This window comes from Cetorhinus maximus, chromosome 13 (assembly GCF_964194155.1).
Source record: "Cetorhinus maximus chromosome 13, sCetMax3.hap1.1, whole genome shotgun sequence".
Lineage (NCBI taxonomy): Eukaryota > Metazoa > Chordata > Chondrichthyes > Lamniformes > Cetorhinidae > Cetorhinus > Cetorhinus maximus.
Window position 1 is genome coordinate 72,926,616 of NC_135891.1, and position 288,358 is coordinate 73,214,973.

The 288,358-nt window shown below is 43.6% G+C and overlaps 3 protein-coding genes across 6 annotated transcripts; 1 reads left to right on the plus strand and 2 right to left on the minus strand.

The window, feature by feature from the left end:
• Positions 1 to 45,361: 45,361 nt before the first annotated feature.
• Positions 45,362 to 49,928, minus strand: LOC144688691 (uncharacterized). The gene is made up of 2 exons (XM_078555527.1): positions 49,776 to 49,928; positions 45,362 to 46,917 (listed from the first exon to the last, which is right to left on the minus strand). Exon 2 carries the CDS (start codon positions 46,905 to 46,907, stop codon positions 45,519 to 45,521), a length of 1,389 nt encoding a protein of 462 aa, XP_078411653.1. The 5' UTR covers positions 46,908 to 46,917; positions 49,776 to 49,928; the 3' UTR covers positions 45,362 to 45,518.
• A 28,054-nt stretch (positions 49,929 to 77,982) lies between these two features.
• On the plus strand, positions 77,983 to 218,769 carry ndc80 (NDC80 kinetochore complex component). 2 transcript variants are annotated; one of them, XM_078555526.1, is made up of 17 exons: positions 77,983 to 78,080; positions 78,175 to 78,267; positions 84,672 to 84,734; positions 108,139 to 108,265; positions 110,006 to 110,178; positions 116,191 to 116,293; positions 131,388 to 131,486; positions 142,723 to 142,816; positions 146,424 to 146,530; positions 172,137 to 172,281; positions 188,778 to 188,983; positions 194,549 to 194,701; positions 202,728 to 202,817; positions 203,355 to 203,447; positions 204,345 to 204,475; positions 216,350 to 216,452; positions 217,225 to 218,769. In XM_078555526.1, exons 2-17 carry the CDS (start codon positions 78,182 to 78,184, stop codon positions 217,345 to 217,347), a joined length of 1,896 nt encoding a protein of 631 aa, XP_078411652.1. In that variant the 5' UTR covers positions 77,983 to 78,080; positions 78,175 to 78,181; the 3' UTR covers positions 217,348 to 218,769. The 2 variants fall into 2 exon arrangements, with proteins under 2 accessions (XP_078411652.1, XP_078411651.1); XM_078555525.1 differs by having other exon boundaries at positions 77,983 to 78,267.
• A 38,706-nt stretch (positions 218,770 to 257,475) lies between these two features.
• LOC144688692 (uncharacterized) lies at positions 257,476 to 273,150 on the minus strand. 3 transcript variants are annotated; one of them, XM_078555528.1, is made up of 2 exons: positions 272,991 to 273,150; positions 257,476 to 259,204 (listed from the first exon to the last, which is right to left on the minus strand). In XM_078555528.1, the coding sequence occupies exon 2, from the start codon at positions 258,863 to 258,865 to the stop codon at positions 257,870 to 257,872; it is 996 nt and encodes a 331-aa protein (XP_078411654.1). In that variant the 5' UTR covers positions 258,866 to 259,204; positions 272,991 to 273,150; the 3' UTR covers positions 257,476 to 257,869. The 3 variants fall into 3 exon arrangements, with proteins under 3 accessions (XP_078411654.1, XP_078411656.1, XP_078411655.1); XM_078555530.1 differs by lacking the exon at positions 272,991 to 273,150 and adding an exon at positions 259,402 to 259,524; XM_078555529.1 differs by lacking the exon at positions 272,991 to 273,150 and adding an exon at positions 259,366 to 259,524.
• Between the last annotated feature and the right edge of the window lie 15,208 nt (positions 273,151 to 288,358).

Genomic DNA, 288,358 nt, shown 5'->3' on the forward strand with positions numbered 1-288,358 from the left:
TTAACTATTAGTGCTACCCCTCCCTCCTTCTTTATCTCCTACTCTATCGTGTCTGAAGACTCTATAACCAGGGATATTAAGCAGCCAGTTTTGTCTCTCCTTTAGCCAGGTCTCCATTACAGCAATGACATCCTGCTGCCATGTGTCTACCTGTGCCCTTAACTCATCTACCTTGTTTGTAATACCTCTTGCATTGGAGTATAAACAGTTTAACCCCTTGCTGGACACTTTTTAAACTTTGCTTCTCCTGTTACTCCATATCTATCACAACATCCCTAGCTAATGTTCTACCTCCATTTTTCTGATCTGAATCTGACCTATCTGTTCCTATTCCTGGGATCCCATCCCCCTGCCACACTAGTTTAAATATTCCCCAACAGAACTAGCAAAAGCCCCCGCAGGACACTGGTCCCAGCTCTGCCTGGGTGCAGCCCATCCGGTTTGTACAGGTCCCACCTTCCCCAGAACCGGTCCCAGTGCCTCAAGAATCTGAATCCCCACCCAGCTACACCATCTCTCCAGCCATGTGTTCATTTGGTCTACCCTCTTATTCCTGCTGTTGCTAGTATGTGGAACTGGGAGTAATCCTGAGATTACTACATTTGAGGTCCTGCATTTTAATTTATCTCCTAACTCCCTGTACTGAGCTTGCAGGTCCTCATCCCTTAGTTTACCTATGTTGCTGGTACCAATGTGTATCATGACCACTGGCTGCTTACCTTCCCTCTCTAGAATGTCCTGCAGCTGCTCTGTGACATCCTGGGCCCTGGCACCAGGGAGGCAACATACCATCCTTGATTCACATTTGCGGCCACAGAAGTGTCTGTCTGTGCCCCTAACTATTGAATTCCCTATCACTATAGCCCTGCCACTTGTTTTCCTCCCACCCCTCTGAGCAGCAGAGCCACCCACAGTGCCGTGAACTTGGCTGTTGCTGCTTTACCCTGAGAGGCCATCCCTCCCAACAGTATCCAAAGCGGTATATCTGTTAGAGAGGGGGATGGCCACAGGGGACTCCTGCATTACCTTCCTGAGGCTTTTACTGTTCCTGATGGTCACCCATTCCCTTTCTGCCTGTGTAATCTTCACCTGCAGTGTGACCACCTTGCTAAACATGCTATCCATGACTTGCTCAGCATCGCGGATGTTCCACAATGAGTCCACCCGCAGCTCCAGCTCTGAAATCTGGTTAGCTAGAAGCTGCATTTGGATACACCTTCCGCACACATGGTCAACAGGGATGCTGGTTCGAGGAGGAAGGAGGGATGTAACTACAGCAATGTAACGTTTGGGGCTATTCCGTTCTTTGACAGGTCCTCCTTGATCCCCTTCTGAGTCACGTCGTCTGCACTGACTTCTCCCAGAATGCTTCAGTCACTTCTGCTCTTCCTTCTGCTGAGTGCAAGGGTCCTCCTCGATCGCCTTGAGTTGTGGTGTCTGCACTGATTTCTCCCAGAATGCTTCAGTCACTTCTCACTACCGCCCTCTGTTGGATTCCTGCAGTGCATCTTGTAGATGGTACACACTGCTGCTACTGTGCATCGGTGGTGGAGGGAGTGAATATTTGTGGATGGGGTGCCAATCAAGTGGACTGCTTTGTCCTGGACAGTGTCAAGCTTCTTGAGTGTTGTGGGAGCTTCACTTATCCAGACAAGTGGGGAGTATTCCATCACACTCCTGACTTGTGCCTTGTCGATAGTGGACAGGCTTTGGGGAGTCAGAAGGTGAGTTACTCACACAGGATTCCTAGCCTCTGACCTGCTCTTGTAGCCACAGTATTTATATGGCTAGTCCAGTTCAGCTTCTGGTCAATGGTAACGCCCCCCCCACCAGGATGTTGATAGTGGGGGAATTCAGTGATGGTAATACCTTTGAACATCAAGGGGCAATGGATTCACTCTTGTTGGAGATGGTCATTGCCTGACACTTATGTGGTGCGAATGTTACTTGCCACTTGTCAGCCCAAGCCTTGGTATTGTCCAGGTCTTGCTGCATTTGGACATGGACTGCTTCAGTATCTGAGGAGTTGCAAATGGTGCTGAACATTGTGCAATCCTCAGTGAATATACCCACTTCTGACCTTATGATGGAAGGAAGGTCATTGATGAAGCAGCTGAAGATGGTTGGGCCGAGGACACTACCCTGAGCAACTCCTGCAGTGATGTCCTGGAGCTGAGATAACTGACCTCCAAAAAACACAACCATCCCTTTGTGCTAGATATGACTCCAACCAGTGGAGATTTTTCCCCCTGATTCCCATTGACTCAAGTTTTGCTAGGGCTCCTTGATGCCACACTCAGTCAAAGTGGCCTTGATGTCAAGGACAGTCACTCTCACCTCACCTCTGGAGCTCAGCTCTTTTGTCTAAGTTTGAACAAAGGCTGTAATGAGGTCAGGAGCTGAGTGGCCCTGGCGGAACCTAAACTGGGTGCCAGTGAGCAGGTTATTGCTAAGCAAGTGCCGCTTGATAGCACTGTTGGTGACCCCTTCCATTACTTTGCTGATGATCGAGAGTAGACTGATGGATCGGTAATTGGCCAGGTTGGATTTGTCCTGCTTTTTGTGTACAGGACATCCCTGTGCAATTTTCCGCCTGGCCGGGTAGATGCCAGTGTTGTAGCTGTACTGGAACAGCTTGGCTAGGGGCGCAACAAGTCCTGGAGCACAAGTCTTCAGTACTCTTGCTGGAATATTGTCAGGGCCCATAGCCTTAGGACTATCCAATGCCTTCAGCCGTTTCTTGATATCACGTGGAGTGAATCGAATTAGCTGAAGACAGATATCTGTGATGCTGGGGACCTCTTGGAGGAGGCTGAGATGGATCATCCACTCGGCACTTCTGGCTGAAGATTGTAGCAAATGCTTCAGCCTTATCTTTTGCATTGATGTGCTGGGCTCCTCCATCATTGAGGATGAGGATATTTGCGGAGCCTCCTCCTCCAGTGAGTTGTTTAATTGTCCACCACCATTCACGACTGGATGTGGCAGGACTGCAGAGCTTAGATCTGATCTGTTGGTTGTGGAATCGCTTAGCCCTACCTATCGCTTGCTGCTTATGCTGTTTGGCACGCAAGTAGTCCTGTGTTGCAGCTTCACCAGGTTGACACCTCATTTTTAAGTATGCCTGGTGCTGCTCCTGGCATGTCCTCCTGCACTCTTCATTGAACCAGCGTTGATCCCCTGGCTTGATGGTAATGGTAGAGTGGGGGATATGCCGGGCCATGAGGTTACAGATTGTGTTCGAGTACAATTCTGCTGCTGCTGATGGCCCACAGCGCCTCGTGGATGCCAAGTCTTGAGTTGCTAGATCTGTTCGAAATCTATCCCACTTAGCATGGTGGTAGTGCCACACAACGCGATGGAGGGTATTCTCAATGTGAAGACGTCTCCACGAGGACAGTGCGGTGGTCACTCCTACCGATACTGTAATGGGCAGATGCATCTGTGGCAGACAGGTTGGTGAGAATGAGGTCAAGTATGTTTTTTCCTCTTGTTGGTTCCCTCACCACCTGCCGCAGACCCAGTCTAGCAGCTATGTCCTTTAGGACTCGGCCAGCTCGGTCAGTAGCGGTGCTACTGAGCCATTCTTGGTGAAGGACATTGAAGTCCCCCACCCAGAGTACATTCTGCACCCTTGCCACCCTCAGTGCTTCCCCTAAGTGGTGTTCAACATGGAGGAGCACTGATTCGTCAGCTGAGGGAGGGCGGTACGTGATAATCAGCAGGAGATTTCCTTGCCCATGTTTGACCTGATGCCATGAGATTTCATGAGTCCAGAGTCGATGTTGAGGACTCCCAGAGCAACTCCCTCCCAACTGTATACCACTGTGCTGCCACCTCTGCTGGGCCTGTCCTGCCGCTGGGACTGGACATACCCAGGGATGGCGACGGTGGTGTCTGGGGCATTATCTGTAAGCTATGATTCCATGAGGATGACTATGTTAGGCTGTTGCTTGACTAGGCTGTGAGACAGCTCTCCCAATTTTGGCACAAGCCCTCAGATATTAGTAAGGAGGACTTTGCCATTGTTGTTTCCGGTGCCTAAGTCGATGCCAGGTTGTCCGTCCGGTTTCATTCCTTTTTTATTACTTTGTGGCAGTTTGATACAACTGAGTGGTTTACTAGGCTATTTCATTAAACTTTTAATTCCAGATTTTTATTGAATTCAAATTCCACCATCTGCTGTGGCAGGATTCAAACCCCAGGTCCCCAGAGTATTACCCCAGGCCTCTGGATCACTAGTCCAGGGACAATACCACTATGCCACCACCTCCATTATCAATTTCCCAGACGCACTCTCTACAGGACCAATGCTCACTTTGTTAACTCACTTTGTTAACCATAGAAAGCATAGACTCTTTTCTTATTTAAATATCTATAGAAACTCTTATTTTCCATCTTTATATTACTAGCTAGCTTTCTCTCATACTCTAATTTTTCCCTCCTTATTAATCTTTTTGTCATTCTTTGCTGTTCTTTATATTCTTTCCAATCTTCTGACCTGCCACCTGTCTTTGAGTAATTATATGCTTTTTCTTTAAGTTTGATACTATCCTTAACTTTTTTAGTTAACTACGGATTGTTGGCCCTCCCCTTGGGATTTTCCTTTCACATTAGAATGTATATATTCTGTGTATTCTGAAAAATCCCTTTAAATATCTGCCACTGAACTTCTATTGAAATATCCCTTAACCTCATTTGCCAGCTCACTTTAGCTAGCTCTGCCTTCATGCCCCCATGATTGTCCTTATTTAAGTTTAAAATACTAGCCTTGGACACACTCATTTCTCCCTCAAAATGAATGTAAAATTCAATCACATTATGATCGCTGCTACCTAGGGGTGCCTTCACTTGGAGGTTATCAATTAATCCCATCTCGTTGCTCAATACCAGGTCTAATATAGCCTGCTATGTGGTTGACTCCAGAACCTACTGTTCTAAGAAACTATCCCAAAAACATTCAATGAATTCCTCATCTATGTTATCTTTGCCCATCTGATTTTTCCAGTCGATATGTAGATTAAAATCCCCCATGATTATTGCTGTACCTTTCTGTCGAGCTCCCATTATCTCTTCCTTTATACTCTGTCCTAGCTGCGGTTAGGGGGCCTGTACATTACTCTCACAAGTGACTTCTTGCCATTATCATTTCTCATTTCAACCCAAACCGCTTCTACGTTCTGATTTTCTGAACATAGGCCATCCCTCTCTAATGTGCTAATACCATCATTAACTAACAGAGCCACCCCTCCACCTTTCCCTAACTTCCTGTCGTTCCTAAATGTCACATACCCTTCAATATTTAGGTCTCAATCTCTGTCATCCTGTAGCCATGTCCCTGTAATGGCTATCAGATCGTACTTATTTATTTCTATTTGCGCTATCAGTTCATCTCTTTTGTTTTGAATGTTACATGTATTTAGATACAGAGCCTTTAGTTTTGTAATTTTATTACTTTATAGCATTTAGCCTTATCTGCTGATGTACGCCTGGATTTATAGTCTCAGTCTCTTCCTGTCACAGTCTGTTTATCATTTCCCATATTAATGCCTGTCTCTCTTGCCTTGTCTTGACTCTTTCCAAATTTGATCCCTTGCCCCCACTATTCAGTTTAAAACCCCCTCTACTTCCCTATTACGTGGCTCACTAGAACACCCCAGCCCCAGCATGGTTCAGGTGTAGATCGTGCCAACGGTACAGACCCCACTTTCCCCAGTACTGGTACCAGTGCCCCACAAACCAGAACCATTTCTCCCACATCAGTCTTTGAGCCACGCATTCATTTCTCTAATCTTATTTGTCCGATGGCAATTTGCATGTGGCTCAAGTAATAATTCAGAAATTATTACCTTTGAGGTTCTGTTTCTTAATTTGGTGCCTAGCTCCTCATACTGACTATTCAGAGCCTCCTTCCTCATCCCGCCTATGTCGTTGGTACCTACATGGACCACGACCACTGCAAATTCCTCTCCAGCCCTGAGCAGATGTCCCGAACCCTGGCACTGCGTAGGCAACAAGGCCGTCTGGACTCTCGCTCTTTGCTACAGAGAACAGTGTCAATCCCCCTCATTATACTGTCCCCTACTACACTACATTCCGTTTTGCTCCCCCCACTTGAATGGCTTCCTGTACCACGGTGTCATAGTCAGTTTGCTCATCCACCCTGCAGCCCCCACTCTCATCCAAACAAGCTGAGAGATCCTCAAACCTATTGGACAATTGCAGAGGCTCACACTCCTGCTTTCTGGGTCCTCTTACCTGCCTCACTCGCAGGTGAGTCCCTGGCCACTGACCAAATCAGAAGACCCTATTCTGAGTGGAGTGACTGCCTCCTGGTATAAAATATCCAGGTAATTTTCCCCCTCCCTGATGTCTCGCAGAGTCTGCAGCTCAGCCTCCAGCTCAATGAATCTGAGCCGAAGTTCCTCAAGGCACAAACACTTACTGCAGATGTATTTGCCTTGGATCACAATGTTATCCAAGAGCTCCCACATGCTGCAATCTTCACACATCACCTGCCCTGCCATCCTTAATGTGTTTTAAATAATTAATAAATTATATTAATCGCTCACTTATGTTGCTTCCTTATATACTTTATTAACTTTACCACCAAATTGTGTACTATTTTAAACCTTCGGGATAGAATAGAACTTACCCACTTACCAGATACTCACCAAACAGCCAGCTCCTGTCACTGTAGTAGAGCAAGAACCAAGTTCTAAGGGGTGAGTAAGATAGAAAGAGAAAACGAACACCTCCTTCGCCCTCCTTCCCCGAACTCTCCTCTCACCAGGCTCCAGGACTTCCCTCAGTTAGTCGGCTGCGCTCCGTTTTTTGACGCTGCTCGATTCCAGAGCATCTTTCCTTAGAAAACCATTTTCTTTCAGATTTTCAGGAAAGATCTTCTGCTGTGGGTGAAGTTCAAATGAAGTAAAATATGGGCAAATGTGAAATTGTCTATTTTGACAGGAAGAATAAAAGAGAAGCATATTATCTAAATGGTGAGAGATTGCAGAGCTCTGAGATTTAGAGGGATCTGGGTGTCCTAGTGCATGAATCACAAAAGGCTAGTGTGCAGGTACAGCAAGTAATTAGGAAAGCTAATAGAACGTTATCATTTACTGTGAGGGGAATTGAATACAGAAGTAGGGAGGTTATGTTTCAGTTGTACAGAGCGTTGGTGAGACCACATCTGGAGTATTGTGTACAGTATTGGTCTCCTTATTTAAGGAAAGATATAAATGCGTTAGAAGCAGTTCAGAGAAGGTTTATTAGGCTAATACCAGGAATGGGCGGGTTAGGTTTGTATCCACTGGAGTTTAGAAGAGTAAGAGGTGACTTGATTTCCTTGGTGCAGAGAAGGCTGAGAGGAGATTTGATAGAGGTGTTTGAAATCATGATGGGTCTGGACAGAGTAGATAGTGAGAAACTGTTCCCACTTGTGAAAGGATCGAGAACAAGAGGACACAGGTTTGAAGTAATTAGTAAAAGAAGCAATAGTAATATGAGGAAAATGTTTTTTTATGTAGCAAGTGGTTAGGGGCTGGAATGCTCTGCCTGAGTGTGTGGTGAAGGCAGGTTCAAATGAAGCATTCAAAAGGGAATTAGACTTATCTGAAGATGAAGAATGTGCAGGATTACTGGCAGCTCAATGTTCCGGGGTTCCGTTGTTTCAGACGTGATAGAGGGAGAGGGATGAAAGGGGGAGGAGTGGCATTACTAGTCAGGGAAAATATCACAGCTATGCATACGCAGGACAGCCCGGAGGGCTCGTTTACAGAGGCCATATGGGTGGTGCTGAGGAATGGGAAAGGTGTGACCACACCAATAGGGTTGTATTATAGACCGCCCAATAGTCAGAGAGAATTGGAGGAGCAAATCTGTAGAGAGATAGCAGACCGATGTAAGAAACAGAAAGTTGTGATAGTAGGAGATTTTAACGTTCCACATATTGACTGGGACTCCCATACTGTAAAAGGGCTGGATGGCTTGGAGTTTGTCAAATGTGTTCAGGACAGTTTTCTAAATCAATATATAGAGGTACCAACGAGAGAGGATGCAATACTTGATCTCCTATTAGGGAACCAGACAGGTCAGGTGATAGAAGTATGTGTAGGAGAACATTTTGGGTCCAGTGACCACAATGTCATTAGTTTTAAGCTAATTATGGATAAGGTTAGGTCTGGTCCTCGAGTTGAGATTCTAAATTGGAGAAAGGCCAATTTTGCAGAAATGAGAAAGGATCTAGGAAGAGTATACTGGCATAAGTTGTTTTCTGGCAAGGATGTGTTCAGTAAGTGGAAGGCATTCAAAGATGAAATTTTGGGAGTGCAGAGTTTGCATGTTCCTGTCAGGATTAAAGGCAAAGTTAACAGGCATAGGGAACCTTGGTTTTCAAGGGATATTGGCGATCTGGTTAAGAAGAAGAGAGAGGTGTATAACAGGTATAGGCAACAAGAAGCAAATGAGGTACTTGTAGAGTATAGAAAATGTAAGAAAATACTAAAAAAGGAAATCAGGAAGGCAAAAAGAAGACATGAGGTTGCTTTGGCAGATAATGTGAAGGTAAACCCGAAGGGTTTCTACAAGTATATTAAGAGTAAAAGGATAGTAAGGGACACAATTGGTCCCCTTGAAGATCAGAGTGGTCGTCTATGTGTGGAGCCTCACGAGATGGGGGAGATCTTAAACAGTTTTTTTGCATCAGTATTTACTCAGGAAACTGGCATAGTGTATAAGGAAGGAAGGGAAACAAGCAGTAGTTTCATGGAACATATAGAGATTAAAGAGGAGGAGGTGCTTGCTGCCTTACAGCGAATAAAGGTAGATAAATCCCCCGGGCCTGACATGATATTCCCTCGGAACTTGAGGGAGACTAGTGTAGAAATTGCAGGGGCCCTGGCAGAAATATTTAAAATGTCCTTAGCCACGGGTGAGGTGCCGGAGGATTGGAGGATAGCTCATGTTGTTCCGTTGTTTAAAAAAGGCTCCAAAAGTAAACCAGGTAATTACAGGCCAGTGAGCCTGACGTCAGTAGTAGGTAAATTATTGGAAGGTGTTCTGAGAGATCGGATATATAATTATTTGGACAGCCAAGGGCTGATTAAGGATAGTCAGCATGGCTTTGTGCGTGGTAGGTCGTGTTTAACGAACCTTGTAGAGTTTTTCGAGGAGGTTACCAAGAAAGTAGATGAAGGAAAGGCTGTGGATGTTGTCTACATGGACTTTAGTAAGGCCTTTGACAAGGTCCCACATGGGAGGTTAGTTCAGAAGGTTCAGACACTTGGTATCCATGGAGAGGTTGTAAACTGGATTCGAAATTGGCTGTGTGGGAGAAGACAGAGAGTGGTAGTGGATGATTGCTTCTCAGACTGGAGGTCTGTGACTAGTAGTGTGCCTCAGGGATCTGTACTGGGACCATTGTTGTTTGTTGTCTATATCAATGATTTGGATGATAATGTGGTGAATTGGATCAGCAAGTTTGCTGATGACACTAAGATTGGAGGTGTTGTGGACAGCGAGGAAGGCTTTCAAAGCTTGCAGAGAGATCTGGACCAACTGGAAAAATGGGCCAGAAAATGGCAGATGGAATTTAATGGGAAAAGTGTGAGGTGTTACATTTTGGAAGGTCAAACCAAGGTAGGACATACACAGTATGTCACAGTAGGGCACTGAGGAGTGCGGAGGAACAAAGGGATCTGGGAGTTCAGATACATAATTCCCTGAAAGTGGCGTCACAGGTAGACAAGGTTGTAAAGAAAGCTTTTGGCATACTGGCCTTCATAAATCAAAGTATAGAGTATAGGAGCTGGGATGTTATGGTGAGGTTGTATAAGACATTGGTGAGGCCAACTTTGGAGTATTGTGTGCAGTTCTGGTCGCCTAACTACAGGAAGGATAGCAGTAAGATTGAGAGAGTGCAGAGAAGATTTACTAGGATGTTGCCGGGTCTTAAGGAGTTGAGTTACAGGGAAAGATTAAACAGGTTAGGACTTTATTCCTTGGAGCGTAGAAGAATGAGGGGAAATTTGATAGAAGTTTACAAAATTGTGAGGGGTATAGACAGAGTAAATGCAAGTAGGCTCTTTCCACTTAGATAAGGAGAAATAAACACGAGAGGACATGGCTTTAGGGTGAAAGGGGAAAGGTTTAGGGGGAACATTAGGGGGAACTTCTTCACTCAGACAGTGGTGAGAGTGTGGAACGAGCTACCATCTGACGTGGTAAATGCGGGCTTACTTAAGTTTTAAGAATAAATTAGATAGATACATGGATGGGAGAGGTCTGGAGGGTTATGGACTAGGTGCAGGTCAATGGGACTAGCGGAATAATATTTCAGCACAGACTAGAAGGGCTGAATGGCCTGTTTTCTGTGCTGTAGTGTTCTATGGTTCTATGGTTCTATAGAGAAGGCAGGAGAATGGCACTAGGTGAATTGCTCAAAATGAGAGCCGGTGCAGACACGATGGGCCAAATGGCCTCCTGCTGTAATAATTCTGTGATCCTGTCATTCTGTTTAGATGGATCCAAAGGGAAGTTAGACAGGCATTGAAGGCAGAAGGGTTACCATGGAATACTTCGATGGGAAAATTTGGGCAGAGGACAGCATAGAGCTGAATGACATATCTCTGTACTATATATCCTATGTAATTCAATGTAAGAAAGGTAATTATGTAAATTTCAACAAGGCATAAAGGCAGGAACGAAACATTAAGACCTGAGTATTACCAAAACAGCAGGAGTCGGTTACACATAGACAAGGGCACAGAGTTTCAATGTCTCTAACCATCAGTAGGTGAGGATAATGGCCCCAAAAGCTCCAAAGCTGCAGTGATGATTTAGTTCAGAGGTGGGCGCTCACACTGGAAAGAATGCTGCAACTTACTACACTACATTACAGTCTCATGGTGGTGACAAATTTCATATCAAATGTTTGCAAGTTGGTTAGAATAATGTAATGCCGGGCAACTATATTAAAAAGTGAATAATTGCTTGAGCACAGAAAGAGAAACACAATTTTACCTGAATCCGGAAGTTTCCAACTGCTCATTTGTCTCCTCAATGAGTTGATGAAGGTTTTATGCCTGCAGTTTCGGGATGTAACACAAGATATCTCCAATCAGCAATATTTAAACAGCTCACTTTTATTCAACTGACGCATTTTCTGAGGAGATTAATTTGAATATCTCTATAGTGTCATTTCCATTAAACAGCAATTGAACGCTGCCGGAAATGTATTTGGCTAGATTGCTGAGCAGACGGATTTATCTTGTTTACTGAACCTGGCAGGTTTCCTAAAGCTCTAACCACAGTAAGAGGGGAATGTATAGAAAGGAGATCATTCAGTACAATCATACTGAGTGATTCACGGTTGCTGTGCCAAAAGGCCCTGACTGGTCATTTCGGCTTCAGTCCACAATGTGACCCAATTGGTCTTTCAATACCCATCCTGTGTCCTTGCATGAAGGCATTGCAGACCCTTTAATGTATAACTTCAGACAATTCCTCATCATTTAAATTAACTTTTGTTTCAAAGTCTTAGGATGAGTCTACTTCCAATGTGTCAAATTTGCATTGTGAACAGAAAAACTTAATTAGGGACAAATGTAGACTATATGGCCTCCTCAGGCCTGCTCCACCATTCAATGCCATCATGGTTGATCTTCTGCCTCAATTCCAAATTCCCCCCACTCCCCTAATCCCTTGATGCTCTGCAAGATCAAAATCTCCTTATCTCAGCCTTAAATGTATTCAGCTATGGAGCATCCATCCCTAAGGTAGAGTATTCCAAAGATTCATTACATAGGAACATCAGAAATCAGAGCAGGAGTAGGCCACTCGGCCCCCAAGCCTGCCCCACCATTCAATAAGATCATGGCTGATCTGCCCCAAGCCTCAACTCCTCTTTGATGCCAGCTCCTGATAGCCCTCAGCTCCCCGATATTTCAAAAATCTACCTTCCTCCTCTATAAATACTTTCAGTGATCTAGACTCCACAACTCTCTGGGTAAAGAATTCCAGACGTTCAATACCCTCTGAGAGGAGAAATTCCTTCATATCTCAGATTTAAATGAATGGCCCATTATTTGTAACTATGTCCCCTAGTTCAAGATTCCCCCACTGGTGGAAACATCTTCTCAACATCTAGCCTGTCAAACCCCTCAGAATCTTGTACGTTTCAATAAAATCACCCTTCATTCTTCTAAACTCTAATGAATAAAGACCTAACCTGTTCAGCCATTCTTGACAAGTCAACCCCTTCATCCTAGGAATCAGCCTAGTGAATTTGTTTTGAACTGTCTCCAATGTCAGTATATCCTTTCTTAAATACGGGGACCAAAGCTGTACACTGTACTCCAGGTGCGGCCTCACCAACACCCTGTACAGTTGTAACAAGACTTCCCTATTTAAAACTCCAACCCCCTGGCAATACAGGCCAAAATTCCATTTCTTAATTACTTGTTGCATCTGCATGCTAACTTTTTGTGTTCCATGCACAAGAACATCCAGATCCCTCTGTGCTGCACTTTTTGGAGTCTCTCTCTATTTAAATAATAGTCTCCCTTTTGATTCTTCCTACCAAGTGTATGACTTCACACTTTCCTACATTAAACTCCATCTGCCAAGTTTTTGCCCACTCAGTCAACTTAACTATATCCGCTTGCAGATTCCTTATGTCCTCATCACAACATGACCTCCCACATATTTTTGTATCGTCAGCAAATTTGGATACTTTACACTCTGCCCCCTCCTCCAAATCATTAATATAGATAGTAAATAATTGAGGCCCTAGGACTGATCCTTGTGGCACTCCACTAGTTACATCTTTCCAACCTGAAAAAGACCCATTAAACCCAACTCTCTGTCTTCTGTGTGTTAACCAATCCTCAATTCACACTAATACATTACCCCCAATACCATGAGCTCCTTTCTTGTGTGATAAGCTTTTATGGGGCACTTTATGGAACGCCTTCTGGAAATCCAAATTCATTACATTTACCGATTCCCCTTTATCAACTCTGCTTGTTATACCTTCAAAGAACTCTAGTAAATTTGTCAAACATGATTTCCCTTTCACAAAACCATACTGACTCTGTTTGCTTGCCTTAAGCTTCTCTAAATGTCCTGCTATTTCTTCCTTAATAATGGACTCTAGCATTTTCCCAATGACAGATGTTAGGCTGACTGGCCTATAGTTTCCTGTTTTTTGTTTCCCTCCCTCCTTGAACAGGGGTGCCACATTAGCAGTTTTCCATTCCGCAAGACCCTCCAGGAATCCAGTGAGTTTTGTAATATTTCGAACAATGCCTCCACAATCTCCGCAGCCACTTCCTTTAAAATCCTTGGACACAGGCCATTAGGTCCTGGTGACTTGACTGCCTTTAGTCTGATTGGCTTTGTCCCTCACAATAGAGACTGTTACAAGATCTTTCCTCCCATTAGTTTCTTGCTTATCTGATACCTTTGGAATGTTTATAGTGTCCTCCACCGTGAAGACCTATGCAAAATATTGGTTTAAATTATCTGCCATTTCCCTGTTTCCCTGTTCCCCATTATCAGTTCTCCAGTCGCATCCTCCAAGGGTCCCACGCTCACTTTGGCTATTCTCTTTCCTTTTATATACCTGTAAAAGCTCTTGCTGTTTGTTTTTATATTTCTTGCCAATTTACTTTCATAATCAATTTTCTCCCTCTTTATTAGCTTCTTAGTCACCCATTGCTGGTTCCTAAAAAAATTCCCAATCCTCCGGCCTACCATTAGTTTTTGTCGCTTTGTATGCCTTAGTTTTTGATTGGGCACTCTCGTTGACCGCCTTTGTTAACCATGGGTGGTTCATCCTTCTCATCGAGTCCTTCTTTTTGACCAGGATAAATCTTTGCTGAGCATTATGAAATATCTACTTAAATGTCCCACTGCTCATCCATTAACCTTCCCCTTAGTCTGTTTTCCCAGCCCACTTTAGACAACTCTTTCTTCATATCTCTGTAATTGCCCTTATTTAAGTTGAGGACACTGGTTTGAGACCCAAGTTGCTCGCCCTCAAACTGAATTTGAAATTCTACCATGTTGTAATCACTACCCCTTAGAGGATCCTTAACTACGAAATCTCTTATTACTTCTACCTCATTACACATTATTAGATCTAAAACCAACCTTTAAATGAAAATATTTCTACTCATCTCAGTCCTAAATATTCAACCCATTGTCCTTCCATGTTCTGGATTCCTCAGCCAAGGGAAGAAACCACTCATTATCTACTCTATCAAGTGCCTTCAGAATCTTGTATGTTTCCCCTCCCATTCTTCTAAACTCCAGACAGTATGGGCCCAGTATCGGCATCTACCACCACGGGCACAAGGCAGAAGGGCAGCAGACAAATGGGAACACTGGTGACCTCAAAATTCACCTCTCAGTCACACCCCCACCAAACTTGGAACTATACTGCCAGCCTTTCATGTTGGGTCAAAAACCTGGAACTCCCTTCCAAACACTGTGAGTGAACTGCAGCGGCTCAAGAAGGTGGCTCACCACTGTCTTGTTTTTTGTTTCAATGATGTACATAGGCTGTTGACATTGTAGCTGAGCTAACTTTACTGATAACACATTTTCCTAACATGAACACATATCTGCAGTAACTGAACTCTATCAAGGCAGGTTCCAACAAGTGTTATCCGACCTACTACACCCAGGTCAGGTGACCCCCTATCTAGAACGGAGTACTGTATAGTATCTAATACTGGAGTCCACTGCCACAATCAACTATTATCATGACATTTCCCTTCTTTTGAAAAAAAACTTTTATACAACTCAAGTGCAGAAAGGGCAGAATTTTGCCCTTGGCGGGCGGGCTCGGCGGGGCGGTCGAGAAGCTGACCATTGGCGGCAATTGGCACCGGACAGTGATTTCACGCTGGTGGGCCAATTAAGGCTGGCCCAGCGTGAATCGTGAGCGGCAGCACTCAGCACTGCCTGTGCGGGTGGGGAGAAGGAAGGTGAGCAGGCCGAGCACAAACTGAAGCGTTGTTAAAAAAAAATAAAGAAAACTTTTATTTTATTTTTATTTGCTTTTGGAAACCTCATTCTGCCCGTTTCTTGATATCAAGAGGAGTGAATTGAATTGGCTGAAGACTGGCATCTGTGATGCTGGGGACCTCCGGAGGAGCCGAGATGGATCATCCACTCGGCACTTCTGGATGCAGATGGTTGCAAACTTACCTTTTGCACTGATGTGCTGGGCTCCCCCATCATTGAGGATGGGGATATTTGTGGAGCTTCCTCCTCCAGTGAGTTGCTTAATTGTCCACCAGCATTCACAACTGGATGTGGCAGGACTACGGAGCTTAGATTTGATCCGTTGGTTGTGGGATCACTTTTCTCTGTCTATCACTTGCTGTTCCTGCTGTTGACATGCAAGTCCTGTGTTGCAGCATCACCAACATGACAATTCATTTTTCGTTATGCCTGGTGCTGCTGTTGGCATGCCCTCCTGCACTCTTGATTGAATCTTTAATGCGCAGTTCAGGTGCTCATTAGCAACCCCAAAGGAGAGAGATTCATAAGCTTACATATAAACAACACATTGGGATGCCATTAAGTTCTTTGTGTCTGCAATCCAAAAATCACAAACTTTGTGAGATCTAATGGAACACCTGCTGACAATCCATATGAACTGCATATTGTGCATCTAACCAATCTGTTGCATAAAAGTTAAAGCTGTATTTTCTAAAAACTTGACTTGCCTTTAATAAACTCATGTTGGCTGTTTTTGATTAACCAACACATTTCTAAATGCTCATTTTTTCCCTTGAATCCTAAATTATAGAGCCAATCCATAATTGGCTTCAGATTATTGAGCCAATATTCAATTTAATGGTCACATTCCCACCTCAAAGTCAGAAGTGTAGTGTATGGTGGGAGCAGATCAGTGCTTGGGCTGTTAACTACTTATTAACACCCAGAGGGATGCTGCAAATGTAGGAGTGACTCCCTCCTAGCTATGGGTCTGAGAACCTATGAAATATTATTTGTTGTTGAGGATCAATTACCTTGAGATGCTGGTGAAAAGATGGCTAGAGACAATGAAGGAACATTCACATTGCAGCCAAATGAACAGTTTGAATATATGATAACAACTTCAGACTAACTCATCTGTTGTTAGCTACCTGGTATTTCACTCTCTCTCTCTCCTGATGAAAGGTATTTCATCTGCTCAAGTCATGCAGCACAGCAATTTGAATAGATTTGACCAGAACCTCCTTTAACCATTCTTGGACCTCTTTCAACAGCTTTGGATGCTCACAGTCAAGACTTAGAGACTCATTCACCTTCAGTTCTACTAACAAACTTCAGAACCTTTTTTTCCTATTTTTAGCACTTACTCCATCTTCCTCTCCAGTTTACCCACCTTTTCATTTATACAACCATTTGAAATAAAATAAAAAGGCAAAATACATTTTTGAAATGTATATTTTATGAGAAGTGTTTAAAACAATGACAAATATTTTAACATTACTACAGAGCCTGAATGTATTTCCTTATCTATCTCACAGGAGTATCTATTTCCAAGTTGGTGTTTGCGAGGTATGGTTTGGATGACCTGAATATGATTTGAATGAGGTCGACCTATTACTAAATGTGCCTGAGAAGGATATTTGTTCGGATGTGGCTATTGGAGTACATCCATCCATCTTTAATCACCTGTTCTTTTCTATCAACCTAGAATCATGTGACGTGGCAGTAATCAAACAGACATGATGCGAGATGTTCTACTGCAACAACACAGAATGAAAATGTACCCGATTCCCATACAGTGCCGATAGGACTTGTTAGATACCACGATGCATTTGTAACAAAAATTGCAAATTAAAATGAATCATATTGAAGCTGAAGTCAGTCCATGATTTTCATGCTACAAACATTGTTGTAATGAACGACAGGACTAGGAGGTCCTAGATTCAATCCTGTCAGCGAAGGGTAAATATATTCGGGAATATGTAAAGGCAGCATTGGTGTTGCGGTACAGATCTATGGGGGAACAGACTGGAAAGGATGATGGCCAAGTCCTGTTTTTACCTCCCTATGTTTCAATAGTCAGTTTTGGGCACTGGGCACCTCAGGGAAAGTATATATGGAGGGGATGACTGCAAGCTTACCAAAAAGATATCAGGTGGAAGAAATTAAATAATGAGTTGAGATTATAAGCATTTTATTTGTCTTCCCTAAGGTTAAAAGACCTAACTGAATTGTTAAAATGATACAATTATTCAAATGAGTTAGATAAAGAGGAGCTGTTGCCACCCTTGTTCTAGGGTTTACAGAACAGCTGCAGATCATTCTACAGGGAGGGAGTATTCTGAGCTGCCACCAACTTCTGAGATTGGGTCCTTCTGTCTTGGCCTCGAGGGGTGGGACTTGGTTCTTGGACATACTGTGGACATACTCTGGTATCTGCTTGACATTTGTTTATTAGTACCACATCTAAACAGGTTACAAAGCAGGCATGTAGCTCCTAGGCATGATTCCAATCTCTGTCTCTCAAGCCTAACACATGACTAACTGGCGTCATCATCTGTGTCATACATTAGCTTATCCCATCTCCTAACCCCTTTGGGCGACAAGGTGGGCAGCTGACAAATCTTTTTCTTCTTGAGTTGTCAGCCCAAAGGCAGGTTCAACCCATGGTGCCTCCATTATGCGTAGGGTGAGGAGGCAGGTTCCAGATGCATGCCAGCCAGAACAAGGATTGAACCGCATGCTGCTGGCACCAGTATGATCCACATCAGCCATCCATCCAACTCAGTTAACTGGCCTCTCATGGAGTCTGTGTTGCTGTGGCAACATACACTTTTACAAGAATGTTGTACCCTGGAGCGAAGGATAGTGATGGTTGAGGCGGCAGTTTCTTTCCATCACATGGCTGCCCAGGAATCACCCCCACTCCTCCCGTCTGCCTCTGGCATATGTTGGAAGGATTTGCAAATTGATATTTTAATCTGTTTGGCCACAGTACAATTGCACCTTCCTTGTCCATCAAGTCCTTGAGTTAGGGAACATGAATCCAGGCCTTGAACACTTCCTATAGCTGACAGATATCATGGTCTCTCTTGAAACCAAAGACATGGGAAGGAAACTGTTTGGGATCTTACATTCAAATTTTCACAATCTGGGAGGAACCTAAAGAACAGGACATCAAATGTACTCATCTCTGGATTAGGATATGTCATGTGTTTGTTAACATAGGAGCAGTAAAATAAGACAGGTTAACACACTGACATAAACTAGTGTGCTACAAAGATAGACGGCAAATGCAGTTTAATGCAGACATATGTGAAGTTATGTATTTATGGTAGGAGGAAAGAGGAGAAGCCAAATGAAGTAAATGGTACAGCTTTAAAGGATGTGTGATGACAGAGACACCTGAGGGTTCACAAACATTCAAATGCATTACCATTGCTAAATTACCCCATTATCAATATGTTGGAGACTACTATTGACAGAAACTTAACTGGACAAGTGACAGAAATAATGTGGCAACAAGGGCAGGTCAGAGGCTGGGAATTCTGCTTTGAGTAACTCACCTCCTGACTCCCCAAAGCCTGTCCACCATCTACAAGGCGCAAGTCAGGAGTGTGATGGAATATTCCCCATTTGCCTGGATGAGTGCAGCTCCCACAACACTCAAGAAGCTCGACACCATTGGGGCAAAACAGCCCACTAGCGGCTGCTCACCACTGGTGCACAGTGATGCAGTGTGTACCAGTGCACCTGCCTTATAGCAACTCGCCAAGGCTCCTTCACTGACCTGTGACAACTACCACCTGAAAGAACAAGGGCAGTAGACACATGGGAACACAACCAGCTGCAGGTTCATCTCCAAGTCACTCACTATCTTGACTCGGAAATATTTCACCATTTCCTTCAACTCCCTCCCTAAAAATAATGTGGGTATACCTACACTGGATGAACTATGGTGGTTCGAGAAGGATGGGGTGCCAATCGAGTGGGCTGCTTTGTCCTGGACAGTGTCAAGCTTCTTGAGTATTGTGGGAGCTGCACTCATCCAGGCAAGTGGGGAGTATTCCATCACACTCCTGACTTGTGCCTTGTAGATGGCGGATAGGCTTTGGGAAGTCAGGAGGTGAGTTACTCACCACAGGATTCCTAGCCTCTGACCTGCTCTTGTAGCCACAGTGTTTATATGGCTAGTCCTGTTCAGTTTCTGGTCAATGGTAACCCCAGGATGTTGATGGTGGGGGTTTCAGTGATGGTAATGCCATTGAATGTCAAGGTGCAATGGTTAGATTCTCTCTTGTTGGAGATGGTCACTGCCTGGCACTTGCTTGGCATGAATGTTACTTGCCACTTGTCAGCCCAACCCTTTGAGCTCAGTGGCATGTGGTCTTGCTTCACCACTGACCACAAAACACAGGCCTTTGTATTGATGTCAATGGAAAGGGAAATTGAGAGAATTGCATAATGGGTGACCAATTCAGTATCATCCATTTTGCACCATCACCAATATTTAAAATAACTCCCATTGGGGGTGACCTTTAGCTTTTGTCTGGGCACATAAGCAGCTCATTGTAAATTCCACCAATGTTCATTTCATTCCTTGCCAGTGTTGAAACCCCTCCCATTCCTTTCCAACACATCAATTGACCCACAAATAGTTAAATTCTACAATCAGAAATTAGGAAGAATGATTAAAAAGCAATACTCAGTAAGCCAAGCAGCATTTGTGGAGAGAGAAGCAGAGTTAAGGTTTCATGCACTGCAGGAACTCACCAAGGCCCCTTAGACAGCAACTTCCAAACCCACGACCACTACCATCTAGAAGGACAAGGGCAGCAGATAGATGGGAACATCACCACTTGGAAGATCCCCTCGAAGCCACTCACCATCCTGATTTGGAAATATATCGATTGCTGTTCCTTCACCTTCGCTGGGTCAAAATCCTGGAACTCCCTCCCTAACAGCACTGTGGATGTACCTACACCACATGGACTGCAGCAGTTCAAGAAGGCAGCTCACCACCACCTTCTCAAGGCAACTAGGGATGGGCAATAAATGCTGGCCCAGCCAGCGAAGCCCACATCCCATGAATTAATTTTTAAAAGGTCCTTTCTGATGATATGTTAAATCTGGTTCTCTTTCCACTGATGCTGCCTGAGCTGCTGAGTATTTACAGCGTTTTTTTGGTTTTTATTTCAGACTTCAGCTTCCACAGTATTTTGTTTTTGTGTTGGTTTTGGTGAATTATCAAATCCTTGAAAGATTTCCTTTAGAGGAAAAAATAAAGGAAATGTTAAACAGGAAAAATATAATGATCAGTCATTTGGCATGCTGGGACTAAAATTTACTTTGATAAAATGAACTCCAGTCTAATTTTAGGAAAGTACACATTTATTTAAAGTATTTGCTGGAAGATTATTGGTTAAACATAAATATTACAATGATCACTTGAATATAATTACAAACTTAAATGATGAAAATTGATATTAATAATCATTCACCTTATACCTATCTTGAATGCAAAAATTTAAACTTGTGTTTAGTTGAAAGTGATAGATAAAATTAAATAATTATTTACTTAGACATAAATATTTAAATGGGTGGCCTGGAGGCCCAATGTCAAAACTCCAGTACACATGTGAAACATATACATATTGGCCTCCTCCGGAGGTCTCCAGCATCACAGATGCCAGTCTTCAGCCAATTCAGCTCACTCCATGTGATTATCAAGTCATGGCTGAAGGCACTGGACACTGCAAAGGCTGTGGGTCCTGACAACATTCCCGCTATTGGACTGAAGACCTGGGGGGGACATTTCTCCCTGTCAGGCGGTCCAGTCGGGAGCGGGAGCGGGCGCGGGGGGGGGTGCGCAGGGGGGCGCAGAGCCAATCGCCACCCGCAATTTGCTGCACACCGCCATTTTGCATGGGCGGGCCAATTAAGGCCCATCCAGCGTGATGTGCACCCGGAAGCGCTCAGCGCTACCTGTGCAGGAGGGGGGAGGAGGGAGATTGGGGCTGTGCTCTTCTGTGCATGCACACGAAAGAGCGCAGAAATCTCTCTGAGGCACGGAGCTGCCTCAGGGAGATTGATTTCATTATGAAGCACTGAAAAAAAGAGAAAATAAAATTATTCAGACATGTCCCCTCATGTGACAGTGGGCAGAATTTTGCCCTTGATGGGCGGGCGGGCAGCCGATCGCCGCCGCCGAAACGGGCCCCACCGCCATTTTAAGTGGGCTGGCTAATTAAGGGCTATGCGCTTCCTATGCGCCGGGGGGGAGGGATTCCGCAACTGTCAGAGTGCGCTCTTTCTCGCATACGCACGAAACAGCGCACATCTCCCTGAGACTAAGTGCTGCCTCAGGGAGAGCACTGACAATATTTGAAACTTTAAAAATAGAAAAATAAAAAAACTATTAACATGTCCCCCTCATGTGACAATATCACACGAGATGGGACATGTTAATTAAATATCACAAATACTTTATTAAACTTTTTTAAAACCGACTTGAAATCTCATCCTGCCGGTGGATGAGGTTTCATGTTTTTTCTATTAAGGTTGGACGGGCAGGGCCTTTAATTGGTTTAACTACCCTGTCAATGGCCTCAATTGGCCATTGACAGGTCGGCGGGCGGACAGCTGATCGCACTGTCTGCCCGACTTCCTGAATATTTAAATGGGGTGTGATGACATCAGGGGCTCCCCCGACGTTATCCCACGTCACTTTCGCATTGGCGAGAGGGCCCCGCCCCCAGCTCGCCAACGGAAAAATTCTGCCCAGTGTTTATGAATTTTGATAAAACTTTTTATTTCATTAATAAGCCCTTCATGAAACCTTATCCCGCCCATGGATGAGGTTTCATGAAAAATGCGAAGGCCGCCTGAGCTCTTTGCCTGCCCGCCAACCTTAAGGTTGGACGGGCAGCCCTGACAAATACTTAAATTAGTTTCTTAATGGCCTTAACAGGCCTTTGACAGTTCGGCGGGTGTGCAGCCAACTCCGGTGTGCACCCCCTGAACTAAAGATCGAATGACATACGGTGACATCGGGACACAAACCCGACGTCACAGTGCGTCATTTTATGCATCAGCATGCAGGGCCCACCCCCACACGCTGACCAGAAGATTCTGCCCCTGGGCTTCAGAACTAGCCCTGGCCCTAGCCAAGCTGTTCCAGTACAGCTACAACATGACATCTACCCGGCAATGTGGAAAATTGCCTAGGTATTTCCTGCACCCAAAAAAGCAGGACAAATCCAATGCAGCCAACTACTGCCCCATCAGCCTATTCTCAATCATCAGCAAAGTGATGGCAGGTGTCGTTGACAGTGCTATCAAACAACACTTCACAACAATAACCTGCAAACTGACATTCAGATTTTCCAGCCCTGTTGTGGCAAGACCCGACGTGGGGGATTCAGTGGCCCAGCCAGAAGTCCATTGACTTTCGGTGGGATCAGACGATCCTGTTGATGGGCAGGGCTGGAAAACCCCACCCTCAGTTTGGGTTCCACCAGGCGCTCAGCTCCTGATCTCATCACAGCCTTGGTCAAAACTTGAACAGAAGAACTGAACTTCCGAGGTGAGGTGAGAATGGCAGCCCTTGACATCAAGGCTGCATTTGACTGAGTGTGGCATCAAGGAGCCCTAGCAAAACTGGGGCCAATGGGAATCCGAGGGAAAACTCTCCATTGGTTGGATACCTAGCACAAAGGAAGATGGCTCTGGTGTCAGGGTTCTACTATTTTTATCCCCAACAAGGTAAATGTACTCAGTTAAACTTATTGTCAGTCTTTACCCTCGACTAAGGGAGGTTTTAAATCATTTTAAGAGCTTAGCCAACTATACTAGCTATAGACCTGGTCTTAAAATAAAATGTCATCCCTCCCAGGGGTATGTAGACTAAACAAAGATACCTCCAAATAAAATAGACTTTCTAGGTATATTATAGCAGAAATAAATCATCTGAGTTAATCTCTTTCAGTACATAGCATTCCCCATTGAAGAATTCTAGAGAAATAGGGTCCTGAGATATGCAAAGTGAGTCTACAACTTTTTATAATGGTTACTTAATATTTCAATGTAAGCTTAAATCTTGGATAACACCATAGTAATGAGTGCAATATTACTAAGCGTAAAGTAAATAAAATAAACTAACCTATGTAGGAGTAAATGAAAGATACAAATCCACCTAAATAAATGTAGGATATTCAAATAAATAACATGCTAAGTTTATACTTACTATCAAAGTATAAAGCATAGTTTCTGCCTTGTCTCAGATAAGAGGGGTGATCTGTATGATCTCTACTCTCTCTATCAGCCATGCAGATCTGATTCAGAGTTTACCTAATAGCCTAATTTAAAGAAAATCTTTTCCTTTAAGAATAACATAACAATTATCAATTATACTGTTAGGGTCCTTTGCTTTAGAATTCTTGGAGGATCGATTAATGTGTTTTTGTGTGTGTAAGTGTCCTCAGCTTATTGTAAATCACCTCTAGGCCTTGTCTGGCAAAGCCTTCTCAAGGCTTTCTGCGTTTATATGCATGTGACGTTGTCTCTCTCTGCTCTTGGCAAAGATTCAATTTTTTTCTGTAACTGAGTTAAGGACTGGACTTTAGTAAATTCCTTAACACCCTACTCTTCATCCAAAAGATCCACAACAAACGGATCAGAACTAAGCCCTGCAGTCCTGCCACATCCAGTCATGAATGGAGGTGGACAATTAAAAACACACTGGAGGAGGCGGCTCCACAAATATCCCATCCTCAATGATGGAGGAGCCCAGCATATCAGTGCAAAAGATAAGGCTGAAGCTTTTGCTACAATCTTCAGCCAGAAGTGCCGAGTGGATGTTCCAGCTCGGCCTCCTCCGGAGGTCCCCAGCATCAGAGATGCCAGTCTTCAGCCAATTTGATTCACTCCACGTAATATCAAGAAACAGCTGAAGGCACTGGATAGTGCAAAGGCTATGAGCCCTGACAATATTCTGGCAATAGTACTGAAGACTTGTGCTCATGAACTTGCCGCGCCCCTAGCCAAGCTGTTCCAGTACAGCTACAACACTGACATCTACCCGGCTATGTGGAAAATTGCCAAGTATGCCCTGTTCACAAAAAGCAGGACAAATCCAACCCGGCCAATTACCGCCCCATCAGTCTACTCTCGAACATCAGTAAAGTAATGGAAGGGGTCATCAACAGTGCCATCAAGTGGCATTTGCTTAGCAATAAGCTGCTCACTGGCACACAGTTTGTGTTCTGCCAGGGCCACTCAGCTCCTGACCTCATTACAGCCTTGGTTCAAACATGGGAAAAAGAGCTGAACTCCCGAGGTGAGGTGAGAGTGACTGCCCTTGATATCAAGGCAGCATTTGACCGAGTGTGGCATCAAGGAGCCCTAGCAAAACTGGAGTCAATGGGAATCAGGGGGAACACTCTTCAGTGGTTGGAGTCATGCCTAGCACAAAGGAAGATGGTTGTGGTTGTTGGAGGTCAATCATCTCAGCCCCAGGACATCATTGCAGGAGTCCCTCAGGGTAGTGTCCCTGGCCCAACCATCTTCAGCTGCTTCATCAATGACCTTCCTTCCATTATAAGATCAGAAGTGGGGATGTTTGCTGATGATTGCATAGTGTTCAGCACCATTCATGACTCCTCAGGCACTGAAGCAGTCCATGTCAAAATGCAGCAAGACCTGGACACTATCCAGGCTTGGGCTAACAAGTGGCAAGTAACATTCGTGCCACACAGGTGCCAGGCAATGACCATCTCCAACAAGAGAGAATCCAACCATTGCCCCTTGATGTTCAATGGCATTACCATCGCTGAATCCCCCACTATCAATATCCTGGGGGTTACCACTGACCAGAAACTGAACTGGACTAGCCATATAAATACTGTGGCTACAAGAGTAGGTCAGAGGCTAGGTATCGTGTGACAAGTAACTCATCTCCTGACTCCTCAAAGCTTGTCCACCATCTACAAGGCACAGGTCAGGAGTGTAATGGAATACTCTCTAACTGCCAGGATGAGTGCAGCTCCCACAACACTCAAGAAGCTTGACACCATCCAGGACAAAGCAGCCTGCTTGATTGGCACCCCATCCACAAACATTCACTCCCTCTTCCAGTAACGTACAGTAGCAGCAGTGTATACCATCTACAAGATGCACTGTAGGAATTCACCAAGGCTCCTTCGACAGCACCTTCCAAACCCACGACCACTACCATCTAGAAGGGCAAGGGCAGGAGACACATGGGAACACCACCACCTAGAAGCTCCCATCCATGTCACTCACCTTCCTGACTTGGAAATATATCGCCGTTCCTTCACCGTCGCTGGGTCAAAATCCTGGAACTCCCTCCCTAACAGCACTGTGGGCGTATCTACGCCACATGGACTGCAGCGGTTCAAGAAGGCAACACACCACCACCTTCTCAAGGGCAACTAGGGATGGGCAATAAATGCTGGCCCAGCCAGCGAAGCCCACATCCCGTGAATAAATTTTTTAAAAAGAATCCTCCGGTGCTCCAATTGGGCAGCATGGTTTCCAGTGGCTAATTGTGTCAGCATCACAATACAGTGTGTAAACGATCGTTCTTTAAATTCTTGAATCTCTTTATTATTGAATTTTTGGCTCTGTTGAATTCTCTCTGTCTTACTGACAGACCTTCACAAATGATGCTCAAAACCAAGAACGAACATTCCCTGTAAGAAAACAATGGTTCTGATCTAAGGCCCTCTAAGTGTTGCTTAAAGTTTAAATCTTCAAAGTGACATCTAAAAAGAAGATGTGCTGGTGTGTGAATAACACAAGGATTTTTAATTTTTTTCAGTGAGAATGTGGCAACATGTCATTTATGAGGTTGGGTTTTTTCCCAATCTATGGCTGGTGATAATTCAGCAACATGAGGGTGCCCCTTCAGATTATCATATTAGGGTAATACTCAAGTAAGTAACATAACAATTCATCTCCATCATTACCATCACTACAGTGGTAATCAAAGTTGTTTAATTTTGTTTTCTCGCATCAAAGACAGTCATTTTTGACACCGTATCCCATGGACTTACCCATGATGTTACATCATATCTCATCGAAAGATTTTTATTAGTTTGAACATGTTGCATAATCCTAGTCAAGTGGAAGGGTTTCAATACCATGTCACTGTTGGAGTGATGGGTTCTGTGTGGGGGAGTTTCTTGTAGATCGAGTTCCCATTTGTCACCATTGGGGTTCAGTGCAACTTCCTCGAACTGTAGGACAGGGCTATAAGCTGTGCCTGGAATAAAATCATCATAGATAAAAGGTTCATAGTAAGCAAATACAATTATCATCATTCCAATAACCACTTAAATTAAGCCATTTAATGTATGAGTTTCTATCTATTTGTGAATGACATGAAATATAAATCTTCCTGCCCTGCGTATGGAGTGGCAAAAGTGACAGCTGCTTTAGTATCTACATTAATACACCTCCAATAATACCCACAATGGGATAATGATTGTATAATAATGCCAATAAGTAGAATGCCATATGTTCCAATTAATAATATGTTACAGTCAATACTTGAAGCAGTATTTGATGTAGTTGAATTTGCTGTCTTTGCAGTATGTTCAGATGCACTAGTAAGCAAATAGTTTATCATGGTATCTATTCCAGTGACCAATAGTACTGACCATCTTACAAACAAGCCCAACCAGAATGGCCTGGCATCAGATCTTATCAGTCTTAAAACAATCTTCCAAGATAATAACAAAGATATTTTAAATCCCATGAGATTAAATGCACATAAAGTACTAAAACTTAATATCCAATAATCAAAAGGCTTAATAATTTCAAATCATAGGCCAAATGCAAAGAGTGTTGCACCAAGCATGGAGCATTACTCTTACATGTGGAGTGTATAAAAGAAATCCTTGTCATGAATAACCATGATTCCAAGCCTATTTCTCTTACATCTCAGATAAAAAGCCAAAATCATACATCTGCTCAACATGGCCATTCATGGCAAAATTTTCTTCAAAAGGATACTTACATCAGCCATCGTACTTTATTGTAAGAACCTTTGAGCTGTAATTTTAGTTTTGATCCTGAAGTGTAATCGGTTTACTGATGTCCAAAGATTTTAAAGAACTAACTTGATGTTCCATATTTTTTAAAGTGACATAATTTACCACAGTTTTACACTGAAAGTTCGCTTCTGATAGTGAGAACGTTTGTAAGTCTAGTTCTGGATCTCCTGTTGTCTCAAGAAACCATCACGAATCTGCTGATTCAATGTTCCAGCGTCAGGTAAAGAAGTCGTGTTTATCAGGAGCGGAGTCTCAGTAGAAGAGTAGTTTAACAATCTAGTCCTCTACATCAGAAGACTGCATATTTAAATAAATTTTGTTGTTTTAAAATCATTATTAGAAGGACAAACCCTGCAACAACGATAGGTCTGAGCAATCCTGGAGCAGTGTTTCCTGTCCAAAAGAATACTGAAGCTATTACCTCTCCTATTCCTGGCATGAGATATGAAACAGTTTTCCCAATATCATCTAACCAGTTTGGAATTTTATTACTCTCCTCTAGTTAAAAGTCTGTTTGATTGTCCTATAAGCTCTCTAAAATTCTGATTTGTTTTCACCAAGACAATTTCTTGTCCCCTCAAATGGCTAATCAGTGTAGCTATATTTGTCAATCTCAAATTAATTTTTGTTTCATTTGGAATCCAAGTTGTGCTTGTCATTGCAACTTTTCTTTTGGAGTTAATATCCAAGCTCCCACAAGAGTGGAATAATCTTTATCTTCTTCAGATGTGATAAATATATCGGATCTACTTCCCATGGAATAATTCTCTGAAATTCTATTCACTATTGGTTTTATAAGTGCATCAATTCTTCTTGATTTGCTTCTATTCCATAAGCTCTTAAACTGAGTTTCACAATGCTTCATTGTATTTTCTTTGCATCTTTCTGTGTTCCAATAATTTTGACTCATTTTGTTACCTACTATTTTATGAGTTAACAAATTATATAGCATTTTGATTGTTACTAAAGATTTTAAACCTGCTTGTTGTATAACAGTTCCAAAAGAAATTGGCTCAAAATGTGCATATACACATCCTTATTTTCATAAACATCTGTCCAGAATAATAAGTTCACAACAAAGCCAAAACAAGGACAGACCCATGTTTTTATGTCCACTACTGGAATATTAGAACTCCTGTATTGGTGCCTTAAGACTTATTCATCTCGACATACCTTCTTCCATTGTGGAAGTTCTCACTTCTGGGAAGACGGATCACCCTGCAACAGTTTAAGCCTGCTAACCTCTGAAGGAATGCCCCATTGGACTTTTGATTCTGGGTTCTGGACTCATGTGAAACCTTAACTCTTATTTTATCATGGTCTTACCCTGAACCCCTTTCTTTCCCTTATCCCTCTTTTATTGTATGAGCGCAAAAAGGGGTGGACGTTGTGAAACCCATTCCTGTGTTTTGTGTGTGTGTAAAAACAACCAACCATCTGATTTTACCTTAACTCGAGTTTGCTGTGGGGTTATTAATAAAGGATTGGATCACACCAAAACTGAAGGGTTGAGGAAAATACGCCACCACTTATAAAGGGGGAAATCAGAAATCAAAAACGCCTTTCTACTTACAGACAGGTGGTGAAAGGAGAAATTAGGGCTGTTTAAATTAATCCCCCTCCCATCCGTAACAACATCCTGGTGGATTTGGCTGAGACAAAGATAGTGATTGTTGTAGCTCTAAATCGGTATTTTCTACGGTTTTTGCTCTAGTAATTACTGGAATATTTTTCATCTGGGGATTTAACTACTGCTGCTTTTCCTGCTAAGTCTGTCATAGTATTCCTTAAGGAACGTATACCATCCTTTGCATGTCCTTTGACATGTTTTACCTGACAATCTGGTTTAGTCTTTCTAAGACTGGTTATATTTTTCCATTTTCTTATATGGTGTCTGGGTTTATTCCTATGGTTTGTAAAGTCATTTCATTCCCAGAAAGGATTATCTTGATTATAACCTCTAGCACAATAATAACTATCTGTACAGGTAAGAGTTGGTTGATCCGAGACTTCTAAAAGTGCAATTTCTAAGATGCCACTTCAGCATAATCTGTGTGATGTGGACCTACATTCTTTGAAATTGTTTTTTCTACCTGAAAGTCCATTTCATTCGTAAACTTACCTTTTATCATGCCTATTCCAGCCATAGTTGTATAGTCTATTTTCATCCTGACCTTTTGAGCTGATCCATGACAATGCATCACTTCTATGTATTGATTTAAAGGTTTTTCCTGTTCAGTGTTTATCTCATCATAAACATAGAAAATAGAAGCAAGAGTAGGCCAGTCAGCCCTTCGAGCCTGCTCTGCCATTCAGTATGATCATGGCTGATCCTCTATCTCAATGCCATACTCCCACTCTCTCCCCATACCCCTTGCCACCTTTGGAGTCCAGAAATCTATCTATTTCCTTCTTAAATATATTCAGTGACTTGGCCTCCACAGTTTTCTGTGGTAGAGAATTCCACAGGTTCACCTTTTAGTGAAGAAGTTTCTCCTCATCTCAGTCCTAAATGGTCTGCCCCATATCCTGAGATTGTTACCCCCCTTGTTCTAGACCCACCCAGCCAGAGGAAACATCATCCCTGTGTCCAATCTGTCCAGCCCCATCAGAATTTTATATGTTTCAATGAGATCCCTACTCATTCTTCTAAACTCTAGTGAATACAGGCCTAATTGGCCCAATCTCTCCTCATACGACAATCCTGTCATCCCAGGAACCAGTCTGGTGAATCAGTCTGAGTCGCTGCACTGCCTCTATGGCAAGTATATCCTTTCTTAGGTGAGGAGACCAAAACTGCACACAATACTCCAGGTGTACTTTCACCAAGGCCCTGTACAGCGGCAGTAAGACATCCTTGCTCCTGTACTCAAGTCCTCTCGCAATGAAGGCCAACATACCATTTGCTTTCTTAACTGCTTGCTACACCTGCATGCTTGCTTTCAGCAATTGGTGTGCAAGGACACCCAGGTCCCTTTGTACATCTTCTGGGTCAGGGTCTTCCATCTGTGGTAAATGTTCTAAATCCATTTCTGGTTTTTTGTATTTCCAAGCTATAGTTTCACTATTTATTAAGCTATCCCACTATCGTATATGACCCTGGTTGCTCTTCTCTCAAGGACTGTCATTTGCATTAAACTTTTAAACATCTGATTGTTCAGTCCCAATTTCAATTTTGCTTTTCCCTTGTAAGGGCTTCTCTTTAATAAGACTCTGAAGAGCCATTGTCATAATTTTTCCTCAACTTATATATCTTTGTTCCATGGGTGTAAAATTTTATGAGTGAAATTGAATAGGAATAACTCCCCCATTAATGTTAAAGGCTGCTGTAGCAACCTTGTATCCCATTTTGATGTGAATTACTAAATCTGTTTTTGGATCCCTCTATTCTAAGTCAATTCCTTTTTGGACTTCCTCAGTTAATAGTTTTAATCATAGAAACTAGGAGCAGAAGTAGGCCATTCAACCCTTCAAGCCTGCTCCGCCATTCATTATGATCATGGCTGATCATCCAACTCAATAGCCTGCTCCCGCTTTCTCCCCATACCCTTTGAACCCTTTCGCCCCAAGAGCTATATCTAACTCCTTCTTGAAAACATACAATGTTTTGGTCTCAACTACTTTCTGTGGTAATGAATTCCATAGGCTCACCACTCTCTGGGTGAAGAAATTTCTCCTCATCTCAGTCCTAAATGGTCTACCCCATATCCTCAGACTGTGACCCCTGGTTCTGGACTCCCCCACCATCAGGAACATCCTTCCTGCATCTACCTCATAATCTTTAGTGGTAAACACAAAGGACCCTGTTGTAGTAACTTGCCCCACTTTCTCATAGACCAGTTGTGAAATTTCAGCAAATTTTCGTGTAAAAAGGTTTCCAAAATTTAAAAGTCTTAAAAAGTCTTGAAGGGCTTGGACCACCCAGAAGACCTATTTAAAAGGCTCCACTGTGACCTTCACCATGGAGTTGCTGCCTATTGATCTTATGTGCATATTCTATAATGTGATTCAGTATAGTACTTGTCCGTGGTCATGAGCAATGTGCTATCAATCCTATTCACCACATATCCACATGATTCTACTCTACACACCACACTGTCTGTGGCCACCCCAGAGATTCAATTTTATACCCCCCAGATATGTACCATTCCTAGTGCCTTGTGGCATTATCAATAAGAATTTAAGTGTAGCAATCTCTCCACCATTAGTTGGCTGAGTCACCAATAGTTCTCTTCACTCTGGTTTAGGTTGACCTAACCCAATCTACCAACTTCTTTGTAGTTCCACCGCTGTGAGGGAAAATTGAATTTGTACTGCCCAAATATACTTTGGGCAGGATATTGAGGGGGGCGGGGCCCACTTGCTGACACGTAAAATGATGTGGGATGATGTTGGACGTCACCCCGCGTCATTTCAATTTTCAGGTCAGCGGGGGTGCAGCCGAATCAGCTGTGCGCCCGCCAACCTGTCAACGGGCTATTGAGGCCATTTAAAAACTAATTGCACTTGTTAAAGGACCTGCCCGTCCAACCTTAAAGTTGGCGGGCAGGCCGGGAGCCCTGGCGAGCTTCAGAAAAAACATGAAACCTCACCCACGGGCGGGATGAGTTTCATGTAGGTTTTTAAAAATTTAATAGAAGTTTAATTAAAAGAGATAGACATGTCCAAACTCATGTGACAGTGTCACATGAGGGGACATATCAGGGAAATTTTATTTTTCTACATTTAACATTTTTGAATTCGGCACCGATCTCCCTGAAGCAGCACTTAGCCTCAGGGAGATGAGTGTGCTCTTTCGCACGCATGCGTGAAAGAGTGCACTCTCAGCTTAGGGAATCTCCCCTGACCGCACAGGGAGCGCATAGCACTACTTGGCTGACGCCATGCTGGGAGGGCCTTAATTGGCCCGCCCATGTAAAACGGCGGCAAGCCCCCAATCGAGGGTGCTGATAGGAGGCGCGCCTGCACGCGCCCATTCCTGAACTTCCTCCCCAACAGGGGGAAAATTCTGCCTTTGTTTCTTTTTGTCCTTAGGCTCTCTTACTGCTGGATTCTTGTAATCACTGATTGGCTGCTGCAATTTGTCCAAGCAACTGACCCTGGATTATAACCCTGTCATTACAATTGACCTTTATTACTCAGATTATGCTACTCAGGTTGCACATTCCCTCTAGCGTGACCATGGTGACGTCATGTTATAACACCTCTGGATTGCCTTTCCTAATATTGCCATCATCATGGTGGTGGGACACAGTGTTGGCTTCCGACAGCCTCATGTTGACAAATCATAACATCTCACATCAAAACATCCTAATCAATAATAACGTTGGTTCACAGTTCTTGACAGCATTGTCCTTCAAGCCTGGTATAAGGGTTGCCCACATTTGCTATTGCGTTGTACCCAGGGTTCCTCAAGCACAGCACCATGCCAGGTCAATTCAGGGTGGCTCTTAGAATGTATTTTTATTAATTCATGGGATGTGGGCTTCGCTGACTGGGCCACCATTTATTGCACATAGGGAGTTGCCCTTCAGAAGGCAGTGGTGAGCTGCCTTCTTGAACCGCTGCAGTCCATGTGGTGTAGGTATACCTAAAGTGCTGTTAGGGAGGGAGTTCCAGGGTTTTGACCCAGCGGCAGTGAAGGAACGGCGATATATTTCCAAGTCAGGATGGTGAGTGACTTGGAGGGGAACTTCCAGGTGGTGGTGTTCCCATCTATCTGCTGCACTTGTCTTTCTAGATGGTCGTGGGTTTGGAAGGTGCAGTTGAAGGAGCCTTGGTGAATTCCTTTTGCTTTACCCAAATTTGGTCCTATGGATGCTACAACTATTTGGGTTGTGTGCGTGAACTTGAGGTGTTCTTATCTGAGATCCACATATTGTATTTCTTTATCCATTCTTCTTTCCCACACTTGGGTAGTTGTATGAATGTGGTCCTGTTAATGTGCACAGTGGGAGCCTTCCATGCTGCTGCGGTTGTTAGGAAGGCGATCACTGTCACTGTCATTAACTCTTCTGTTCAGCTGTATGAGGAATGGTAAACGATTAAAGTTGCACTATTTCCCAGTAAGGATCGAAACGGTCTTTAAACTCCACAACTGTGCTTTGTTTTGATGCCCTGGCTGGGGTGTGGGTGGGCTGGGGGGCAGGTTTGGTGTGGGAAAATGGCAGGGTTCCCTGGGAAGCGAGAAACCATGGCAGATTGTTCAGGAAAGTAAAAGCCCATGGGATTCAGGGTAATGTGGCAAACTGGATAAAAGGTTGGCTTTGTAACAGTAAACAAAGGGTAATGGTTGATGGATGCCCTTGCGAATGGAAAGTTGTCTCAAGTGGTGTTCAACAGGGCTCGGTGTTGGGACCCTTGCTGTTTGTGTTATATATTAACGATTTGGACGTGAACGTGGGGGGCACAATTGGGAAATTTGCAGATGGCGCGAAGTTTGGCTGAGTAGTGGATAGTGTAGAGGACAGCCATAATCTCCAAAATGATATAGATGGGTTGGTGGAGTGGGCGGTAAAGTGGCGGATGGATTCTAACATTGAGAAGTGTGAGGTCATACATTTATGGAGGTCAAACAGTTACAGGGATTACACAATAAATGGGAATATACTAAGAGGGGTAGATGAAATGAGAGATCTTGGCGTACAAGTACACAGGTCCCTGAAGGCAGCAGTTCAAGTAGACAAGGTTGTAAAGAAGGCATATGGAATGCTCTCCTTCACTGGCAGAGGTATAGAATATAAAAGTAAGGATATAATGTTGGAATTTTATAAAAAACTGGTGAGGCCACAACTGGAGTATTGTGTGCAGTTCTGGTCACCACATTACAGGAAGGATGTACTAGCTCTGGAGAGAGTGCAGAGGAGGTTTACAAGAATGTTGCCAGGGTTAGAAAAGTGTAGCTATGAGGAGAGATTGGATAGGTTGGGGTTATTTTCCTTAGAACAAAGAAAGCTGAGAGGTGACTTGATTGAGGTGTACAAAATTATGAGGGGAATAGATAGAGTGGACAGAATAAAATTGTTTTCCTTGGTGGAGAATTCTAGAACCAGGGGACATAGATTCAAGATAAGTGGCAGAAGGTGTAGGGAGGACATGAGGCAGAATTTTTTACGCAGAGGGTAGTGGAATTCGCTGCCCAAGTTGGTGGTAGAGGCAGAAACTCTAAACTCTTTTAAAAAGTACCTGGATCTGCACCTTAAGTGCTGTAAACTGCAGGGCTATGGGCTGGGTGCAGGAAGGTGGGATTAGAAAGGGCACTGGGATGTCCTCAGGCTGGCATGGACAAGATGGGCCGAATAGCCTCCTTCTGTGCTGTAACTTTTCTATCGTTCTATGGTTACCCACCAACCGCCATTCCTCTAGTGGTTTACCTGAAACTAAATAATTAAGAGATCTGCTGCTGGCTCTTCTGTTGGGAGAAACAGAACATGAGTCATAAGGTTTAACCTATGACCAATGTTTCCATCTACTTCCTCCTGGCATGTTTAACCACACACAGGTATCACTGGCCATTAGGGCCATGTGAAGCTCAATCCAAGGGGGTGCCAGTCCTGGGTAAATGGCACTACCTTTACCATTACTCTGTCCCCTACCTCAGGAAGTTTAGGTGGCTTAAGCTCAGGCCCCTGTCTCCCTGTCAGTAGCTTCTTGCTGCTATTTTACCTCCACTTTCACACTTTGGAGTTGCCTGTGAAATGGGTTCCTTGGTCAGAATCTATTTGCAAGGGAACTCCCCACCTACAATGATATTCTTTATTCTTTTGCAGGATTGTTATTAATTTTGGGGCTATTATCATATAAGTACATATAATTAAAACTGCAGATTATGTATGGACTTAAGAGATTCCCCAGCTCTCCCTCCACCTGTATTCATGTTGTGGATAATTCTTATTAAGCATTATTTCTTCTTAGTCTTTAATTGTTCCAACTCAAAATTTCTTTTATTTTTACTTTAATTTTACTCCCTCTGACCATTACCATCTTAATTTTCTTAAAGTCAGTTTGTCTATGGAGTATGTGCCAATGCCTTAATCATTTAAAAGTGTTTTCTTCTTGGCTGATGGCCCAAGCTATGAAATTCAGTTCTCCTAAAAGTTCATTGGCAAAGGCACAAATAGCTCTAGAAGAGGCTGTCAACTTACTAGACTCATCTACATTTTCCTTTCAGCAGAATGTACATCAGTACCAGATTGATATATTCCAACTGTACCCAAGGTGAGTTATTCCCATTCCCATTTGGTGTTGTATCCTTCTTTTCCTAACTCTTACCTCAATCATTTCCTCATTACACATGCAATAGTTACCATCTTATCTCAACCATGGGGCCTGGAGAAACTGTACAGTAATTTCCTATTTGATTCCAGGCATTGACATGCTTTGCTTGTTTGTTCTTTGTCTTAGATAGCATCTTAGTTCCCCAGAGGTAACCTGCTAAATTATGCTACACTTCTCATATTGCAAAATTATCCCAAATTCAAATAAGTGTTGTTGGGCTGACAATGTTAATGTTCAATTTATCTCCTCCTAGAACAAACTTCCATTTGACAATCCTGCCATCCCAGGAATCAGCCTGGAGAACCTTTGTTGCACTCCCTCTATAACAAGTGTATCCTTCCTTAGGTAATGAGGCCAATACTCCAGGTGTGGTCTCAACAAGACCCTGTACAGCTGCAGCAAGACATCTTTACTCCTGTACACAAATCCTCTTGCAATAAAGAAAAACATACCATTTGTGTTCCTAACTTCTTGCTGCATCTGCATGTTAGTTTTCAGTGATTTGTGAACAAGGGCACCCAAGTCTCTTTGGACATCAACACTTCCCAATCTTGCACCATTTAAGAAATACTCTGCATTTCTGTTTTTCCTTCCAAAATGAATAGCTTTACATTTTTCCACATTATATTCTATCTGCCATGTCCTTGCCCACACACTTATGGTGGAATCATCCCAGATTTTCACAAAGTGTGGTAGCAGGCGGGAAAAAATACATTTTACCCGCTGGCCACAATGGCGGGTTTTCGTGCCTTATCATCCCATTCCCGGCGCATCCTGCCACATTAGTAATACATTCACGGGAAACACGCCAGATTGCTGGCAGGCAGGCTCGGATTTGATAGGTCTGCCGTGATCTGTGCTCTGATTCCTCACTCTGGGCACCATATTTAAAGCACAGAGAGCAGCCTACTGCACGTCTTCAGACCAGGACCGCTCCAGGCGACACATGGCCCCGAAAGCAAACAATACAGCAGACCCAAACTTTAGTGACACCTCTCTGGGGTGCCTGCTGGACACATTGGAAGGCCGCACAATGTCCTCTACCTCCACTCTGATTGCAAGAGGTTCCACCAGAGTCACCAATTCAGCCTAGGAGGCGGTGGCAGCAGCAGTCAGTGCCACCGGAGCACAGGGGAGGACAGCCATCCAGTGCAGGAAGAGGATGAATGCTCTCATCAATTGCGCCAGGGTAAGTCATTCTTCTCATCACTCTCAACTCACACACTCACAACATCCATCACATATCCACAGGGATCTCACACCTCAAGGGACAACACCACTAACTCTCACACACACCCTCACATCTCCATCAGGCTCATATCCTTTGGAACTCGTGTCCACATCCTGTCCATGGCTCCGCTCACCACACAAACATTAACAAAGCCCAGGAGTGACTCTGGATGGAGAAGTGTGTATTTGGCAGAGCCTTTCAGAGCCTCGTGCAAGCACTGTCACATGCACGTGGATCCTTTCTCCATCACACTCATCTCTGTCCTGAGCATTTTCAATGCTGCCTGCTGGGGTTCTCTTTCAGGTCTGAGCTGACCTTCACCTCCACCCACCCACTGATTGCACTGCCACGCAGCACCTGCGCCTGTCCAACACGAGGCTCCGCTCAATTTTGATTTGAAAAACATGGTCATCTTCGAGCTTCTCATAAGCTCCCCTATCTTATCATGTCCCCCATTCACCATGTCTTTTCCTCACACTGTTGACTGCCCTGGCATCACCTTCCACCTTCCCACTGTCACTTACCAACCAAAACCCTTTCCTTTCCAGGATGACCAGGTGAATGTGCACATTCCTTACTTTCCTGAGAATTCCGCCCCAACCCACATTGACCTCCCTGACCAACTCCGTTCCACCACCTGAGACTGCTTCTGAGTCCCCACCAACTACCCTCACCGTCCCTTCTACCATTATAGTCACACCCTCAACCTCCCACCCTTCCAGCTCAATCTGCAGCCCCTCATACTTACCATTCCCTCCTACCATGCCCACCCTCAGTTCATCCCCAGGAGGCAATCATTGACTCTACACACCCCTCCCCCTGCATGTTCACCTGGACAATCCCCCCTATTACTCCCTCCTCCACCCTTACTCCCTCCTCCCCCTGGACTCCATCCCCCCTCAAACTCCTTCCCCCCTCTGAACTTCTTCCTCCTCCCAGACTCCTTGCCCCCCTCCAGACTCCTTCCCTTACATCTGCCTCCTCCCTTACACCTACATCCCTATTTGCCGCATTCCCCTGTTACCCCCTTCCTTTTTGTTCCATCCTCCTTTCCTGGCCTCTGTACTTGCTCAAGTCTATTGCATTTCTAAGGGCAGAAGGCCTGCAGGGGCGGGCCCGTCATGCTGACGTGTAAAATGATGTGTGATGATGCTGGGTGTGCGTCCTGGCGTGATCCTGCGTCATTTTGAAATTTCGTTCTGCAGGCACGCGCCAGAGGCAGCTGTGCACCCTCCGAACTGTCAACGGCCTATTAAGGCCATTAAAAAAGTAATTAAAGTTGTTAACAATGCTGCCCGTCCAACCTTAAGGTTGGTGGGCAGGTGAAGAACCTAAGTGGCCTTCGCGTTTTTCAGGAAACCTCATCCACAGGCAGGATGAGGTTTCCTGAAGGTTTTATAAAATAATTAATTAATTTTTGCTAAATTCACAAACATGGCCCAGCTCATGTGACACTGGCACATAAGGGGACATGCTTAAATAATTTTTTACTTTATTTATGAAAAGGTTTTATTATTTACTTAACCTCCCTGAGGCAGCTCCGTGCTATGAGAAGGCCCTGACTCTCCCTCCCCACCCCGCCCATACAGGTAGCGCTGAGCTGTTAGGGCTGGAGTTCCAGGATTCCAGGTTAAAACCTCAGCTGGGGATCATAACACTGGGTCATCACTGAACAAGCCAGATCCCAGGGTGGAACCCAGCTTGGTTGATCCTTACTTTGTTTAAATACGTGAAGAGGGGCTACTGAACAGAGTTACCAGCTAATGAACTTTTAACAAAAGCATAAAACATTTATTAAACAAGAAAAGATGAACTATATTACAATACTCCTTCACTCACAACTATACCTTTCCGGTTATATACAGATTTGTAAGGATAACACAAATTACAAAAGCTATCTTGTGCTCTAACATTCACACTAAATACACAGTTCATGTAAACCAATAGGTGACCTGTGGTCAGACACACCACACTCTGAAACTATGTGACAGATGCTACCTAACCAGATGCTATGGATCTCTCAACTCCCCCCAGATGTTTGTCACACCGTGAGCCAACCAGTCTCACTGAACTCCATCTTTCACGAGCGTTTCCAATCTCCACTTTCCAAGAACTCACTTTGAAATCTTCTCTCAAACTAACGCTTTCTCTCAGACACCTTCCACAAGGGTTCACCTCCAGGATGTTGAACTCTCCTTCTTATGTTCCTCTCCCCTATCTTCCATGCACACACTCTCACTGACTCAGCTGTCAATGGTATACCACTACTTCACATGCCCACAGCAAAGAGTTACAGACCTTTATTTGTCTCTTTGGACCTTCTTGCCTCTTGCAAGCTGTTCTCGCTTTAAATCTGCTTTCTGCAGCTTTTGTCTCTTTAAATCTGAAGGTTGGAGCCTTTCTCTCTGCCCCTCACTCTTAACTTCACTTAACATGACCTTTTCTAGGTTCCTGTCCTTCCATTTGACTAGAAGGTCTGCTTGGGGCTTTCTCCTGTTCCACTCCCCTGTGTTTTGGGATCTTTTCTTTAGCTTTGGACTAGCTATATGTGCCCTTTGCTCCAGTCTCTCCTGGCAGCTAATTTCAAAATCAACTGAACTCAAACAGCTTGCAAATCAAAACTGCTGTTTCTAGTTTCTTCTATGTGTTTGTTTGGGAGGGTCCTGCCTCTCTGGACCCCTGTTGCTAGACAACAGTCCAGTTTCTCTACTCTTGTTTGTTTAACTTAGCTGCAACAGTCATAAAACTCTCATTAGAAATGCAGGCACCTTCTAAAGTAAAACTAAAACTAAATTTGACCTTTCTTAACACAGAGATACAGAAATACAAATCAAACTTAAACATTAAAGCTAAAACTCATTCCTAACACTCACAAATGCAAATATAACTTACTTAAACTATATCCATTTCCTAACACCAGCAACAGTGAAGGAATGGCAATATATTTCCAAGTCAGGGTAGTGAGTGGCTTGGAGGGCAACTTCCAGGTGGTGGTGTTCCTGCTGCCCTTGTCATCTTAGGTGATGGAGGTCATGGGCTTGGAAGGTCCTGTTGAAGGAGCCTTGGTGAGTTCTTGCAATCCATCTTGTAGATGGTACACACTGCTACTACTGTGCATTGGTGGTGGAGGGAGTGAATGTTTGTGGAAGGGGTGCCAATCAAGCTGGCTGTTTTGTCCTGGACGGTATAAAGCTTCTTTAGTGTTGTTGGGTATTTAAGAGTGAGGAGCAGAGGAAGGCTCCAAGCTTTAAGTTTACAGGAAGAAAAGCTGCAGGAAGTAGATTCAAAATGATATAGGATTGTGAGTGGCCAAGAGTTCAAAAGAGAAGGTTGAAGGTCTGTAACATTTTGCTATGGGCATGTGGTGTACTGTTGATGGCTGAGTTGGTGAAAGTGCATGGAAAAAGCACATGCCTGTGATGTGATGATCCAAGGGGAGAGGAACATTGGGAGGAGAGTTCAAAACCCCAGAGGTTGACCCTTGTAGACGGTGTCTGAGAGAAAGCATCGGTTTGGGAGAAGATTCCAAGGCAAGTTCTTAGAGAGTGGAGGTTGGAAACCCTTGTGTGAAAGACGGAGTTCAGTGAGACAGGTTGGCTCACAGTGTAACAAGCATCTGGGGGGAGCTGATAGATTCATAGTATCTGATTGAGGTGGCATCTGCCACTTGGTTTCAGAGTGTGGTGTGTCTAGCCTATTGGTCTACATGGATTGTGTAACTTACAAATCTGTATATATCTGTAAAAGTATAGTTGTGGGTGAAAGAGTATTGTAATATAGTTCATCCTTTCAGGATTAAGAAATATTTTATTCTTTTGTTAAAAGTTCATTAACTGACGCTGGTTCAGTAGCCACTCTCCACGTATCTAAACAAACAAGTAATGGTTAGGATCCGTCAAGCCAGGTTCCACCCTGGTATCAGGCTTGTCTAATAGTAACATCAGCTGGGATCGTAACATTAGGTGCTGATCTCCTGTTCTGTAAGCCTCAATTTTGTTAAGCAGCCTTTTATGTGGTACTTTGGCAAATGTTTTCTTAAAATCCACATGGATAACATCCATTGAATCCCCTTCATCATCCTTCTCTGTTACTTTACCAAAAACTTCATCTAGCACAATCCACCTTTTATAAATCTGTGCTGGCTCTCCTTAATTATCTCAAACCTCTCCAAGTGCCTGTTGATTCACACCCCCGCCCCCCTATCCCATCCCATCCCATCCATCCCAATTATGGATTCCAAAACCTTACCACAACTGATGTTAAACTAAACAGCTTGTAATTGCTAGCACTGCCGTAACACTCTATGTTGAATAAGGCTGTCATATTTGCCAGTCTCCAATCCTCTGGCACCTTCCCTATATCTAGATGATTTGGACTTAAACGTAGGGGTATGAATAAGAAATTTGCAGACAATTCAGAGCTTGGCCATATGGTTGATAATGGAGAAGGTTGAGAGTAGACCTGATAGAGGTGTTTAAAATTATGAGGGGTCTGGACAAATTAGAGGAAACTGTTCCTACTAGTGAAGAGATCAAGAATAAGAGGGCACAGATTTAAAAACAATTTGCAAAAGAAGTAAAAGCAATACGAGCAAAAACTTGTTCATGCAGCAAGTGGTTAAAGTCTGATAGGCACTGCCTGAGAGTGTGTGGAGGCAGGTTCAATCAAAGCATTCAAAAGGGAATTAGACTGTTACATGAAAAGCAATAACTTGCAGGGTTATGGGGAGAAGGCAGGGGAATAACGCAAAGTGAATTTCACATTCGAGAGCTGGCACAGACACGATAGGCCAAATAGCCTCCTACTGCACTGTAACATCTCTGTGATTCTGTGAAGAAAGCTGTTAAACAGACAAGTGGCAGGTAGAATTGAATACAGAGAAGTGTGATGTATTTTGGCAGAATGAATAGGTAGAGGCATTATAAAATTAATGGCACAATTCTAGAGCTTGCAGGAACAGAGGGACCTGTGGGTGCGTGTTCATTGAACTTTGAAGGTGGTAGGACATACTGAGAGTGGTTCGCAGAGCATATGGGACCTTGGGCTTGATAAATAGAAGCATTGAGTACAAAGTCAGGGAAGTTAAGACAAATCTTTATAAAGCTCTGGTTAGGCCCCAACTACAGTATTGCATCCAGTTCTGGTCACCACATTTTCGGAAAGATGTCATCATGTCAATAAGATGCGAGAAGAAATAAAACCTGTGTATATCGAACTTTGTTATTTTTTGCTATTTTCAAAATGGACTTTGGTTGAACTACAAGGCAGCTGCTACAAGTCACATAACTCAGAAGATTGGCCATCTGTTTCAGAAGCTTCCAACGGAGATTACAAGAACAAAACAGTTCCACTCTCATCCTTGTGGAATCTCACACAATGGGGTATGGCCACAGAATAATCGCGAAATTAGACGATTAACAGACGACCTGACTGCCACCCCTCCCCCCGCCATCCCCACTCCCCAGCTGGGAGGATAACAAAGACAGAGACATTGAAGAGGTGTTAACAGCCACAATTTTATTCCTAAGGGAAACAATGGATTTTGGCCAGAAGCATAGAAACTGCTTGTGAAGCTGCAGTTAACTCATTAATGGGCAATGTCAAATGACCCCATGCTTCTAGCCTTTTGGACCATTTTAATATTACATTTTGAGCCTCACAGTTCAGTCTGCTGATTTGACACCAACCAGAAAGAACTCCAGCAGATCTCCTGGCTGACCAAGCAGCCAGCCACCATCTCTCAACTCCTCAAAGCTTGTTTGATTTGTTAAATTTTCTGATCATCGCCTGTCAAGCTCAGAAACCCTGCCATGCTGCATTGTTGTTAGTTTCAAGGATTTTTGTGTTGCTGTCTCCAACCAGAAGGGTGGTGGAAGTAAAAACAATCAATGATTTCAAAAGGAAATTGGATGGGCACTTGAAGGAAGTAAACTTGCAGGGCTACGGGGGCTGAGTGGGGGAGTGGGACTAACTGGATTTCTCTGTGGGGTGCAAGCTCAAGGGGTGAATGGCCTCATTTTATGATGTAAATGTCTAAGAGTGGCTTCTCCCCCTCAGGGTAGGGATTGTAAGATTATAGGTTTAGGTGGGTATTGAGTGATTGGGCTTACAAAGGATCAATAGTAAAAGCTTTGGCTGCATTACTGTTGTTTCAAATAAATTGCTTACAGAATTTCAAACTGGTGTCAGGTGCAGAGTGACTGATGGTCAATTCGCGGCTGCATCCACGAGCATACAAAATAGGAGCAGAAGTAGGCCATTTGGCCCCTCGAGCCTGCTGCACCATTCATTAAGATCATGGTTGATCTGTTTGTGTTTCGAGTTCTACATTCCCATCCACCCCCATTGCCTTTGATTCCCTTGCCTAACAAGAATCTATCTACCTTTGCCTTAAAAATATTCAGTGACCCTGCCTCCACCACTTTCTGAGGCAGAGTTCCAAAGTTGCACAATCCTCTGAGAGAAAAAAATTCTCCTCATCTCTGTCCTAAAAGGGTGTCCCCTAGTTCTGGACTCACTGGAAACACCTTTCCACGTCTACCTTGTCAACACCATTCAGGATCTTATATAATTCAATCAAGTCACTCCTCACTCTTCTAAACTCCAGTCTGTCCAACCTTTCCTCATAAGACAATGCACTCATTCCAGGTATAAATCTAGTAAATCTAGATCCACCTCCAACGCATTTATGTCCTTCCTTGAATAAGGAGACCAAAACTGCACACAATATTCGAGGTGTGGTCTCGCCAATGCTCTGTATAACTAAAGCATAACATCCTCACTTTTAGGTTCAATTGCTCTCGTAATAAAGGATAGCATTCAATTAGCCTTCTTAATTACTTGCTGTACCTGCATACCAACTTTTTGTGACTCGTGTATGAGAACACCAAGATCCCTCTGTACCTCTAAATTCTCCGTTTAAGTAAAACTCTATTTTATTCTTCCTGCCAAAGTGAACAACTTCACATTTTCCCACATTATACTCCACCTGCCAGATTTTTGCCCACTCACTCACTCAACTTATCTATATCAATCTGCAAGCTCCTTATGTCTTCTTCACAACATACTTTCCTACCTACCCTTGTCATCTGCAAATTTAGCTGCCATGCCTTTGCTCCCTTCATCTAAGTCATTGATGTAAATTGTAAAAAGTTGAGGCCCCAGCACAGACCCCTGTGGGACTCCACTCATCACATCCTGCCAATCAGAAAAGGACCCATTTATGCATATTCTCCATTGCCTGCCAGCCAGCCAATCCTCTATCCAGGCTAATATGTTACTCCCTACACAATGAGCTTTTATTTTCCACAAAAACCTTTGATGTGGCATCTTATCAAATGCCTTCTGGAAATCCAGGTACAACACATCTACAGACTCCCCTTTATCCGTGGCGCAAGCTACTGCTTCAAAGAACTCTAATAAATTGGTTAAACATGATTTCCCTTTCACAAAACTATGCTGACTCTTCTTAATTACCGTGTGTTTTTCTAAGTACGCTATTGTAACCTCTTTAATGATTGCTTCTAACACCTTCCCCAGAACAGATGTCAAGCTAACTGGCCTAGTTTCCTGCTTCACTCCCTCCTTTAATAGAGGGGTGATATTTGCCACTTTCCAGTCTGATGGAACCTTTCTAGAATCTAGGGAATTTTGGAAAATTAACACTAATGCATCTTTTAAGATCCTGGGATGAAGTCTATTGGAACCTGGATACTTGTCAGCCCGCAGCTCCAGTTTGCTCAATACTGCTTCCCGTGATTCCCCTCCACCTCCTGATTTACAGCTATTACTTTTTTGTATCCTCTAAAGTGAACACAGAAACAAAGTATTTTTTTCATTTCATCTGCCATTTCCTAATTATCTACTATTGACACCCCACTGCCACTCTCTAGAGGACAAACACTCACTTTACTTACTCTTTTCCTATTTAAAAACCTGTAGAAACTCTTGCTATCCATTTTTACATTTCTACCTAGCTTTCTCTCAAACTCTAATTTCTTTCTCCTGATTAACCTTTTAGTCATTCTCTGGCACTCTTTATATTCTAACCATTCATCTGATCTTTCCATACGATACAGCTGTAACTATACTTGAAGAAGTTAAGGAAGGATTACTTTGTGTAGCCACAAAGTCGTTCTGTTTCAAAACAAAGGTCTGCTCAACACCCTGTTCTGAATGATACTCCATTTTTATTACTTAGATCAGTTGCTTGTCATTTAGCAATTAAGGTGCTTAATCAACTTAATATTAATTTCTGTTGTTGTCTCTGCTCAAGATGAAATAAAAGGGCAAATTTACAATAGTCTGACATAATTATCCACTCAAATTTATAGGACAAAGTTTTGCACACGACATCTCATTGCAGTGACTGCCACTAATCTTCTCCTGGCTGATCTAAACCAACCATAGAGTCAATTCACTCTGTGTTATTTGGGCTGTTCTTGTCTTGGTCGTGTGCCGAAGGGATCGCTGAACCAACATTTGAGGCGCTCAATCCCCAGCGAGGCTCCTTTCTAGTGGGTAAGGTTCTCATGCATAATATTCAAGAAATAGGAGTTGTCAGCAAACAGCAGTCAGCACTGCTTGAGATTTTAAAAAGCCAAAACTGAAGTTTATATTTTGCACCAAAGATTGAAGTTTGAAAATAAATGATCATTTTAGTAAAACTGCTGATTTAAGGATCTGAAACAGTGGCTCTTATAGGGGCACTACAGCTCATCTTATTTTGAAGACAGAAAAGACTCAACACACCATATGTTTAGAACAAAGCTGATTTATTGGACCTAGGTCCAGAATATTGAAGCCCAGCCCAATTCTAAGGGTTATTCACATCAGCAGAAATAAATCCCAACTGCCAGAGTGAACATGGTTCAGTCCTGGATGTGATTCACAGGAACAGCAGCAAAATCCACTCTGTGTCATCAGACATGAGCTTGCTGGTGTCTCAGTAGGTCAGGTGAACAAGTGAATCCCTTTCCACAAACAGAGCATTTAAATGGCCTCTCTCCAGAATGAACTCGCTGATGTATGAGCAGATGGTACGATCGAGTGAATCCCTTCCCACACACAGAGCAGGTAAATGGCCTCTCCCCAGTGTGACTGCGGCGATGAGTTTCTAGCTGGGATGGGTAATTGAACTCTTTCCCACACACAGAGCAGGTAAACGGCCTTTCCCCAGTGTGAATGTGTCGATGAGTTTCCAGCTTAGACAGGGTCTTAAAACTCTTCCCACACACAGAGCAGGTAAATGGCCCCTCCCCAGTGTGAACTCGTTGGTGTGTCAGCAGGTTGGAGCTACAAGTGAATCCTTTCCCACACACAGAGCAGGTGAAAGGCCTCTCTCCAGTGTGACTGCGTCGATGAATTTCCAGGTAGGATGCACAATTGAATCTCTTCCCACACACGGAGCAGCTGAACGGCCTCTCCCCAGTGTGAATGCGTTGGTGTTTCATCAAGTGCGAAGAACAAATGAATCTCTTTTCACACACAGAGCAGGTGAAAGGCCTCTCTCCAGTGTGACTGCGCTGATGAATTTCTAGATGAGCTGGGCAATTAAATCCTTTCCCACACACCGAGCAGATGACCGGTTTCTCCATAGTGTGACTACGTTGATGAGTTTCTAGCCTGGGGAGGGTTTTGAATCCCTTTCCACACACTGAGCAGGTGAATGGCCTCTCTCCCATGTGAACTCGTTGATGTGCCAACAGGCTCGACAACTGAGTAAATCTTTTTGTGCATACAGAGCAGGAAAATGGCCTCTCCCCAGTGTGAACTCGCTGGTGTGTCAATAGGTGGGAAGACTGAGTGAATCCCTTCCCACAGACAGAACAGGTGAAAGGCCTCTCTCCAGTGTGACTGCGTCGATGGATTTCAAGGTAAGCCGGCCGAATGAACCCTTTCCCACACACTGAGCAACTGAACGGCTTCTGTGTAGTATGAATTCCCTGGTGTGTCTGCAGGCTGGACAATTGACTGAATCGTTTGCCACACACAGAGCAGGTGAATGGTTTCTCCCCAGTATGGCTACGTCGATGAGTTTCCAACTCAGAAGGATAGCTAAATCCCTTCCCACAGTCTCCACATTTATAGGGTTGCTCCCCAGTGTGGTTTCGCTTGTGTCTCTCCAGATTGAACGACCGGCTGAAAGTTCGCCCACATATAGAACACACGTATGGCTTCTCGCCTTTCTGAATGGTGTGCAACCCTTCCATATTCAAAGGTTGATGAGCTTCAGGTCCTGGTGAAAGGAGCAACTCTGGCAGATCTTGATGTGATGTTTGGTTTGAGCTTCCCATCTGTAAATTCTCCATTACTGATAGCCTGTGAAGTGAGTTTACAGAAGTAATTACTGCAAAGATCAGGTACTAATTCAGAACACAGTTCAAGTTTCTGTCTAACATTCGTCCTAAGCTGTAAAACCCAACCCACACAACTCTCCCTCCTCTCGGCATCAAAGTTTGGAATCAGCATTCTTCAACCACTAATACTTTGGCCCTTCTCTCCTGAAGGCAATGATTCTGGCTGGGGGCAGCTCCGGAAACACCACATCTGACCATTCTTCATGCAAGAACTGAGACTGTAACTCGAGTCAGTATATTTGACTTGAGAGGACATGTGTACTTTCTAGCCTGACTTACCATCACCATTGGATGTAGGAACTCTGGCTCATTTTTTCTGAGTTTAGCCCAGCAACATTGAGGCTAACTGTTGTGGACCCAAATTTTGCCGCACCATAGAGCTAATCTCTCCTGGTCTGAAGTGAAAGGTGTCTCAAAAGTAAGAAAGGATTAGAGAATATTTTAAAGAAACATGCAGACACTTTAAACGCAGCTCTAACAATGCTGGTGTCAGTTGGTAGCACCTTGGCCTCTGACTCAGAAGGTTGTGGGTTCAAGATCCACTGGAGCCCAATAATCCAGACTGACAATCCAGTGCAGTACTGAAGGAATGCTGCATTGTCAGAGGTGCGGTGTCTTGGAAGAGAAATTAAACCAAGGCCCTTTCTGCTCTCTCAAGTGTACGTAAAAGTTCCCAACACATTTTTCAAAGAGGAGCAGGAGTTATCCCAAGTGACCTGAACAATATTTAGCCTTCAGTCAACATAACAAAAGCAGTTGATCTGGTCATTATCACATTGTTGTTGTGGAAAATAGCTGCATACAAAATTTTGCCATGTTTCTCACATTACATCAGCAAACACAATTCATAAGTATTTAATTTACAGTAAAACATTTTGGGACATTCTGAGTTGTGAAAGGTGCTATGTAAATACAAGTCTTTCCTTTTGAGTTTTGAGTGTTTAGAAAGGGAAGGAATTCACTATAGGTCAGAGAATGTTACAAGAGCTGGTCAACTGCAAGTGTGCAGTTCTTGAGTACCATAGTCTCCAGCTCCAGTGACTGCCCCAGCCTCCAATCCCCTCCCTCAGTGGCTTCTGCCCAACTGACTGTCTCAGGTTCCAGCCCCTCAACAGGTGCAGACTCCAGGCCCCGGGCCTATCTGTCTCCAGCCAACCCCAGACCTCCCAACACCCAGCTCCCCACCAGCCACTGCAGGTCCCCCCGGCCTAGGTCTCATTCCCACCCCACCCCCACCCCCGGGTCAATCTCTCCAACGGGTCTTCTCTCCCCTCCCCCTGGGGGTCTCTCTCCCAACCCCCCACCAGGGTCTCTCCCTCCCCCACCCTGGACCCCAGGGTCACACTCTCCCTCCCACCCAACCCCTGGGGTCTCTCTCTCTCTTCCCCCCTCTACCCTGCCCTGGGGTCTCTCTACCCTCCCACTACCCTCCAGGTTCTCTCTCTCTGTCCCCCCACCAGGGTCTCTCTCTCTCTCTCCCTCTCTGGGGTCTCTCTTTCCCCACACCCCGCCCCAGGATGTTTCTCTCTCCGCCTCCCCCCCATCCCCCAAACCCGGGGCTCTCTCCACCCCCGCCCACTCCCTAAACACGGGTCTCTCTTCCACCCCCCTCCCCACACCGCCCTGGGGTCTCTCCCCTCTCCATCCCCCCGACTCGCCCGCGGCGGTTCTCTCCCCACCCCCCACCCCCTCCCCCCCCACTCCCCGGGGTCTCTCCCCCTCACCCCATTCCCCGGGGTCTCTCCCCCCTCACCCCATTCCTCGGGGTCTCTCCCCCTCACCCCATTCCCCGGGGTCTCTCCCCCCTCACCCCATTCCTCGGGGTCTCTTCCCCTCACCCCATTCCCCGGGGTGTCTCCCCCTCACCCCATTCCCCAGGGTCTCTTCCCCTCCCCCCATTCCCCGGGGTGTCTCCCCCTCACCCCATTCCCCAGGGTCTCTTCCCCTCCCCGGGGTGTCTCCCACTCACCCCATTCCCCGGGGTCTCTCCCCCTCACCCCATTCCCCGGGGTCTCTCCCCCTCACCCCATTCCCCGGGGTCTCTCCCCCTCACCCCATTCCCCGGGGTGTCTCCCCCTCACCCCATTCCCCAGGGTCTCTTCCCCTCCCCGGGGTGTCTCCCCCTCACCCCATTCCCCGGGGTGTCTCCCCCTCACCCCATTCCCCGGGGTCTCTCCCCCTCACCCCATTCCCCGGGGTGTCTCCCCCTCACCCCATTCCCTGGGGTCTCTTCCCCTCACCCCATTCCCCCGGGTCTCTTCCCCTCACCCCATTCCCCGGGGTGTCTCCCCCTCACCCCATTCCCCGGGGTCTCTTCCCCTCACCCCATTCCCCGGAGTGTCTCCCCCTCACCCCTTTCCCCGGGGTCTCTTCCCCTCACCCCATTCCCCGGGGTCTCTTCCCCTCCCCGGGGTGTCTCCCCCTCACCCCATTCCCCGGGGTGTCTCCCCCTCACCCCATTCCCCGGGGTTTCTTCCCCTCCCCGGGGTCTCTTCCCCTCACCCCATTCCCCGGGGTCTCTCCCCCTCACCCCATTCCCCGGGGTCTCTCCCCCTCATCCCATTCCCCGGGGTCTCTCCCCCTCACCCCATTCCCCGGGGTCTCTTCCCCTCACCCCATTCCCCGGGGTCTCTCCCCCTCACCCCATTCCCCGGGGTCTCTCCCCCTCACCCCATTCCCCGGGGTCTCTTCCCCTCCCCGGGGTCTCTTCCCCTCCCCGGGGTCTCTTCCCCTCACCCCATTCCCCGGGGTCTCTTTCCCGCACCAGTTTTAACAGGATCTGTCTTTCTCCGCAAACCGTGCTGAAAAGATTTCACTCACAATTATGCTGCTCGAGCTCACAAGTTCCAATTTTCATATTAAAGTTCAGAAAATCTATTATTTGATAATTTTCCGATATTTTATCGACTAAAAATCTTTCAGCTCCGGGAAGAAGAGCGGTAACAAAGACAAAGCTCAAAGCTAGTTCGCAGCCGGAGGTCCCGCCTTTCCCCTACCTCCATTGGCTCTTCAGCGATTCCAACGTCATCGCTCCGCCTCGGGCCTCCGCTCCCAATGGTCCAGATGGATTGTCAATCACGATGAATCAATAAAACTGAGATTGAGATGCTCAAATGTCAGAACAGTGGGAATACTGTGAATCCAAAATAAAGATAGGGAATGCTGGAAATCTGAAATTAAAATACGGAATACAAGAAATCCGAAATTAAGATATGGAATGCTGGAAAACTGAAATTAAAATAGGGAATACTAGAAATCTGAAATAAAGATATGGAATACTACAAATCTGAAATTAACATAGGGAATGCTGGAAATCTGAATTTAAAATAGGGAATACTAGAAATCTGAAATTAAGATAGGGAATGCTGGAAATCTGAAAAAATATAGGGAATATTAGAAAACTGAAATTTAGTAAGGGAGTGCTGGAAATCTGAAATAAAGATAGGGACTGCTAGAAACCTGAAATTAAGTTAGGGAATACTGGAAATCTGAAATTAAAATAGGGAATACTAGAAATCTGAAATTAAGATAGGGAATACAGGGAATCTGAAATTAAGATAGGGAATACTAGAAATCTGAAATTAAGATAGGGAATGCTAGCAATCCGAAATTAAAATAGAAAGTACTAGAAATCTGACATTAAGATAGGGAGTGCTAGAAATCTGAAATAAAGATAGGGAATGCTAGGAATCCGAACTGAATATAGGGAACACCGTAAATCCCAAATAAAGATAGGGAATGCTGGAAATCTGAAATAAAGATTGGGAATACTAGAAATCTGAAATTCAGATAGGGAATGCTGGATATCGGTAATTAAGATAGTGAATGCTGGAAATCTAAAATAAAGATAGGGAATGCTGGAAATCTGAATTTAAAATAGGAAATACTAGAAATCTGAAATTAAGATAGGGAATGCTGGAAATCTAAAATAAAGATAGGAAATGGTGGAAATCTGAAAATAAAGAGGGAATACTGGAAATCTGAAATTAAGATAGGGATTTCTGGAAATCTGAAATAAAGATAGGGAATACTAGAAATCTGAAATTAAGATAGCGAATACTGGGAATCTGAAATAAAGATCGGGAATAGTAGAAATCTGAAATTAAGACAGGGAGTACTAGAAATCTGAAATTAAGATAGGGAATACTGGGAAACTGAAATTAAGATAGGGAATATTAGAAATCTGAAATTAAGATAGGAAATGCTGGAAATCTAAAATAAAGACAGGGAATGCTGGAAATCAGACATTAAAATAGGGAATATTAGAACACTAAAATTAAGAGAGGGATTGCTGGAAATCTGAAATTAAGATAGGGAATACTAGAAATCTGAAAGTAAGATAGGGAATGCTAGGAATCCAAAATTAATAAATGGAACACTGCAAATCCGAAATAAAGATAGGGAATGCTGGAAATCTGAAATTAAGATAGGGAATACTAGAAATCTGAAATTAAAATAGGGAATGCTGGATAAATGTAATTAAGATAGGGAAAGCTGGAAATCTAAAATAAAGATAGGGAATGCTGGAAATCTGAAATTAAAATAGGGAATACTAGAAATCTGAAATTAAGATAGGGATTGCTGGAGATCTGAAATAAAGATAGGGAAACTAGAAATTGAAATTAAGATAGCGAATACTGGGAATCTGAAATAAAGATAGGGAATAATAGAAATCTAAAATTAAGACAGGGAATACTAGAAATCTGAAATTAAGATAGGGAATACTAGAAATCTGAAATTAAGATAGGGAATGCTGGAAATCCGAAATTAAAATGGAAAGGACTAGAAATCTGAAATTAAGATAGGGAATACTAGAAATCTGAAAGTAAGATAGGGAATGTTAGGAATCTAAAATTATAAAAGGGAACACTGCAAATCCAAAATAAAGATAGGGAATGCTGGAAATCTGAAATTAAGATAGGGAATACTAGAAATCTGAAATTAAGAAAGGGAATGCTGGATAAATGTAATTAATATAGGGAAAGCTGGAAATCTAAAATAAAGATAGGGAATGCTGGAGATCTGAAATTAAATAGGGAATACCAGATATCCGAAATTAAGATATGGAATGCTGGAAAACTGAAATTAAAATAGGGAATACTAGAAATCTGAAATAAAGATATGGAATACTACAAATCTGAAATTAACATAGGGAATGCTGGAAATCTGAATCTAAAATAGGGAATACCAGAAATCTGAAATTAAGATGGGGAATACTGGAAATCTGAAAAAAGATAGGGAATATTAGAAACCTGAAATTTAGTAAGGGAGTGCTGGAAATCTGAAATTAAGATAGCGAATACTGGAAATCTGAAATTAAAATAGGGAATACTAGAAATCTGAAATTCAGATAGGGAATGCTGGATATCTGTAATTAACATAGTGAATGCTGGAAATCTAAAATAAAGATAGGGAATGCTGGAAATCTGAATTTAAAATAGGGAATATTAGAAATCTGAAATTAAGATAGGGAATTCTGGAAATCTAAAATAAAGATAGGGAATGGTGGAAATCTGAAATTAAGATAGGGATTGCTGGAAATCGGAAATAAAGATAGGGAATACTAGAAATCGGAAATTAAGATAGCAAATACTGGGAATCTGAAATAAAGATAGGGAATAGTAGAAATCTGAAATTAAGACCGGGAATACTAGAAATCCAAAATTAAGATAGGGAATACTAGAAATCTGAAATTAAGATAAGGAATACTGGGAAACTGAAATTAAGATAGGGAATATTAGAAATCTGAAATTAAGATAGGAAATGCTGAAAATCTAAAATAAAGACAGCAAATGCTGGAAATCTGAAATTAAAATAGGGAATACTAGAAAACTCAAATTAAGATGGGGATTGCTGGGAATCTGAAATTAAGATACTGAATACATGAAATCTGAAATTAAGATGGGAATACTGGAAATCTGAAATTAAGATAGGGAATACCAGAAATCTGAAATTCAGAAAGGGAATGCGGGAAATCTGAAATTAAAATAGGGAGTACTAGAATCATGAAATTAAGATAGGGATTGCTGGAAATCTGAAAAAAAGTTAGGGAATGGTGGAAATCTGAAATTAAAAGAAGGAATACTGGAAATCTGAAATTAAGATAGCGAATACTGGGAATCTGAAATAAAGATAGGGAATAGAAATCTGAAATTAAGACAGTGAATACTAGAAATCTGAAATTAAAACAGGGAATACTAGAATTCTGAAATTAAGATAGGGAATACTGGGAAACTGAAATTAAGATAGGGAATATTAGAAATCTGAAATTAAGATAGGAAATGCTGGAAATGTAAAATAAAGACAGGGAATGCTTGAAATCTGATATTAAAATAGGGAATACTAGAAATCTGAAATTCAGATAGGGAATGCGGGAAATCTGAAATTAAAATAGGGAGTACTAGAATCATGAAATTAAGATAGGGAATGCTGGAAATCTGAAATTAAGATAGGAAATACTAGCAATCTTAAATTAAGATAGCGAATACTGGGAATCCAAAATAAAGATAGGGATTGCTGGAAATCTGAAATTAGGATAGGGAATGCTGGAAATCTGAAATAAAGATAGGGAATGCTGGAAATCTGAAATTAAAATAGGGAATACTAGAAATCTGAAATTCAGATAGGGAATGCGGGAAATCTGAAATTAAAATAGGGAATAGGCGGCTTGTAGGTCTTATACTCTTCCATATCTTGTTCACACTAGTGCTAGAAAATGGGATTAGAGTAGATAGAGGCTTGATGACCGGCGTGGACACGATGGGCCAAAGGACCTCTTTCTGTGCTCTAAAACTCGTTGACTATGACTCTACTATCAGAGGAGTGGTAAGCTCTGTCATGTCAGGTAAACTCTGTTGATTTGGAGGTTGTTCTAGCATCTGGGTATCTACCTTGATGTCTCTCCACTGAACTGTGGGAATGGGTAGTCCAGGGATGAGAAGGAGACTCCTCCTGTTTCTCCTGACTGTACCCTCTGGGGTGCCAACCAGGTAGGACTGAGATCAATCATTTTCCTTCCTGATGATATTACCCTCTTTATCGAGGTCTTCAATGCAGGCCTTGTCATCCTTTCGTAGCTGTGGTGAGTGTCTGTTGCAAAACCTTTTGTTGTAGGCGGAAGCCTGCTTCTGCCTGTAGGGCTGCTCTCTTGCTCGGATATCCTGGTAATCATTGGTTACCAATCCTGGTATTAAATTTTTGGCAGGATTGGAAGTTGTGTGTGGAGATTCCTGCCCATTAGAAGTTCAGATGGGGCCAGACCTCTTGTAATGGGGTGGACCTGTAGGTTAGTAGTGGGAAATCTCTCATTCCTTTTTAAGAGGGCTGTTACAGTGGCATCTTTTGGCCTCCCCATTTGACTGTGTATATTGCAGGGAGCTGGTACAGTTGTGGAAACCAGATCTGGTGGCAAGATGCACATAGTACCCATCTGAAAATCGTCGGCCATTATTGGACATGATCTCATCCGGATGCCATGGCTTAAGGACATCTCTTTTGATGCCTTAATGACGGCCTATGTGGTAGCTCTATATGGTTGCTTCATTTGGAAAAGTAATCCAGCAGTATAAGAAACTATCTTCTGTTGAAGACAAATAGGTCAATGCCCAGCCTCTCCCATGGCCTGGTAGGGAACTGTGTGGGGATGAGGAGTTCTCTCTGGTCCTGCCTGTGCAGTGCACACACACCTGACAGTTTCCTATGGTATCCTCAATCGCCATGGAAATGCCTGGCCACCAGACAGCAGATTGGGCCCATCCCCTGCACTTGGTGATGCCCAGATGGCCCCGGTGTATTTTTTGAAGGATCTCTGGCCGAAGGGAAACTGGGATGAGATCGTCCATGACTGTAACGTGTTTCTGCTGTTTGAACCAAGCTTTCATTGTACCACTTGGTCTCTGTTGTGGTCACCCTTGTTGGCAGTAATGGCAGATATGAGCATAATCCTTATCATGCATTTGTTCCTGGTGAATATTTTGGAGTTTACTTGTGGTCGCTGGCATATGTCTCCTTGACAATTGGGAGTACGCTTCCAGTTGTTTGATAAGATTGATGTCCTGTTTTGTCAGAAGGCCTACTGTGGCCCTAATGTGTCTGCCGTTGCTTGGTTTTTACCTTGGACGTATGATGTCTTGGAGGTGAGCCTCATGAGGTGTAGGCAGAACCTCTGGATCCTGGGAGGCATCACTGCTAGCTCCTTCTCGTCCAACGAGGTCAGTTTCAGTTGTGACCTTGGGGCTGGTGATATTGTCTGAAAAACTTCTTGCAAGCCCACCTGAATGCAAGGGCTTCCTTTTCTATGGTGGTGTATCTCATCTCCATGTCTGACGGGCCTCTGGAAGGGTAGTAAACCAGTCAGTGACTCCATCCAATTGTCCCTGGAATAGGCCCCCTTCAAGGCCAAGAAGCATCTGCTCCTATTGTGGTGGGCAAGGATAGGTCACAGTGGGCCAGAGTGTCAGTGGAAAGCAGCAAATTCTTGATGCGAGTGGATGCTTGCCCTTGGTGTGGGTCCCAGCATCATGCTTGGTCTTTCTTAAGCAGATACCTCAAAGGTTCTGTGACCTGTGCCAAATATGGTAAAAAAAATTGCCAGCTGGTTCACCATCACCAAGAATCGCTGGAGGTCTGGAATTGAGGGTGGGATTGGGAACTCACAAATATCTTTAGTTTCCTGTGGGTCTGCTGTGATGCCCTTATCGCTGATGATGTGGCTCAGGAACTGAATTGATATTTTGGAGAACTCACATTTCTCCTTCAGCATCAGCTCTGCTTCCTGCAAGCGTTCTGCAATGAACCTCTTGTCATGTTCCTCCACTGCTGCACCGTGAACCAATACATCATCCACGTGGCAAATGACCCCCTGAAAGCCCTGCAAAATGACCAACATCATTCATTGAAATATTTCTCATACCAAAGTGATTCCACGCGGCAGGCGGTTAAAGCAGAATCTGCGGAAGTGGGCAATGAATGTGCTCAGCAGCCTGGGCTTTTCATCAAGGGGAAGTTGCCGAAAGCCACTTTTGTTATCCAGCTTTGAAGTTACTGTGCTGTTCAAGAGCTTAGTCAGGCTTTCATCTACTAAGGATATGGAATGTACTTTGATAAAAGCAAAAAAACTGCGGATGCTGGAAATCCAAAACAAAAATAAAAATACCTGGAAAAACTCAGCAGGTCTGGCAGCATCTGCGGAGAGGAACACAGTTAACGTTTCGAGTCCATATGACTCTTCAACAGAACTAAGTAAAAATAGAAAAGAGGTGAAATATAAGCTGGTTTAAGGGGGGGAGGGGGGTGGATGGGACAGGTAGAGCTGGATAGAGGGCCAGTGATAGGTGGAGATAGCCTAAAGATGTCATAGACAAAAGGACAAAGAGGTGTTGAAGGTGGTGATATTATCTAAGGAATGTGCTAATTAAGGGTAGAAAGCAGGACAAGCAAGGTACAGATAGCCCTAGTGGGGGTGGGGTGAAGGAATAGGCTAAAAGGCAGAGATAAAACAATGGATGGAAATACATTTAAAAATAATGGAAATAGGTGGGAAAAGAAAAATCTATATAAATTATTGGGGAAAAAAAGGGGGGGGGGGAGATCAGAAAGGGGGTGGGGATGGAGGAGAGAGTTCATGATCTAAAATTGTTGAACTCAATATTCAGTCCGGAAGGCTGTAAAGTGCCTAGTCGGAAGATGAGGTGCTGTTCCTCCAGTTTGCATTGAGCTTCACTGGAGCAATGCAGCAGACCAAGGACAGACATGTGGGCATGAGAGCAGGGTGGAGTGTTAAAATGGCAAGCGACAGGGAGGTCTGGGTCATGCTTGGGACCTGTTAGGTCCTTTAACTCTGCAGTCCATGAGTATTCAAATTGGACTTCGACGTGATCTCTGGAGTCCTCCAGAGTGGAGATTTTTTTTCTTTTTCCCCCGTTCCCAAGTCTGTTATGGAGCTTCTCTCAGGTGATCTCCCTCTGTGTCTTCACTTCAGATGCTTTCAGTTAGATCAGAATGCTGCTCCTTTAACATTCCAGCTTTTAAAGTTCTGCTCCAGCTTTTCTGAGGTTCTGGGTTTTTCCAAGAGCTGCCACCACGTTGTTGGGTGTTGGATATCATTGGGGAAGTCTTAATGGAGACTTCGTAGTCTTAAGTAGGTTAAATGTATGTACTTATTAACTACAAGAACTATGTACATATGGTAAATGGTTCAGACTAGGAGCTGTCTCCACGCTTGCTTGTGCACACAGCTCTGTCCCACACTAGACTGACCCCTAGGTGCAGGTCAGGTGTTCTCTTACATCTGTGTGTGGGCGGTATTGTACTCAGTCCCATGTTAACTCTATATGAGCCAGGCTCTTATATTACAACATGCAACTCTAATTTCCTGATTAGTACCATGCCCTACATTACTCTTACTGTTTGGTGGCCTACAAACAACTCCTGTCAATGTTGGCTGCCCCTTACTCTTTCTCAGCTCCACCCAAACTGATTCTACATCTTGATCTTCCAACCTAAGATCTTCTCTCATTAATGTACTGACCTCATCCTTTATTAATAGCGTTACCCAACCTCCTTATCCATTTTTCCTATCCTTCCTGAATGCTAAACACCCTTGAGCATTCAGTTCCCAGCCTTGGTCACCCTGCAGCCAAGCCTCCTTAATGACAGTTAGATCATACCTGTTTACTTCTATTCCTGCCATCAATTCATCTACCTTGTTGTGAATGCTGTGTTTTATCTCTGTGTGCATTCAGATAGAATGCCTTTAATTCTGTCTTTTTATTGTTTTCGCAACCTCTGGCCTTATCTGCTGTTGCATTGTTAGTTGGTGCCTTTCTGCCACCCTCTAATTATCATTTCTTTTAGTTCTTGCCTTGTCCTCTCTTTAACATATCATATCTTCTCTCACTTGGTTCCTCGCCCACCACCGCCTCCCCCTCCCGCACCGAACCCCACTATTTAGTTTAAAACCCTCTTTTCCACCCTAGTTATATGACTTGCCAGAACACTAGTCCCAGCACAGTTCAGATGAAGACCATCCCAACAGTACAGTTTCCATTTTCCCCAGTACTGATGCCAGTACCCCATGAAAGAAAATCCATTTATCCCACACTGATCTTTGAGCCATGCATTTAACTTTCTAATTCACCCTACACCAATTTTGCTCATGGCTCAGGTAATAATCCAGAGATTTTTTTACCTTTGAGGTTCTGCTTTTAAATTTAACCTCTAGCTGCTCATATTCTCTAAGCAGAACTTTTTTTCTAGTCCGACCTACACCATTGGTAGCCATGTGGACGACGACAACTGGACACTCCCCCTTCGACTGCTAATTCCTCTCCAGCCCAGAGCAGTTGTCCCGAACCCTGGCACCAGGCAGACAAGACAGCTGTCTGGACTCTTGCACTTGGCAACAGACAACTGCTTCTATCCCACTGACTTTACTGTCCCAACTACCACAACATCCCTATTTCCTGCTCCCACTTGAATGGCTTCCTATACCATGGTCAGTTCGCTCATCCACCACTTTCTGCTGCAAGAACCTCGAACCTGGTGGACAATTGCAAAGGCTGAGGCTCCTCCATTTCTACCTTCTCGTTCCCCATACCTTTCTTAATCACAGTCACACCCTCCTGTCCCTGACCATGGACCAAATCAGAAGACCCTATCCTAAGGGTTGTGACGACCTCCTGGAACAAAGTATCCAGGTAACTTTCCCCCTAAGATAAAAGCAAAATACTGCAGATGCTGGAAATCTGAAACAAAACAGTAAATGCTGGAAAACTCAGCAGGTTTAACAGCATCTGTGGAGAGAAAAACAGAGTTAATGTTTGAAGCCAGTGATAGGTGGAGGCAAAGGAGAGATTGCCAGAGATGTCATGGACAAAAGGGGTGTTAATGGTAGTGATACTGGCTAAAGGAGGTGCTGATGGTGGCATTAAGGTCAGAAAGCAGAATGTGGTAACAGCAGGACAAGGGTGAGCACTCTGGAAAGAACAACATGAACAAGTGACAGATGGCCCTAGTGGGAGTGGGGTAGGGGGAGGGGATGGTGGTGGGAAAAAAGATTGAAAATAGCATAAAAGGTGGGGATAAAACAATGAATAAAAATGAAAATAAATAAAAATAAAAATAAAAATAAGTGGATAAAAAAGATGGGTACTGTTCCAGTTCTAATTAGGCCCCTTCCCATAACTCTTTTTTGGTACATCATTGGCTGTTTTGGTGCTGCTTCATGCTCTTGTCTAGACCTGGAAAAATTTATCAGTTTTGCTTCCAATTTCCAACCCTCCATCACCTTCACATGGTCCATCTCTGACTCTTCCCTTCCCTTCCTTGACCTCTCTGTCTCAATTTCTGGAGATAGACTGTCCTCCAATATTCATTACAAGCCTACTGACTCCCACAGCTAACTCAACTACACCTCCTCACACCCTGCTTCCTGTAAGGACTCCAACCCATTCTCTCAGTTCCTTTGCCTCTGTCACATCTGTTCCAATGATGCCACTTTCCAAAACGGTGCTTCTGACTTGTCTTCCTCCTTTCTTAACCGAGGTTTCCCACCCACTGTGGTTGACAGGGCCCTCAACCACGTCCGACCCATCTCCCGCACCTCTGCCCTCACACTTTCCTCTCCCTCCCAGAACCATGGTAGGGTCCCCCTTGTCCTCACTTTTCATCCCACCAGCCTCCGCATTCAAAGGATCATCCTCCGCCATTTCCGCCAACTCCAGCATGATGCCACCACCAAACACATCTTCCCTTCACCTGTCCCTGTCAGCATTCTGTAGGGACCATTCCTTCCGGGATACGTTGGTCCACTCCTCCATCACCTCCAACATCTCACGCCCTTCCCACAGCACCTTCACATGCAATCGCACAAAATGCAACACCTGTCCCTTTACCTCCTCCAGTGCTTTACTTGCACCACCTTCAGTTTGGTCCACTGCATTCGCTGCTCCCAATGCAGTCTCCTCCTCATTGGAGAGGCCAAACACAGACTGGGTGACCGCTTTGCGGAACACCTTCAGTCTGTCTGCAAGCATGACCCAGGCCTTCCTATCGCTTGCCATTTCAATACACCATCCTACTCTTATGCCCACATGTCCGTCCTTGGCCTGCTGCAATGTTCCAGTGAAGCTCAACGCAAACTGGAGGAACAGCACCTCACCTTCCAATTCGGCACTTTACAGCCTTCTGGACTTAACATTGAGTTCAACAAATTCAGACCATGAACTCTCTCCCCCATCCTCAGCCCCTTTTTTAACCACCCCCCTCTTTTTTCAATATTCATCTTAAATTTTTAAATTTTATTTTTTAAATTTTTATCGACTTATTTTTATTTATTTTCATTTTTATTCATTGGTTTATCCCCACCTTTTATCCTATTTTCAATCTTTTTTCCCACCACTATCCCCTCCCCCTACCCCACCTCCACTAGGTCCATCTGTCACTTGTTCATGTTGTTCTTTCTAGAGTGCTCACCCTTGTCCTGCTATTATCACATTCTGCTTTCTTACCTTAATGCCACCATCAGCACCTCCTTTAGCCAGTATCACTATCATTAACACCCCTTTGTGCACAGCATTTCTGGCACTCTCTCCTTTGCCTCCACCTATCACTGGCCTTCTATCCAGTTTCACCTGCTCCACCCCACTTAAACAGTATAACTTTCATCAAATTTTTACTTCTCTTTGGCTCTGAAGAAGTCATAGGGACATTTACTCTGTGTTTTTTCTCTCCACAGATGCTGTTAGACCTGCTGAGTTTTTCCAGCATTTTCTGTTTTTGTTAACTTTAACCCCTCCCTGATGTGTCGCAGAATCTGCAGCTGGGCCTCAGCTCAGGAGCTGGAGTTCCTCTGGCCATAGACACTTACTGCAGACACGCTTGCCTTGGATCACAAGTTCCCACATTCTGCAGCCGCCACAGATCACCTGCCCTGCCATCTTTATAATGTTTAATTAATTCATTATTTTGCTAATTCATTTTTAATTAATATCTCTTGTCTTGCCTGTGCTTATATTATTATTTCAAGTTAATCACATTAACCTGAGGATAGTGCCATGGATATATATATAGCTCTAGCCTTTATTCAGGGCAACATTTCTAGCCCTCTCTTCATTTGGGTAAAGGGTATTCTAAAAAGAACCGAGACTGAGATGAGGAAAACATTTTTCTTTCAGAGGGCTCTTAGGCTCCCTCGAGAGAAGTGGAGGCTGGGTCATTGAATATATTCAAGGCTGAGTTAGACAGATTTTTGATTGACCAAGGAGTCAAGCGTTATGGGGACCAGACAGGAAAGTGGAGTTGAGGCCACAATCAGATTAGCCATGATCTTATCGATTGACAGAGCAGGCTCAAAGAGCCAAATGGCCTACTCCTGCTCCTGGTTCCCATCACAAATGTCCAGTGACTTTCATGCATCTACGACCTGTGTACAGATTCTTGACTAGGGACTCTCAGGTTCACAACCCTGTCCCAATCACAAATTCTCCATCGACAACGCCACCCCAGTCTGCAGTCTTGCACTCACCTCCGCCCCAGGCTCCCCACCAGCCCACCACTTGCTCCACGCTCACCAGTCTTGCCAGCACATCAGCCTCACTTCCCCCACCATCTTGCCAGCATCCTAACCCCCATCTCGGTCTTTCTAGCTATCCACCCCCAACATGAAGTGTCCCTTATTTCCTCAGATTTGGCTTATCTGCATCAAAAAACTGTACCAAGCAGCTGCAGTGAAAAAACCAATAAAGGGGAACCAGTAGATGTAGTGTACTTGGATTTCCAAACGGCATTCGATAAGGTGCCACGTACAAGTTTACAAGACAAGATTGCCATCTGATATATTGGTGATGTAGTAGGATGGATAGAGGGTTGGCTAACTGACAGGAAACAGAGAATTGGGATAAATGGGTCATTTTCAGGTTGGCAAACTGTAACTAGTGGGGTGCACAGAGATCTAGGGCCTCAACTATTTACGATCTATATTGATGACTTGGATAAATCGAATGAGTGTATTTTAGCCAAATTTGCTGATGGTACAAAGATTGCTAGGAAAGCAGGTTTTGAGGAGCATACAATGAGATATAGATAGGTCATGATTGGGCAAAATTTGGCAGATGGTGTATAATGTGGGAAATGTGAGAGAGTGCAGAGGAGGTTTACAAGAATGTTGCCAGGGTTAGAAAAGTGTAGCTACGAGGAGAGATTGGATAGGTTGGGGTTATTTTCCTTAGAACAAAGAAGGCTAAGAGGTGACTTGATTGAGGTGTACAAAATTATGAGGGGAATAGATAGAGTAGATAGGATAAAATTGTTTCCTTTGGTGGAGAATTCTAGAACCAGGGGACATAGATTCAAGATAAGTGGCAGAAGGTGTAGGGGGGACGTGAGGAAGAACTTTTTTACGCAGAGGGTAGTGGGTGTCTGGAATTCACTGCCCAAGTTGGTGGTAGAGGCAGAAACTCTAAACTCTTTTAAAAAGTACCTGGATCTGCACCTTAAGTGCTGTAAGCTGCAGGGCTATGGGCCGGGTGCAGAAAGGTGGGATTAGAAAGGGCACCTGAGTGTCGTCGGGCTGGCATGGAGAAGATGGGCCGAATGGCCTCCTTCTGTGCTGTAACTTTTCTATGGTTCTATGTGAGGTTATCTACATTGGCACCAAGAATACAAAATCAGAATATTATTTAAGTGGAGGGAGACTGCAGAATGCTGCAGTACAGAGGGATCTGGGTCTCCTTGTACATAAATCATAGTTAGCATGCAGGTACAATGAGAAATTAGGAAGGCAAATTGAATGTTGGCCTTCATTGCAAGGGGATGGAGTATAAAAATAGGGAAATTTTGCTACAACTCTACAGAACATTGGTGGGACCATACCTGAAGTACAATGTACAGTTGTACAGTTTTGGTCTCCTTACTTAAGGAGGGATATATTTGTTTTTGAAGCAGTTCAGAGAAGGTTCCCTAGGCTGATGCCTGGGGTTATCATATGAGGAAAGGTTGTGGAGGTTGGCCCTATACTATGCTCATTGGAGTTTAGAAGAATGAGATCTGATCTTATTGGTAAGATCCTGAGGGGGCTTAACAGGGTAGGAGCTGAGAGGATGTTTCCTCTCATGGCAGAATGTAGAATCAGGCGCCAGAGTTTAAAAATAAGGGATCTCCCATTTCAGATGGAGATGAGTTTTTGGAATTCTTGCACAGTCCATGACAAATTGGACACATATTATGTGAGTTTATGGGAATGTTAGAACCATAGAAAAGTTACAGCACAGGAGGCCATTCGGCCCATCTTGTCCATGCCAGCCTGAGGACACCCAGGTGCCCTTTCTAATGTTATAGGAATTTCCTTCATTTGATTTCTGTGTCTGGCATTGGCCACTGCCTTCAAGAGACCATGAGACAACTTTAGGAGGAGAGGAAAGAAGAAACTTATTTTATGTCATGTTTAATTTAACATTTCTTCATGGTAAATAACTTCATGATAAAACCATGGTTTAACAGTGAATGTTGTTAAACTCGACATGATGTAGTTTCAGGCACTTTTCATCATTCAAAGGCTTGCAAGACATTTTCTGTCTGGTTCACTTCTTGACTTCCCCTTGTGGTGCTATGGCCTTCATGGCTGCCTTGAGTCACTTCATCTCCCAGGAACTTTATTGGTTCAGTGGGATTCAGCTATACATCCAGCTTGTAAATGATTGGAATACCAGTTGGCAGATTGAGTTTCGTGATTGCAGTATCTGACATACCCTTAAGGTGCTGGACGATGCCACGCAAACTGTTGCCATGGTCTGCAATCATGATGTGCTTCCCTGCCTGAAGCCGTGGCACAATCACATCATTCCATATGGCAAAGCTCATGCCGTGGTATCCTTCATATTCTCACAGGTTGGCAGTTAAGTTCTTCCCGGAGCCTTGCCTTACTGATGGTCCAGTAATAGGGGTCCATGGGGAGCAGTGGCGTGTCGAAGGGCAGTTAACTGTTCATCTCTGTCAATTTCTCCTTATCCCTCTCCTATCGCTGACTTTCTATCCAGCTTCACCTGCTCCACCCCGACTAAACAGTATAAATTCCAACACATTTCTACTCTTTAGCTCTGAAGAAGAGTCATACGGACTCAAAACATTAACTCTATTTCTTTCTTCACACATGCTGCCAGACCTGCTGAGTTCTTCCAGCATTTTCTGTTTTTGTGAAAGTTAACTGTTCCCTGCTGCATTCTCCATGACAACACCTCTACCAATCAGAGTCCACTGCCAAACAATTAGCACTCTCCTTTCCTGCAGTATGAACTGTTATTCCCTTTAGTTTTCATATTCTTGCAAATCTGTCCTGATGAGAGCATGACGAAAAGCTTCCACACCATCTCTTTTTCACCAACACTCTGTACTACCAAATGACTCTTCACTAAAACTCTTTTTAAAAGTTATCAGTTTCTACAGAGACTGTAACATTATTTCTTATGTCCTTTGCCTAGAAAGATATGGGTGAGTTCCCCTCCAAGTCTTACCGCCATCCTGACTTTGAATTAAATTGCCACTCCTTCACTGTCGCTGGGTAAAAATCTGGAACTCCCTTCCCAATAGCAATGAGTGTACCTGCACAACATGGATAACAACTGTCAAGAAGGTGGCTTACCACTACCGTCTTAAGGGCAATTAGGGATGGATAATAAATGCTCGCCTTGCAATCTCACACCCTGCAAATGAATTTTCCATCATTCGCCTTACTCCATGTCTGAATCTCTCCAATTAGTATTCTGTTCATACCACAGTTCTGACACATAACCTAAAAGGCAAATGACAACTTCTGTGACAGTGACCTAAGTTCATTAACTTTCCTTGTCCTTTTTGATTTCTCTCCAGCCTTTGACAAGGGCAACAACATCACACATTGCCCTCACTTGCTTCTCTTACCTCTTCAATTATAGCCAGAGCACCTCCTACAAAGACTTCTCTTACCACCACTGCATCATTTCCTCCAAACTCTACCTTTTGCCCCCATCTTCTTCCTCATCTATAGGGTGTCTGTCTCTTTATAACATCATCTACGCACTTCCACCTATAATAGCTTGCCCCATTCTTTCAATGTTGTCAGATAGTTTAACTGAAATCCATTCTGGGATGGGCTGGAATTGCCACCAGCTGAATGCTGGGAAGACCAAAGCATTTATCTTAAGCACATGCCACAAACTCCCCGCCAGTTTAAGTAAGTTATATCGGTATTTGTAGGTGTTAGGAATGAGTTTTAGCTTTAAAGTTTAAGTTTGACTTATATTTCTGTATCCGTGCAATAAGAAAGATCAAATTGAGTTTTAGTTTCACTTTAAAAAGCTGCCCCCATTTCTAATGAGGTTCTTATGACTGCTGCAGCTAAGGTTAAGCAAACAACAGTGGAAAAAACAGCGCTATTATTTAGCAACAGGGGTCCAGAGAGGTAGGTGCCTCCCACAGACACACACACACACAGAAGGGAAACAGCAATTTGATTTTGGAAGCTGTTTGAGTTCAGTTGGTTTTGAACGAAGCTGCCAGAGAAAGACTGGAGCAAAGGGGACAGAAAGCCAATCCCAAGCTAAAGAAAAGACCCCAAAATCCAGGGGAGTGGAAGAAGGGAAAGTCCAAAGCAGACCTTCTAGTCAAATGAAGGACAGGAACCTGGAAAAGGTCCTGTTAAGTGAAGTTAAGAGTGAGAGGCGGAGAAAGGCTCCAAGCTTCAAGTTTAAAGCTTCAAGCTGCAGAGAGCAGATTTAAAGCTAGAACAGCTTGTGGGAGGCAAGAAGGTCCAAAGAGACAACTGAAGGTCTGTAACTCTTTGCTATGGGCATGTGAAGCAATGTTGTACTGTTGATGGCTGAGTCAGTGAGAGAGAGTGCATGGGAGACAGCTTGAATGCACGTGGTGACCCAGGGGAGAGGAACATCGGAAGGAGAGATCGAAACCCTGGAGCTGAGCCCTTGCGGGAGGTATCTGAATGAAATAGGAGATAGGAAAAAGGAATAAGATTCCAAAGCAAGGTCTTGGAGAGTGGAGATTGGAAACCCTTGTGCAAAAGACAGAGTGCAGTTAATTGGGTTTGCTCACGTTGTGACAAGTGTCTGGGGGGAGTTGATGAGAGATCTATAGCATCTGGTTGAGGTGGCATCTGTCACTTGGTTTCATAGTGTGGTGTGTCTGACCACAGGTGCTTATTTATCCATGAACTGTATACTTACTATGAACATTAAAGTATAAGATAGCTTTTGTAACTTGTGTTATCCTTACAAATCTGTATATATCTGTAAAGGTATAGTTGGGTGAAGGAGTATTGTGGGTGAAGGAGTATTGTAACATAGTTCATCTTTCCTTGTTTAATAAATGTTTTATTCTTTTGTTAAAAGTTCATCAGTTGACTCCTGTGCCTGTTCAGTAGCTACTCTCCACATATCTAAACAAACAAGTTAGGATCTATCAAGCTGGGTTCCACTCTGGGACCAGGCTTGTCCAGGGGTAACCTCAGCTGGGATCGTAACAGTTCACATCCTCAATATCATATTTGACCCAAAGTTGTGCTTCTGATTCCATACCCGCCCTGCCTGAGTTTATCTGCTGCTAAAGCCCTCATTCATGGATTGGTTATCTCTAAATTTGAGTATTTCAAAGCACTCCTAGCCAGACTCTCATCCTCCACCCTCTGGAAACTTGAGCACATCCAAAACATTGCTTCTATCTCCTATCCCACATCAAGCCAGTGAAACTGATCACTCCTGTCCTCACTGACCTAAATTACCTGTAACCCCCAACACAAGCAATTTAAAATACTAATCCTCATGTTTAATCTCTTCATAGAATCATGGAATGGGTACAACACAGGAGGCCACTTAGCCCGTTGTGCCTCTGCCGGTTTTCTGCAAGAGTAATTTATCTAGTCCCATTACCCGACTTTCCCCATAGAGCTACAAATCCTTCCTCTTCAGATAATGATTAAATTCTCTTATGACGGACACGACTGAACCTGCCTTCACCATTTTCTCAGACTCATTCCAACTACTCATGTCATGATTGCTTCTTTTGCCAATCATCTTAAATTGGTGTCCTCTGCTTCTCCATCCTTCACTGATGGGAACAAATTTCTCCCTATACTCCAGACCACTCATGATTTTGAACAAATCTTCTCTTAACTTTCTCATCTCCAAGGAAAAGTGTCAGATTCTCCAATCTATACTCATCGTGGATAGCACATTTTTAGCTGTGGCCACCCCACAGCTTACGGAAGTGCAGACAGGGAGGGAATGGGTGACCATCAGTCAGAAGAAGGGTGTCAGGCAGGTAGTCAGGAAATCCCCAGGGTGCATCTCGCTCGAGAACCATTTTTCTATGTTGGAAAACTGTGAGAGTGACGGTTCCACTGGTGAGTGCAGCCACGCTCATGGCACTGTGAGTGGCTCAGCTGCACAGGGGTGGAGGAAAAAGAGGGGAAAAGCAATAGTAGTAGGAGACTCGATAGTAAGGGGAACAGACAGGCGTTTCTGCGGCCATAGACGTGACTCCAGGATGGTATGTTGCCCCTCTGGTGCCAGGGTCAAGGATGTCACTGAATGGCTGCAGAGCATTCTAAAGGGGGAGGGCAAACATAAAAAGATTGTGGTACATATTGGTACCAACGACATAAGTAGAAAGAGGGATGAGGTCCTGCAAGCAGAATTTAGGGAGATAGGAAAAAGATTAAAAAACAGGACCTCAAAGGTAGTAATCTTTGGATTACTTCCGGTGCCACGCGCTAGTGAATATGGGTGGCTGGAGAGATGGTGCAGGAGAGAGGGCTTTAGATTTCTGGGACATTGGGACTGTTTCTGGGGGCGGTGGGACCTGCACAAGGCAGACGAGTTGCACCTGAACTGGAATGGCACCAAATCCTTGCGGGGAGGTTTGCTAGTGCTGTTGGGGAGGGTTTAAACCAACTTGGCAGGAGGATGGGATCCTGAGAGGAGGTTCAGCAGGGGGAGATGCACAGCCAAAATTAGAAGAGAAAGCAAGTGAGTCTGGAAGACATAGAAATTATAGGCCAGTTAAGGCACAAGGGAGTTTGGCAAGGCTGGATGGTATTTATTTTAATGCAAGGAGTTTGACGAATAAGGCACAAATTAACACATTGAAGTCTGATGTCATTACTGTCACAGAGACACGGTTGAGAGAGGGGCAGGATTGGCAGCTCAATATTCTACGATATAGGGTCTTCAGGCGAGACAGGGAAGGAGGTAAAAGAGGAGGGTGTATTGCAATATTGATCAAGGAATCAATTACAGCAGTAAGGAGGGATGACATCTTAGAAGGCTCCTCAAATGAAGCCATATGAGTAGAACTGAAAAACAAAAAAGCAGCAATCACATTGCTGGGAGTGTACGATAGGCCCCCAAACAGTCAGAGAGAAATAGAAGAGCAAATATGTAGGCAAATTTCAGAGTAGGGTAAAAATAATAGGGTAGTAATAGGGGGGGATTTCAACTTCCCCAACAATAACTAGGTTAGTCATAGTGTGATAGGTTTAGAGGGAGCGGAATTCTTAAAATGCATCCAGGAGAGCTTTTTAAGCCAGTACGTAGAAGGTCCTACAAAAGAGGGGGCAGTCCTGGACTTAATTTTAGGGAATGAAGCCAGGCAAGTGGTAGAGGTATCGGTGGGGGAGCATTTTGCAGATAGTGATCATAACTCCGTTAAATTCAAGGTTGTTATGGAAAAGGACAAGGGTGGGCCAGAAATCAGAGCTCTAAATTGGGGGAAGGCTGATTTTAATAAGATCAGATATGATTTGGCCAGAGTGGACTGGGAGCAGCTACTTTTAGGTAAATCTGTGTCAGAGCAGTGGGACTCATTCAAGAAGGAAATAGGGAGAGTACAGGGCCAGCATATTCCAGTAAAGACAAAGGGTGGGACCAACAATCCAGGGAACCCTGAATGTCGAGGGATATACAGGATTGGGTAAAGAGAAAAAGGGAGACTTATGGCAGATACCGAGGGCTCAAAACAGCAAAAGCCCTAGAGGAGTATAGACTGTGTCGGAGGGAACTTACAAAGGAAATTAGGAGAGCAAAAAGAGGGCATGAAAAAACATTGGCAGGTAAAATAAAGGAAAATCCAAAGTTATTTTGCAAGTTAATTAAGAGTAAGAGGATAATTAGGGAAAGAGTAGGGCCCATTAACGACCATAGTGATAACTTGTGTGTGAAGCCGGAAGACGTAGATAGGGTTCTAAGTGAATACTTTGTGTAGGCATTCTCAAGTGAGAGGGACGACGTGGGTAAAGAAATCAGGCAGAAGGGCTGTGATATAATTAGAGAAATTAGCATAGAAAGGGAGGAGTTTTTAAGCGACTTGGCAGGCTTAAAAGTAAATAAATTTCCAGGCCTGGATGAAATGTATCCCAGGCTGTTGAATGAGGCAAGGGAGAAGATAGCTGGGGCACTGGCAATAATTTTCAATACCTCTCTGGCCACAGGAGAGGTGCTAGAGACTGGCGGACAGCCAATGTGGTACTGTTATTCAAGTAGGGAGGAAGGGATAAACCAGGGAACTACAGGCCAGTCAGTCTAACCTCAGTGGTGGGGAAACTATTGGAAGCAATTCTGAGGGACAGAATTAATCTACACTTGGAGAGGCAGGGATTAATCAAGGACAGTCAGCATGGTTTTGTTAAGGGGAGGTCATGTCTGATCAATTTGATTGAATTTTTTGAAGAGGTGACCAGGTGTGTAGATGAGGGGAATGCATTTGACGGAATCTACTTGGACTTCAGCAAGGCTTTTAATAAGGTCCCGCATGGGAGACTTATAAGATGACGAAGAGCCCATGGGATCCAACGCAATTTGGCAAATTGCCAGATCCAGAATTGGCTGAGCGGCAGGAAGCGGAGGGTCAAGGGGTGATTTTGTGACTGGATGCCTGTGTCCAGGGGGGTTCCACAGGGATCAGTGTTGGGTCCCTTGCTGTTTGTGGTATATATAAACAATTTGGACTTGAATGTAGGAGGGTTGATCAGTAAGTTCGCAGATGACACGAAAATTGGTGGGGTGGTAAATAGCGAGGAGGATAGCCTTAGATTACAGGAGGATATAGACGGGCTGGTCAGATGGGCTGATCATTGGCAAATGGAATTTAATCTGGGCAAGTGTGAGGTGATGCACTTGGGCAGGACAAACAAGGCACGGGAATACACAATGAATGATAGGACCCTGGGAAGTACCGAGGATCAGAGGGACCTTGGAGTGCATGTCCACCTGTCCCTTAAGGTAGCAGGACAGGTAGATAAGGTGGTTAGGAAGGCATGTGGGATATTTGCCTTTATTAGCCGAGGCATAGAATATAAGAGCAGGGAGGTTATGCAGGAACTGTATAAAACGTTGGTTAGGCCACAGCGTGAGTATTGCGTGCAGTTCTGGAATCCACATTCTAGGGAGGATGTGATTGCACTAGAGAAAGTGCAGAGGAGATTTACCAGGATGTTACCTCGGCTGGAGAGTTTTAACTATGAGGAGAGATTGGATTGACTGGGGTTATTTTCCTTGGAGCAGAGGAGATTGAGGGGGACATGATTGAGGTATCTAAAATTATGAGGGGCATAGATAGGGTAGACAGGAAGGAATTTTTCCCCTTGGTAGAGGGATCAATAACCAGGGGGCATAGTTTTAAGGTAAGGGGCAGGAGGTTTAGAGGGGATGTGAGGAATAATTTTTTCACCCAGAAGGTGGTGGGAATCTGGAACTCATGCCTGAAAGGGTGGTCGAGGCAGAAACCCTCAACAAGAAGTATTTGGATGTGCACTTGCGATGCCATGGCATACAAGGCCTAGTGCTGGAAAATGAATTAAAATAGTTAGGTACTTGTTTGACCAGCGCAGACTCGATGGGCCAAAGGGCCTTTTCTGTATTGTGGATGTCTATGACTCTATAACTGAAGTTGCTCATCCCTGATTCTTGTGAATTTTTACTGCACTCTCTCTAATGCCTTCATATTCCTTCTAAAGCTGAACCAGTGATTTATAAAGGTTTATCATAATGTCCTGCCTTTGCACTCTACATAAGCGAGCACATAAAGTCCAGGATTCCATATGCTTTTTTAGTCATTCTCAACCCCCTCCCACGGCACCTTCCCATGCAGCCGCAGAAGGTGCAACACCTGCCCCTTTACTTCCCCTCTCCTCACCGTCCAAGGGCCCAAACACTCCTTTCAAGTGAAGCAGCATTTCACTTGCACTTCCCTCAATTTAGTCTACTACATTCGTTGCTCCCAATGCAGTTTCCTCTACATTGGAGAGACCAAACGCAGACTGGGTGACCACTTTGCAGAACAGCTTCGGTTTGTCCGCAAGCATAACCCAGACCTCCCAGTCGCTTGCCATTTCAATTTCACCCTGCTCTCATGCCCACATGTCCATCCTTGGCCTGTTGCATTGTTCCAGTGAAGCTCAACGCAAACTGGAGGAACAGCACCTCATCTTCCGACTAGGCACTTTACAGCCTTTCGGACTGAATATTGAGTTCAACAATTTTAGATCATGAACTCTCTCCTCCAACCCCACCCCTTTCCGATCCCCCCCCTTTTTTTTCCAATAATTTATATAGATTTTTCTTTTCCCACCTATTTCCATTATTTTTAAATGTATTTCCATCCATTGGATAAAAGGGTGACAATGAGAAAGGGGACGGGAAATACAGGACTGAAGGTGTTGTATCTGAATGCACACAGTATACGAAATAAGGTAAATGAGCTTGTGGCGCAGATTGAAATTTGCAGGTATGATGTGGTGGGCATTACAGAGATATGGCTGTAAGGGGATCAGGACTGGGAGCTAAATATCCAAGGATATACATACTATCGAAAAGATAGGCAGGTTGGCAGAGGGGGTGGGGTTGCCTTGTTAGTAAGAAATGAAATTAAATTAATAGCAAGAAATGATGTAGGGTCAGATGATGTAGAATCTGTGTGGGTAGAGTTGAGGAACTGCAAAGGTAAAAAAACCATAATGGGAGTTATGTACAGGCCTCCGAACAGTAGTCAGGATGTGGGGCACAAGATACACCAGGAGATAGAAAATGTGTGTAAGAAAGGCAAGGTTACAGTGATCAGGAAAATCAGGTTGGTAGTGGATCCCAAGAAAAGGAATTTGTGGAATGTCTACGAGATGGCTTTTTGGAGCAGCTTGTGGTGGAACCCACTAGGGAACAGGCAATTCTAGATTTAGTGATGTGTAATGAGGCAGATTTGATAAGGGAGCTTAAGGTGAAGGAACCCTTAGGAGGAAGTGACCATAATATGATTTGAGAGGAAAAAGCTGGAATCAGATGTAACAGTATTACAGTTGAATAAAGGCAACTACAGAGGCATGAGGGAGGAGCTGGCCAGAACTGACTGGGAGATGGGCCTTGCAGGAAAGACAGTGGAATAGCAATGGCAGGAGTTTCTGGGAGTAATTTGGGAGACACAGCAAAAATTCATCTGTAGGAAGAAGAAGCATACTAAAGGGAGGACGAGGCAACCATGGCTGACAAGGGAGGTCAGAGACAGCATAAAAACTAAAGAGAAAGCATACAATGCAGCGAAGAGCAGTGGGAAACCAGGGGATTGGAAAGCCTACAAAGACCAACAGAGGACAACTAAAAAAGAAATAAGGAGGGAGAAGATTAAATATGAGGGTAAACTAGCCAGTAATATAAAAGAAGATTGCAAGAGTTTTTTAGATATATAAAGGGTAAGAGAGGCAAAAGTGGACATTGGGCCACTGGAAAATGACCCTGGAGAAGTAGTAGTGGGGAACAAAGAAACGGCGGAGGAACTGAATAGGTACTTTGCGTCAGTCTTCACAGTGGAAGACACAAGTGACATCCCCAAAGTTCAAGAGGTGAGTATGGTGGCCATTACCAAGGAGAAGGTGCTAGGAAAACTGAAAGGTCTGAAGGTGGATAAATCACCTGGACCAGATGGATTACACCCCAGAGTTCTGAAGGAGATAGCTGAAGAGATAGTGGAGGCGTTAGTGGTGATCTTTCGGGAATCACTGGAGTCAGGGAGGGTCCCAGAGGACTGGAAAATCGCTAATTTAACCCCCCTGTTTAAGAAGGGAGTGAGGCAAAAGACGGGAAATTACAAGCCAATTAGCCTGATGTCGGTCGTTGGTAAGATTTTAGATTCCATTATTAAGGATGAGATTTCAGAATACTTGGAAGTGCATGGTAAAATAGGGCAAAGTCAGCATGGTTTCATCAAGGGGAGGTCATGCCTGACAAATCTGTTAGAATTCTTTGAGGAGGTAACGAGTAGGTTAGACAAAGGAGAGCCAATGGATGTTATCTACTTGGACTTCCAGAAGGCCTTTGACAAGGTGTCGCACAGGAGGCTGCTCAGTAAGATAAGAGCCCTTGGCGTTAGAGGCAAGGTATTAGCATCGAATGAAGATTGGCTGTCTGGCAGGAGGCAGAGAGTGGGGATAAGGGGGTCCTTCTCAGGATGGCGGCCAGTGACTAGTGGAGTTCCGCAGGGGTCAGTGCTGGGACCACAACTTTTCACTTTATACATTAATGATCTAGATGAAGGAAATGAGGGCATCCTGGCTAAGTTTGTAGATGATACAAAGATAGGTGGAGGGACAGGTAGTATTGAGGAGGCGGGGAAGCTGCAGAAGGATTTGGACAGGTTAGGAGAATGGGCAAAGAAGTGGCGGATGGAATACAACGTGGGGAAGTGTGAGGTCATGCACTTTGGTAGGAAGAATAGAGGCATGGACTATTTTCTAAATGGGGAGAGAATTCAGAAATCCGGAGTGTAAAGGGATTTGGGAGTCCTAATCCAGGATTCTCTTAAGGTTAAATTGCAGGTTGAGTTGGTAGTCAGGAAGGCAAATGCAATGTTGGCATTTATTTCGAGAGGACTAGAATATAAAAGCAGGGATGTGCTGCTGAGGCTTTATAAGGCTCTGGTCAGACCACATTTAGAATATTGTGAGCAATTTTGGGCCCCATATCTCAGGAAGGTGTGCTGGCCCTGGAAAGGGTCCAAAGGAGGTTCACAAGAATGATCCCAGCAATGAAAGGCTTAACATATGAGGAAAGTTTGAGGACTCTGAGTCTATACTCGATGGAGTTTAGAAGGATGAGGGGGGATGATTGAAACTTACAGAATACTGAAAGGCCTGGATAGAGTGGATGTGGGGAAAATGTTTCCATTAGTAGGAGAGACTAGGACCTGAGGGCACAGCCTCAGAGTAAAGGGAAGACCTTTTAGAACAGAGATGAGGAGAAACTTCTTTAGCCAGAGTGGTGAATCTATGGAATTCATTGCCACAGAAGGCTGTGGAGGCCAGGTCATTGAGTGTATTTAAGATGGAGATAGATAGGTTCTTGATTGGTAAGGGGATCAAAGGTTATGGGGAGAAGGCGGGAGAATGGGGTTGAGAAACTTATCAGCCATGATTGAATGGCGGAGCAGATTCGATGGGCCGATTGGCCTAATTTCTGCTCCTATGTCTTACTGTTTTATCTCTATCTTTTAGCCTTTTTCAATTCCTTCACACCACCCCCACTAGGGCTATCTGTACCTTGCTTGTCCTGCTTTCTACCCTTAATTAGCACATTCTTTAGATAATATCACCACCTTCAACACCTCTTTGTCCTTTTGTCTGTGACATCTTTTGGTTATCTCCACCAGTCACTGGCCCTCTATCCAGCTCTACCTGTCCCACCCTCCCCTTAAACTAGCTTATATTTCACCTCTCTTCTATTTTTACTTAATTCTGTTGAAGGGTCATTCGGACTCGAAACGTTAACTGTGTTCCTTTATATGCAGATGTTGTTTTGTCCCTTTTATTCCATGACCACTCTCTTTGTTACTTCCATTCTGGCCTTTTCTCCAGCTCCCCTTTTGCCCCACATTTAGGGCCCAGGAATTGAGCAGCTCTAAAACTCTCTCCTCCTTCAAGACCTATTTTGAGCAAGCTGTTCTCCCTCTCCTGCAGGTATCTCTTGGGCTCTTTACCCACTCACGGCTCCACGAAACACTCTGACTTCTCCTGATGTGCTCCTGGCCCAGCCCAGAGCTAACCAATCACAGCCGCCAGCTCCTCCCAGTGACGTCAATGGGCTGATGTTGCGTGAGGCGGGTGATGCAGTTCCGTTTCCGGTGACCGTTATTTTGATGTTGCTTAGGGCGCCAATTCTAAATTGTAGAGAGAGTGGGTGAGGAATGGACATTCAGTTAGTTCCTGTTTGTGTCTGTGTGAGGGTAGGGAAGGGGGGGGTCGCGTGAGGGTAGGGAAGGGGGGGGTCGCGTGAGGGTAGGGAAGGGGGGGGTCGCGTGAGGGTAGGGAAGGGGGGGGTCGCGTGAGGGTAGGGAAGGGGGGGGTCGCGTGAGGGTAGGGAAGGGGGGGGTCGCGTGAGGGTAGGGAAGGGGGGGGTCGCGTGAGGGTAGGGAAGGGGGGGGTCGCGTGAGGGTAGGGAAGGGGGGGGTCGCGTGAGGGTAGGGAAGGGGGGGGTCGCGTGAGGGTAGGGAAGGGGGGGGTCGCGTGAGGGTAGGGAAGGGGGGGGTCGCGTGAGGGTAGGGAAGGGGGGGTCGCGTGAGGGTAGGGAAGGGGGGGGTCGCGAGTAGAGAAGGGGGGGGCGTGTGAAGCTAGAGAAGTGGGGGGGGGGCGTGTGAAGCTAGAGAAGAGGGGGGTCGTGTGAAGCTAGAGAAGGGGGGGTCGCGTGAGGGTAGAGAGGGGGGGGGTCGCGTGAGGGTTGAGAGGGGGGGGTCGCGTGAGGGTAGAGAGGGGGGGGGTCGCGTGAGGGTTGAGAGGGGGGGGTCGCGTGAGGGTTGAGAGGGGGGGGTCGCGTGAGGGTAGAGAGGGGGGGTCGCGTGAGGGTAGAGGGGGGGGTCGCGTGAGGGTAGAGAGGGGGGGGTCGCGTGAGGGTAGGGAAGGGGGGGTCGCGTGAGGGTAGAGGGGGGGTCGCGTGAGGATAGGGAAGGGGGGAGTCGCGTGAGGGTAGGGAAGGGGGGGTCGCGTGAGGGTAGGGAAGGGGGGGGTCGCGTGAGGGTAGGGAAGGGGGGGGTCGCGTGTGGGTAGGGAAGGGGGGGGTCGCGTGAGGGTAGGGAAGGGGGGGTCGCGTGTGGGTAGGGAAGGGGGGGTCGCGTGAGGGTAGGGAAGGGGGGGGTCGCGTGAGGGTAGGGAAGGGGGGGTCGCGTGAGGGTAGGGAAGGGGGGGGGTCGCGTGAGGGTAGGGAAGGGGGGGGTGCGAGGGGAGAGCAGGGCGGGCGGGCGCGAGGGGAGAGCAGGGCGGCGCGAGGGGAGAGCAGAGGGAGCGGGCGCGAGGGGAGAGCAGAGGGGGCGGGAGGGTAGAGAAGGGGGGGTCGCGTGCGGGTGGAGAAGGGTGGGGTCGCGTGCGGGTGGAGAAGGGTGGGGTCGCGTGCGGGTGGAGAAGGGGGGTGGGCGCGAGGAGAGAGAAGGGGGTGCGGGAGAGAGGGGGTGCATTAGGGTAGAAAAGGGGTTTCGGGGGCGGGCGTGAGGGTAGAGAAGAGTGGGTGTGAGGGTAGAGAAGGGGTCGGGCACATTGGGGTAGAGAAGGAGGCGGGGTAGAGAAGGGGAGCGGGTGTGAGGGGAGAGAGGCGGGGTGAGGGGGGAGGACAGAAGGGGGGCGGGTGTGAGGGTAGAGAAGGGGGGCGTGTGAGGGTAGAGAAGGGGGGGGCGTGTGAGGGTAGAGAAGGGGTCGGGCACATTGGGGTAGAGAAGGAGGCGGGGTAGAGAAGGGGAGCGGGTGTGAGGGGAGAGAGGCGGGGTGAGGGGGGAGGACAGAAGGGGGGCGGGTGTGAGGGTAGAGAAGGGGGGCGTGTGAGGGTAGAGAAGGGGGGGCGTGTGAGGGTAGAGAAGGGGGGGGGCGTGTGAGGGTAGAGAAGGGGGGGGGGCGTGTGAGGGTAGAGAAGGGGGGGGCGTGTGAGGGTAGAGAAGGGGGGGTCGTGTGAGGGTAGAGAGGGGGGCGCGTGTGAGGGTAGAGAAGGGGGGGCGTGTGAGGGTAGAGAAGGGGGCGGGTGCGAGGGGAGAGCAGGGCGGGCGGGTGCGAGGGGAGAGCAGGGCGGGTGCGAGGGGAGAGCAGAGGGGGCGGGCGCGAGGGGAGAGCAGAGGGGGCGGGCGCGAGGGGAGAGCAGAGGGGGCGGGCGCGAGGGGAGAGCAGAGGGGGCGGGCGCGAGGGGAGAGCAGAGGGGGCGGGCGCGAGGGGAGAGCAGAGGGGGCGGGCGCGAGGGGAGAGCAGAGGGGGCGGGCGCGAGGGGAGAGCAGAGGGGGCGGGCGCGAGGGGAGAGCAGAGGGGGCGGGCGCGAGGGGAGAGCAGAGGGGGCGGGCGCGAGGGGAGAGCAGAGGGGGCGGGCGCGAGGGGAGAGCGGAGGGGGCGGGCGCGAGGGGAGAGCGGAGGGGGCGGGCGCGAGGGGAGAGCAGAGGGGGCGGGCGCGAGGGGTAAGAAGGGGGGTGGGGGGAGGGAGGGAGGGGGCGCGCGAAGGGTGGTGGAGGGAGGGGCGCGCGAAGGGTGGTGGAGGGAGGGGGCGCGCGAGGGGTGGTGGAGGGAGGGGGCGCGCGAGGGGTGGTGGAGGGAGGGGGAGGGAGAGTGTGCACGAGAGGAGGGGGAGGGACAGTGTGTGTGCACGAGAGATGGTCTGTGCGTGCGCGAGAGACGGGGGAGCGAGCGGTGCGCGAGAGGGGGGATGGAGGGTGCGCGCGCGTTATAAAGGGGGAGGGAGCCGAGTGAGCAAGAGAGAGGGGGGTTCGAGGCGGCTTGAGGGTGGTGTTGGAGGGGGCTGCGCGCAAGAGGGGGGAGGGGGCGCGCACTCGTGATGAGAGCACTGGAGAGAGTGGGGTGCATGTACGCTTGAGAGGGAGAGAGCTCACGCACGCACCTAGGATGGGGAGAGCACGTGCGCCCGGGATAGGGAGGAGCGCCTGTGAGAGGAGGAAGTGCGTGTGTCGAGGGGAGGAGCTTGTGCGAGAGGAGGGGGATGCGAGCGAGATGGGGAGAGCGCATGCGCGAGAGAGAAACCCTGAAATCCTGTATTCAAAGAAGTATTGTTGCAATAAAGATCGTAATTTGACCGCACATGTTTTTCAGGTCACTCGTAACAGTGGAAGAATTGTCAGGAAGCAGTGGTATATATGTATATACCTGAAGTACCTTGTGTGGTTTGTGTACAGTTTAGTGCAGCAGCTGCATGAAAATTCTTTGTTATTTTTCAATTCAAAGCAGCAAAATGAACCACAATCCTAACAGTCACAGAGCATTGCAGCCTCACAGGGTTAGTGAGGCCACCAGATACGGGCTGATCACACCTCAAAGGTATGTGCAGCAACTTGCTTTTCTTTAGGGGTTCTTCCATACAAAATGAATTCTACAGTTTTACAGATGGAAATCACCAAACTTGGCAGAGAACATAAATAGGTGCACGAGTAGACCATTCAGTCCCTCTAGCCTGTTTCGCCATTCAATATTTTTTAATTCTTATGTGGGATGTGGGCATTGCTGGCAAGGCCAGTGTTTATTTCCCGAGAGCAGGTGGTGGTGAGCTGCCTGCTTGAACTGCTGCAGGCCTTGTGCTGTTAGGATTTCCAGGCGGTGGCATAGATGTTAAGTCGCTGGAGTAGTAATCCAGAGGCCCAGGCTAATCCTCTGGGAACATGGGTTTGAATTCCACCATGGCAGTTAATAGGGGCATTGAGTACAAGAGTAAGGAAGTCATGTTGAACTTGTATAACATACTAGTTAGGCCTCATTTGGAATACTGCATCCAGTTCAGGGTGCCATACTTGAGGAATTTGTGAAGACTTTGGAGAGAGTACAGAGGAGATTCACAAGAATGATTACAGGGATAAAGAACTGTAGCCAAGAGGATAGATTGGAGAGGTTGGGACTGTTTTCCTTGGAGATAAGGATGAGAGGAGACTTGATAAAGGTATTCAAGATCATGAGGGGTATGGATAGTGAGAACTAGCAAGAAACTGTTCCCCCTCAGGAGTATGTCAAGGACTAGAGGACACATTCAAAATAATGGGCAAAAGGAGTGGTGTGAGGAAAATTTTTTAACCCAGAGGGCAGTTGAAGTCTGGAAGGAACTTCCTGAGAGGGTGGTGGAGGCAGGTTCAATCGAGGTATTCCAATGCGAATTGGACTGCTCCCTGAAAAGATAAGAATGAGCAAGGTCACGGGGATAAGGCAGGGGAGCGGCATTAGGTGGAATGCTCTTTCAGTGAGCCAGTGCAGACTCAATGGGCCAAATGGTCACCTCCTGTACTGTAGAGATTCTGTGATTAATGTATATAAAAACACCAGTGGTGCTAGTACTGAGCTTTGGGAAACCCAACTGTAAACTTCCCCTCAGCCCTGAAAACGGCCATCCACAACTGTTTCTATTACTTAGCCAATTTTATCTCCATGTTGCTCCTGCCCATTGTTTGACTTCCAATTCCTATTTTTATATCTGCAAGCTTTCATATTTTATATTGTATACATTCAACCACATTTGCCCAATTTTAGAAGTCACACAATGGTAAAATGGAGAATCCGCTTTGTTGGGAATCACAGGCAGCTTGATTACCAGTTGGCTCAGAGGCAGTTTCTTGTTTATGGCAAAGCAATGATGACATTTCCATCGAGCTTCATACTTTGTATGAGTCATCACCATAGCTGTAACTCACCAGTGTGGAACCTTGCCGAGTGGTTTCAAAAGTGTCCCCTCCAGACCATGCAGAATTAGTTCTAGTTGGAGTGTGTCTTTGTCTTGTGCATGTATAGACCAGATTATTAAAATCATGATTTATCATGTTACCATCAGTTTTCAGTTAATCAGATCTAGGGGATAAAGTTAAAATGAGATAATAAGGGATAGAAATATTAAAACATTAAAATGTGTGGTATGTAGTTAATAAAAGTTAAATAAAGCATTTAAGTTTACCTCCCTATTATTGATGTCAGCATAAGGGCAGCAGGTGATTGGTGAGTATTTAAATCTTAAGTTTGTTTCTGTTAAGTCAATTAATTGTCTAATAAATAGATGGCAGAGCATCTCAATCCTGTGGAGTGCACTCCTGTGCCATTATGGGAACTCCAGAATGCTTCTCGCATCTTGGACGACCACATGCAGGAAGTGTCGTCAGCTGGGGAAGTGTCATCAAGCTGAGTCTGAGAAGCAGCTGAGCTTTGTGAATAGCACACATTTATAGAGGTGGTCAGCCTGCAGCTTAAGGATATGCAGGCAGCGAGAGAATAGGTGACCATCAGGCAGTCAAAAAAAGACAAGGCAGGTAGTGAAAGAGCTTTGGAGTGCATCTCGCTGTTCAGCTGGTATTCAGTTCCTAGTATTGGTGAGAGTGATGGTTCCTCTAAGAAATGCAGCCAGAGCATAGTCTGTGATTCCATGGCTGGCCCAGCTGTTCATAGTGGCAGGAGAAAGATTTGGAACACAGTAATGATAGGGGATTCTATAGTTAGGGGAGCAGGCAGGTGTTTCTGTGGCTGCAGATGTTAATCCAGGTACACTTCCTCTCTTGTGTCAGGTCAAGGATGTCACTGAGCACTCTGAATGGAGGAGGCGGGGGAAGCTGGTGGTCCATGTAGGTACAAATGACATTGGTAGAAATTAGAATGAAGTGCTGCAGGCAGATTTTAGGGGGCTAGGTAGGAGACAAGCAGGGCCTCGAAGCTAGTAATCTCCAGATTACTCCCAGTGTCACACGCTAGTGAGTGTAGAAGTAGATGAGTGCATGTCTGATGAGATGGTGCACGAGGTAGGACATTAGATTCCTGGGCCATTTGGACTGTTAAAGAAAGGAGGAGATGGCAGTATTGATTAAAAACAATATTGTCATGTTGGAGAGAGGATGGCCTGGAGTGGTCAAGGACAGAATCTATTTGCTTAGAACCAAGAAATACCTTTAGGCTGCTAGGTGTATTCTATAGGTTAATAATTATTGGAAAGGATATAGAAGAACAAATTTGCAAAGTAATTAGAGAAGTGCATAAACTATAGAGTAGTTATAATGGGACACTTTAATTATCTTTAGACTCTAATAGCAATGGTGTAAAGGACGAAGAGGGGCAAGAATTTCTGAATCTCGTTGAGGAGAATTTTCTTGATCAGTATTTTTTTGGCCAAATGAGGAAGGAGGCATTGTTGGATTATTTTGGGCATGAGGTGAATCAAGTGATCTGTTGTTAGCACGGAAGCATTTAGGGGACAATGACACCATGGAAAAGGACAAGGAACAATCCAGAGTGAAGGTATTTAATTGGGGGAGGTCCCAATTTCAGTGGCCCAGATAAATTGGGATCAAAGATTGGCAGGAAAAACTAATAGAATAATGAGCTGCCTTTAAAGAGGAGAGAATTCAGGTACAATTGAAGTACATTCCCACAAAGGGGGAATATAGGACAAGCAAAGTCAGAACTACTTGGATGACAAGAGAGAAAGTAAGGTGAAGCAGTAAAATGGTGCAAATGACTGATTCTCAATTGTATTGTCAACCTGAGATCTAACTGAATATAAAAAGTTCAGAGGTGAAGTGAAAAAAGAAATTGGAAGCAAAGAGTGTATAAGAAGAGATTGGCAGCTCATATGAAAGGGAATCCAAAAGTCTTCTATCGGCATGTTAATAGTAAGAGGAGAGGTGGAGCCAATTAGAGAGCAAAAAGGAGATTTATGGAGAGTCAGAGCATGGCTGAGATACTAAATAAGTATCCTTATTCAAAAAAGGTAGTAAGGATAAGCCCAGCAATTACAGACCAGTCAGTTTAACTTTGGTGGTGGGGGGGGGGCTTCTAGAAACAATTATTTGGGATAGAATTAATAGTCACATGGAAAAATGTGGGTTGGTTAGGAAAAACCAGCATGGGTTTCTTAAGGGAAAATCGTGTTTGGAGGGTTTTGAAGAGGTAACAGAGAGGGTTGATGAGGGGAATGCTGTTGATGTGGTGTACGTGGACTTCCAAAAGGCATTCAATACAGTGCTGTACAGCAGACTTGAGAAAAGTTATAGCTCATGGAATAAAAAGGACAGTAGCAACATGGATATAAAACAGTGAGTAATGGTTAATGTATATTTTTCGGGCTAGAGGAAGGTTTGTTGTGGAGTTCCCCAGGGGTTGTATTGAGACCGTTGCTTTTCCTGGTGATCTAGATCTTGGTGTGCAGGGATAATTTCAGAGTTTGCAGATGATAAAAAAACTTGGGAGAATTGTAAATTATGAGGAGGACAGTATAGAACTTCAAAAGGACATAGACAAGTTGGTGGAGTGGGCAGACAAGTGGCAGATGAAGTTCAATGCAGAGAAGTGTGAGGTGATTTATTTTTGTAGGAAGAGCTTGGAGAGAATATAAAATAAGGGGTACAACTATAAAGGGTGTGCAGGAGCAAGGGACCTGGGTCCTTTAGGGAAGGAAATCTGCTGTCCTTATCTGGTCTGGCCTACATGTATTCCAGACCCACAGCAAAGTGGTTGACTCTTAACTGCCCTCTGAACAAGGACAATTAAGGATGGGTAATAAATGCTCACCTAGATGGAGATGCCTGCATCCTATGAACAAATATTTTAAAAAATTTACCTGATTTGCAAAAGAAACAAATGCGATGTGAAAAAAAAACGTTTTCACACAGCGAGTGGTTCGGGTCTGGAATACATTGTCTGGAAATGTGGTTGGTGGAGGCAGGTTCAATCGAGGCATCCAAGGGGGCATTAGATGATTATTTAAATAAAAACAATGTTCAGGGTTACGGGGAAAAGTCAGGAGAGCAACTCTGAGTCATAATGCTCATTCGGAGAGCTGGTGCAGACACGATGGGCCAAAAGACTTCCTTCTGCACTGTAACAATTCTGTGATTACTTTAGATCTTTCTTTACCAAGGAAGAGGATGCTGTCACAGTGAAAGAGGAGGTAGTTGAGACCCTGGATGGGCTAAAAATTTATGGAAGAGGTATTAGGCTGACTATTTAAAAATTCATGTCATCAGGCCTGGATAGGATGTATCCGCATATACGAAGTGAAGTACCCTTCCAATCCTCTTAGATATAGGGCTGGTGCCAGGGGATTGGAGAGTTGCAAATGTTAAATATTTTTTCAAAAAAGGATCTAAGGCCAGTCAATTTAACCTCTTGGTGGTGGGAAAGCTTTTAGAAACGATAATCTGCAACAAAATTAAACGTTATGAATTTGTTAAGGGAAAATTGTGCTACACGAATTTGAATGTCAGCAAAGTTGAAACCCACAGAATAAAAGAGACCAAGGGTGCAAAGTTGGCTGAGTGCCAAAGAGTAGTGGGAAAGGATTGTTTTTCAAACTGGTGGAAGGGCTAAATGGGCTTCGCCAGGAGTTTGGTACTTGGACCACTGCTTCTCTTGATATACATTAATGACCTATACTTGGGTGTGTAGGACACAATTACAAAGTTTGCGGATAACACACAACTTACTGTGAAGAGGATAGTTTGAGAATAAACTTTGGATAATTAAGTGAAATTTGCAGGGCTACGGTAAAGGGCATTTACCTACTCTTGCCGAGAACCAGCACAGACATGACAGACTGAATTTTATGATTCTGTGCAGGGAAATAAAGCCCTACCCTGTACCGTTATCATTTAAACCTGTTTTATGTTTTTAATTTTTATACAATTGGATTTTTTTAATAAAAGCAAAATACAGTGGTTGCTGTGATCTGAAATAAAAACAAAGTGCTGGAATATCCAGCAGGTCTGCCAGCATCTGTGAAGAGAGTTGATGTTTAGAATCCAATATGAGACTCTTTGGAACTGATATGATAGGTGTTATGCTTTTGAGAAAGTGTGGGGAAGGATCCAGTGGAGCAAAAGGGAAGGCCAGAGGGTGGGGAAGATTAAATACCAAAGATGTCATGGAACAAAAGGCAAAGGGAGTGATAATGACACTAGTAAAGAAACAAAGCATTGGTCCAGAGTAGGTGTGCATAGCAGAATAAAGATCAGTTCTGCCTGAAAGCAAAAAATGATAAGCTATAGACTGGAAGATGGGCGGGGGGGGAATCAAAATGGAGGGCAGAGCTCATGGTCTGAAGTTGTACTCAATGTTTAGTCCAAAAGGCTTTAAAGAGCCTAATTGGAAGCTGTTCCCCCAGCTTGCGTTGGGCTTCACTAGAACATTATAGCAGGCCGAGGACAGAAATGTGAGCATGAGAGCAAGATCACCATTGAAATGGCAAGCGACAGGAAGGTTGGGGTCATGTTTGTGGACTGAGTAAATGTGTTCCACAAAGTGGTCACCCAGCCTGTGTTTAGTCTCCTCAATGTAAAGGAGACTGCCTTGTGGACAGCGATTCCAGTAAATTAAATTGGAAGAAATACAAGTAAGTCATTGCTTCACCTGAAAGAACTGTCTGGGCCTTGGGCAGTGAGGAGAAAAGAGGTAAAGGGGCAGGTATTACACTTTGTGCAATTGCATGGGAAGGGAATGATGTGTTGGTCAGTGATAGAGTCATTGACTAGGGTGTCACGGAGCGAATGGTCCCTTCGGAATGCTGACAAGGGAGAGAAGAGGAAGATGTGTTTGGTGGCATCTTACTGGAGGTGGCAGATGATCCTTTGAATATGGAAGCTGGTGGGGTGGAAAGTGAGGACAAGGGTTACACTTATTGTGGTTCCGGGAGGGAGGGGACATTGTTTTATGTTTGATTACTGATTGCATGAGATTTATCTTCTGCTAAACTTTGTCTCGTCTCTTAGTGTGTCACGCACACGGTTTGGTTCAGGAACCTCTGAGAGAAGAACCAGCTTCTTTGGAAGAAGGTAATGTCAGCATTTAACTTCCCCTGAGAATTTTTCCAAAATTGTGTTGTTCTATTTGATTTCTTGCTCTTTTCCCTAGCACCCCCCACATCCTCGCCCTTCAACAAATAGTTATCTAATTGACACGTGGAATTGTGATATAGTAACCACTACTGGGATGTGGTAGAGGGAGGGGCAGGATTGGAACATTCCGGAATATAGAATCTTCAGGCGAGACAGGGGAGGGGTAAAAGAGGAGGAGGCATTGCATTATTAATTGAGTCAGTTACAGCAGTAAGGAGAGATGATATCTTGGAGGGGGCTCGAATGAAGCTTTGTGTGTAGAGCTTAGGAATAAAAAAGGGGCAGCCACATTGTTAGGTGTTTATTATAGGCCCCGAGATAGTCAGCGGGAAATTGAGGAGCAAATATGTGCACAATTTGCAGAGGCGTGTAAAAACAATAACCATAGGGTAATTATATTAGGTGATTTCAACTATCCCAACATTAATTGGGATAGACATAGTGTTAAGGGCTTGGATGGAGTGGACGTCTTGAGATGTGTACAGGAGAACCTTTTAGGTCAATATGTAGAGGGTCCAGCAAGGAACGGTGCAGTGCCTAATTTTGGGGAATGAAGCCGGACAGGTGGATGAGATGGTGGTGGAGCATTTTAGTGATAGTGACCACAACATGGTACAATTTAAAAGCAAAATGCTGTGGATGCTGGAAATCTAGAACAAGAACAAAAACAAAAATACCTGGAAAAACTCAGCAGGCCTGACAGCATCTGCGGAGAGAGATACAGTTAACGTTTCGAGTCCAAATGACTCTTCATCAGAACTAAGGAAAAATAGAAAAGAGGTGAAATATAAGCTGGTTTAAGGGGAGGGGGTGGGACAGGTAGAGCTGGATAGAGGGCCAGTGATAGGAGGAGATTGCCAAAAGATGTCATAGACACAAGGACAAAGAGGTGTTGACGGAGGTAGCTTGTTATAGACAAAGAAATAGACAAGTTGCAAAAAAATGTTTTGGATGGGGGAGAGCGGATTTTAGTAAAATAAGGCAGGATCTGGCCAAGGTTGACTGGGAACAGCTACTTGTGGAGAAATCTACAGAGGAGCAGTGGGGGTTGTTCAAAAAGGAAATGGGGAGGGTACAGGCTCAACATGTTCCCTCTAGGGTGATGGGAAGGAGTAACAAGCCCAGAGAACTATGGATGACCAGGGATATTCAGGATACGATGAGAAAGAAAAGAGAGGCTTTTAGCAGGTACAAGGGGAGCAAATCAGCGAAGGCATTAGTGGAGTACGGAAAGTGCAGGATGGAGCTTAAGAAAGCAATTAGGAGAGCAAAGAGGGAATATGAGAAAGCTCTGGCTGGTAAAAGGGAAAATCCCAAGATATTCTATAAGTATATCAATGGGAAGAGGATAACCAGGGAAAGAGTAGGGCCCGTTAGGGACCAAGGAGGCAATCTATGGGTGGAGCAAGAGGACATCGGTAGAGTGAACGAATACTTCTCATCCATCTTCACCCAAGAGAATGAGGATGAAGGTATCGAACTCGGGGAGAGAGACTGAGGTTCTTGAGCAAATTGATATAGGGAGTGAAAAGGTATTGGAGGTGTTGGCAGGCTTAAAAATGGACAAATCTCCAGGTCCAGATGATTTGTGCCCAGATTGCTGAGGGAGGCAAGGGAGGAGATTGCAGGGGCTCTGACCCAAATTTTTAATTCCTCTCTGGCCACGGGGGAGATGCCAGGGGACTGGAGAACAGCTAATGTGGTTCCGCTATTTAGGAAGGGTTGTAGAGATAAGCCAGGGAACTACAGGCCAGTGAATCTTACGTTAGTGGTAGGGAAACTATTGGAGTAAATACTGAAGGAGAGAATCTACCTCCACTTGGAGAGGCAAGGTTTAATCAGGGATAGTCAGCATGGCTTTGTCAGAGGGAGGTCATGCCTAACAAATTTGATTGAATTTTTTGAGGAGGTGACTAGGTGTGTAGATGAGGGTAGTGCAGTTGGTGTAGTTTATATGGATTTCAGCAAAGCCTTTGACAAGGTCCCACATGGGAGACTAATAAAGAAGGCAAAGGCACATAGGATACAGGGTAATTTGATAAAGGTGGATTCAAAATTGGCTTAGTTGTAGGAGACAGAGGGTGATGACAGAAGGATGCATTAGGGACTGGAAGCCAGTGTCCAGTGGCTTACTGCAGGGATCTGTGCTGGGTTCCCTATTATTCGTCATTTATATAAACAACATAGATGACTATGTGGGGGGTAGGATTAGTAAGTTTGCGGATGACACAAAGATTGGCCGGGTGGTTAACAGTGAGGTTGAGTGTCTTGGGCTACAGGAAGATATAAACGGGATGGTCAAATGGGCAGATAAGTGACAGATGGAATTTAACCCTGAAAAGTGTGAAGTGTTATACTTTGGAAGGAGTAATTTGACGAGGAAGTATTCAATGAACGGCACGACACTAGGAAGTTCTGAGGAACAAAGGGACCTTGGCGTGTGTGTCCATAGATCTCTGAAGGCGGAAGGGCATGTTAGTGGAGTGGTGAAAAAGGCATATGGGACACTTGCCTTTATCAATCGAGGCATAGATTACAAAAGTAGGAAGGTCATGTTGTAATTGTATAGCACCTTGGTGAGGCCACAGCTGGAGTACTGTGTGCAGTTCTGGTCGCCACATTATAGGAAGGATGTAATTGCACTGGACGGGGTGCAGAGGAGATTCACCAGGATGTTGCCTGGGATGAAACATTTAAGTTATGAAGAGAGGTTGGATAGACTTGGGCTGTTTTCGTTGGAGCAGAGAAGACTGAGGGGCGACCTGATTGAGGTGTACAAGATTATGAGGGGCATGGACAGGGTAGATAGGGAGCAGCTATTCCCCTTAGTTGAAGGGTCAGTCACGAGGGGACATAAGTTCAAGGTGAGAGGCAGGAGGTTTAGGGGGATGAGGGGAAAAACTTTTTTACCTAGAGGGTGGTGACGGTCTGGAATGCGCTGCCTGGGAGGGTAGTGGAGACGGATTGCCTCACATCCTTTTAAAAGTACCTGGATGAGCACTTGGCACGTCATAACCTTCAAGGCTATGGGCCAAGTGCTGGTAAATGGGATTAGGTAGGTCAGGTGTTCCACATGTGTCAGTGCAGACTTGATGGGCCGAAGGGCCTCTTCTGCACTGAGAGATTCTGTAATTCAGAGGCATTGCAGGCATAGGCATGTTCTGTGTAATTCAATATAACCAACTACTGCATGATTATCAAGCATGGTTGGACTCCTAAATTATGTATAGATATGAAGTGAGTCATACCTCTTCAGAATCACAGGATTGTTGTTATTGTTATGGGTCTGTCGTGTCTGTGCCTGCTCTCTGAGCAACTTACCCACTGTTATTTTGCTGCCTTTTCCCTCTAACCCTGCACATTCTTACTTTTCAAAAAATTATCCAATTCCCTCTTGAATGCCTCAATTTAGCCTGCCTCCATCACACAATCAGGCAACGCATTCCAGATCTTAACCACTCGCTGTGTGAAAATGTTTCCTCTTGTGTCTCCATTGCTGCTTTTGCCAATTACCTTAGATCTCTGCCTGTAGTATAAAGGTGCTGACGTACCAAGGGTTTATGTGAGACTGGGAAAATAGTACCACCCACAGTATGATGTAGAGTGTTACATGATAGTGGACTGAGTAGTAGTTGTAGTCTGGCAGAAGCCAGCATGGAGATAGCCCTGACTAGGTACTATACCCTGGAGATGTCTATGGTTATGAGTTATTACTCTACGCTTAATGTTCAACCACGCAAGCCTCCAGACCTCTTCGTGAGGCAGAGAACAAGCAAGTGATTAGGATGGCAGATGGAATGTTGGCGTTCATTGGAAGAGTAATGTAATTTATTTTTCATTCATTCATGGGGTGTGGGCGTCGCTGGCTCAGTCAGCATTTATTACCCATCCCTAATTGCCCTTGAGAAGGTGGTGGCGAGCTGCCTTCTTCAACCGTTGCCATCCATGTGGTGTAGGTACACCCACAGTGCTGTTAGGGAGGGAGTTCCAGGAATTTGACCAAGCGACAGTGAATCTCCATTGATTGCAAAGTTGAAGGATCTAGCAAGGGTGAGCAAAAATTCAGTTCTGAGGTTGAACTAGCCTTTAAGAATCTGCAGGCCATTAATCAGTCAGAGCATTCCTTTCCTGTAATCACTGCAGCCAGCCCAGGTTCAGAGACGGTACCATTCCACGTGGCGGGTGAGCTCTGTCAATGATAACCCCTAGTATGGGTTCAGCAATGGTCATGCCATTGAATGTCATGGGACGACAGTTGGATTCTCTTTTGTTGGAGATGGTCATTGCCTGGCATTTGTGTGGTGTGAATGTTACTTGCCACTTGTCAGCTCAAGTCTGGCTATTGTCCTGGCCTTGCTGCATTTGGACTTGGACTGCTTCAGCATCTGAGGAGTCGCAAATGGTGCTGAGAATTGTGCAATCATCAGCGAGAATGCCCACTTCTGACCTTATGATGGAAGGAAGGTCATTGATGAAGCAGCTGAAGATGGTTGGGCCGAGGACACTATCCTGAGGAATTCCTGCAGTGATATGCTGGAACTGAGATGAGTGACCTGTAACCAGCACAACCTTTGGAGAGTTTTCCCCCTGATTCCCATTGACTCCAGTTTTGCCAGGGCTCCTTGATGCCATACTTGGTCAAATGCTGCCTTGATGTCAAGAGCAGCTGTTCTCACGTCACTCTTGGAGTTCAGCTCTTTTGTCCATGTTTGAACCAAGGCTGAAATGAGTTCAGGAGCTGAGTGGCCCTGATGGAACCCAAACTGGGTGTCAGTGGGCAGGTTATTGCTAAGCAAGTGCCGTTTGCCAGTACTGTTGCTTGATAGCATGAGACTTTAAAAGTAGAAAAGGAAAATTCTAAGAAACCGATTGATGGTCTAACGAGTGAATTGAACGAGTCAAAGGAGCAGTCAGTGACCATGGAAGGAAGATCCTGAAAGAAAGTGAATGCCCATGTGAAGTTGTTGAGCTTGTATAAGGATTCCGCGTATAAGCGATGATGTCTTCAGTCAGAATTCTTTTCCATTTGTCCCAATGTCGCCCTCACTCCATGTTCCTACCATCCAGTGAGCTCCACGCACTGGCCCACACCATAAGGTTACATTTTACTTACAAACAACAATACGAGGGACATTAAAATGCCTTTTCGCATAATTGAATTACAAGAGATATCAAAATGCCTTACAGCATTAGGATTAGGCTTCTCTTTTTCCTTTAGGACAAGAAAATACAAAACCAACCCAGATTTCCAGCATCCACAGTATTTTGCTTTTATCTAGCGTGCCCATGATACTGTTCCCCAGATGGCACTCATGACTCAGTGAGTGTGCCTGCTCGAGTCCCCTGATTTTACAGACATCAGTGGTCAGTTGGTGAGTTGACGTAGCCTTAAGATGTTTACCAGGAACCCAGGACAGTAACCTCTCTTTCACAATCCTCTGGAGGTTTTCCTGGACCTGTTCCACCGAGGAGGAACCATATGTTATGCAAGCATCATTTTCAACAGCTTCCACAGGCGTTTTTATCCCCTCTCAATTTCATGTGGTGGGCATGCTTTTCCAATTCCCTCGCCACAGCTTGCAAATGAACAGCCATAATTTGATTTCCCTCTAATTCATTCTATTCCACATCATTCATCCCATTTAATATTTCCCTTAATCTATTTTTAATTGCCGCTTCGTCTAAAATAGCTAAATCTAAACTATTTACGAGTGATGTCCTGGTGCATAAATATTTATGCAGTGCCATTAATCGAACTACATCTCACCTGCCCGTGAGAGTGCGATGTCATTTGATTCACTGAACCCTTGTACAGACCCGTGAATTCATCCTCATCAATCACAGTGCTGGTTCGTCCCCAGAATTCCCTCAACTTGATGCGGCATTCACTGTTGCGATGCTCGGGTTTTATGTTTACACCATACAGGTAGCCTCATATCCGCTGAATTAATCAGGACCAGCACTACCTCATGGTGCACATCGTGACATAGTAATATTCATATGGGCATAACAACCAGTCAGCTCTTTGGGCATCTCGCATTACCATTTGTGTGTAGAAAGGCCAGGAGTTTCGTAGGCAGGGTCTTACTTTAAATCCTTCAAAATCTTTATTAGAAAAGCTTTCTGCAGACATAACATGTCAACAATTTTCTTCAAACTCTCTTTAATGGTTTCACTTTTCACTGAATCCCAGGCACAGGTCACGTTTGAAATGTCATCTTTTATACCATAAAGAGATTGAAAGTTCTGTATCGTGCCTTCATGATTAATTAACCTTCTCTTGAAATCTCTTCTGTAATAACATTTCATATTGTGGATGATACCCTGGTTCATAGATTGAATCAATGAAGTAACATTGGCAGGCAGGCAATTGGTAAAAATGTTACCCTTTGCTAACTCAGATTTATGAGGGTGAGCTTGACAATTATCTAGCAACAGAATAACTTCACTATCTTCAGTTTTGCCTATTTTTCTAAAATGTTCTTCCACTGCGGGTGCAAAAACATGATGCAACATGACGATGATTGAAAAGTTTCTTTGTCCATCCATGCATTACCCTGTGTATTGTAAATTACAGGTAACTGTGCAACACCTTTCAATGCCCTAGGATGCTTAAATGTTCCAACCACCAAAAACTTTGCTTTATGTGCGCATGTAGCATTTGCACACAAGCACTGTAATTCTATCTTTATTCTGTTTAAAATGAGCAGAACCAGATTCACTTGCATCTGCCAGGATAGAATTCAGCAAACATCGCCAGCATAAGACAGATTTGTCTGCATTATAAATTTGCTCAAGGGATAGATTGTTCAATTAATTTATTAAAAAATTAGCAGTGTTTTTCTGCAGCTTCAAGGTCAGCCAATTTTTGTTCCCATCTAGCCTTTGAATGGCATGACAAAGTTTAAAACACGAAAGCCAACCATCAGAAAATGCACATGGTTCAGTTAATTTCAACCACAGCCATATGAATTAGGAGCAGGAGTGGGCCATTCGGCCCCTTGAAACCTGCTCTGCCATTTAATAAGATCATGGCTGACCTGATTATGGCCTCAACTCCACATTCGTGCCTACCCCGATACCCTTTGACTCCCTTGTTAGTCAATTATTTATCTATCTCTGCCTGAAAAATATTCAATCACCCTCCCTCCACCACTCTCTGAGGAAGAGAGTTCCAAAGACACTCAACCCTCAGAGAAAAAAATTCTCCTTATCTCCGAATTAAATGGGCGACCCCTTAGTTTTAAACTGTGTTCCCTAGTTCTAGTCTCTCCCACCCTGTCAAATGCCCTTAGGACCTTATATGTTTCAATAAGATCAGCTCTCATTCTTCTAAACTCTAATGGATACAGGCCCAGCCTGTCTAACGTTTCTTTATAAGATAAAATCCCATCCCAGGTATCAAATCAAATGAATCTTCTCTGAACTGCCTCGAATGCATTTATGTCCTTTCTTAAATTTAAGGAGACCAAATCTGTACACAGTACTCCAGATGTGCTCTGAACAATACCCTATACAACTGTCGCAAAACATCCCTACTTTTATATTTCACTCCCCTTGCAATAAACAACAACATTCCATTTGCCTTCCCTTGTTGTATCTGCATAGCAACCTTTTGTGATTTATGTACCAGGACACCCAGGTCCCTCTGTACCTCAGAGTTCTGCAATCTCTCTCCAATCAAATAATATGCTACTTTTCTATTCTTCCTGCCAAAGTGAATAAGTTCACATTTTCCCACATTATGTTCCATCTGCCAAATATCTGCACACTCACTTAACCTATCTGTATCCCTTTGTAGACTCCTTATGTCCTCTTCACAAACTTTCCTACCTACCTTTGTGTCATCAGCAAATTTAGCAAACTTAAATTCGGTCCCTTCACCCAAGTCATTGATATAAATTGTAAATACTGAGGTCCCAGCACTGATCTCTGTGGTACTCCACTTGTCACATCTTTCTAACCTGAGAATGACCATTTATGCCTATTCTCTGTTTCCTGTTAGCTAGCCAATCCTCAATCCATGCTAAAATTTTAGCCCCAATGCCCTGAGTCCTTATTTTGCATAGTAATCTTTGAAGTGACACCTCGGTCAAATGCCTTTTGGAAATCTAAGTATAGCATATCCACAGGTTCCCCTTTATCCATGTTGTTTGTTACTCCCTCAAAGAACTCCGATAAGTTAGTCAAACATGACTTCCCTTTCATAAAACCATGTTGACTCTGCTCAATACATTGAGATTTTCTAAGTGCCTCACTATAACCTCCTCAATAGATTCTGGTATTTTCCCTATGATAGCTAACTGGCCTGTAGTTTCATGCTTTCTGTCTCTATTCTTTCTTGAATAGAGGAGTCACATTCGCTATTTTCCAATCTGATGGGACCTTTTCAGAATCTAGGGAATTTTGGAAAAGTAAGACCAATGCATCTACTATCCCAGCAGCCACTTCTCAAGATCTGGAGACTTGTCAGCTTTTAATTCCAATAATTTTTTCAGCACCCTTTCTCTGGCGATTGTTTTAAGTTCCTCTCTCCCATTCACCTCCTGATTCACAATTATAACTGGCATGTTATTTGTATCCTTTACAATGAAGACAAATGCAAAACATCTGTTCAATGCATCCACCTCCTTATTTTCCATTATTAATTCCTGTAGAGGACCAGCACTCATTTTCCATTTTTCCTTTTTAAATAACAGTAGAAACTCTTAGTTTTAAAAAAATATTTCCAGCTAGCTTTCGCTCATATCTAATTCCTCCCTCCTTATTAAACTTTTAATCATTCTTTGCTGTTCTTTATATCCTGCCCAATCTCCTGACCTGCCAGGATTATTTGCTTTTTCTTTCAATTTGACACCACCTTTAATTTTCTTAGTTAGCCATGGATGGAGCGTTCTTCCCTTACGTTCCAGTGAGAAAGAAAGACTTTATCTTTTCTGGCTGTTCTGAAATATCTCCTTAAATGTCTGCCACTGCATCTCTACTGACCTATCCCTTAACTAATTCCCCATTATACTTTAGCCAGCTCTGTCTTCATGCCCTCATAATTGCCCTTATTTAAGTTTAAAACACTAGTTTTAGATTCATCCTTCTCTTCCTCAAATTGAATGTGAAATTTGATCATATTATGATCACTGTCACCTAGGGGTGCCTTCACTCTGAGATCATTAATTAATCCTATCTCATTGCACATTACCAGATATAGAATAGCCTGCTTTCTGATTGGTGCTAAAACGTGCTGCTCCAAGAAATTGACCCGACAACACTCTATGAACTCCTCATCCAGGCTACCTTTGCCAATCTGATTTGTCCAATCTATATGTAGATTAAAATCACCCATGATTACCGCTGTACCTTCTCACAAGTCCCGATTATTTTGTCCTGTATACCCTGTCCTACAGCGTCGTTACTGTTAGGGGGGCCTATAAACCACTCCCACAGGTGATTTATTAACTTTGCTATTCCTCATTTCTATCCAAACTGATTCTACATCATGATCTCCAGAGCTAAGGTTACTTCTCTCTCTTCTACCAATGTCACCCTAATTAACAGAGCTACCCCTCCACCTTTTCCTAGCTTCCTGTCCTTCCTAAATGGCAGGTGATGTGCTGTAGCTGTATGATGTGGGAGCTGGCAGATCCCATTGCGAGCCGCAGTGACCACATCTGCAGCAAGTGTTGGTTGCTGGAGGAACTCCGGTTCAGAATTGATGAGCTGGAGTCCGAGCTCTGGACGCTGCGGCACATTCGGTAGGGGGAGAGTTACCTGGACGCTTTGTATCAGGAGGCGGTCACACCCGGTAGATTAAGTACCTCAAGTCCGGTCAGTGGTCAGGGTCAGCAGGGTGTGACTGCAAGTGAGGCAGGTAGAGGAATCCTGTGTTTAGGAACAGAGGAGCCTCAGCTCTTGACCTTGTCCAACAGGTACGAGCTACTTGCTCCCTGTGTGGATGAGGAAGAGGGCTGTAGGGAGGATGAGCCAGCTGACCATGGCACCGTGGCACTGGAGGCCATTCAAGACGGGGGAGCAGAAAGACAAGTGGTAGTTGTAGGGGATTCTGTAATTAGGGGAATTGATAGCTTCCTTTGTAAGCAGGATCGAGAGTCCCACATGGTATGTTGCCTGCCCGGTGCCAGGGCGAGGGACATCTCTGACCGGCTTGAAAGGATATTGGAGAGGGAGGGGGAGGATCCAGTTGTTGTGGTCCATATCAGGACAAATAACATAGGTAAGACTAGGAAAGAGGACCTTTTTGGGGATTATCAGGAACTAGGAACTAAATTAAAGAACAGGTCCTCAAGGCTTATAATCTCCGGATTACTACCCGAGCCACGTGCAAATTGGCATAGGGACGAGAGAATAAGGGAAGTAAACACGTGGCTAAAGGAGTGCTGCGGGAAAGAGGGGTTCCATTTCGTGGGACACTGGCATCAGTATTGGAACAGGAGGGATCTGTACCGCTGGGACAGTCTCCACCTGAACCGATCTGGGACCAATGTTCTAGCGAAAAGGGTAAATAGGGTGGTCAACAGGACTTTAAACTAGAAAGTGGAGGGGAAGGGAAGGGTAAAACTATAAGAAGCATGACTAATGCGAAACAAAGCAGCAGGTTAGCATGTGGGGGGGTGGATTCAACTTCACGGAAAATTATGAAAAAACTGAAAAGAAAGGAGAGCCCAGGAGAGGCTACTAAAGTCTCCAGAACACAAAATAGGACAGAGTGTTTGGAAAGGGCTAGGAATCTAACTTCAAGCACATCACATAAAGGGATGATAATGAGAAAGGGGATGGGAAATACAGGACTGAAGGTGTTGTATCTGAATGCACACAGTATACGAAATAAGATAAATGAGCTTGTGGCGCAGATTGAAATTGGCAGGTATGATGTGGTGGGCATCACGGAGACATGGCTGCAAGGGGATCAGGACTGGGAGCTAAATATCCAAGGATATACATCCTATCGAAAAGATAGGCAGGTTGGCAGAGGGGGTGGGGTTGCTTTGTTAGTAAGAAATGAAATTAAATCGATAGCAAGAAATGACGTAGGGTCAGATGATGTAGAATCTGTGTGGGTATAGTTGAGGAACTGCAAAGGTAAAAAAACCATAATGGGAGTTACGTACAGGCCTCCGAACAGTAGTCAGGATGTGGGGCACAAGATACATCAGGAGATAGAAAATATGTGTAAGAAAGGCAAGGTTACAATGATCATGGGGGATTTCAATATGCAGGTAGACTGGGAAAATCAGATTGGTAGTGGATCCCAAGAAAAGGAATTTGTGGAATGTCTACGAGATGGCTTTTTGGAGCAGCTTGTGGTGGAGCCCACTAGGGAACAGGCAATTCTAGATTTAGTGATGTGTAATGAGGCAGATTTGATAAGGGAGCTTAAGGTGAAGGAACCCTTAGGAGGAAGTGACCATAATATGATAGAATTTACCCTGCAATTTGAGAGGTAAAAGCTGGAATCAGACGTAACAGTATTACAGCTGAATAAAGGCAACTACAGAGGCATGAGAGAGGAGCTGGCCAGAATTGACTGGGAGATGAGCCTAGCAGGAAAGACAGTGGAACAGCAATGGCAGGAGTCTCTGGAGTAATTTGGGAGACACAGCAAAAATTCATCCCTAGGAAGAAGAAGTATACTAAAAGGAGGACGAGGCAACCATGGCTGACAAGGGAAGTCAGGGACAGCATAAAAACTAAAGAGAAAGCATACAATGCGGCGGAAAGCAGTGGGGAACCAGGGGATTGGGAAGCCTACCAAGACCAACAGAGGACAACTAAAAAAGAAATAAGGAGGGAGAAGATTAAATATGAGGGTAAACTAGCCAGTAATATAAAAGAAGATTGCAAGAGTTTTTTTAGATATATAAAGGGTAAGAGAGAGACAAAAGTGGATATTGGGCCGCTGGAAAATGACCCTGGAGAAGTAGTAGTGGGGAACAAAGAATCGGCGGAGGAACTGAATAGGTACTTTGCGTCAGTCTTCACAGTGGAAGACACGAATGACATCCCCAAAGTTCAAGAGAGTCGGGGGGAAGAGGTGAGTATGGTGGCCATTACCAAGGTGAAGGTGCTAGGAAAACTAAAAGGTCTGAAGGTGGATAAATCACCTGGACCAGATGGATTACACCCCAGAGTTCTGAAGGAGATAGCTGAAGAGATAGTGGAGGCATTAGTGGTGATCTTTCAGGAATCACTGGAGTCAGGGAGGGTCCCAGAGGACTGGAAAATCACTAATGTAACCCCCCTGTTTAAGAAGGGAGTGAGACAAAAGACAGGGAAATTACAGGCCGATTAGCCTGACCTCGGTCGTTGGTAAGATTTTAGAGTCCATTATTAAAGATGAGTTTTCAGAATACTTGGAAGTGCATAGAAAAATCGGGCAAAGTCAGCATGGTTTCATCAAGGGGAGGTCATGCCTGACAAATCTGTTAGAATTCTTTGAGGAGGTAACAAGTAGGTTAGACAAAGGAGAGCCAATGAATGTTATCTACTTGGACTTCCAGAAGGCCTTTGACAAGGTGCTGCACAGGAGGCTGCTCAGTAAGATAAGAGCCCATGGTGTTAGAGGCAAGGTATTAGCACGGATAGAAGATTGGCTGTCTGGCAGGAGGCAGAGAGTGGGGATAAGGGGGTTCTTCTCAGGTTGGCAGTGTTGGGACCACAACTTTACACTTTACACATTAATGATCTAGATGAAGGCACTGAGGGCATCCTGGCTAAGTTTGCAGATGATACAAAGATAGGTGGAGGGACATGTAGTATTGAGGAGGCGGGGAGGCTACAGAAGGATTTGGACAGGTTAGAAGAATGGGCAAAGAAGTGGCAGATGGAATACAATGTGGGGAAGTGTGTGGTCATGCACTTTGGTAGGAAGAATAGAGGCATGGACTATTTTCTAAATGGGGAGAGAATTCAGAAATCTGGAGTGCAAAGGGACTTGGGAGTCCTAGTCCAGGATTCTCTTAAGGTTAACTTGCAGGTTGAGTCGGTAGTCAGGAAGGCAAATGCAATGTTGGCATTTATTTCAAGAGGACTAGAATATAAAAGCAGGGATGTGCTGCTGAGGCTTTATAAGGCTCTGGTCAGACCACATTTAGAATATTGTGAGCAATTTTGGGCCCCGTATCTCAGGAAAGATGTGCTGGCCCTGGAGAGGGTCCAGAGGAGGTTCACGAGAACGATCCCAGGAATGAAAGGCTTAACATATGAGGAATGTTTGAGGACTCTGAGTCTATACTCGATGGAGTTTAGAAGGATGAGGGGGCATCTGATTGAAACTTACAGAATACTGAAAGGCCTGGACAGAGTGGACGTGGGGAAGATGTTTCCATTAGTAGGAGAGACTAGGAGGGCACAGCCTCAGAGTAAAGCCTTTTAGAACAGAGATGAGGAGAAACTTTAGCCAGAGAGTGGTGAATGTATGGAATTCATTGCCACAGAAGGCTGTGGAGGCCAGGTCATTGAGTGTATTTAAGACCGAGATAGATAGGTTCTTGATTGGTAAGGGGATCAAAGGTTATGGGGAGAATGGGGTTGAGAAACTTATCAGCCATGATTGAATGGCGGAGCAGACTCGATGGGCCGATTGGCCTAATTTCTGCTCCTATGTCTTATGGTCATGTACCCTTGAATATTCAGGTTCCAGCCTTTGTCAGCTTGCAGCCATTTCTCTATAATGTCCATCAGATCATAGGTATTTTTACTATTTGAGCTGTGAATTCATCTGCTTTGTTACAAATGTTACATGCATTCAGGTATGGAGCCTTTAGTTTTGCATTTTTACTTTTTTAACCTCTAGTCTTATCTGCTACTGCACTCTTAGGTTTGTACATTCTGTCCCTTACTGTCACAATCTGATCATTATTTCCCTTATTGATACTTTGTTCTCTTGCCTTGTCTTTGCTACTTAATTTATCACATCCTGTCATTCCCTGATCCCTAGCCCCCACTAGTTTACAGCCCTCTCTATCGCCCTAGTTATACGACCTGCCAGAATACTGACCCCAGAAGTGTTCAGGTGAAGACTGTCTGAACAATACAGCTCCCACTTTCCCCAGTTCTGGTGCCAATGTCCCATGAATCAAAACCTATTTCTTCCACACCAAACTTTGAGCCACACGTTTAACTCTATAATCTTATTTGCCCTATGCCAATTTGCTTATGGCTCAGGTAATAATCCAGAGTATTACCTTTGAGGTTCTGTGTTTTAATTTAGAGCTTAGCTGCTCATACTCAGATAACTAGAAAAGAGGTTCTGCTATGTTGGTACCTACATGGTTCACACCACTGGATCCTCCCACTCCCGCTGCACTGGAGTGTGACCTCAACGGAGTGAGAGAGTTTGGTGAGCTGAGGGAAATTTAGAAAGATATTTAAAAATTGAATATTATTTGTCTTTAACATTTAACTGCAAGTATTGTTTAAATTCTAAGTCTTATCCAGGGACCTTAGCAGGGTGATAGAAGCTATCCAGTGTCAGCAGCTGAAACAGTCAGTTAGGGAAACTAGCTTTTGCTGTGCCAGGGCTCAGCTAATCCCTTTGTTCAGAACATATAAATTCAGACGTTCTTGGTGCAATCAGCACCGGAGTGTGCACTCAATGGAATGAGAGAGTTTGGTGAGCTGAGGGAGTTCAGTGAGGAGGGGAGGGAGGTACTCCTTTGCTTTTTCTAACTTTTTCATCCTGTAGGAATTGGTTCTTACAGGGGAAGAAACGAGCTGTTTGGTGAGTATCCGGTAAGCGGTTAAGGTCTATTCTATTCCTAGGTTTAAAGTAGTACAGGAATTTGTGATGAGATTAACAAATATATGAAGGAAAAAATAATTAAATAAAACAATTATGTAATTAATTAAAGTACATTAGTATGGCAGGACAGGTGATGTGTCATGGCTGCAGCATGTGGGAGCTCCTGGGTACCAGTGTTTCCAGGGTAAGCAGTAAGTGTCTGCGGCTTGAGGAGCTTCAGCTCGGAACCATTGAGTGGGAGTCTGAATGCAGACACTACAATGCATCAGGGATTTCTGTGCTGTAGACCGCTATGACTCTGAGGGTGAAGTCATCTGGACGCCTTGTACCAGAAGGCAGTCACTCCCGTTAGGATAGGATCTTCTGATTTGGAAGGTAGCCAGGGGCAGGAGGGTGTGACTGCAGTTGAGGCAGATAAGGGGACCCAGAGGGTAGGAGTGTCAGCCTCTGCAATTGTCCAGGTTTGAGGTTTTTCCAGCTTGTTTGGATGAGAGTGGGGGCTGCAGGGTGGATGAGCTGACTGATCATGGCACTATGGTACAGGAAGCCATTCATGTGGTGGGAGCACAAAGAGATGTAGCGGTAGAAGGGGACAGTATAGTAAGGGTGATTGACATTGTTCTCTGTAGCAAAGAGCGAGAGTCCTGATGGCTATGTTGTCTGCCCAGTATCAGGGACATTTGCTGAGGCTGGAGAGGAACTTACAGTGGGAGGGGGAGGATCCAGTGGTCCAGGTCCATATAGGTACCAATGACATAGGCAGGACAACTAAGAAGGTTCTGTATAGTCAGTATGAGGAGCTAGGCACCAAATTAAGAAGCAGAACCTCAAAGGTAATAATTTCTGGACCTTTACCTGAGCCATGTGCAAATTGGCATAGGACAAATTAGATTAGAGAGATTATTGCATGGCGCAAAGACTGGTGTGGGAGAAGTGGGTTCCACTTTGTGTGGCACTGGCACCATATCGGGGAAAAAGGGATCTGTACCGTTGGGAGGTCTACACCTGAACCATGTTGAGGCTGGTGTCTTGACGAGCTGCATAACTGGGGAAGTAGAGGGTTTTGAATTAAATGGTGGGGGCAAGGGATCAAATTTGGGAAGATGTGGTAAACGAAAGAGTAGAGACAAGGCAAGAGAGAAAGGTACTAATATGGGAAATGATATACAGACCATGACAGGAAGGGACAGAGAGTACAAATCTGAGAGTAAATCAACAAATAAGCCTAGATGCTGCAAAAATAATAAAAGGCTAAAACTAAAGGCTCTGTATCCAAACGCATGTAGCATTGGAAACAAAACAGCTGAACTGTTACAGCAAATAAATATGAATAAGTACGATCTGATAGCCATTACAGAGACACAGGATGACAGAGATTGGGACCTGAATATTGAAGGATATGTGCCATTTAGGAAGGAACAGGAAGTACAGAAAAGGTGGAGAGGTGGCTCTGTTAATTAATGATGATATTGGCTCATTTGAGCGGGATGACCCAAGTTCTGGAAACCAGGATATAGAAGCAGTTTGGTTGAGATGAGAAATGATAAAGGCAAGAAGTCACTAGTTGGAGTGGTGTACAGGCCCCTAATTGTAACTATACATGGTAGGACAGAGTATAAAGGAAGTGATAATGAGAGCTTGCCAAAAAGGTTCAGCGATAATCATGGGGGATTTTAATCTACATATAGACTGGAAAAATTAGATGGGCAAAGGTAGCGTAGGTGCGTTCATAGAATGTTTTCAGGATAGTTTCTTAGAATAGCAGGCTCTGGAGCTAACCAGAGAGCAGGCTATACTAGACCTGGTATTGTGCAACGAGATAGGATTAATTGATAACCTCATAGTGAAGGCACCCCTAGGTAGCAGCGATCATAGTATGATTGAATTTTGCATTCGGTTTGAGGGAGAGAGGACTTGTATTTTAAACTTAAATAAGGGCAATTATGTGGGCATGAAAGTGGAACTAGTGAAAGTGAACTGGAAAATGAGATTAAGGGATAGGTCAATAGAGATGCAGTGGCAGACATTTAAAGGGATATTTCAGAATACACAGAAAAAATACATTCCAATGAGAAAGAAAAGTTCTAAGAGAAGGACCCATCATCCATGGTTAACTAAAAAAGTTAAAGACAGTATCAAACTTAAAGGAAAAGCATATAATTGTATAAAGAAGAGTGGCAGGTCACACGATTGGACAGAATACAAAGAACTGCAAAGAATGACAAAAAGATTAATTAAGGAGGGAAATATTACAGTATGAGAGAATGATAGCTAGAAATATAAAGACAGGTTGTAAGAGTTTCTATAGATATTTAAATAAGGAAAAAGTTAACAAAGTGTTGGTCCTGTAGAAAGTCTGTCTGGGGAATTGATAATGGAAAGTAGGCAGATGGTGGATGAATTATACAGGTATTTTGCATCGATCTTCATTAGAGAGGGCACAAGTAACATTCCAGAAATAGTTGTAAATCGGGAAATGGAAGGGAGGGAGGAACTCAAGAAAATTACAATCAGCAGGGAAGAAGTGGTATTGAGCAAATTGTTGAGGCTGTGGGCTGACAAATCCCTGGGTCTGGATGGACTGGCTTTTGAAAGAAGTGACTAGTGAGATAGTTGACGTTTTAATTTTCTAAAATTCCCTAGATTCGGGAAAGGCTCCGTTAGATTGGAAAATTGCAAAGGTAATTCCTTTATTCAAAAAGGTAGGGAGACAGAAAGCAGGAAACTACAGGCCAGTTAGCCTAACATCTGCCTTAGGGAAAATGTTAGAAGCTATTATTAGGCACTTATTCAAGGCAATCAGACAGAGTCAACATGGTTTTGTGAACTGGAAATCATGTTGAGCCCATTTATTGGAGCTCTTTGAAGGAGTCGCATGTGCTGTGGATAAAAGGGAACCGGTGGATGTACTGTACTTAGATTTCCAGAAGGTATTTGATAAGGTGCCACATCAAATGTTATTACAGAAAATAAGAACTGGAAGTTCGTGGTGTAGGGATAGTATATTGGCATGGATAGAAGATTGGCTAGCTAACGGAAAACAAAGTTGGCCTAAATGGGTGTCTTTCTGGTTGGCAGGATGTAATGAGTGGTGTGCCGCAGAGATCCATGCTGGGGCCTCAACTTCTTACAATGTATATAAGTTGACTTGGACAAAGGGACCAAAGGTATGGTTGTGAAATTCGCTGACTGCACAAAAATAGGTAGCAAATTAAATTGTGAAGAGGACACAAGGACGCCACAAAGGGGCATAGGTTAAGGGAGTGGGCAAAGATCTGGCAAATGGAGTATGTTACGACTGGACCCCGGCGAGGTCCCCCAATTTATGATCCTAGACGAGATACCCCAAATTGTTAACTTCCCGAATGGGACCTCAATTTTGTTATGCTCCTGGGTGAGGAGGAATGAGCTGGCTCCCCTTTTTTCAACCCCCTCAGTTGGTCACATCGAGGTTCAATTTAAATGGATCCCTTTCCTCGTAGATACCTTTTCCCAGGCCAAATGTATTTATGTTTTTGAAGGAACCAATGTAACCAGGCTTTCTTGAATCAAAGAAAGAGTAAGTTTATTACTTACTAAAAACTGAGAAAAATAATATAAATGCCAAACACATACATACATCTGAACTGTGGAGTTGAGTAAAAATAAAAGTTAAAAAAGGTATGTGAATCAGTCTTCGGCTTGTCCGTGAGGAGTAGATGGCGAAACGTTGTGGTCGTTAAGTTGGGCGATTCTGGTAGAGCTGACTTTGGCACTGAGCAGTTGGTTTGGAGACACTTGTAGGTTAGCTGAAGGAGTTGTCCTGTTTCCTTTTTGACTGTGGCTTTGCTGACTTGCCTCCAGGCAGAGAGAGAGAGCTAGGAGAGACTTTTACATGCAAGCTGTGGGGATTTCTAGTGCTGTTCTTCTGCTGTGACCTTCACAGCACACCAGAACTAGAACACACGGATCAGGTTTGCGGCTGGCTTTTTAACCCCTTATCTTGTATATTCCTGAAAGTGAAAAACAAACATCTTTCACTCAGAATCTGCTTTCTTTCACCTCAGACCATTTCCACATTCTGAGATGTAACTCAACAGGAGATGGTTTCTGTTGAGATGGTAATCAGCCTCCATTATCTTTGCAACCACAGGAGATTAAAGTTCAGTCTTTTGCATTGTATCTCCTTTTCGAGTGTCTCTGTCTGAGGTGGGCTTCGACACCTTTTTGGGTGCAACATTCCAGGTTCTGTGGACTAGTTGGTCAAGTATAATCCATACAGGAATTTTCCACAAAATGGTTAACTTTACAGTCTCAGCCAGCTTTTGCTTGTATATCCTTTTTAAAAATCATGTCTTCTTCAAAAAGTTCAATATGTTCGTAAGTAATTCTGGCTGTGATCCGCTGTCATGACAAGTATAATGTGGGCAAACATGAAATGGTCCATTTTGGCAGGAAGAAGAAAACAAACTTCTTATCTAAATGGTGAGAGATTGCAGAGCTCTGAGATTGAGAGATCTGGGTGCCTTAGTGCACGAATCACAAAAGGCTAATGTGCAGTTACAGCAAGTAATTAGGAGAGCTAATAGAATGTTATAGTTTGTTGTGAGGGGAATTTATTACAAAAGTAGGGAGGTTATGTTTCATTTGTATAGGGCACTGGTGAGACCACACCTGGAGTACAGTATTGGTCTCCTTATTTAAGGAAAGATGTAAATGCGTTACAAGCAGTTCAGAGAAGATGTACTAGACCAATATCACTAATGGGTGGGCTGCCTTATGAGGAAAGGTTGGACAGGTTAGGCTTGTATCCACCGGAGTTTAGAAGAATAAGAGGCGACTTGATTGAAACCTTTAAGATCCTGAGGAGTCTTGACAGAATGGATGCAATGTTTTCTCTTGTGGGAGAATCTAGAACTAGGGGTTACTTTAAAAATAGGGGGTCGCCCATTTAGGACAATAAGATAAGAATTTTTTTTCTGAGGTTCATGAGTCTTTGGAACTCTTCCTCAATAAGCCGTGGAAACAGAGTGTTTGAATAATTTTAAGGCAGAGCTAGATATATTCTTGATTAACAAGGGGGTGAAAGGTTATCGGGGGTAGGCAGGAATGTGGGGTTGAAGTTACTATCAGAGCAGCCATGATCTTATTGAATGGCAGAGCAGACTTGAAGGGCCGAGTAGCCATTCCTGATCAGTATGTTAGTGTGTATGTATGTTTGTAAGTTCCTTTCTAGCCCAGAGCAGATGTTCTGAATCCTGGCACTGGGCAGGCAACACAGCCTTCTGAACTCACGCTCTCGGCTGCAGAGAACTGTATCTAGCCCTCTGACTACCACTCCGTTCCTGTTAACTGCCCCACTTGAATGGCTTCCTGTACCATGGTGCCATAGTCAGTTCGCTCATCCACCATGCAGCCCCCGCTTTCATCCATACAGGTTGCACAAGCCTCAAACCTGATAGTTGCAAAGGTTGAGGCTCCTCCACTTCTATGTTCTGGGTCTGCGTACCTGACTCACTCGCAGTCATTCTCCTGTCCCTGACCATGGATGAAATCAGAAGACCCTAAGGGCTGTGACCGCCTAATGGTACAAATTGTCCAGGTAACTCCCCTCCCTGATGTGCTACCGTGTCTGCAGCTTGGCCTTCAGCTCATAAATTCTGAGCTGAAGTTCCTGCAGCTGCAGACTCTTACTGCAGGTGTGTTTGCCCTGGATCACACTGACATGTGGGAGCTGCCACATCATGCAGTTCCAACACATCACCCGCCCTGCCATCTTTATTACGTGATAATTAATTAACTTTTTTGAAACTTAACTATAAACACTACTGCTCTCAATAAGCTTCATTATCGCTTATTAAGCTTTACTAATACTAATAAAATGTTACAATTACTGATAAATTACCTGAGCTTTGAAAGTTAAATGAGCAAAATACTCATCAATGAATCACTTATCTGTTTCCCTGTGACATTACTTTTTATTTTTTTTCCAAATGTGGCGTGCTCACAGACTGAGCCCCCGTCCCAGCTCTGGGACACATCCCATCTCAATATGTTTTGAACTCTCGGACCACTCCCCTCTTACATTATTTTTGAAGCTCTCTTGAAGGTCTCTCTGCTTGTGCTGTTTTGAACTCTCCTGAAATTTCCTCATTAAAAAATTCTTTGCCTTTTCAGTGAGCATTGGGCTGGAGATAGGGGCACCATCTGAATATTTCAGTGAAAACCATTCATATGAAACACTACTTAGCTGCTCTGATTTAGGCACATATAGAGTATGGCATCCTTCAACAGCTTTAGTTGATTTGGAACTCTCAAAAAAATTAAGCAATTGTTTTTTCTGAGCCTTGATATTGTATATTGTGGATGAGCCAATATTTTATATTCTTTTATCAAAACCTTCTGAATCTTGCCCTTTGCAATACGTCTACAAGTGGCCGTTTTTTTGTTTCAGTGTTAACATAACTGTTGCACATCTCACCTTGGCTTTTTTCTGGTTTATTGGATGCCATAATGGCAGGATAAGGTTTATAATTCACAGTAATGCACAAAGCAATACCAAACACACAAATTACAAAGGTGATTACCAAAAGAAGGACTATCAGTGCCTCTACTGGAAGCTTGGCTATTGTACCTAGGTGACCCGATGGCACTGGGAAATCTTAAGGACCTGGATAACTTCTGGTTGGTAAAGTGACTATTTGCATTGGGGGGATATCAGAAATTCTGGTTATTAGAGCATTCCAATTTGTACAACGCTGGATACCACAAAGCTTACTGTATTTGCCTTGATGTTGAGTCTTTTTGTAGTCATACTACCTATGTGTACGTTGTAATTTGTTCTAAAATTAAATGAGGGCAGAATTTTTATTTTACACTTTCTCCTTGTCTTACCTCCTTGCATCCACCCACTTCCTGCTCCCCAGGCTCTTCTCTCTGTGCTATCACTGCATTGCAAAAAGGAATTCTGCACTTCACTGAGATCCAATCCATTTATCACTTTAAAGAATAGAGTTTTAAAAAGTTTTGGGGTAAATCTTTTGTACCCCCAGCACAAGTTAATTTCTTATGTGAAGGAGATTATTTGGTGTGTTTTTTGCTACTTTGCACATGCTGCAGTAATAAGTGCTTGTCCAGAGCTGATTCCACCAGATATTGACTAAAACGCAGATCTTGAAGTCAAGACTTTTAATTTCTCAACCTTTATGCTTCTGAATAGAAATTGCATTGAATCAACTTGCAATTATATAAACATCCTTAAAATAAAGACTGTTCTAAGGCCCCTTACAGAATAATCGACAAAACTCGACGCTGAGCTAAAGACTAACAGAATGGGTGACAAGTTTGGTCAAAGAGGTGGATTTTGAGAAGGGCATGAATGGAGGAGAGCATAATGGAAAGGTTGAGAGAGAGAATATTCCAGAGCCTGAAGGCAGAGCTGCTAAAGGTTGCGCAAAGGGAAAGTGCACTGAAGGTCAGAGTGTTAAGAATCCCAATTTGCCTGATTCCTGAGTGGAGGCTGGGAACTAGAAGTCCCGTCCATGTATGCACGGATCGGGAGCGGGCTACATATGCCCTGTCCGGCTTTCAGAGATCTTTGGGCCAGGGCCAAGTGCTCAGTGCGGCTTTGTGGGGAAAAAGTGGTGTGAAAACCTGATAGCGGGACCCCGAAAGAGGGCACTATACCTGAGAGGAGTCATGGCACAGGGATGTCCCAAAGAGATTGTTTTATCTTCTGGCCTGACCTTGTATAGTTAAGTTTATTTTGTCTGTTCAAAAACTGTAGAATCTTGCTGCTTTATTCTCTTTAGTGAGTACCTTGGATCTCAAACTTTGACTGCTTTAAACAAAATATTACAGGTCCCTTCAAAAGAATATAGGCCCATTTTATTCCTAATAGGACAGCTCTCATCCCATAAATCAATCTAGAGAACCTTTGCCCTTCTTCAAGGCAAGTATATCCTTCCTTGGGTAAAGAGAGAAAAACTGTACACAGCATTCATTGTGTGGTCTGGTCAAAGCCATACATAATTAGCCTTGTGCTCCAGCCTTTCTGTAACAAAAGCTCACATACTATTTGCCTTCCTAACTGCTTACTGAACCTTCATGTTAACTTTGTGATTCATGTACAAGGACCTCCGACTGACGTTTTGTAGTCGTGTGCCTTTTTAAAAGCAAAAAATTGCTTTCCATTCTTCTTTCAAAAATGGATAATTTCACATTTCTATATTATGCTCCATCTCCTTGCCCACATTTCTTTTGCAGCCTCTTTGCATCCTCCTCACAACTTAGTTTCCCACCTAGCTTTGTATATCAATCAACTTTAATTCATTACACTTGGCCCTTCAACTCAGTTATTAATATAGATTATAAATGGCAGAGGAGGCCTAAGCGCTGATCGTTGCACCGCTCCACTACTTATACTGTTGGAGTTCTCCCTGGTGTCCTGGCCAGTATCCATTCCTCGACCAACATCACAAAACAGATTATCTGGTCATTATTACATTGCTGCTTTGGGGTGCTTGCTTTTTTTTCCCCCTCCTATTTGGGTATTGAACAATTAGCGTTTGAAGATGTTTATTCTAAACTTCAGTGTTTTTATTGTAGAACAAGTAGCATTGGAACATTTTCTGCAAACCTATATGGAGCATGTGGAGGCACGGAAAAGATAAAAGATCCTAGACCACTTCACGATAAGGCTTTTGTACAACAGTGCATTCGACAGCTTTGTGAGGTATTTTCACTTTAAACTGTTATAATTTCAAATGATTGGTTAGAGGAGTGGGGCAATGGTGTACAAAAGTGTGTTCATGTGGATAGTATTACAAGTTTTGAGCCTGTCTTGGATAATCTCTCATATATTGACGTTGGTCATTCTAAACAGCCTGAGTGACTTGGGCCCAACTTCCCAATGTCTAATGATACAAAAGTATAACTGGGTGCAATAATAGGACCTGGTAATTCAAAGTGGAAAATCTGTATTGATGTGTTCTGCAGTTCTCAAATTCTTCCAACAGTGGAGCAAGCAACACTTAGTGAGACAAGGACAGGTGCAAATTGTTAGTCTGCCTTGTTTATGGCTGGTATATGTATATATAGCATATTCTATGTGATTTTCACAATGTCTCAAAATCAGGAAATTAGATAAACCAGGTGCCCCTCTGTAGCCTGGCTGTTTTAGTTTTTGGCATTGCTTTTCTGAACAGCTTTGAGCTGCACAAAAACTGACCACCTTTGTTTTAGCATCCAGTTCCAGGTCAAGGACTGCTCCAATTTGTCCATTGTTTAAACTGCATTCTCTCCCAAGCAAAAGGTTTTCCTTTTTTTGTTAATTCTGATCCCAAGAAGCAGAGGGATGGAGATGTGACACACTTGCATTATTGCAGATTTTCCAGCAAGTTTACATTGCAAGCTTTATCAGCAAGACAAAAAGATTAGTAACTCTGCAGTACGTATTCTCCTGAGACACCTCCAGGTGTGACCATATTAATAGAAGATTACCCCACAATGGATGGGAATGTTTGTCCATCTGAGATGAGATCATTAATTGCTTAATATCCTAAGATGTTACAGAGATCTCTATGATACTGGACCCATTAGCATCTCAAGCTCTGACCTGGTGTTCTAGACTACAGCTTTTTAAACTTATGCAAAATCACTTTTTTAAGCACAGACTCATTCATAAATCAATTCTGCAGAAAATTGATCAAAGCATGACCACAAGCTTGCTGAACCAGATGACTTTTTCAGTGTCCTTTTTGGGTCTTCATAAAATGAAATTGTACAGATTTCAAAGCATTTTCCATGATAAAATTGTATCATTTCCTCATCCTCTCATTGAAATATTAGTTCTCTTTAACAGAAGCTGATGCAATTTTTTCTTAAAATATTAAATTATCTTATGGCTTAGCTACTGAATTGAAACAGTACATTTTTCAATTTTGAGCTCCTAAGGTACCTACAGATGCTGTAATACCAATGATGACATCTAAACTAAATGAGTCATTTTTAAAACATCATCTAATTGGAAGGGAGAACTGGTCTTGAAGACTCCGAATGATTTGCACAATGCTGGAAGTAGTCACTTTAATATTTATCCTTACAGTGGGTAAAAAAAATTTTTAGGTGAGAATGACTAACCAGTAACTCCTGCTACCGGGCAGTGTGAAGGTACAGCATCCTGATTCTTCCTGCCATGCTTTCTACTATGAATTGGTAGGATATGGGCTGGTGTGTGTAATGAAAGACCTAGTAGAAGCTAATGTTTCTTATCACAGGGATGTGGAAGCTCATGCATATGTCATTAGATTATTCTGGTCCATTCTGTCGAACACAGTGGTGTATGTTCAAAGGGCATTGAAAAGAAGGAGTCTGGTTCATGGAATTCTCATGAATATATGTTAAATCAGAATTTTGTTCGTGATTTGAGATTTTAGCAAAAAGTTATGAAAATATTTTACCCTATTTATTTTAGTTCCTCGGGGAATGTGGTTATCCACATTCTATCTCGACGAAGAGTCTGCAATCACCCACTACCAAGGAATTTCTGAAGATCTTCTCCTTTTTGTATAACTTGCTTGATCAATCTTACCAGATGCCTGATTCAAAGTTTGAAGAAGAAATTCCCAGGATCTTTAAATCTCTTGGGTAAGACTGGAAACATTAAAGTTACTGTGTTTGCAGAGCTATAGTGTGTGCGTTAGCTTGTCTCCATGGTACCATGTTATCTTCAAAGTCACAAAATGTTGAATAAGCACTTCTGGAGAACGTGAACATGTGGTCCAGGCTGATAATGCAGCATTTCTTCAGTACTATAATAAAAGCAAAATACTGCCGATGCTGGAAATCTGAAATACAAACAAAAAATGCTGGAAAAACTCAGACTGGCAGCATCTGTGGAGAGAGAAACTTTTTGAGTCCGTATGACTTCTTCGAGCTGAAGAGAAGTAGAAATATGATGGATTTTATACCGTTGAAGAGAATGGAGCAGGTAGAGCAAAATATAAGTTCAGGGAAAGGTGGGAGCTCAGGAGAGATTTGAAAAAGATGTCATGGACACAAGACAAAAGGAGTGTTAATGGTAGTGTTAAAAACTAAAGGAGGTGCTAATAGTGGCATAAAGTAAGATAGCAGAACGAATCAATGCTCTGTAATAGCAAAACATAAGAACAATTTACAGATGATCCTGTTCACAGAACAGAATCTCTCAGTGCAGAAGAGACCCTTCAGCCCATCGAGTCTGCACTGACACGTGAGAAATCCCTGACCTACCTACCTAATCCCATTTACCAGCACTTGGCCCATAGCCTTGAATGTTATGACGTGCCAAGTGCTCATCCAGGCACTTTTTAAAGGATGTGAGGCAACCCGCCTCCACCACCCTCCCAGGCAGTGCATTCCAGACCGTCATCACCCTCTGGGTAAAAAAGCTTTCCCTCACATCCCCCTAAACCTCCTGCCCCTCACCTTGAACTTGTGTCCCCTTGTGACTGACCCTTCAACTAAGGGGAACAGCTGCTCCCTGTCCACCCTGTTCATTCTTCTCATAATCTTGTACACCTCGATCAGGCCGCCCCTCAGTCTTCTCTGCTCCAACGAAAACTACCCAAGTCTATCCAACCTCTCTTCATAACTTAAATGTTTCATCCCAGGCAACACCCTGGTGAATCTCCTCTGCACCCCCTCCAGTGCAATCACGTCCTTCCTATAATGTGGCGACCATAACTGCACACAGTACTCCAGCTGTGGCCTCACCAAGGTTCTATACAACTCCAAGATGACCTCCCTACTTTTGTAATCTATACCTTGATTGATAAAGGCAAGTGTCCCATATGCCCTTTTTCACCACCCCACTAACATGCCCCTCCGCCTTCAGAGATCTATGGACACACACGCCAAGGTCCCTTTGTTCCTCAGAACTTCCTAGTGTCATGCCGTTAATTGAATACCTCCTTGTCAAATTACTCCTTCCAAAGTGTATCACTTCACACTTTTCAGGGTTAAATTCCACCTGCCACTTATCTGCCCATTTGACCATCCCATCTATATCTTCCTGTAGCCCAAGACACTCAACCTCACTGTTAACCACCCGGCCAATCTTTGTGTCATCCGCAAATTTACTAATCCTACCCCCCACATAGTAATCTATGCCATTTATATGAATGACGAATAATAGGGGACCCAGCACAGATACCTGTGGGATGCCACTGGACACTGGCTTCCAGCCACTAAAGCATCCTTCTGTCATCACCCTCTGTCTCCTACAACTAAGCCAATTTTGAATCCACCTTATCAAATTACCCTGTATCCCCTGTGCATTTGCCTTCTTTATAAGTCTCCTATGTGGGACCTTGCTTTGCTGAAATCCATATAAACTACACCAACTGCACTACCCTCATCTACACACCTGGTCACCTCCTCAAAAAATTCAATCAAATTTGTTAGGCATGACCTCCCTCTGACAAAGCCATGCTGACTATCCCTGATCAAACCTTGCCTCTCCAAGTGGAGTTGGATTCTCTCCTTCAGAATTTACTCCAATAGTTTCCCTACCACTGACATGAGACTCACTGGCCTATAGTTCCCTGGCTTATCTCTACAACCCTTCTTAAATAGCGGAACCACATTAGCTGTTCTGCAGTCCTCTGGCACCTCCCCTGTGGCCAGAGAGGAATTAAAGATTTGGGTCAGAGCCCCTGCGATCTCCCCCCTTGCCTCCCTCAGCAGTCTGGGACACAAATCATCCATACCTGGAGATTTGTCCATTTTTAAGCCTGCCAACAGCTCCAATACCTCGATAAAAACAAAAAACTACTGCGGATGCTGGAAATCCAAAACAAAAACAGAATTACCTGGAAAAACTCAGCAGGTCTGGCAGCATCGGCGGAGAAGAAAAGAGTTGACGTTTCGAGTCCTCATGATAAGCTCCAATACCTTGTCACTCCCGGTATTAATTTGCTGAAGAACCTCACAGTCTCTCTCCCCGGGTTCTGTACCTTCATTCTCATTCTCTTGGGTGACGACGGATGTTAAGTATTCATTCAACGCTCTACCGATGTCCTTTTGCCCCACCCATAGATTGCCCCCTTGGTCCCTACTCTTTCCCTGGTTATTCTCTTCCTATTGATATACTTATAGAATATCTTGGGATTTTCCCTACTTTTACCAGCCAGAGCTTTCTCATATTCCCTCTTTGCTCCCCTAATTGCTTTCTTAAGGTCCGCCCTGCACTTTCTGTACTCCACTAATGCCTCCGCTGATTTGCTCTCCTTGTACCTGCTAAAAGCCTCTCTTTCCCTTCTCATCGTATCCTGAATATCTCTGGTCATCCATGGTTCTCTGGGCTTGTTAGTCACTGAAATGCTGAACTTCTCCATCATGGACGATGGGGATATTTGTGGAGCCGCCTCCTCCAGTGCGTTGTTTAATTGTCCACCAGCATTCACGACCGGATGTAGCAGGACTGCAGTGCTTAGATCTGATCCGTTGGTTTGGGATCACTTCGCCCTGTCTATCACTTGCTGCTTATGCTGTTTGGCACGCAAGTAGTCCTGTGAGATAGCTTCACCAGGTTGACACCTCATTTTTAGGTATGCCTGGTGCTGCTCCTGGCATGCCCTCCTGCACTCTTCATTGAACCAGGGTTGATTCCCTGGCTTGATGGTAATGCTAGAGTGGAGATATGCCGAGCCATGAGGTTACAGATAGTGTCCGAGTATAATTCCTGCAATTCTGCTGCTGATGACCCACAGCGTCTCATGGATGCCCAGTCCTGAGTTGCTAGATCTGTTTCAAATCTATGCCGTTTTAGCACGGTGGTAGTGCCACACAACACGCTGGAGGGTATCCTCAATGTGAAGGCGGGACTTCGTCTCCACAATGGTCACTCCTAATGATACTGTCATGGACAGATGCATCTGCGGCAGGCAGGTTGGTGAGGGTGAGGTCAAGTATGTTTTCCTTGTTGGATCCCTCACCACCTGCCGCAGACCCAGCCTAGCAGCTGTGTCATTTAGGACTTGGCCAGCTCTGTCAGTAGTGGCGCTACCAAGCCACTCTTCATGACGGACATTGAAGTCCCCCACCCAGAGAACATTTTGTGCCCTTACCACCCTCAGTGCTTCCTCTAAATGATGTTCAACATGGGGGAAGCACTGATTCATCAGCTGAGGGGGGTGCGGTACGTGGTAATCAGCAGGAGGTTTCCTTGCCCATGTTTGACCTGATGCCATGAGACTTCATGGGGTCCGCAGTTGACGTTGAGGACTCCCAGGCAGCTCCCTCCTGACTTATATCATTGTGCCGCCACCTTTGCTGGGCCTGATTTGCCAGTGGGACAGGACATAGCCAGCAATAGTGTTGGAGGTGTCTGGGACATTATCTGTAAGGTATGATTCAGTGAGGATGACTATGTCAGGCAGTTGCTTGAATAGTTTGTGAGACAGATCTCCCAATTTTGGCACTAGCCCCCAGATGTCAGTAAGGAGGACTTTGCAGGGACGATAGTGTGGAGATTGCGTTGTCATTTCCTGTGCCTAGGTCGATGCTGGGTGGTCCATCCGGTTTCATTCCTTTTTGGTGACTTTATAGTGGTTTGACACAACTGAGTGGGTTGCTAGGCCATTTCAGAGGGTACTTTAAGAGTCAACCACATTGTTGTGGGTCTGGAGTCACGTGTAGGCCAGACTAGGTAAGGACAACAGATTTCCTTCCCTAAAGGGCATTAGTGAATCAGATGGATTTTTACAATCTTTTCTACAATTTTTGAACAATTGACAATGGTTTCCTGGTCATCATTAGACTTCTAATTCCAGATTTTTATTGAATTCAAATTCCACCATCTGCTGTGGCGGGATTTGAACCTGGGTCCCCAGAGCATTAACCTGGGTCTCTGGATTACTAATCCTGCGACAATACCACTATGCCATCAACTCCCCAATGTTGGTCTTGCTATTGCTCCCCGCATCCCATAAATGAATTAAAATGAAAAGTAGGGATAATGGATACTGACAGGATGTGACTAATGGTGTCACCCAGGAATCTGTATTGGGCCCTTAGCTTTTTACAATTCATTGCTAACTTGATTAAAAGAATAGACAGCCATACAGATGGATAACCCATCTCAGCCTCTTCCTGAGGTCCCCGCCATCCACAGATGTCAGTCTTCAGCCAATTTGATTCATTCCATGAGCTATCAAGGAATGGCTGAGCATACTGTATGCAGCAAAGGAAATTGAGCCCAATATCTTGTCTGTTGTGCTGAAGACTTGTGCTCCTTAACTAGCTGCTCCTCTAGCCAAGCTTTTGCAGTACAGCTACAACACTGGCACCTATCTGATAATGTGGAAAATTGCCCAGGTATGTCCTGGCTGCAATAAGCAGATCAAACCTGATCTGGTCAATTAACACAATATAAGCCTATTCTCAATCATCAGAAAAGAGACGGAAAGTGTAATTGACAGTGCTATCAAGTGACACTAACTCACCTGCTGTCCAATGTGCACCACAAGCACCCTGTTCCAACCTCTATTAACAGCTTGAGCCCAAATATGGACAAAAGAGCTGAAATCCAGAGGTGAAGTGAGAATGACTGCCCTTTAACATCAAGGCAGCATTTGATAAGAGTTCAACATTATGGAGCCCTCGTAAAACTTGAATCCACCAATGGGAACAGTTACTCTCTATCTGCTCTGTCTGAACCCCTCACGTTTAATGAATGTGCAAGCTTTTCTTTGAATAAATTTCTATTAGTCTTGAACTGAATTGATGAAACTGTTCTTGAGTATTTTGCAGTATCTAAAATAAGCATTGGGTATTGGGAGACAGTAGAAAGTTAGTAAGCTTTTCTTGGCTTAAGATTTGATCATGTTTGTTGTAGAACAATGACAATTAACAGTGAGGCAGTTCAGTGATAGAGTCATAGAGTTTTACAGCATGCAAAGAGGCCCTTTGGTCCATCATGTCCGCACCAGTCATCAAGCCCCTATCTACTCTAACCTCTAATCCCATTTTCCAGCACTTGGCCTGTAGCCTTGTATGCTATGGCATTTCGAGTGTTCATTTAAATACTTAAAGGTTATGAGTGTTCCCGCCTCTACCACTCTTTCAGGCAGAGTGCCTCAGATACCTCCCCCACCCTCTGGGTGAAAAAACTTTCTTCAAATCCCCTCTAAGCCTCCTGCCCCTTACCTTAAATCTATGTCCCATGATTATTGACCCCTCCACTAAGGGGAAAAGTTTCTTCCTATCTACCATCTATGCCCCTTATCAGGTCCCCCCTCAGCCTTCTCTCCTCTAAGGAAAAAAGCCCCAGCCTATCTAGTCTCTCTTCATAGCTGAAACGTTCCAGCCCAGGCAACATCTTGGTGAATCTCCTCTGCACCCCCTCCAGTGCAATCACACTCTTCCTATAGTGTGGCGACCAGAACTGCACACAGTACCCCAGATGTGGCCTAACTAATGTTTTATACAGCTCTGTCATAACATCCTTGCTCTTGTATTCAATACCTCAACTAATAAGGCAAGTATCTGAAGTTTCACAAGCTTATTCTTGTTGGTGTATATTTGGCAGGACAATATTACATGGTGTGTGGAAGACAGTGCAAAAGAAATTAAGATATATCCTTATTCATTGGGGGCTGATTTCTTTATTCACTTAAGGTATCCCTTTCCATTGTCAAAAAGCTCAATGTATACAGTCGGAGCTCCCCACACTTGGCCACTAATTCTCGGTGCATTGGTTTGGCTGATGGACCATATTAAGGTAAGAATCTAATCATTAAGCAAATGAAAAGATTGGAGGTGTATATATTTTAAGGAAGCTTGAAGTGTGCTTTGGATAATATTTACTGCCAATTGGGCATGTGGACAGGGAGTCTCTTGTATTTCAGATGTGCACTGAAACATTGGGCTACTCTAGTTTAATCTTGAATTGTCAGCTGCGCACGCCAGTTTGATAAAATAACCTAGAAATAAGCGGGCATGAGTACAAATGACCGTGAAATTGTTGAATTATTGTAGAACCCAAGTGGTTCATTACCTGGTCTGGCCGACAAGTGACTCCATTCTCATACCAACACAATGTGGTTAAACCTTTGAAATGGCCTAGCCAATCCCTTGAGTGCATCAGTGGACTCACCACCACTTTCACAGGGCAACTAGGGATGGGCAACAAAATGCCAGCCTTGACCAGTGACATTTTCATCCTGAGAATGAATTGAAAAATAACTTTGTATCTTTTGAGGCTGGAATATCTTTCCAAGTCTGGTATCATCAAGTTTTGAAATTTTACTCTGTATGCCAATATCCATGCCATTTATATGCATCAAAAAGTTGACCCTGGGGGAAAAACACTGCCATCTTTCAGTCTGAAAGTTAACCATAGAAACCATTTACCATCGTTTCATTTCTGCTCTTAAACCAACTTTTATCCAAGCTGACACTGACCCTCCATTAGCCTTATTTTTTGTTGACCAACCTTTTAGCTGGCACTTTGTCAAACACTTAAAATCCACGTAAACAACATCCATCACATTTCCCTCATCAACCTTCTGTTATTTCATCAAACACCGTTAGTTAAACACAATCTTCCTTTACAAATTTGTGATAGTTCCTCATTAATAATTAATTGTTTTTAGTCCCTGATAGTTTCTAAAACATTACCCGTCATGCTAAACTGACTGGCCTGCAGTTACTAGGAATGTCCTCACACCCTATCTTGAATAAGGGTGTCATATTTGCCACTTTCTGTCCCCTCCTCAGTATCCAGGGAAGATTGGACGATTATGGCAACCCCTTCCGCTATCTCTACCTCCACTTCCCTTAGCAACCTGGGATGCAAGCCATCCATATTCGGGGACTTATACAGTCTAAGCATAGCCATCCTTTCACATCCTCCCTACCAGTGCATTTGAAAATATTTGAAATCTCCATGATAATAAAACTGTAGAAACTTGCAGTAAAGAAGGAAGCCATTTAGTTATATATGTGTTGGCTCTTTCAAAGATCAGTTGTGCTTAGATCCACAACCCAGCTTATTGTCCATACCTTATTCCTCATCCGTAAGTAGCTTCTCATCTCCCTTTTAAAATTATTTATAGCATCAACTTCCACCATCTTAGCACCTATCTCCTTTCAACTTTCTCTTCTCAAAGGAAAACAACCTAAGCTTTTCAATCTGTCATTTTAAGTGAAGTACCTTATCCTTGGGACCATTCTCATAAATCCTTTCTGCTCTCCCTAAAACCTTGATACCCTTCCTAAACGGTGGCGTCCAAAATTGCCGGAGTCCTCCAGAGAGTGAACCAGTGTTTTATAAAGTTTCTTCTTCACTTTCTCGCTTTTGTGCTCTATACCTCTGTTTATAAAACTTAGGATCCTGTATGCCTTTTTAGCCACTTTTTTCAATCTGCTTTGCCAACTTCAAAGCTTTCTGCAGCCCCTTTAGAATTGCACTTGTCAGTCTACATTGTCTCTCCTCGTTCTTGCTACCAGAATGTGTATCTTCACGTTTCTCTACATTAAATTTCGTCTGCCACCTGCCTGTCTACTCCACCAGCCTGTCTGTCATTATCCTTACAGTTCACAACTTCAAGTTTTGAGCTATCTACAAATTCTGAAATTGTGCCCTGTACACCCAAGTCTAAGTCATTAATATACATGAAGAAAAGCAGTGGTCCTAGTACCACTCCTGGAGAACCACTGTATAGCTTCCTCCAGTCTGAAAAGCAACCATCTGTTTCCTGTCACTCAGCCAACTTTACATCCATCCAGACTGCCACTGTCCCTTTATTCCATGGACTCTAACTTTGCCACATAACAGGTTTACCAGCATTTAATCAAACACTTTTGGAAGTCTATGTACACCTCATCAACTTTCCGTTATGTCGTCAAAAACTCAATTGTTAAGTAAATAGGATTTGACTTTCCAAATCCATGTTGGTTTCCTTAATTATTGCACATCTGTCCCTGAGACTGTTAATTTTGTCCCAGATTGTCATTTCTCTCGTCCTCTGGCACCACTCCCTCAGCATCCTCAGATGCCACCAATCTGGTACTAGTGACTTAGTAACTTTAAATACACTGGCCTTTCTAATACCACCAATTTATCAATTTTTTTTGCCCAGCCAGTATCTCAGCTACCTCCCCTTTCATTGTGACTTGGGCACTATCTTCCTTGGTAAATACAGATGCAAAGTACTCATTTAGTGCCACAGCTATGCCTTTTGCCTCCCTGTGTAAGTTGCCTTTTTGATCCCTCATCAACTCCCCCCTCCTTTTACCATCATTTTATTATTTATATACCTCTATAGCAGACTTCTGGATTCCCTTTTATGTTAGCTGAGCACTTTGTCCCTCATATATCCTTTTTCACATCTCCTCTGATGTTTCTACATTCAGATTGGTTCTCACTTGTATGATAGATATCAGGTTGATAATATGTGCCTTTAACAGCTTCATTTTACCGTCTATTTCTTTCTTCGTCCTGGAAACTCAGGCTTTGGCTGCCCCATCTTCCCCCTTTGGAATGTACCTCGATTGAACCCAAACCATTTCCTCTTTAAAGGCAGCCCATTGTTCTGTAACTGTTCTGCCTTCCATTCGCTGATTCAAATCTACTTGGGACAAATCCATTCTCAACCCACTGATTTAAATAGTTTTACTCTGGATTGCTCCTTGTTGTTCTACATAGCTAATCTAAGCCTTATGATACTATGATGACTGTTTTCGAAATGTTCCCATTCTGACACTTGATCCACTTGCCAACCTCATTCTTCAGAACTAGATACAGCAATTTCTCCTTCGGGGTAATTTTGAGAATAAAAAAACTGCCTAGCTTAATTTTGTTGAGTACATTTTGGTTTTCGAATTTGCTTTTTCATTTTCACTAACCAAGTGCCAGTCATTAAAAGCAGCTAACATGAGGAGTTCTGGGCACCATTCTTCTTTAGTTCCTTGGTATTTTCTCTCAAATTTAAATTATAAATACAATTCATAAGTTACAGCTGAGTATATCCTCAGATCCCCCCCTCTGTCCCAGAAATTCACCATCAATTTTGTACCTTTAGCATTTGTATTTACCCCTTCAGGACTTCTTGTACTTATAGTTTTTTTCCTAATAAAAGTTGAGTATACCTACATTGTAAATCACAAGCCCATGGAACTATTTTTATTCACATGTCATAGACTTATAAGCAATATTTTTCTTGAGTTGTCAGCTATGTATTGCCTCTGCCAGCTTTTTTGAGGCTGTTTGTCAGCTTTTGCTAGTTTTCAAGCTTGGTTTTCTTGTATTTGGTAACTGTTAAAGAGTTTGTTTGTTGCTTATATTGAAACTGCTTTCCTGTATTACACTTCAGTCTCTGCTCTTTCTTTTCCCTCAAATCTTTTTTCTCTTCATCAGAACACAGTAAATCACTTCTCTAGCTCCCTGAATGCTACTTTGAATTCCAACGTGGCTTCTGTGAAACTCTACTGAATGCGTTCTCATGTCCTTTGCTTCCTTTTCTCGGTTGCTCGGCTCCAGAGGATATTGATGGGCTGAAGTGATTGACAGCGCAGCCAGATGTCTCCTGCATGGCGGCAGTGGAACTGGGCAGGATAATTGCTCCTTCACCTCCAATGATAGGTTCCTTCCCTCCCTCCCACCCTTGCTGCTTCTCCAATCATAGATTATGTCTCTCGAGGAGCAACAAGTATGGGAGACAGAGACCCTGTCATTGGAGTCGCTGAAGCAACAGGCATGGGAAAGACAGCAACCCCCACAGTACTGTCTTTCCTATGCTTGCAACTCCTCCAATCTTTCTTTCAATGTTTTGAATTTTTCACCCTTGTCTTTGAGCCAAAGGTTGGCAGGAAAAACGGTAGCTGATTGATGGGCTACATTCAAAGAAGAGCTAATTCGGGCACAAGCAAGAAATTTTCCCTCAAAAGGGAAAGGTAGGGCAAACAAATCCAGACCTCCCTGGGTGACAAAGTAGCTAGAAATTAAGATAAAGGAGATAAAGTGTGCTTACGATAGTTGTCAGGTAGAAACTACAACTGAGAAGCAGGCTGAATATAGAAGGTTCAGAGGGGAGGTGAAGAAGCAAGTAAGAGAAGCAAAGAGGGAGTATAAAAAGAGACTGGGAGCTAACATAAAAGGGAATCCCAAGGTCTTCCATGGGCATGTAAATAATAAAAGAGTGGTAAAAGGAGGAGTAGGTGTTATTCGGATCTACACCGGTTGGTGAAGTTATAACACAGACACAGCTGCTTTCTTTGCTGGAGAGAGTTTATTGACTTAGTTCACAGTTAGCACTACTCCAACCCCCCCAGTGTCCCAGCTATCCCTATTTATATGAGTGCAAATACCCATCACCTGTTTTAGCAATGTAATTGCCTTTAAACCTTAACAATGTATTTAATGAGGCATTGACAGTAGGGGTGTTGAGGGACCAAAAAGGGGATTTACACATGGAGGCAGAGGGCATAGCTGAGCTATTAAATAAATGCTTTGCATCTTTTTGCCTTTACCAAGGAAGATGACGCTACCCAAGGCATGGTAAAAGACGAGATAATTCAGACACTAGAAGGGTTTAATATTGAAAAGGAGTACACATTGGATAGTTTGTCTGTACTTAAAGTTGATAAGGCACCATGACCGGATAAAACGCACCCAAGGATACTGAGGGAAGTGATAGCAGAAGTTGCGGAGATGCTGGCCATCATTTTCCAGTTTTCCTTAGACTCGGGTGGTGCCAGAGGACTGCAGAATTACAAACGTTACGCCCTTGTTCTTGAAAGGGTGTAAGGATAAGCCCAGCAACTGCAGGCCAGTCAGTTTAACTTCTGTAGCAGGGGAAACTTCTAGAAACAGTAATTCGGGACAAAGTTAATAGTCACATGGACAAATGTGGGTTAATTAAGGAAAGCCAACATGGATTTCTTAAGGGAAACTAACTAACTTGCTGGAGTTTTTTGAAGAGGTAAAAGAGAGGGCCTGTACTCATTGGAGCTTAGAAGAATGAGAGGTGTATAAGATTCTTAGGGGGCGTGACAGGGTAGATGCTGAGAGGCTGATCCCCCTTGTGGGAGAGCCTAGGACCAGAGGGATAATCTCAGAGTAAGTCAGAGCCCATTTAAACAGAGATGATGAGGAATTTCTTCTCTCGAGGGTAGTCAATCTGGAATTCTTTCCCGCAGGGGGCTGTAGACGCTGGGTCGTTAAGTATATTCAAGGCTGAGATAGATAGATTTTTAATCAATAAGGGAATCGAGGGTTATGGGGAAAAGGAAGGAAAGTGGAGTTCAGGATTATCAGATCAGCCATGATCTCATTGAATGGCAGAGCAGGCTCGATGGGCTGAATGGCTTACATATGCTCCTACACCTTATGGTCTTATAGGGTTGATGAGGGCACTGCTGTTGATGTGGTGCACGTGAACTTCTAAAAGATATTTGATACAGCGCCGCACAACAGACTTGTGAGCAACGGTATAATTCATGGATTAAAAAGGGCAGTAGCAACAAGGATATGGAATTGGCTGAGTGGTAGGAAACAGAATAGTGGTTAATGGATGTTTCTGGGCTGGAGGAACGTTTGTAGCAGAGTTCCCCAGATATCAATGTAGGAACCTTTGATTTTCACAGAATCACAGAATCTCACAGTGCAGAAGAGGCCCTTCGGCCCATCGAGTCTGCACCGACACGTGAGAAACACCCGATGTACCGACCTAATCCCATTTACCAGCACTTGGCCCATAGCCTTGAATGTTATGACGTGCCAAGTGCTCATCCAGGTACCATTTAAAGGATGTGAGGCAACCCGCCTCCATCACTCTCACAGGCAGTGCATTCCAGACTGTCATCATCCTCTGGGTAAAAAAGTTTTTCCTCACATCCCCCCTAAACCTCCTGCCCCTTGCCTTGAACTTGTGTCCCCCTGAGACTGACCCTTCAACTAAGGGGAACAGCTGCTCCCTATCCACCCTGTCCATGCCCCTCATAACCTTGTACACCTCGATCAGGTTGCCTCTCTGTCTTCTCTGCTCCAACGAAAACAACCCAAGTCTATCCAACCTCCCTTCACAACTTAAATGTTTCATCCCAGGCAACACCCCGGTGAATCTCCTCTGCACCCCCTCCAGTGCAATCACGTCCTTCCTATAATGTGGCGACCATAACTGCACACAGTACTCCAGCTGTGGCCTCACCAAGGTTCTATACAACTCCAACATGACCTCCCTACTTTTGTAATCTATGCCTCGATTGATAAAGGCAAGTGTCCCATATGCCTTTTTCACCACCCCACTAACATGCCCCTCTGCCTTCAGAGATCTATGGACACACATGCCAAGATCCCTTTGTTCCTTAGAACTACCTAGTGTCATGCCTTGTCAAATTACTCCTTCCAAAGTGTATCACCTCCTGATATGTTAATGACCTAGATCTTGGCATACAGGGCACAATTTCAAAGTTTGCAGATGATACAAAATTCAGAAGCATTGTGAACTATGAGGAGGGCAGTGTAAAACTTCAAAAGTACATGGAAAAGTTGTTGGAATGGGTGGACAGGTGGCAGATGAAATTCAATGCAGAGAAATGTGAAGTGATTAATTTTGGTAGAAAGAACATGGAGAGACAGTACAAAATAGAGGGTACAACTCTCATGGGATGCAGTAGCAGAGGGACCTGTGGGTATATGTGCCTAAGTTATTGAAGGTGACAGGACAGGTTGAGAGAGCAGTTAATAAAGCATACAGTATTCTGGGTTTATTAATAGGGGCATAGAGTCCACATGCAAGGAAATTATGTTGAACTTGTACAAATCACTAATTCAACCTCAGCTAGAGTATTGCGTCCAGTTCTGGGCGTTACACTTAGGACGTGAAGGCATTAGAGAGACTGCAGGAAAAAATCACGAGAATGGTTCCAGGGATGAGGAACTTCAGTTATGAAGATAAATTTGAGAAGATAGGACTGTTTTCCTTAGCGAAGAGAAGGCTGAGAGGAAATTTAATAGGCGTATTCAAAATCATGAGTCTGGACAGGGTAGATAAGGAGGAAATGTTCCCACTTGTGAAAGAATCAAGAACGATTTAAAATAATTAGTTAAAGAAGCAATAGTGACTTGAGGAAAAATGTTTTCACGCAGCAAGGTTAGGGTTTGGAATGCACTGCTTGAAGGCAAGTTCAATTGAAACAGTCAAAGGGGAATCAGACGTGAAGAAGTATTTCCTAATTTCACTATTGCTTCGCTTACTAATTAATATGTGCCCTCTTGTTCTCGATCCTGAGGGAACATTTTCTCCCTAGGCAGAAAGGGACATGAGACTGCACGAGTGAGGGGTTGATTAAGTGAAAAGTTGGGAATTCAGTGCACAGGGACAAAGAGATCCTCCCTTTTTTACTTTTTTTCATACTTCAGTGCTGATTGAGTTTCCCTTCCTGTCTCCAAGCTAGGTGGATGCAACTTTCTGTTATTTTATCTGTGTAAATTATGAACTAATTGACTAATTAAATAAATAAGGTTGGACAGAAATGGCAGGGCTGTTGGTGTGCTGTGACTGCAGCATGTGGGAATATGTGGAATGCATGGGAATCCCGGACAACTATATCTGCAGAAAGTGTCTGCAGCTTAGGCAACTTTGGCTTTGAGTTGCTGAGCTGGAGTCTGAGTTGCAGACATTGTGGGGCATCAGGGAGTAGGAGAGTCACCTGGAACTTTCTTCCAGGAGGCAGTCACTCTGTTTAGGTTAGGCAGAATTTTAGAGTTGGTCAATGGTCAGGGACAGGAGGATGTGACTGCGAGTGAAGGAGGTATGGGGACCCAGCATGTAGGGATGGGGAGCTTCAGCCCCTGACTTTGTGCAACAGGTACGAGGCGCTTGCTACCTATGTGGATGAGGAGAAGGACGGCAAGGTGGAACAGCGGACTGATCGTGGCACCATGGTGAAGGTTGCCATTCAAGTGGGGATAGTGAAGAGGAATGTTGTAGTGATAGGAAACTGCATAGTCAGGGGGATAGATAGTGTTCTCTGCAATCCAGAGTGCGATTCTGGATGGCTGTGTTGCCTGCCCAGTGCCAGGTTTCGGGATATCTGCTCAGGGCTGGAGAGGAACTTAATGGCAGGGGGAGGATCCAGTGGTTGTGGTTCATGTAGGTACCAACGACACAGGTAAGTCTACACCTGAACCGTGCTGGGGCCAGTGTTCTGGCAAGCTGCATAACTAGAGGAGTAGAGAGGGTTTTAAACTAAATAATGGGGGCAAGGAAATAAATTTGGGAAGATGTGGTAAATCAAAGAGTAAAGGCAAGGCAAAAGGAAAAGGTATTAGTATGGGAAAGGATAAACAGACCTTGACAGGAAGGGAAAGAGTACAAATGAAAGGGTAAATCAACAGATAAGACTAGAGATTACAAAAATAATAAAAGGACAAAATTAAAAGCTCTGTATCTGAATGCACATAGTTTTCGAAACAAAACAGAAGAACTGTTAGCGCAAATAGAAATAAATAAGTACAATCTGATAGCCATTATAGAGACATGGCTGCAGGATGACACACATTGGGACCTGTATATTGAAGGGTACATGACATTTAGGGATGACTGGAAGCTAGGAAGGTGGAAGAGATGGCTCTGTTAATTAATAATGATATTAGCACAATAGAGCAATAAAGGCCCAGTAACACTTGTGGGATTTTTAAAAATTATAAGTAAAAAATTTTATTAACAAGAATGAAATAAAACTTAAGTACACAAGATTACAGTTATCCAATTAAGCTTATTCTTACAAAACATTCTCCAAAAAGACACTCTACTTGGCCAGACCCACAAGTAAACACCTCCAGGCAACACTATTTTGATGTTAACTATAAAGAAATCCAGTAATATTACACAAGGCAAACTGCTGTGGTTTCAATAAAGGCCTCTAAATGACCTCTACCCTCTTCCACTCTGCGGTGGAATCCACTTCAGATTGCAGCCCAGACTTTTCTGTCTTGACTGGATGGCTGGTTCAAATGGCATACTCTCCCAGCCCAGAGCTCAACAGCTCAAACAGCTCCAGCTATTTCCACAGTAACTCTAAAATAACTTTTCCCCCCTTCTTTCATCTCCAGTTCCATTGTTCTCACATCTCTTTGAAACTCAAATCTCTCCAAATATAAAATCTTTTATGTCTCTATTTTGTCTTTGCTTTCAGGTCAAGAAAATATAATATCCCCACTATTATTTACATCTGGAACTCCTGCAAGATGTAAAGATCTTTCTTGTTACCGCTGCCTCCCCTTTGATATTCAGACAGACTCTCAACTTACCTAAAAATGCAAACGTCCTAACCTATTAACTTGTACCTCAAATTTAACACCTATCCTTTTAATGTTTCAGCACCCCCCCCCGCCCAACAACCTGATTCCTATCAATCTCTTGACCAGCTTAATTAAATCTCTCACACACACACATCCAGCCTTCTTTACAGAATAACACAATATTACCCAAAGACATTTTTAAAAAAAAATAACATCCATTCACACAAGAGGGATGACCAAAGTTCAGGAAACCAGGCTGTAGAAGCGGTTTGGGTAGAGATGAGAAATAATAAAGGCAAGAAGTCACTTGTGGATGATTACAGGGCCCCTAACAGTAAACACACGGTAGGAAGGAGTACAAAGAAAGAAATAATGGGAGCATGTCAAAAAGGTACAGCGATAATCATAGGGGATTTTAATCTGTATCTAGACTGGGAAAATCAGACAGGCAAAGGTAGCCTATATGAGGAATTCATAGAATATTTTCAGGATAGTTTCTTAGAACAGCATGTTCTGCAGCCAACCAGAGAGCAGGCTATACTAAACCTCGTATGGTGCAATGAGATAGTGTTATGAACTTGAGATAGTTTAAGTCAGTTATTTTTGTATTTGGGGGGGTATTAGGAATGAGTTTTAGCTTTAAGTTTAATTTGTGTTTCTGTATTGGTCTTAAGAAAGGGGAACTTGAGTTTTGGTTTCACTTTAAAAGATGCCTGCATTTTAATGAGGTTTTACGATTTTGAAGGAAAGTTGAAACAAACACAAAGTAGAAAAGCTGGGCTGTTGCCTAGCAACAGGGGGCCCACAGACACACGGAGAAACAGAACAGTTTTTTAGTTCAGTTGGAAGCAGGTGCCAGGAGAAGCTGGACACAGGAGAGAAAACTGCAGGAAGCAAGTTCCAAAGAATGAAAAGAAAAGTCCCAAAACCAGGGAGTGGAACAGGAGAAAAGTCCCAGGAAGATGGTGAAGTCCAGGGAGAAGAACAGGAATCTGAACAAGATCCTGTTCACTGGAAGTGAAAGTAAGGAGCAGAGAGGAAGGCTCCAAGCTTAAAGAGAACAAGATGCAGACTTAAAGCAAAATAGGATTGCGAGAAACCAGTAGATTCGAGGATACAGCTAAAGGTTGGTGATTCCTTACAATGGGCATGTGAAGCAGTGGTATTCTTTTGGCATGGCTGAGTATCAGAGAGTGCGTGCATGGAAAGCAAAGCTTGAATGCACATGGCGATCCAGGGGAGAGGAACATTGAAGGAGTTTGAAACCCTGGAGGTTGACCCTTGTGGAAGGCATCCGAAGGAAAGCATTGTTATGGAGAAGATTTCAAAGTGGGTTCTGTGGGGATTTGAAACCCTCGTGTGAAAGATGGAGTGCAGTGAGATTGGTTGGCTCACGGTGTGACAAGCGTCTGGGGGGTTGATGAGCGACCCATGGTATCTGTTTGAGGTGGCATCTGTCACTTGGTTTCAGAGTGTGGTGTGCCTGACCACAGGTCGCCTATTAGTTTACGTGGACTGTGTACTTACTGTGAACATCAGAGTATAAGATAGCTTTTGCAACTTGTATTTTCCTTATGAACCTGTGTATGTTTGTAAAGGTATAGTTGTGGGTGAAGGAGTATTGTAATATAGTTAATTTTTCCTTGTTTAATAAATGTTTTATTCTTTTATTAAAAGTCCATCAGCTGACTCCCGTGATTCTGTTCAGTAGCTACTCTCTACCTATCTAAACAAAAAATAAAAATTAGGATCTATCAAGCCACGTTCGACCCTGGGATCTGGCTTATCCAGTAGTAACATCAACTGGGATCTTAAAAATAGAATTAATTAATGACCTAATAATGAAGGTGTCCCACAGTAGCAGTGATCATAACATGATTGACTTTTACTTTCTGTTTGAGGGAGAGAAGAGTGGGTCCAAGACTAATATTTTAATTTAAATAAGGGCAATTATGAGGGCATGAAAGTAGAGCTAGCTAAAATGAACTGGCAAATTAGTTTAAGGGATAGGTCAATAGAGATACAGTGGCAGACATTTAAAGGGATATTTCAGAATACACAGACTAGATACATTCCAACGAGAAAGAAAAATTCCAAGGGGAGGACCCACCATTCGTGCTTAACTAAAAAAATTAAAGATAGTATCAAACTTAAAGAAAAAGCATATAATTGTGCAAAGATGGGTGGCAGGTCAGAGGATTGGACAGAAGATTAAAAACAAAAGCAAAAGAAGACTAAGATTAGTAAGGATGGAAAAATTAGAGTATGGGAGAAAACTAGCTAGAAATATAAAGACATAGTAAGTTTCTACAGATATTTAAAAAAGAAAAGTTAACAAAGTGAGCATTGGTCCTATAGAAAGTGAGTCTTGGGGAATTATTGAAAAATAAGGAGATGACAGGGGAATTGAACAGGTGTTTTGCGTTGGTCTTCACTATAGAGGATGCAAGTAACTTTCAGAAATAGCTGTAAATCAGGAAATGGAAGGGAGGGAGGAACTCAAGAAAATTACAATCAGCAGGGAAGGGTACTGAGCAAATTGTTGGAGCTGTGGGCTCACAGGTCCCCGGGTCCTGATAGGCTTCATCCTAGGGTCTTAAAAGAAGTGGTGCGTGAGATAGTTGATGCATTGGCTTTAATTTTTCAATATTCCCTAGATTCGGGGAAGGTCCCATTAGAATGGAAAATAGCGAAAGTAACTCCTTTATTCAAAAAGGGAGGGAGGCAGAAAGCAGGAAACTACAGGCCAGTTAACTTAACACCTGTCACACGGAAAATGTTGGAACCTATTATTACAGATGTTGTAGCTGGGCACTTGGAAAAATTCAAGGTAATCAGGTAGCGTCAATGTAGTTTTGTGCAAGGGAAATCATGTTTAACCAATTTATTGGAGTTCTTTGAAAAAGTAGCATGTGCTGTGGATAAAGGGGAACCGGTGGATGCACTGTACTTAGATTTCCAGAAGATATCACATAAAAGCTTATTGCAGAAAATAAAAGCTCATGGTGTAGGGGGTAACATGTTGGGATGGTTGGAAGACTGACTAGCTAACAAGAAGTAGTGTAGGCATAAATGGGTCATTTTCTGGTTGGCAGATGTAACAACTGGTGTGCCATAGGGATCAGTGCTGGGGCCTCAACTTTTTACAATTTATATAAATGACTTGGATGAAGGTATGGTTGCTAAGTTTGCTGATGGCACAAAGATCAGTAGGAAAGTAGGTTGTGAAGAGGACTTGAGGCTACAAAGGTGTATAGATAGGTTAAATGAGTGGGCAAAGATCTGGCAAATGGCTTATAATGTGGGAATATGTGAAATTCTCCATTTTGGCAGGAAGAATAAATAAGTATACTATCTAAATGGTGAAAGATTGCAGAGCTCTGTGAAGCAGAGGGATCTGGGCGGCCTCGTGCATGAATCACAAAAGACTAGTTTGCAGGAGCAACAAGTAATTAGGAAAGCTAATAGAATGTTATCATTTATTGTGAGGGGAATTGAATACAAAAGTAGGGAGGTTATACTCGAGTTATACAGTATTGGTGAGACTGCACCTGGAGTACTGTGTACGATATTGGCCTCCTCCTTTAAGGAAGGATGTAAATGCATTGGAAGCAGTTCAGAGGCTTACAAGACTAATACTTGGAATGGACGGTTTGTCTTGTGTTGGACAGGCTTGGCTTGTATCCGCTGTAGTTTAGAAGAGTCCAAGGCGACTTGAATGAAACATATAAGATCCAGAGGGGTCTTGACAGGGTTGATGTGGAAAGGATGTTTCCTCTTGTGTGAGAATCTAGATCTAGGGGTCGCTGTTTAAAAATAAGAGGTCACCCATTTAAGACAGATGAGAAATTTTTTGAATCATGAGTTTTTGGAACTCTCTTCCTCAAAAGGCGGTGGAAGCAGAGTCTTTGAATATTTTTAAGGCAGGGGTAAATGGATTCTTGATCAGCAAGGAGTGAAAGGTTACCGGGGGTAGGTGGGAATGTGAGTTTGAGGTTACAGTCAGATCAGCCATAATCTTATTGAATGACAGGGCAGGCTTGAGGGGCTGAGTGGCCTACTCCTCCTAATTCATATGTCCGTATGTATGTAGACTTACCTGAAAAGGGAGAATGTGCAGGGTTACGGGGAGAAAGTGGGAGAATGGAACTATGTAAGTTGCTCATTCGGAGAACTGGTGCAGACACAATAGACTAAATGGCTGCCTGCACCATACCGGTTCTTTGATTCTTTATGATTTTTCATGGGCTTTTTGTGAGGTTTCAAGGGCAAAGTGGTCCACCCCGCCCCTGTGTATTCTGAACCCTAGCCTCCTTCCTCAGTGGGCCAGTCATGTACTGATGAAGAAAATTCTCCCCAGAAAACTTGAGAAGCTCTCCTCTCTGCCCTTTACATTATTGCTATCCCAGCCTAGATGAGCATAATTGAAGTCCCCCATTATCACCACTCTATAATTCTTGCACCCCTTTGTAATTACCTTTCAAATTTGCCTTTCGACATCTTTCCTGTCAGTTGTTGGCCCATGGATTGCACCAAATAATGTAATGGCCCCACTATCATTTCCTAACTCCAATCAAGCAAATTCTGAACCTGTACCCTCCAAGACTCTCTCTCCAGCACTGTCGTATTCTATCAACGCTGCCAACCCCTCCTTTCTTTCCTTCCCTAACTTTCCTGAACATTTTAGTACCCATTTCTGCCATTTTTTGAGTCAAGTCTCCTTTATTGCCATTTTGAGCTGACAGCTTACCAATCTTATTTATGACACTTAAATGCCCTGTAAACCTAAGTTACACAATTGTATTGGTTTGACCTCACTGAATAGCTTACTATTCCTTAGCTTACTAACTATTACTTAATTTAAGCTTTCCTGTTCCCTGAGTATTTACCTTTATCTCTATTGTACCCTGATCTTGCTGTCATATATTTAGGATATGGCGATCCTCTATCCCTTTACCCATCTAAAGTTAGTCCTAATTATCCTTTCCACTAGGACCTTGGTCCGAGCAGTATAGTTATGCCCTCACATAGCACTGGTGCTAGTGTCCTATGATCTACAATCCCTCCTTCCAACACCAGTCTTGGCTGTTTGTTGCCTTTCCTGATTCACTATGCTAATTGGGTAATAACCCTGAGATTACCATACTTGTGGACCTTTTAGTTCCTGCCGTTTCCTCAGCAAGGCCTCGCCCCTGTTCTTTCCCATGTTGACTCCAACATAAGTTGCAATAACTGGTTCTTCCTTCTCCCCTTCCAGGTTACTTTTTAGCTGTTTTGAAATATATCTTTGTCCCTGCCTTAGGTGACTCACTCACCTGAACTCCCACATCTATATTTGAGTTGGGAGAAAGACTCTGCCTATGTCACTGAAGTTTTGGCAATAACGTGCTCTTACATGGTGCTTGGAGACCCTTGACTTCAGGAAGATCTTGTTTATTGTAAGCCTTTTGGCAGCAGTTCTAAATCCAGCAGAAAGCTGCTGATCAAATTTGGGAGTGCAATCTCTATGGTCATTGCTGCTTGTATAAATATGACTAAAGATTATTCTTATTTACTTTGCCCACAGCTGATCAATTCCGTTGATCCGGATAAGATCCTCTTTGGTGCCGATAAGGACTGGGATGTAGTAGAAACTGTGACTAACGATGGTGTTCATAATAATAGGGTACGTAATCACTAATTATTGTCTAACTATATGTGGGTTTTATCAGCTTTTGCCATTGAAAGGTTACTCCAATCCAATATACAGTCAATTTTTATCAGTGTGTTAATATGTTGGTCTCTTATTTTTTTTAATTTCTGAGTTATTAGGGACCAGAATTTGCAGTCATATTAACACGGAACAGCAATGCTCAGTTAAATACAAATAATCTACAAGTGGCTAACTAAATTGTGCTGCTTCACCATTTGTTAGCCTTGCAAAAATGGCACCTGCCCCTTGGTCTCAACGTTTTGTTTTAAGGAACTTACTGCATTTTACCCATTCAATAGCATTACCATCACCAAATCCCGCCACTGTCAACATTCTGGGGATTACCATTGACCAGAAGCTGAACTGGACTAGCCATATAAATACTGTGCTACAAGAGCAGGTGAGAGACTAGGAATCCTGCAGCAAGTAACTTACCTCCTGACTCCCCAAAGCCTGTCCACCATCTACAAATCACAGGTCAGGAGTGTGATGGAATACTCCCCACTTGCCTGGATGAGTGCAGCTCCAACAACACTCGAGGAACTTGACACCACCCAGGTCAAAGCCACCCGCTTGATTGGCACCTTATCCACAAACGTTCACTCCCTCCATCATCGACACACAGTAGTAGCAGTAACACCATCCATAAAATGCACTGCAGGAACTCACCAGGGTTCCTTAGACAGCACCTTCCAAACCTGTGACCTCTACCACCTAAAATGACACGGCCTCACCACCACTTTCTCAAGGGCAATTAGGTGTGGGCAATAAATGCTCGCCTAGCCAGCGATGCCGACATCCCATGAATGAATTTTTAAAAAGTTGCCACAAAGTTAAGCCTAGTCATTGAAATTGTAAATACCTTGTGATTGCGTCAGAAATTGACTTTCACAACTGCTGAGTCAAGTTTTGAACTGTGGGGGGAGCGGGGGTCGGTGGGAGTAGTTTTAAAACTACTTTCTTGAAGTCTTATTTTTCCCTCCTTTCTCTCAGTGCAGTCTTTCATTCCCAATTTTATTTCTCCCTCTACGTGATTGTGACGGACAAACTATTCCCCCTCGTCCTATTTGCAGCCTTTGAGACGGTTGATCCCACCATCCTCCTCCAAAGATTGGGGGGGATCTACAAAACTGGAAGGAGAGAATAGGAAAGAATAAAGTAAGGGAAGACATTGATGGCAAGGGAATGATAAGAGTTATAGAACAGAAGTTAAAAAGATAATTGAAAATAAAGTTGCAGGAAATCATATTAAAAATGGATTAAAATGTAGGTACAGTGCACACAATGTCTGTAATAAAATAGGAACTGGAGGCAATCATGCATCGGGACTCAGACATAGTAGGGATTACTGAAACATGGATCCAGAAAAATCAGGAGTGAGAATTAAATATTACAGAGTATGACATTTAGAAAAGGTAGAGAAGGAAAAGTAGGAAATGGAGTATCTGTAATTAGGGAATTGAGTAAACAACATAAAATAATCATGAGGGATTTTGATTACCCTGATATTAACTGGACAGATGAAGTAGGTAAAGGGGATAAGGGAATGGAGTTCTTACAATATGTACAGGACTCCTTTCTTACCCAATATGTAAAAAGCTCAAACAGGGAAGATTCACCTTTGTATCTACTAATGGGAAATGAGGTAGAGCAGATAAGATTCGTAAATGAAGGGGAGCTTCTAAGCCAGAGTGACCATAATATAATGTGCCTTAAAACAATAGAGAGGGACATAAGTATGATGAAATGCAAGTTATTGGAGAGAAAAGCTGATTTTGAGGGGCTCAGAAAAGAACTTGGGAAAATAAAATGGGCAAATTGGCAAGAAACAATGTGGAACAAAATTTAAAACAGTGTTCAACAGAGTGCAGGGAAAATATATTCTTATAAAAGCAAAGAACAAACTAAATACCAGTGAAACTCCATGGATGAATAAAAGCTTAAGGGTACAATTGAGGATTAAAAAATAGACACAAACATAAAAACAAAAAACTACTGCGGATGCTGGAAATCCAAAACAAAAACAGAATTACCTGGAAAAACTCAGCATCGGCGGAGAAAAAAAGAGTTGACATTTCGAGTCCTCATGACCCTTCAGCAGAACTGAGTATAGTTAGGAGAGGGGTGAAATATAAGCTGGTTTAAGGTGGTGGGGGAGGGGTGGTTGTAGGGACAAGCAAGCAGTGATAGGAGCAGATAATCAAAAGATGTCACAGACAAAAGCCAAGGACAGACATGTGGGCAAGAGAGCAGGGTGGAGTGTTAAAATGGCAAGCGACAGGGAGGTTTGGGTCTTTCTTGCGGACAGACCGCAGGTGTTCTGCAAAGCGGTCGCCCAGTTTGCGTTTGGTCTCTCCAATGTAGAGGAGACCGCACTGGGAGCAACGAATGCAGTAGACTAAGTTAGGGGAAATGCAAGTGAAATGCTGCTTCACTTGAAAGGAGTGTTTGGGCCCTTGGACGGTGAGGAGAGAGGAAGTGAAGGGGCAGGTGTTGCATCTTCTGCGTGGGCATGGGGAGGTGCCATAGGTGGGGGTTGAGGAGTAGGGGGTGATGGAGGAGTGGACCAGGGTGTCCCGGAGGGAACGATCCCTACGGAATGCCGCCAGGGGGGGTGAAGGGAAGATGTGTTTGGTGGTGGCATCATGCTGGAGTTGGCGGAAATGGCGGAGGATGATCCTTTGAATGCGGAGGCTGGTGGGGTGATAAGTGAGGACAAGGGGGACCCTATCATGTTTCTGGGAGGGAGGAGAAGGCGTGAGGGCGGATGCGTGGGAGATGGGCCGGACACGGTTGAGGGCTCTGTCAACGACCGTGGGTGGAAAACCTCCGTTAACGAAGAAGGAGGACATGTCAGAGGAACTGTTTTTGAAGGTAGTGACATCAGAACAGATGCGACGGAGGCGAAGGAACTGAGAGAATGGGATGGAGTCCTTACAGGAAGAGGGATGTGAGGAGCTGTAGTCGAGGTAGCTGTGGGAGTCGGTAGGCTTGTAATGGATATTGGTGGACAGTCTATCATCAGAAATTGAGACAGAGAGGTCAAGGAAGGGAAGGGAAGGGTCAGAGATGGACCATGTGAAAATGATGGAGGGGTGGAGATTGGAAGCAAGATTAATAAATTTTTCCAGGTCCAGACGAGAGCATGAAGCCGCACCGAAGTAATCATCGATGTAGCGGAGAAAGAGTTGTGCGAAGGGGCCGGAGTAGGACTGGAACAAGGAATGTTCCACATACCCCATAAAGAGACAGGCATAGCTGGGGCCCATGCGGGTACCCATAGCCACACCTTTTATTTGGAGGAAGTGAGAGGAGTTAAAGGAGAAATTGTTCAGTGTGAGAACAAGTTCAGCCAGACGGAGGAGAGTAGTGGTGGATGGGGATTGTTCGGGCCGCTGTTCAAGGAAGAAGCTAAGGGCCCTCAGACCAACCTGGTGGGGGGGGTGGAGGTGTAGAGGGATTGGACGTCCATGGTGAAGAGGAAGCGGTTGGGGCCAGGGAACTGGAAATTGTTGATGTGACGTAAGGTGTCAGAGGAATCATGGATGTAGGTGGGAAGGGACTGGACAAGGGGAGAGAGAAGGGAGTCAAGATAACGAGAAATGAGTTCCGTGGGGCAGGAACAGGCTGACACGATCGGTCACCCGGGACAGTTCTGTTTGTGGATTTTGGGTAGGAGGTAGAAGCGGGCCGTCCAAGGTTAGGCGACTATCAGGTTGGAAGCTGTGGGAGGAAGATCTCCAGAGGAGATGAGGTCAGTGACAGTCCTGGAAACAATGGCTTGATGTTCAGTGGTGGGGTCATGGTTCAGGGAGAGGTAAATTCCTCCTACCTCTCCAGGGAAAACAGTCCCAATCCATCTACATAACTGAAGTTCCACATCTCCAGGACCATTCTCACTAATCTTTTCTGTGCTCTTCACATCCTTCCTAACATGTGGCATTGTTATGACGCAGCATATGATGTGTGCCAGGCGGATCAAATTCACAAGGGAAACTTGATCATGCTATCACAACGGTTTAGCAATTTCTACTTATTTCGAGATGCGTGCCCTGAATTCAAAAGTAATAAGTCCACCAAGACTTCAGTGTCTCATTTCTATACCCAAATGGTATAGATGGGAGGTTAATAGATGGAGACAATCTGATGTACTTCCATCCAGTTTTCACCTGCTGAAACCTGATACGTCCACCGCTTTCTCATCAACACATTACCCTTAAGGTAATAACATCCTGGAATACATTCTGCCTCTTTTTCTGAGTAAGCTATCTGATTAACTGTTGTATTTGTGGATCCTTTTTTTGTAACTCTACCAACTGCTTTGAGCTAAATACTTCAGCTGCATTCTCTTCCATCCTTTCTCCCTGAGCAATCTTATTGATTGAACAATTGACTGAACAATGACAGTGTCAGCTAACTGAACTTCAACACCTTTTCCCTGCCTTTTAACTTCCTCTTCTTCCTGTTTCAACCTGTGAGCTTGTGATCTTGTTACCACGCAACCTGGAAACAATCCAGGCTACTTTTTCTGCAACACTTCTGTTGAAAACACTTCTACAGGCTTCTCAACTGCCATAGGCATCACCCACATCTGTGACCCAGCCATATCATTACCTAAAATAAATTGAAACCTCTGCAATGGGCAATTTTTCCACTGCTCCAACAAGCACTTCACCCGTTTTCCACTTAGCTTTAAATTTACTTTCCACAATGGAATAGGTTTAGCATCTCCATGAACCCAACTTATTATCACCTGTTCCTGAAATACTCCGTCTGAACAACAAATATCACTATCTCACAACATTAAGGATTGACTAGCCCCTATGTCTCTTAACATTTTAACATCTTTACCTACTCCACCCTGTACACTTGGAAAGACTTCCCCTTCACATATAAAATCTTTAAACATTTCTGCAACCTGCTCCTCAGAACTCTCTTGGGTAAATTATGAACACATTCCCTCTTTTCTTATCACTGATTCTACCTGTTTTACCTGTACACAAACCACTGGTTTTTCCTGTGCTTGAACCTCAGAACCCACAATACTTTTACCTCCAGAACTTTTCTGCATCCCAATAATTCCAACAGATTTTTCCTGTAATTTCCAACACATTGACTTTGTGTGCCCAACTTTATTACAATGAAAACACCTCAATTTTCGAGTGTCACTTGTACCCTCAGCACCTTCTGTTTTAGTCTGAGAAAAAGCTTCCTGGGAATTTCCACCCACTCCTCCTTTCCCCTGGCTACCCACCTTCCTTTCACCTTCCCACCTTCTATCCTTCTCTGATTTAAAAGGATGATGTAAAAAAGGTTTAGCTCTATGAACTAACTCATAATCATCTATTTCTGCTGTTTGTCTTATCGTTTTAACCCTCTGTTCCTCCACATGAGTTCTCACTACCAAAGGAATTGAATCCTTAAATTCTTTCAAAAGAATTACTTCTAAGAGCTGCATTTGTTGTCTCTATCTTTAATGCCTGCATCCACTGATCAAAACTACTTTGTTTTACTCTCTCAAACTCAATGTAAGTTTTCCCAGGCTGTTTTCTCATATTCTTAAATTTCTGCCAGTATGCCTCAGGAACCAACTCATGTGCACTCAAAATAGCCTTTTTTTACCACATCATAATCCACCGACATTTCTTCTGACAGTGAAGCATAAACCTCATGTGCTCTACTCTAACCAGCTTGTAACAGCAATGTTCAGTTTTCTTGTGGCCATTTCATCTGTTTAGCCATCTTCTCAAATGAAATAAAGAACGCTTCCACATCTCTTTCTTCAAACTTCGGAATAACTTGCACAAATTTAAACATCTCCCTACTGGGTTTTCGGTTAAAAGGTTTTTTCATCATCAGAACTTTCCTCAGTGTCTGATGTCTCCTTTTTTTAAAGTCCAGCTTTTTAAGTTGGTACTCTTGTTTTCTTTCCTTCTCTCTTTCCTCCTTTTCTAACCTCGCCATTTCAAATTCCCAATCCTGTTTCTTTTCTCTCTCCTGCCTTTCTGCCAGCTCCCTTTGGAATGCCCTTTCTTTCTCTCTTGCCTCTAGTTCCAGTTTTGTCATTTCCAATTTTTTTTCTTTCTCTTTTGCTTCCTGTTCAAGCTTTTTCAGTTCCTTGTTCAAATTCAAGCTGCTTCATTTCTAACTGAAGTCTCACTATCTCCAGCTGTGACTCACTAATGTCAGGTATCGCTTCCAACTTCAAATGTTGTGCTATCACTTCAACTATGTCTGCTATGTTTGCCCCTACAGATAACCTCAGCTGCAACTTATCCACCAACTTTGTTAACTTACCTTTAGATACATTTTGTGGCCCAATCGGAGTTATATCTCCTACTTCCAATATCAAATATCCCAATTTGTTATGACGCAGCAGATGATGTGTGCCAGGCGGATTAAATCCACAAGGGAAATTTGATCAGGCTATCACAATGGTTTTGCAATTTGTATTTATTTCGAAATGCGTGCCCTGAATTCAGAAGTAATAAGTCCACCAAGACTTCAGAGATTTTTTTAAAAACACTAAATTAAACATTTATTAACAAAAGAAAAGATTTCAAGCACGTACATAGATCTACAAATTACTACTATAATAACTCCTAAAACCCCTAATTAATTTAGCTTCCAATTACACCCCAGTTAAGGCAACAGTTTAAAAAAAAAAATGATTTCAAACATCCAGGCAAGTCAACACTTGCCTGTGGACCGTAGAATTCAAAGTGGCTTTTCCCAGCTTCATTTTCTATAGACAGCAGGCTTAATGCACAAATACTGAAGGCTTTGCACACGTCTGGTAGATCTTACAATGCCTTCCCTAACACAGTCTCATTTTCCTTTATACATGTTTTTTTCTTTTAATGTAAATTCCATTATTCAAGTATGTCTTTGAACTTTACCTTTCTCATAATATAAATCTTTTCATGGTGCCAATATTGTCAGTAACCTTTGGGGAAAAAATAAACACACATTGGCATAGCTTCTCTGGCTAGGTGTAAACCTCTTACCATTTCTTTGAAATTCAAACTGCCCTGATTTATCTAAAAATGCAAATTCTCCTCACCTTATATTGTTATACTTCAGCCATGTTTATGTATTTAGCATTTCAAACCTAGCTTCTTTTGATGAGTCAAACCCTCCAGACCAGCTGTCTCCAATTCAATTAAATCCCCAACGCACGCACACACACTCATTCTCTCACTCTCATTCTCTCACTCATAACACAAACTATCCAAACCCCACAATTAACCTATTTTTACAATAAATAACAATATGAGAATTATTATACTCTCATGACAGGCACCCAGAACTGGACGCTACACTCCAGTTAAGGCTGAACGCGCTTAATATAACTTCCTTGCTTTTCTACGCTAAGTGTCTACTAATAAAACCCAGGGTACTGTATGCTTTGTTATCCGTGCTCTCAATCTGTCCTGCCACCTTCAATGACTTATGCACATATACACCCAGGTCCTCTGCTCCTGCACCCCCTTTTAGAATTGCACCCTTTATTTTATATTGTCTGTTCACATATTTCCTACCAAGATGAATTACTTCACACTTCTGTGCATTAAATTTCATTTGCCATTTGTCTGCCCATTCCGCCGACCAGTCTACATCCTTTTGAAGTTCTACACTTCCCTCCTCATGGTTTGCAATGCTTCCAAGTTTTATATTATCTGCAAATTTTGAAATTGTGCCCTATACACCATGGTCTAGGTCATTAATTTGTATAAACCACTGGGGAACTCTTCAACAAACCTTCCTGCAGCCCAGAAAGCATCCATTTTTCATTTTTTTTTTTATTTATTCATGAGACATGGGCATCGCTGGCTAGGCCAGCATTTATTGTCCATCCCCAATTGTCTTTGTTCATAGGGCATTTCAGAGTCAACCACATTGCTGTGGGTTTGGAGTCGCATGTAGGCCAGACCAGGTAAGGATGGCAGATTTCCTTCCCTAAAGGACATTAGTGAACCAGATGGGTTTTTACGACAATCGGCAATGGTGTTGTCATCATCAGAGTTTTAATTCCAGATTTTTATTGAATTCAAATTTCACCATTTCAACTCGGGTCCCCAGGTTACTACCCTAGGTTCCTGGAATACTAGTCCAGTGACAATACCACTATGCCACCACCTCCCCTAGTTTGGTGGATATGTTATTAGAGGTAGCAAAATAGGTGGAGCTGAGGTGTGCAGCAGATTCAAACAGAATCTTGTGCAGCAATTTCTTCTCCTATTGGAGATGTTGTGGAAAAAGAAACCACGAGTCTGTAAGCTGCGAGTAACCTGGGACTTTTATTTACAAGCATTGTGTGTCTTCCCAATACAAAGGCTGCGAGGCACATTTATATCTTTTAGTTATCATATTTCACTATACTGCCTAGTACAACCTCCAGTTACATACCTAATGAGCAGAATTATTCGGGCTGCAGATGTCTCTTATCTCACTGGTAGGCTGGGAAATGCCTTGGTTCTGATGCCTTCCAATCTGTGCTCTTATCACCCTAACATTTGTTTACCTATCCTGTGAAGGTCATTAAGTTTCATGACGTGATTGTTCGTTGGGTCTCCACAGTACCATACCCATCATGCCTATGTGTTGGCTGTATTTTGCATCATGCTTAGAAAGAGCTCTCTTAACTACACTTGTCTACTTTTAAAGCTGTTAAAATATGTCTTAATGTCAGTCTTAATATCCAATTATTTCAATTACCCCACTTTGGAGACTCCAGCTATAACTTCTGCAAACTTAACTCCCCTCCCTCCTACATCTTTCCCTCCATTTAAACTCCTCAACCCAGATTCACAACCACACTCGTGGTCTTGCTAGTCCCATCGTGTAAGTAATAAAGCCATCTCTGATCACCTCCCTGTACCACTCTTCAGTCCCATCCCCCTTCAACGCCTCAACTGTACTTCCTTCAGCAACAACCCGGGAAACACTAGCAGCACCCCCCCCCGCCCAGTGTTAATGCTATGTCAATTATATATATTTTTTATTCTTTTACAGGATGTCAGCATCGCTGGCTAAGCCAGCATTTATTGCCCAACCCTAATTGGCCTTGAGAATGTGGTGCTGAGCTGCCTCCTTGAGCTGCTGTAGTCCATGTGGTGTAGGTACACCTACAGTGCTGTTAGGAAGGGAGTTTCAAAATCCAGGGTGTGACTTGGAGAGGAACTTGTAGGTGGTGGTTTTCCCATGCATCTGCTGCCCTTGTCCTTTGAGGTAGTACAGGTCATGGATTTCAAAGGTGCTGCCAAAAAAACCTTTGGTGAGTTGCTGCACAGTACATCTTGTAGATGGTACACACTTTTGCCAGTATGTGGTGGTAGATGGAGTAAGGTGGTGGATGGGTGCCAATCAAATGGGCTGCTTTGTCTTGGATGGTGTCAAGCTTCTTGAGTGTTGGAGCTGCACTCATCCAGGCAAGTGGAGAATATTCCATCACACTCCTGACCTCTGCCTTGTAGATGGTGGACAGGCTTTTGGGAGTCAGGAGGTGAGCTACTATTTGCAGAATTTCCAGCGTCTGACCTGCTCTTGTAGCCATAGTATTTATATGGCTGGTCCAGTTCAGTTTCTGGTCAATGGATGTTGATAGTGGGGGATTCAGCAATCATAATGCCATTGAAGTAAAGGGGAGATGGTTAGATTCTCTCTTGTTGGAGATGGTCATTGCCTGGCACTTATGTGGCACAAATGTTCCTTGCTACTTATCAGCTCAAGCCTGAATGTTAAGGTTAAGGGTAGGCAGGTGGTGGTTATTAATTGATTAATTGTCTTTGAATGCATATAAAAAGGACTGCTGGGACATTGGACTGATTAGTAGTTATGAGGCAGAGACCTGTAATGCTGCATCCTGTGAATAAACCTATTATCAAAGAAAAGGTCTGTGTCTTGTTTTATACTTTGCCATATGGCTTAGATGCATTTTACACCCAATTCACTTAGAAATGCACGTTCAAAATTCCAGCTGTCTAGACTTTGGCTCTGCATTTGCCACAACATTTCTGCAGCTACTAATTTGCTCAATCTCATCTTCAGCTCCACCTTTGATGCCTGGTCCCCATTAAAACTATTACTGTTTCTCACCTTGGCTGTTCATCCAGTAAGGCTCTCATCTCTGTTCCCTTAAGTCCAAAGGATGCCGAGTTGAAAGGATACCACAGACATCTGATTTTCACATGTACACTGACCCTAACCCAGCACTACCTCACCACCACCCCTCTCGATGACTCCTCTATCTGTAAATTGTCAGACTGCTCACCTGACTCCCAGCCCTGGATGAATAGAAATTTCCCCCAATTAAATATTGGGAAGGTTGAAACCATGGTTTTTGGTCCCCATTCTGAACTCTGTTCCTAGCTACTGACTCTATCCCTTTTCCTAGCAACAGTCTGAGATTAAACCAGTCTGTTTGTAATCTTGGTGTTGTATTTGACCCTGAGATAAGCCTCCAGCCGTATTCATATCTTCACTAAGACCGCCTAATTCCACCTCCGTAACATCACCTGACTTTGGCCCTGTCTCAATAGCTGCCGAAACCTTGTTTCGTGTCTTTGTTACCTCCAAACTTGACCATCTCAATGCACTCCTGGCTGGTTTCTCTCATTCTACCCTCCGTAAATTTGAGGTCATCTAAAAATCTGCTGCCCCTGCCTGAACTCACACCAAGTCCAGTTCACCTATCACCTCTGTGTGCTCCTGGGTCAAGCAAAGTCTTGATTTTAAAATTCTAATCTTTGTTTTCAAATCTCTCCATGGCCTAGCTGCTGCCTATCTTCAATCTCTCCCTCTGAAATCTGTGCTCATCTAATGCTGGCCTCTTGAACATTCTCGATTTTAATTATTCCACCTGCAGCTGTCTAGACCCTAATCTCTGAAATTCCCTCCATATCCCCTTCTGCCTCTCTACGTCACTTTCCTCTTTTAAAACACTTCTTAAAACCTACCTCTTGGACTATGCTTTTGGTCTCTGACCAGTATTTCCGTATGTGGTTCAGTGCCAAATGTTTGTATTATAATGCTGCCTTGGGACGGTTTATTACATTAAAGGTGTTAATATAAGCTTTTAAAATACTTTGTTATGGGGGCTGGTTGATGGGAAATTGTCTTTTTCTTGTTCTTTCACTTACTGTTTTGGAAAGAAAATTTTCCAAAGGAACTGAAATGTATTTGTATTTCTTGTTTACTCATTTTATAGCTGTTCATTGACTATACGAGTAAGTGTTATTCACGTTACCTTTCTGGCATAGACGACTATGAAGACTTGAACCTTGAGAATTTGACTTTGCTGAGTGAGTATGACTTGGTGATTTTCAAACAAAATTTCTCCCACAGCCCCCACCCTTGTCTACACAGTACACTGACTAGAACAATGGATTCAGTTTGCACCTGTGATATCTCTGTGGAAGTCACAGATTCACAATTGTTACAATACAGAAGGAGACCATTCAGCCTATTGTGTCTGCACTAGCTCTCTAAATCATCAACCCACTTAGTGCTATGCTCCTGCCTTCGCCCCATAACCCTGCACTGATTGGACCTGCCTCTACCACACTGTCAGGTGGTGCATTCCAGACCTTAACAACTCTATGCGTGAGGAAGTTTTTTCTCATTTTGCTTTTGCTTCTTTTGTCAATTACTTCAAATCTGTAATAAAAACAAAATGCTGGAAAAATTCAGCAGATCTGGCAGCGTCTGTGGAGAGAGAACAGAGTTAACGTTTCGAGCCCAAAGGACTTTTTTGAGAACTGGTGAGAGGTAGAAATGTGATGGCTATTGTGCTGTTGAAAAAGAGTTGGGAGGGGCAGTTGGAGCAATATAGAAGGTCAGGGATAGGTTGGAGGGCAAGAGAGATTAAAAGACAAAGATATCATGGAGCACAACACAAAGGGAGTGGTAATAGTATTAAAGACTAAAGCTTTGATCCAGAGTAGGTGTTAATAGCAGAATAATAAAGGTCAGCTGTTATGGACAGGAGGGGGAGGTTAATTTAAACAGCACTAATTTCTCCTCTCACCACCTGTCCTGTAAACTGTTTTCTTTGCTTCCCCCTTTATAAGCAGTGGCATATTTTCCAACCCCTCAGGTTTGGTGTGTTCCAGTTTTCTGTTAACCCCACAGCAAACTTGAGATAGGATAAATTCAAAGGGTTGGTTTATTTGTACACACCCAGAACATGGGTGGAGGGTTGCAATGTTGCCTCCTTTGTATTCATACAGTAAGAGAGAGACAGAGGAAGGAAAGGTTTACAGTGCAGGGATCACAGAGAAAGGAAATATTGTTTCTTTTGAGTTCCAGAGTCCAGGATCAAAGTCCAATGAGGTATTTTTTCACTGAGGTTGGCGGGCTGAAAACCAATGTTGTATCATTCACTTTTCCAGTGGTGTTGACTTCACGTGATGAGATAGGCATGCAGAGATGAATCAGTCTTCTAGGCGATGGTATAGAATTTCCAGTGGAATCAGTGTTGCTGGGGCCAGGTGTCCAACCTAGGCCAGAGCTCCTGATCTGTGACACTGCGAGTTAGGTGGTATAATGCCAGACTGACTTTGCAGTTCCACAAGGCAATATCACTGGTTCCACAGGTGAGATGCCCATGTCACATTCCACCTCTCCACTTTGACAGGGATATGTATCCCTCGTCTGGGTCAGCGAGATTGTTGAATGTCTCAACCATTAAGAATTTAAAGGAAGGTTGTGGGGTGCTTTGTCTTAGCAAGTGGCCTTTATATAGCTCTCTTTGAATTTGGTCTGTGCAGCCCACAATGTATTGCTAGTGGCTCTCCAGAGATAATGATGTGTGAGCTTCCCTTATACTGCCAGGTAGCTTCTTTTGTTTAAGGGTCACAGATAGATATAGATTCAGCCATGTTCAGTGTTTGTCCAGTTTTGTATTTTTAGAAACAGCAATAAGCATACCTCTATATATTTTATAAAAACTATACAGGCTGAGGTCTTAGTCCCTCACATTAGCATTGTCTGAAAGCAAAATAACAATGTGTTAATAGCAGAAAAAGGGTCAGTGTTATCTGAAAGCAAAAACATGAGAACAAGATACAGACTGGCACTGGGGGGATAAAAATCAAAATAGAGACAGAGTTCATGGTCTGAAGTTGTTGAACTCAATGTTGAGTCCAGAAGGCTATAAAGTGCCTAATTAGAAGATGAGGTGCTGTTCCTCCAGCTTATGTTGGGCTTCACTGAAACTGTGTAACAGGCCAAGGGCAGAAATTTGAGCATGAGAGCAAGATGGTGCACTGAAATGGCAAGCAACTGGTAGGTTGGGGTCATGCTTGAGGACTGAGCAAAGGTGTTCCACAAAGCAATCATCACAGTCTGCATTTACTCTCCCAAATGCAGAGGAGAATGCATTGTGAGCAGCGAATACAGTAGACTGAACTTAAAGAAGTGCAAGTAAATCGCTGGTTCACCTGGAAATCTGTGTCTTAAGTATTATTTGAATCACATTTTAAATCTGTGCCCTCCCGTTCTTGATTGTTTCATGAGTGGGAACTGTTTCTCCCTATCTGTCCAGGCCACACACAATTTTAAAAACCTGTCTCAAATCTCCTCTTAGCTGCCTTTACTCCAAGGAAAACAGTCCTAACTTCTCAAATCTATTTTCATAACTAGTTCCTCATCAGTGGAACCATTCTCATGAACCTTTTCAGCACTATTTCCAATGCCTTCAGGTCCTCTCTAAGTGCGGCGCCCAGAACTGGATGCAATGCTCCAGTTGAAACCGAACTAGTGTCTTATACAAGTTCAACATAACCTCCTTGCTTTTGTACTCTTAGCCCCTATTAATAAAGCCTAGGATACTGTATGCTTTATTAGCCGCTCTCCCAGCCTGTCCTGCCACCTCAATGACTTATGTAGAAATACACTCAAGTCCAGTTGAACTCTTTATTTGATATTATCTCTCCATGTTCTTCCTGCCAATATGAATCAATTCTCATTTCTCTACATTGAGCTTCATTTGCCATCTGTCTGCCCATTCGACCAATTTGTCTGTCCTTTTGAAGTTCTACATTATCCTCCTTGGCTCTGCACCCCTCCCTGGTTATAGTTGAAACCAATTTAATTTTTGCAAGGCCTTTGATCTGGCGTTTTTAAAATTACGTGACGCCACTGATAAGTATATTTTTGAAGGAAGTGGGAAAATGTTTGCCAAAAGATAATCACAGCAGTGAGTAGTTGTTTGCCTAGAAATTACTGCATGTTATCAGTAAGCTTTTTAAGTTTTTGCCATATTCATAGATAACCAATAGAAAAATAAAATTTGTATGCCTTTAAAAGGGAGGAGCTTTTACCTATCAACATAGTATAAATGTTTTTTCTACACTGGCATCCTTTATTGATATTTCGCCCTTGGAATTCTTATTTTCCTGCTGCATGCAGCGGAGAATAAACTCCGAAAGGATGATGGGACCAAACGTTTCTCTATATCTAATCTAATTCTGCACTATCCTAGGATTACTGTAGAACTCCTGAGTTTTCTGCAATTACCCCATCCCTTTTTACCCCAAAGGTGTTGACTTTTTTTTTGGTGCATTCAGTCAACATTTGTACATTTCTGGGAGCAATTGGGACCATGACTTTGCTTTCGGCCTCTGGTTACCACAGACCAGATATTGGGTCTGGGACCTTTTGATCAGTGTCATTTAGCTCATTATTGGATTTATTGAAATGTTCCTAAGAATGTAATCCTTCCGAGTCCAGAAATAGTATACTAAGGTATGGTTTGGCTGGCACTCTTGACCATGTACCTATTGAAAATGAAAATCAGAATTTGTTTTGTAATAGTACCTTTGAAATGGGACTTTAACTTGCAATAATTGTGGCTTCTAGCTGAACTTGACACAATTTAATGAAAAATATCAATGTTGTGCATTGTAGAGCAGCATTTTGGAGTGGATGAAGCCCAGTTTGAAGCTGTCACTGCAGAAAATAGGAGATTGGCAGAGGAGCTGGAAAAGCTGGAGACAGAGAAGCAGAATGAACCGGTTAGTAACATTCATTCAGTGCATTTGCTTTCTCATTCGTTGTATTTTTCCATGTTTACATAATCTACACTTGAAGTGTTCTGTTTCCCATTATCCTAATCTCTTACGAAATGCCATTATAATGAAATAAAGTTACAGCAAATCTATGTACTTGTTTCATTATAGCAGAGTATGAAAATGGAACTGTTAGTGTGCCTTTTAATTTTTCTGCATTTTACTAATCTTCAATTCAAAATTTCAGTGCAATAATTTGTAGTTTGTAGTGTGAATAATTAATTCTGGGATTTTGGATCACTGGATCTGGTTGGTGGAATCTGAATTGGGAAGGGGGCCTGTGGTGTGGGAGGAGGAGCTGTGAAATCAAAGAGGTGACTTTTGTAGGGTTAGGGTTCTGAGTTGTGGCAAGGTGGCACTAGGTCCTTGTATTTGGTGGGTGGGTAGGGGTTTCAGGGTCAGAATGGCATGTTGTCTTGAGCTAGTGATAGAAAAGGTGCTCCAGGTTTAGATAGTGTTGAGTGGGGTGCCCCGGCATCTAAACAAGATCTTGGAGATCGGGACACAAGTTGGTTTTGGAGAGGGGGATTTCAGGGTCTCGTGGGACTGGAGGGTGAGGAATCTAGGTGTTCTAGTATGAGTCACAAGAAGTTAGAATGCAGGCACAGCAAGTATCTAAAACGACTAATGGAATTCTATCCTTTATTACGAGAGGGGCTGAACATAAAAGTAAGGATTTTATGCTTCAGTTATACAGGGCATTGGTGAGACCGCACCTCGAATACTGCGTGCAGTTTTGGTCTCCTTATATAAGGAAGGATGTAAATGCATTCAACGGTGATTCAAAGGGTGTTTACTAGATTGATAACTGGAATGAGTGGGTTGTCTTATGAGGAAACATTGGACAGACTGGGCTTGTTTCTATTGGAGTTTAGAAGAGGGAGGGGTGATTTGATTGAAGTATCCAGTTATTTCTCCCCTTCCCTTATGTTGCGCTGTGTCTGCATTTCGACTTCCAGATCAATAATCTGATCTGGAATTCCTCAAGCTGCTTACACTTCCTGTAGATGTGTCTGTCATGGATCGCCTTGGCGTCCAAGAGCTTCCACATCTCACAGCTGCAACATAAGTTTTTTTTATTCATTCATGGGATGTGGGCGTCACTGGCTCAGCCAGCATTGATTGCTGTGGGCTGGAGTCACATGTAGGCCGACCAGGTAAGAACAGCAGATTTCTTTCCACAAAGGACACTATTGAACCAGATGGGTTTTTGCAATAATCGACAATGGTTCCATGGTCATCATTAGACTTTTAATTCCAGATTTTTAGCGGCAGGATTCGAACACAGGTCCCCAGAGCATTATCCTGGGTATCTGGATTATTAGCCCAGCGACAATACCACTCCACCATCACCTCCCCTGATGTTAGAATGATGGGGCAGGTGTTATTTAATTAATTTACTTCAATTACTTTCTTCCTATGTATGCTACAATTTACTGTGTTTATTGAATGCTAGTACCACGGACGACTAAAGGTTATGTACTTCTTAACTACAAGGTATGTGTTTTAGATATTTGTTTAAATTACTTTATTTTATTAATTTTTATCTTTATTGTTTGATTTTAATTTTAAAGTTTTCAAAATTTGGTTTTAATTTTAAAGTTTTAGTTATTTTTGTTTATAGATCTACCTTAACTCGCCTGTCCTAAGCTGGTTTCTCTCACACTGTCCCTTAAACTGAGCACTTACCGGCCAATCAACTTACTAACTTCCTGTGATGTCACAGTTGCTTTTTTCCACCACCCGAACTGCAGCTGAAACAGCATGCTCCTCAGCTCCCGACTGTCTCCTGCAGGTCTGCTCCGTTCTGCCTTGACTCCCAGCAAGGTACCCAAACTGAAGACTCTCCCGCTCTGTACGTCCTTTTGAAACTGAAATGCCTGCCGCTCTCTGTATCCTTTTCAAATTGAAGTCTCTCCTCTATGCATCCTTTTCAAAGTGGTCAGGACTGGTCAGGGTGGATCATGTAGTCCAGCACGGTGCCATGGCGAAATGACAATAGCCTTGACGAAAATCTTGTAATCCATGCTGAGGGGGTAGACCGGGCGCCAGTTCTTAAATAGGCGGAGATCACACCTCTTAGGCAGCAGGGCAATCACAGCCTTGTGTGATGAGAGGGGCATCTCCCGGTCACCATGCTCTCCCCCAGGGCCCCCGCATAGTCGTTCCCCAGAATGTCTTGAAGAATTCCATGGCCAGCCCGTCCAACCACGGGGACTTTGCCCCTGGAGATGCTGTCGAGGGGGCCAGTCAGGGCCTCCCCGCCCTCAGACTTATTTAGGAGTCGAGCTTTCCGGTGCACTGTGGGCTAACCTGCAGTAGGTCCTCCCCGAAGTCCAGCAAGGATTCTCACAGAGTTGGATCCGGAGAGAACAGAGCAGTGGGGTCATCTCAGGCATGATCCCTGATGCCCTCTGGATCAAGGACAAGGGATCCGTCATTGACCAGCAGCGTGAGGAGCTGCAGATGGACCATGTGCCTTTTTTCCAGTGAGTAGAAGGGGGAGCCATGGTCCAGGCCCTTGAGGAACTGGATCCGCAACCTCACGTATGTGCCACAGGACCCAACAAATTTCAGGTCTCGCAGTGCGCCCTTCTATTTGTACGCCATCCGGAGGGCCAGGTCTTGATTGAGCTGACCGAGACGTGCATCCAGGCCTAGCACTTCCTCCTCCAACTCCTCGACCTTGGACTTTCGCCTCTTTGTCGACCCTCTCGTGTACTGACAGGAAAAAGCGGACATGAGTCTTGCCCACGTCCTACCATAGTCTCAAGGAGGGGAAGCCTCCCCGTTTCCTTCTCCAGCTGGCCCAGAAATGACGTAACAAGTCCAGGAACCTCTCGTCCTTCAGGTTGTTAAAGTGACAGTATGTGGACCCTGTCTGAGCACAGAACGGAACGAGTTCTGCCCACAGACAGTGGTCCAAGCATGGCACCTGCTGCACAGAGGCTGATGGAACTCAGGACCCGAACACTTTAGAAAAGTGTAGGCGGTGAAGCCTGGACGCTCGGACTCTGGGCCTCACGAAAGCTGGAGTCAGGATGGAGATATTGCCAGACGTCCACGAAGTCTAAGGTCCTGATTAGGTCCCTCAATTTCCTCACACCTAGCATGCGCGGCAGGGCACCAAGTCGGTCCCTGGCCTCGTGGGTGCAGTTGAAATCCACCTGAGGACAGTGCCCTCGCCCGCATCGATGGAGGCAAGATGAATAGACACTTCATCAAAGAAGCTTGTTTGCTGCTGGGGAGCACACAGTAAGGTGTAGCACAGGCTCTTTGACCCCCAAGATCTCCAGCTGAAAATGTGAGGCTAACAAGATGGCACCCCATCAGAATTTGCAGCTAGGTGGCTCATGTAGATACCCTTCGCCACTCCAGAAGTTTTATCTCCCGGAATGGTATGAGTTTCCTGGAATGGTATGAGTTTCCTGTAGGAAGCACACCACATACTTCCTGTCTCTCAGGACCGAGAAGTTCTGGAACCTGCACAGTGCCCCTCTGCTGCCGTTGATATTGAGGCTGTGTGATGATTCCCAGCTGAGGTTGCCACTGGATAAGCCTGATCCCAGGATGGAACCCAGTTTGGTAGACCCTAACTTTTATTTTTGTTTGGAGGGTTATGGACTGGGTGCAGGTCAATGGGATTAGTGGAATAATATTTCGGCACAGACTAGAAGGGCCAAATGGCCTGTTTTCTGTGCTGTAGTATTCTACGGTTCTAAACACGTGGATAGGGGCTACTGAAGAGAGTCACCAGAGTCAGCTGATGAACTTTTAACAAAAGTGTAAAACATTTATTTAACAAGAAAAGATTAATTATATTACAATACTCCTTCACACACAACTATACCTTTTCAGATATATGCAGATTTGTAAGGATAACACAAGTTATAAAAGCTATCTTATACTCAATTGTCCACAGTAAGTACACAGTCCATGTAAATCTATGGCACCTACGGTCAGACACACCACACTCTGAAACCAAGTGATATATGCAACCTCAACCAGATGCTGTGGATATCTCCTCAACTGCCCCCGGATGCTTGTCACACCATGAGCCAACCCGTCTCATTGAATTCTATCTTTCACACAAGGGTTTACAATCTCCACTCTCCAAGAATTTGCTTTGGAATCTTCTCCCAAATCGACGCTTTTTCTCCAACACCTTCTGTAAAGGTCCACCTCCAGGGTTTTGAACCCTCCTTCCAATGTTCCTCTCCCCTGGGTCTTCCATGCACACTCTCTCTCTGACTTAGCTGTCAACAGTACACCACTTCTTCACATGCCCCTAGCAAAGAATTACGGATCTTCTTGCCTCTTGCAAGCTGTTCTCACTTTAAATCTGGTTTCTGCAGCTTTTGTCTCTTTAAATCTGAAGCTTGGCGCCTGTCTCTCTGGCCTTACTCTTAACTTCACTTAACAGGACCTTTGAGGTTCCCATCCTTCCTTTAACTGGAAGGTCTCCTCAGGACTTTCTCCTGTTCCACTCCCCTGGATTCTTGGGGACTTTCTTCTTCAGCTTGGGACTGGCTATCTTGCCCCTTTTACTCCAGTCTCTCTCTGACAGCCAACCAACTTTAGCTTGCAACTGGCTATCTGCCCCTTCTAGGCTGCTCCTGCTTGGCAGCTGTCTTCAAATACTGAACTCAAAGTTACTTTTCTAGTTGTGTGTGTCTCTCTCTGTGGGAGGGACCTGCTTCTCTGGACCCCTGTTGCTAGGCAACAGCACTTTTCTCTACTCTTGTTTGTTTAGCTTAGCTGTAACAGTCGTAAAATACCTATTTGAAATGCAGGCACCTTTTAAAGTGAAACCAAAACTCAGTTTGACCTTTAACACACTCAGAAATAAAAAATCAACTTAAACATTAAAGCTAAAACTCATTCTCAGCACACACAAATACAAATAACTTACGTAAACTATCTCTATTTCTGAACAGCTGGCTGTGGTTACCTTCATTTCAGGAGTATAGTGCTCATGTCACCATCATCTCAGTGCTAAGAGGAAGAGGAGGCCCGAGTGTCCCTCCACTCCCTCAGACATCCAACAAGGAAATCATTCAGCTGACGTTTTGCACTCTGGTCCAGATTCCACACTTTGTCACCCACGCAGGCGAACTGGATCAGCAGCGCCAGCTCCGACCTGCAGTTGAGGGCCAGCAGGACTCTGTTACGGCGACTGCGGTTGGAATAGAGAAAGTCTTGGAGCTCCTCGGGGAATGAGGGGCGATTCGGTGGAGGGCACAAGGGCGTCCACTGCCTCGCTGCAAATGGAATAGACTTTATACCCAGCTGGCCCCGACCCCATCCCCAGGATCCATGACAGATGGGTCCTTCTTGGGCTCCTTCCAGGGCTCTGGTTCTGACAGAACAATCTGGCAGCAGCTCGGAGACCTGCTCCGCACCAGGTCACTCGGCGAGTCCAGAAAGAGCTCTGGACCCAAAAGCCCTTCGCCAAAGGCTGAGACGGAGCAGGGAGGCCCTCTTCAATGCTGCCACCCGATGACCCAGTGTTTAGGGTAACGCCATGGTCCCCTGGCAGGCCAGATGGCATCTTGTGGGTGCAAAGCGGGTCAGGGTGAGGTGTCACCATAAGGGCAACACCTTCATCGACCCAAGGGGCCTTGCTCAGGGGACCACAGCAATATGATGGGCTCCTCTGCCTCATCCAGAAGCCCTTCCCATCCAAAGGGTGGTACCTCTTCCAGGGAAGGTTAGGGGTCGGGTAGATCTCCATATTTGAGGCTCTCCCCTCCCTTCTCCCCAGGGTGTTCCACCCTCTGGGATTTTGTCATGTCCAATTTTTTGAATATGACCACCAGCTTGGGATCGCGCGCTCTACTGCTGCCGGAACCAGGATATTGCACGGGGATGTCGACGAGCCCAGTACCTGGTGCTGAGGTGCCAACAGGCCCAGGATCATGCGCCTCAATGGCAATGGGCCGGGAGTTGTCTCCTTGAGCCGGTGTTGGGAGTACCCACGGTTTGGGGCTTGGGGACCTCCTCGACATTCTTTGTCTTCCTCCACGCCTTCTTTTGTTGGGGTCGTTCCTCCCGCTGAGGTGACATTGTCTGTGGGTGTCACTGCCCGTTGTGAGAGAGGAGATGGAGTGGCAGTGGGGTGAGGTGCAGCGACGTCAGCCGTGGCCGCCTGGATGGTGCTGGTGACCTTGGAGGCAGCGCAGTTCTTCTTCACATGCCCCGCCTCTTTACAGGTGTGGCACCACATGCCATCCACCGACCAAAAGACACCATAGGCAGTCCCCTCATGGGTCACACTGAAGCCCCCCTCAGTGCAATCCTCCCAGGCCAGGTGGACGAATACCTGGTGCGGAAAGGAGTACACGTGGCAAAGGCTCACCTCCTTTAGGCCGAGTGGGATTGGCGCCACCCCTGTCCTCACCTCCCCCAGTCAATGGAGGTGGGGGAGGAGGAGCCCATCGGGGACGAAGTTTGATAGTATGAGTCCCTGGGTGTGGCCTCCAGGGGCTCCACCGCCAGGGATGCCCCTCCCACCATGAGCCCCTGCTGAAAGGCGAGGTGCACCGTCCGCTCGGCCTTCAGGAAAAAATACAGCCTTGCAATACTTTTGAAGCTGCAACTATGGCCGAGGGTTGGACAACTCCAGCCATAGCCTTCATGCAGGCCTCAATTGTCATTGTTGGGTGAATGTACCACTTCATCCCAAGTTGTTTGGTAATGAGCTTAAACGGCAATGGGGCCATGGGAGAAGCAGGGGCTGGAGAGGCCACTGCCCCCGCCTAGGTGACCCGAGCGAGTCCTGCCTCCGGCGAAGATGGTGTCACCATCCTGAGGTCCTGTGCTACATCCATCCCGATTTAGATGGAGAGAATATAATTAGGAGCGAAGGGGAGTGAGTGTAAGGGAGAGTGAGAGAGAGGGGTCAAGGAAGGGGCACAGGGTAGGTGGATGCCTTGCTGTTTGAGGTACCAGTTAGTATTCTTTTGCAGGGGGAGGCGGAGTCGTTGTCTTCACCTGGGCGGCCGGCACTGTTCTCGAACAGGTGGCCTTCAGTGTACACAGCTGGCTCTGGACAGCACCAGCTAACCCATGCTCAAGAGCTGGCAAGGGTGGACAGAGCAGGGTATAGGTTCTTTCTCCCCAATTTGCAGTCTATTACAGCCTTCCCTTTGCAAAGTTGAGTTTCATCTCCCTGCCCCTGCAGTCAAACAGTCTATGTCCCCCAGGCACCCACTTCCAGCTCAGTATTAATCCTCTCTCTTCGGCTGGAGTCAGCTTCTCTTCCCTTTGCTCTCTCCCACCCCCAGGCTTCTCAGGGCCCTGCTCCACAGCAGCAGGGTGAGCTTAGCTGCAGCAATCTGATACAACACAGGCTCCCAAAGTCCTCTCTATCAGGTCTTTACCTCCACCTCCACCTCCAAGACAGCAAGCAGGGTTGTAGTTTTCCACGTGTAGAAAGAGAAACTCCACAGCAGCAGAGACTGGCTTCTCCAAACAGAGTTTTATTCTGATGACATAAAACTCCACAAACGTTTTCCCTTTATATATACACACGCCAAGTGAAGTACTTAGCTTGTTAACTTACAATTAACACTTAAACATCCCTTGACGGATTCCTTCCCTAATAGATTCCCCTGTTCTTAATATGAAAGTAACCTTTAAGTATATATATCAAAAAAAGATGGATCTTAACACAAGCATCAATATATTTTTCTTCATTCAATAAATCCTCCTTATTCCCCCTTCCTAGAAAAAAAGGAGAAAAAAAATGACCACAAAAAAAAATTCTTTTTTCTCTTCCTGTGGGATAAGATGCCCCTGTCATAGGATCTTCAATAACTTTTTGGAGTTCGCTCCTCTTTTCGTGAAACAGTCGGACATTTGGTAGCTGCTTTCAACCCATTTGACCTTGGCAATCTCCTTATTCGCTAGCATCTGCTTTAAGCTTGCAATGTCTATTCGCAATTTCTTTTTGTTAATGAACTTCATAGAGTGAACATTTTCCCAAAGGGGCTCATTGTCTATGACATAGCATACCACAGGGATCTGTGCTGGGTCCCCTATTATTTGTCATTTATATAAACGACACATGACTATGTGGGGGGTAGGTTTAGTAAGTTTGAGGATGACACAAAGATCGGCAGGGTGGTTAACAGTGAGTTGGAGCGTCTTGAGCTACAGGAAGATATAGATTGGATGGTCAAATGGGCAGATAAGTGGCAGATGGAATTTAACCCTGAAAAGTGTGAGATGATACACTTTGGAAGGAGTAATTTGACAAGGCAGTATTCAATGAACGGCATGATACTAGGAGGTTCTGAGGAACAAAGGGACCTTGGCGTGTGTGTCCATAGATATCTGAAGGTGGAGGGGCATGTTAGTGGAGTGATGAAAAAGGCATATGGGACACTTGCCTTTATCAATCGAGGCATAGATTACAAAAGTAGGAAGGTCATATTGGAGTTGTAAAGAACCTTGTTGAGGCCACAGCTGGAGTACTGTGTGCAGTACTGGTTGTCACATTATAGGAAGGATGTGATTGCACTGGAGGGGGTGCAGAGGAGATTCACCAGGATGTTGCCTGGGATGAAACATTTAAGTTATGAAGAGAGGTTGGATAAACTTGGGTTGTTTTCGTTGGAGCAGAGAAGACTGAGCAGCGACCTGATCGAGGTATACAAGATTATGAGGGGCATGGATAGGGAGCAGCTGAAGGGTCAGTCACGAGGGGACACAAGTTCAAGTTGAGGGGCAGGAGGTTTAGGGGGGATGTGAGGAAAAACCTTTTTACCCATAGGATGGGGACGGTCTGGAATGCGCTGCCTGGGAGGGTGGATGAATACCCGGATGAGCACTTGGCACATCTTAACATTCAAGGCTATGGGCCAAGTGCTGGTAAATGGGATTAGGTCGGTAGGTCAGGTGTTTCTCACATGTCGGTGCAGACTCAATGGGCCGAAGGGCCTCTTCTTCACTGAGAGATTCTGTGACATTCGATAGGTACTGTTCCTGAATAACCTTTTCCATTTAAAATTTCTGCCCGCATCTTTGACATGAAGAATGCCATATCTATCGCCTCAACAAGAGCGAGAGTCTCTGCTGCCAATGTGTTTTTTTATAACTCTACGTATTTTTTTCACTGCACATGCCAAAGGGCAACATTTACCTCCCCCGCTGCCCCACGAGAAATATTATAAATCCTCCCATGCTTGAAAATCCATCACATAGATTTGCATAAGATGCATCACTAAACACAGTTTCATTTTTCTAATATCACGCAAAGATGGGAATTTCAAAACATACTGCTCTATTTTTAGCTTTGTCAATGTTTTGTTTGCTCAAATAATTTTTCCAACCTTGGGATCATTTATTTAAGTGCTCAATTCTAAAATATCAAACTGATGCCTGGCCTTGTTTATTTGCCTAGCCAATTAGTTGCCCAATTAGATTTCTGAGTTCCTCTTTTTCCGTTTTAGAAGCTGCTGTATCTTTTTGGGAGGCCCTGCCACAACTAATTGCAATGGGTTTCTCTGCCTGATTTCCAATCCAATACATGCCAGAAGCTTGACTTCCAGTCTTGAACTCCTTTCTGAGCCCATTGATAACAAGCGTTTCAAATTCGCACTACCAACCCACAAAAAAAATAATCTACATACATCATAAAAATGCCTGACAGTTTCCCTCCGTGGTGTAAATAAAATATTGCCGGGTCTGCTTTCAACTGAGGACAGCCCAACTTTAATAAAAACTGACCTCACTGAAAAATACTAAGTTGTTTCCAACTATGTAGTTCTTGCTGGTTCCTTTGTTAATTTATTGTCCAATTTGTTTGAAGCTACTAAGACTTCTTGATCACATGGGCTTCTGCTCCTTGTAGCATTATTGGTCTGTGCCGTATTCCTTGACCTTGTTAAGCTACGCCCTCTATCCTGCCTTCCATCAGTCTGTTTGATCTCTATCTCCTATTTATAGATGTTCTTTCAATAGTTCGCGATCTCTTTCTAGAGGCATGTTCACTCCCAGACCCACTGTATGAACTGATACTACGTTTTTGTGCCTTCCACTTTTTGTACTTAATGTTCCCAATCCATGGGTCTAACCTCCTGCCTTTTGTCTCGTACCTTTAACCAGTTTTAATATTTCCGTTGGCCTTCCCTGCTCTACCTACAATTGTCGCGTCCCTCCATTGAGTGCCCACCCCCCACCCCCGCCGGCAAGTACGTAACTTTAGTGCCAGCTTTTGGCAGTTGACTTCTGGGGCAAATCGGCTCATCTCGTTCATCCGAATTACTGTGTCCATCTTCGGGTACCCTGTCAACCTCTGCAGCCTGATTCTCTTATCACTTCCTGCAACCCTTTCCGGACCTGCAAATTTGTAATCCACGCCAACTAACCTTGATGAGTGCACCGAAATAACCTGGTTCCCATGCTGTAAAATGGCTGTTTTACCATCTGTATCTATAACCTTTCCTGGGCCTTTCCACTTGCTAAGTCCTTCTCTTTAAAGTATACTGTATCTCCCTGATTGAAAATAGTTTCCGATTGTGTCATAAAGCACACCGAATTTGTTCTGAAACTTCAGCTTTAAGGAATGCTCTTCTGCCTGCATTAGTGTATTTAAATGCTCAGAAAAGGTAGAGCTAATCGTAGTTCCCTCCCAAGCTGGGGGGGTGCGATCACTCAGAACTGAAGGAATTTTGGATTTCTACTGAAGAACAACTGATATGGATTATAGCCCCAACCATCTGCAGTGAGTTCTTGGCATGGACAGCCCATGTTAGAGCAGATGTTAATTTACAGCTTGGTCCATCTGCCAATATTTTATGAAGCATCTCATCTATCACCGTGTGATTCCTTTCACACACTTCCCGTTACTAAAAGGGCTTTCTGCTGCTGTATTCATAACTATTATTTTCATGTTTTTGCGCATATCCCAAAACTCATTGTTAGCAAACTCTGTCGCCCCCCCCAATTATCAGTGAGGAATTGCGCTGGTAGTCCCAATATGGACCATGTCCACTTTTCCATTACCTGATCCAAATTATTTTCTTTACTGTCTATGATTGTCGACTGGCTAAAACCTTGTTGCCAAATCTACAACATGTAAAATGAAAATGTTCATTTCTTTATCTCACATCTTTAAAACCATTGCCACAACTTCATTGAAATCCCTCGCTAAGGGTATTCTCACTATGGGCTGCGATGGTGTCCTTTGTTTCTTACATATATCACATCCATTGCTTATCTCCTCTATAAGTTTAGTATACTCTCCAACCCTTAGCAAATTTTTAATCTTTGGGAAGAGGGATGGGCAAACTGCTGTTGCAACTTTAACACAATTAGCTTTTTGTCCTTTAAATTCCTATCCCTAATGCTAATAGCACTTCTTTAATTTCCTTAGAAAAGTTAGATTTCATTAAAAGGGATAAAATAGTGTTCAGATTGCATAAATTGCAAATCCACAGGTTTTCCCAAATACAATGGCCTTGTCATTTTCTATGTCCAGTTTCGTTTGCGCTTTCTTCATTGATGGTCTGCTCAACAACAATGGTATTTCGCTAGACGCTATGTTTGTGCTGGTGAAATTATTGATTCCAGCTATCTTACAGGGAATCGGTACCCTTTTAAAGATTTTAGGGTATTATCGTCTCCAGATCTGAAACTGATGGAATTCTCAAATTCCTTAACCTATTCTGGTCCTTGTCATTTAAGGGGTCCAGATAGCATTTTAAGTAGTCTGTGCATCCGCTATCTAGCGCCGCACAATTGAAAGACACTGCAACCAAGGCATTCATCACCGGGCTGAAACTGACAGAGCTCTCAAATTCCTTAACCTTATTCCGGTCCTTGTCATTTAAGGAGTCCAAGTCGCATTTTAACCAGTCTATTCCACAGACTGTAGACATGCATCCACTATCCCGCACCGCACAATTGAATGACTCTGCATCCAAGACATTCACCACTGGGCTGAAACCTCTTGTAACTAATAGAATGCCCTCTCTTTGGTCAATATCTCCATCTTCTTCTGAGTCTTCTTTCTCATGTTTAATTTCGAACATATTATATCGTTGAGGACAGTTCATTGCATAATGGTGTTTTGAATTGCATTTAAAATACCAGATGACCACACCCTGGGCATTCCTGGGGTTCATGCTTTTGTTGTAATTCCCCAATTCTTTTCTCCTGCTATAATTGTCAAAGGTGTTTCTGCCCTCATTGTTTCTAGTTACAAATTTCCTTTCGTACTGATACCTGCGTCCTGTTTCTAAACGATCTTGCCATCCCGTTAACATTATATCCTCCATTTTCTGTCTTACCGCTGAATTATCCATTTGTGCCATGAATGCTGCTGGAAAGGAATGTTTTCCGAAGAATTTCTTTAGAGCTTCTGACATCTGTTCTAGCAGTGTGTGTCTTTCTGCAAATTTAACTCCTGTTAAAACTAGAAGTCAATCCATATTGGACACTTTGTCACAACCTAGTAATTTAAATGCCAGTACTGATTGGGGAATCTCCAGATGGAATTTTTGCAATCTTGCATATGGCCTATTGAATTCTGTTATGTAACCTTCTATGGAACTATCCACCAGCTTCCTAAATTTATCAAAATCTGACCATGCTTCATAAGCAATTAATAATTCAGCCTTTTGATAGATCTTACCCATAAAATCTAATAATGTTTCCAAACCTTCATCCATGTTCAAATGCTCAGGCTCCAACTTTGAAAATACTTTGCATCTTACTTTAATCTTGTATGGAATTGAAAGTGCCAAGGCCATTCCTTGTTTTTTCTTCGGCAAGGACGTAACCAGTATCCCCACATACTTCATTCTTTCATTGCTCATAGGGTAATCATACCCCGAAACTCTACATTTTGATTCAGCCATTTCCCAAAGTTTCTCCAAACCACTCTTCTCTTAAAGTTAACGCCAATTATAGTCTTTTGTCTGAAGAAAGCATAGTCTCCAATTTTTTACTTACAAGCAGCAACCATCCTCTGCCACCAATAGATGCTTGATAACAAAGACAGAGACCAAGTCTGGACTTCTTACATCTGACTGAGCTGCCTTCTCAGCTAGGCCCTGGGGATGCTCTGCACTGCCCAGATCTCGACCGGCCTGAGTTGGAAGGTCGGGCAAGATAGGATCGAAGCAGGTAAGAAAGTAGGAGTGAAGTGACAATCCGACTCTGATTGGTACTCCATGGAATTTCAGGTCCATTGTGTTTGACAAATTTATTAAGAGTTGTTTGAGGATGTATCAAGCAGGGTGGATAAAGGGGAAACCAGCGGAGTAGTTATTTGGATTTCAAATAGCATTCGATAAGGTGCTACATAAAAAGTTACTACACAAAATAAGAGCTCATGGTGTTTGGGGTAATAGCATGGATAGAGGATTGACTAACAGGAAACAGAGTGTCGAACTAAATAGGTCATTTTCAGATCGGCAAACTGTAATTAGTGTGGTGCCACAGGGATCAGTGCTTGAGTCTCAAATATTTCCAGTCTATATTAATGACTGATGAAGGGACTAAGTGTATTTAGCCAAGATTGACGTTTAAAAGAATGAGATAATCTTTTTGAACCATATAAAATTCTGAGGGGCTTGACAGGGTAGATGCTGAGAGGATATTTCCCTGTGGGCACGGTTTCAAAATAAGGGATCTCCCATTTAAGACAAAGATGAGGAAAAATTCTTCTGAGGGAGATTAATCTTTGAAATTCATTATCCCAAAGAGCAGTGGAAACTGGGCCAATGAATACATTCAAGGCTGTGTTAGACAAATTTTTGATATACAAAGAATTGGAGGTTATGGGGCTAGGCAGGCAAGTGGCGTTAAGATCACAGTCAGATCAGCCATAATCTTATTGAATCAGGGTCAAAATGTTTTTTTTCTCCCCCAAGGGCTCCTTTTGATTTTCTTGAGGACTATTTTTTGACTTTCAGGGACTACATTTTGGGCTTTAAGGGCTCCAAAGTGACTTCAGCATTTCAACATTTAATCTTTTCTTGCAGTTAGAACATGTGATACAGGATGATGTCTACACTAACAACGTATCATGATCTTAGTGTAATATGATTATCATAGGTAGGCAAACTTCAGTAAGGGAGCAGGATATCAACCATGATCTGAGGTTGCCTGCCACCTGAAAAGTTTCTTCTCATCACCTAAATACAATTCCCAATTTACAATCATAAACTAGGACTGTCTCCACACCTACCACCACCACAGTATGCATGGAAATGGAAATTGGACAGACCTTCTCTCTACTTACTGCTGCTCTTGAAGACATTTTCAATTGTGAAAGGTGCAAGGTGGCTCTCTTTTCTCCTACTAACTCTGACTACACAGTAACATCAGCTTTAAATTCCATAGACCTAGCTAATCCAAGGCAGCGTGTAACACGTCTTCGGTCCCTTGCTGCCAAACAGCCGGAGCGATATTAGCCTTGATTGTTGTTGCAAAGGTACACAAAAGGACTGGGAAAGATACCAATGTACACACCTGAAGTTCACCGACCTTCTATTTACCGTAGTTGGATCATCCCCAACATGAATTGCTCCCGGTTCTCTGAATTGTGCCTCTATATCAATCTATATCAATAGTCTCGATGTAATGACCCTCTCTGTTTCATTACGGAATATGTCATAATGCACCTGAATCATCGAGACACAAGCAGGTGGATTCTCAGTGGTGGACCATCAGGATTGTTATAGGACATAGCCTCCCTAAGTCTACCTAATTTATGTCACTCTCACCACTTCCGTTAAATGACTCCTGTGATGTGCTGCCTGCCCTCTACTTCTCTTGTCCCTCATCTGTCTCCACTTCTGTTTCTTTACCCAATGATTCCCTCACCTCTAAGTGCTGGACCTGAATGCAGCACTTGGCCTTGACATCCTGTGTGCACCTTGCACAGAAGGTCAACTGGTTCATTAAATCACAATTGGAGTTGATAGAACCAAGGTAGTTTTATAAGTAGAAAAAATTGGATAGAGCTACATGTAATATAGTGAAAATGTAACCTGACCCAGTACGGGTCAGGTTACATTTCTGGCTGCCGCCACCCTCCTCTAATCATTCAGCAGTTGGTCGAAGCAATTGATGATGACCAGACTAACTGCTCCTTGATCTACATTCACAGGTTCCCACCCTCCCGTTCTTCCTTCTCCCCTAATCATAGGTTCTGTCTCTGGAGGAGCAGCAAGAGCAGGAGGGAGGAAACCTGTGATCAGAGGAGCAGATTCTATCTCTCCGACACTCGGTACTCCTCCAATCAAACGCTGCATTGCTTACCTGCTCTCACTGAGACTCCTGTGCCTGTAATCGTTCAGCTCTGCAGCATGGAGGAGCCATAATGTATGACAATGTTGTATATGGAGCGGGCAGGGTGGGGGAGGGGAGGAGGGTGACCTTTCTTTAATTTTTCACCCGTCTTTGCCTTTTTGTAGGCTACTTGATGTTTCGAGGGCAAATTCACCTGCCGCTCCTGTGTATTTAGAACCCTGCTGCAACCACATTAGAACAATAGTGGAGGGACTCAGTGTTATGAGGGTGATGATGTTATGCTGGATGAAGTGCTGATCAAGTAAGCTTCATTGGATCTACTTGGCTGTTGTTGGAACCACACTCACCCAGATCAGTGAAGACTGTTCCATCACCCTCCTGACCATGCTTTGTAGACCATCTAAAGGCTTTGAGGAGTTAGGAGATGCATCACTTTTTTTTTTATTCACTCGTGGGATGTGGGTGTCGCTGGCTAGACCAGCATTTATTACCCATCCCTAATTGCCCTTGAAAAAGTGGTGGTGAGCTGCCTTCTTGAACTGCTGCAGTCCATATGTTGTAGAAATACTCACAGTGCTGTTAAGAAGGGAGCTCCAGGATTTTGACCCAGCGACAGTGAAGAAATGGCAATATATTTCCAAGTCAGGATGGTGTGTCACTTGGAGGGGAACTTGAAGTTAGTGGTGTTCCCATTCATCTGCTACCCTTGTTCTCCTAGGTGATAGAAGTTGTGGGTTTGGAAGGTGCTGTTGAGGAGCCTTGGTGAGTTGTTGCACTGCATCTTGTAGATTGTACACACTGCTGCACTGTGTGTTGGTGGTGGAGGGAGTGATTGTTGAAGGTGGTGGATGGGGTGCTAATCAAGTGGGCTAGTTTGTCTTGGATAGTTTCGAGCTCCTTAAGTGTTGTTGGAGCATCTTTCATCCAGGCAAGTGCAGATTATTCCATCACGCTCCTGACTTGTGCCTTGTCGATGGTGGATAGGCTTCAAGGAGTCAGGAGGTGAGTTACTCGCTGCAGGATTCCTAGCCTCTGACCTGCCCTTATGGCCACGGTATTTATATGGCTAGTCCAGTTCAGTTTCTGGTCAATGATAAACCCCCGGATGTTGATAGCGGGAGATTCAGTGATGGTAATGCCATTGACTGGGGAGCTGTCAAGGAATTTTAAACTTGCCTGCTTACATCTGATCTGTTGGTTGCGGGATCACTAGCTCTGTCTATCGCTTGCTGCTTATGCTGTTTGGCATGCAAGTAGTCCTATGTTGTCATTTCATCAGGTTGGCACTTCATTTTTAGGAATGCCTGATGCTGCTCCTGGCACTCTTCAATGAACCAGGGTTGATCTCATGGCTTGGTGGTAATGCTAGAATAGGGGATATGCCAGGCTGTGAGGTTACAGATTGTGATTGAATACAATTCTATTGCTGCTAATGGCCAACAGCGCCTCATGGATGCCCGGTTTTGACTTGCTAGATCTGTTTGAAATCTATCCCATTTAGCACGGTGCTAGTGTCAATGTATCCTCAATGTGAAGACGGGTTTCGTCTCCATGAGGACTGTGCAGCGGTCACTCCTACTAATACTGTCATAGACAGATGCATCTGCGATAGATAGATTAGTGAGGACAAGGCCAAGCGTGTTTCTCTATCTTGTTGATTCCCTCACTACCTGCCAAAGGTCCAGCTCCTGTATCCTTTAGGACTTAGCCAGCTCAGTCAGTAAGAACATAAGAAATAGGAGCAGGAGTAGGCAATTCAGCCCCTTGAGCCGGCCCCGCCGTTCATTATGATCATGGCTGATCTCATTTTGGCCTCAACTCCAATTTCCAGCCCTCTCCCCATAACCTTTCAACCCATTACTAATTAAAAATCTGTCTAACTCCTCAAATTTATTCAGCGTCCCAGCATCCACTGCACTCTGAGGTAGTGAATTCCACAGATTCACGACCCTTTGAGAAAAGTAATTCCTCCTCATCTCGGATTTAAATCTACCTTAGACTAAAACTATGGCCTCTCATTCTAGAATGCCCCAGAAGGGGAAACATCCACTCCACGTCTACTTTGTCTATCCCCTTTAGCATCCTATATACCTCAATTAGATCTCCTCTCATCCTTCTAAACTCTAGCGAGTATGGGCCTAAACTGTTCAATCTCTCCTCATAAGACAAGCCCCGCTTCTCTGGAATCAATCTAGTGAACCTCCTCCGAACCACCTCCAGTGCAACTACATCCTCCCTCAAGTAAGGGGACCAAACTGTGCACAGTACTCCAGGTGCGGTCTCACCAATGCCTTGTACAGTTGCAACAACATTTCCCTATTTTTATACTCTATTCCTTTAGCAATAAATGCCAAAATTCCATTTGCCTTCCTTATTACCTGCTGTACCCGCATACTAGCTTTCAGCGATTCATGCACGAGGACGCCCAGATCCCTCTGCACTGAAGCATTCTGAAGTTTCTCTCTATTCAAATAATAAGTCGTATTTTTATTCTTCCGACTAAAATGGATAACCTCACACTTATCCACGTTAAACTCCATCTGCCAAATTTTGGCCCATTCACCTAACCTGTCCATATCCATTTGTAAATTTTCATATTTCTTCATTGCAACTTACTTTCCCAACTATTTTGGTGTCATCTGCAAATTTAGTTATAGTACCTTCTATCCTTGAATCCAAGTCATTAATATAGATTGTAATTCATAAAACCATGCTGACTCTGATGGATTGCATTTTGACTTTCCAAATGCCCCATTACTACTTCCTTAATAATGGATTCCAACAATTTCCCAACTCCCCAGTCTCGTCCTCCAAGGGACCAACATTCACTTCAGCTACTCTCTTACCTTTTATATACTTGTAGAAGCTTTTGCTATCAGTTTTTACATTTCGCACTAATTTTCTTTCATAATTTACCATTGCTCTTTTTTATTTTTTTTTTAGTAACCTTTTGTTGATCTTTAAAAGTTTCCCAATCTTCCAGCCTGCCTTTGCAATTTGGTATGCCTTAGTTTTTGCCTTTAAGTTATCTTTATCTTTCTTGCTTAGCCATGGATGCTTTTTCCCCCTCTTACCATATTTCTTCCTCATTGGGAAAAATTTTACTTGGGAGGAATTAAATATCTACCACTGTTCATCAACTGTCCTACCTTGTAGTCTTCCTGCCCAGTCCACTAGGGCCAAATCTGCCCTCATATCTAATTTAGTTACCTTTGTTTAACTCCAGAACACTAGTGTGGGACTCAAGTTTCTCACTCTCAAACTGAACTTGAAATTCTATCATGCCATGGTCACTCTTCCCTAGAGGATCCTTTACTATGAGATCATTAATTAATCCCATCTCATTACAAAAACCAAATCCAGAATCGCCTGCTCCCTGGTTGGTTCCACAACATATTGCTCCAAGAAACAATCTCTAATACACTCTATGAACTTTCCCTCAAGGCTACCCTTGCCAATTTGATTAGCCCAGTCTATATGCATATTAAAATCACCCATGATTATTGCCGCACCTTTCTAATGTGCTCCCAGTATTTCCTGGTTTATACTGTGCCCTACTGCTAAACTACTATTTAGTAGTAGTGCTACCGAGCCACTGTTGTTACCTAGAGTACGTTGTGTGCCATTCCTTCGCTCAGTGCTTCCTCCAAGTGGTCTTCAACATGGAGGAGTACTGATTCATCAGCTGCTGGGGGATGGTAGATGGTAACCGGCAGGACGTTTCCTTTTCCATGTTTAACCTGATGCTATGAGAGTCACTGTTGAGGACGCCCAGGGCAACTCCCCCCGACTGTATGCCACTGTATTGTCACCTCTGGTCCAGTTGGTGGGACAGGACATGCCCAGGAATGGTGATGGTGGTGTCTGGGACATTGTCTTTATGGTATGATTCCGTGAGTATGGCTGTGTCAGGCACAAGCCCCAAGAGGACTTTGCAAGGAGGACTTCGCAGGGTTGACGCTGGGTGTGCCATTTTCATTTCTGGTGCCTAGGTCAATGCTGGGTATTCCAAGTGGTTTCATTCCTTTTAGACTTTCTAGTGGTTTGGTACAACTGAGTGGCTTGCTAGGCCATTTCAGAGGGCATTTAAGAGTGAACCACATTAATGTGGCTCTGGAATCAGAGTCACATGTAGGCCAGACCAGGTAAGCACAGCAGATTTCCTTTCCTAAAGGACATTAGTGAACCAGATGGGTTTTTTCGGCAATCGATAATGATTTCATGGTCACCATTATACCAGCTTTTTAATTCCAGGTTCATTAAGTGAATTTAAATTCCACCAGCTGCCATGGTGGGATTTAAATCCATGTCCCCAGAGCATTAGCTTGGTCCTCTGGGCTACTAGTTCAGTGACATTACCACTGCGCCACTCTCTCCTCGCCACTTGCTGCGGATTACCCAGATTCTGACCTCTTATAACCACTATATTTATATGGCGGGTCCGTTTAAATTTATGGTCATTGGTGACTCCCGGATGTAAATGGATTCGGCAATGGCAATGCTAATGAATGTCAACAGGAAATGGTTACAGTCTCTCTTGGAGATGGTCATTACCTGGCATTTAAGTGGTGAGAAACATCTGCACCACACATCAGCGCAAGCCTGAGTGAAAGTTGCCCAGATCATGTTGCATGTGGATATGGACTGCTTCATTATCTGAAGAGTTCTAAATAGAATTGAACACTGCAATCATTAGCAAATTTCTGCCTTATGATGGAAAGAAAGTCATTGATAAAGCAGCTGAAGATAGCCTAGAACACTATCCCGAGGAGCCCCTGACCTCTGTGGTTCCAGTGCGATTCCAGCAATTGGAGAAAAGGAATTAAATTTTTTTTTTGTCACACCCCCCCCCCCCCCCTTCCCTGCTGGAGGGCTCTTCTTGAGATTTCCTCAGGAGCTACTTTTTGATTTTCGGAGGCTACTTTTTCATTCTCAGTAAATCCTTTTATTAGGTGATGCACTCACATAGTAATGTTACCTTCTCTATTTGTCATTTGGTAGTACAGAACTTGAGTATTGCTGAAAAAAGAGACATGTCGAAGCTTTTCGTCTTGCACTCATCAGGACATTTCGCAGGAATGCCAATATAAGGGGAAAACAATTTATACTGTATGTGAAGAGAATGCTGATTGGTTGGCAAGTGGACACTGATTGGTAGAGGCATTGCCATGGAGAATGCACCAGTGATGGTGGCTAACAGTTAACTGCCAAGCATTGTTCAAAATTTAAATCAGGCAGCTTGACCCTGATTGGTCAAGACATTGTACCTTTAATTTATCTTATCTATGACCAGTTCTGCACAACATGAATTGGCCAAATGGTTGGGCGAATTGTTACAACCAGTTTTGACACTTAAGTTTTCTACACACACGGTGAAGGATTCCTTTTGCGAAGGCCATGCAGGACTTGCATATCAGTAGCAATGCTGTGTCCATGTGCTCATTTGACATTGCTAGCCTATTCACCAATGTTCCATTTAAGGAAGCCATATATATTTGCGCTGCATATATCATGGCGATCTAGACCATTGTATGAATCGGTATTCATTGCGCTTATGAACTCGATAACCCGCACAGTTGAGTTCAGTTTTAATGACGCCACGTATGCCCACGTAGATGATGCTGCCATGGGATACCCTCTAGGCCCAGCTCTCGCGCACATCTTTGTTGAGTTCTATGAGAAACGTGTCTTTGATGGAATGACACCTAACCTCCTACTTCTCGCATATTACTGATATGTGGATGATATTTAAATCCACAGCTGCATGTAATAAATTCCTTGCATGTCTTAATGGGCTCCAGGCTGCGCTCAAATTCACTTTTGAAATGGACTTCCCTTCCTTAACGTACTAGTTGAGAAATCTGCCAGGGGTTCTCTATCACAGTCTACCGCAAGCCTAGAAGGGCAAGGTATCTCGAAAATTTGAGCAGCAGGTGAAGCTAGCTGTTTAAAGCTGCTACTATGCAGTAGCAACACGAGTGGTATTCGCCTCTAACAGGATGCTGCTGAAAAGCCAAAAAGATGTTCTGCCTATCTCTCAGAATCACAGTATTGTTACAACACAGAAGGAAGCCATTCGGCCCATTCCAGACTCGAACCACTCACTGTGTGAAAAAAAATTTTCTCACTTCCCGTTTGCTTCTATTGAAAATTACTTCAAACCTGTGTCCTCTCCCTCTTGATCCTTTTACAAGCGGGAAGAGTTTCTCTCTTATCTAGACCCCTCATAATTTTGAACATCTCTATCAACTTTCCTCTTAGCCTTCTCCTCTCCAAGGAGAACAGTCCCGACCTCTCCAATCTATCTTCATAACTGAAATTTTTCATCCCTGGAACCATTCGTGTAACCCTCTTCTGCACTCTCCAATACGTTCACATCCTTCCTATAGTGTGGCACCCAGAACTGTACACAATATTCCAGCTGAGGTTTAACCTTATATAAGCTCAGCATAACCTCTTGCTCTTGTACTCTATGCCCTTATTAATAAAGCCCAGGGTACTGTGTGCTTTATTAATTGCTCTCTCCACCTGTCCTGGCACCTTTAATGACTTATGCACAGATATACCCAGGTTCCTCTGCTCCTGCACCCCCTTAAGAATTGTACCCCTTATTTTATATTGTCTTTCCATGTTCCTACCAAAATGAATCACCTCACACTTCTCCACATTGCCACTTATCTGCCACACTTCACCTGCCATTTATCTGTCTACTCCATCAATTTGTCTATGTCCTTTTGAAGTTCTTCACTGTCCTCCTTACAGTTTAGAATGCTTCCAAGTTTTGTACCATCTGCAAACTTTGAAATTATACCCTGCACACCAAGATCTAAATCATTAATATATATCTGGAAAAGCAAGGGTCCCAGTACCGACCCCTGGAGAACTCCACTAGAAACGTTCCTCCAGCCCGAAAAATATCATTACTTTCTGTTTCCTATTGCTCAGCCAATTTTGTATTCATATTGCTACTGTCCCTTTTATTCCATGAGCTGTGACTTTTCTCAAGTCTGTTGTGTGGCACTGTATTGAATGTCTTTTAAAATCCATGTACACCACATCAACTGCATTGCCCTCATCTACTCTCTCTATTACCAATTCAAAAAGCTCCAGCAAGTTAGTTGAACACAATTTCCCCTTTAGAAATCCATGCTGGTTCTTCCTAATCAACCCATACTCTCAAATGAGTACCGTGGTTTATGAATTTCAGTGCCAGTGTAATGCTAAGTATATAGGCCATACGTCCCAAAGACTGCAGGATTGTATCAAACAGCATGTCCCAGCTGCTGTTCGCAAACGGGCAAGGTACAGACCATTTTCAATCAGTCCATGCTTGCAAAACTCAAAACACAGTGTCCAACATTGGATGTGATTCCGCAACTGGACAGCATTTGCTAAATAATCCTCTGTGTGCTAAGAATTACGCTGTCAACCAATTTAAGGTTGTTAGTCGGGCTTGCAGTGTGGCACATTTGCGTGCACTGGACGCTACATATATTAATACACAGGGCCCTGTTCTTTGCAAACAGAAAGAACATGTACACACATTGCACCTGTTTCAGCTAAACAAAATAAGTGACAGCCATTCGCTGATTCATTCCTCAGGGCAATGCCTTGACCAATCAGGGTCAAGCTGTGCAGTTTAAATCACAAACAATGCCTGGCAGTTAACTGTCAGTCACCATCACTGGTGGATTCGCCATGGCAATGCCTCTACCAATCAGAGTCCACTTGCCAACCAATTGTCACTCTCTTCACATACAGTATAAATTGTTTTCCCCTTATATTGATTTTCTTGCGAAGTATCCTTATGAGTGCAAGATGAAAAGATTCAACATGTCTCTTTTTTCAGCAGTACTCAAGTTCTGTACTACCAAACGACAACTAGAGAAGGTAACATTACTATGTGACTGCATCACCTAATAAAGGATTTACTGAGAATGAAAAAGTAGCCTCCAAAATCAAGGCGTAGCTCTTGAGTAAATCTCAAGAAAAGAGTGTGCGTGTGTGGGTGTCGGGGACGTGGGTGTCAGGGGATGTGTGGGGGTGTCGGTGGGGCAGTGTGTGGGTGTCGGGTGTGTGTGAGTGAGTATCGGGGTGGATGTATGCCTGTCACAAAAAGTCTATCCTTAATTACAACACATTACACAATGATCCAACAAATTAATGTGGTTAACAATCATTTTCAGAAGTTAAAAGGGGATCTTAATTCACTGAGCCAATATAATGTAACATTAGCTTTTAACAGGCAAAAAACTGAAAGATTTATTTGTCAACAGCAGAATGAGGACACAGTCTGCCTCACTTCCTGCCCTCCTCCCCACCACACCCCATTCATTCACCCAGCAGCGCCACTTCCAAATCCCCACAGGCTCTCCCTCGCCTACTCCACCCCATTGTGGGCTCTCCCTCCCTTGTGGACCGCTCCCAAGGTTCTCCCTGGCCCCACCCTCTCTGGTCCGCCCTCACCCGCTGGCCCTCCCACAATCACGGGAGAGAACAGTCTCTGGTTGGAGAAACAGCTGTTCACAGATTCCGTCATTTCCACATATGAGGACGAATTTTCCCTCGTATGTCTTTAGGTATTCCCGAGCTTTTTTGGGGGCCTTTGAGGGCAGATTTCTCTGCAGCCCCTGCCCCCCCCCCCCCCCCCCCCAAATATCATTTATTGAATGGTGGAGCAGGACTGAGGGGCCAAAATAGCCTACTCCTGCTCCTGTTATTTTTATGCTTATGTCTCCACTGTCTCTTAAATGTGAGATTGCTTGTCAGACATCCATTTCCAGATGAGGCTAAATATGGGGAAGACTGAAGCAATTTCCTTTGTCTCCTCTAGAAACTCTGTTCCCTAGCCACTAACTCCATCCTTCTCCCTGCGGCTGAGTCAGACTGTTTGCTGCCTTGGCGCCATATTTGACTGACCACGTATCCATGCCATCACTAAGATTATCTGTTACCTGTAATATTGCCTGGGCCTGTTCATCTGCTGAAATCCTTATCCATGACTGTACTCTAGACTTCACTATTCCAGCGGACAGTTGGCAGTCTCTCTCATTCCCAGTTAAATAGCACCTCGATTTTAAAATTCTCATTCTTGTTTTCGAATCCCTCCAGCCCTTTCCTATCTCCATAATCTCTTCCAGCTGTTACAGACAGGATTTGTGTGGTCCTTTCCAGACTGTAATCGGGATGTTTGTTACCTTCTGAGCAATTTTATTCACAATTTAAAATATTTAAAATAACATGCTTGTATTGAACATGACATTGCCCCATCACTGTCTCATACTTGTGGCTATTCCGATTCTGACCAATTGAATAGCCCCCATTTTTAATCTGTCCACCTTTGGTGGACATGCCTTCAGCTACCAAGGTCCTAAGCTGTGGAATTTTCTTCCTAAACCTCTCTTCCTCCCTCTCCCCATTTTAGACCGTCTTTAAAACCTACCTCTTTGACAAAACTTTTTGTCACCTCTGCAGTCTCTGTGGCTCAGTGTCAAATTTTGTTTAATCACATTCCAGGAGATGTTTTCTTACATTGAAAGAGCCACATAAATACAGGTAATGTTTTTTTCTCTCCGCCTCAGTCCTGCTCTTTTGCTCTTCACCAACCACCTGGTCACTCATCCTCTCAATCCCCAACCTTGGTCGCTCCCCATCTCATTGTTCTGAAGTTTTGACAAGGCTTATGTGGGGTGTCAAGAGCTGGGAGCTAAATCTTGCTGCATAGGTGTGGAAGGCGAGGCCTGAAATTTGTTTGGATTGGGGTGGAGAGGGTAGGGGTTGCAACACTCATGCCATTCAGAAGAGGGATTTGGGGCAGCGGTTGTGTTCAGTCACTTGGTGAGGTTGAAACCCATTTTGTCTGTGGTGTCATGGTACAGGCATCATGGTTTTTAGACCATTGGCCATTAGTTACTCTTGCAGTGGAGCCTTCAGGTCCAATATCATTGGAATTAATTATGCACTTCGTATGGTGATGCCCACGATGCGCAGGATACCATGTTTCCAAAGATAACCTCAATGCACTGCATTCTAGTAACACAAAGCAAAATACTGACGCTTTTCCTGCCTCATAGTCCAAGTTCAGTAATGTACACTTCCCAAGGCGGTGTACATTCACAAGGAACTAAACAATGCTTACATTCATTTATTTTAAAAATCCATTACTGATAGAAAATATTGCCCTGTTGTTAGATGTGTGGGTAAAAGTTGAGCCCTAAAAAGCGAAGAAACCCATAGCTGGCGCATAGTGGGGGAATTTCTTCATTAACTCGACTTTTGATTTCAGGACAGGGTTCAGGCACTGGAGAAAACCAGAGGAAGTTTGCAAAAGGACCAACAGAAATACAAGAAATATCTCGAAGAAATGGAGCAGCACAAAACTCTTCTGGAGCAGAAAGCAAAAGGGGTCAAAGATGAAATCGAGTCTGCAGGTATTTATCTCCATATTTTCGACTTGGATTGTGGAGAGAAAGGAGAAGCTGTTGAACAATTTTGATCGTAAAATAACGTATCTCCACTGCAGAATAATTAGTAACACATTTACGATGGTTTCCAACACACTGAAAACTCTATCACAATTTTAAAGTTAACTCATTTGAGGTATCTTAATGAGATAATTGTAGGGTTCCAAAAATAATTGCAAAATAACTTGTATTATAAGTTGGCTTTTTCCTTTTTTGTATTGGTCATATTTCAGAGCCATTAAGGCACAGGAGGAGACCATTCAGCCCACTGAGTCCACGCCTGTGCAGAGCAATCCAATCAGTCCCATTCACCTGCTTGATTCCCAGAGCCCTGTAAGTTTATTTCACTCAAGTGCCCATCCAGTTTTCTTTTGAAAGTATTCACCTCTGCTTCCACTACATTTTTAGAGTGTTTCAGGTCATTACCACTCATTGTGTAAAAAAAAAATGCTCTTGCTCACATTTTCCCCCCACCTTTTGCCCAAAGCCTTAAATCTGTGTTCCCTAGCCCTTACCCCATTAGCTAAGGGGAACAGCTTTTCTTTGTCTACATTAGATAAACCTGTCATAATCTTTTCTACACCTTTATCAAATCTCCCCATAGCCTCCTTTGCTCGAAGAACAGCCCCAGCTTCTCAATCCCAAACCTGTAATTAGAGGACTGTTTAAGAAGGCGGCTTACTACCACCTTCTCAAGGGCAATTGTGAATTGCATCAAATGCTAGCCTTGCCAGCAATGCCCACTTCCCATAAAAGAATATATATATATTTTTTAAAATCCCTCGTCTCTGAAACCATTCTGGTAAATCTCCTATGTATCATCTCAGAGACCTTAACGCCATTCCTGGAGTGTGGCCAAAACTGGACACTATTCTCTCATTGTGACCTTTTATAGGAGAGCTTTATATAGGTTCAGCATAACTTCCCAGCTTTTGTACTTGACATCTTTATTTATGAAGCTCAAGATCCCATATGCTTTGCAAACTGCTCTCTCTATGTTCTGCCATTTTCAAAGACCTATGCACTTGAACCCCAAGTCCCTCTGACACGTTCACTTTTTAGAACTGCAATTTAATCTATAATGCCTCTCTATTTTCCTTCTGCCAAAATGCATCACCTCACACTTTTCTGTATGAAATTCCATGCCCGTTCTGCTAGCCGATGTCCTGTTCCATTAGACATGCTCTCAAAACTTTCTGTCTTGCACTCATCAGGACAGATTCCCAAGAATACCAGTTGTAAAGGGAACAACAACTTATGTTGCATGAGAAGAGGGAGCTGATTGGTTGGCAAGTGGGTTCTAGTTGAGGCATTGCCATGGAGAATGTTCCAAGGAACAGTTAACTGCCAAGCTTCTGATCAAATTCAAACCATGCAGGTCAATGCTGATTGGTCAAGGCATTGCCATGGGAAATGAAACAGGGAATGGCTGTCCCCCAAGCTTTTGTTTAGTTAAAAAAGATATAATCCGTGGACAAGCTCTTTTTGTCTGCAAAGGGCAGGGCCCTGTGTGTGAATATATGTAGCTTCAAGCATGCATAAGTGAACCATACTTGAAACCCGACTGACAGTTTTAAATCGATTCTCTGTGTACTTCTTAGCACAGTCAGGATTGTTTGGCAAGTGCTATCTAATCACGGAATCTCATCTATTGTTGGACACTATGGCCAGAATTTTTAGCTCGGCAGGTGGGTGCGCGGCCGACCCAACCAAGCATGAAATGATGCGCAGTAACAACGGCCGAGTGTGCTGACATCAATGCGCACTTGCACAATAGTTCAGTTGGTGGGCACCGCCAGAGCCGGCAGCGCGCCCGCCGACAATTAAAAGGCCTATTAAGGCCATTAAATAATCAATTGTGCTTAATTTTTCACTGCCCGTTCAACCTAACGGTTGACTGGCAGACGAAAAGGCCAAGTGGCCTTTGCATTTTTTTTGGAAACCTCATCCATGGGCGGAATGAGGTTTCCAAAATCAAATACAAATGAAATAACTTTTAATTTTTAATTAAAAACATGTCCCTGCTCATGTGACAGTCTGTGCCTCAGGGCAATTATTTAGCGCTCTTTCGCGTGCATGCACAAAGTGCGCGCTAGGTCTGCTCGCAGTCCTCCCCCTGCCCGCACAGGCAGTGCTCAGCGCTGCTGCTCGCGTGTCATGCTGGGGAGGGTGGGGGGGAGGGAGGGGGCTTAATTGGCCCGCTCGCAAAAAATCACTGAGTGCTGCTGATCGCGGGTGGCTTCCCGACTGCCCCCGCTAATCCCACACGCCAAGGACAAAATTCTGCCCTATGTTTTGAGTTTTGCAAGCATGGGCTGGTTGGAGACCGTGATTATGTGATTGGACAGCAATTGTCCAATTGATTGTGCAAAGAATTACGCTGAATTTAAGATGATCAGCCGGGCTTGCAGTGCGGCTCACTTACAGAGCCCTGTCCTTTGCCTTTTTCAACTAAACAAAAGTTTGGGGGACAGCCATTCCCTGCTTCATTTGCCTTGGCAATGCCTTGACCAAGTAGAGCTGACCTGCCTGATTTGAATGGAAACAAAAGCTTGGTAGTTAACTGTTCCTTGGTGCATTCTCCACAGCAACGCTCCTATCAATCAGAGCCCACTTGCCAACTAATCAGCACTCTTCACATGCAGTATAAGTTGTTGTTCCCTTTACAATTGGTTTTTTGGAAATTTGCCCTGGTGAGTGCAAGATGAAAAATTCAACAGCATGTCTCTTTTTTTACCCAGCAATACTCAAGTTCTGTACTACCAAACAACTATTTTCTCACAACAAAGCTATTTGAATTGGCCTCAGTATCTGATGATGCTGATCAACTTGTGTAGCAGTGAGAAGTGCCATTCGACCCAATTAGTCTAAGCTGGTGTCTATGCTCCATATAAATCATCTGCTCTAATCACCTCTTTCCACCCTGCCCCCATTTCCCTTCTTCTGTTAAAGCATCTGACCGCCATAGAAATGTCCAAGCTATCTACTTCAAAGACTCCGTGTGGCAGCATGTTCCACATTGTCACACCTCTGTGTTAAAAAACATCCTGCTTTTTGATATTAACTGGCTGAGTAAAATACCTTCTCTTATTGACTGTTTTCATTTAGAAGAAAATTTGGGCCTGAAATTCCAGTTGGGCCTATGGGCCTTGACGATGGTCAGAGGGAGGTGAAAGCAGGTTTTACTCTGATTACATCCTGTTTTTTAAGTTCTAACCACTTCCTAAGGGGGGCCTCCCAGAAGTTGGTGTGAATCCTATCAAAATTTTCTGAAAAACCAAACCTTTAAAAGCAGCATCTTCTTGTATCATTCTGGAATGAGGAACTTTTAAACTTTAATTTTCAGCTTCTGGGAAGGCTCTGCTCTGGTGCTTTTGTCCTCTGTGACCTTCTACTGACACATTGGGGTGAGTGCTAGTGACCTTACTCAACTGTGCTGAAGACATGCCCCCACAAATATAGCTTGTGGTGGGGGTTGGGGGTGGGATAGAACATAAGAACATAAGAAATAGGAACAGGAATAGACCATTCAGCCCCTCGAGCCTGCTCTGCCATTCGTAGAAACATAGACATAGAAACCAGGAGCAGGAGTAGGCCATTCGGCCTTTCGAGCCTGCTCCGCAATTCATTATGATCATGGCTGATCATCCAATTCAATAGCTGCTCCCGCTTTCTCCCCATACCCTTGGACCCCTTTCACTCCAAGAGCCATATCTAACTCCTTGAAAGCATACAATGTTTTGGTCTTAACTACTTTTTGTGGTAACGAATTCCACAGGCTCACCACTCTCTGGGTGAAGAAATTTCTCCTCATCTCAGTCCTAAATGGTCTACCCCATACCCTCAGACTGTGACCCCTGGTTCTGGACTCCGCCACCATTGGGAACATCCTTCCTGCATCTACCCTGTCAAGTCCTGTTAGAATTTTTTAGGTTTCTATGAGATCCCCCCTCATTCTTCTGAACTCCAGCGAATATAAACATAATCGACTCAATTTCTCCTCATATGTCAGTCCCACCATCCCAGGAATCAGTCTGGTAAACCTTTGCTGCACTCCCTCTATAGCAAGTACATCCTTCCTCAGATAAGGAGACCAAAACTGCAAACACTATTCCAGGTGTGGTCTCACCAAGGCCCTGAGCAAGACATCCCTGTTCCTGTACTCGAATCCTCTGGCTATGAAGGCCAACATACCATTTGCCTTCTTTACTGCCTGCTGCACCTGCATGCTTATCTTCAGCGACTGGTGTACAAGGACACCCAGGTCTCGTTGCACATTCTCCTCTCTCAATTTATAGCCATTCAGATAATCTGCCTTCCTGTTTTTGCTACCAAAATGGATAACCTCCCATTTATCCACATTATAATGCATCTGCCATGCATTTGCCCACTCACTCAGCTTGTCCAAATCACGCTGAAGCATCTCTGCATCCTCACAGCTCACCCTCCCACCCAGCTTTGTGTCATCTGCAAATTTGGAGATATTACATTTAATTCCCTCATCTAAATCATTAATATATATATTGTGAATAACTGGGGTCCCAGCACCGATCCCGGCAGTACTCCACTAGTCACTGCCTGCCATTCGGAAAAAGATCCGTTTATTCCTACTCTTTGTTTCCTGTCTGCCAACCAGGTTTCTATCCATCTCAATACACTACCCCCAACCCCATGCGCTTCAATTTTACATGCCAATCTCTTATGTGGAACTTTGTTGAAAGCCTTCTGAAAGTCCAAATAAACCACATCCACTGGCTCCCCCTCATCAACTCTACTAGTTGCATCCTCAAAAAAATTCCAGTAGATTTGTCAAGCATGATTTCCCTTTCATAAATCCACGATGACTCTGCCCGATTCTGCCACTGTTTTCCACGTGCTCAGCCATTAAATCTTTTATAATGGACTCTAAAATTTTCCCCACTACAAACGTCAGGCTGACTGGTCTATAATTCCTTGTTTTCTCTCTACCTCTCTTTTAATAGTGGGGTTACATTAGCTACCCTCCAATCTGTAGGAACTGTTCCAGAGTCTATAGAATCTCGGAAGTTGGCCACCAATGCATCCACTATTTCTAGGGCCACTTCCTTAAGTACTCTGGGATGTAGATTATCAGGCCCTGGGGATTTATCGGCCTTCAATCCCATCAATTTCTCCAACACCATTTCCCTACTAATACTGATTTCTTTCAGCTCCTCCCTCTCACTAAACCCTGTGTTCCCTAACATTTCTGGTATATTATTTATGTCCTCCTTTGTGAAGACAGAACCAAAGTATGTATTTAGTTGGTCAACCATTTCTTTGTGCCCCATTATAAATTCCCTTGTTTCTGACTGTAAGGGACCTACATTTGTCTTCACCAATCTTTTTCTCTTCACATACCTATAGAAACTTTTACAGTCAGTTTTTATGTTCCCTGCAAGCTTACTCTCGTACTCTATTTTCCCCTTCTTAATCAATCCCTTGGTCCTCCTTTGCTGAATTCTAAACTGCTCTCAATCCTCAGATCTGTTGTTTGTTCTGGCCAATTTGTATGCCTCTTCCTTGCATCTAATACTATCTCTAATTTCCCTTGTAAGCCATGGTTTGGCCACCTTTCCTGTTTTACTTTTGCGCCAGACAGGAATAAACAATTGTTGCAGTTCACCCATGTGCTCTTTGAATGTTTGCCATTGCCTATCCACCGTCATCCCTTTAAGTAATGTTTCCCAATCCATCATAGCCAACTCATGCCTCCTGCCATCGTAGTTTCCTTTATTAAGATTCAGGACCCAAGTCTCAGAATCAACTACGTCACTCTCCATCTTGATGAAGAATTCTATCATATTATGGTCGCTCATCCCCAAGAGGCCTCGCACAACTAGATTGCCAATTATTCCTTTCTCATTACACAATACCCAGTCGAGGATGGCCTGTTCTCTCGTTGATTCCTCAAATGTATTGGTCCAAAAAAAATCCCGTACACACTCCAGGAATTCCTCCTCTATGGTATTGTTAACCAATTGGTTAAACATGATTTTCTTTGCACAAAACCATACTGGCTCTTCCTAATTGCCTTGAGCTCTTCTAAGTGCCCAGCTATAACCTCCTTAATGATCGATTCTAATAGCTTCCCCACGACTGTCGTCAAGCTAACTGGCCTATAATTTCCTGTTTTCTGCCTCCCTCCCTTCTTGAATAGAATAGAGGGGTTATATTTGCTACTTTCCAAACTGATGGAGCCTTTCCAGCGAAATTTGAAAAATTAATACAGGCGCATCAACTGCTTCATTAGCCACCTCTCTTAAGACCCTAGCATATAGTCCATCGGAACCCAGAGACTTGCCAGCCTGCAGCTCCATTAATTTTCTCAGTACCGTTTCCCCGGTGGTTTCAACTTCACCAAGTTCCTTTCTCATGTTCACCTCCTGATTTGCAGCTACTACTGGAATGCTTTTGGCATCCTCTATCATGAACACAGAAGCAAAATATTTGTTCATTTCTTTAAATACCTATAGAAACTCTTGCTATCCATTTTTACATTTCTAGCTAGCTTCCTCTCATACTCTAATTTCTTCCTCCTGATTAACCTTTTGTCATTCTCTTCCGTTCTTTATATTCTCTCCAATCATCTGTCCTGCCACTCATCTTTGCAGAGTTGTATGCTTTTCCCTTAAGTTTGATGCGTTCCCGAACATCTCTAGTTAACCATGGATGGTGGGTCCTCCCCTTAGAATTTTTCTTTATAGTAGGAATGTACTTATTCTGAATACTCTGAAATATCCCCTTAAACGTCTGCCACTGCTACTGTTTGGGAGCCTGTAGACCACTCCCACTAATGACTTTTTCCCCCTACTATTCCTCATCTCCACCCAAACTGATTCTGCATCCTGATCTCCAGAACCAAGGTCCCCTCTAACTATTGCACCAATATCCTCTTTGATTAACAGTGCTACCCCATCACCTTTACCTAGCTTCCTATTCTTGAATGTCATGTACCCTTCAATATTAAGGACCCAATCTTTGTCGTCCTGCAGCCACGTCTCTGTAATTGCTATCAGATCATATTTATTTACTTCAATGTGGGCCATCAATTCACTTACTTTGTTATGAATGCTACGTGCATTCAGATAGAGAGCCTTCAGTTTTGTCTTTTTGTTACCGTTGTAACATCTAGTCTTGACTGTTGTTGTATTCTTAGGTTTTTCTCTCTGTCCCTTCCTGCCGTTCTCTGATCCACATTTCTCATATTACTATTTTGCTCTCTTACCTTGACTCTACACCATGAATTGCTACCTCTACCCAAGCTTGATCCCTCACTCCTCTTGTTTAGTATAAAGTCCTCTCTACTTTCCTGGTTATGCGATTTGTGAGGACACTTGTCCCAGCATGGTTCAGGTGTAAACCATCCCAATGGTACAGCCCCCACTTTCCGCAATACTGATGCCAGTGCCCCACAAACTGGAACCCAATTCTCCCATGCCAGTCTTTGAGCCATTCCTTTGCGCCTCTAATCTTATTTGCCCCATGCTAATTTACACATGGCTCAGGTAATAATCTGGAGATTATTACCTTTGAGGTTCTGCTTCTTAATTTGGTACCTAGCTGCTCGTACTGACTTTGCAGAACCTCTATCATAGTTCTACCTACATGGTATCTACATGGACCACGACAACTGGATCCTCCCCCTGCCACTGCAAGTTCCTCTCTAGCCCTGAGCAGATGTCCTGAATCCTGGCATCGAGCAGGCAATATAGCCATCTGGACTCTCGCTCTGCTATACTACCCTATACCACCACTACATTCCTTTTTGCTCCCCCTGCTTGAACGGCTTTCTGTACCACAGTGCCATGACCAGCCAGCTCACCCACTTTGCTGACTTCGCTTTCACCCACACAGTTTGTGAGCACTTCAAACCTATTTGACAGTTGCAAAGCCTGAGGTCCTTCGGTCTACTGTCTGCTCAGTCCCATTACCTGCCTCACTGGCAGTCACATCCTCCTGTCCCTCACTGCTGACCAGAACAGATGACCCTCTTCTAAGAGGTGTGACTGTCTTCTGGACAAAGAATCCAGGTATTTCTCCCCCTCCCTTATGTTGCGCAGTGTCTGCATTTCGGCTTCCAGATCAATAATCCTGATCTGGAATTCCTCAAGCTGCTTACACTTCCTGCTGACGTGTTTGTCATGGATCGCCTTGACGCCCAAAAGATTTCACATCTCTCAGCTGCAACATAACACCTGTCCTGCCATTCTAACTTATGTTATTTAGTTAACTTACTTCAATTACTTTCTTCCTATCTATGCTACAATTTATTGAATACTAGCACCACTGATAACTGACTTAATGACTACAAGGTGTGTGTTTTAGATGTTTGTTTAAATTTTTTTTATTGCGTTTTTTTATCTGTATTTGATTTTAATTTTAAAATTTTAGTTTATTGTTTTAAAATTTTAGCTTCTTTCATTTATAGATCTACCTTAACTTGTCTGTCCTAAGCTTTGTCTTCTCACACACTGTCCCTCAGACACTTACAGCCAATCAGCTTACTAGCTTCCTCTGATGTCACAGCTGCTTTTTTCCTTTTTCCCGTACTGCAGCTTCCCAGCAGCTGAAACAGTGAAACCGCGCACTGCTCAGCTCCCGACTGTCTCCCGCAGGTCTGCTCCACTCCACTCCGACTCCCAACAAGGCACTAAAGGTACCCAAAATTAAGTCCCCACTGCTCTCCACGCCCTTTTTAAACTGAAGTCTCTCCCGCTCTCCGTGCCCTTTTGAAACTCTTCGTGCCCGTTTCAAACCCTCTTGTTTCAGTGGGCATGCTGACCCTATAGATTTTAAAAGACCAGTCTTTTTTTAATTATTATTCAGTTACAGGATATGGATGTTGCTGCCTAGGCCAGCATTTATTGCCCTTGAGAAGGTGGTGGTGAGCTGCTGCCTTGAACCGCTGCAGTCCATGTGGCGTAGGTGCTGAAAGGGAGGGAGTTCCAGGATTTTGACCCAGCGACAGTGAAGGAACAGTGGCATAGTTCCAAATCAGGATGGGTGTGTGTCTTGGAGTTGGACTTGCAGGTGGTGTTATTCCCATGCATCTGCTGCTCTTGTCCTAAGTGGTAGAGGTTGTGGGTTGGAAAAGTGCCGTTGAAGGAGCCTTGGCAAGTTGCTGCAGTGCATCTTGCAGATGGTAGACACTGCTGGTGTGAATGTTGAAAGTGGTGGATGGGATGCCAATTAGGCAGGCTACTTTGTCCTGAATTGTATCGAGCTTCTTGAGTGTTGTTGGAGCTGCACTCATCTAGCCAAGCGGAGAGTATTCCATCACACTCCTGACTTGTGCCTTGTAGATGGTGGACAGGCTTTGGGGAGTCAGGAGGTGAGTTACTCGCCACAGGATTCCTGGTCTGTGGTGTGCTTTTGTAGCCATAGTACTTATATGGCTAGTCCAGTTTGGTTTCTGGTCAATGGTAATCCACAGGATGTTGAGAGTGGTGATGGTAATGCTGTTGAATGTCAACGGGTGATGATTAGATTCTCTCTTGTTGGAGATGGTAATTGCCTGGCACTTTTGTGGCGCAAATGTTACTTGCCATTTAATGTCCCAAAAGATGTGCTGAGAGCAATCTAAATCACAAAACAACATTCATCCAGTAGGATCCTAATGTCTACCTCCAATATGTCATTGCAGACTCCAATTAAAGAATACCACTTTTGTCTTAAGTGACCTATCCAGAAATCATCCTTCGATGTGGAAAAGAATTTCCTAAACTTAAAACGATATTTCACTTTGAATCCATAGCCCCTTGTTCTCCACTTACAATTCAGCTTAAAGTAATATTTTGGGTTTACTGCTTTGCTTCCCATCGCAATCTTTCATATCTCTAACATCATCTATCAGATAATTACCTTCTGGTCTGAAAAGCCCAGGTTTCTCCAACCTTTCCTTGTAACTCAAGACTGACAATAGGATCAGAATCGTCACTCTTTCCTGCAGTGTCTCTCGTACTTGAATGTATTCCTTGTTTCTTTGTGAGCAGATGTAGTAGAACTGAGGTGCCGCATGACCAGAGCCTTATGGGGTAAGATCACGGCCTTTTCTTACTCATGTTCTACTGTATGGCAATGTAGTTCAACTCTCCCTGTTTTTATTAATGACCCTTCTGCATTTATTGGACACACTGAGCTTATTTAGATTGCTCAGACTCGTTCTGTTTTACCCATGGCTGCTCACCTCACCTCGCCTGACTCCCCAAAGCCAACCCACCATCAACAAGGCAAAAGTCAGGAGTGTGATGGAATACTCTTCACTTGCCTGGATGAGTGAGGCTGCAACAACTCAAGAAACTGAATATCATGAGGACAAAGCAGCCTGCTTGATCGGCACTTCATCCACCACTTCACTCCCTCTGCTACCGATGCACAGTGGCAGCAGTGTGTACCATCTACAAGATGTGCTGCAGCAACTCGCCAAGGCTTCTTTGACCGTGTACTTCAAACCCACAATCTCTACCACCAAGAAGAACAGGAATAGAAGATGAATAGGAACGCACCATCTACCAGTTCTCTCCAAGTCGCACACTGTTCTGACTTGGAAATATATTGTCATTCCTCCGCTGTCGTTGCAGCAAAATCCTGGAACTCTCTTCAATACAGCAGTGTGGGTGTACCTACACTGGATGGGCTGCAGTGATTGAAGAAGACATCTCACCACCTTCACCTCAACAGCAATTAGGGATGGGCAATAAATGCTGGTCTTGCCAGTGATGCTCACGTTCCATCAATTAATTTTAAAAACTCAGTTGTGAAATCATACAGTTTGGAAGAAGACTATTCAGCCCATTTTGTCTGCTGGCTTTTTGAAAGAGCTATTGAATTACTTCCATCCTTGCATCTTTCCTTGCATTTTTTCCCATAGACTTTAAACAGACACCAGGCAAAGCACATTTGACCTTACAAATTCAAAATGAGGCCCTTGCAATTTGTTTCCTTTGCTGCCCTACAGTGGTAGGGCTTACAGGCAGCATTCCTCTGACACGCACAAAACTCTTTTTCTTTATATACCAAGCCTTCCCTTTGAATGCAAATTCTCTTTGTATCACTAGGCTCTTTGAACTGAGGCTCTTCTAACAATAAAACCGCTTTCATAGTACCAATTTTATTAGTAATATAAACATATTGCTTGGTGTTTCCTCGCTAGGTGCAAGATTTCACCCTCGGTCTTTGAATGGTTTATTCAACAAAATGCAAACGTACTCTTTACCTTAACTTTCTTACTGTTTAACATCTCAAAACTATTAGACATAAAAGCACCCAGACTAGTTGGCTTTAACCCAGTTAAGACACACAGACTCATACCCACAGACACAGATCCTACTACAAGTCCAATTTAAAATAATTTCTAATAACATTATATACATTAATATCTTCATGACGGTTCTGATGATTATGCTGAATGTTATGGTTTCTGAGAGCTGAGCTTTCTGCACGTTGGGATAACTTACTATTTAGTATTCAGCTCTTGTCACTTCAGATCAGTACCAAGATTCTCAGAACATGTGACATTGCTGTTTGCCAGCTCCTGCAGTTAGCTGTGAGATGTTCGTAGTAGTTGACAGTAATTATATCATTTTATTTGCCCTTGTATTACTTTTCCTGTTCATCCTAATTTGCTTGCCATTTCAGTTTGCTACACAAATTGATGTTTGGTAATCTTGAATCATCCCTGTAAATGACAACCTGATCAGCATAACTGTGTTCTCATCAGTATTACCACAACACAGATAGTTTTGATGCATTTAAGGATATCTCACTTGCTAATTTGTCCTGCTATTAAATACACACAAAAGGCAGCAAGATTTGCAAGAAAAGCCTATCTGGACAACATAGCAGTTGCTTTTGATTTTTCTTCTGAAATTCATTTCCAGCTTCCAAGGGTAATTGAGCGTGAATCCTACATTTTAATTCAGCTTTTCAACTGTGACCATCTACATTCCACAAGCCACTCATCTGCATTCCCAGCAGCATGTTTCATATAGTATTTAATCGTCTGTGTCCTTATTCTTACTGAAGACAATCTTTGTCTATATAGTTTATTGAAAAGTTTAACTGGCAGAGCATTGATGCTTTGTGAGTGAGGGTAGTTGCTAATTTTGTAGTTATGCTCTGTGATTACAATTTTTTGATACACTAATGTCTACATTATTAATGCCTTTCATGATTTTTTTAAAGATCTAAATTGTAACATCACTCAATCTTTCTGCAATCGTAAAGAAATTTCAGTTCAGTTATTTATATCAATAGTGTGCAGCTGTTCGGAAGTAATGCAAGATAAAGGAGAAAACCTGCACATTTCTGATGAGCACCCTTTTCTGCATTAAAGGCATAGATGCAAGTTGTTCTTGAGTAGAGTGATGGATTTGAATTGCTCCCTTTGTACCGAGGTGTTCTGCTAAAAGGCAAACAAAACTAGTCAGAGCAGTGTTTGTAAAACTTTGACACTAAAAGATTTATGAATGAGTTTTCAAGGTTCTGTTGTTAATATGGACTTCACCCTGTATTACTGCACTGCTGAAATGTTATGGTCACTGGTGATTTTATACAAATGCATTAGCCCACATTCTTGATGCTAATAGAAGGTAAACAAAGGGAAAACAAATGTTTCTACCCTTTTGAAATCTAATAATTCCACCCATTTGGAGCATTTGCATTTCACTACAGATCATAATACTTGATTCTTTGTCACAAAAATGTTTTCAGACGTTTTTTGTCTTCCGCCACACTCATTCTTTCACTTTGAGTGTATATCTATTTACCTTTTAAAAGTTATTATTAAATTTTCCATCACCCTTTCAGACAATGCATTCCAGGTCACACTCTGCATGAAAAAATAATCTTCATCTCTCTTCTGGTTCTTTTGCCAATTGTCTTAAACCTTTTTCTTCTGGTTACTGGCCCTTCTACTGGAAACCGTATTCATGGAGTAGGGACGTTGCTTGTTTCCCTACTTAAATGCAGTGCTTTACACTTACCCGTTACATATTTTGTAATTTCTGAGCTGCTGCTTCCGATTCCACTGCCCCTCCTAATTTGGTCACATTTGACTGCTTTCTACTGCGTTTCTGAAACCTCTGATGCAAATTAAAAACACTAGTAATTCCAAGGCTGAGTTCTGAGGCACCCCTAAAAAGCATTTTTAGAAGTTAAGATGAAAACACATTATAGGGTTCTCCATAGTCCATTTGAGCTATCACTTCCTAATCAGGTGAGATTCCCTGCTGAATTAATGTTGACTGTTTTTTGCTAGGTTATTTTGCAGGCTAATCCATTCCATGGAATGCAAATCAGATGCCTGTGAATTATTTCATGTAGAGCAATGATAGAATTAGTGACAAGTCTGCAATGTAGTTTTACATTCTCATGCTTTTGTGATTTAGATGGTGAAGTTCTCCTATTGGTGTCATTTTTGCTCAGTAACACTGCCACTTAGATTGGAATAGATCGAATGAAAGAACATTAATGAGCAACTGGGTTTAAGTGCCATTTCAGGACTTGAACACTTAAACTTAGCTGACATATCAGTGAGTGCTGCTCTGTATGTGATGAGAATCCTGCAACACTGATCAGGTGAATGTGAAATGTTCTATGAGATTATGTGAAGACCAGGGAGTTCTTCTGTAGACCTGGCCAACATTCATCCCTTGACCAACACTGTTGAAATATTGCCTATTCACCTATTTGCTGCTGCCTGGTTTATTAGATGTGGAGTTCTTTTGGCCTCATGAAGCTGTGAAAGATGCTGGATAAACACAATTTCTAAAATGTTATACGCTCTTGCTTTCTGAAACTAGTATCAGAGGTGATGATGCTTGAAGAAACATCTTGCACAACTCTACCCTGGAAACATTTCTAGGAGTTTTTCTTTATAAGTATTTTATAGTATTTACTTTCCTGTTCAGGTGAGGAATGTGGCTGTGCCAAAACCAAATTAATCCTGTTCCAGTACATTACCAGGATATTCTTCATTCTGAATAGAAGGTTCCACTAAATAACCTGATGACAATTTTCTCAGTACGCGGAGATTGGTTGATTCACTTCAAATTAGGATGTGGATTAAAATATCAAATTATCTTTAAAAAATTTTTGCAAAACATTTCACACTGAAATTACTAATTTTAAAATGGATTAAACAGCTTAATAATGTTACAAATATCTTGAGCACTCTCCAAAAGGGTTGTGCTCTTACTCAATGCTGTTTGCTGATTTCTAATGCCCTAACTTACATAAAGCTTGAAATTTATTCAAAAATAGGTGCCTTGGGCTTCCTGCATTAGCAGAGAGTTGGAATAATGAATTCAAATTGATTTTGGGGTTCACAAATTTCCTTTTTGTATTGGGCTTTTTAAAATTTGAGTGCTGCTACCAAATGAAACTGCTGCACTATCTCTGATAGAGGGCAGCAATGGAGTACTTCAGCTGATCCAGCCATGTCTTGATTTTATCAAATTTAAGAATTTATTGATGGATTTTTGAAAATATTTCATGCCAAAATCAAATGCTGCATGACTTGGTAAAATTGCTCCCTTGTCTGGATAGGTTAGACAGGACTTGTTGCAGGATAGTACAACAGTGACAGTAATTTTGTGGACAGTACTGGGAGCCAACCAGCTGCTGTTGAACTATATCCCTTCAGAAGGGATGGGGATAAAATTAGCAGAAAGAAATCTGAAGCAAACAAATTCCTGAAAACAGAAGCAAAATGCTGCAGATGCTGGAAATTAGAAATAAGCACAAAATGCTGGAAATACATAGCTGGTCTGGCAGTATCTGTGGAGAGAAAAGCAGTTAATGTTTCAATTTGTGACTTTTCATCAGAACTGATTTTTTTCACGTCTAGATGGGAGAGTCTGGATAAGGGGGAAAAAACAATCAAGATAGGAAGAAATCAGTTCAATGGGGCAGGAGCAGGCTGAAATGATAGGTTTCGCTGAACAGTCCTTCTTATGGATCTTGGGAAGGAGGTAAAAGCAGGTGGGAAGCTGTGGAGAGAAGATTTCCAGAGGACTGCGATATTCCTGGAAACAATGGCTTGATGTTCGGTGGTAGGATCATGGTCCATGGGGAGATAGGAGGAAATTTCAAGAGAGTTGGTGTTCGGCCTCTGCTAGTAGAGGTCATCACCCTTGTTGACAGATTTGATATTATTAGTGTTGAACCTAAGAGAACAGAGTGCTGCAAACTCAGAGGGAAATGCGTTAGAGTGAGGGGAGCAGAGAAATTGAGATGGCCAATGTCACACTGCAGTTCTCGTTGAAAAGGTAAGTGAATAAGAGCCCAGAGGGAGGGATCCATGTGGAGGGAGAACACAGAAGATGAGTGAAAGGGCCTATTGAAAGGGGAGAGGACTCCAGGCCAAAAGAGTGGGCATGAAGTCGAAGATGACGTGAAGGAAAGCTCAATGTCATACTGACCTCAAAATTTATTAAGGTGGTGCATAAGGGAATAAAGCTGAGCCATATGCTAAGGACAGGTCGTTCAGTTTTGGAGAAGGGAAGGTCAGGGGGTATTATGAATACACAGTGAGAGGTGAAATTAGAAAGGATGGTCAGAAAGAAGTGAAGGGGAAGAAAATTCTGGAGGGGGGTTGGTACCCATGAGTTATTGGAGTTTGATTCTTAACACCTGAAAGGAAGAGTACAAGTTTTTCTGTTTAAAATGCCGGATGATACAAAGCCTGAAATGAAACTGTAGACCAGGGCAGCTTTGAGACAGAGTTGGTGTTGCTGAAGAGGGAGGTGGAGAGTGTTCATGTGGTGGCTCATGGCACTAAATGTGGATTCTCGGCAAGAACAGTAGTTCGGGGACTTTGAATCTCTTGGAGATACCGAAAATCCTGGGTGGATCTGAAATATGAAGGGTGGAATTTCAGTTGGAATCCACTTGGAATAAGTTGGAATTGGAGACATTTGCTGAGGAAGGAAATGTGGCTGTAAAAATGGGTTTCTGTACATACCTGATCATTTGTGCAAAGGGAAATAGAAAGCAATGAGGGTGAACATGGTGAAAGAGGCAAACAAAAGTCCCATCAGAAGAGCAGAACTTCTTCAAGGTTTGCATACGTGGAAGAAAAGCGTCAGTGAATTAAACACCAACACAAAAACAAAATGCTGCAGATGCTGGAAGTGCACAGCAAGTCTGGCAGCACTTGTGGAGAGAGAGAGACAGTTCAAGTTTCAGGCCATGACCCTTCATCAGATTACTGAAGATGCCTGTTGTAACATGGTTAGTTTGCTTTTTAATGCTTATCAAAGTGGTTCTTACTTGGTCCACAAAAACACAGTAAATAACTTTTAGCGTTAGATTATTATTTGCTAAGTATAATATCAGCTGTTAGACTAAGGATTGCTTATTTATATTCCCTTCAAAGCATCTTAATTAATATGAGGTGCATGTTGCATCGTCATGTATGTTTTGTGTGTCTTTTACTTAAGAGCTGGAGTTAGATGCAGTTAAAGAGGAGAACAACAAGTTACAGCAGATATACGATGTACAGGAAGTCTCAGCTGTTGATGTTAAGAAAATCAATCATGAGAAAAATGAACTGCATCAGACAATAATTTTCCTGAACAAAAGCCTTGAAGATGCAGAAAAAAGGATGTGGAATGAAGAGATAAAAGTGACAAAGGCCAAGGAAATGGTGAGGGGGCTCTGTAATGAGACTATGAATTGTCAAGTGCTTAATTAACTTAATTATTCTCTAATTTTAAATAAAAATTACAGCTGGTAAATAAAATGATTCTATAGTTTGCCAAGATTAAAACTTCGAGGAACAGGAGTAGGCCATTTAGGCCCTCAAGCCTTTCCTACCATTCCATGGTGCCACAATTGATCTATATCCTACTTACCTGGCAGCTCACCACTACCTTTACAAGGACAACTAGAGATGGGCAATAAAGGCTGGCCTAGTCAGCAACGTCCACATCCCTTGAAAAAATAAAAGAAAGCCATGTCCTTTAACACCTATGCTTATCAGAAATCTATCAATCAGAATTGAAATTAACTATTGACCCAACATCAGCTTCTAGCACCTTGTCTGAAGAAGTGTTTACTAATTTCACTCCTGGAAGATCTGGCTCTAATTTTTAGACTGTGTCCATTCCTAGATAACCCAAGCAGCAGAAATAATTTTTCTCTACCCTATTCGTTCCCCTTATATCTTAAAATATTCAATAAATTGCCTTATTAACCTTTTAAATTAGAGGAAATACAGCCTGAGGATATGTAATTTCTTCTTGTAATTTAACCCTTGGAAACAAGGTATCATTCTGATAAATCCAAGCTGCGCTTTCTCCAAAGCCAATATATCCTTCCTAAGATGTGGTGCCCAGAATTGAACACAGCACTTCAGATGTGGTATAACTAGGGCCTTGTATTCCTGCAGAATAATTTCTACCCCCGTGTATTCTAGTCTTCTAGATATAAAGGCCAGCATGCAACTAGCATTTTTGTTTATTTACTGTACATGTTTATATTTTAATCATTTACTTGCCTGGACCTCCCAGTTTTTTTAGACCTCCACTGTTTCTAGCTTTTCACCATTTACAGTAGTACTTTTTAGGTCAAGTATGAGGATGACTTCATACTTGATCTTATTCTTCATCCAGTTATCAATCAAATCCCAATCTTTTTTCTGACTTTTAGCACTCAGCCTACAGAATGGACATCACTGTCCAGAGAATACATCTGGCACCAAACCACAGCTATGTGTCAATTTAGTAGATTAAATATTATATTGTGGTGAGTGGTAGATCAACCAAACAACAATTTGGAGAAACAGCTTTCCCTTTGAGGCTCAAGTGCTCTGGCCTTTCCCTTCCTAAACCCTATCAAGGATGCCTGATAACTATCTTTACTGCCTTTCCCCATATCCCTTGGCGTGACAGTGCTGAAGTTGTATTGCTTCACAGGTGTGTATTTTTTTCTAGAATGTGCTTTATATTTTCCTTTCAATGGTAAGAATTAGTTTTGAAGTGGGAGAGATGGAGAGGGTTCTTCCTAGGTTTTAACTAAAAGTTGAGTTTTTGGAGACTAGACTTTACTGAAGTCCGTTCTAAGGCAATGAATGCTGATGCTACTGCTTAAGTTGAGACCCTGAGAGGAAATTCAGCAGGGGGGGATGCACAGCCAAAATTAGAAGAGAGAGCAAGTGAGTTTGGAAGGCATAGAAATTATAGGCCAGTTAAGGCACAAGGGAGGTTAAGGCACAACGCAAGGTTGGATTTTAATTTATTTTGATGCAAGGAGTCTGACGAATAAGGCAGATGAGTTGAGGGCACAAATTAACACATGGAAGTATGATATCATTGCTGTCACAGAGACATGGTTGAGAGAGGGGCAGGATTGGCAGCTCATTATTCCAGGATTTAGGGTCTTCAGGCAAGACAGGGAAGGAGGTAAAAGAGGAGGGAGTATCGCAATATTGATCAAGGAGTAAATTACAGCAGTAAGGAGGGATGGCATCTTAGAAGGCTCCTCAAATGAAGCCATATGGGTAGAACTGAAAAACAAAAAAGGAGCAATCACATTGCTGGGAGTGTACTACAGGCCCCAAACAATCAGAGAGAAATAGAAGAGCAGACATGTAGGCAAATTTCAGAGAAGTGTGAAAATAATAGGGTAGTAATAGTGGGAGATTTCAACTTCCCCAACATTAACTGGATTAGTCATAGTGTGATAGGTTTAGAGGGAGCAGAATTCTTAAAATGCATCCAAGAGAGCTTTTTAAGCCAGTACGTAGAAGGTCCTACAAGAGAGGGGGCGGTCCTGGACTTAATTTTAGGGAATGAAGCCGGGCAAGTGGTAGAGGTGTCAGTGGGGGAGCGCTTTGCAGATAGTGATCATAAGACCATAAGACATAGGAGCAGAAATTAGGCCATTCGGCCCATCGAGTCTGCTCCGCCATTCAATCATGGTTGATAAGTTTCTCAACCCCATTCTCCTGCCTTCTGCCCGTAACCTTTGATCCCCTTACCAATCAAGAACCTATCTATCTCGGTCTTAAATACACAAATAATTCGGTTAAATTCAAGGCTGTTATGGAAAAGGACAAGGATGGGCTAGAAATCAGAGTTCTAAATTGGGGGAAGGCTGATTTTAATAAGATCAGATATGATTTGGCCAGAGTGGACTGGGAGCAGCTACTTTTAGGTAAATTTGCATCAGAGCAGTGGGACTCATTCAAGAAGGAAATAGGGAGAATACAGGGCCAACATATTCCAGTAAAGACAAAGGGTGGGACCAACAAATCCAGGGAACCCTGGGTGTCGAGGGATATACAGGATTGGATAAAGAGAAAAAGGGAGGCTTATAGCAGATACCGAGGGCTCAAAACAGCCCTAGAGGAGTATAGAATGTGTCAGGGGGAAACTTAAAAAGGAAATTAGGAGAGCAAAAAGGGGGCATGAAAAAGTATTGGCAGGTAAAATAAAGGAAAATCCAAACTTATTTTACAAGTACATGTACAAAGAGTAAGAGGATAACTAGGGAAAGAGTAGAGCCCATTAAGGACCATAGTGGTAACTTGTGCGTGGAGCCGGAAGACGTAGGTAGGGTTCTAAGTGAATACTTTGTGTCGCCGTTCACAAGTGAGAGGGATGACGTGGGTAAGGAAATCAGGCACAAGGGCTGTGATATAATTAAAGAAATTAGCACAGAAAGGGAGGAGTTTTTAAGCGACTTGGCAGGCTTAAAAGTAGATAAATCTCCAGGCCCGGATGAAATGTATCCCAGGCTGTTGAATGAGGCAAGGGAGGAGATAGCAAGGGCACTGGCAATAATTTTCAATACCTCTCTGGCCACAGAAGAGGTGCCAGAGACTGGAGGGCAGTCAATGTGGTACTTATTCAAGAAGGGAGGAAGGGATAAACCAGGGAACTACAGGCCAGTCAGTCTGACCTCAGTGGTGGGGAAACTATTGGAAGCAATTCTGAGGGATAGAATTAATCTACACTTGGAGAGGCAGGGATTAATCAAGGATAGTCAGCATGGTTTTGTTAAGGGGAGGTCATGCCTGATCAATTTGATTGAATTTTTCGAAGAGGTGACCAGGTGTGTAGATGAGGGGAATGCATTTGAGGGAGTCGACTTGGATTTCAGAAAAGCTTTTGATAAGGTCTTGCATGGGAGACTGATAACGAAGATAAGAGCCCATGGGATCCAAGACAATTTGGCAAGTTGAATCCAGAATTGACTGAGCGGCAGGAAGCAGAGGGTGATGGTCGAGGGATGTTTTTGTGACTGGATGCCTGTGTCCAGTGGGGTTCCACAGGGATCAGTGTTGGGTCCTTTGCTGTTTGTGGTATATATAAACAATTTAGACTTGAATGTAGGAGGGTTGATCAGTAAGTTCGTGGGTGACACAAAAATTGGTGGGGTGGTAAATAGTGAGGAGGATAGCCTTAGATTACAGGAGGATATAGATGGGCTGGTCAGATGGACTGATCAGCGGCAATGGTAGGACCCTGGGAAGTACCCAGGATCAGAGTGTGCATGCCCACCGGTCCCTTAAGGTAGCAGGACAGGTAGATAAGGTGGTTAAGAAGGCATATGGGATACTTGCCTTTATTAACTGAGGCATAGAATATAAGAGCAGGGAGGTTATGCTGGAACTGTATAAAATGCTGGTTAGGCTGCAGCTAGAGTATTGTGTGCAGTTCTGGAATCTGCATTATAAGAAGGATGTGATTGCACTAGAGAGATTGCAGAGATTTACCAGGATGTTGCCTGGGCTGGAGAGTTTTAGTTATGAGGAGAGATTGGATAGACTGGGGTTATTTTCCCTGGAGCAGAGGAGATTGAGGGGGAACATAATTGAGATGTATAAAATTATGAGGGACAGGAAGAAACTTTTCCCCTTGGTAGAGAGATCAATAACCAGGGGGCATAGATTTAAGATAAGGGGCAGGAGGTTTAGAGGGCATGTGAGGAAGAATTATTTTCACCCAGAGGGTGGTAGGAATCTGGAACTCACTGTCTGAAAGGGTGGTAGAGGCAGATACCCTCATAACATTTAGGAATTATTTGGATGTGCACTTGCCATGCCATTGCATATAAGGCTATGGGCCTAATGCTGGAAAATGGGATTAGAATAGTTCAGTACTTGTTTGACCGGTGCAGACTCGATGGGCCGAAGGGCCTTTTTCTGTGCTGTAGACCTCTATGACCCTATGACTTCCATCACTTTTGCAGGAAGATATCAGTGGACTGGTCAGGTGGGCAGAAAAGTGGCAAATGAAATTCAACCCAGAGGAGTGTGAGGCGATGCATTTGGGGAGGTCAGACAAGACCAAGGATTACACAATAAATGGGAGGATGTTGAGAGGTGTAGAGGAAATGAGGGACCTTGGAACGAATGTGCACAGATCCCTGAAAATAGCAGGACAGATTGATAAGGTGGCTAAGAAGGCACATGGAATCCTTTCCTACGCTGAGGCATAGGGTATAAGAGCAGGGGAAGGTTATGCTAGAACTGTATAAAATATTAGTTAGGCCTCAACTATAGTACTATGCGCAGTTCTGGCCACCTCATTACAGAAAGGATGTAGTTGTATTAGAGATTTACGAGGATGTTGCCAGGACTGGAAAATTGCAGCCAAGAGGAAAGATTGGATAGGCTGGGGTTGTTCTCCTTGGAATAGAGGAGGCTGAGGGGAGATTTGATTGAGATGTACAAAATTGTAAGGGGCCTGGATAGAGTGGATGGGAAGGGCCTATTTACTTTAGCAGAGAGGTCAGTGATTAGGGGGCATAGGTTTAAAAGTGATTGGCAGAAAGATTAGAGGGGAGATGAGGAAAACCATTTTTTCACCCAGAGGGTTGTGGGGGTCTGGAACTCATTGCCTGAAAGGGTAGTAAAGGCAGAAACCCTCAACTTATTTAAAAGGTGTCTGGATATGCACCTCAAGTGCTGTAACCTGTAGGGCTATGGACTGAATGCTGGAAAGTGGGATTCGGCCGGCACAGACACGGTGGGCCAAGTGGCCTCTTTTTATGCTGTAAACTTTCTTTGAGAGAAAATTCTGCAAGTGGTTAATCTTGTGGCTCACATTATTACAAGTAGTGAGGGGAAAATCAAAGGTTTGATTCATAGACTTAACTGATATGCTGACTATCTGTATTCTAAAGATGCTGATTTTTTTTTTTTCATTTGTACTGATTTACAGACTGCCCCTTCAATCACCTTTTTCTCATTGCTTTACTTTAGCTGGAAGTCAGACTGCAGGACTATCATACGATGGCTCGGAAACTCAAACTAATTCCTAAAGCAGCTGAAAATGCTCAAGCACAAAACTTTGAGATAAGCTTTTTGGATATTGTCTCTGGGAAAAGGACTTCACAAAATACTGAAAAAATAAAAGTAAAACATTGTTTTTTTTTTAACTACATTGTGTTTTTAAATTTCATAATAGGGAATTTGAAGCATTGACATGTAGCCAACATAGATCAATGAAAATGATAATTAGCATTAATGAGTTAGGTTACCGCTATTCCCTTTTAAGTAATGCATTTAGTTACTGGACTAGGGGCAGGATTTTTAGTTCAGCAGGCACCCGCAATCGGCAGGCCAGGGAATGGACTCCCAACCACGATTTCATGCTGGCTGACCAATTAACAGCCAACCTGTGTGAAAGGCGCGCTGAAAGCCTCAGCGCTGCTGGGGTGGGGGCGGGCGGGCGGAGGGCAGGCGCTGAAGTCAGTGTAGCATGGGGGAGCATGCAATGAAAGCTCCCTGAAGGCAGAGAGCTGCCTCAGGGAGCTGAAGAATTTAAACGCAAAAAATAAAGATTTTAAAAACTGTGAAAGAATGCATCAGAACCAGTCACCGGAACATATGGATGATGAAAATTCTGTCTAAACATTTTTATTTTTTAAAATTAATATCGGAAAACTCATCCCGCCCATGGATGAGGTTTCCTGAAAAATGCAAAGCCGCCTGGCCGATTCGCCTGCCCGCCAACCGTAATGTTGAATGGGCAACAAAAAAATCTCAGTTAATCACTTTAATAGCCTTAATAGGCCTCTTCATTGTCAGCAGGCGCGCTTCCAACTTTCTTGCATGCCCGCCAACCGAAATATCGCGTGAGTGCGCAATGACGTCAGGACGCTCGCCCAATGTCATCAGTTGCTATTTCACGATCAAGCAGGTCAGGTGCATACCCACACGCCGAGCAAAAAGTTTTGCTGCCCCAGGTGTTGGACTTTGGAGCTCCTTTCTCTCATTTTCCAGAGAGATATTTTGTCGCCTTGTTCCATTTGTAGGTGAATCCTATGGCTTGCATTTCAGTTGAGAATAACTGAAGCTAGCACCATTCACTGGAATAGATTGGACAGCAACTTCCAGAGTCCACACATGCAGTGAAATGCAGAAATCTGCTATTTGCTATCCAAGTTGTTTTGCTATCCTGTAACAGTACCTAGATGATAGACTCAACATTGAAATCCCTGTAAGAGTGTGAACTCCCTGTATTTGCTCACTAGTTGCCCAATAAACGTGGCAGAAAAATTTAGGACTGGTGCATACAGGTGTAAGTAAATTTTTAACTCTAGGTTATAATTATTGCCAAGTAACCTGGCACTGAATTTGTAACTTTACAAATGTGGAATCCTATTTCTTCAGAATTGTGTGGAGACTTTAAAAAAATCTTTATTTTATCTTTCTCTCTTATTTCACACTCAATCCCATGTTTCTTTCCCCCATTTCAATCTCTGTACATGATTTTACAATGGATTAAAAATTCTAATTTATACTTCCTTGCTTAAACTCTGTGAGGATTCTTCAATCTGATTGTGCTAAATAAATCTATGGAAACCATAAGTTGGCACTCAACAGCCCACAGAAATCAGGGCAATTTTCATCATGATGCAAGCTCTGTTCCTTCACTGCTCCTGCAAAATCCAGCCCCATGTCTTCCTGAGTGTTATCACTTGCCCTAGGCATGCCTGGAATAATGAACAGAATATTCTTTAGAGTACCAAAGTACTTATTGATTTTATTTTGTGCCTTCACAGGATCCTACTCAACTTCAGAAGAGAACAGAATAATAAATTAGATCTTTTTCAGGATTTAATTGGCACTTATTAATAAAGCAAATCACCAATAGTGGTAGCATTATACGTGCAACTTCCTTGTAATGTCTAATTATTTATAGCTTTAGACTGAGATAAATTTTAACTTTTTATATCCTAGAATAATGCAGCACAGATGGAAGCCATTTGGCCCATTGTGCCTGTGCCTGTTCTTTGACAGAACTAACCAAGTAGTCCCAATCCCTCTGCTCTCTCCCCATAGCCTTGCAAAATTTTTCCCACTAGAAGATACTATTTAACCTGGTTTGCTGCCATTTCAGGCAGTGCATTCCAGATCATAACTCACTGCATGAAAATATTCTCATCTCTTCTGGTTCTTCAGTTCCCTTAAATCGGTCTCCTATAGGTGCTAACTCAGTGGCAGAAGCCACTGGAGAAAGTAGTTGTTCTTTATTTACTCTATCAAAACCCTACATGATTTTCAACATCTCTATTAGATCTTTCCTTAACCACCTTGGCTCTCAGGCGAGCAATCCCAGCTTCTCTCGTCTCTCATGTAGATGAAATCCTGCATCCTTGGTACCATTCTAATAACTCTGCATACACCCTCTCTAAGGCCTTGACATCCTTCCTAAGTGTGGTGGCCAAAATTGGATTTAATATTCTGAGGCCATACCAGTGATTTATAAAAGTTTAGAATAAATTCATTGCTCTGCCTCTGTTTATAAAGTCAAGGTTCCCCATGCTTTTTTAACAAAGTTTGCAACATGCCCTGCCACCTTTGAAGATTTGTATTCATGCACCTCTAGGTTTCTTTTGTTTCAGAATCCCCTTTAAAATTGTACCGTTTAGTTTAAATTGGCACCTCTCATTCTTCCTACTAATATTCATCACTTCTCTGCAATAATTTGCATCTGCCATGTGTCTGCGTATTTCACCGGTCTCTCTGTCGTCCTCAAATCTGTTATTGTCCTCTTCACTGATTACTTTATTTCTGAGTTTCATGCCATCTACAAAGTTTGAAATTACACCCTGTATATCAAAGTCCAGTTCATTAATATATACCAAACTGAGCAGTGGTCACTGATAATACTGACCCCTGTGAGACTCCACAGTATACTTCCCTCCGGTCTGATCAGCAACTATTCACCATTACTCCCTGCTTTCTGTCCTTTAGTTAATTTTGTATCCACACTACCGCTGCCCCTTTAACTCCATGGGCTTCAATTTTGCTAACAAGTTTTATCAAAAGTCTTCTGGAAGTTGATACACCCAACAGCAATCAAATTAATCCTTTCCCTTACTTAAAGCACTCGATTAATTTGCTGAAACATAATTTACCTTTAATAAATACATACTGTCATTTATTAAGCTGTCTTTTTCCAAGTAACAATTAATTTTATCTCCAATTTATTATCCAAGTTTTCCCAAACCACCGTTAGACTAACTGGCCTATAATTGTCACGTTTTCCTTTTTTTTAAATGAGGCCTAACATTTGAAAGGCTCAGTCCTCTAGCGCCACCTAAGAAGGATTAGCAAATTGAAGCCAGAATCTCTATTATCACCTTTCTAACTTCCCTCAGCAATCTACAATGAATTCAATCCAGATTAGATGGCTTTTATACTTTGAGGATTGCCAGCCTTTTAAGTACCTCTTTATCTCGTTTTATTCAATATAATTTCCCTTACCACCTCCTTTACTGTAATAACATTGCAGCATCCTATTGAAATAGGTGAAAGTTTAATTTATTATCTCCGCCTCCACAAGAATATATCTCCTTTTGGTCCCTAATTGACCCAACCTTCCTTTAACTACCTTTTTACTATTTCTACTGTATTATAGGTCTGACATTTATCTCTAGGCTTAGATACCCTTTTCCCCCTAGTGGGCACGAATCTAATCTGTACCTTAGGTACTCTGAAGAATCAATTAATGTTTCACCAGCCAATCTTTGATTCCAATCCACTTGAGACAGATCTCTCAAACTCACTGAAATAAACCCTCCTCCGGTGTTCACATTTGTTGTTCTTTTCCATAACTTCTCTAAACCTAATGATATTATGGTCACTGTTCCATAAGTGCTCCCATTGATATATGCTCCACTTGCCTGCAGTCATTCCCCAGAACTTGTTCCTGTACTGCTTTCTTCCTCATTGGGTTGGAAGAAAGTTTCCTCATATCAATTTTAGGCATTCCTATTTCTTTTTCTTCTTAAATGTGTTTCCCAGTTTATATTTGGATAATTGAAGTTGCCCATTATAATTATATATAGTATAATTTTACATAATATATTATTTTATATAATTTTCAATTTGATTCCTCTATCTCCTTAATACTATTTGGTTGCCTATAGTATATACCCAGCAATATAATATCTTCTCACCTCCTTAATTCTAATAAATATCTACCTTTGAACCCTGAAGAACATCATCCCTTTCTGGTGCTGTAACAATAGTGCTTTCATCAATACTGTCACCCTATCTTTCCTGAATACCTTATTGCCAGGAATATTAAATCCTAATCATCATCCTCATTTGAACCAGGCCTCCACTATCACAAAGACAAAATACTGTGGTTGCTGGAAATCTGAAACAAAAACAAAAAACTTCTTCAGAGTCATACGGACTTGAAACATTAACTCTCTCTTTCTCTCCACAGATGCTGTCAGACCTGCTGAGTTTTTCCAGCATTTTTTGTTTTTGCTCCACTGTAATATTCCTATGTGGCAATTTTGCCTACAGCTCAACAACTTGATTGACCAAACTGCATGATTTATGCAGATGCTTTCTTTACCCAGCCTAATCTGCCTTCTCTCTAAATTGGAAGCATATGGCTACCCAGCACTTTGCAGAAGCTTTAAGCATATTCTTTTGGGAAAGTTGGACAGCCTCTTGCCACTTTGAACAATTTATTTGACAGCAAAAAGGCTGACTATTAAAGCTCTTATGAAAACAGCACCAAAGACGAAAGGAATTTAACCAACTGTTAAATTCAAAAAGCTGCTGATCAGACTAATTTGAACAAATCGTACATTTGTGTATGAATTAAATGACTTTGTTTCTGTCTCAACAAATTTCTCTCAGCAATCAGGAAATGGAATAGAGCAGATAACTTCAATTGGGAAGCTGTCATCAGCTTAGATATCCAGAACAAAAAGCACGATTTATGTAAATGAGTAAATTTCTGTGACAGAATTCAAGAAGCTGATACCATGTTAAATCCTAGACAAAAGTACTTCAACTTATCACATGGCATCATTTTGTTGAGCATTCCACATCCGCTGTACTGTAGGGAAACCATGAACACGATATACAATTCCCATCGGGAGAGTCACCTCAGGATATTCTTTCACCTCCTATAGAGTGAATTTGAGAAAAGTATTACAAGAAGCTTGTGAGTATTAAACCTCTAGATTTTGCAGGAACTTAAACGCAATGTGACAGTATTGAAGAAGTCTTGTTAACACAGTCAAGATCTTCTTATGGCTTCAACCTTGCGCTGTGTGTGCCAGCATGTTTCTTTTATGCCATTGGCCTAGTCAGTTATCGATTCATGAACCTTCTGTATGAACTAAAACATAAATGTCTGATGGATGCCAGTTTGGGTGTTGCAGATATTATATGCGTTTCTGGCTGCTTTTTTAAATGAAAGATATGAAATAATTAAACCCACGAATTAAGACAAAAACAAAAATAGCTGGAAAAACACAGCAGGTCTGACAGCATCTGCGGAGAGGAACACAGTTGACGTTTCGAGTCCGTATGACTCTTCATCAGAACTAAGGAAATAGAGAAATGAGGTGAAATATAAGCTGGTAGAGGTGGGTGGGACAGGTAGAGCTGGATAGAGGGCCAGTGATAGGTGGAGGCAAAGAAGAGATTGCCAAAGATGTCATAGACAAAATGACAAAGGGGTGTTGATGGTGGTGATATTATCTAAGGAATGTACTAATGGGGACATTAAGGGTAGCAAGCAGGTCAATCAAGTGGCGGATGGCCCTAGTGGGTGGGGGGGGGGGGAGGGGGGGATCGAAATGGGCTAAAAGGTGGAGATAAAACAATAGATGGAAATAAATTTAAAAATAGGTGGGGAAAAAAATACATTTTTTTAAAATTATAAATTATTAGAAAAAGGGGAATCGAAAAGGGGGTGTGGATGGAGGAGAGAGTTCATGATCTGAAGTTGTTGAACTCAATATTAAGTCCGGAAGACTGTAAAGTGCCTAGTCGGAAGATGAGGTGCTGTTCCTCCAGTTTGTGTTGAGCGTCACTGGAACATTGCAGCATGCCAAGGACGGACATGTGGACTTGAGAGCAGGGTGGTGTGTTGAAATGGCAAGCGACAGGGAGGTCTGGGTCATGCTTGCAGACAGACCGAAGGTGTTCCGCAAAGCGGTCACCCAGTCTGCGTTTGGTCTCTCCAATGTAGAGGAGACCACGAATTAAGATGTTGTGTAAGAATTGTGGCATAGATATTGACCATGTAGAGCTGGGGATTGAGTAGGAGAGGGAGTTAGGCCTGGTGGGGCATTAAATGGGGGTGGGGATTGAGCAGGATCTGTGTTCTTGCAAGGAGTATTTGAGTAAAATAGAAAACGTTCTTTAGCATATAAAGCAAGTATATAGATATATATTGTCTGGTTTGGACCTCAAAATTTATCAGTCATTTTGTAAAACAATGCCCTGATGAACAGACAACTGTAGGAGACATTTTCAATCTTTACAATGCCTCTCCTGAGATTTTTGAGGAGTGAGTCTGTGTGACTGCCATTTGCACTCTAGTTGGTCTATTTGCAAAATGCTTGTTTTTGATGTGGGAGTCCTCATAGATTGAGAAAAATCAGCTGTCAAAAAGGAGAGATAAAAGGAAGTTTTGCATGTTGACCATCTGAAATGGGAATGTTGGAAATGCACAGCAGGTCTGTCTGTCAACACCATAAGAAGACAGGAGATAGCTTGTGAAGTCTCTCCCTGAATCATACACTGACAAATCCATGCTTGGAACAATTTCTAGGACTTGTACAGAATCCTAAAAATCATAGCATTGAAGGAAACTGTTTGCTCTGGTTAGATAACCAGATAAATGTTTTATTAAATTAATTTATGGGATGTGGATGTCGCTGGCTAGGCCAGCATTTATTGCCCATCCCTAATTGCCCTTGAGAAGGTGGTGGTGAGCTGCCTCCTTGAACCGCTGCAGTCCATGTGGTGAAGGTACATCACAGTGCTGTTAGGGAGGGTGTTCCAGGATTTTGACCCAGCGACAAGGAATGTCCAAGTCAGAATGGTGAGTGGCTTGGAGGGGAACTTCCTGGTGGTGGTATTCCCATGTGTCTGCTGCCCTTGTTCTAGATGGTTGCGGTCATGGGTTTAGAAGACGCTGCCTAGGGAGCCTTGGTGAGTTCCTGCAGTGCATCTTGTAGATGGTACACACTGCTGCTACAGTGCGTCGCTGGTGGAGGGAGTGAATGTTTGTGGATGGGGTGTCAATCAAGTGGACTGCTTTGTCCTGGATAGTGTCAACCTTCTTGACTGTTTTGGGAGCTACACTCATCCAGGCAAGTGGAGAGTATTCCATCACACTCCTGACTTGTGCCTTGTAGATGGTGGACAGACTTTGGGGAGTCAGGAGGTGAGTTGCTCATCAGAGGATTCCTAGCCTCTGACCTGCTCTTGTAGTCACAGTATTTATATGGCTAGTCCAGTTCAGTTGCTGAATGGTAACTCCCAGGATGTTGACAGTGGGGGATTCCACGATGGTAATGCCATTGAATGTCATGGGGCGATGGTTAGATTCTTGTTAGAGATGGCCATTGCCTGACACTTGTGTGGCACGAATGTTACTTTCCATTTGTCAGCCCAAGCCTGGATATTGTCCAGGCCTTGCTGCATTTGGACAAGGACTGCTTCAGTATCTGAGGAGTCGTGAATGGTGCTGAACATTGTGCAATCATCAGCAAACATCCCCACTTCTGACCTTAAGATGGAAGGAAGGTCATTGATGAAGCAGCTGAAGATGGTTGGGCCTAGGACTCTACCCTGAGGAACTCCTGCAGAGTTGGGAGAGGGTGTGGGATAGACAGGAGCTGCTTTCCAAGATGAGGAAAAGAACAGGGACCCTCTTGAGCAGGAGGTGATTATGGTAATTTGTGGATAATTTGACGTTTCCCTAAGGTGGTTAATAGCAAGATAAGTAAGACAGTTAAGGAAGGGAAATCCATTTCTAAGTGATGAAAATGCACAGTAGCATTTTAGAATTGTGTAACCCATAAAAAAGGATCAGTAGAATCCTGTTGGTAATCTATCTTTTCTAATTTTCATGTGATCTGAAGTTGACCTTGTTTCATTTCTACAGCTCGCCATCATGAACCTACTGAAGCAAATAAATGATGACATTGAACATCTGAAGCACAAGAAGATGAGTGTGCAAGAGGCCAGGGAACAGGTTTGGAAATAATCAATGCTGGAAATGTAGTGTGACTAAATCTATGTCAACCACCTGCACTGGATCTATGAAACGGTATCTGCTGTCTTATGAGGAAAGGCTGGACAGGTTAGGCTTGTATCCACTGGAATTTAGAAGAGTAAGAGGTGACTTAATTGAAACTTTAAGATCTTGAGGGGCCTTGACAGACTGGATGTGGAGAGGATGTTTCCTCTTGTGGGAGAATCTAGAACTAGGAGTCACTGTTTAAAAATAAGGGGTCGCTCATTGAAGACAGAGGATTGAGAGTCTTTGGAACTCTCTTCCTCAAAAAGATGTGGAAGAAGGGTCTTTGAATATTTTCAAGGCAGAGCTAGATAGATTCATGATTAACAAGGGGGTGAAAGATTATCGGGTAGGCAGGAATCTGGAGTTGAGGTTACATTCAGATCAGCCATGATCTTATTGAAAGATGGAGCAGGCTCGAGGGGCCGAGTGGCCTATTCCAGCTCCTAATTGGTATGTTTGTATGCTGAAGATAACTATTCTGTCTCCTAGGTTCAAACCATGATAGATGACAAAGCAAATGATCTGAAAATGTTAAAAGAACAAATCCGAAAAGTGGATGAAACAATTGAACAAGAAAAGGAGGTGAGACCTTTCGGTGTAGCTGATAAATAAATAAAGAAACATACTTGCATTTATATGGCATTTACACGATGTAACATTTTACACATTTAATAAATTATCAAACAAAATTTGACATCGAAACACGTAAGGCGATATTAGGACAGGTGACAAAAGCTTGGTTAAAGAGAGAAATTTTAAGGGGTGTCTAAAAGGAAGTAGAGAGATTTAGGGAGGGAATTCCACGTTTAGGTCCCAGACAGTCAAAGGCATAGCTGCTAATGGTGTAGCAATGTGAATAGGGAATGTGCAAGAAAACAGAATTGGAGAAGATTTGAAGGAGATTAGAGATGGGGAGGGACAAGGCCATACAGCGATTGAAATAGGATGACAATTTTAAAATCAGTGTTGCCAGATTGGAAGCCAGTGTAGGTCAGCGAGTGCAGGAGTGAATGGGGCTTGGCGTCAGTTAGGATATGGTTAGCAGAATTTCGAATGAGTTGACGTTTGTGATAGGTGCAAGACAGGAAGCCAGCCAGGAGATCATTGGGACAGTAATATATGCTTAGCCTTCATTTGTTATGCTTGGGTTCAATTTTATAGATCATAGCTTTTGAATCTTTTATCAAGTCTGTAATACACTGAGGAATCAGGTTAGTTTTTCCAGGTTTCTGCTTTACTGGATAAAATTCTGCCTTCTGTTTGTGCCTCAGCCTTGGAAAACTCTTAAACTAAGGTGGACAAATCTGGAGGATCTCTGGTGGGATTTTGGGTGGGTACTGTGCAGTTAGCAGGTGTATACAGTATGAATGTAGACAAATTAATAATGTAGTGCACAACACTACATGTTTTACAAGATTCTTAAGTTATTTAAAATAGTTTTAATTTTGGGGCTATTTAATGATCCAAATTATTTTTTAGGAAGATGATCGAAAAACAACAAAACAAGTCAAGGAGCTTGAATCTCTGGAAAACCAAAGAAAACGGTTGCAGAAGCATTTGAATGAAGAATTAGATGAAGCAATTGGACAACTGAAAATCGCTAAATACCAGTATGTAGAGGTTCAATTTTCAAATCTAATCCATGGAGTCCTTCCTCTGTCACTTCTAGCTTGTAGTGAAGAATAACAAAATGTATTTAATTTCAGCCTGTCACGCTATAGTAGTAAAGTTGAGCTTGACTTGGTTGGTGTAAACACACAGTTTTGTCATAGGCTCCTTCCTGTGTCTGTTGAAACTTAAAGATAGCGTCATTGTCCCATTTCAATATTTCCCTAGTTTTAAAAGGTGCTCCTTGCTTCTCACATCAGACCTCTTGCTTTAGGATACAATGCTGGTCTCTCCTATAAAGGTAGGTTAGATTAGATGATTGTTGCAGGATTCACAGGTTTTCTAAGTACTTTAGCTTTTCCAAACCAGGCAGTTTCATTCTTTTTTTATTTGTTCATGGCACCAGCTGGACTGCAGTGGTTTCAAGAAGGTGGCTCACTACCCCCACTACTCAAGGACAACTGGGCTTGGGCAACAAATGCTGGCCTTGCCAGTGATGCCCATATCCCATGAAAGAATGAGAAAGTCCATGTGGTGTAGGTTCTACATCTACACCTACAGTTCCCTTAGGGAGGGAGTTCCAGGATTTTGACTCAGCGGCAGTGAAGGAACGGCGATATAGTTCCAAGTCAAGATGGTGTATGACTTGGAGAGCAACTTGCAATTGGTGGTTTTCCCAGGCATCTGCTGCCCTTAGGTGGTAGTGATCACTGGTTTGGAAAATGCTGTCAAATCATATTCCGAGAAAGAGCCACTACTGCCAGGACAAATCTCCAGAACAAATGTGAACAAGTTAGCATGCTTTTATGATAAGAATGCAAATAAAATTTAAATTTAAATCTACACAAATCAAAGCCATTTGCTGCAAGCAGCACTCTCTCCTAATCTTATGGTTGCAACCAGTGCATATAAGGAGCTCCAGAATAGTGCAAATAAGAGCATTGACACACAATTGAAATTTTAACACTCAGTACAAGGAGCATTGAAGCCTTCCCCGTCCAGTATCTAAGTTTCTGACAATGACACATGCTACATTTTGATGACAGTAAAACTACCCACCAAAATCCCATGACCATAACCAATGTTAAAATGTTTTTCATCAAAATGTGACCAATCTCGAGTTCCCTTTTCATTGATCTACCTTTAAGTGCAGTCGAACCCTGTTCTTACTCCCAAGTACCAGGTAGCTACCTCATTTAGTGTCATTTGCATACCATCTTGATATCTAATCTTGACTTCAGAATAATATGGCAACTCACTTAAATTCTCACAATGTTATGTTGCATCAAAACCTGAAGTGCTGAGTAAAATACCAAAATGCCACTTCATTAAAAAAATTTAATTTGATATACTCGGTCCCCAGCACCGTCTCTCACGTGGCACATACACCTTGTTATACAACAGTTGATCCTCTTCAAACGGTGGGAAACAGGCCATGAAATTCATTAGTTTATTTATTAGGAGAGGCGGTGGCATAGAGGTGTTGTCACTGACTAGTATGCCACAGACATTATTGCTCTGTGGACCCGGCTTTGAATCCCACCATGGCAGAAATCTGAAATCATTAAAAATCTGGCATTAGAAGTATGATGTCGATTGTCATAAAAACCCATCTGGTTCACTAATGTCCTTTAGGACATCTGTCCTTACCTGGTCTGGCCTACATGTGACTCCAGATCCACACAACGCGGTTAAATGCCCTCTGAACAATAAATGCCCAAAAATCCCGTGAATGAATAAAAAGTGTCAAGTTGTTCTGTAAATGTTGCACTTAATTTCCTTTAACACATGACTGTCACATCATGCTTTTCTATCATGATTAAACTCCTTGAGCAATTTTGTTGGTTCTCTAAACGTGTTGAAAAAGAGCTGAAACTGTCAGACGCTTACCTAAACCTTGTCTCCAAGATGTTACTGCTCAACTGTTGTCCATTCATTTTGGGGCTACTAAAGATGGGTTTCATGCTGCTTGCCTCCTTCCTACTGTCACCCCTCATCCACCTGTCTCTTAAACCACCATAAACCAAAAACACCAACCTCCTTCCCACCCACCCCACCTGCAATGCTGTCATATCTGGTTTAAAAGATGTAAGCTTCTCTACATCCTCCTAGGGAAGGTTTCCTTTGTCTAAGAACCCCACTATGGAGAGCATCCCAGCCTTAAATGTATTCAACGATGGACCATCCACAACCCTGTAGGGTAGAGAATTCCAAAGAATCACAACCCTTTGAGCGAAATCCTAAATGATCAGCTCCTTATCCTGAGACTCTGCCCCCCCCCCCCCAGTATTTTAGATTCCCCAACCAATGGAAATAACCTCTGTGTCTACCCCATTAAGCCCCTTAAGAATCTTGTACATTTCAATGTGATGACCTAAACTCCATAGAATATAGACCCAGTTTACTCAAACTCTCTTCATAGGACATTCCCATGGACCAATTTAGTGAACCTTCGCTTTACCACCCCCAGTACAGAGACCAAGACTACACACAGTATTTCTGATGTGGCACACCAAAACCCCGTACAATTGTAGCAAGACTTCTTTGTTCCTGTATTCCAGTACCTTTGCAATAAAGGCCAACATGCCATTTGCCTCTCTAATTGCTTACTGCACCTGAATGCTAACTTTCTGCTTTCCTTGTACAAGCACACCCAAGTCCCTTTGAACATGAACGTTTACAAGTTTCACACCTTTTAAAAAAGATTTAGCTTTTCTATTCTTTCGACCAAAGTGAATGGCTTCACACATCCCCACGTTATACTCCATCTGTCACCTAGTTGCCCACTCAATTAATCTATATTACTTTGAAGCCTCTGTGTCCTCCCCACGGCTTACCTTTCCATCTTGTTGGGTATCATCAGCAAACTTAGATACATTACTCTCTTTCTCTTCATCTGAGTTATTAATACTGATTGTAAATAGCAGAGACCCCAGCATTGATCCTTGCGGCACTCTACTAGTCACAGTCAGACTTGAAAATGCCCCGTTTATGCCCACCCTCTGCTTCCCGTCCATTAACCAATCCTGTATCCATTCTAATATATTACCCCCAAGTCCATGAGTCCTTATCTTGCCTATTAACCTTTTGTGCAGCACCTTATCAAATGTCTTTTGGAAATCCAGGTGTACTACATCTAATAGTTCTTCTGTACCTACCCTACTTGTTACACCCTTGTCAAATTTTGTAATATCACCTTGACTTGTTCTAATTATGCTATGATTTTCTAAGTGCAGTGTTAAGACTCCCTTAATAGATTCTAGCATTTTCCCAACAACTGATACTAAGCCAACTGGCCTGTAGCTCCCTGTTTTCTCTCTCCCTCCTTTCTTGAAAAGCAGTGTTACGTTTGCCTGCTTCCAATCTGATGGAACTATTTGGAAATCTAAGGGATTTTGGATACAGCTATCTTTTTTAGAACCCTAGGGCTGAAGATTTAACTAGCAGAATAGATAAAGGAGAAATAGTGGATCTGGTGTATTTTGGATTTTCAGAAGCCTTTCGATAAGGTTCCACACAAGAGGTTCAAGTGAAATTAGAGTAAATGGGATTGAGGGTAATATACTGACATGGATTGAGGATTGTTTCTGGACAGAAAACAAAGGGTAGGAATAGGTGGGTCATTCCCAGGTTGGTTGACTGTGACTAGTGGGGTACTGCAAGGATCAGTGCTTGGGCCCCAGCTACTCACAATCTATATCAATGATTTGGATGTGGGGACCAAATGTAATCTTTTCAAGTTTGCTATTAACACAAAACTTGGAAATGTGAGTTGTGAGGAGGACGCAAATAGACTTCAAGGGGGTTTGGACAGACTAAGTAAGTGGGCAAGAACATAGCAGATGGAATATAATGTGGAAAATTTAAAATTTGTCCACTTTCGTAGGAAAAACAGAAATGGAAAGTATTTCTTAAATGGTGAGAGATTGGGAAGTTTTGATGTCCAAATGGATCTGGGTGTCCTTGTTCATAAGTCACCTAAAGCTGACATGCAAGTGCAGCAAGCAATTAGGAAGACTAATGGTTGTTGGTCTTTATTGCAAGGGGATTTGAGTACAGAAGCAGTTGTATAGAGCCTTGGTGAAACTGCACCTGGGGTATTTTGTACAATTTTGGTCTCTTTACCATGGAGGGAGTATAACGAAGGTTTACCAGACTGATTCCTGGGATGGCAGGATTGTCCCATGAGGTGACTAAACCTGTATTCGCTTGAGTTTAGAAGAATGAGAGGCGACCTTATTGTAGCATACAAAAGGATATTTGCAGGAAGGATGTTTCTCCTGACTGGGGTGGGTGGGGGGTGGTCTAGAAACAAGGGACACAGTTTTAGAATAAGAAGTACGTCATTGAAGACTGAGATGAGTAATTTCTTCACTGAGGCTGGTGAATTTTTGGAATTCTCTACCCCAGAGGGCTGTGGAGGCTCAGTCATTGAGTATGTTCGAGGTGGAAATCGATAGATTTCTAGGTATTAAAGATATCGGGGGACAGTGCAGGAAAATGGCATTGAGGTAAATGGTCAGCCATGATCTAGTTGAATGGCTGAGCAGGCTCAAGGGGCCAAATGGCCTACCCAAAGAACAAAGAAAAGTACAGCACAGGAACAGGCCCTTCGGCCCTCCAAGCCTGCGCCGCTCATATTGCCTGTCAAACTAAAACATTTTGCACTTCCGGGGTCCGTATCCCTCTATTTTGTCAAGCTGCCTCTTAAACACCACTATCGTACCTGCTTCTACCACCTCCTCTGGCAGCGAATTCCAGACACTCAGTACCCCCTGTGTAAAAAACTTGCCCTGCACATCTCCTCTAAAGTTTTCTCCTCTCACCTTAAATATAAATCCTGCTCCAATGTTCCTAGACCATCAGGTCCTGGGAATTTGTTGGATTTTAGTCCCTTTTCTCCAATGCTTTTTCTCTGCTGATATTAATTTCCTTAATTTCCTCATTCTTTTTTAGCACTTAGGTTACCCTCTATTTCTGGTATGAAACTTGTGTTTCTGAAAACTCTGAAAACAGACACAAAATATTTTCATGCCTCTGCCATTTCCTCATTCCCCAAGATCTATCCTGTCTCTGCTTTTAAGGGACCACTGCTTACTTTAGCTTCTCATTCCTTTTTATATACTTGTGAAAGCTCTAACATCTGTTTTTATATTTCTGGCTAGCTTACTCTCATATTCCACTTTTTCCCCTTTTATCAACTTTTTGTGTCTCTTTGCTGGCTTCTAAGATACTCCCAAGCCTCAGACTTGCTACTGTTCCTTGCAACATTACAATCCTCTTTTAATCTAATACTATCCTTAACTTCCTCAGTGAGCCATGGGTGGATCTTTCTTGCTGAGTTTTTGTTTTTAAATGGGATGTATTTTTGTTGAACATTTCAAAGTTAGCATTTTGGAGACAATCCTGAACCCTTGACCCTTTTCCTAGAGCTCCCGAGGGCCCTTCTGTGCTCCAGTATCCTGTGATCCCTGCACACAGACTCAAGGATAGCTCCACTTCATGTCACATCCATTTCCCAGCATTGCTACATGCCCAAAACCAGTATAGCTGGAAAATCTTCAGTACTCCTGGTTTTAAAGTTATTAACCTAATTAAATATTTAATAAGGTTACTGATTCAGTTTCCAACATAGTCATGGAATTGAAGCCAGAAAAAATTGCCAAGACTCCTATAGTACTCTGGAAAAGTCCATTGTATTATTCACATCGAATCAAATGAGCTCTGCAAGCTCTCACCATTTAGATAATATGCTTTTTTTTGTTCTTCCTGCCAAAATGGACAATTTCACATTCGCCCACATTATACTCCATTTGCCAGATCTTTGCCCATTCACTTAACCTATCTATATCTCTTTGTAGCCTCCTTATGTCCTCTTTACAACTTATTTTCCTTCCTATCATTGTATCATCAGCAAATTTAGCAACCATACCTTGGTCCCTTCATCCAAGTCATTTATATAAATTGTAAAAAGTTGAGGCCCCAGCTCTGATCCCTGTGGCACACCACTTGTCTTGCCAACCAGAAAATAACCCATTTATGCCCACTTTGTTTCCTGTTAGGTAGCCAATCTTCTATCCATGCCAAATGTTACCCCCTACACCATGAACTTTTATTTTCTGCAATAACCTTTGATGTGGCACCTTATCAAATGCCTTTTGAAAATCGAACAGTACAGTACATCCACCGGTTCTTCTTCATCTACAGCACACATTACTTATTCAAAGACCTCCAATAAATTGGTTAAACATGATTTCCCTTTCACAAAACCATGTTAGCTCTACCTGATACATTGAATTTTTCGCAAGTGCCCTGCTATATCGTCTTTAATAATAGCTTCTAGCATTTTCTCAGTGTCGATTGTTAAGCCAACTGGCTGTAGTTTCCTTCTTTTTGTCTCCCTCCCTTTTTGAATAAAGGAGTTACATTTACTATTTTCCAATCTAATGGAACCTCCCCCAAATCTAGGGAATTTTGGGAAAATTAAAACCAGTACATCAACTAGCTCACGAACCACTTTTAACACCTTAGGATGAAATCCATCACAACCCAGGGACTTGTCAGCCACAGCTCCAACAATTTGCTCAGTACCACTTCCTTGGTGATTGTATATTTTCTTGAGTTCCTCCCTCCCTTTCATTTCCTGATTTACAGCTATTTCTGGGATGTTACTTGTATCCAGTATAGTGAAGATTGATGGTGAGGTCCATCTGAAAATCTCTCCTGACTCAAAGCTATTTTATAGTTGTTTGTTACAGCCTTTCTTTCCCATTACATGTTTAATTTTGGGCTTTCTGGAACTTGATCTGGTCATGATTGCTTTGGAATGATCTCATGAGTTAGAGGCTGCTGAGCCAAGTGTGGGGATGCAACTGTGGAGTATATTTTGATATCTCACTTTGGATTGGAAAAATGTAAAATCCAGGGCTACACTTCAGTCTGTTCATGTCATTGGGCTGAAAAACTAATTTTTTTTTAAAGCGGGGATATGAGATGTTAGTTTGATAAGTAGATGGCACTGAATGCAACGGCTAAGGGGTTGTGCTGCTGATACAAAGGATTGGTTACACCCCAGTTAAAGTGGTGTCTGAAGCCTTGAACATAGGAACAAAAGGTGGTCTATTCAGCATAACGTTTTGACTCCATATGACACTTCAGAGCACCGTTAACTGTTTCTCTCTCCACAGATGCTGTCAGACATTGAGATTTTCCAGCATTTTCTGTTTTTAGTTTGTAATTTATGCTGTCTCTGCCTCTAAGGGACCAATGTTTACTTTAACTACTCTTTTATGTACATATAAAAGCTCATACCATGTACTTTTTTATATTCCTGACTAGCTAACTTTCATTCTATTTTTTTTTCCCCTTTTTATCAACTTTTTTCTGGCCCAAATGAAAACAAAGTGCTGGAAAAACTCAGCAGGCCTGGCAGCATCTGTGGAAAGGGGAACTGAGTTAACAAGTCCAATATGACGCTTCTTCAGAGCTCTCTATATAGGAGCAAGTTACCTGGTGCCATACCCCGGCCCGCCCTTGCCCCCTTAGCCCTGCACATTCTTGCTTTTCAGGTAACAATCCAATTCCCCCTCAAATGCCTTGATTGAACTTATCTCCACCACATTGTCAGGCAGCGCGTTCCAGATCCTAACCACTTATTATGTGAAAAAGTTTTCCCTCATGTCATCATTACTTCTTTTGCCAATGCCTTAAATCTATACCCTCTTGTTCTTGATTCTTCCACCAATGGGAACATACCTACTCTGTCCAGATCCCTAATGATTTTGAATACCTCTATCAAATCTCCTGTCAAACTTCTCCAAGGAAAACAGTCCCAACTTCTCCAATCTATCTACATAACTAAAGTAATGTTTAGGAATAAACAGTCGCCCTAGTACTGACCTTGGGAAACAGCACTGTGTACGACCCTCCAGTTTGAAAAATGACCACCACCTACTGCAACTTGCTTACTGTCCTTAAGCCAATTTTTTATCCAATTGGACACTGACCATCCTATTTCACAAGCCTCAATTTTGTTAATCAGCCTTTTATGTGTTACTTTGTCAAATGCTTTCTTAAAATCCATATAAACAACATCCACTGTATTCCCTTCATCAACCTCTGTTAATTAAAAACAAAATTGAAATAAATTAGTTGAGCACAATCTTTTACAAATACGTGCTAGCTCTCCTTACTTAACTGAAACCTCTCCAAGTGCTTGTTGATTTTTTTCCCTCTGAATATGGATTCCAAAATTTTACCCACCACTGATGTTTAACTGGCTTGTGGTTGTTAGGACTGTCCTTACATCTTTTCTTGAATAAGGGTGTCACAATTTACCGCTCTCCAATCCTCTGGCATCCCCGCTATATCTAAGGAAGCTTGAAAGATTAAGGCATGCCTCTCCGCTGTCTCAACCCGCACTTACTTTAGTAACCTGTTATGCAAGCCATCCAAACAACATGGCTTATCTACCCTATGTATAGCCAGTCTCTCCACTACCACCTCCCCTTCAATTTTCCCACTATCCCTTGCCTCCCTTATCTCCGCATCTACTGATGTTATGTCACGTTCCTCTTCCTTGGTAAACACCAATAGAAAGAACTCATTAAGTATTCTAGCTTTACCCTTTTTTTAATTCAAGGGGTGTGGACTTCACTGGCTTAGCCACCATTTATTGCCCATCCCTAATTGCCCTTGAGAAGGAGGTGATGAGCTGTCTTCTTGAACCGCTGCCGTCTGTGTAGTGTAGGTACACACACACTGCTGTTAGGGAGGGAGTTCCAAGATTTTGACCCAACGAAAGTGAAGGAACAGTGATATATTCCCAAGTCAGGATGGTGAGTGACTTGGAGGGGAACTTCCAGGCGGTGGTGTTACCATGTGTCCGCTGCCCTTGTCCTTCTAGATGGTAGTGGTCGTGGGTTTGGAAGGTGCTGTTGAAGGAGCCTTGGTGAATTCTTGCAGTGCATCTTGTAGATGGTACACACTGTATGTCGGTACAGAGTTCTGAAGAAGAGCCATATGGGCTCAAAACATTAACTCTGTTTCTCTGTCCACAGATGCTGTCAGACCTGCTGAGTTTTTCCAGCATTTTCTGTTTTTATTTCAGATTTCCAACATCCACAGTATTTTGCTTTTATCTTGTATGAGAGAGGAGGTAACTGGTACACTAGAAGAACTTACAAACAAGAGAAAGGATGTGTTGGAAAGGCTATCTTTACTTAAAAAAGATAAGGTACTAGGACCGGATGAGTTGCATCCAAGGGGACTGAGAGAAGTGAGAGTGGAAATTTCAGAGGCACTAGTGATAATCTTCCAGTCGTCCTTAGACACAGGAGAGATGCCAGAGGACTGGAGAACTGCAAATGTTACACCCTTCTTCAAAAATGGGTGCAAGGATAAAGCTGGCAACTACAGGCCAGTCAGTTTGACCTCAGTGGTAGGGAAACTTCTAGAAACTGTAATACAGGATAAAATCAATGATCACTTAGACAAGTGCAGGATAATTAAGGAAAGGCAGCATGGATTCATCGAGGGAAAATCATGTTTAACTAACTTGCTGGAGTTTTTTTGAGGAGTAACAGAGAAGATTGATAAAGGAAACACTGTTGCTCTGATGTATATGGATTTTCAAAAGGCATTTGACACAGTGCCACACAACGGACTTGAGCAAAATTCTAGGTATTGGAATAAAGCGGAAAGTAGGCACTTGGATAAAAAATTGGCTGAATGACAGGAAACAGAGTTGTGATAAATGATTGTTTTTCAGATTGGAGGAAGATTTGTAGTGGAGTTCCTCAGGAGTCAGTGTTGGGACCCTTGCTCTTTCTGATATACATTAATGACCTAGACTGGTGTGCAGGACATGATTTCAAAATTTGCAGATGATATGAAGATTGGCAATGATGTCAACTGTGATGGGGATAGTCTTGAACTTCAAAAGGACATAGACATGTTGGTGGATAGGGCAGACAAATGGCAGATGAAGTTCAGTGCAGAGAAGTGTGAGGTGATTTGTTTTGGCAGGAATGATATGGAAAGATAGTAAAAAATAAAGGGAGAGCCTCTAAAGGAGGTGCAGGAACAGAGGGACCTTGGTGTATACGTACATAGGTCATTGAAGATTGCAGGGCATGTTGAGAGAGCAGTTAATAAAGCATATAGTTTCTTAAGCTTTATTAATAGGGGCATTGAGTACAAGAGTAAGGAGGCCATGTTGGACTTGTATAAGACATTAGTTAGGCCTCATCTGGAGTAGTGCATCCAGTTCTGGACGCCACACTTGAGGAAGGATGTGAAGGCATTGGAGAGAGTACAGAGGAGATTCACAAGAATGATTCCCAGGATAAAGAACTCTAACTATGAGGATGGACTGGAGAGTTTGGGACTGTTTTCCTTAGAGAAAAGAAGGCTGAGAGGGGACTTGGAAGACATATTCAAGATCTTGAGGGGTATGGACAGGGTAAATAGTGAGAAACTGTTCCTACTCAAGAGAACATCAAGAACTAGAGGGCACAGATTCAAAATTATTGGTTAAAGGAGTAAATGTAATGTGAGGGAAATTTTCTTCCATCCAGAGGGTGGTTGAAGTCTGGAACAAACTTCTTGAGAGGGTGGTGGAAACAGGTTTGATCTAGGTATTCAAAAGGGAATTGGATTGCTACCTGAAAAAAGAGAATGTGCATGGTTACAGGGATAAGGCAGGGGAGTGGGATTAGGTGGAATGCTCTTCCAGGGAGCCAGTGCAGACTCAATGGGCTGAATGGCCTCCTGCACTTTAAAGATACTGTGACAGGCTTTGGGGAGTCAGGAGGTGAGTTACTCACCACAGGATTCCTAGCCTCTGACCTGTTCTTGTAACCATTGTATTTATATGGCTAGTCCAGTCAGTTTCTGGTCAATGGTAACTCCCAGCATGTTGATCCTGTGCTCCAAAAGCACCTATCACCCTCATTGTCCTTAATAGGATCCGCTCCACCCTTTATTACCCCCCTATTTATATGCTGGTCCAAAATGCTTTTGACTGCCATTGTATTCTCATACTCTCTCTTTGCTAGTCTTACTTTCCTCTTCACCTCCACTCTCAACTTATTGTATTTGACCTGGTTCTCACTTGAAGAATTCATCGTACCAATTGACATAATAGGTAGCCTCCAATTCTATGCTCTCTGGTTTTGTTAACAGTCTCTTATGTGGAACCTTGTTAAATGCATTCTGGAAGTCCCTGTAAATAACATCCATAAACATTCCCTTATCTGTCTGCCATGTTAACTCAAATCAACTGGATTTGTTAGACGTGACTTACCTTTATCCAAATGCTCAGTCGTTCTCTCCCTAATGGATTGTAATAACTTCCTGATAACTGATGCTTGATTGATGGGCTTTTAATTTCCTAATTTATCTCTCTTACTTTGGGAAGGATGAATTATGGACAGGGTACTGAAAAGATGTATAGTGGGGTTGAATCATAGAATCATGAAGATTTTATTTATAAGAAGGTAAAGAACTGCTTCTGTGCTGTACGTTTGTTATAAACATGGGCTCTTTTCACAGCAGGTGAAGAGAAGATCTAATTGGGTTGTTGAAAGTTATGAGGGTGAAAACATATTTCCACCTGTCTGAGTTAATAACTAGAGGGTTCAAATAGAACTGTGGATAGCTCATTCAGAGGATTCAGTGAGAGATCAGGGATTCTTACCGTATAAGTCTGAGATATTTTAATGTGTTCATGTAGACTAATGTGTTCATGTAGACACCTTTGGGAAAAACCTCCCTGGCCTTTTGTTTCACTGCTGCTTTCTGGAAAATGTGTCTGATTGCAAATGATCAGAGTCAGAAAGAGGTATGCTGTACTTACACAATGTTTTCCTCCTCAGATCTGATGAAGTGGAGCAGAAGACCACAGAATCAAAGAGAAAAATAGTCAACAAGTTACAGTTGTGCTTGGATACAATGAGCCAACATGTCACCAGTGTAGAGGTAGGAATTTTTAATGTTCAGTTATACGGTAGGGAGGGATATGCATATTGAGAAATCATTAGTTTGAAGCGTTTTGTGAACCACTCGTGTAGCAGTTTTATTTATAGAACATATCTGATTCCTAAACTTTTCAGGTAAAGATTACATTTTTCATTTTTGAGTTTGTCTAGACTGGGATCATGTAATCAAAATTCAATGCAGGTCAGGACAGTGAAGTCTTTAATAAGCTACTAAATGATACTACGAATAATCCTTGGTAGCACCTGATAGAAGTTCTGGACTGTACTTGAGGAGCTCCAGAAATAGAGCTTTTAAGCCTTTGTACCAATTGTTGAGCACACCAGTTGGAGTGCTGGAAGCTACTGAAAAACAGGTCAAATAAACCATGAAAATACTTTGTCCTCTATCAGCCCATCTACAGCTTCTTTCACTAACCCTGCCCCAAGCTTAGACTGTGGCTCAGTTTCCCACTTGGTACATGCAGCTCCCTGGCTGCATGGAAGTTGTTCAGGGCTCCCACTGGTTAGCAGAGATGGATTGTGGCTGTGCTCGTCCTATTGTACTGTTAAATTTAATACCACTCTGTTAGAAAGGGAAGAGGAGAGTAAACTCAGTTGGTTTTCTTTGGTTCCTGTATTTGCCCTCTTTGATGTAGAGATACTCATAGGACACAGATTGTTGAAGCCGCGGTTACATATTGAGTTACAATTATTTTCCCTCGGGTGATGACTTTCGATTGGACTAAAGTGTTTTTTTTTTTGTTGTTGTTTAGAACTATCTTGTGGATTATCAAAAATGTGCCACGAGAGATTATGAAGAATCCTTGAAAGACGACTTTTTAACAGATCTGAAGTCCATAACAGAATCATGCAAAGAGATGAGCAGCTCTCTGTGAACTGTGCACAGCCAGTTAACAGCATTCTTGATGTCTCTTGTTTCTATATGTACAGTGTACATTAAGAAATAACTTTCCACCATTGCAGGAGTGTGTTGTCTTCCACCTGATCAAACCACTATTGACTGAGATGGTGAGAAGCTTGACTCCAACATAACCTCTTCCAGGAAGCAAGTACATTTCTGGATTTGTAATATTATCAGGGTGAATGTGTTTTCAGATATAGTCTTCTTGTATCCTGCTGGAGCAACTTTGGAGCCGAGGCTTGGTTTTTCTGATTGGTTTTTCCATTCAGTCTAAATTTGACCCATGAAGGTAATCAATCTAGAATTATGGATACTTATTTAGTGTAGATTATATATGAATAACTCTTAATGCTGATTATTCAAATCCTCTAAATATGTGATTCTTAAATTCTGTCTCAATTACAGATTGTTTTAATTAATGAGGTTAACATATGATTGGGTTCAGTTATAATTGAATATCTGTTGTAACTTGCTGTATAGAATCGCATTTAAAGAACGGCCACTTGAGAAAAGGTCAGTCAATACTCAGCAAAGGAACAGGGCAGATAATTGGCAGGGAAAGAGAGCAGGGAAAGTTCGGTTTGGCAGCAGCTAGCTTGTGTGATTTTCAGGATTTCTGGATTCTTTTGACTTATAGTCCATGTATCTAGAGATGGCCTGAAGTCTCTCCACTGCAGCATTCGGTTGTTTCCTAAATGTGTTCATGTTTTTGCCTCCCATTCCTGAGAGTCCATTTCCATGAGCTGAGGTACTTCCTAATCACAGTCTCACATTTACCTTGTACGAAACGGAATCCTACTCTGTCGTCAGCTTGAAGTAATTTTTCAGGTTGATGAGTTCTTGCTGACCTCAGTGCTCCTATTCCACGGTGCATGCATGTGAGCTTCAATATTCTTGGGTGTGTGTTGGTAAAATAGTAAGATGAAAAACAGCGAGAGTATGTTTTGATTGTGTGTGTATAGTTCTTTGGTTATCTGCTAAAATAGTGAAACACCAGCAACGTTGCATGGACAGTGGAGTGTCAGTGTGGTAGACAGGAACAAGGAAGAATGTGCTGAGTTACCGGGAGAAGGCAGGGGAAATAGGTGAACTGCTTATTCAGAGAGCCAGCAGAGATACAATGGACTGAATGGCCACCACCTGTGCTGTGACAATTCTGAGAGCAACTGGAGAAAGGGAAAGTCAGGGGAGGATGGGTCTGGCAGGCATACAGGTCAAGCGTTGAATGAAGCAACATTCTCAGTAACAAGTCAGATGAAGTTGAAACACTGTTCTTAATGGCTGGCCAAAACCCTAGAAGCTGCTCAATGATGTTTGGCACCTGCAGAACTCCAAACTTTGAAAGAATGCTGTATAAGGGTTTTTCTATTAAAATTACTACATGTGGCTAAAACAAGGTGCCTGATCAGTGATTTCTAAGAGCATGAGAAATAGGCGGAAGAATAGACCTACGCCCATCCAATCCCCAAAACCACCACCGCCGAGCCGGCTCCCAAAACTGACTGAATCGTAGCTGATCTTTAACCTCTACTCCACAGTAGGATGGTAAATGGAATGTTGGCCTTTATTGCAAGGGAGCTGGAATATAAAAGTAGGCAAGTCTTGTTACAGCTTTACAGGGCATTGCTGAAACTGCACCTAGAGTATTGTTTACCATTTGGTATTCTTACTTGAGGGATATACTTGCATTAGAAGCAGCTCAGAGCTTTCCTAAATAGAAAGGTTGAGCAGTTTGGGCCTATACTCATTGGAGTTTAGAAGAACGAGAGGTGATCTTATTGAAACATATAAGGTTCTAAGGCAACTTGACAGGGTAGATGCTGAGAGGATATTTCCCCTCGTAGGGGAATCTAGAACTGGGGGCACAGCTGAATAATAAAGGATCTCCCATTTAGCAATGAAATGAGGAGACATTTCTTCTCTGAATTTCTTCCCCAGAGAGCAGTGGAGGCTGCATCATTGAGTATATTCAAGACTGAGTTAGACAGAGTTTTGATCAAGTGAGTCAACATTTACTAGCGGGGGGATGTTGGTGGGTGGCAGGAGAGGAGTTGAGGCCACAATCAGATCAGCCATGATTTTATTGAATGGTGGACCAGGCTTGAGGGGCCAAATGGCCCACTCCAATTTTCTATGATCTTTGCCACCTAATTTCCATATCCATAGATTTCTTTGGAATCCTGAAATGATTAATTCCCCCTTGAATATTGCCATGAGGCTATACCCACTTTGTTTTTGAAGATATGATTTTTCAACTGACTGGAAATTTTGCAATTTGAACTGAGGCAGAGCAAACTGCTTAAAAATGCAAGGCCATATTTCAAGGTGAAGGTGAGAAACAAACAAATCACCCTCAACGGAGTGTGACAAGGGAGACATTTTCTGTAATCCAGACACCCATCCAAACCTAAATGAAAAATGCAAAATACTAGAAACAGAAAGACACACTCAAAACCTCTTAGAAATACACAAAGGATGAAGTATATCAAGATAAGGCTGCCCAGCTACTAGAGTGATTGCAATTGACATAGGCCGTGGCAAAAACGTCTTCAGCAAAGGAAACAGGCTGATGGCTGCTTTCTCTCCCTCTCTCTCTCATTCTTGGAATAAGTGTGCCAGGTTCAAGAAGCCAACTCTGCTAGAAACCTGACAGGGAACCGAGATCTCGTAATAATTTCAACATTATCTACATCTGACTGTGTGCAAGAAAGGAGCTAACCCAAATCGGCCACAGCGTTTAAAACATACGTCTCAAGGACAATCAAAGGACGCTTAAGCATATATTCTTTTACCTTTTTTAATTGGACTCTAACTCCCCTTATTTAGGAACATAGGAACAGGAGTAGGTGATTCAGCCCATTGAGCCTGCTGTATCAATCAATTAGATCATGGCTGATCATCTACTTTAACACCACTTTCCCGCACTATCTCCATATCCCATATCCTAATGTCATTAGTCTCCAGAAATCTGTTGATCTCTGTCTTGAACATGATCAATGATTGAGCTTATCGAGCCCTCTAAGGTAAAGAATTCCAAAGATTCACCACCTTCTGAGTGAAGAAATTCCTCCTCATCTCAGCCTTAACTGGCCTACCCTTAATTCTGAGATTATATCCCCTGGTTCTAAACCAGGCTTGGCCAACGTATGACCCATGGACCAGACGTGGCCCACAAATGTGGCCCATGGAGCCAGTTATCAAAATTCCGGTCAATTGGATAAGTTGTAATGGAAGATTCTGCAAGGACCAGCTCCTCCAATTACAGCCCAGGAGAAGGGAGTGCACCGGATGGAGGGAGCGTGCCTGGGGGTGGGCCCGATGGGAGGGAACACCGGGGAGCAAGCCCAGAGGGAGGGAGCACTGGGCAGTGGCCCCTGGAGCAGGAGTGGTAGGGAGCAGGCCCGGGGTTGGGTGGGGGGGGGCGGGGAAGGGTAATGGAATGCTGGGTTGGTGGGAGTGGAGCGGACAGTATGAGTGGGAGATGTGGGTGTGCAAGTGAGAGACAGAGTGCGATCGCGAGTGGGAGGATGTGTGCACAAGGGGGGAGAGCGTACGCTGGGGATTGGGGGGGGTGGTGGAGAATGTGAATTATGACCACAGCTGGTGTTAATTGCTGTGCAACCAAATCCCAGGCGGTAACTTGGCTTATGGGCCATAACCTTTTCCTGGCATTCTGAAACCAAGAAGATGATGTACCAATCTCAGCTGTAAGAAATCCTGGGATTTAAAAAAAATTATAAGTTAAAATTTTATTAACAATAAAAGAAAATTTAAGTACACAAGATTACAATTACACAATGAAGATTAATCTTACAAAACATTCCCCCAAAAACACTCTACTTGGTCAAATCCAGGCAACACTTCCTTATAGATGTTAACTATGAAATCCAGTAATATTACACAAGGCAGACTGCTGTAGCTTCAATAAAGGTGTACCACATGACCTTTACCCTCTTCCACTCTGCAGTGGAATTTACTTCAGAATAAACCTGCTTGCTGCAGCCCTAGACTTTCCTGGCTTGACTGGATCAGTGATTCAAAATGCATCCTCCTCCAGCCCAGCGCTCCAGCTATCTCAACAGCTCTCACAGCTCCAGCTAGCTCCAACCATCCCTAGCTCTCCCAGCACAGAGCTGGGAAGAGTGTCGCCTGCAGTCACCGTCGCCGTGAAGCAGTCTGGGAAGAGAGTGTCCTCTGCAGTCGCCGTGAAGCAGTCTGGGAAGAGTGTCCTCTGCAGTCACCATTGCCATGAAGCAGTCTGGGAAGAGTGTCCTCTGCAGTCACTGTCGCCAAGTGAAAAAGAGTGACATCACAGGAAAATCGTAAGTTCATTGGTTGGTAAGTAACTGCTAGTTTGAACTACCCATTCCATGTTGATTTCATATTAAAGGTGACTACTTGGGCCCATGATCTGAGGCCTAACACTTCAGCTTCAACTCAGCAGAGAGAGCGAGTTCCAGTTGATTTTAAAAAGTATATTTTGAATCTCTATTCTAACTTGTAGGAAATTTAAAAACAAATTGAATAACTAATTAAATAAAATAGAGATGCACGGCCAGGCGTTGTGTTGTCGCTGCATGATGTACCTCAGAGTGCAATGGATGCCGGGGTGCTGAATAAATTTAAGGAGGAGATAGACAGATTTTTAATTAGTAACGGGTTGAAACGTTATGGGGAGAGGGCGGGAAATTGGAGTTGAGGCCGAAATTAGATCAGCCATGATCGTATTGAATGGCGGGGCTGAATTGCCTACTCCTGCTCCTAGTTTATATGTTCCAGCTATCCACAGTGTTATGACCGAAATGGGAGGAGTGCACAAATTATCAATCCCCACGACTCCACAGGCCGTACCATTAATTTAATTGTTTAATTTTCTTACCAAAATGGCCAATTGTGTTCCTATACCTCTAGTACCCAGAAGAAAAGAGACTGACCAGACTTTTCCAAAAACTCAGAATGATTAATTTATTTTAAAACAAAACTTCTTTTAACAAGTTGTAACTACTGGTCAACGCACAATTGTAATCGGGATGCATAACTATCTATCTCTTCCTAAAGAATCCCCGAGGGCGTGGGCGCGCACACAGACAAAAGACAAACAGACAGAGCCTCTCTGCAGAGATGGGCTTTGGAGGATGGGTGTTATAAAATAAAGGATAAAGTCGGCAGGGTCTTGACACTGTCAACCTGGAGTTCTCTCGTGCGAAGCTGGTCCCGGTGGATCCCTGGAAGTTCTTACCAACTCGCAGCTTCGTGGGTCCAAATGCAGACTAGTTACACTCAGGTGAGGGTTCTCTGGCTACAGGTTGATAGCCACACACAATTTTAAGCAAGGTAGAGAGAGAACCAGTCAAGGTAGCCTTCTTTCCTCAGATTCTCCAACAAGACTGCCTTCCTAACAAGCAGGTTCACAACTTAGAAGTTTTTTTTTCCTGTGCCATGTGATTGCCTTTTTGTCTCCTAGCTTCATTAAAGTGCTTTGCAGTTCAACACAAACAAATAACTCCTCCTCTCGTGCCATCTATGTCAGATGATTTCTTGGATGAGGCCTGCTTTAAAAAAAATCCCAGGCTAGCATCCAAATGACCAGATCCGGCTAGGTCCTTCCATTTTTTAAAAGAAAACTTCAGTCTTGAGAGATAGGATTCTAACATGCCTCAGCCCTTAAGAGATGAGACGCCATTTCCAAATGTGTTTCATTGCAAAGTGTACAGAAAAAGATATTTACAACATATAAACAGAATTCAACATGAACTCACTCAGCCATTTGCTTCTTATTCAGAATCTGTTCAGTTTTCTGACTTTCTTGCTTATTATAAAATATTTACATTCTCGATAATGCATCAGCAATTATATTATCCTTCCTAGCAATTGAACAATCTTCAGGATATAAGGTTGTAGTAGGAAGCTCCATCAAAACAGTCTGTCATTCTGAGTCTTAAATTTTTCCAAAAGTGCCAAAGAGTTATGGTCAGCATATACTAATGTTTCTTTACAGCCATGTCGGATATATACCTCAAAATGTTTAAGAGATAGTAACAATCCCAGGGATTCCTTTTCTACCGAAGAGCATCTCTTTTGATGCTGATTTAAGTTTTTAGGAAAGTACCCCAATGGCTTCTCTTGGCCTGATTCATCATCATGCAATAAGACTGTACCCACCCCAAGTCACGAGCATCGATTGCTAGCTTGAAGAGTTTAGTGAAATTAGGGTCAGCTAATACAGGTTCATCAGTTAGAATCGCCTTCAGCTTCTCAAAACCTTGTCTGGCACTCTCTTCACCATACCATCTTTGCTTTCTTTTGCAATAATTTTGTTAGTGGAGCTAAATTTGGCACAAATTTACAATAGAAACCGCACATCCCTAAAAATCCCATGATTTCGTGTTTAGTTTTGGGCACAGGGAATTCCATCAAAGCCTGTACCTTTGCTGTTCTTGGCAAGACTTGTCCCTGCCCTATGATAGGCCTTAAATCGCTTTTGCAAACTCGTTTTTTTGCAAGGTCTGCCGACTGTAATTATTAAACAAGGCTTCCAGTTGTTTTAAATGGTCTTTCCATGTGTTGCTGGAAGCCAATAAATCATCCAAGTAAACTACACAGTACTACATTAGTAATCACCTGATTCATTAGTCTTTGGAAAGTGGCTGGAGCATTTTTAGTCCAAATGTCATTACTCAGCATTGGTATAGCCCATTTGGTGCGACAAAAACCGATATCTCCTTAACTCACAATGTTAAAGATACTTGCCAATATCCTTTCAACAAACCTATCTTAGTAAAGGAGTGTTCGGGCCCTTGGACGGTGAGGAGGGGGGAAGTAAAAGGACAGGTGTTGCATCTTCTGCAATTGCACGGGAAGGTGTCGTGGGAGGGGGTTGAGATGTAGGGGGTGATGGAGGAGTGGAGCAGGGTGTCCTGGAGGGAACGGTCCCTGCGGAATGCCGACGGGGTTGGGGGGGTGCGTGAAGGGAAGATGTGTTTGGTGGCGGCATTATGCTGGAGTTGGCGGAAATGGTGGAGGATGATCCTTTGAATGCGGAGGCTGGTGGGGTGAAAAGTGAGGACCCTATCATGGTTCTGGGAGGGAGAGGAAGGTGCGAGGGCAGAGGCGCGGGAGATGGGTCGGACACGGTTGAGGGTCCTGTCAACCACCGTGGGTGGGAAACCTCGGCTAAGGAAAAAGGAAGACGTCAGAAGTACTGTTTTGGAAAGTGGCATTATCGGAATAGGTGCGACGTAGGCGAAGGAACTGAGAGAATGGTATGGAGTCCTTACAGGAAGCAGGGTGTGAGGCGTTCTGGTTGAGGTAGCTGTGGGAGTCGGTGAGCTTGTAATGAATATTGGTGAACAGTCTATCACCAGAAATTGAGACAGAGGGGTCAAGGAAGGGAAAGAAAGTGTCAGTGATGGACTATGTGAAACTGATGGAGAGGTGGAAATTGGAAGCAAAATTAATAAAAAAAATTTCCAGTCCAGACGAGATCATGAAGCGGCACCGAAATAGTCATCAATGTACCGGAGAAAGAGTTGTGGGAGGGGGGGGCTGAGTAGGACTGAAACAAGGAATGTTCCACATACCCCATAAAGAGACAGGCATAACTGGGGCCCATGCGGGTACCCATAGCCACACCTTTTATTTGGAGGAAGTGAGACGAGTTTAAGGAGAAATTGTTCAGTGAGAGAACAAGTTCTGCCAGACGGAGGAGAGTGGTGGTGGATGGGGATTGTTCGGGCCTCTGTTCAAGGAAGAAGCGGAGAGCCCTCAGACAATCCTGGTGGAGGATGGAGGTGTAGGGGGATTGGACATCCATGGTGAAGAGGAGGTGGTTGGGGCCAGGGAACTGGAAATTGTTGGTATGATGTAGGGCATCAGAGGAATCGTGGATGTAGGTGGGAAGAGACTGGACAAGGGGAGAGAGAAAGAAGTGAGTTCCATGGGGCAGGAACAGGCTGACCTGATCGGTGTACCGGGACAGTCCTGCTTGTGGATTTTGGGGAGGAGGTAGAAGTGGACTGTCCAAGGTTGGGAGACCATGAGGTTGGAAGCTGCAGAGGGAAGATCTCCAGAGGAGATGAGGTCAGTGACAGTCTTGGAAACAATAGCCTGATGTTCGGTGGTGGGGCCATTGTCCAGCGGGAGGTAGGAAGAAGTGTCTGCGAATTGGCGCTCAGTCTCTGCGAGGTAGAGGTCAGTACGCCAGATAACAACAGTACCACCCTTGTTAGCAGGTTTGATAACAAAGGGTTGGACCTGAGAGAACGGAGTGCAGCAAGTTCAGAAGGAGACAGGTTAGAATGGGTGAGAAGAGCAGAGAAATTGAGACGGCTGATGTCACGCCAGCAGTTCTCAATGAAAAGATCAAGAGCAGGTAAGAGACCAGAGGGAGGGCTCCAGGTGGAGGAAGAATACTGGAGGCGGGTGAAAGGATCCATGGAACGGGGGGAGGACTCCTGCCCAAAGAAGTGAACACAGAGACGAAGGCAGCGGAAGAAGAGTTCAGCATCATGCTGAGCCTGGAATTCATTGAGGTGAGGGTGTAAGGGTATGAAACTGAGTCCTTTGCTGAGTACTGAATGTTCAGCATCAGAGAGGGGAAGGTCAGGGGATATGGTGAATACACAACAGGGGCTGGGATTAGAAGACGGGATGGTGTCAGAGGGACAGGAAGGGGGTGGAGAGTCCTGAATGGGCGTTGGTATGAATGAGTTGGACCTTACGTTCCTAGATGAGGGATTGGGTAGGAATCCATTTTTGTTACCGTATTGACTTTTCTATAGTCTATGCAGAATCTGGTTGACCCATCAGGTTTAGGCACTAACACCACTGAAGAACACCAACTGCAACAACACCAACTGTGCTCAATTAGGTGATTTTCTAACATGCTGAATTTCTGCTGTCACTTCTGCTTGTTTCTCTGTACTTAACCGATAAGGATATTGCTTTATCGGAGAAAATTCCCCTACACCCACATCATATATGGCTAAAGTTGTAGACCCTGGTTTATCCCTACAGATCCCTTTAAATTCTGTAAGTAACTTCACTAGATCCTCTCATCGTCCTACCTCTTAAGTATGAAAATATGGTATCTAACTGTCCTAATATTTCAATGTTAGCTAACCGGATAGTAGGATGTTCAATTTGTGAACTGTCTTAAGTCTCCATCTACCTCACTCACTGTCTCTTTCGTCCTCCACTACACTATACCTGAAATACCTGCTCTTTCCTATCTTCCTTTCTACGATGGTATTGTTTTATCATATTGATATGGCACAGCCAATTCTTTTCCCTATGATCTGGTGTATTTATCAAATAATTTACTTTACTAATCCTCTGAATTACCTTGTATGGACCACTGAAGTGTGCTTTCAGAGGTTCCCCCTGTAATGGCAATAATACTAACCCTTCAAACCTTGGTTGTAAGGTTCGGGTCACAGCTTGCTTATCTGTCCATTTTTTCATCTTTTGTGAGAAACTTTAAGATGTTCTTGAGATACTTTACAGGCTCCGGACACATAATCTAACATATCATCCTTCATTGTCTTTCTCTCCTAAAAACTTTTCTTTGATTAATTTCGGAGGACCCCTTATCTCATTTCTGTAAAAAAAGGGCTAAAACCAGTAGACTCAATTGGTGAATCTCAGGTAGCAAATAAAAGAAAATCCAGTCCTTTGTCCCAATCATAGAGATATTCTTGACAATATGCTTTAATCATCGTTTTGAGAGTTTGATGGTACCTCTCTAAAGCTCCCTGTGTTTGTGGATGATATGCGGTAGAATTTAACTGTTTTATACCCAAACTACTCATTGGGAAGAATTTTCCAGTCGGCGAGCATGGGTGGGTCCTGCTTGCCAAAGCATAAAATGACGCGCGGTGACATCGGGCGGGCGTCCCGATATCACCGCGCGTCATTTAGATTTTCAGTTTGGCTACGCGCCCGCCGAACGGTCAAAGGCCTATTAAGGCCTTTAAGAAAGTAATTAAAGCGGTTAAGAATGCCGCCCATCCAACCTTAAGGTTGACAGGCAGGCGAAGAGCCCAGGCGGCCTTCACATTTTTCGTGGAACCTCATCCACAGGTGAGATGAAGTGTTTAAAAATTCAATAAAAATGTTTTTAAAAATTCATTGACATGTCCCAGCTCGTGACACTGTTTTAAAAGTTTTTAATTTCTTTATTTAGATGTTTAAAACTTAAACTAATCTCCCTGAGGCACAGTACTTCTGGGTGTGCGTCACGCTGGGCGGGCTTTAATTGGCCTGCCCATGTAAAATGGCAGCGCAGACCCAATCGGGGGCGCCAATCGGGCTTGTGCCCGCCCCTGCGCAACCACCCCGATGGGAAAATTCTGCCCATTATGTTCTGAAAAATTTTAGACATAAAATTGGAACCTTGATCCGACTGGATCTCCACCGGTAACCCGTATCGAGTAAAAAAAATTGGGTTAACTTCTCTACCATTACCTTAACCATAATGGTTCTTAAAGGGATGGCCTCTGGAAATCGAGTTGTCATATCCATAATAGCAATACTAGGTATCCTGCTTTCGTTTTTGGTAATGCTCCAACACAGTCCACTAACGTGCTACTGAATGGTTCCTCAAAAACTGGTTTAGGAATTAAGGATACCGGTTTGATTTCATGTTGTGGTTTTCCTACCATCTGGCATGCATGTTTTACAAAACTGTACCATGTCCTTATGAAGACCTGCCTGGTAAAACTGCCGGTTTATCTGGGCTTGAGTTTTCCGTATCCCTACATGTCCTGCCATAGGAATTTCATGTTCTATCCATAATGCCTCTTTATGATATTTGGGCGGTGCCACTACCTGATGAACAAGCGTCCACTCCTCATCTGCAAGTCTGTGAGGAGGTCTCCACTTCCTCATTAGAATTCAATTTCTAATGTAATAACATTCTGGAACTGCCTTAGCCTCAGCTTCATTTTCTGCTGATTATGCTACCTCTCTTAACTCTAGATCAGCATGTTGAGCCTCAACTAGAGAAGATTTGTTAAACATCTCTTTCAGATTATCCAAGTCTTTAAAAAAAAGTTTCAGCCAGCCAAACATCTGTCTGTGGTATCACATTGACCTTTGATCATGAACTTTGTTTAGCCATTGCTAGGGTCATCACACACCAAGGAAAAATTCCTGGAACCTTTTCCTGTAATTGCTCCATCTCTTTAACCTCACTTGGGCTTTCTGTAATTACGGGAGAAGCTACTACCTTCGCTCCAGCTAAATCATTTCTCAGGAGTAAATCAACTCCATCTACAGGTAACTGCTGAACAACCCTTATCATCACTGTCCCAGAAAATAGGTCACATTCCAAGTGCACCCGGTACAAAGGTACACGTATATACTCCCCACCAATATATTGACTAAACCTTTGGCTTTTAATGTGTTCTCGTGGAAAAGTTCTGCCTTTCCCCAGCAACAGTGTTCGAGTGGCTCCTGTATCTCTAAATATGACTATAGGTTTAGCTATCTTATTTGAGGGATAAGGGGTTACTTTTCCCCTCGACAAAAATTCTTCATAACTTTCATGTACCTCATTCACCTCTCCTAAACTCACAGCAGTGTCCACACTTGGTTTCACAGCTGCAGATAACACTACAACTTGATCTGTTGCACTTTCAGTCAGGGCTCCTTTTCCTGAATCAACCTTACGTAACCCAATAAGTCCCATGGATTTCCCGTGCAAATAACGAACAAAGAAAAGTACAGCACAGGAACAGGCCCTTCAGCTCTCCGAGCCTGCGCCGATCATATTGCCCGTCATCTAAAACATTTTGCACTTCCGGGCTCTCTCTCCCTCTACTCCCATCCTATTCATGTATTTGTCAAGCTGCCTCTTAAACACCACTATCGTACCTGCTTCCACCACCTCATCTGGCAGCGAATTCCAGACGCTCACTACCCTCTGCGTAAAAAACTTGCCCCGCACATCTCCTCTATGGTTTTCTCCTCTCACCCTAAATCTATGTCCCCTAGTAATTGACTCTTCCACCCTGGGAAAAAGCTTCTGACTATCTACTCTATCCATGCCACTCATAATTTTGTAAACTTCTATCAAGTCGCCCCTCAATCTCTGTCGCTCTAGCGAGAACAGTCCGAGTTTCTCCAACCTCTCCTCATAGCTAATAACCTCCAGACCAGGCAGTATCCAGCAATGCCCCACTTTGTTACAATGGAAATACTTAGGCCTTCAAATATCACTTCCACCCTCAGCATCTTCCTTTCTGGCCTGAGGAGGAGCTTCTGGGGTATTCCCAGCTGTCCCTTCTCTTCTTTGGCTATTTACCTTCCTTTCACCTTCCCATCTTCTATTCTTCTCAGGTTTGTGGGGATGACGGAAAAAAGGTTTAGATTTATGGACCAGTTCATAATCATCAGCCATCTCCACTGCCTGTCTAGCTGTTTTAACCCTCTGGTCTTCAACATGGGTTCTAATTACTGGAGGAAGTGAATCTTTAAATTCTTCCAAGTAGCTCTAATATACCTTTTTCCCTTTCATCATCTTTCTATTGTTCTCACACCCCTTTGAAACCCAAACTCTTCTAAGTATAAGATTTTTCATGTTTCCACCTGTCTTTGCTTTTAGGTCAATAAAATGTCACATCCCCACTACTTGTTTACCTATGAACTCCTGCAAGGTGCAAACATTTTCCCTATCACCTCTGACTCCCCTTGGAAATTCAAACAAATTCTCAACTTACCTAAAAATGCAAATGTTAGATCTAACCTATTTACTTGTACCTCAACTTAACACATATGTTATATATATCCTTTTCATGTTTCCAAAACCCAGACAGCCTGACTCCTATCAACCTCTTGCCCAGCTTAATTAAAGAGCACACACAGACACCCAGCTTTCTTTACAGAATAACAATATTCCCCAAAATATTTTTTAAAAATCCATTCTCATATCTCCCTCCTTAAAAGAAATGACCATAAATTAGCTCGGAAGGACTGAACCCTGTTGACTCATTAGGGGCATCCCTAATAGCAAATAACAAGAATGGAATCCCTCGATCCCAATCATGTGGATAGGCTTGACAATATGCTCTAATCAGAGTCTTTAAAGTCTGATGCCGCCTTTCTAAGGCACCTTGTGATTTAGGGTGATAGGCTGACGATCTAAATTGCTTTATTCCTAGGCCGTTCATTACTTCTTTAGACAGCTGTGACATGAAATTCGAATTCTGATCTGACTATTTCTTTTTGTAATTCATACCTTGAAAAGAATTTGGTTAACTCCTCTACAACCACCTTTGCTGTAATTTTCCTTAAAGGTATTGCTTCTGGAAATCCAGTAGACACATCCATGATTGTCACGAAGTACCGATTTCCACTTTTAGTCTTAGGGGAGGGGTCTTACATAATCAATTAGGAACCTGTTAAAAGATCCCTAAAAGGCTGGAATTGGAATTACAGGCTTAATCATTGCCTGAGGCTTTCCTATCACCTGACATGAATATCAAAGTAAGGATATAATGTTGGAATTGTATAAAACACTGGTGAGGCCACAACTGGAGTATTGTGTGCAGTTCTGGTCACCACATTACAGGAAGGATGTAATAGCTCTGGAGAGAGTGCAGAGGAGGTTTACAAGAATGTTGCCAGGTTTAGAAAAGTGTAGCTACGAGGAGAGATTGGATAGGTTGGGGTTATTTTCCTTAGAACAAAGAGAGGTGACTTGATTGAGGTGTACAAAATTATGAGGGGAATAGATAGAGTGGACAGGATAAAATTGTTTCCCTTGGTGGAGAATTCTAGAACCAGGGGACATAGATTCAAGATAAGTGGCAGAAGGTGTAGGGTTGATATGAGGAAGAACTTTTTTACGCAGAGGGTAGTGTGTGTCTGGAATTCGCTGCCCAAGTTGGTGGTAGAGGCAGAAACTCAACTCTTTTAAAAAGCACCTGGATCTGCACCTAAAGCTCTGTAAGCTGCAGGGCTGTGGGCCGGGTGCAGGAAGGTGGGATTAGAAAGGGCACCTGGGTGTCCTCGGGCTGGCATGGGCCGAATGGCCTCCTGTGCTGTAACTTTTTTATGGTTCTATGTGTGACATGTTTGACAGAATTTTACTACATCTTTCTGTATTCCAGGCTAATAGAAATGTTTTTTGTATCTTAGCTTGAGTTTTCCTAATTCCCAAATATCCAGCTATTGGAATTTCATGAGCCACTCTCAAAATTTCATTCCGGTACTCAGAAGGTATCACTGCTTGGTGTACTACCATCCACTTTTCATCTGCTGGAATAGGAGACAGTCTCTATTTCCTCATTAACACATTGTTCTTAATATAATAACACTCTGAAATGCATTCTGTTTCAGAATAAACCGTCTGATATCTCTTCAAATCTGGATCCTTTTGCTGTAATTCCACTAACTGTACTGAACTAAACACCTCAACCTCATCCTTTTTAATCTTCCCCTGAATAATTTTTTCAAAGATTGATCCAGCCAACTGAATTTCAGTATCCTCCCCCTGTCTTTTAGATTCCTCCTTTTCCTGTTTAAATTTATGTACTTGTGATCCCATTACCACACAATCTGGAAGCAATCCAGGATGAGCATCTGTAACACCTCTGTTGCTTGTGTCTCAACAGGTTGCTCTACTACAGTAGGCATCATCCATATCTGTGATCCAGCTATATCATTCTGTAGAATAAACTGAACCCCTGCAATGGGCAGTTTCTCCACTACCCCAACAATCACCTCTTCACTTTTCAAATTTACCTTACACAATGAAATAGATTTGACTTTGCCATGGATTCCCTTAATTAATATTTTGTCCTGCAATAACCCTTCTGGAATACAGGTAGTGCTATCCCATAACATTTAGGACTGGCTAGCCCCAGTATCCCTTAAAATTTTGACCTCCTTTCCTGCTCTTCCCTGTACAAATGGATATATTTTCCCTTCAAATATAAAATCTTTCAACATCTCTACAACCTGCCCCTCAGAACTCCTTGGGTAAGTTGTGAACACATTCCCACTTCTCTAGCTACCACTGATTCTTCTTGCTCCACCTGTACAAAAATATTGGGTTTTCTTGCCTCTGGATCTTAGAGCCCACAATACTCTGATTTCCAGAACTTTTCTTGAGTTCCAATTACCACAATCGGTTTACCACTTAACTTCCAACAACTTGATCTCGTCTTATTACAGTGGTAACATATCAGTTTACTTCCTTCAACTCTACTTTCCACCTTTCTATCTTCAAATAGACTGGCATCCTTCAGCTTGACCCTTGTTACTAACGTTTTTATGATCACAAGGTTTTCTAAATCTCCAGCTTCCCTGCTGATTTGCATATGATCCTGTTCTTACACTTGCTGCCTAACCACTTTAAAATCCCTCAACACAAAATTCCTCAGTTCAGTGTTCTTCTCATGCTCAAATCCCGTGGATTCACAAATTCCAACACAATCAAGGAACTTTAATAATCCCTCAAAGCGCCCCCAAATTTGTTAATGACCACTGTTGGTGTTAATTGCTGCGCACACTAAATCCCAGGCAAATCCCCTTGGTTTACAGGCCATAATTTAAGAAAACTTAAGCACACATGATTACAGTTACACAATTAAGGTTAGTCTTACAAAACATTCCCCAAAAACACTCTACTTGGTCAAATTCACAAGTAAATATTTTCCAGGCAACACTTCCTTATAGATGTTAACTACGAAATCCAATAATATTACATAAGGCAAATTTCTATAGCTTTAATAAAGGTATATCGCATGACCTTCACCCTCTTCCACCCGATGGTGGAATTCATTTCAGAATAAAACTTCTTGCTGTAGCCAAAGACTTTTCCAGATTGACAGGATGGATAATTCAAACTGCATCCTCCTCTAGCCCAGCACTCCAGCTTTCTCAACAGCTCACACAGCTCCCCAGCCATCCCTAGTTCACTTTCCCTGAAGAGCTCCAGCTAATTGCAGTAACTCTAATATAGATTTTTCCCTTTCATCTTCTTTCTATCGTTCTCACACCCCTTTGAAACTCAAACTCTTCCAAACATAAGATCTTTCGTGCTTCAATCTTGTCTTTGCTTTTAGGTCAATAAAATATCATCTCTCCACTACTTGTTTACCTATGAACTCCTGCAAGATGCAAATATTTTCCATGTCGCATCTGAGTCCCCTTTGGTATTCAAACAACGTCTCAACTTATCTAAAAATGTAAATGTTAGATTTAACCTGTTCACTTGTACCTGAATTTTGGCAGGTCTAATACAGGCAGGAATTACACAGTAAATGGCAGAACCCTTAAGTGCATCGACGGGCAGAGGGATCTGTGTGTACAGGTCCACGGGTCACTGAAAGTGGCAACGTAGGTGGATAAGGTAGTCAGGAAGGCATATGGCATGCTTGCCTTCATCGGCAGGGGTATTGAGTATAAAAGCTGGGAAGTCATGCTGCAGCTGGCTAGAACCTTGGTTAGGCCACACTCGGAATATTGCGTGCAATTCTGGTCACCACATTACCAGAAGGATATGGAGGCATTGGAGAGGGTGCAGAGGAGATTTACCAGGATGCTGCCTGGTCGGGAGATTATTAGCTATGAGGAGAGGTTGGAGAAACTCAGATTGTTCTCACTAGAGCAATGGAGATTGAGGGGCGACTTGATAGAAGTTTACAAAATTATGAGTGGCATGGACAGAGTAGATAGTCAGAAGCTTTTTCCCAGGGTGGAAGAGTCAATTACTAGGGGACATAGATTTAGGGTGAGAGGAGAAAACTATAGAGGAGATGTGCGGGTCAAGTTTTTTACGCAGAGGGTAGTGAGTGTCTGGAATTCGCTGCCAGAGGAGGTGGTGGAAGCAGGTACGATAGTGGTGTTTAAGAGGCAGCTTGACAAATACGTGAATAGGATGGGAATAGAGGGATCCGGACCCCGGACGTGCAAAATGTTTTAGTTGACAGGCAATATGATCGGCGCAGGCTTGGAGGGCCGAAGGACCTGTTCCTGTGCGGTACTTTTCTTTGTTCTTTGTTCAACTCAACACCTATATCCTTGTCATGTTTCCAAACCCCAGACAACCTGACTGCTATCAAATACAGCCCAGCTTAAATCCCACACACATAAACAGCCTTCATTACAGAATAATACAATATTGCCCTATATATATTTTTTAAATTTTCAATGTGTTGGTTGAGGGGATAGTGTGGGAGTGAGTGTGTGTGTGTGGGAGTGAGTGTGTGTGTGTGGGAGTGAGTGTGTGTGTGTGGGAGTGTGTGTGTGTGTGTGGGAGTGAGTGTGTGTGTGGGAGTGAGTGTGTGTGTGGGAGTGAGTGTGTGTGTGTGGGAGTGAGTGTGTGCGTGTGGGAGTGAGTGTGTGCGGGGGAGAGGGAGTGAGTGTGTGCGGGGGAGAGGGAGTGAGTGTGTGCGGGGGAGAGGGAGTGAGTGTGTGCGGGGGAGAGGGAGTGAGTGTGTGCGGGGGAGAGGGAGTGAGTGTGTGCGGGGGAGAGGGAGTGAGTGTGTGCGGGGGAGAGGGAGTGAGTGTGTGCGGGGGAGAGGGAGTGAGTGTGTGCGGGGGAGAGGGAGTGAGTGTGTGCGGGGGAGAGGGAGTGAGTGTGTGCGGGGGAGAGGGAGTGAGTGTGTGCGGGGGAGAGGGAGTGAGTGTGTGCGGGGGAGAGGGAGTGAGTGTGTGCGGGGGAGAGGGAGTGAGTGTGTGCGGGGGAGAGGGAGTGAGTGTGTGCGGGGGAGAGGGAGTGAGTGTGTGCGGGGGAGAGGGAGTGAGTGTGTGCGGGGGAGAGGGAGTGAGTGTGTGCGGGGGAGAGGGAGTGAGTGTGTGCGGGGGAGAGGGAGTGAGTGTGTGCGGGGGAGAGGGAGTGAGTGTGTGCGGGGGAGAGGGAGTGAGTGTGTGCGGGGGAGAGGGAGTGAGTGTGTGCGGGGGAGAGGGAGCGCGAGAGAGCGCGCGCGGGGAGAGGGAGCGCGAGAGAGCGCGCGCGGGGAGAGGGAGCGCGAGAGAGCGCGCGCGGGGAGAGGGAGCGCGAGCGAGAGAGCGCGCGCGCGCGGGGGAGAGGGAGCGCGAGCGAGAGAGCGCGCGCGCGCGGGGGAGAGGGAGAGCGAGCGAGAGAGCGCGCGCGCGCGGGGGAGAGGGAGAGCGAGCGAGAGAGCGCGCGCGCGCGGGGGAGAGGGAGAGCGAGCGAGAGAGCGCGCGCGCGCGGGGGAGAGGGAGAGCGAGCGAGAGAGCGCGCGCGCGCGGGGGAGAGGGAGAGCGAGCGAGAGAGCGCGCGCGCGCGGGGGAGAGGGAGAGCGAGCGAGAGAGCGCGCGCGGGGGAGAGGGAGAGCGAGCGAGAGAGCGCGCGCGGGGGAGAGGGAGAGCGAGCGTGCGCGCGGGGGAGAGGGAGAGCGAGCGCGCGCGCGCGGGGGAGAGGGAGAGCGAGCGCGCGCGCGCGGGGGAGAGGGAGAGCGAGCGCGCGCGCGCGGGGGAGAGGGAGAGCGCGCGCGCGCGGGGGAGAGGGAGAGCGAGCGCGCGCGCGCGGGGGAGAGGGAGAGCGAGCGCGCGCGCGCGGGGGAGAGGGAGAGCGAGCGCGCGCGCGCGGGGGAGAGGGAGAGCGAGCGAGAGCGCGCGCGCGCGGGGGAGAGGGAGAGCGAGCGAGAGCGCGCGCGCGCGGGGGAGAGGGAGAGCGCGCGGGGGAGAGGGAGAGCGCGCGGGGGAGAGGGAGAGCGAGCGAGAGCGCGCGCGGGGGAGAGGGAGAGCGCGCGCGCGGGGGAGAGGGAGAGCGCGCGCGCGGGGGAGAGGGAGAGCGCGCGCGCGGGGGAGAGGGAGAGCGCGCGCGCGGGGGAGAGGGAGAGCGCGCGCGCGGGGGAGAGGGAGAGCGCGCGCGCGGGGGAGAGGGAGAGCGCGCGCGCGGGGGAGAGGGAGAGCGCGCGCGCGGGGGAGAGGGAGAGCGCGCGCGCGGGGGAGAGGGAGAGCGCGCGCGCGGGGGAGAGGGAGAGCGCGCGCGCGGGGGAGAGGGAGAGCGCGCGCGCGGGGGAGAGGGCGCGCGAGAGGGAGAGCGGGAGGGAGAGGGAGAGCGCGCGCGCGCGCGGGGGAGAGGGAGAGCGCGCGCGCGGGGGAGAGGGAGAGCGCGCGCGCGGGGGAGAGGGAGAGCGCGCGCGCGGGGGAGAGGGAGAGCGCGCGCGCGGGGGAGTGGGAGAGCGCGCGCGCGGGGGAGTGGGAGAGCGCGCGCGCGGGGGAGAGGGAGAGCGCGCGCGCGGGGGAGAGGGAGAGCGCGCGCGCGGGGGAGAGGGAGAGCGCGCGCGCGGGGGAGAGGGAGAGCGCGCGCGCGGGGGAGAGGGAGAGCGCGCGCGCGGGGGAGAGGGAGAGAGCGCGCGAGGGAGAGGGCGAGAGCGCGCGAGGGAGAGGGAGAGAGCGCGCGAGGGGGAGAGGGCGCGGGCGAGAGCGCGCGCGCGCGAGAGGGAGAGGGAGAGAGCGCGGGCGGGAGAGGGAGAGGGAGAGAGCGCGGGAGAGGGAGAGCGCGCACGCGGGAGAGGGAGAGGGAGAGAGCGCGGGAGAGGGAGAGCGCGCACGCGGGAGAGGGAGAGGGAGAGCGCGCACGCGGGAGAGGGAGAGCGCGCACGCGGGAGAGGGCGCGGGAGCGGCAGAGGGAGCGGGAGAGAGAGGGCATGTGCGTGGGAGTGAGAGAGTGTCCTCTGCCTCCGTGCATGTGTCCCCTTTTTGTCCAAAATCAGCCGTAACCTTCCTCTTACTATTTCCTGGCTTGAGAAGACTTTCGGAAACCCCTTTATGTTAGCTGCCAAACTATCCTTCTACCCACCCTTTGTCTCTCATTTTCTTTCTCACTGTCCACTGAAGTTTCTACATTCAGCCTGGTTCTCACTTGTATTATCAACTTGCCATCTGTCATACTCACCCTTTTTCTGTTTCATCTTACTTTCTTTCTCTTTCATCACCCAAGGTGCCCTGGCTTTGGTTGCTCTACCTTTCCTCCTTGTGGGAATGTATCTTGACTCTTTCCGAACCATTTCCTCTTTCAAGGCAGCCCATCATGCTGTTAGTTTTGTCTGCCAATCATACATTCCAATGTACCTGGGACAAGTGCACTCTAAACCTGCTGAATGTGACCCTCCTCCACTCCTCCAATTATGTATTTTTAACTGTAGATTGCTCCTTGTCCAACCTGTGCCTTATTGTAATATGAGCACTGTTCTCTAAATTTTCCCCCTACAGACACTTGATTCATGTGACTCACTTCATTCCCCAGAATCAGATCCAGCAATGCCTCCTTCCTCGTTGGGTCAGAAACATACTGATCAAGAAAATCCACCTGAACACACATCAGAAACTCCTCTGGTACACTATAATTATCTTAATATAAACTGGATAGCTAAAGTCCCCCATTATCACGATAGTTCTTACACCTCTGTAATTTTCCAGCAGATTTGCTGCTCTATATCTTTCCCACTAGCTGGTGGCCCATAGAATACATACAATAACGTAATGCCATCTCTTTTTTAACTTTCACCAAAGCCTATGTCCTTGATAGTTCCAGAACATCTCTCTCCAACACTGTAATGTTCTCCTTAAATAATAATGCCATAACTCCTCCTTCCTTTCCTTCCCCATCTTTCCTGAACAGACTGTACCTAGGGAAATTTGGTTCCCCAGTGCTGCTTCTTTGAGCCAGGTCTCCACTATCATCATGCTATCATATTCCCATGTGGCTATCTATGTCTGCAGTCACCAAAGTTACTTACACACTCTGTGCATTTATGTACATGCACTACAAACCTGAATTAGAAATTATTTCCTCTTAGTCTGATCCTATCTAATTCCTCACTATTTCTTACTCTAGTACTACCTGTCTTTCCAGTCTTCAAGACTCGGGGCACTTATCCTACGGATTTGGGAGGAAAAAGAACACCCTCCACCCCCCATCCTCACAACGTCCCCCACCCCCATTTCAGGAATGGAACAAGTGTATCTATCTTCAAGAATAAGTTAGGCTATGGCAACTATTGAGCTATTTCCCCTTGTCCGTAGCAGGGAAAATCTTGACATGTGTTCTCCTGGATCACCTACTTCTCTGTGACTGAGGAAATCCTCCCAGGGGCCCAGTGTGACTTTAGTTCTTCCAGAGGAGCTTCTCTAACATAGTCTTTGTTGCCAGACGAACCCAAGAAAAACGTTAAGAACGACACCAGGAACTCTTCATTGCATTCATTGATCTGACCAAAGCATTTGACTCAGTAAATCATGAGACTCCAGGGATTTGGATGTCCAAGAAACTTCATCACATTCCTGCAATTGTTTCATGATGATATGACTGCAACTGTCTTAAGGAAATTTGAAACAGTTGCCTTCAAAATGCAAACTGGAGTCAAACAAGGCGGTCAGCGATGCATCCACCACATCCTCTAGATCCAATAGAAACAGAGGAAATAGGAGCAGGAGTGAGTCATTTAACCCCGCAAGCCTGCTCCACCATTCAGTCAGATCAATCTGATCTTCTACCATAACAACATTTTCCTGCAATATCCCATGTCTTTACTATCCAGAAATCTATCAATCTCTGTCTTTAACCATGGTCAATAACAAAGCCTCCATAGTCCTCTGGGGTAGAGAATTCCAAAGATTCACCACCCTCTGAGTGAAGAAATTCCATCTCATCTCAGTCCTAAATGACCTGCCCCTTATTCTGACTGTGTCCCCTGGTTCTAGACCCCCCCCGCCCCCAAGCCAGGGGGAACAACCTTCTTGCATCTGGCCTGTTGAACCCTGTAAGAATTTAGTACTTTTCAATGAGATCACCGCTCATTCTTCTAAACTCTTAGAGAGTACAGGCTCAGTCTCCTCAATCTCTCCTCATAGGGCAATTCCCCATCCCAGGAATCAGCCTGGCGAACCTTTGTTGCACTCCCTCTATGACAAATATATCCTTCCTTGGGTAAGGAGACCAAAATTGTACACAATACTCCAGGTGCGGTCTCACCAAGGCTTATACAATTGCAACAAGACATCTTTACTCCTGTACTCAAATCCTCTTGCAATAAAGACCAGCATTCCATTAGTCTTCCTAATTTCTTCCTCCATCTGGATGTTAGCTTTCAGTGACTTATGAACAAGGACACCCAGATCCCTCTGGACACCAACACTTCCCAATCTCTCGCCGTTTAAGAAAGACTTTGCATTTCTGTTTTTCCTCCCAAAGTGGATGACTTCACATTCTTCCACATTATATTCCATCTGCCATGTTCTTACCCACTCACTCAGCCTGTCTAAATCCCCTTGAAACCTTTGTGCATCCTCCTTACAACTCACATTCCCAACTAGTTAGGTGTCATCAGCTTAGCTCTGTTTTTCTCTCTACAGATGCTGCCTGATCTGCTAAGTATTTCCTGTTTTAATTTCAGATTTCCAGCATCCACAGTATTTTGCGTTTGTTTTGGACAGTTTGTCTTTCTCTGTTTACGAGTCCCGCGCAGAATCAAGTCTTTTTTTAAGCAAGCTGCTTCACTCGTTGTCTCTTCTAATTCCTTCCCGCTCGCCACTACCCTCTCCAGACCCTCCTGCTATTTGCTGCTCACCACCCTTCTGAGACTTTTAGTCAGGAGAGAAGCAGCAAGACTGAGAGAGTGAACAAGGAAGTGGATGAACTGCAAGAGGGAAGGAGTGATTGGATTGGGAGAAGGAAAGGGTTGGGAGGGGCGGTGAGCAGGAGCTAAGCAGAAAGAGTAATAAGTTTGTAAGAGGATTTTTGAGCTAGTTCGGTTCAAAGCAGCCAAATAGGTTTTTAATGTAAAAATGAAAGGTCCGGAATGTAACCCACTCTTATTACACGAAAGACTTAGCGACTGGGCTACCCAACCCTCCAACCCCTACTCCATAAACCAGGCAGAGCAGAACAGAAGAAATCGGCGCAGGGGACACTTCGAGATTTATTTCTATGCCTCGGCTGAGGTTGTGCTCAGTGTCTATAAAACTCCCACTAACCGGCCTCTCCTGAACCCTCCGCCCTCCTCCAGGTGCATGCCCAAAGCACACTACTCACTGGGCTGCACTCCTGGGGATAGACTGAATTATACAAAGTGTTCTGGGTAAATACAACTTCCATACTGGAGATTAATCACCAAACGGAAATTTACTTTTCTGTCAAACAAAATAAAGAGAAAACCTGAGCCTGGAGAGCCATTTATAAACACTCACCATCCTCCATAATGCACTCGGAGGAGGACAAGGAACAACAAAGATGCCTGGTAGGTAACTGAGGCTTGAAATGCTGTCCTGCCCTGTTAGGTATGACAACCCCCTTAATATAATAATCAAGATAAGCAGAATTTTCATAAGAGGGACCAAGCGTAATCTTCCTTGGACCTTGGGTTGGATTATATCAAACAGGAGGGGATTGGTATCAGTGGTGACTGTGGAGTTAGTTTATATCGTAGATTGGTTACAGCACAGAAGAAAACCATTCAGCCGGTCTTGTCCATGCTGGCTCTCTCACCGAGTGCCACCTCCTGAATTTTCCGCATAGACCTGCAATCTTTCCTTGTCAGATATGTCTTTCCTAAAGTGTGGTGCCCAGAACTGAACAAGCTACTCCAGATGTGAACTAACCAGGGCTTTTTATAGCAAAAGTATGACTTTTAATATTCTAGTCCTTTGGATATTAGTCCTCTATCCTTAGGTCTTTTTTTCTACCTCTTCATGACCTTTTCAACCTCTTTATTGATCTATATACATGGACTCCCTAAGTCTCTTTGGATGTCCTCTGCTTCTAGCTTTTCACCATTTAGAAAATGTTCTGATATATCCTTTGTATTCCAAAATGGATAAACTTACATTTGTCTATATTGAAATCAATTTTAAAAGGGTGCGATGGATAGACCAAATAATTATAGGCTGGTCAATCTGACTTTGGTGGTGGGCAAATTATTAGAATCAATTCTGAGACACAGGATAAACTGTCACTTAGAAAAGAACGGATTAATCAGGGATAGTCAGCATGATTTTATTAGGGGAAGGTTGACTCTTACTAATAGAATTTTTTCAGGAAGCAAAAAGGAGGATTGATGAGGGTAGTGCAGTGAATGTTGTCTTCATGGATTTTAGTCAGGCATTTGACAAGGTCCCACGAGGCAGACTGGTCAGAAAAGTGAAATCCCATGGGATACAGGGGAATGTGTCGAGTTGGATCCAAAATTGGCTCAGCAACAGGAGACAAAGGGGAATGGTTGATGGATGTTTTTGCGAGTGAAAAGTGCTTTCCAGTGGCGTTCCACAGGGCTCCGTGTTGGGTCCCTTGTTTGTTGTATATATTACTGATTTGGACTTACATGTAGGAGGCATGATCGGGAAATTTGCAAATGACACAAAAATTGGCCGTGTAGTTGATCGTGAAGAGGATAGCTGTTGCCTCCCTAATTATATCAATGGTTTGGTTGAGTGGGGGGAAAAGTGGCAGATGGAATTCAGTCCAGAGAAGTCTGAGGTAACGCATTTGGGGATGGCAAACAAAGCTAGGGAATACACAATAGACGGGTGGATATTGAGAAGAGTTGAGGAAGTGAGAGAATTTGGAGTGCATGCCCACAGGCCCCTGAAGGTGGCAGGACGGGTGGATAAGGTGGTAAAGAAAGCATATGAAATGATTTCCTTTATTGGATGAGGTATTGAATACAAAAGCAGGGATGTAATACTGGAACTATATAAAACATTGGTTAGACCACAGCTGGAATTTTTTGTACAGTTCTGGTCACCACATTACAGGAAGGACATTGCTCTGGAGAGAGTACAGAGGAGATTTACAAGAATGTTGCCAGGGCTTGAAAATTGCAGCTATGAAGAAAGATTGGCTAGGGTTGTTTTCCCTAGAACAGAGGAGACTGAGGGGTGACCTGATTGAGGTGTACAGGATTATGAATGGTCTAGATAGAGTAGACAGTAGATAGACTGTTTCCGCCAGCTGAGGGGTCAATTACCAGGAGGCATAGATTTAAGGTGATTAGTAGAAGGATTAGAGGGGACATGAGGAAAAGCTTTTTCACCCAGAGGGTGGTGGGCGTCTGGAATTCGCTGCCTAATTTGGTGGTTGAGACTGAATTGCTCAACTCATTTAAAAGGTACTTGGATATGTAGCTGAAGTGCTGTAACCTGCAAGGCTACAGACCAGGTGCTGGAAGGTGAGATTAAAATGAGCAACAGGTTTTTTCTCTTTTTTTCGGCAGGCGCTGACATGATGGGCTGAATGGCCTCTTTCTGTGCCATAACTTTTCTATGGTTCTAACAGTATCCTATTCAAATATCTTCTGGAAGTCAAAATGAATAACATCCCGAGACTTTCCCTGTCTGCTACTTGAGTCACCTCTTCAAAAAATTCAATTAGGTTTGTCAGGCATACTTGCCCTTCACAACTTTCCCCCGGTAGGATGGTCAGTAACCAGACCAGCAGGTTAAAGATAATTGAAAGAAACGCCAGACGGAAAATAAGGAGAAAACAGATTGAAATATAACTTTCAAATGGAAATTGGAGCAAGGCTTGAAGGGGAGAAATTTGCAGGGCTATTGGAGACAAAGCAAATGGGTTAATTATTGTTTTTTGAAAGAGACAGCACAGGTAGGCTGAATGGCCTACTTCTGTACTTTATGATTGACATCCCATAAGGGCAACATCATGCTTGTTTCTTGTTCCCACTGGAGTTTAGAAGAGTGAGGGGTGATTTGATTGAAGTATATAAGATCCTGAATGGTGTTGACAAAGTGGACATGGAAAGAATGTTTCCTCTTGTGGGTGAATCCAGAACTAATGAGCATCTGTTTTAAAATTAGGGGGTCGCCCTTAGAGGACAGAGATGAGGAGAATTTTTTTCTCTGAAGGTTGTGTGACTTTGGCACACTCTGCCTCAGAAGGCAGTGAAAGCGGGTCACTGAATATTTTGTAGGCATAGGTAGATAGATTCAGGGTAGGCAAGGGAATCAAAGGTTATCGGGGTAGATGGGAATGTGGAACACGAAACACAAACAAATCAGCCAGGCTCGAGGGGGCGAATGGCATACGTTTGCTCCCATTTTGTATGTTGATTTTTACTCATTCACGGGATGTGGGCATCGCTGGCTGGGCCAGTATTTATTGCCCATCCCTAGTTGCCCTTGAAAAGGTGGTGGTGAGCTACCTTCTTGAATCTTGTTCATATGCTTCCAGAGAAAGGCAGATTATCCATTCCAGTTCATAAGGACAAGATTGTACAAATTCTGGAAACATTGCTAACTATTCACATCTGGACATTAACCTATTCAACTGACTGGCTATCTTATCTCAAGACTCAATGCTAAGCCTGACAGCAGAGAAACCATCAAGCAGTTAAGCGAGCTATTGGAAAGGTATACTTGGATGACTTTAGCATAGATGTGAAAGTGGATCCTTCATATCTGCAGATGATGCTGCTAAATAGCAGCAAGTATGTGAGGAACTTCATGGGGAATCTCAAAGCAGATGGTAAATGGAATCAGAAGAGAATTTGTTGTTGTAGATGTGCCTCCTACATTTAAGTGGAACTCTACAAGGACAGTCCCACAAAGCAGGACTTGAGAAGCATTGGCAGATGGCATGGTCACAATGTTGACTATTAATCAGAAAGTGGAGGAGGAATGCACCATGATCATGGTTATAGAACACATTATTTGTGACTAAGGTGGTCTGAAAAGGTTTAAAAAAAGGATGCAATTCGGAATACAAGGCAGGTTGGAGGCAATCAAACTTCAAGGACCTTAGAGGAAAAAAGGGCCGTGGGAGATGGACATTGAGGGCAGAAGAGGCAAAGCAGCTTTTTGAAGAGAGAGAAAATAAGTGTCTGACAGAAGATACCTTCCCCAAGAATGTGTTAAATTTAGGTAGAGTTAAACATGATTAGATCCAGAATAATTTTGTTGTTATATACTCATACAATTAACAATTCTATTATTAAGGTTAAGGATAAACAGGTGATGGGCATTGATTAAGTACCCTGAGCACATATAAAACAAGACTTAAGGGAGGTCGTGTGGCGCAGTTCCCCTACCTCTGACCCATAAACTCCAGGTTCAAGTCCCCGCTAGGACTTGTTGGCCACAGAAGGAGCTGATAACCAACCACTGGGAATCCTTCCACCTGCTCCCCAAAGGAGGAAAAATGAGTGTGAAGGTATGCTTTAAAAAAAAATCTAATATTCAGTGCAGTTTATACAAGGAGTACATCATTAGATACTATGTTGAAATATGTCCAGACTTCCCTACGGCCATACTAGTCTGAAAGTGTCTGTTCTTGGAAGCTAAGCAGACTCAGGCCTGTTTAGTATTTGGATGGGAGACTGCCTAGGAATACCAGGTGTAGGAAGCTTCTGCTACCAGCAGAGGATGCTCACATCACCACTCTACCACACAATGGATGGGCAATCTTTTAGCTGGGGTGCATCGTCAGCTCCCCACCCCCACCCCGGAATGATATTTTGGTTTAATTAGCTAAGTTTCCTTTGACGTTTTGATTTTTGTTATAGTGCCCCACCAGAGGATGTCATCCCCTCTCATTTATTGATTTGTTTAATTTATTGAGTTTTGTTTTATTAAAAGAGTATAAAAAGAAACTTCTGGGAACTTGGTGCTGATTAGAAGGAAGGCAGACATTTGTAATGTTGAATTCTGTAAATAATTTAGTGTTAAGTAAAAAATTGGCACCTAGTTTCCTACTTCACCATCTAGTTTCAGGATGAATTAACAAGGATGGTTACAGCACAGGAGGCCATTCGGCCCATTGTGTCTGCGTCAGCTTTCACCTAGCAACTCACCTAGTCCCATACTCCTGCCTTTTCCACATAGCCCTACAAATCTTTGTTCAAATCACTATCTAATTCTGTTTTGAATTGAATCTGCCTCCATCATACTTTCACAGTGCTTTCCAGATCCTGACCATTGGCTATATACTAAACTATTTCCTCACGTCACCATTGCTTCTTTTGCTTAACACTTTAAATCAGTGACTTCTGGTTCTTCATCCTTCCAACAATGGAAAAATATTCTCCCTATCCACTCTCTCTAGAACCCTCATGATTTTGAACACCTCTATCAAATATTCTCTTAATCTTCTATTCTCCAAGGAGAACAGCCCAGCTTCTCCAATCTATCCACTTCACTGAAATTTCTCATCCTTGGAATCAGTCTCATGAATCTTTTCTGTACTCTCTCTAATGCCATCACGATCTTCCTAAAGTGTGGTGCCCATACACCAGTTGAGGCTGAACCAGTGTTTTATAAAAGTTTATCATAATGTCTTTGCTTTTATACTCTAAGCCCCTAATAGTCATTTGGTAGTACAGAACTTGAGTATTGCTGAAAAAAAGAAACATGTCAAAGCTTTTCATCTTGTACTCATCAGGAAACTTTGCAAGAATATCAATAAAAGGGGAAAACAACAACTTATACGGTATAAGAGAATTGGTTGGCAAGTAGACTCTGATTGGTACAGTGGCTGCCATGGAGAATGCACCAATTGATGGTGACTGACAGTTAACTGCCAAGCATTGTTTGAGATTCAAACCAGGCAGCTTGACCCTGATTGGTCAAGGCATTGCTCTGAGGAATGAGTCAGTGAATGGCTGTTACTTATTTTGTTTATCTGAAACACGCACAATGTGTGTACATGTTCTTTCTGTCCACAAAGAACAGGGCCCTGTGTATTAATATATGTAGCTTCCAGTACACGCAAATGCACCATACTGTGAGCCCAACTGACAAGTCTTAAACTGATCAGCAGCGTAATTGTTAGTACACTGAGGATTATTTAGCAAATGTTGCCCAATTGTGGAATCACATCTAATGTTGAAAACTGTGTTTTGAGTTTTGCAAGCAAGGGCTGGTTGGGTCCCAGCAGCTGGGACATGCTGTTTGATGTGATCCACCAGTCTTTGGGATGTACGGCCTACATACCTAGACAGAAAGAACACTGCGTGTGTTTCAGCTAAACAAAATAAGTGACAGCCATTCGCTGCCTTGTCCAATCAGGATCAAGCTGCCTGGCTTGAATTTCAAACAATGTATGGCAGTTAACTGTCAGTCACCGTCAATTGGTGCATTCTCCATGGTAGCCCCTGTGCCAGAGTCCACTTGCCAACCAATCAGCACTCTCTTCTCATACAGTATTCGTTGTTGTTTCCCTTTATATTGGTATTCTTGCGAAGTGTACTGACAAGTGCATGATGAAAAGCTTCAACGTCTTTTTTTCAGTGATACTCTATGCCTCTATTTATAAATGCCAGGGTCCTTGTAAGTTTTACTAACTGCTTTCTCAACCTGCTCTGCCACTTTCAATAATTTGCGCACATATACCCTCATGTCCCTATGCTCCTGCAGCAGGTTTAAAATGTAACCTTTATTTTATATTGCCTCTCTCCATTCTTTCTACTGAATGAATTATTTCACACTTCTCTCCATTAAATTTCTGTCACTTGTCTCCCCATTGCACCAACCTATGTCCTTTTCAAGTTTAACACTACCTGCCTAATAGTTCACAATACTGCCTGTTACAAACCCTGTAAAGTCCAGTAATTTTTTTAAAAAGAGCTAAATTTCCCAATGATCAATGGAAAGAAACAAAGGGCAAGATTTCATTTTTTAAAGACTTTTACTGTAACAAACAAATTAAAATCAACATATATCAAACATTAATTTACAGGCAACTAATCTATTAAACAAAGAAAAGGTCTCTGTATTAACTAATGCAATTGAAATAGTTCTTGCCAAATCCTTTCACTGGTGCCACACTTCTGGCTGGTATATAGCATTACAAGAGCAATCCCACACAGTCGCTCCCTCCCCCAGTGCAGGCTTACTTATCCTTGACAGATCAAAACTTCCAGTGTCCTTTGACAATCGTTCGAGCTTTCCATATCCAACAAGCACACCTTGGTTGACTCCCTATTCCTTAAGTCTTCAAGAGCCCCCTCTGTTCTGTTCCCTTCCTTTCAAACAGAAACCAAACTCTCTCAAGCATACTGCTTGGTTGTTAACAAACGGTTCTTCCCTGCTTTTCCACAGCAGTAGCTCCTTTGTTTCTACCTCTCATACAGCAGCTCCTTTTTCTGTGAGATACTGTGAAAAGGTGTTTAAAACTGCCACCCGCAATAGTTCAGTGGGTTTCTGTTTGAATTTCTCTCCATGTTGCAGCCAGATCACATGGGCATGTCTCCAAGCAGATGTATTTAAAGAGGACCTTTTTTTAATTGAGTTAAAAGTACATTTCAAAACATAACTGTCTTGTAAAGTTCAGCATTCATAGTAATCCAAGCTTTGTATCATCCATACATTTGGAAATTGTGCTCTGTACACCCAAGTCTAGGTCATTAATATATATCAAGAAAAGCTGGGGTCCTAACACCAACCCCGAGAAACCCAATAATGTACCTTCATCCTGTCCAAAAAAACCATTCACTACTGCCTCCTGTCACTCAGTAAATTTCATATCAAAGCTGTCACTGTCCTTTTTGCCCCATGAACTCTAACTTTGTTTAAAAACACAGGACTGGAGAATGGCCAATGTTGTTCCATTGTTTAAGAAGGGTAGCAGGGATAATCCAGGAAATTACAGCCCGGTGAGCCTTACGTCAGTGGTAGGGAAATTATTGGAGAAGATTCTTCATGACAGGATTTACTACCATTTGGAAGCAAATGGGCGTATTAGTGAGAGCAGCATGGTTTTGTGAAGGGGAGGTCGTGTCTCAATAACTTAATTGAGTTTTTCGAGGAAGTGACAAAGATGATCGACGATGGAAGGGCAGTGGATGTTATATACATGGATTTCAGTAAGGCCTTTGACAAAGTCCCTCATGGCAGACTGGTACAGAAGGTAAAGTCGCACGGGATCAGAGGTGAGCTGGCAAGATGGATACAAAATTGGTTTGGTCATAGAAGACTGAGGGTAGCAGTGGAAGGGTGTTTTTCTGAATGGAGAGCTGTGACTAGTGGTGTTCCGCAGGGATCAGCGCTGGGACCTTTGCTGTTTGTAGTATATGTAAATGATTTGGAGGAAAATGTAACTGGGCTAATTAGTAAGTTTGCAGACAACACTAAGGTTGGAGGAGTTGCAGATAGTGAAGAGGATTGTCAAAAAATACAATGGGATATAGATCGGTTGGAGACTTGGGCAGAGAAATGGCAGATGGAGTTTAATCCGGACAAATGCGAGGTAATGCATTTTGGAAGGTCTAATGCAGGTAGGAATTATACAGTAAATGGCAGAACCCTTAAGTGCATCGATGGGCAGAGGGATCTGGGTATAAAGGTCCACAGGTAACTGAAAGTGGCAACACAGGTGGATAATGTAGTCAGGAAGGCATATGGCATGCTTGCCTTCATCGGCAGGAATATTGAGTATAAAAGCTGGGAAGTCATGCTGCAGCTGTATAGAACCTTGGTTAGGCCACACTTAGAATATTGCGAGCAATTCTGGTCGCCACATTACCAGAAGGATATGGTGGCGTTGGAGAGGGTGCAGAGGAGGTTTACCAGGATGCTGCCTGGTCTGGAGGTTATTAGCAATGAGGAGAGGTTGGAGAAATTCGGATTGTTCTCACTAGAGCGACAGAGATTGAGGGGCGACTTGATAGAAGTTTACAAAATTATGAGTGGCATGGGCAGAGTAGATAGTCAGAAGCTTTTTCCCAGGGTGGAAGAGTCAATTACTAGGGGACATAGATTTAAGGTGAGAGGAGAAAACTTTAGAGGAGATGTGCGGGGCAAGTATTTTACGCAGAGGGTAGTGTGTGTCTGGAATTCGCTGCCAGAGGAGGTGGTGGAAGCAGGTACGGTAGTGATGTTTAAGAGGCAGCTTGACAAATACATGAATAGGATGGGAATAGAGGGATACGGACCCCGGAAGTGCAAAATGTATTAGTTTGACAGGCAATATGATTGGCGCAGGCTTGGAGAGCCGAAGGGCCTGTTCCTGTGCAGTACTTTTCTTTGTTCTTTGACAAGTCTGTTATGGTGGCACTTTATCAATGTCCTTTAGAAGTCCATGTACACGACATCAACTGCATTATCCTTGACAACTCTTTCTTTTACGTCATCAAAAACTCTAAGCATGTTAGTTAAACACGATTTTTCCCTTAAGGAATCCTTGCTGTCTTTCCTTAATTAATATGCATTTTCCCAAGTGAATGTTAGTATTGTCCCAAACTATCGTTTCTACAAGCTTCCCCACCAGCAAGGTTGAATCTTTAGTTGCCGGGCTTATCTTTACACCCTTTTTTAGACAAGGGCATGACATTTGCAATTCTCCAGTCCTCTGGTACCATCGTAAGGAGGATTGCAAAGTTATGGCCAAGTCCATCCTTCTATAATAAAAGCAAAATACTGCGGATGCTGGAAATCTGAAACAAAAACGAAAATAGCTGGAAAAACTCAGCAGATCTGACAGCATCTGCGGAGAGGAAGACGGTTAACGTTCCGAGTCCGTATGACTCTTCATCAGAACTAAAGAAAAATAGAAATTAGGTGAAATATAAGCTGTTTAAGGGGGGTGGGACATTAGAGCTGGATAGAGGGCCAGTGATAGGTGGAGGCAAAGAAGAGATTGCCAAAGATGTCATAGACAAAAGGACAGAGGGGTGTTGACGGTGGTGATATTAGCTAAAGGATGTGCTAATGGAGTCTTTTCCCACCTATTTCTATTATTTTTTTAAAATTTATTTCCATCCATTGTTTTATCTCCACCTTTTTTGCCTATTTCAATCCCTTCCCCCTACCCCATCCCTACTAGGGCTATCTGTCACTTGCTCGTCCTGCTTTCTACCCTTAATGTCACCATTAGCACATCCTGTAGCTAATATCACCACTGTCAACACCCCTTTGTCCTTCTGTCTGTGACATCTTTGGCAATCTCTTCTTTGCCTCCACCTATCACTGGCCCTCTATCCAGCTCTACCTGTCCCACCCCCCTCAAACAGCTTATATTTCACCTCATTTCTATTTTTCTTTAGTTCTGTTGAAGAGTCATACGGACTCGAAACGTTAATTGTCTTCCTCTCTGCAGATGCTGTCAGACCTGCTGAGTTTTTCCAGCTATTTTTGTTTTTGTTCCATCCTTACTTCCCTCAGTATTCTTGGATGCATCACATCCAGTCCTCGTGATTTATCAACTTTAAGTACAGCCAACCTTTCTAATACCTCCTTATCAACTTTTAGCCCATCCAGTGTCCTAACTACTTTCTGTTTCACTACGACTTGGGCAACATCTTGGTAAAGACAGATGCAAAGTACTTATCTGGTAGCTCAGCTATGCCTCCTGCCTCCATATGTAAATCCTCTTTTTGGTGCCTAATCAGCCGCACTCTTCCTTTTACCAACCTTTAACTATTAATATGCCTGTAGAAGACTTTTGGATTCCTTTTATGTAAGTGATACTCTCTCTTGTTGCTTCTCTTATTTGTTTTTTCACTTCCCCTCTGAACTTTCTATATTCAGCCTGGTTCTCAATTTTCCCATTGTTCCATTACAGTTATACCAAGTTAGTTTAAACATTGCTAGTTCGATACAAGGACTATAGCACAGTAGTGAGTGATGCGACTTCTTGGATACTTATGTATGCATACGCATGAACATATAGTTCCTAAATCATGTTAGACTATAACAATATAACATAAAATAAGTAACTCCCTCCTCTTCCCCTGCCTCTTTGCTTAAAATCTGCCACATCTCTTTTTCTAGTTCTGATGAAAGCTTGTCAACCCAAAACATTAATTCTGTTTTCCTCTCACCACAGATGTTGCCAGACTTGCTGAGTATCTCCAGCATTTTCTGTTTTTATTTCAGATTTCTGGCTTCCACTGTGTTTTGCTTTTGGATTTAATTTGATTTGGACTGGTTCAGAGTTTAGAAAGGCAGCCACCAACTTTGGCCAACTAACAAAACAGGCATGGAAAATAAACTGACCCACAAGGCCTGTATCCTCAGCACACTGCTGTATGGCAGCAAAGCTGGAACAACTTAGATCTACCAAGATCAAAGGCTCAATAACTTCCATCTCCATTGTTTACAACGCATCCTTGGCATTGCATAGAAAGTAAGTCACCAATGAAGCCGTTCTTTCTAGGGCAAATGGGTCAGGCTTGCTGGCACTAGTCACTGGTTTGGGCATGACGGCCGCATCCCCAAGGAAATGCTATTCGGGGAGGTAACCTATGCCAAGAGACCAGTGAGTGCCCAAAGCTCTATATCAAGAATACTGTCAAAAGAGACAAGAAAGCCCTCAACATAATCATGTCAAGCTGACAAATGATGTAAATGGTGACACCAGCTATGGGCAGAAATTTGCCACCACCGCATGACGTGCTTTCAGGAACTCCAAAACAGACACCAGTCCTGCAAACAAGAGATCATCCCACACCACTGGTGAGGGGCAACTTACTTCTGGCACTGGTGGCAGACCGTTTCAGAATTAGCCAGGATGGGAGTTGATGGTGGTGGGAGGCACGGTTGTTCTGCCCCAGCATTTTTTGCTTCATCTTATCGTCTCTCTCTTTTGTCATTCACAGAGCTCTGGCTTTGTTTGCTCTACCTTTTCCCCTCATGGTAATGTACCTCAACCATCTCATCTTCAAACTGTTAAATTATTTAAATCTAAATTAAACTGAAGTAAGAGTGACATCAAGGTAGCATTTGGTTGAGTGCAGCACCAAGGAGCCATACAAAAATTAAAGTCAATGGGAATCGGGGAAAACTCTCCACTTGCTAGTCATATCTAATGCAAAGGATAGTTGTGGCTGTTAGAACATAAAACACGACAGCACAGAAAACAGGCCATTCGGCCCTTCTAGCCTGTGCCGAAAGATTATTCCGCTAGTCCCACTAACCTCCACCTAGTCCATAACCCTCCAGACCTCTCCCATCCATGTATCTATCCAATTTATTCTTAAAACTTAAGAGTGAGCCCGCATTTACCACGTCAGATGGTAGCTCGTTCCACACTCTCACCACTCTCTGAGTGAAGAAGTTCCCCCTAATGTTCCCCCTAAACCTTTCCCCTTTCACCCTAAAGCCATGTCCTCTCGTGTTTATCTCTCCTAATCTAAGTGGAAAGAGCCTACTCGCATTTACTCTGTCTATACCCCTCATAATTTTGTAAACTGTTAGAGGCAAACAACTCAGCCCGAGGACATGACTGAAGGAGTTCCTCAGGAGAGTGTCCTAGGCCCAACCATGACCTTCTCTCCATCATTAGGCCAGAAGTGGGGATGATTGTACAGTGTTCAGTTCCAGTTTCAACTCTTCAGGTAATGAAGCAGTCCGTGTCCATATGCAGCAAGACCAGGACAACATTCAGGTTTGGACTGATAAGTGGCAAGTAACAGACATGCCATAAGACATAGGAGCGGAAATTAGGCCATTCGGCCCATCGAGTCTGCTCCGCCATTCAATCATGGCTGATAAGTTTCTCAACCCCATTCTCCTGCCTTCTCCCTGTAACCTTTGATCCCCTTACCAATCAAGAACCTATCTATCTCGGTCTTAAATACAATCAATGACCTGGCCTCCACAGCCTTCTCTGGCAATGAATTCCATAGATTCACCACTCTCTGGCTAAAGAAGTTTCTCCTCATCTTAAAGGTCTTCCCTTTACTCTGAGCTGTGCCCTCGGGTCCTAGTCTCTCCTACTAATGGAAACATCTTCCCTACGTCCACTCTATCCAGGCCTTTCAGTATTCTGCAAGTTTCAATCAGATCCCCCCCTCATCCTTCTAAACTCCATCGAGTATAGACCCAGAGTTCTCAAACGTTCCTCATATGTTAAGCCTTTCATTCCTGGGATCATTCTTGTGAACCTCCTCTGGACCCTCTCCAGGGCCAGCACATCCTTCCTGAGATATGGGGCCCAAAATTGCTCACAATATTCTAAATGTGGTCTGACCAGAGCCTTGTAAAGCCTCAGCAGCACATTCCTGCTTTTATATTCTAGTCCTCTCGAAATAAATGCCAACATTGCATTTGCCTTCCTAACTACCGACTCAACCTGCAAGTTAACCTTAAGAGAATCCTGGACTAGGACTCCCAAGTCCCTTTGCACTCCAGATTTCTGAATTCTCTCCCCATTTAGAAAATAGTCTATGCCTCTATTCTTCCTACCAAAGTGCATGACCTCACACTTCCCCACGTTGTATTCCATCTGCCATTTCTTTGCCCATTCTCCTAACCTGTCCAAATCCTTCTGCATCCTCCCCGCCTCCTCAATACTACCTGTCCCTCCACCTATCTTTGTATCATCTACAAACGTAGCCAGGATGCCCTCAGTTCCTTCATCTAGATCATTAATGTATAAAGTGAAAAGTTGTGGTCCCAACACTGACCCCTGCGGAACTCCACTAGTCACCGGCCGCCATCCTGAGAAGGACCCCCTTATTCCCACTCTCTGCCTCCTGCCAGACAGCCAATCTTCTATCCATGCTAGTATCTTGCCTCTAACAGCATGGGCTCTTATCTTACTGAGCAACCTCCTGTGTGGCACCTTGTCAAAGGCCTTCTGGAAGTCCAAGTAGATAACATCCATTGGCTCTCCTTTGTCTAACCTACTCATTACCTCCTCAAAGAATTCTAACAGATTTGTCAGGCATGACCTCCCCTTGATGAAACCATGCTGACTTTGCCCGATTTTACCATGCACTTCCAAGTATTCTGAAATCTCATCCTTAATAATGGACTCTAAAATCTTACCAATGACCGAGGTCAGGCTAATAGGCCTGTAATTTCTCGTCTTTTGCCTCACTCCCTTCTTAAACAGGGGGATTACATTAGCGATTTTCCAGTCCTCTGGGACCCTCCCTGACTCCAGTGATTCCTGAAAGATCACCACTAACGCCTCCACTATCTCTTCAGCTATCTCCTTCAGAACTCTGGGTGTAATCCATCTGGTCCAGGTGATTTATCCACCTTCAGACCTTTCAGTTTTCCTAGCATCTTCTCCTTCATAATGGCCACCATACACACCTCTGCCCCCCGACTCTCTTGAGCTTTGGGGATGTTACTCGTGTCTTCCACCGTGAAGACTGACGCAAAGTACCTATTCAGTTCCTCTGCCATTTCTTTGTTCCCCACTACTACTTTTCCAGCGGCCCAATGCCCACTTTTGCCTCTCTCTTACCCTTTATATATCTAAAAAACCTCTTGCAATCTTCTTTTATATTACTGGCTAGTTTACCTTCATATTTAATCTTCTCCCTCCTTATATCTTTTTTAGTTGTCCTCTGTTGTCTTTGTAGGTTTCCCAATCCCCTGGTTTCCCACTGCTCTTCGCTGCATTGTATGCTTTCTCTTTAGCTTTTATGCTGTCCCTGACTTCCCTTGTCAGCCATGGTTGCCTCGTCCTCCCTTTAGTATGCTTCTTCTTCCTACGGATGAATTTTTGCTGTGTCTCCCAAATTATTCCCAGAAACTCCTGCCATTGCTGTTCCACTGTCTTTCCTGCTAGGCTCATCTCCCAGTCAATTCTGGCCAGCTCCTCCCTCATGCCTCTGTAGTTGCCTTTATTCAACTGTAATACTGTTACACCTGATTCTAGCTTTTTCCTTTCAAATTGCAGGATAAATTCTATCATATTATGGTCACTTCCTCCTAAGGGTTCCTTCACCTTAAGCTCCCTTATCAAATCTGCCTCATTATACATCACTAAATCTAGAATTGCCTATTCCCTAGTGGGCTCCATCACAAGCTGCTCCAAAAAGCCATCTCGTAGACATTCCACAAATTCCTTTTCTTGGGATCCACTACCAACCTGATTTTCCCAGTCTACCTGCATATTGAAATCCCCCATGATCAATGTAAGGTTGCCTTTCTTACACACCTTTTCTATCTCCCGGTGTATCTTGTGCCCCACGTCCTGACTACTGTTCAGAGGCCTGTACGTAACTCCCATTATGGTTTTTTTTACCTTTGCGGTTCCACAACTCTACCCACACGGATTCTATATCATCTGATCCTACGTCGTTTCTTGCTATCAATTTAATTTCATTTCTTACTAACAAAGCAACCCCACCCCCTCTACCAACCTGCCTATCTTTTCGATAGTATGTATACCCTTGTATATTTAGCTCCCAGTCCTGATCCCCTTGCAGCGATGTCTCCGTGATGCCCAGCACATCATACCTGCCAATTTCAATCTGCGCCACAAGCTCATTTACCTTATTTCGTATACTGCGTGCATTCAGATACAACACCTTCAGTCCTGTATTTCCCGTCCCCTTTCTCATTGTCATCCCTTTATCTGATGTGCTTGAAATTAGATTCCTTGCTCTTTCCAAACACTCTGTCCTATTTTGTGTTCTGGAGACTTTAATAGCCTGTCCTGGGCTCTCCTTTCTTTTCAGTTTTTTCATAATTTTCCATGAAGTTGAATCCACACCCCCACACGCTAACCTGCTGCTTTGTTTCCCATTAGTCATACTTCTTGGAGTTTTACCCTTCAAAATGGCAGACATTAACCATGTCCAACAAGAGAGAGTCTAACAATCTCCCTTTGATATTCACATTGGCAATGGCTAGCTATTCTACAGTGAGTAACTCACCTTCTGACTCCCCAAAGCCTGTCAACCATCCACAGGCACAAGTCAGGAGTATGATGGAATGCTCTCCACTTGTCTGGATGAGTGCAGCTCCAATAACACTCGAGAAGCTCAACACCATCCGGTACAAAGCAGCCCGCTTGTTTAGGATCCCCTCCAACACATTAAACATTCACTCCTACCACTACTGATGCAGAATGGCAGCAGTGTGTACCATCTACAAGACCCATTGCAGCAATTCAGCAAGGCCCCTTTGACAGCACTTCCAAATTCACGGCCTCTTCCACCTAAAAGGACAACAGTGGCAAATGCATGGGAACACCACCAGCTGCAGGTTCCCCTCTAAGCCACACATCATCCTGACTAAATCACTGTTCCTTCACTGTTGCTGGGTCATAATCCTCGAGTTCGCTCCCTTACAACACTGAGTAAACCTGCAGCATTTCAAGAAGGTGGCTCACTACTACCTCAAGGGCAACTAGGGATGATCGATAAATGCTTTGTCAGCGACGCTTGTATCCCAAGACCAGCTAAATAAATTTTAAAAATCCAGGAGGCCCCATCACATGACCTCCAACTGCTCCACACACCTCCATCTTTTGGTATCTCACCTTTCCCACCAATGAAAAGCCAAAAGCTTCATTATCTACCTGGATTATTTTTCACCATCAAACAATCTCTCTCCAACCTCCCATATTTTTCTCCAATGATTTTTCTATCAGGATGTGTCCAGGAAGGGGAGAATTAGGAATCCTAGCAGCCCACCCCCCTCCCCATGTGATGATTTCCTTGCACTTAATCAGCTCCCAGGTACTTGAGTGTTTGACTCTCCTGGACAAGCAAAACCACTCTGAAATAACCCTGAAATCTAAAATTAATATTAAATGACAAAGACCCTTGCATCTTTTACATTTTTACTGTCTAACCAAAGCTTCCAAACCTTTGTCAACGGTTCATTCTAAGCAAAATTGTCCAGAATTTATTAAATTTTGCCTTCAAGCTTCACGTATTAAATGACAAACGAGCCATTTTACACTATCACAGTTTGTAGTATTACACTAAGTAGTGGTACGAGATAATTTGCCGAAGTATCTCTACTCAATGGTGGCAGCGACCAACTGGAGCATCGACAGAAAATTACCATTTCCCCCGTTAAAACAAGACATTCACCTAGTATGCTTGCTGTTGAACTGTGTTTCTGTCAGGTTAACTTAAGTTCTCTTCATTTCACTGGTAGTGTTGGAATTCTCAGTATGATCTCTCTTCCTTCCTCCAATGATGTTCTCTCTCAGCCTCCAACTGCTGCATTTTCTTTGTCTTTTTCATCTACCATTAAACAGATGGCCTCTATCCCTATCTAAATCTGTCTCAGCTCTCTGCCATTTCCAAAAATACACTGTTCGGTTTACTTTAAATTCTAAAATCAGTCTGAGAATGAGCAACAGAATCTCACCAGCTGCCACTCCTGCCAATTGTTGGACAGGGCCTTTGATTGGATGGAGTCACCTGTAATTGACAGCTGGTTGGGAAAAGACACTATCTTGGAGAATTATAATGGCAGGCCACAGGCAAACTTTATTGACAGCTGTTAAAGTGTTTGAATATCCTTACAAAACATATTGGTTAAAACCCAATTGTGTGAGACTAAATATTTAGTGTACTCTTGACAGTAGAATCATATGCAGTTAGTTACAAAGGGTCTCTTACAATCTCTCATCTTGTTATTGTTTATGGAGATATGGAGCAGGAAAGGGAACATTCCCAACTGTAAGGGAATGCAAGATCCACTTACAGGAGTGGCTGGTGATGCTAAACTCTAAATACCATACATATACTCAATGTTAAAATCCAGTCCAGCTCTAGGGATTATTAAGATCAGCATAAAGAAATCTCAACTGCCAGAATGAACCTGGTCGAGTCCTGGATGTTATTAGCAGCAGAATCCACCCACTATAATTAAGTGTGACCTCGCTGGTGTGTCAGCAGGTTCGATGAACGGGTGAATCCTTTTCCACACACGGAACATATAAATGGTCTCTCTCCAGTATGAACACGTCGATGTGTTACCAGGTTCGCTGAGCGGGTGAATCCCTTCCCACACACACGGCATGTGAACGGTTTCTCCCCTGTATGAATATGCTGGTGTGCCAATAGGCTAGAGGAACGAGTGAATCTATTTCCACAGAGGGAGCAGATGAACGGCTTCTCTCCAGTGTGAACACTCTGATGTGACAGCAGGTTTGATGATCGAGCGAATCCCTTCCCACATACACAACAAATGAATGGCCTCTCCCCAGTATGAACTCGCTGGTGCGTCAACAAACTGTAGGAGTGAATGAATGTCTTCCCACACACGGAGCACGTAAATGGCCTCTCTCCCGCATGAGTACGATGGTGTGTCAGAAGGTGGGAAGACCGAGTGAATCCCTTCCCACACATGGAACAGGTGAACGGCCGTTCCCCAGTGTGAACAAGCTGGTGTGTCAGCAGGTTGGAAGATTGAGTGAATCCTTTCCCACACACAGAGCAGGTGAAAGGCATCTCCCCTGTGTGAATGCGCTGGTGTCTCAGCAGATGGGATGATCGAGTGAATTCCTTCCCACATGTGGAGCAACTAAATGGCCTCTCTCCAGTGTGAACTCGCTGGTGTGTCTGCAAACTAGATGATCGAGTGAATTCCTCCCCACAGGTGGAGCAGCTGAATGGCCTCTCCCCGGTGTGAACTCGTTGGTGCGCCAGCAGATTTGATGAACGAGAGAAGCCCCTGCCACAGGTGCAGCAGCTGAACGGCCTCTCCCTAGTATGAACTCGCTTATGTGCTAGCAGATTTGATGAACGAGAGAAGCCCTTCCCACACATGGAACAAGTGAACGGCCTCTCCCCAGAGTGAACACTCTGCTGTGCCGACAGGTTGGACCGTTGACTAAACTTCTTCCCACCATGAGTGTACATAAATAGCCTCTCCTCTGTACTGATGAGTTGACAGATCACCAGTAGCCCGTTTTAGAATTATTTCGACAAACACACACGGAACATGTGTAATGGTGTGAATGGTGTATTGATTTTCTTCAAGCGGTCTTAAAGCTCTTCAGTGCTCTTAAAGCACTGGCACACTCTCACCCACTCTGCTTTTCCAGTCACACTGATCTTTTCCTACAGACACAACAAATGTTTTTCCTTCTATATTCCAAGGTCGGTGATATTCATGTCCTGATGAATCAAACTATTGTCAGGTCTGGATGTGATGTTTGATTTGAGCCTCCCATTCATAAATCCTCCATTTGTAATACTCTGTGAAATAAATTTAGAAGTCTTCACTGTAAGTGCAGGATAAAAGTTCACAACAAGCAGTTCTAATTTCTTGGGAACATTCCTGTTAATTGTATCAATTGAAGTTAACTGCACACAGATGGAGGGCATTTATTGAATGGCACATATAAAGAGACACTTACTGAGAAAGGGGTTGAGTAGAATCAGGAGATTTATACCCGAAATGTTTCACTCCATGAATAAGTCTATTCCAAGTAAAGACTGGCTTTGGATTCTTCCTTCACCAACTGGCTATCAGAAATATAACGTGGTAGCAGAGAAAGATGGCCTAAAGGTGAAGGTTGTAAACCAAGGGAAGAAAAATACTTTTCAAACAGAAGATTACAAGTCTAGCGGCTCTATAAAAGTAGACAGGTTTTCAAACTGCACGGAATAAGGGGTCGCATGCAGGGGAAACTACATTTAGGTGAGACGTGCAAAGATGGGAATTTGGCTCATCTGGGAATTCAGTGCAGAGGGGACAGAGTGCTCCTTTCTCTCCCTTATTTCAGCCTCCAGTAGCTGTAGAAGACACAAGCTGCTTCCCAGAAATAGAGGGTAACCTACAGACAGCAGCGAAAGTTCGGGCAGCAGTTGGGGGGTGCAGTGAGTCTGCGGGTTCAGAGCATTCTAAAGAAAATCAAAGTATGATGTAACAGGGAATTCATCAGGATTGATTTTTGGTGAGCATTTTCTCTTTCTCTTATCTAAACTAGGACTTTTTAATCAAGGTAAATACACCATTAATTACAATAAGGAGGCAAGCACAAGCAGGACTAGTGGTATTAATTAAAATTTAATTAAGAAAATAATTAACTAGTTAATTAAAACACAATAAAGGAAGGCAGGTGATGTGTTGCAGCTGTAGTACATCGAAATTGGTGGACACCAGTGTGATCCACAGCAACTGTGTCTGCAGCTTAAGGAGCTTTGGCTCAGAGTTAATGAGCTGGAGGCTGAGCTTCAGACACTGCAATGCATCAGGAAAGGGGAAAGTTACCTGGACACTTTGTTACAGAAGGCAGTCTTAGGCTAGGGCTTTCTGATTTGATCTATGGTCAGGGACAGGAGGGTGCGAATGCAAGTGAGGCAGGTATGGGGATCGAGAAGGCCGAAGTGGAGGAGCCTCGGCCCTTGTAATTGTCCAACAGGTTTGAGATTCTTGCAGCTTGTATGGATGAGAGCAGAGGCTGCAGGGTGAATGAGCAAACTGACCATGGCACCATGGTGCAGGGAGCCATTCAAGTGCGGGGAGTAACTAAAAACATAGTGGTAGCAGTCAGGGGATAGACGCAGTTCTCTGCAGCCAAGAGCCTGAGTCCAGAAGGCTGCATTGCCTGCCGGTTCCAGGATACGGGACATCTGCTCGAGGCTGGAGAGGAACTTGTAATGGGAGGGAGAAGTCCAGTTGTCGTGGTGCACTTGGGTACCAAAGACTAGAAAAGAGGTTCTGTTCAGCGATTATGAGCAGCTAGGGGCTAAATTTAAAAAGCGGCACCATGGAGGTAATAATCTCTGAATTACTACCTGAGCCACAAGCAAATTGCTTTTTCTTTATTCATTCATGGGATGTGGACGTCGCTGGCTAGGCCAGGATTTGTTGTCCATCCCTAATTGTCCTTGTTCAGAGGGCGTTTAAGAGTCAACCACATTGCTGTGGGTCTGGAGTCACATGTAGGCCAGACTAGGTAAGGATAGCAGATTTCCTTTCCTAAAGGACATTAGTGAACCAGATGGGTTTTTATAACAATCGACAATGGTTTCATGGTCATCATCAGACTTTTAATTCCAGATTTTTATTGAATTCAAATTCCACCACCTGCCGGGTCCCCAGATCATTACCCCAGGTCTCTGGATTACCAGTCCAGTGACAATACCACTAAGCTACCACCTACCCTAGATGGGTAAGATTATAGTTAAATGCGTGGTTCAAAGAGTGGTGTGGGTGAAATTGGTTTCGATTCATGGAGCACAGGCACCAATACTGGGGAAAGTGGGAGCTGTGCCAATGGATGGTCTTTACCTGAACCATGCTGGGACCAGTATTCTGGCAAGTCATACAACTAAGGCAGCAGAGAGGGCTTTAACCTAAATAGGGGGATGGAATCATGTGAGAGGAGATGTGGTAAAATAAAGAGAAAGGGCAAGGCAACAGAGCAGGGTTAGCAACAAGGGTAATGATGACCAGACTGTGGCAGGAAGGGACGAAGCATATAAATTTATGAGCGCACCAGCAGATAAGGCTAGAGTGTGCAAGAATGATAAAAAGACAGAATTAAAGGTTCTGTATCTGAATGCACACAACATTCATAACAAAATGGATTAATTAATAGCATAAATAGAAATAAATATACATGACCTGTTAGCCATTTAAGAGATGCGGTCCCAAGGTGACCAAGGCTGGGACCTAAATCTTTCGGAAGGTCAGTAGGAAAAAGTGGTTGGGTAACTTCGTTAATTAAGGATAGCATTAGTACAATAGTGAGAGATGACTTTAGTTCAGTTGATCACAATGTATAATCAGTTTGGGCAGAGATAAGAAATAGCAATTGTAAGAACTCACTTGTGGGAGTAGTTTATAGGCCCCCCTAACAGTTACACTGTAGGACAGAGTATATAGGAAGAAATAATGGGGGCTTGTAAGAAAGGTACTGCAATAATCATGGTTGATTTTAATTTTCATACAGATTGAATGAATCAGATTGGCAAAGATAGCCTTGAAGATGAGTTCATGGAGTGTGTTCAGATCAATTTCTTAACAGTAATTACATTCTAGTGTCAACCGGAGAACAAGCTATTTTAGACCTGGTAATTTGCAATGAAACAGGTTTAATTAATGACCACATGGTAACGGAGCCTCTAGGTAATAATGATCATAACATGATAGAATTTCACATTCAGTTAGAGGGTGAGAAATGTGGGTCTAAGACTAGTGTCTTAAACTTAAATAAAGGTATGAGGACAGAGTTGGCCAAAGTGAACTGGGAAAATAGGTTAAAAGGTAGGACTGTAGAGCAACAGTGGTAGACATTTAAGGAAATATTTCATTACTCTCAGCAAAGACAAAATTCCATTGAGAAAGAAAGCATTTATGAGAAGGGTGCTCCATCCGTGGCCGACTAAGGAAGTTAAGGATAGTATCAAATAGAAAGAAAAGGTGTACAATACTACGAAGATTAGTGGTAGGTCGAAAGATTGGACAGATTTTAGAAACCAGCAAAGAATAACCAAACAAAAATGAGGGAGAAAATAGAGTATGAGTGAAAGCTGGCTACAAATATAAAAGCAGACTGTAAGAGATTTATAAATATTTACAAAGGATAAGTAAAGTGAGCATTGGTCAATTAGAGGGTGAGACTGGGGAAATTAATAATAGGAAATAAGGAAACAGTGGAAGAGTTGAACATGTATTTTGTATCTGTCTTCACTGTAGAAGACTCAAAAGAAATTCCCAACAATACTTGAAAATTAAGAGGTGAAAGGGAAGGAGGAATTGAAACCAATCACTAGGGAAAAGGTACTGGAAAAAACTATTAGAACGAAAGTTTGACAAGTCCCCCAGACCTAATGGCCTGCATCCTAGGGTCTTAAATGGAGTAGCTGCAGAGGTAGTAGATGCATTGGTTATAATCTTCCAAAATTCCCAGATTCTGGAAAGATCCCAGCAGATTGGAAAATCACTAATGTAAGACCTCTATTCAAGAAACGAGGGAAAAGAGAAAGTAGGAAGTTATAGGCCAATTAGCCTAACATCTGTCATAGGGAAAATGCTAGAATGCATTATTAAGGAGGTAATAGCAGGACATTAAGAAAATCACAATACAATCAGGCAGAGTCAACATTGCTTTGTGCAAGGGAAATCATGTTTGCCTAATTTATTAGAGTTCTTTGAAGCACTAACAAGCAATGTTGATAAAGGGGAGCCTGTAGATGTGGTGTGCTTGGATTTCCAAAGACATCAAAGGTTATCACACAAAATAAGAGCTTATATGTAGGAGGTAACATATTAGCATGGATAGAGGATCGGTTAGCTAACAGGAAGCAGAAAGTAAGGATAAGTGGGCCATTTTCGAATTGCAAGCCATTACTAGTGAAGTGCCACAGGGATCAGTGCTGGGTCTCAACTATTTACAATCTATATCAATGACTTGAATGAACAGACCAAATGTATGGTAGCTAAATTTGTTGATGACATAAAGATAGTAAGGAAAGTAAGTTCTCAAGAGGACATAAGGAGCCTACAAAGGAATTTAGATAGGTTAAGTGATTAGCAAAAAATTGATAGATGGAGTATAATATGAGAAAATGTGAATTCGTCCACCTTGGCATGAAGGATAGAAAAGCAGTATACTATTTGAATGGAGAGAGATTGCAGAACTCTATAGGTATCCTGGTACATGAATCACAAAAAGTTGGTAAGCAGGTACAGTAGATGATTAGGAAGGTAAATGGAATATTGATGCTTATTGCAAGAATAAAAGTAGGTAAGTGTTGCTGCAGCTGTACAGGACCTTTGTTAGGCTGCGTCTGGAGCACTGTGTACAATTTTGGTCCCCTTACTTAAGAGAGGATATAATTGAATTACAAGCAGTTAAGAGAAGGTTCACTCGACTGATTCCTGGTATGAAGGATTGTCTTATGAGGTATGGTTGAGCAGGTTGGACATATACTCATTGAAGTTTAGAAGAATGAGAGGTGATCTTATTGAAACACAGAAAACCCTAAGAGGGTTTGACACGGTGGATGCTGAGAGGATGCTTCCCCTTGTGGTGGGAGTCTAGAATTAGGGCATAATTTGAAAATTAGGGGTCTCCAATTTATGACTGAGGACAAAATATTTTTTCTGAGGGTTGTTAGTCTGTGAAATTCTCTTCCCCAGAGAGCAGTGGAATCTGGATCATTGAATATTTTCAAGGCTGAGTTAGTTAGACTTTTTTTATTGACAAGAAAATCAAGAGTTATGGGGGCAGACAGGAAAATGGAGTTGAGGTCACAATCAGATCAGATCTTATTGAAAGGCGGAGCAGGACCAAGGGGCCAAATAGCTGACTCCTGCTCCTAATTCTTGTATTGTGTTCCAGTGGCCATTGTGGAAAATGGCAAAATGCAAGTGTAAATTGTCAGGGTCTAATTACCCTTCAATGTGTTCAGAGTCTGTATCATGTGACCAGCAGAGGAATGAAGTGGATATGTGGACATGAGTTATGACCTAACCAAGGAGAAAACAAGTTATTGCCATGGCGTTGTCACTTCCTTACAAACACAAGATCAGAAGTAAGGTATTTTGTGAGCTGGATACCTGTTAGTGGGGTACTGAGGAAGGTTTGGAACTTCTATTAGGGTTCATGGATGAAATTTAGAAGAAAGGTGATTGAATGCCTACGAGGCATGGTCAGACTTTGATAGATTTTGAAAGACAAGACAGTCATTTCATGGTGGAACTCATGGACTTTAACAGACTGTATAAATTAAATTTCTTCAATCTTTTAGAGTTCCCTGGTTCAGTGTTCGGATTTAAATTGCTAGACTGCGCTAGGCTCTCACAGAGGACAGGCTCCTGCTTCTAACTGGGTTGGTTCTCAGGCAAAGACTCCCTGTTAGATCAGAATCTGCTACCTTTAAAAAAAGTTCCTGGGGATGCAGTCATTTCCAGCAGCCTTGGTGGCACATCCCACAGTGTCCTAAAGGATGGAAGACTCAAAGATTACCACATTTCGAGATTGCCTAGGTACTGGATGCAGGTATCAGCACAACAGAAGAGTTACTGATAGGAAGAATGAGGATGAATGAGTAGATATGGATATCACAGCAGAAGACAGGATTGGAATAGCAATAATAGACAAATGAGCCCCAGCAATCCTCAGGGAACAGTGAAAAGGTTTGACTCAAAATATCATTGAGATGAACTGCTCAAAATGGAAAAACATGACACATGACACAGAGATAATAATGGTCAATTTAGAAGGAATTGTACTAGTCATAAGGAGCTTTAAGCTGGTGATGGATATGTTAGTCTACTGTGCAATGATAGATAGTGATTGTACTTCAACCGTATGCAGAACAGGCTAGTTAAAATGTTACTTAGATTCACTTAGTAGTGAGGATTGTTGCAAGGTTAAGAAGTATGAAAGTTCTACTTGTTTTAGCTTTGGTGATGACAACACATCGAGGTCACTGAAAAGGGTGGTGATTCCATACAAAATAGCTAGAGTAAGCCAATTGATCAGTTCTGGTGTGGTCTGTAGTCAGGTACATTATTTATAATTAATTGTTTAATTTAAGTTAATAATTAATTAATTTTAATTAAAATCAAAATAATTAATAGTAGGCAAATTATTGGAGAAGATTCTTCGTGACAGGATTTACCACCATTTGGAAGCAAATGGGCGTATTAGTGAGAGGCAGCATGGTTTTGTGAAGGGGAGGTCGTGTCTCGCTAACTTGATCGAGTTTTTCGAGGAAGTGACAAAGATGATCGACGATGGAAGGGCAGTATATGTTATCTACATGGATTTCAGTAAGGCCTTTGACAAGGTCCCTCATGGCAGACTGGTACAGAAGATAAAGTCGCACGGGATCAGTGGTGAGCTGGCAAGATGGATACAGAATTGGCTTAGTCATAGAAGACAGAGGGTAGCAGTGGAAGGGTGCTTTTCTGAATGGAGAGCTGTGATTAGTGGTGTTCTGCAGGGATCAGTGCTGGGACCTTTGCTGTTTGTAGTATACGTAAATGATTTGGAGGAAAATGTAACTGGGCTAATTAGTAAGTTTGCAGATGACACTAAGATTGGAGGAGTTGCAGATAGTGAAGAGGATTGTCAAAGGATACAACGGGATATAGATCGGCTGGAGACTTGGGCGGAGAAATGGCAGATGGAGTTTAATCCGGACAAATGCGAGGTAATGCATTTTGGAAGGTCTAATAGAGGCAGGAATTATACAGTAAATGGCAGAACCCTTAAGTGCATCGACAGGCAGAGGGATCTGGGTGTACAGGTCCACAGGTCACTGAAAGTGGCAACGCAGGTGGATAATGTAGTCAGGAAGGCATATGGCATGCTTGCCTTCATCGGCAGGGTTATTGAGTATAAAAGCTGGGAAGTCATGCTGCAGCTGCATAGAACCTTGGTTAGGCCACACTTGGAATATTGCGTGCAATTCTGGTTGCCACATTACCAGAAGGATATGGAGGCGTTGGAGAGGGTGCAGAGGAGGTTTACCAGGTCTGGAGGTTATTAGCTATGTGGAGAGGTTGGAGAAACTTGGATTGTTCTCATTACAGCGACCTTTAAATAATTAATTTAATAATAATAAAAGTTTAAATAAAAAATAGAAGTTTACAAAATTATGAGTGGCATGGACAGAGTAGATAGTCAGAAGCTTTTTCCCAGGGTGGAAGAGTCAATTACTAGGGGATATAGCTTTAAGGTGAGAGGAGAAAACTTTAGAGGAGATGTGCGGGGCAAGTTTTTACGCAGAGGGTAGTGAGTGTCTAAAATTCGCTGCCAGAGGAGGTGGTGGAAGCAGGTACGATAGTGGTGTTTAAGAGGCAGCTTGACAAATACATGAATAGGATGGGAATAGAGGGATACGGACCCCGGAAGTGCAAAATGTTTTAGTTTGACAGGCAATATGATCAGCGCAGGCTTGGAGGGCCGAAGGGCCTGTTCCTGTGCTGTACTTTTCTTTGTTCTTCGTAACCTTACTGTTCAGTAAGCCTGACGTGAAAAAGGCACAAATGAAACTGGACATGGAATATGATATGGCAATTGTTTTTGGAAAGTCAGTGAATCTACAGTCAGTTATCAATATTATTGCATCCCTAACTGGAACTGATGTTTCTAATCAGGCTGTTACAGAAGTATTAATGGCATCAGATGATAAGAATCAGAAAGGAAAAAAAAGCAAATTTTTTTGTCAAAGATTTGAAATCCTGCTAAAGGATGCTGGCATGATTGAGGAAGAATACGCGGGCTCACAGAAGATAAAAGCAAAATACTGCAGAGGCCAGAAATCTGCAATAAAAACGGAACATGCTGGAAAAACTCAGCAGGGGTCTGGCAGCATCTGTTGGGGGAGAAAGAGTTAATGTTTTGAGTATGAGTCTTCTTTGGAACTGAAGGAAGGTACAAATGTGATGGGTTTTATGCTGTTGAAAGGGGAGGTTGGGGGGAGGTGAGGTGGAACTAGTAGTTCAATGAAGAGGGCAGGAGGGCATGCCAGGAGCAGCACCGGGCATACCTAAAAATGAGGTGTCAACCCAACACAGGGCTACTTGCGTGCCAAACAGCATAAGCAGCAAGTGACAGACAGAACTAACTGATTCCACAACCAACAGTTCAGATCTAAGCTCTGCAATCCTGCCACATTCAGTCATGATTGGTGTTGGATAATTAAACAACTCACTTGATATCACTCCACGTAATGTCAAGAAACGGCTGAAAGCACTGGATACTGCAAAGGCTATGGGCCCAGACAATATTCCGGCAATAGTACTGAAGACTTGTGCTCCAGAACTTGCTTCACCCCTAACCAAGCTGTTCCAGTACAGCTACAACACTGACATCTAGCTGGCAATGTGGAAAATTGCCCAGGTATGTCCTGTACACCAAAAGCAGGACAAATCCAACCCAGCTAATTTCTGCCCATTAAGTCAAGCATCAGTAAAGTAATGGAAGGGGTCATCGACAGTGCTATCAAGCGACACTCGCTTAGCAATAACCTGCTCACTGACGCCCAGTTTGGGTTTCATCAGCTCCTGACCTCATGACAGCCTTGGTTCAAACATGGACAAAAGAGCTGAATTCCAGAGGGGAGGTGAGACTGACTGCCCTTGACATCAAGGGAGTATTTGACCAGGTGTGGCATCAAGGAGCCCTAGCAAAACTGGAGTCAATGGGAACCAGGAGTAAAGGTCAATCCTCTCAGCTCCAGGACATCACTTCAGGAGTTCCTCAGGGTAGTGTCCTCGGCCCAACCATCTTCAGCTGCTTCATCAATGACCTTTCAATGATCATTCGCTGATGATTACACAATGTTCAGTACCATTCACAACTCCTCAGATACTGAAGTAGTCCATGTCCAAATGCAGCAAGACCTTTTTTATTCATTCATGGGATGTGGGTGTCACTGGCTAGGCCAGCATTTATTGCCCATCCCTAATTGCCCCCATTCAGAAGGCATTTAAGAGTCAACCACATTGCTGTGGGTCTGGAGTCACGTGTAGGCCAGACCAGGTAAGGACGGCAGATTTCCTTCCCCAAAGGACATTAGTGAACCAGATGGGTTTTCTTTACGACAATCAGCAATGGTTTCATGGTCATCATCAGACTTTTAATTCCAGATTTTTAATGACTTCAAATTTCACCATCTGCTGTGGTGGAATTTGAACCCAGGTCCCTAGAGCATTACCCTGGGTCTCTGGAACACTAGTCCAGTGACAAGACCACTATGTCAGTGCCTCCCTGGCAATATCCAGGCTTGGACTGGATTCACACCACACAAGGGCCAAGCAATGACCATCTCCAACAAGACAGAACCTAACCATTGTCCCTTGACATTCAATGGCACTACCAATGCTGAATCCCCCACTATCAACATCCTGGGGTTACCATTGACCAGAAACTGAACTGGCTAGCCATATAAATACTGTGGCTACAAGAGCAGGTCAGAGGCTAGAAATCCTGTGGCGGGTAACTCATGTCCTGACTCCCCAAAGCCTGTCCACCATCTACAAGGCACAAGTCAAGGGTGTGTGATGGAATACTCCCCAATTGCTTGGATGAGTTCAGCTCCCACAACACTCAAGAAGCTGGACATCATCCAGGACAAAGCAGCTCCGCTTGATTGGCACCCCATTCACAAACATTCACTCCCTCCACCACCGATGCACAGTGGCGCAGTGTGTACCATCTACAAGATGCACTGCAGGAATTCACCGAGGCTCCTTAGACAGCATCTTCCAAACCCGCAACCACTACCATCTAGAAGAACAAAGGCAGCAGATAGATGGGAACACCACCACCTGAAAGTTCCCCTCCAAGTCACTCACCACCCTGACTTGGAAATATATCGCCGTTCCTTCACTGTCGCTGGGTCAAAATCCTGGAACTCCCTCCCTAACATCACCTTGGGTGTATCTACACCACATGGACTGCAGCAGTTCAAGAAGACAGCTCACCCCCACCTTCTCAAGGACAATTGGGCGATAAATGCTGGCTCGGCCAGTTCATTCACGGAATGTGGGCAAAGAAAAAAGAGCAAAAGGGAAAATCTGGGATAGGTTAGAGAGCGGGAGAGTTTAAATAACAAAGATCTCATGGAACAAAAGGCAAAGGGAGTGGGAATGGTTGTAATAAAGAAACAAAGCATTGTTCCAAGTGAGTGTTAATGGCAGGATAATGAACAGCTCTGTCTCAAAGCAAAGACATGAAAGCAAGATATAGACTGAAACTTGGGGGGGAAAAAAGAGTTCAAAAGGCTACAGAATGCTGAATTGGAAGTTGAGCTCCTGTTCCTCAAGCTTGTGTTGAGCTTCGTGGAACATTGCAGCGGGCCAATGACAGAAATGTTGCCGTCAGAACAAGGTAGTGAATTAAAATAGCAAGAAACCAGAAGGCCGGGGCTATGCTTGGGGACTGAGCGAGGTGTTCCACAAAATGGTCACCCAGTCTGTGTTTGGTCTCCCCAGTTTAGAGGAGACCGCATTGGGAACAGCAAATACAGTAGACCAAATTAAAAGTAGTACAAGTAACTTGCCGCTTCACCTGGAAGGAGCGTTTTGGGCTTTGGACAGTGAGGAGAGAGGAGATAAAAGAGCAGGTGTTACACCTCCTGCAATCACTTGGGAAGCTGCCATGGGAGGGAGTCAAGATTTTGAGGATGATAGAGGAGTGGATCTGGGTATCGCAGAAATAGTGGAGCATGATCCTTAAATGTGAAAGCTGGTGAGTTGGAAAATGAGGACAAGGGAAACCCTATCGCAGTTCTGGGAGGGAGGGAAAGGGGTGAGAGCATAAGTTTGGGAATTGGGTCAGACACGGTTGATATTCCAAAATTCTCTAATTCAGGGAAGGTCCCATTAGATTGGAAAATAGTGAAATTTAATCCTTTATTCAAAAAGGGAGGGAGACTGGAAGCCAAAAATTACAGACCAGTTAGCTTAACGTCTGTCACAGGGAAAATGTTAGGAGCTATTATTAATGATGTTATAGTAGGGCATTTGGAAAAATTCAAGGTAATCAGGCAGAGTCAACATGGTCACATTTAAAAGTAAGAGGTTGCCCAAAGATGGGGTGAAATTTTGTCTCTCAGAGGGTAGTGAGTCTTTGGAACTTTTCCTCAAAAGCAGTGGAAGCAGGGTCTTTGAATATTTTTTAAGAGAGGTGGGTAGATTTTTAATAAGCAAATGGTGAGAAGTGGTAAGCAAAAATTATTGGGGGTAAGCAGGAATGTGGGATTGAGGTTACAATCAGATCAACCACAATCTTATTAAATGACAGAGCAGGCTCAAGGGAACGAGTGGCCTAATGCTGTCCCTAATTTTTGTTCATATATCAACCACAGTCGGGGGAGGGGTTTGAAATCCTCAGCTGAAGAAAAAGGAAGATGTGAGAGGTGCCATTTTGGCAGGTAGCATCATCAGAACAGATGTGAAGGAGGTGGAAAAACTGGAAGAATGGAATGGAGTCCTTACTGGAAGCAGGGTGTGAGGAAGTGTAGTCAAGGTAGCTGTGTGAATCAGTTGGCTTATAATGAATATTCATAGACAGCCTATCCCCAGAAATGTAGACAGAGAGGTCAAGGAAGGGAAGGGATGTGTTGGAGATGGACCAGTAAAGGTGAGAGAAGGGTGGAAATTGGAAGCAAAATTGATGAATTTTTTCAGTTCTCACAGAAGAAAGTATGCCTGCTCTAGTCATCAATAAAAGAAGTTAATGTAAAGTGTGAAATCTATACAAGTATTGGAGGACATCCCCACGTTGTATTGTAAGCCTTCCATTGGCATGGTCGCTGCCATGAATCTGAAGGGTAAGGGCCAACAACAATTATTTTCACCTTACACTTTATAGACATGGCAACCAGGTTTAGTCTTTCTACAATAATACATGACAAGGAAAAATGGGTGGTAATAGACAAGGTCATGGAGAAATAGATAAGGGCTGGACGTGGAGCACCAGTAAGTTCCTGATTGATAATTGAGGTGAATTTGCTAATGACGAGTTTAGAGACATGCATGAAAACATGAGCATTGTGGTCATGAACACCACAGCTGGAACTCCTGTCAAAGGAATCATGCAGCGATAGATTAAATGCTGCATAAAATATTAGATCAACCAAACTGCAAGTTGAGAATTGCACTGACATGAGGTTCATGCAAAAGATCGTTGGAGGTTATAGTCCCTATGAATTGGTCAATAGGAGGAATCCCAATTTACCCAACCCTAGATGGGCTAACAATGAGTTCCACTTGTTCTGCACCTTTGAATGCTTTACATGGGAGAAGGGTTTTCATCAAGGCTGAGAAAATTCAGAGATCTAAGGCTTCATACAAAACCATCTGAAGTAGACTTCAACTCAGATTACAAAAGAAAGGCTCTGGTGAGATAATAGCATGTGATGGTTAAGACAGTGATTATCCAACATGGTAATCAAATTATTAATGTTCATCCTTGTGGCTCATCAGGATTGATTACAAACTCTCAGAACCTGAGCGGCTGATAGAAGGTGATGAGGCAACCGGTACCTCTCATACTCGTGTGTTTTGTGATGACAGTCCTCCGGAACAGAATACAATAGAATACAATGGATGGTGGTGGGCTGAGTGACCATGACACACAGGACAGGGTTATCACATCCAAAGACCAACTGCCTAGGGTGGGAACTGGGGTGACATATATTTCAGAGGGGTCTAGTGAATGGAGGAATGAAATAATTGTGGGATCTGCAGGGGAAAAAAAACTACTAGCAAGTTTAAACACTGGTTGAATGTTCAGGATGTTCAAATTCGAATAGTGACTCGTGTTAGAAAATGATCACATACCAGAGAAAGTCACCGCGGGCACAAGAGAGAGATCTTACACTAATAGTGCTGAACGACATGGAAGTGTAAGTAGTAGCTTGAATAGATCACACAATGAATGGAGAACTACAGAACAGTCTCGGGCTAGGACCAGAAGCAGAAGTTTGGGTGTCCGCTAACAGACTAGAAGATAAACTAAACAGTGAGGAAAGACAAGAGAAATTAGACTGTCGAGAGGAATTTGGAGTTTATTCTGAAGTACCAGATAGGGGACTTGTCACATAGATTTGTGTGGAAAATATCTTTGTTGATAGCAGTTATAAAGCTAAAATTGTTCAGCATTTTGAAGAGAGATTGGTTAGAACGGAATCTCCCGCAGCGGGTAAAGTAATCCGGAAAATCTCTGTGGCCCTTCAGGCCACATATTGAGGGAAATGTAGATCAAGTGAGAGAAACGCTGTGTTTCTGCAGGATGGGGTTTCAGAGAGAAATGGCCTAAAGAGGAAAGCGATGCAGAAAGGAAACTATGGAAATTAAACAAATGTTTTATGGTCTGAGTGTGACTTTTTTTTGATGAAATGTGTTTTGCTGAAAGAAGCAGAACCATCAGTGAGTTGTTGGTATTTCACAGCCCTCGCTGGCCCTTTAACTGCGGAGCGGCACATCCGCGACCCCTTTAAGACCCGCCCCTCCCCCAATCTAAACTCGCGAACTAATAAAACCTCTGAAGGAGAAAAAAGCACTCACAAAAATCAGCAGGTTTCCTTCACATCAGAAAGCCCAAACTCATCAAGAAGAAGCCAACAAATCTCTAACTGCGGCGTTTCTAACGGGAAGAGCCCGGATGCAACAGCGATTGCCCGGCAGCAACAAACCATCCTCAACCCGCTCAAACAAAGGCCCATAGGACAGGCCCCGCCCACAGAGCAGTCCCTGCCCATAGCACAGGCCCCTCCCACAGAGCAGTCCCTGCTCATAGCACAGGCCCCTCCCCCAGAGCCAGCCCCCGCCCATAGCACAGGCCCCTCCCCCAGAGCAGTCCCTGCTCATAGCACAGGCACCTCCCCAGAGCCAGCCCCCGCCCATAGCACAGGCCCCTCCCCCAGAGCAGTCCCTGCCCCAGATCCAGCCCCTGCCCATAGCACAGGCCCCTCCCCCAGAACCAGCCCCCGCCCATAGCACAGGCACCTCCCCCAGAACACGCCCATAGCACAGGCCCCTCCCCCAGTGCAGTCCCTGCCCCAGATCTAGCCCCCGCCCATAGCACAGGCCCCTCCCCCAGAGCAGTCCCTGCCCATAGCACAGGCACCTCCCCAGAACCAGTCCCCGCCCATAGCACAGGCCCCTCCCCTAGAACAAGTCCCACCCCTGGCACAGGCCCTGTCCACAGCACAGGCCCCTCCCCAAGAACCAGGCCCCGCCCATAGCACAGGTCCCTTCCCTCGAACCAGTCCACGCCCATAGCACAGGCCCCACCCCGTCACAGACACCTCCCCCAGATCCAGCCCCCACCCATAGCACAGGCCCTCCATCACAGTCCCCACCCATAGCACAGGCCCATCCCCCAGAAAAGGCCCCGCCCCATCACAGGTCCCGCCCATAGCACAGGCACCCCCCCCCCAGCCTGCCTCCTCACAGGCCCCAGCCCGCCCCCCCTTCACAGGCACTTTACCCCGAACCAGCCCCACCCGGAACCAGCCCTGCCCCCTTCACAAGCCCTGCCTCAGCTCAGGCCCTTTCCCAAGCCCCACCCCATCACAGGCCCCACCCCCAGTGGTTCAGCTTCATGGATTGTGGCTGATGGTGAGTTTGTGGGCATGTTGGGACGCCATCATATCCGTGCCTCCAGCCGATTCTGTCCATAGCAGTAAGTGTCCGCTTAAGGGCTTCATCCGAAGAAGACAGACATTCTGAAGAGGATTCATATCTGACTCAAAACATTAACTATTTCTTTCTGCACAGATTCTGCCAGACCTGTTGAGTGTTGCCAGCACTTTCTGTTTTTATTTCAGGGCCTCAACTTGCTGTGCCAGGCACAGGGCTCATGTATTAGCACTGCAACCACCCTGTGCAGGGTTGTATGTTGGCACTCGATGGGAGGGGGTCCCTCATTTGGAGGCATTCAGTGCCTGATTGAGGGACCCGGCGTTAGAAACGGGGGGCAGCACTGAAAGCCACGAAACACCCAACCTGCAAACCCCACCTGTGACCTGGGATATTGATGAGTGGGTGTCCTACCAGCAACAGCAACCGCCTCCATGGTGGTACTGCTGAGCGCAGAAGAGCTACGAGCCTCTGATTGGTCCTCAATCCCTAAAAGAGGTGATGCGGGACTCTTGCTGACTCTCCAGCCAGTGGCTGAGACGCCACCACTGTCGCCTTCATTAAATACTGCCCACTCATTCATTGGAGGCATGCTCCCCGGCCACCTCCGGCTAATAACATCAGGGTGGATGGGGGGAGCCAGCCCACAATCCTGACGGCTCCCTGCAGCAATTTAACACTGGGAGTAGTGTTAATTGCTTTTAAATGAGACTTCAGCCGCTTTCTTGGAAGGAAGTCCAGTCTTAGAGAGCTGCCAGTCAATCAGATGGCCAGTAACTCTGTGGTCCCAGCAGTGCCAGTGGGGGCACTAGTAACTGCTGGGACTACACCATGCTGATGGGCCCAGGTAACTTTGGAGTCAGATTTCTTGGATCAAAACCTCAACTTCAGCATCTGCCATAAACTCAGTTTGCTTGGCACCAATTTGATCCTTTTTCCTAGACACTGTCTCAGGTTGAACCAGGCTGTTCGCTACCTCAGTGCCTTAAGGCTGGCTTATCCCTAGATGTCCTTAAACAGGTGATGAGCCTTCTTCATGAACTGCTGCCGTTCCACAGTCTTGTTAGTTAAGGAGTTCCAGGATTTTGACCCAGCAACAATGAAGAATTAACAATATATTTCCAAGTCGGGATGTTGTGTGACTTAGAGGAGAAACAGGAGTTACTGGTGTTCTCATTCCCTTGCTGTCCTTATCATTTTAGGTGGTGGATGTTGCTGTTGAGTTCTAACCACATTATCAAGATCTTCCACCTCAGTAAGTAACATTGTCTGACTCTGCGGTGGCCTCAGACCATCTTTTGCCAAAAGTCTCATCAATTACTTTCTCACCTCTGGATTCGACAATTCAATTCCAAGTAACATTTGCGCCACACAAGTGTCAGGCAATGACCATCTCCCTTTGACATCCAACGGCATTACCATCACTGAATCCCCACTATCAATATCCTGGGGGTTACCATTGACCAGAAACTGAACTGGACTAGCCATATAAATACTGTGGCTACAAGGGCAGGTCAGAGGCTGGGAATCCTGCGGCGAGTAACTCACCTCCTGACTCCTTACAGCCAATGACAGTGAAGGGGAGGCTGACAAAAGGTTTCAGGAAAAAAGTCAAAAAGAAAACAATTAGGAGAGCAATGTGGAACTAGAAAATTAAATGACCAAGGAATATAAAAAGAAATACTAACGTATTCTACAGCCACAAATAACAAAGAAGGCAATGAATGGTTACACAGTGAATTATAATGCAATGGCCAAAATACTGGATAGTTACTTTGCCTCAATATTTACAAATGAGACCAACATGATGGGCATGATATGAATAGAAGATGTAAAGACATTTAAGATATAATGAGGAGAGGTAATTGATAAACCAATCAATCTTAGCGTAAGATGCATTGTATCCATGCACATTACAAGAAGTTAGGGGAAGAGGCACTGTTTTACGTATATATAAATATAAAATCTATAGCACATGGTTAGTGCTAGAGGACTGGCAGAGGGAAAATGTTCTTCCCATCTTTAAAAAGAGGGATAGAACAAGTCAAGGGAACTATAGACCAGTTAGCGTAACATCATTTGTTGGAAAGACAACATAATCTTTGCTCAAAGATGGAATAGAGAAACATCCTGAAACAAAATATAATCAAGTAGTCAGCACTCAAAGATTCTTATTCTTTAGAGCTGTAACAGAAAAAGTAAACAAGGGTAAAGTAGTAGATTGTAACATATTTGAATTTTCAAAAGGCCTTCTGTAAGATTTGAAGAGTTTGAAAAAAAAGTGACAATCACAGGAAGGCCATAATTTGTTTGGTTAGTGAGTATCTGTAAGTAGCTGAAATTTGGGGAAAAAAAACACTTTTTAAAATAAATACAAGTATAACCTTAAGTAGCTGGAGCTACCTTATAATTAATTAAGAGACATTAGCAGAAGGGAAGTGAGAAATGAGTGAGTCCACTATTTATTTTAATCTTAAATTGTAAGGTTTATTAATTACTGAGGTTTGCATTTCCATTTCTCTTTGAAATACTCTCTTTTTCTATTGCCTCTAGTTCAAGTCTTTTTATTTCCATTGCTTGTTCAAATTCAAGCTTCTTCATTTGTAACCGAAGTCTCACTACCTCCAGCTGTGACTCACTAGTGTCAGGTATCACTTCCAACTTCAAATGTTGTGCTATCACTTCAACTACATCTACTTTCTTTGCCCCTACAGTTAACCTGAACTGCAACTTATCTGCCAATTCTGTTAACTCACTCTTAGATACTTTTTGCAACCCAATCAGAGTTATATCTTCTATTTCCTAAAAAGTTTTAGCCATGGATACAGCCGTTTTTGCAGTCTCACCATTTTGAAAATCCCTCACACCAACTCCTGAATTCAATGTGCTTCTCGTACTCGTAACCTTAAGATTCACAAACTCCAAACCAATCAAGGAATTTCAAAAATCTCGGACAAGCCCCCAATTTGTTATGAGGTGGACCAAATCCACAAGGGAAACTTGGTTGCGCAATCACAATGGTTTTGCAATTTGTATTTATTATGAGATGTGTGCACTGAATTCAGAATTAATAAGTCCACCAAGACCTTTAGAGATTTTTAAAAAATTAAATTAAAATATTTATTAACAGAATAAAATATGTCAAGCATGTACATCAGACTACAATTACTACTATAATAACTCCTAAAATTCCTAATTAACCTGACTCCCAGTTATATTCCCTTTAAGGCAACGGTCCACAATAGATTTTAGATTTAAAACAAACTCAGCAAGTTCCCCAGACAGTGGAATTCCAAATGGCTTTTCTCCAGCTTCAGTTTAATTATACAGCAGACTTATGCACAAATGCTGGATGCTCCATTAAGGCTATTTCACACACGCCTGTTAGATCTTACATGGCCTTCTGACACATAACCTTTCATTCTCCTTTATATTGTTTCTCTTTAATATGTAAATTCGATTGTTCCATATGTCTTTGAAACTGTATCCTCCTCATAACATAAAACTTTCATGGTGCCAATATTGCCAGTAATCTTTGGGAAAAGTAAACACATTCCTTAGCCTTGCTTATTTGGCTAGTTATAAACAGACTAAGATCACTTTGAAATCCAAATCTCCCTTCATTTATCTAAAAATGCGAATTCCTTTCACACCTTACATGCTAAGTCAGCATCCATGTTTACTCATTAGCATGTCAAGCAGCTAGCTTCTTTGGATGATTTAAATTTGCAGTCTGCTTTATTACAAATGTAATTAAATCACACACAGATAGACCCAACTATATTTACCCCCATAAACCTACTTCACAATAAACCAGAAAAATATTATGGAAATTATTATACTTTCATGATAACAGGCAGAATCAGGAGAATTTACAGTGGGAATAGAGAAATGGCAGAGAAGCTAAACAAGTACTGAGGGAGGCATGGGAGGAGATTGCTGGGGCCTTGACAGAAATCTTTGTATCCTCACTGGCTACGGGTGAGGTCCCAGAGGACTGGAGAATGGCCAATGTCGTTCCATTGTTTAAGAAGAGTAGCAGGGATAATCCAGGAAATTACAGGCCAGTGAGCCTTATGTCAGTGGTAGGGAAATTATTGGAGAAGATTCTTCGTGACAGGATTTACTACCATTTGGAAGCAAATGGGTGTATTAGTGAGAGGCAGCATGGTTTTGTGAAGGGGAGGTCGTGTCTCACTAACTTGATCGAGTTTTTCGAGGAAGTGACAAAGATGATCGACAATGGAAGGGCATTGGATGTTATATACATGGATTTTTCAGTAAGGCCTTTGACAAGGTCCCTCATGGCAGACTGGTACAGAAGGTAAAGTCGCACGGGATCAGAGGTGAGCTGGCAGGATGGATACAGAATTGGCTTGGTCATAGAAGACAGAGGGTAGCAGTGGAAGGGTGCTTTTCTGAATGGAGAGCTGTGACTAGTGGAGTTCTGCAGGGATCAGTGCTGGGACCTTTGCTGTTTGTAGTATACGTAAATGATTTGGAGGAAAATGTGACTGGGCTAATTAGTAAGTTTGCAGACGATACCAAGGTTGAAGGAGTTGCTAATAGTGAAGAGGATTGTCAAAGGATACAACGGGATATAGATCAGTTGGAGACTTGGACGGAGAAATGGCAGATGGAGTTTAATCCGGACAAATGTGAGGTAATGCATTTTAGAAGGTCTAATACTGGCAGGAATTACATAGTAAATGGCATAACCCTTAAGTGCATCAACAGGCAGAGGGATCTGGGTGTACAGGTCCACAGGTCACTGAAAGTGGTAACGCAGGTGGATAAAGCAGTCAGGAAGGCATATGGCATGCTTGCCTTCATTGGCAGGGCTATTGAGTATAAAAACTGGTAAGTCATGCCGCAGCTGTATAGAACCTTGGTTAGGCCACACTTGGAATATTGCGTGCAATTCTGGTCACCACATTACCAGAAGGATATGGAGGCATTGGAGAGGGTGCAGAGGAGGTTTACCAGGATGCTGCCTGTTCTGGAGGTTATTAGCTATGAGGAGAGGTTGGAGAAACTCGGATTGTTCTCACTAGAACGACAGAGATTGAGGGGCGACTTGATAGAAGTTTACAAAATTATGAGTGGCATGGACAGAGTAGATAGTCAGAAGCTTTTTCCCAGGGTGGAAGAGTCAATTACTAGGGGACATAGATTTAAGGTGAGAGGAGAAAACTACAAAGGTGATGTGCAGGGCAAGTTTTTTATGCAGAGGGTAGTGAGTGTCTGGAATTCGCTGCCAGAGGAGGTGGTGGAACACAGTGGTGTTTAAGAGGCAGCTTGACAAATACATGAATAGGATGGGAATAGAGGGATACGGACCCCGGAAATGCAAAATGTTTTAGTTTGACGGGCAATATGATCGGCGCAGGCTTGGAGGGCCGAAGGGCTGTTCCTGTGCTGTACTTTTCTTTGTTCTTTGATGACTTTGTGTCTGTCTTCACTGAGGAAGGTACAAGAAATCCCCCAGAATTAGGAATCCAAGGGATTAGGAAGAATGAGGAATTGAAGGAAATCAGTGTTAGTAAGAGGGTTCTATTGGAGAAATTAATGGAACTGAAGGTTGATAAGTCCCCGAGACCTGATATTCTACATCCCAGAAGAGGTAGCTATGGAGATAGTGGATACATTGGTGATCAACTTCCAAAATTCCATAGATTCTGGAACGGTTCCTGCAGATTGGAAGGTAGCAAATGTCACCCCACTATTTAAGAAGGGAGAGCGAAAACAGGGAACTACAGACATGTTAGCCTGACATTAATAGTAGGGAAAATACTAGAATCTGTTATAAAGGATTTGGTAAATAGATACTTGGATAATCATGATCTAATTGGGCATTGTCACCATGGATTTACGAATGGGAAATCATACAAACATATGAACAAGGAGCAGGAGTAGGCCATTCAGCCCCTCAAGCCTGCTCCGCCATTCAATAAGATCATGGCTGATCTCATAGTAACCTCAAATCTGGATCCTGCCTACCCACGATAACCTATCACCCCCTTGCTTACCAAGAATCTATCCACCTCTGCTTTAAAAATATTCAAAGACTCTGCTTCTACCACCTTTTCAGGAAGAGAATTCCAAAGACTCACAAACATTTCACCTCATCTCTGTTTTAAATGAGTGACCCCTTATTTTTAAACAGTGCCCCCTAGTTCTAGATTCTCCCACAAGAGGAAGCATCCTCTCCACAACCACCCTGTCAAGTCCTCTCAGGATCTTTTATGTTCCAATCAAGTCACCTCTTGCTCTTCTAAACTCCAGCGGATACAAGCCTAGTCTGCCCAACCTTTCCTCATAAGACAACCCACCCATTCCAGGTATTAGTCTGGTAAACCTTCTCTGAACTGCTTCTAACACATTTACCTCCTTCCTTAAATAAGGTGACCAGTACTGTACACAGTGCTCCAAATGTGGTCTCACTAGTGTCCTGTGGAACTGAAGCATAACCTCCCTGCTTTTATATTCAATTCCCCTCACAATAAGTGATAACATTCTATTAGCTTTCTTTGGCCCAACCATCTCCAGCTGCTTCGTCAATGACCTTCGTTCCAGCATAAGGTCAGAAGTGAGGATGTTCGCTGATGGTTGCACAATGTTCAGCACCATTCGCAACTTCTCAGATTCTGAAGCAGTCCATGTCCAAATGCAGCAAGACCTGAACAATATCCAGGCTTGGGCTTTCAAGTGGCAAGTAACATTCGCGCCACACAAGTGCCAGATGTTATGGCCGCGGCTGGTGTTAATTGCTGCGCAAACCAAATCCCAGAGGGAAACTTGGCTTTTTTTTTGTATCCTAATAACAAGCAGTAATAGGTCCAGTTACACTTCTGGGTTTTTTTAAATTAAAAGTAAAAGTTTTGTTAATAAAAAAAACTTATGCACACATTATAGTTACACAATTGAGGTTAACCTTACAAAACATTCCCCAAAACTCTCCACTTGGTCAAACCCACAAGTAAACACTTTCCAGGCAACACTCCCTTCATACATATTTAAATATGTATGTATTCACCCAATTCAGGGTCGCAGGGAGTTGGAGCTTGTCCCGACAGGCAATGGGCACTAGGCGGGGTACACCCAGAGCAGGATGCCAGTCCATCACAGGGCGCACACACACACTCATGCACGCATACACAGACATTCACATTGGGGGACAATTTACCACAGCCAATCCACCTAATCAGCACGTCTTTGTACAGTAGGAGGAAACTGGAGCACCTAGTGGAAACCCATGCAGACATGGGGAAAACGTGCAAATGCCACATGGACAGACACCCGAGGTCAGGATTGAACCCAGCTTCCTGGAGCTGTGAGGCAGCAGCGCTAACCACTGCACCACCATTTGCTTAAACTTCCTTAAACAGTTGTGACATGAAATTCGATCCCTGGTCTAACTGTATTTCTTTTGCTGATCCATATCCTGTAAAGAATTTGGTCAACTCCTTTACAACCAGTTTTGCTGTAATTTTCCTTAAAGGTATTGCTTCTGAAAATCTGGTTGTCACATCCATGATTGTCACTAAGTACCGATTTCCACTTTTAGTCTTAGGGACGGGTTCTACACAATCAATCAGGACCCTGTTAAAAGGTTCCTCAAATGCTGGAATTGGAATTAAAGGTGCAGGCTTAATCACTGCCTGAGGGTTTCCTATCACCTGACATGTGTGACATATTTGACAGAATTTGACTACATCTTTCTATATTCCAGGCCAATAGAAATGTTTTTTGTATCTTAGCTTGAGTTTTCCTAATTCCCAAATGTCTAGCCATTGGAATTTCATGAGCCACTCTCAAAGTTTCATTCCGATATGCCAGACGGTATCACTGCTCGGTGTACTACCGTCCACTTCTCACCTGCTGGAGTATGAGACAGTCTCCATTTCCTCATTAACACATTGTTCTTAATGTAATAAAATGCATTCTGTTTCTGTTTTAGAATAAACTGAATAATTTCTTTAAATCTGAATCCTTCTGCGTAAGTCCACTAACTGCACTGAACTAAACACCTCAACCTCATCCTTTTTAATCTTCTCCTGAATAATTTTTTCAAAGATTGATCCAGCCAACTGAATTTCAGTATCCTCCCCCTGTCTTTTAGTTTCCTCCTCTTCCTGTATAAACTAATGTGCTTGTGATCTCATTACCACACAATCTGGAAACAATCCAGCACGCTTGTTCTGTAACACCTCTGTTGCTTGTGTCTCAACAGGTTACTCTACTACAGTAGGCATCATCCATATCTGTGATCCAGCTATATCATTCCGTAGAATAAACTGAACCCCTGCAATGGGCAGTTTCTCCACTACCCCAACAATCATCTATCCTTTTTCAAATTTACCTTACACAATGAAATAGGTTTGACTTTGCCATGGATTCCCTTAATTAATATTCTGTCCTACAATAACCCTTCTGGAATACAGGTAGTGCTATCCCATAACATTTAGGACTGGCTAGCCCCAGTATTCCTTAAAATTTTGACCTCCTTTCCTGCTCTTCCCTGTACACATGGATATATTTTCCCTTCAAATATAAATTCTTTCAACATCTCTACAACCTGCCCCTCAGAACTCCTTGGGTAAGTTGTGAACACATTCCCACTTCTCTAGCTACCACTGATTCTTCCTGCTCCACCTGTACAAAAAAAAGTGTTTTCTTGCCACTGGATCTCAGGGCCCACAATACTCTTATTTCCAGAAGTTTACTGAGTTCCAATTACCACAATCGGTTTACCATTTAACTTCCAACAACTTGATCTCGTGTGTCCTGCCTTATTACAGTGGTACCATATCAGTTTCCTTCCTTCAACTCTACTTTCCGCCTTTCTATCTTCAATAGACTGGTGTCCTTCAGCTTGATCCTTGTTACTAACATTTTTACCTAGGTTTTCTAAATTTTCAACTTCCCTGTTGATTTGCATATGACCCTTTTCTTACACTTAACTGTTTGTGTGAAATATAGTACGTATCGGCTAAAACCACAGCTTCCCTAATTGTTTTACTTTGTCTTTCATCTAAATATGTCTTAATGTTTACTGGAATGTTATTTCTAAATTCTTTCACAATCATAACCTCTCTTATATTTTCAAAAGTCTTATCTAACTTTAATGCCCTGAACCACTGGTCCCAGGCTATTTCTTTTTCTCTTGCAAACTCTACATAAGTCTGATTAAGTCTTTTCCTTAAAGCCCTAAACTTCAACTGATAAATTTCAGGGACAAGCTCATACACATTTAATATTGCTTTCTTTACTAGCTCAAAAGCTGCAGACTGCTCCTCTGATAAGCTTGCACACACATTCATTGCTGTATCTGAAAAAATACTTTGTAATATGATAGTCCAAGCATGTCTTGGCCAATTCAATTTCATAGCTATCTTTTCAAATGAGGTGAAATATCTTTCAACTCCATCCTCTGTAAATAACTGAAGATTTTTAGATAATCAAACTCCTCCAAGGAATAAAAGTCACCATCTAAATCACTCCTTTCTTCCTTCATTCCAAATTTCATTTTAGACAATTCATACTTTCTGGCTTCTTTCTCTCAAGCTCTCTATCTCTTTCCCTTTATCTTTCCTCAATTGCTAACTTCTCTCTCTAAAGTTTCTATCTCTTGTAATCGTTTCTTTTCCTTTTCCAGCTCTTCCTTTTCCCATTGAGGTTTTTTAAAGTTCTATTTCTTTTAATCTATCCTTTTCTTTCTAACTCAAGTTTTTAATTTCTCTTTCTTTTTCTATTTCTTCCAATTCAATTATTTTCAGTTGCACTTCCTGTTCAAGTGTGTCAGCTGTGGCTCAGTTCATAGCACCCTCGCCTTTGAATCAGAGGGTTGTGGGTTCATGTCCCACTCCCGGAAACCAAGAACTGTGATTGTACTCGAAAGAGTTGCAATCTGTGACTGTTGATAACTCGAAAGAGTTTCCTCCAACTTTAAATGCTGGGTAAGTACTTTAACTATATCAGCCTTACGAAATTCCACATTTATCTCCACCTGCACTTTCTCTGCTAATCCTTTCAACTGAGTTTTAGTCAGAGATTTCAAGTAGTCCACAGATGCATTTTATACTCTCAGAAAAGTCATAGCAATTACTAAAGCCATGTTGTAGTCTAACCAGTTTGAAACCCCTCAATGCAAGACTCCTGAGTTCAGCGTTCTTCTCGTACTTGTATCCGTTGGAATCACAAACTTCGACCCAATCAAGGAATTTTAAGAATCCAGCAAAGAGCCCCCAAAATTTGTTATGCCCACAGCCGGTGTTAATTGCTGCGCAAACCAAATTCCAGAGGGAAACTTGGCTTATGGGCTACAACCATATTTTCTGTATTCTAATAATGAGAAGACGACGTACTGATCTCAGCAGTAAGAGGTCCAGTAACATTTTGGGTTTTTAAAATTAAAAGTAAAAGTTTTATGAACAATAAAAAACTTAAGCACACAAGATTACAGTTACACAATTAAGGTTAGCCTTACAAAACATTCCCCCAATTCAATTTAGTCAAACCCACAAATAAACACCATCCAGGCAATGTTCCCTTATAGATATTTAAATATGGAATCTTGTAATATCACACAAGGCAGACTGCTGTATAAATGACCTGCACACTTTTCCACTTTGCTATGGAATTTACTTCGGAAGCAAACTGCTTGCAGCAGCCCAAAACTTCTCAACAGCTCAAACAGCTCCAGCCATCTCTCACTTAAAATATTTGCATCTTGCAGGAGTTCACAGGTAAACAAGGAGTGGGGATATGATAATTTATTGACCTGAAAACAAAGACAAGGTGGAAGCATGAAAAAGCATATATTTGTAAGGGTTTGAGTTTCAAAGGGGTGTGAGAACAATGGGACTGAGATGGAAGGGGAGAAAGGGATATTAGAGTTATAGTGGATAGCTGGTGAACTACCCCTTTGAAACTCAAACCCTTACAAATATAAGATCTTTCACGCTGCCACCTTGTCTTTGCTTTTAGGTCAATAAAATATCATATCCCCACTACTTGTTCACCTATGAACTCCTGCAAGATGCAAATATTTTCCATGTCACATCTGACTCCCCTTGGAAATTCAAACTCTCAACTTATCTAAAAATGTAAATGTTAGATCTAACCTATTGTACCTCAAACTTAACATCTCTAATCTTATCATGTTTTCAAACCCCCAGAGAGCCTGACTTCTATCACACTCTTGCCCAGCTTAATTAAATCACACACACACAGACACCCACCCTTTTTGACAGAATAATACAATATTCCCCAAAATATTTTTTTTAAATAACATCCATTCTCATAGAGGCAATGACCATCTCCGACAAGAGAGAATCTAACCATCATCCCTTGACTTTCAATGGTATTACCATCGCTGAATCTCCCACTATAACATCCTGGGGGTTACTGTTGACCAGAAACTGAACTGGACTAGCCATATAAATACTGCGGCTACAAGAGCTGGTCAGAGGCTGGGAATCCTGTGGCAAGTAACTCACCTCCTGACTCCCCAAACCCTGTCCACCATCTACAAGGCACAGGTCAGGAATGTGATGGAATACTCTCCACTTGCCTGCATGGTGCAGCTCCCACAACACCCCAAGAAGCTGGACACCATCCAGGACAAAGCAGCCCACTTGATTGGCACCCCTTCCGCAAACATTCACTCACTCCACCACTGACGCACATAGCAGCAGTGTGTACCATCTACATGATGCACTGCAGGAACTCACCAAGGCTCCTTAGACAGCACCTTCCAAACCCATAACCAAAAATCAGTACCATCTAGAAGGACAAGGGCAGCAGATCTATGGGAACACCACCGCCTGGAAGTTCCCCTCCAAGCCACTCACCATCCTGTCTTGGAAATATATCGCCGTTCCTTCACTGTCGCTAGGTCAAAATCCTGGAACTCCCTCCCTAATAGCACTGTGGGTGTACCTACACCACATGGACTGCAACAGTTCAAGAAGACCACTCAAGGGCAATTAGGGATGGGCAATAAATGCTGGCCCAGCCAGCGAAGCCCACATCCCATGAATGGATTTTAAAAAAACAACAGAAAGTGGCAAGTTGGATCCAAAATTGGCTCCAAGACAGGAAGCTAAGATTAAAGATTGATGGGTGTTTCGTGATTGGGGGGCTGTTTCCAGCAGGGTTCTCCAGGACTCAGTACTGGGTCACTTGGTTTTCATTATATATAAATCAATAATTGGGACTAAAATGTAGGGGCTTGATTAAGAAGTTTGCAGATGATACAAAAATTGAATGTGTGGTTGACAGTGAGGAAGAAAGCTTTAAACTGGAGGAACATAGCAAAGCACTGGTCAGGTGGGCAGGAAAGTAGCAAATGGAATTCAACCTAGAGGAGTGTGGTGTAATGTATGTAGGGAGGTGCAAACAAGGCAAGGGAATACACAATAAATGGTAGGATGCTGAGAAGTGTAGAGGAACAGAGGGACCCTGGAGTGCATGTCCACAGATCCCTGAGGTAGCAGCACAGGTAGGCAAGGCAGTTAAGAAGGCATATGGGAAAAATTCCTTTTTTAGCCAAGGCCTAGAAGAGCAGGGAGGTTATGCTAGAATGGTGTAAAAAATTGTTAGGCCACATCTGCGTATAGTTCCAGCCCCAGCATGACAGAAAGGATGCGACTGCACTCAAGAGAGTACAGAGGAGATTTACAAAGATATTTCTAGGACTGGAGAATGTTAGCTATGGGGAAAGATTGAATAGGCTGGGGTTGATTCCATTGGAACAGAGGATACTGAGGGGAGAATTAACTGGGGTCTATAAAATTATGAGGGGCCTGGATAGAGCAGATAGGAAGGAGCTATTCCATTAGCAGAGAGATCAGTAACCTGAGGGCATAGATTTAAAGTCATTGGCAAAAGGATAGAGAGAGTTCAGAATTTTTCGCTCAGAGGGTGATGGGGGTCTGGAACTCACTGCCTGAACACGTGGTAGAAACAGAAAAACTCATCACATTTAATAAAAACTTGGATATGCACTTGAAATGTCATAACATACATATGGGCCAAGAACTGGCAGTGGCATTAGACTGGATAGTTCTTCAGTTGCCAGCATGGGCATGATTGGCTGACTGCCTCCTTCTGTGCCATAAATTTCTGTGATTCTATGCCCTGCCAATCCCGTAAGAATTTTTTCATTGAGATCACCTTTCATTCTTCTAAATTCTAGGGAGTATTGTCCTGTGAGAAAAGATTGCAGAAATCAGTCTAGTGACATCATAGCATTCTGGGTATAATCTTACGAAGACCTTATATAATGGTAGCAAGACTTCCTCACTTGAAGATACAATTGGCTTTCCTAATTGCTTACTGTAGCTCCTTATTAACTTCCTGTGAGTCATGTATAAGGACCCCCAAGTCACTTTTAATACCAACATTTCCCAGTCTCTCACCATTTAAAAGATATTCTGCTTTTCTATTTTTCTTACCACAGTGTACAGCTTCATATTTCTTCACAGTATATTCCATCTGCTATATTTTTGCCCACTCATTTGGCCTGTCTTAACTTTTCGGCAGTCTCTTAGCAGCCTCATCGTCTACTTTCCCATCTTAGTCTGTATTGTCAATAAACTTCAATACATTACCTTGGATTCCCTCATCTAAGTTATATAGATTATAAATAGTGTCGTAGAGTCATAAAGGTCTACAGACAGAAAAAGGCCCTTCGGCCCATCGAGTTTGCACCAGTCAGCAAGTACCTAACTATTCTAATCCCATTTTCCAGCACTAGGCCCATAGCCTTGTATGCCATGGCATCGCACCTGCACATCCAAATACTTCTTAAATGTTATGAGGATTTCTGCCTCTACCACCCTTTCAGGCAGTGAGTTCCAGATTCTCACCACTCTCTGGGTAAAAAAATTATTCCTCACATCCCCTCTAAACCTCCTGCCCCTTACCTTAAATCTATGCCCCCTGGTTATTGATCCCTCCACCAAGGGGAAAGGTTACTTCCTGTCTTATCCTATCTCTGCCCCTCATAATTTTATACACCTCGATCATGTCCCCTCTCAATCTCCTCTGCTCCAGGGAAAATAACCCCTGTCTGTCCAATCTCTCCTCATAACTAAAGCTATTAAAGATTTAATAGCTAAGCATGTGGAAAACAGTGGCAGAATCGGACAGAGTCAGCATGGATTTATGAAAGGGAAGTCATGCTTGACAAATCTACTGGAATTTTTCGAGGATGTAACTAGTAGAGTTAATGAGGGGGAGCCAGTGGATGTGGTTTATTTGAACTTTCAGAAGGCTTTCGACAA

Bases quoted from the DNA above. Each gene is read 5' to 3' on its own strand.
- LOC144688691 (XM_078555527.1), bottom strand. From the start codon at position 46,907: ATGGAGAATTTACAGATGGGAAGCTCAAACCAAACATCACATCAAGAT.
- ndc80 (XM_078555525.1), top strand. From the start codon at position 78,143: ATGAAAATTCTTTGTTATTTTTCAATTCAAAGCAGCAAAATGAACCAC. The intron at 142,817-146,423 runs GTGAGTATGACT...TGTGCATTGTAG, and splicing joins TGAGAATTTGACTTTGCTGA to AGCAGCATTTTGGAGTGGAT. The intron at 204,476-216,349 runs GTATGTAGAGGT...TTTCCTCCTCAG, and splicing joins CTGAAAATCGCTAAATACCA to ATCTGATGAAGTGGAGCAGA.
- LOC144688692 (XM_078555528.1), bottom strand. From the start codon at position 258,865: ATGTACACTCATGGTGGGAAGAAGTTTAGTCAACGGTCCAACCTGTCG.